We start from the raw sequence: 288,358 nt of genomic DNA, 5'->3' as shown, positions 1-288,358 counted from the left end.
TTTTACTTTTTTCCTCATATCAGTTTAATGTGCTTGAGAATCATTGCAGTATGTATGTACAGTGTTTATATACACCGGCAATGACATTTTTTATATTATTCCATTTTTCCCTGGCCTGTACCTCTGCCTGTCATAGGACTCTTAGACTATACAGGCACACCAGCATTCACCTTTTTAAGAATTATTCCTTTTTTTGTACTGGTCTTCCCCTGCACCCCCTGCCTGCCATAGGCACACACCAGCATTCACCTTTTTAATAAATATAAAAGAAATTCCCTGTCTGCCTTCACCCCCTGCCTGCGATAGGTCTCTCAGGCCTTATGTGCACACCAGCATTCACCTTTTAAAGGAATATTCAATGTTTTCCCCGACTTGCCCCAGCACACACTGCCTGCCATGGGTCTCTTAGTCCATAGGTGCACACCAGCATCCACCATTTAAGGATTATTCAATTTTTCCCTGCACCCTCTTGGCTGCCATAGGTGTCTCACCTACAAGGCACATAAAGTTAACTTTTAAATCTGTATGTTGTTGTTATCCTCATTTAAATATTATGTTATGGTTTGGAATGGCATGGTCACTGGATACACATCTTTTTTCAATTATTTAGGAATGGGATAAATAATATCACTAAATTATATTGACTGTATGAAAATTGAAAATGCTAAGATAAATGCAACATTTCACTGAATGTTTTTCTAGTTTGCTTGCTTTTAGGTGCTCAAGAAACATCACCCACAGTACTGCCAGACAGAAGGCCTCCTCTGCTTCCAAATTTGGAGCTAAGTGGCAATTGACAAAAGCTTGAAGATAGGCCCAAAGAAAGGTGCTGCCAAGAAAGTGGCCAATATGGAGGAGGAGAAGAATAAGCAGATTGCCACCCCTGGCTTGCTGCCTCCCTCCTTTTTCAGGAGACTTTGTGTGCCTGCTGCACTGTTCTCTGGGCAGTAAGCTGGGGTCAGCACCACCCCAACCATAGCCCAAGGCCATATTTTGCAGCGAGGCAGCCACTGCAATCATCGTGGAGTGCAATGAGTCTGAAATGGATTTATCTCAATCGCAAAGTCTCCAATCATAAAAGGAATCTGAGCAAAGTGGACAACAGGAAACACAATCAGAAACAATTCTTCCTGGAGTAGGAGCAGAACAGAAGGTCGAGCTTTCTTCTGATCAAGATATTGCTTCCCGATCTCCAGCACGAAAAAGAAAGGAAGTTCCACCATCTTCTCCAAGGCCCCCTTTTGATGATCTGGACCTGGACAGGACCCCAAGCAAGTCCAAGACCCACCACGAGAGGCAAGGGAAAAAGAAAGTTCCTGAAAGTCTTACAATAATGGAAAGGGACAGTGAGGAGGACACGCCGGTGATTGTCAGTATGAAAGCCGGCTCAGAGGACACCGATATTACACTCCCTAGTACACCTGCTCAGAATTATGTTGTACTGGTTCCAACACCACTGCCAGCTTCCAAGTTTGTAAGGGCCCTGCTGAGACCTGCATCCATCACTACCTCATTTGAAGTACGCACTGCAGAGAGACAATTAACAGCCCACCCACCTACCTTCAGTTGTTCTTCAGGCATTGGCAGTGGCACACTAAAAAAGTTCTCCACCCCAGTTTGGTACTTCTTTATGATTAGCAAGCAGGAGAATAACATTGCAATATGTTCCAATTGCCACGCTAGTGTTCGTCGAGGTAAGCCTGGTTCACACTGTGGTACTGGAAGCCAAATGACAAATATGAAAAAAGATCATGCAATCCAGTTGGAGAAGCACCTTAAACAAATTGCTGGTGGTGATGAGAGAGGGGAATCAGCTTCAATCACAGTGCTAGGAGGTGACAAAGAAGAAGTGGATGACAGTTTTACACCAAGCAGCTCTGTCCCCTTCAGTGGGTAAGCATTCCCCGCATTTGCAACCTCCAAATGGCATAAGACTCAGATGCCGACACCACGGCATATAGTGCTGATTTCCCAAAGATGCACATTGAGGCTACCACCTCCTGGTTCTCTCTGGAAGTCACCTGCATCACTGGCACCACAAAAGAAAATAATTCAAGCTTCTATTATGGGCATGTTTAGGGAGGAGGGGCCCTACGAAAGCAACCACTCTATGGCACGCTTGTTCAACAGGAAGCTTGCTAAAATGTTAGCGCTGTACCTCTTCTCTTTTTCTTTTGTGGAAAGAGTGGGAATTTTAGAATTTGCAGTGGCCATCTGCCCGAAATGGAAGATTCTCAGCCAGACCTAGTTTGACTGAGTTGCTGTTCCAGCACTCCATCATGAAATGCTGCAATTGGTTGGACAAGCTTTGCGTTAGCATACTGTTCACACTATTTACCTTAAGACAGGCATGTGGACCAGTTGTCAAGCAACTGATTTTATGTGTATTACTGCACACTGGATCTCTTTTGTGGAGGTTAGGCAAGAGGTATCTTAGCGCTGAAGAAACTTTTAAGAGCACTCGGCAACATGTAGCAGTAGTGGTGTTCTCTATGGAGAAATCCCTTACAGCTGCAAACATCTTGGAAGACCTTAACGGCAAGGTGTTTGAATGGCTGTGACCCAGAGGTCTAAAAATTGGAATTGTTGTCATGAACAATGGCAGCAATATAGTCAAGGCCATGGCAGATGGGGAATGTTTCAGGGTCCTGTGTTTGGTGCATTCCACCAACCTGATTGTTAAGGACCTTCCCAAAAAATAAGACATAGCCAGCAACATACTGTTCACCTGCAGAAGCATCTGCACTCATTTAAGTCATTCTTTTAAAGCCCGGAAGCAGTTAAGGATCATTCAGCATGAAAATGGAGTACCAGTTACAGCCCTCTTACAGGAGGTGCTAACATGTTGGGAACTCAACCTACTACATGTTGCAATGTCTGTTTGAGCAGTACAGGCCAATCAATGACTATGTCCTTCAAAGAGGTGCAACGGGGAAAAGCATGACCATGGAGGTGGACAAATGGGGGCTGGTCAAATGCTTGACACAAACGTTATTTCCTTTTGAGGTTTTCACATGGGAAGTCAGCAAAGGTGACAGTACAATGGGCCAAGCTATCCTTGTGTTGCATCTGCTACAGAAACAGGTTCCACAAAGATTCTACAGTGTGAACAAAGACGCATATGAGTTGATTGAGAGATTAATTATTTGCTTGGCTGTTAATCGAAGACCGCAAGGAGACGTTGTGTCCTCTAAAGAGTACATCTGTGTCACAGTACTTGATCCATGGTATAAAAATGCTAACAGCCACTTTCATTCCTTTTTTAGAAAGGGATGTTTCATTCTACAAAACTTGGATTGTTGAAACATGCGAGAGACCTTGAAGAAGAACAGCTGGGCGTTAAAGTCTAGGGCAGAAGTTCTGGTGTGTAGCCTTCAACCTCCAGAGAGGGCAATGCTGTTGTCTCGCAGCTCCCAACATCAGCAAACCCAGCAACAGCAGCAACAACAACATCAGCAACAGAAGATTCAGACCCAACCTCTGCAATGGCTTTGCTTCACGTAGCAGGGCTTAAGTCAAGTGCAGAAGTGAAGTCAATTAGAGGCTGATCAATATGCAGCCCCAATGACCACACAGAGGATGGTCCAACACTGTCTGGATGACCCAAAAGAAGTCTACGCGGATCAAACCTATTGATCTACTGGTATGGGAAGATGCGCCAATAGCTAGAGCTCCGGAAGCTGGCAATAAATGTGTCTGCTGAGCATGCGTTGAGTGCAGCTGGTGCAGTAGTCCGAGCCAGAAGGACCACTCTTTTACCTCAAAATGTGGAAAGATTAGCCATGATTAAAATGAACCAATACTTCATACCACATGATTAAACTATTCCTGAAACAGCACAGGAGGAGGAGGAGGAGGGTAATTGGTCAGATTCAACTGTGCTAGCTGACCAATTTATGAGCGAACCCCCTGAGTTTGAGGACAAACTTTACTTCCCTGACTGAGTAGGTCACAACGAAATTCCACATTATCGTCGAACTACTTTGCCAAAAAAGAAAATGGATATAACTGGGGGAGTATTGCATATTTGGTGTCTGAATTATGCACCCCCCAGCATTCCAATTATTTATATGTATGGCCAGATTGGAGTTGGACCAGTGGGAACAGAAGAAGCCTCCAAATTTGCTTAAAGGACATGAAGACAATGCCTACCTTCATCACATCTCTGCCCTTCTTTTCTCATTCCGTAGCTGACTGCCATTGTATTGCTTCCATGGAAAAAAGAGGATATACAACAATAGACAAATGTGTACCACCATGCTTGGATTGGAGCAGGTAACTATTGCACCAAAGATTGATATTACTGAGTCAGTGTGAGTGGTGATGATTGATTGTGGTGGCAGACAGTCAGGGTGTTGTTCAACTAATATTTGTAATTTGATTTCGATAATTAGCAATGTTTGGGGGCTGAGTGGTGATTCTGTCTCAAGGTGATTGTCAGCCCTTTCTTTCACACTTAGCTACATTTACTTATATGGTCCAATCTTTGCTGTACTTTTTTCCAGCGTTACAACAAACAAATGATGGACGGAATGCTGACAATGCAGACATTCTCCCCCAGTCAAGAGATCTGGGTTAAATCCATCGATCTTTTGCCCACTACGCCACCCCAGTTTAGACATGGCCATATGCAAATCAGTCTTGACCCTGTGCCTCATGGGAACAGTCCAGCCCGAACTGCCAAGCCAGTCTTCCCTGGACCGGAATCAAGCATCCTAGGACCGGTTTCTGGCTATCAGCCGTCATCAGCCAGGATAGCTTGACTCCAGTGGCGTAGTGAGCACGGGTCCCACGTCTGGGAATACCCATCCCACTTAGGGCGAAAAGCGTTACAACAAACAAATGATGGACGGAATGCTGACAATGCAGACATTCTCCCCCAGTCAAGAGATCTGGGTTAAATCCATCGTTCTTTTGCCCACTACGCCACCCCAGTTTAGACATGGCCATATGCAAATCAGTCTTGACCCTGTGCCTCATGGGAACAGTCCAGCCCGAACTGCCAAGCCATGTCTTCCCTGGACCAGAATCAAGCATCCTAGGACCGGTTTCTGGCTATCAGCCGTCATCAGCCAGGATAGCTTGACTCCAGTGGCGTAGTGAGCACGGGTCCCACGTCTGGGAATACCCATCCCACTTAGGGCCAAAAGCGTTACAACAAACAAATGATGGACGGAATGCTGACAATGCAGACATTCTCCCCCAGTCAAGAGATCTGGGTTAAATCCATCGTTCTTTTGCCCACTACGCCACCCCAGTTTAGACATGGCCATATGCAAATCAGTCTTGACCCTGTGCCTCATGGGAACAGTCCAGACCGAACTGCCAAGCCATGTCTTCCCTGGACCGGAATCTAGCATCCTAGGACCGGTTTCTGGCTATCAACCGTCATCAGCCAGGATAGCTTGACTCCAGTGGCGTAGTGAGCACGGGTCCCACGTCTGGGAATACCAATCCCACTTAGGGCGAAAAGCGTTACAACAAACAAATGATGGACGGAATGCTGACAATGCAGACATTCTCCCCCAGTCAAGAGATCTGGGTTAAATCCATCGTTCTTTTGCCCACTACGCCACCCCAGTTTAGACATGGCCATATGCAAATCAGTCTTGACCCTGTGCCTCATGGGAACAGTCCAGCCCGAACTGCCAAGCCATGTCTTCCCTGGACCGGAATCAAGCATCCTAGGACCGGTTTCTGGCTATCAGCCGTCATCAGCCAGGATAGCTTGACTCCAGTGGCGTAGTGAGCACGGGTCCCACGTCTGGGAATACCCATCCCACTTAGGGCGAAAAGCGTTACAACAAACAAATGATGGACGGAATGCTAACAATGCAGACATTCTCCCCCAGTCAAGAGATCTGGGTTAAATCCATCGTTCTTTTGCCCACTACGCCACCCCAGTTTAGACATGGCCATATGCAAATCAGTCTTGACCCTGTGCCTCATGGGAACAGTCCAGACCGAACTGCCAAGCCATGTCTTCCCTGGACCGGAATCTAGCATCCTAGGACCGGTTTTTGGCTATCAACCGTCATCAGCCAGGATAGCTTGACTCCAGTGGCGTAGTGAGCACGGGTCCCACGTCTGGGAATACCAATCCCACTTAGGGCGAAAAGCGTTACAACAAACAAATGATGGACGGAATGCTGACAATGCAGACATTCTCCCCCAGTCAAGAGATCTGGGTTAAATCCATCGTTCTTTTGCCCACTACGCCACCCCAGTTTAGACATGGCCATATGCAAATCAGTCTTGACCCTGTGCCTCATGGGAACAGTCCAGCCCGAACTGCCAAGCCATGTCTTCCCTGGACCGGAATCAAGCATCCTAGGACCGGTTTCTGGCTATCAGCCGTCATCAGCCAGGATAGCTTGACTCCAGTGGCGTAGTGAGCACGGGTCCCACGTCTGGGAATACCCATCCCACTTAGGGCGAAAAGCGTTACAACAAACAAACGATGGACGGAATGCTGACAATGCAGACATTCTCCCCCAGTCAAGAGATCTGGGTTAAATCCATCGTTCTTTTGCCCACTACGCCACCCCAGTTTAGACATGGCCATATGCAAATCAGTCTTGACCCTGTGCCTCATGGGAACAGTCCAGCCCGAACTGCCAAGCCATGTCTTCCCTGGACCGGAATCAAGCATCCTAGGACCGGTTTCTGGCTATCAGCCGTCATCAGCCAGGATAGCTTGACTCCAGTGGCGTAGTGAGCACGGGTCCCACGTCTGGGAATACCCATCCCACTTAGGGCGAAAAGCGTTACAACAAACAAATGATGGACGGAATGCTGACAATGCAGACATTCTCCCCCAGTCAAGAGATCTGGGATAAATCCATCGTTCTTTTGCCCACTACGCCACCCCAGTTTAGACATGGCTATATGCAAATCAGTCTTGACCCTGTGCCTCATGGGAACAGTCCAGCCCGAACTGCCAAGCCATGTCTTCTCTGGACCGGAATCAAGCATCCTAGGACCGGTTTCTGGCTATCAGCCGTCATCAGCCAGGATAGCTTGACTTCAGTGGCGTAGTGAGCACGGGTCCCACGTCTGGGAATACCCATCCCACTTAGGGCGAAAAGCGTTACAACAAACAAATGATGGACGGAATGCTGACAATGCAGACATTCTCCCCCAGTCAAGAGATCTGGGTTAAATCCATCGTTCTTTTGCCCACTACGCCACTCCAGTTTAGACATGGCCATATGCAAATCAGTCTTGACCCTGTGCCTCATGGGAACAGTCCAGCCCGAACTGCCAAGCCATGTCTTCCCTGGACCGGAATCAAGCATCCTAGGACCGGTTTCTGGCTATCAGCCGTCATCAGCCAGGATAGCTTGACTCCAGTGGCGTAGTGAGCACGGGTCCCACGTCTGGGAATACCCATCCCACTTAGGGCGAAAAGCGTTACAACAAACAAATGATGGACGGAATGCTGACAATGCAGACATTCTCCCCCAGTCAAGAGATCTGGGTTAAATCCATCGTTCTTTTGCCCACTACGCCACCCCAGTTTAGAAATGGCCATATGCAAATCAGTCTTGACCCTGTGCCTCATGGGAACAGTCCAGCCCGAACTGCCAAGCCATGTCTTCCCTGGACCGGAATCAAGCATCCTAGGACCGGTTTCTGGCTATCAGCCGTCATCAGCCAGGATAGCTTGACTCCAGTGGCATAGTGAGCACGGGTCCCACGTCTGGGAATACCCATCCCACTTAGGGCGAAAAGCGTTACAACAAACAAATGATGGACGGAATGCTGACAATGCAGACATTCTCCCCCAGTCAAGAGATCTGGGTTAAATCCATCGTTCTTTTGCCCACTACGCCACCCCAGTTTAGACATGGCCATATGCAAATCAGTCTTGACCCTGTGCCTCATGGGAACAGTCCAGCCCGAACTGCCAAGCCATGTCTTCCCTGGACCGGAATCAAGCATCCTAGGACCGGTTTCTGGCTATCAGCCGTCATCAGCCAGGATAGCTTGACTCCAGTGGCGTAGTGAGCACGGGTCCCACGTCTGGGAATACCCATCCCACTTAGGGCGAAAAGCGTTACAACAAACAAATGATGGACGGAATGCTGAGAATGCAGACATTCTCCCCCAGTCAAGAGATCTGGGTTAAATCCATCGTTCTTTTGCCCACTACGCCACCCCAGTTTAGACATGACTTGGCAGTTCGGGCTGGACTGTTCCCATGAGGCACAGGGTCAAGACTGATTTGCATATGGCCATGTCTGAACTGGGGTGGCGTAGTGGGCAAAAGAACGATGGATTTAACCCAGATCTCTTGACTGGGGGAGAATGTCTGCATTGTCAGCATTCCATCCATCATTTGTTTGTTGTAACGCTTTTCGCCCTAAGTGGGATGGGTATTCCCAGACGTGGGACCCGTGCTCACTACGCCACTGGAGTCAAGCTATCCTGGCTGATGACGGCTGATAGCCAGAAACCGGTCCTAGGATGCTTGATTCCGGTCCAGGGAAGACATGGCTTGGCAGTTCAGGCTGGACTGTTCCCATGAGGCACAGGGTCAAGACTGATTTGCATATGGCCATGTCTAAACTGGGGTGGCGTAGTGGGCAAAAGAACGATGGATTTAACCCAGATCTCTTGACTGGGGGAGAATGTCTGCATTGTCAGCATTCCGTCCATCATTTGTTTGTTGTAACGCTTTTCGCCCTAAGTGGGATGGGTATTCCCAGACGTGGGACCCGTGCTCACTACGCCACTGGAGTCAAGCTATCCTGGCTGATGACGGCTGATAGCCAGAAACCGGTCCTAGGATGCTTGATTCCGGTCCAGGGAAGACATGGCTTGGCAGTTCGGGCTGGACTGTTCCCATGAGGCACAGGGTCAAGACTGATTTGCATATGGCCATGTCTAAACTGGGGTGGCGTAGTGGGCAAAAGAACGATGGATTTAACCCAGATCTCTTGACTGGGGGAGAATGTCTGCATTGTCAGCATTCCGTCCATCATTTGTTTGTTGTAACGCTTTTCGCCCTAAGTGGGATGGGTATTCCCAGACGTGGGACCCGTGCTCACTACGCCACTGGAGTCAAGCTATCCTGGCTGATGACGGCTGATAGCCAGAAACCGGTCCTAGGATGCTTGATTCCGGTCCAGGGAAGACATGGCTTGGCAGTTCGGGCTGGACTGTTCCCATGAGGCACAGGGTCAAGACTGATTTGCATATGGCCATGTCTGAACTGGGGTGGCGTAGTGGGCAAAAGAACGATGGATTTAACCCAGATCTCTTGACTGGGGGAGAATGTCTGCATTGTCAGCATTCCGTCCATCATTTGTTTGTTGTAACACTTTTCGCCCTAAGTGGGATGGGTATTCCCAGACGTGGGACCCGTGCTCACTACGCCACTGGAGTCAAGCTATCCTGGCTGATGACGGCTGATAGCCCGAAACCGGTCCTAGGATGCTTGATTCCGGTCCAGGGAAGTCATGGCTTGGCAGTTCGGGCTGGACTGTTCCCATGAGGCACAGGGTCAAGACTGATTTGCATATGGCCATGTCTGAACTGGGGTGGCGTAGTGGGCAAAAGAACGATGGATTTAACCCAGATCTCTTGACTGGGGGAGAATGTCTGCATTGTCAGCATTCCGTCCATCATTTGTTTGTTGTAACGCTTTTCGCCCTAAGTGGGATGGGTATTCCCAGACGTGGGACCCGTGCTCACTACGCCACTGGAGTCAAGCTATCCTGGCTGATGACGGCTGATAGCCAGAAACCGGTCCTAGGATGCTTGATTCCGGTCCAGGGAAGACATGGCTTGGCAGTTCGGGCTGGACTGTTCCCATGAGGCACAGGGTCAAGACTGATTTGCATATGGCCATGTCTGAACTGGGGTGGCGTAGTGGGCAAAAGAACGATGGATTTAACCCAGATCTCTTGACTGGGGGAGAATGTCTGCATTGTCAGCATTCCGTCCATCATTTGTTTGTTGTAACGCTTTTCGCCCTAAGTGGGATGGGTATTCCCAGACGTGGGACCCGTGCTCACTACGCCACTGGAGTCAAGCTATCCTGGCTGATGACGGCTGATAGCCAGAAACCGGTCCTAGGATGCTTGATTCCGGTCCAGGGAAGACATGGCTTGGCAGTTCGGGCTGGACTGTTCCCATGAGGCACAGGGTCAAGACTGATTTGCATATGGCCATGTCTGAACTGGGGTGGCGTAGTGGGCAAAAGAACGATGGATTTAACCCAGATCTCTTGACTGGGGGAGAATGTCTGCATTGTCAGCATTCCGTCCATCATTTGTTTGTTGTAACGCTTTTCGCCCTAAGTGGGATGGGTATTCCCAGACATGGGACCCGTGCTCACTACGCCACTAGAGTCAAGCTATCCTGGCTGATGACGGCTGATAGCCAGAAACCGGTGCTAGGATGCTTGATTCCGGTCCAGGGAAGACATGGCTTGGCAGTTCGGGCTGGACTGTTCCCATGAGGCACAGGGTCAAGACTGATTTGCATATGGCCATGTCTGAACTGGGGTGGCGTAGTGGGCAAAAGAACGATGGATTTAACCCAGATCTCTTGACTGGGGGAGAATGTCTGCATTGTCAGCATTCCGTCCATCATTTGTTTGTTGTAACGCTTTTCGCCCTAAGTGGGATGGGTATTCCCAGACGTGGGACCTGTGCTCACTACGCCACTGGAGTCAAGCTATCCTAGCTGATGACGGCTGATAGCCAGAAACCGGTCCTAGGATGCTTGATTCCGGTCCAGGGAAGACATGGCTTGGCAGTTCGGGCTGGACTGTTCCCATGAGGCACAGGGTCAAGACTGATTTGCATATGGCCATGTCTGAACTGGGGTTGCGTAGTGGGCAAAAGAACGATGGATTTAACCCAGATCTCTTGACTGGGGGAGAATGTCTGCATTGTCAGCATTCCGTCCATCATTTGTTTGTTGTAAGTACTTTTTTCCAGGACATTCAGAGACCAGTCATTTAGTTAACAAATACAATCTACACAAAAAATGCTCAAATAATTTTTCTCTTCTTGTTCATTTACAGCAGTGCACTACAGGTCTATTTGTGCCAATCTCATTTGGGGGAGGACTGAGGAGGAATAGGGGGAGGACTGAGGAGGAATAGGACTTGGGAGTCAATGGAGTTAGGACTCGGAGCCAGGCAGACTCAGGGTGGGACTACCTCAACAACAGGCAGATGAAGAAAGTTATCTCCCTCAACTTCAAAGGTAAACCAACATGACTCAAAGAGGCCTACTCAGCACTGTGGATTTCCCTGAAGAGAGGTGTGTTGATTTGGGAAATGCTGATTAGTGTGCTGGTTCAATTGTCAAACTCTTCTAAAGATGTGGTTGTGGTTGGTGGAGGCTGTGACTGGAGAATGACATGTCATGTCACCTGATGGATGTACTCGGCTAAATGTTATGATAGTTGTGAGACTGATCAGCTAGGTACATGCAGGTACTTGTCTGGAATTGATTGTAAAATGCTCTCACTTCTCAGTTAATCGCACATGAGTCAGGTTTGCAGTAGCCTATGCTCTAGCTCTGCCTCTTGGTCCATCATGAAGCATACCTTCTGTCCTTCTCCTTGACTCTACAATACCCTTACTGTTTTACAATCAACAGGCCTTCTCTTCTTTTGCATGAAACAACTTGGTGAAAGTTCCATAACATTCCTGTTTAACTTATCGTACCAGTTGAGTCAGGCACTCAAGATTGAAATTTCGAGAAGAATACAGTTGCACTGCCCAATCTGGCATTTATATACAGTATAATTTTTCTTTTAACAATCATCATTTTTAGAACTGTGTGAGTGACAAAGCATTTAGATATATAATAATAGCTTGGGTCTGTCTGGGGCTGAAGGACCGTTTGTAATGCATTTAATGGACCTGTGCCCTTCATTTCCTTCGACAACAGATTTGATGGTGTGCTGCTCATCGACCTGATCGATGTTGTTGTGTAGTGTTTGTCTTTGTCACACCGTTCCCCAACTCCCTGTTCCCATTTATTCATCAAGCCCCTAACCCTCTTTCCCCATATTGTATGATTTATTAGGGTGTGGCTTAGTTTACATCATAAATAGATCACACACTTGGTGGAGCAGATGTGGGGAAAGTGATGCCAACTCACTGTGGGATCTTCTTAGCTGAACAACACAATAGCCCACACCAGTCCCAATTACCCACCCAGGCATTTTTATTTATTTATTCATTTGTGTTTTATAGAGCTGTGAATTTGACCCGTTAGGGTATCAGAGCGCTTTACAGGATTAACAGGTTGAATACAAGAGACTTAGAAGGCGGGGGGGGGGGAAACATATGGAATAGAAACATGTAAAAAATAAACATTTTACGAGAAAATAGAGTTCCCGGATCCTTGGGTGGGATGCCCTGGGGTGCCGGGTGGATAGCATCCAGATAGTCCAAGGTGTGGCAGTAAATGGAAGAAGATGAAAAACACTGAGGTGATTGCAACGCAAGAGATGAATTTGGCCATTAGGAAGGTTTTGGCCTCCTTTTTTTTAAAGAGTGCCAGATAAGGAATTCTTCTAATGGTGGGCGGGAGTGAGTTCCATATTCTTGGTGCGGCCCCAGAGAAGGCCTGATTGTACTTTTTTTTTCTTTCGCAAGCGTGCTGTTTGGATCAAGAGGTCTCTGGAGGACTGGGAGTTTCTGGTTCCTCTGGATACCACGAGTTTCTGGGCAAGGAAAGCAGGAGAATTTGAGTATAGAGCCTTGTGAGTGATACAGGCCAGTTTAAATTGGATTCTGGCCTCAAAAGGAAGCCAGTTCAGAGTTTCAGGTGTGGTGAGATGTGGTCGAATTTCCTTGAACCTGTTAGTAGTCTGGCGGCCGCGTTGAAGCAGGCTTTTAGTGGGGTCAGGGAAATCTTGGGTAAGCCCGAGAGGGTAGAGCATCCATATTCCAGTCTAGAGATGACTAGTGCCTGGACTGTCATTTGAAGATCCGAAGTGTCAAGGAAGGGTTTCAGTTTTCTTAGGTAGCTCAGGTGAAATCTGGCTGATTTGGCCATTGAGTTGATGTGGTCACGCATGTTCAAGCTGCAGTCTAGGGTTATTCCGAGGGATTTGGTGGACTTCACTATGGTAGGTGGGCAGTTCAAAGCTGTGATCGCCTTCATCCATTCCTGAATGTCAGGGTTGGTTTTGGGTGGGGAGATTAGGAGAAATTCTGTTTTTTTGCGTTGAGTTTGAGCTGGTTAGCAGTGAGCCAATGAATAGTCAACTTCAAGGCCTCATTCAGGGAATGAATCTCCTCAGGATAAAAGGGATAAAATAATAATGCATCATCAAACTGCAGAAGAGTCAGAAGAATGTCTGACTCTGTTCTAGAATCCCACAGTAGTGCACAGAAGTACAATAGTTTTTTATCATGGTGGCATGGTGGTTCAGTCTAGTTGCCTGTGATGAATAATCTTTCTGATGAATCTGACAGAGTTCACCTCATTGGAATAGGTGAAATTGGTACCTCGTTTTGTGATGTCTTTCTGAGTAGCACAAGAATAGAGCACTAATACCACCACCATTAATAAGTAGGCCCTTTTGGGAAACCCTGCAATAAGGTTTTGGAAGATTTTCTCGAGATACCATTGGCTAGTCAATTCAGGTAAGACAGAGCTAGAAGCTAAGTTGTTCTCTGGAAGGAAAGATCAATAAAAATGTTGCGTATGTTGGCAGCCCCATTATTGGCCAAATCGTTACAGATGGTAGGAGAAGGGCAGTTACTGCACTAACTACTATTATACTACACAGTATAAATGATTGGTGACTGGGTGCTGCAAAACCTCATCAAGTGAAACAGATTTAACTTAACCAGTTTTCTGTTCCCAGACAGTGCCCCTTTGGTGGTGGGGTATAACTGGACTGCAGGAAGAGCTAAGTAACCAACTGAAGAATAACACATGGCAAGGGACTTCAGGTAGGGAAAGTTTAGGGGGAACAACAGCACACTCAACAATGCTATATTAAATTATAATATGCCAGCTAGCAATAGAAAGAAAGATAATGAATGAATACAAAGAAAAGAAAAGTAAAACCAATTTATTTTAGAACCTACGCTCTCCATCCACAAAAGGCCCACCCCCTCCCAAAATGTCCCAAAACGCTAGTCGAAAGTCCAAAAGTCCAAAGTAAACCCCTTTTCCCAACTTTTTGACCCCATCCTCTCCACCCATAGCCTGCCCTCCCATGAAAACAAAAAGTCAGTTAAAAAAAAAGGCATTCATGCCATCAAGTTCACAGGCCAAGTCCTGCTGCCCTTACCGGAGCAGTGCCCTCTTGCGTGTAAGGTGCGCCAGCTGTCATAGGACAGTGTGGGGGAGGCAGTTTGTTACATCCGAGGAGGCGAGGGCAGTGATGGTACGGGTGACAGTGAAGGACTTTGGCTGCAAGGGTAGCCAAGTTGGGCCTGGCAGGCAGCCTGAGATAACCTGTTGTCGTTGGACTTTGGTCTGTATCTACTGTTCCCCAAGTTCCAGAGCCACCAAAAGGCAATATTCGGCAGCCACTGCCTCCAATCTTTGCTGCCACAGCTGGGTGGCTAACTCGTGATGTTTTGGTGGGTAAGCCAGTGCTGGTTGCTGCCTGTCTCCAACAGCAGGAGTCGCTATATCAAGGAAATAAGAGAAGAACAAAATATAAAAACACAGATTGTGATGCTTACATCAAACACTTGTTTATACTGTCAACAGTGGCACACTGCAGTAGCAGAACATTGCTGTTCCCCTGGGCCATTAGAATTTTATGGATGTAATGATTGATGATACTGGTAGTGATGCTAATCAATCATACACAACCTGGGCCAACTTTTCCCCACCCATGCATCACATCGAAGCTAGGTAATCAATTATAGCACTGACTACAAGGAATGATTTTAAGCCAGGTCTCCAACATACAATTGAAAGAAACAAAAAGAAAACAATATTTTTGAAAGGATTTAATTTAACAGTGAAACAGAACACAAACTAGTGTGTGAGGAAATTTGGATTGCTTTACCTGTCGTTAATGAGCAAAGCAGTTAAATATGTATGCTGCACAATTAATATGTGCCTATGCAACATAACAGAGCCATACTGGCTGGTCTGGTTACTCTCCAGCATGTTTTTGGGGCAGCACACCCATAACATGTTATGTGAATTCATAATTCCAATGGCCCTGCTCTTCACCAACTCCCTCCTCCATTCTACTACCCTAAGTTCAAACTTGGGTTATAGGCTTTGGCTGATAGTATGGCAGATGGGGCACATTTGGCGGATAATGGATATCCCACCAACCATATTACAGTAGACAGTGTCTAGAAGAATATGACAAAATGTAGTGCAGCTAATGGGATCTTTTAGGTGCCACAGAGTATCTAAATCCGTTCTTTAGTCCTACATTACATCCAGGCCTCCAAAACAGATTATTCTCAAGAAATGCCTTCACTTGGCAGTTGAGGAAATTAGTCGACAAGGAGGTAAATTATAGGGATTGGGCTAGGTAGAGGTTTAGCTATGGAATGGTTGGTTGGGTGTCAATAAATGATCATATACTACAGATGATGGTTCAAATAGTTTTCTTCCCATCAATCAATGTGAAGAATAACTTCAAAGTGACATTGATTGATGGGAAGAAAAATATTGGAACCGTCAATCTGTAATGAACGATAACTTCATTTGGGCAGAGAAATGTGGCACAGACATCATATGCCGAGACAGAATTTACTTTTTTAGGTAAACCAGAACATAAAGACAGAATAATAAAGGGAAGCACTAGTAGGCGACTGAGTGGGCACTGGGAAACACACCTTGCCTTCAGTTTGTGTATTTAAGACTTAGTGCCGTCGTGTCACTGTGCCGCAGCAGACGCACATGAATTAAATCACTGCCTGCACTCACTGCAGCTGCAGCACCAGAGATTAACCCGCACTGCAATTTTAAGTGGCGAGATGCCAAGAGCAAGGATTAGACTCTGGAGGTGATGAGTGAAATATCTGCCTCGCTTAACCATTACAGTACAATGTCAATAAGAGAGCACTATGACTTATCACTAGCCCCTGACACCACTGGGACTACATCTCCCTCGGTCTCCTGCACCTCCACCGACATCCCAGCTGTGACGGCACTGCTGGTGGTGGTGGTCTCTGCACCTGGTGAAAAACATAATCATCCTTTTCAGATACCAGATAGCCATCTAAGTATTTATTTTGCATAAGATACAACAGCAATACCTCACTATAGTTAGGTAAGCTATCATTAATCAAAATTAATCGATTTGGGAGGTTTGTGTAAATTATTGCTTGACAACATTTTAAAAAACAGGTAGCCATTGCACTAACAATAAAAAACCTTTTCCCCTAATTGGGGGGCAGGGATCGGGAGTAGGAAGATTCATGAATAAGGGAAAGGCACATGGTAAGGCAAGGCTATGATTCTACAAATGGATAAGGGGTAGGAGGGAATACAAAAGACACATGGCATTGATTGTCCACATTGGATCTCATTCCTGCCATGCTGCACTGTCAAGAAAACAATCAACATGTTTGATGCCTGGCAGTGCGATCCTCTTTACGTCACCAAAAATTGTCCCCTCTTGGTACTACATAACAACAACAAGACATGTAACTGGAAAAGATAAGCGAGGGGAAGCTTAAGAAAAAAGAACAGAATAAAGGAACGGACAGGAGAAAGTCACCTGCGGAAACAGGAAATACAAAACAACACAGGGAAATGCAGTGATAACAAATATCCAACATAGAAAATTGTATGCAGAAGGCCATCATTTTAGTAGTGGGGACAAAAACGACTTACAGGGGGCAGAAAAACTATTGGCTGCGGTTGTGGCACTGGTGGTGACGCTGGTCACACCCACTGTGGCCTTGGTATTACCCAGAATAGAAGATGCCCTCTTATCCATGAGTGCTTAAGAAAGAAGATAAAAAAAAGGATTGGTGGTACTCTGTACAAACCTGTTTTTAACAGGCACAACATTGTACTTTTTCAATAGATAGCCTATCCCTTGTTTTGTAATTACAAACCTCAAACCATAATATTTTGAACCATTCATGCATTCCAAACAATGATCTTTGCTTCTCCACCCCCATTTGAAGCGTCAATTCAGCCCCCCTTTATGTACTGCACATCCGGGAGATTGGCCCTATTAGCTAGAGATAGATAAAGCCACAGAGAAGAATGCAAGTTACTTATGCACCAGTCCTGATATACTTTACCAACATTGTAAGAGTGAGTGACATGATGACAAGTTGACAATCATGCTTTAAATCAGCCCAAACTAGCACCTGCCTAGCTCACACTAGAACAGAATCCTGGCAGTATCATTCACTTGACTTCTACTACCCTCCAACATTTCCAACTTCCGACATCCTCCCCGTCAGGCTGGCACTATGCACTACTACTGTACTCCATCAAGGGTTTTTGTTGCCCTTGCCTTTAAAGATTGTTGTTGTGCAGGGAGGTGTCCCTCCGTGCACAAAACAATCAAAGGTGCTATGCCATGTGTGTGTGTGTGTGTGTGTGTGTGTGTGTATATATATATATATTCACTGAAGGAAAAAAACAAAGGTTACAGAGAAGTTATCAATTCAATTCAAAGTATACTTTATTCGAATATCATTCATAAAAGCAAGAATACAATTACAATAACAATTTCTTACATGATTAAGAATAAGATTAAATTATGATCAGAAGATCAAATACAAAGCATACATGTACAGTTTTTGTCTTATATAAGACCCTATAAAACGTACTATTCTTTTGGCAGTAAATGATTTGATTTTTAAAAAACACAAGATAAATAGTTGAATAAAAATACTTTAAAACCATAATAGAAATGCAGAGAAAGTGACATAGGACATAGGAGAGAATAATCAAAAGACTAGCAGTCTCTCCCTAATCGTGAGAATAATCAAACGACTAGCAGTCTCTGTCTAATTGACCACGCCCAGCCTAGATATTTTGCAGTGGCTACTGAAATCCATGGCAGAGTACTGGTACGTATAATACGCAGGGCCACGCTACCACTGGTTGTTCCTAAATTTTTACACATCGGGGACAACCAGTTACGCCTTGGGACCGCGTAAAACTTACAGGCAAATAGAAAATGACCAATAGTTTCTTTGCTAGTGCCACAAGCGGGACATCCGTCACAAGAACCCCCTTCCCACTTAGATATCAAGAATTTGAGGGGAAGTGCGCCTGCTCTCAATTGGAAAAGAAGCTTTCTTTCCATGGGCCTTGTTATAATGTCCCAATATGGTTCTAGACAAGAATAAATCTTGGCCTCTATGAAGTCTGCAGTCATAGAGCCAGCACTCGAACTATTGCAATAACGGCGAGCACCCATCTCCCAATAGATATTCTTTAAAGTGCTTTTGGATGGGAAACAGGCTCACGCTGGATCATCCCAGAGTGAGCACAAACCAAGCTCAGACAGGGATGTCCTAAGTGCTTTTAGCCATCCTATTCTGTGATAAACGTCCGACCTTATAATGTCTAAAAAAACATCTGCATAATGAGAAAGGGCAGCAGTCGTCCATAGCCTGCACCAGTACAGGATAGGGCGAAGTTGAACCAAATCTGAGATTGCTTTTTCCTACCCAGATCATATTTAAGGGGCAACAATGGGGTACTTTTAGGGACGCCTGTTATAGCCCTTAAAAATTTGTTTTCTGAGGTTTGGAGAGCAGCAACCTTCTCAAAGCCCCAAAGCTCGGCACCATATAGAGCAGAGCCTAGAGCTTTTGCTTCATACACCTTTAGAGCAGGTTTTACAGGTTTGGTCAAAGATTTTCTATGCTCTGTACAAATAGCACCTGCCAATTGCCTATGTCTAAGCGTAGCAATATCAACATGATGCCGCCAATTCTTCTCGCTAGATACATGCATGCCCAAATATGTGAAAGTATTCACTACTTCTAGCGGGCGGTCATTTAGAATGATTTTAGATTTAAAGCTACGGTGGGGGTTGAATATCATAAGCTTTGTTTTGGCGGTGTTAACTTCTAATCCATACTCCCCACAAAATCGGTCAAAGATAGACAAGGCACACTGCAATCCACTGGGGGTTTTAGATAGGATGAGCGTGTCATCTGCGAACATTAAAATAGGGATTTTAGTCCCAGCTAAAAAAGGAGCGTCCACTTGTGCAGAGGTCATGCGAGCAACAACATCGTTTATATATAAAGTAAAAAGGACAGGAGCCATCGAACATCCCTGCCGGACTCCCCTCTCTACAGGGAAGTCTGTGGTTACCGAGCCGAGTCCTCCCCACTGAAGTCTGGCATAGTTAGATTCATGTAGCCTCATTATCAAAGATAATAAATCGCTAGGAAGACCCTGCCTGTTTAGGGCCGTCCAAAGCTTAGATCGGGGAACAAGGTCGAAAGCGGCCCGTAGATCGACAAAGGCCGCATACAAGCTTCCTTTGCCCAGCGCCACCGTCTTCCATTGTAACAGGGTGAAACGGAAAACCTGATCCGCCGTGCTTGTGGACCGTCGAAAGCCAGCCTGGAATGGTGAAAGAGCATTAGTCTCATCCACCCAATCCAGGAGCCTATTGACGATCACACGTCCCACGACCTTTTGAATGGTATCTATGAGGCTTATTGGCCTATAATTACCCGGAAAGGATCGATCGCCCTTCTTAAAAACAGGAATAATGACTGCACCCTTCCAGGATTTTGGTACCGCAGCACCCAAGGCAATAGCATTGATGAGAAGATGAATATACTGACACCAGCGATCCTTGTCATTTACAAATAGATCAGCTGGCACACCATCAAGACCAGGGGCACGTCCGCAGGCAACCGTGTTCAAGGCCAACATAATCTCAGCTGCACCAAAGAGATTCACTTTGGGAAGGTCTACACTAAATTCCTGGGCCATGTTATCATTATTTTGAGCAGCATACTGATTTTTAAAGAATTTTATCCATTCTTCTTCAGGCACATTGTTATGTGGGGACTCGGGTAAACCATATTTTCCCCATCTAACAATGTGCCAAAATAACCGGGAGTCCCTACTGTCACTGGCTGCCTTTAACTCGATCCAGTGGTGTTCATCCCAAGCTTTTTTAGCCTTACATATACTAGTTTTATAGTTCTTTCTAGCGGCTTGAATTAAAGTAGATTGCCCCAGAAGTTATAGTTAGGCTCACATATGACTCGTATAAAACCATAGAAATTCAGCAGTTCTCGTTACCTGCGGGATCTATACCTTATGCCCCTACAATGCACTGTTTATGACCTCACATATTACATCACTCATGACATATCTGATGACATCTCAAAAGACATCACTGATGACATCATTCAGTGATCGTTAGTGTTTTGTAAATGTTTGTGAGACTTAAAGATAGATACTAAGCTACTGCATAAGTTAAATTACTATTCTTATTGTAATGCTTATGAGTGATAGTATTTCTAATATATGTCATCTGAGTGGCTGTCTGACTGTCTATATCAGTGTGTGAGAGGGTACCTGGCTGGCTGTATGGGTTTGTGAGTATGTGTGTGAGTGGCTGTATAGATGTGTTAGTGGGTGTGTGAGTAGCTGTATAGGTGAGTGAGTGTTTGTATGTGTGAATGGGTGTATGTGAGTAGCTGTATGGGTGACTGTGGTTGTGTTACAGGCTACATAGTTGTATGAGTGGCTGTTTTGGGTAACTCAGTGGCTGTGTGAGTGGCTATATGGTAGAGGAAGTGGGTGTGAAATTGGATGTATGGGTGACTGAGTAGCTGTTTAAGTGTGTGTATAGGCAAGTGAGTGGGTGTGAGTGGCTGTACTGGAAAGTGAGATTGTATGTGAGTGACTGTAAGGGTGAATTAATTATGTGTGTGAGTGGTTGTACGCATGTGTGAATGGGTATGTAAGTGGTTCTGTTTGTGTCAGTGAATGTGTGACTGTGTGTATCAGTGGTTGAGTGGGTGTCTGAGTGCCTTTATGGGTCTGTGAGTGGCTGTGTTAGTGGCTTTATGGATGTGTTAGTGAGTGTGTGAGTTGCTGTTTGGGTAAGTGAGTGGCTTTGTGACTGGCTGTATTGGAGAGTGAGTGGGTATGTGAGTGGCTAGATGGGTGACTGAGTGGCTGTGTGAGTGGCTGTATGGGTAAGGGAGAGGGTGTGAAAGTGAATGTATGGATGATTGAGTAGTTGGACAAGTGTATGTATAGGTAAGTGAGAGGGTATCAGTGGCTGTATTAGAACACTGTGTGTGAGTGGCTATAAGGGTGAGTAAGTGGGTCTTTGTGAGGGGTTGTATGCATGTGTGAATGGGTATGTAAGTGGTTCTGTGGGTATCTGTGGGTGTGTGGGTGGTTATATGCATGGGTAAGTGGCTTTGTTAGTGGCTGTATGGGTAAGTGAGTGGGTGTCTGAGTGGCTTTATGAGTAAATAAGTGGTTATAAGAGTAGCTGCATCAGTAAGTGAGTGGCAGTGTGAGTGGCCCTGTGGGTAAGAGAGAGAGTGTGAAAGTGGATGTATGGGTGAGTGAATAGTTGTTTAAGTGTGTGTATAGATATGTGAGTAGTTGTCAGTGGCTGTATTGGAGCACTGTGTGCGAGTGGCTATAAGGGTGAGTGAACAGGGGTGTGAGTGGTTGTATGCATGTTTGATGGGTATGTAAGTGGTTCTGTGGGTATCCTTGGGAGTGGGAGTGGTTGTATGGATTTAATTTAATTTAAAAAACATTTATAAAGCGCAGCGTGCACCGAACGGTTTCTTGGCGCTGATAAAGGGTAATGGCTACAGAGACAAAGCGAGAACCGATGGTAGAGCCGGGAAGGGAAGATCATGCATGGAAAGCCTGTTTAAAAAGAAACGTTTTTAGATCCTTACGGAAGGATACATAATGGGTAGCCGCACGGAGATGGTCTGGGAGGGAGTTCCAAAAAGTGGGGGCCAGGGTGGAGAAGTTGGATCCACCCCACTTTTTGCATCTGAAGCGTGGGATTTGAAGGAGGGACTTGGTGGAGGAACGAAGTTCTCTGGGGGGAACATATTCTTTTAATAATGAGGAAATGAAGGCGGGGGCAGTGCCTTGACGGGCCTGGAATACCATACAGGCGGTTTTAAACAGAGAACGTTCCTTAACAGGGAGCCAATGGAGCTCCCTGAGGAGGGGTGTGGAATGATGATAGCGAGGGAGACCAAAGACCAGCCGGGCGGCTTGGTTTTGAACCAACTGTAGCCTCCTAAGATTGTATGCTGGTATGCCGTTGTAAAGAGCGTTGGCATAATCCAGCCGTGAAATCACTAAAGCGGCCATGATCATTTTGAGTGCCTGAGGGGAAAAGAAACGGGCGACAGTGCGAATAGTACGGAGGGTGAGGAAGCAGGAAGAAACTACAGAACTAATTTGAGAGTGAAGGGTGAGCTGGTTATTCATTTTGACCCCCAGTGTTTTGACCGTGGTAGAAGGGGTGGGGGCGGGACCAAGGGTTGAGGGCCAGAAGAGAGAGTTCCAGGGACTGGAAGAGCCTCCGGTAAGAACCAACTCGGTTTTATCCGGGTTCAACTTGAGATGGTTGTGGTTCATCCAGTCCCTGATGAATGACATAGTGTGCTGGAAACTGGAGACAGAGAGGGGAGAAGAGGATAGATCGAAGATGAGCTGGAGGTCATCCGCGTAGTTATACACGGTGACCTCCAGCTGCTGAAGAGCAAAGATGAGGGGGAAGATATAAAGATTAAATAGTAGGGGGGACAGAGAAGAACCCTGGGGGACACCACACGTGACAGGGAGTGGGGTGGTTGTGAAGTCTCCTAGTCGGACCGCCTGGGTGCGGTCCCTCAGGAAGGAGGAAAGCCACACCAGGGCTGATCCCTCAATTCCAGCCGCCTTGACACGGGACAATAAGATGGTATGGTCTACCGTGTCAAATGCGGCGGAGAGATCGAGGAGTACCAGCACCTGGTGTTTGTTGTTATCCATACCCTTCCTGAGGTTGTCTAGGACTGATACCACGACTGATTCAGTCGAGTGCCTAGGTCGAAAGCCAGCCTGGCGGGAAGCCAGTCCCCCATTGGCCTCTACGTGGGTGCTGAATACCGCGGTGACATAGCGCTCCAGCACCTTGCCCAGATAGGGCAGCAGGGAAATGGGGCGGTAATTTGCTGAGATGGATGGGTCAGCGCCAGGCTTCTTTAGAATGGGCACTATGGTGGCTGATTTGAGCGTAGGGGTCACTACTCCCTGCGCTAGGGAGCTGTTAAGGAAGGTGATGGGAGGTTCAGGACAAGAGGAATAGATTTGTTGGAGGACTCGCGCCGGACAGATGTCAGCCGGAGAGCCTGATTTTACTTTGGGAAGTATCTCCAGGAATACCTCTTCAGTGAGGGGAGGGATGGAAAGAAGACGGTTTTGAATAGTGGGAGGAGAAGGGTCAACAAAAGCAGGGGAGGGAGGGGGGATGTTGGCCTTGATGGTAACAATCTTATCAAGAAAGTAGGTGTTTAGTTGGTTACATAGAGGCTGGGATGGGGGGATTTGAGGTGAAGCCCTATCGGAGTAGGCTAGGTCCTGCACTATGCCGAAAATCTCCCTAGATTTATTTTCAGCAGACAAAATTCTTGTAGAAAAATAAGAAGTTTTGGCAGCAAGGATTGCGGTCTTGTAGTGGGCGAGTGATGTCAGGTAAAGGGTTTTAAGTGAGGGACAGTAATTTTTCCTCCAGTGCCTTTCTGCCTGACGAGCGGACAGTTTTAATTCTTTTAGGTGGTCATTAAACCACCTGTTAGACTCCTTGGGTCGCCGGGCGGAGATGCGACGCAGGGGAGCCACTGAGTCACAACCCATAGTCATCCAGGAGTTGATGATGTTGGCTTGAGAGTCGGACGGAAGACCAGAAAGGGATGGGATAGTATTCCGAAGGTGGGACGTCAGGGTAGGAAAGTCAACTCTGTTCCAATTTCGCGCCCAGGTATTTTTGGCGTGGGGAACTTTGGACACCGAGTTAGGAGAGATAGAGAAGGAGATAAGGGCATGATCGGACCAAGGACAGGGGGAAACCATCACCGGGGAGACTGGAAGGTTAAGGGACCAGACCTGGTCAAGTATGTGACCGTGAGAGTGAGTGGAGACAGAGACGTGCGACATAAAATTTAGAGATGTGAGGGACTCAGTAAATTCTTTCGAGGCTGTGCACTCAGAAGGGTCCGAGGGCCAGTAATTGAAATCCCCTAGTACCAAGACCGATGCATAGTTGACCACCATGTTGGCTAGTAGGTCTTGAAAAGCCGGCAAAAATAGGGGCGAAGGCTTGGGAGGACGGTACATTAGGAGACAGGTGATGGGGGGGGAAAAGGCGAGGGAGCGAGCTGTAAGGAATTCAGTGGAAGGAATGGGGGGAGAGGGAATGGTTTGAAATTTTAGTTCCGATCGAGCGATTATCGCCACTCCGCCACCAGCCCTGCCTGCCGAACGGTCAGCCCGTAAGGCCACATAGGAGGGGGGGAGGGTAGCCAAGAGAACGGGAAGGGAGGAGTCGCAAAACCAGGTTTCGGTCAAGAGCAATAAGTCAGGCTTCTCAGAGTCGAGCAAGACAAAGAGCTCATGATGGTGCTTGACCGCTGACCTGGTGTTGAGTAAAAGAATGGATAGTGACGGAGTTGGAGGGAGAGGGTCGGGTGGGAGAGGGCATTGTGGAGGAGAGGCGGGCAAAGAAAACGGTGGAGTAGGAGTGGAAGAAGGTACAAGACCTAGTGAGGTAATGTGCCTACAGACACAATCCGAGAGTGGCCAGTGGCCTTGGAGGGTGGTAAGCTCCTCAGAGGAGTAAGAGATGAATTTGGCATGGAGTCGTGCCCCTAGCCCCGTCCGGCCGCGGACGGGCGCAGACGGGCTTGCCTTAGGCGCGCCTTCGGCGCGCAAACGGCGCGCCCGCTGCGCACGTCCGCTGCGCGTTCTGTGGTTGCACATTTAATATAGAAGGTCTCAAGGGCGGGAAGGGGGCGTGGCCTAGCGGTGGGCGTGGCCAGCGGCAAAGGAGGCCGGTGTAAGGGGTCACGTGAGCGCTAGATCTGCTCCGTGAAACCCTAAAGTGCCAGAGTGCTATACAAAGTTAAGAACAGTTTTAAAAAGGTGAGCAGGTCTAATTATAGCAGCAGCAGCGTCTACTCCCGGCTTTACGCCTCAGGAGCCAACCCAACCGAGCGCTCGTCAATCAGCGCTTAAGAAGGGCGGGAAGGGGGCGTGGCCTAGCGGTGGGCGTGGCCAGCGGCGAAGGAGGCCGGTGTAAGGGGTCACGTGAGCGCTAGATCTGCTCCGTGAAACCCTAAAGTGCCAGAGTGCTATACAAAGTTAAGAACAGTTTTAAAAAGGTGAGCAGGTCTAATTATAGCAGCAGCAGCGTCTACTCCCGGCTTTACGCCTCAGGAGCCAGTGGCTGTGTTAGTGGCTGCATGGGTAAATAAGTGGGTAAAGGAGTAGCTGCATCAGTGAGTGAGTGGCGGAATAAGTGGCAGTATGGGTGAGTGTGTGGGTGTGTGAGTATCTGAATGTGTGAGTGAGTGGCTGTGTGAATTACTGAGTGGCTCTATGGATGAGTGACTGGGTATGTGAATAGTCGTATATGGGTCTGAGAATGGGTATGCGAGTGGTTGTGTGGGTGTGTGAGTGTGCATGTGAGTGATTCTGTGGATGATGTCATCAGTGATGTCATTTGAGATGTCATGAGTGATGTAATCAGTGATATCACTGACTATGTCATAAGTGATGTAATATGTGAAGCCGTGAGCAGTGCATTGAGAGGCGTAAGTTAAAGTTAGCTTAGGTAACTATAATTGATTCATTTTTATGGTTTTGTATGAGTGAAATGTGAGCCTAACTATAACATCCCGGTAACCCTTATTTTTTCAGTGAATTTCTAAGGTTTTTTAAAATAATTTTTTCTAACTATAATACTTTGTAACCTATGCTTTTTCCATTGAATATATATTTTTTTAAATTCTATTTCCTAACTATAAAGTCCCTGTAACCTTTGTTTTTTTAGTGAATTTCCCCAAAAAATGTATTCCATTTCCTAATTATAACTTCTCCTTTGGTTTTTTTCAGTGAGTTTCCAAGGTTTTTTATATTTTATTTCCTAATTGTAACCTTTAACAGTGTGTATGTGAGTGGCTGTATAGGTCGGAGAGTGGCTGTGTGAGTGGCTGTGTGGGTCTGTGAGAGGGTGTGTGTTGTTTTGTGGGTTTGAGTGGCTGTATAGGTCTGTGGGTAGATGTGTGAAAGGCTGTATGCATCTATGAGCGGGTGGTTGAGTGGCTTTATGGGTTAGTGACTGGGTGTGCAAATGCTGGATGGATGTGTGAGTGGGTATATAAGTTGTTTTGTATATGTGAGTTGGTGTGTCATTGGGTATATTGGTGTCTGAGTTGCATACTACTAAGGTGAACAGGATGGCACCAAACGGGTTATGCTTCCAGGTGATTTTGGACTTTTGCATATTGGTAGTCTTTGAAAGGGAGAAGAATGTAATCTGCTGTCACCAGAAGTGGTCGACACAGTCACTACACATAGCACTCTAATAGATGAATCATGCATTTGCCTTTAATAAGGATAGCATATTGTTTTTCAATGTGGAATTGCAGAGAAAACACACTTTGCTTGCCGTTGTGAAGCCCAGGAAGTTAAGATCATTTGTCCTGTACAGAAGTGGAGCTTCAACTGGGGCACCTGCTATGTTAATATTTGTAATTGCTTTCCATTGAGGTTTAGTTTCTGTGAAATGAGCATCAAGGCCAGAGAGAAACATCACCTGCTCATTTATCCAACAACAGTCCACAGTTTTGCATAAAACTTCTACCCAGCAGGAGTAGTTTATCATGGAAAATTAGTAAATGCTGCCTCGTTTAGTAAATGCTAGGTGCACATTCTACAGTATAGCTACATAATTGTTCATAAGGCATGTTGGCAATGTTATTGTTCCTTGTGTGTCTTTATCCAGAAATCTGTGATAACATTAATTCTGCTATACACAAGACAACGGGCCCGATTCACAAAGGCAATCTGAAACAAAAGTCTAACTTTACGACTTTTGGTATTCACAGAGCTCATTTAGGAGTCGTATCCTTACGTCCACAGTCGTGCTGGAATCTCTGGCTTCAGCCATACTCTCTGCACACAGGGCGTACTCTCCGGTTGGAGCTGTACTCTCTGGCTCGGGTCGTACTCTCCGGCTCGGGCCAGATGAACTGTAATCAATGGGCCGGAATGCAATTTTTACAAAAAGGAACATTAGGAACATGTGATAAATAATAGTGGAGTTCTTGGAAATCAGTTTGGCCAGGCAAAAGGTTGTGGCCGGACACTACATCATATCCCAGAAAAATGTGCTCCTTTGTATCATTGTACGTGCAGTCCACAATTTGCACTCCCCTTAGTGTTGACTGTAGTGTTGACCAGTCCACAATTTGCGCTCCCCTTAGTGTTGAATGTAGTGTTCAACACTTGTGACACTTTATGTAAATGTTTCTGATGGTATGAGGTCAAGTTCAATGTTGTGAAAAAGTCTGCTTCTGACAAAAAAGTGAGCATGTGACATATATTTGGAAGACGTTAGTGATCTACATCTATCTCTTCATTTTGTGATCTTAAATCTTTGTACAGCCTGATTTTGCCTCCCATTTTGCTGACCACCACTATTGGTGTCAATGACTCTGTCATGTCTGTGGGCTCAAAAACTCCAAGTGTGTATAATATCTTTAGTTGTTCTTCAACTGGGCATAGCATAGGCTCTGGTAATTTTCATAATTTGAAAATCACTGGTTTTGCTCCCTCTTTAAGTTTAATCTTATGTACATAAATCCATATACATCAAATACTCTCTAGGAAAACCCTTGAAAACCTCCTTCAAAGTTTTTCATGCTCACTATATTTTGTCTGCTCATTCTTGTTAGTTAATTCATGCACACATACTTGTGGAGATGCATTATGGTCCACAAATACTCATAGCTTTTTTTGATGGCACCAGCTTAACATGTACTTCCCTTTTAATGAAAGATACATTTTTGCCACAACAATCTTTCCTTTTTATTCAATTGCATCTATGGCAATAACCCTTCATTTTGATTTGCTGCCCTCCCTGCCCTCCAGTAATCACATCAATTCTACTTAATGAGCATCTTTGTTTAAAACGATGCCTAAAAAACTCTTCTGCAATTATTGTCAGTTTCAAACAGGAATCAGACATAATTGACATATGCATAGACACATCAACCAAAACAGCATCCACCAATTTCCATTTCTTTAACTGCTCTGGTAGAACAATCTCTTCATGTATTTCTTTTAACTCCTTTTGTTTTTTTACCTGCAAACTGTGACAGCATTTTTTAAAAGAATGTTTTTTGTCACAATGGAAGCATATGGGATTTAATGCCGGGCAATCCTTGCTACTAGATATATGCATTGTAACACTACATCAAAAACATTGTCACTTGATCCTTCCCTTAGCTTCAGTGTTTTCCACAAATCTTGGCACATTTTCTCTCATTTACAGTAAAGAAGAAACTGATCTATAATGCTTTCATCGTTTGGTGCCCTAAACTTGCAACTTGGAGCCAATTTTCTTAACGTAGTGATGTAATCTCTCACTGACTCTCCTTCCTGTTGTACCCACAACCAAATTGATATCTTTCTATTATTTTTTAAACACTTGGCAGATAGTGTCAGTCTAATTTATTCCTATATATTTCAAAGTCATTCAACCCTCTAGATGTTTCTGTGTTTAACTCTGATAGAGCTTTCAGCACTTCTTACCCTTCTGTGCCTCAGCAGTGTGGGAGAAGTGCTAAGTTTCCTTTACATTTCATTTACACCACAGACATAGGCATAGTTTAAGAATACTTTTGTCTATTTGACCCATTTCATAGGGGGATTGTAGGAAGCTGGATCTGTATATACTATACCAAAGTAAGCCCAGAGTCCAGTCCAGAGTCCAGTGGATCCCCAAAGCAGCAGCGGTCCGTGGAGGGAGTTCCGTGGGGCGGAAAGGCGGGGCGGGGAAGGGGCAGGGTGGGGAGTACTAAACACCGGAACATGGATAATTGTAGGTAAGTAAACAATTAAATAAATAAAATGAATTTCGTAGCGCGCCCTGCATCACAAAATGCGGTGCAGCGCGCACTACATAATTCGTTTTATTTATTTAATTGTTTACTTACCTCCAATTATCCATATTCCGGTTTTTAGTACCCCCCACCCTGCCCCTCCCCCGCCCTGCCATTCCGCCCCACGGAACTCCCTCCACGGACCGCTACTGCCCCAAAGGTAGGCAGAGGTAAAAGTAGATAATACCTTACTCTCTATTTGTAGTAGTGTGGGTGAGCAGTAAGGTTTTATTAGAAGGTAGTGCTAAGCATTTGTTGTACACACTCAGGCAAGAAATCATGTCATACACTCAAAGACTGAACTCAGACCAATTTGTTTGTATAAAATATGATTTTATGGTATTTTATTTCTAGAACCAAGCCATGCCTGGTACAGGTAAGTTAAATTATACTTTGCAGGAATAATACAGTTGAATGCAGTTGTATATAATTGATTTGGATACAGGTAGGTCAATTATTCCGATACAGATGAAATTACTTTTCATTTACTTTGCAATTACTGTATGATTATTTTTTAGATTACTTTTTAAGTTACTTTTTCTACTGAGTGTGATATGCCTAGATATCACACTGGGATATTTCCTGAATAAAAGGTTAGCAAACACGTTTTTGTAAATATACAGTTTAAGTTTTCATACAATTTCTCAGCTCCACACAGAAAATTTTTCATGGAAAAGCAGTCCATGCAATCCTAAGTGAGGAAATGAAGTTATCAGTTTGCAGGTAAGTACCTGGTTTTGGGAGTTGGGTTTCTGGAGTTGGAACAAGGCTTCCCCGAGGGTCAAGGATGCACGCTCAAAGCACCCTCAGCAGCACTAGGGCAGCCGGGTGCAGAGCGCTGTGGCCCAATGTTATCCGATGGGGATAGGGGGCCACCGGTTGGTGGTTGCTTATGAGCAGGCCACAAGGTTGTGGGAGCAAAACTCTTGGACTTAAGCTGAGGGCAAAGGGGGATCTGATTTAGCACACAAGGTGCACCCACAGCGGCAGAGGGGCGGCTGGGTGCAGGGTGCTGATTTGGCATCAGGTGCCCTGTTTTCAATGGGAGTTGCCGGCTTTTGGGGTTTCGGCTGCAGGCTCGGTCCAGGTAAACTTCCGGGAGGAACCAACAGCTGGGCAGGTAAGTTGGAGGGCTGGGGACATAGGTGCACCTCAGGTCCTCTTCTCCAGGGTGCAGGGTGCCCGAATGCAGAGAGGCCTTTTGAGTCGGATTTCATCTTACCGGGCCACTCGCGGTTGGGGCGGGACTCCGTGCATAGGCTACAGGTGACATTGGGGAATCCTGGAGCGGTCAACCCATGGTGGACTCGGACTCTGGAGGACCTCACTGGGACCAGTGGGCCACTCAAACTCGGGTCGTAGGGGACGGGTGCAGTGGTGGTTCCAGGCATCAGGTTTCTTTGTCTTCAGCAGGCTTTGAGTCTTGCTTTGGAGATTCTTTTAACAAAGCTGCTGTTCACAGGCGATCTGGTCTTTGTTGAAGCCAGTCAGTCCTCCCAGAGGTTTTGAAGGTTGCTGGCTGCAGGACAAGGTGACTTTTTGCACAAGATCTATGGAAACTGCAGACGGGCCGGTAGGGCTGGGGACAAGTTAGTTCTTCTCTGCAGTCTCCTCTGCTGGGCATCTTCTTTCGTCCTTCTTCGTAGGTGCCGGGAATCTGGCTTCTTGGTTCAGGGCTGCCCCCTAAATACTGTATTTTGGGGATGTTTTAAGGGTCTCGAGGTCAGTCATCAATGGGCTACTGACCTTAGGGTGACTACACCCTTGGTGTTCTCACCCCATGTGGGGGAGTGTGCACAGTCCCTAAGCCCGAATGGAGAGTGCCTGCCATCTGCAAGATGACGGGCACTTAAGAGTGGGCTTCCTCTTGCCTCCCCCACCCGAGGGGTGTGGTTGGCAGAGGTGGGCACACCTTCTGGGCTGTTCTACTTTTTCCCACCTGTCTTCCTGCTGAAAAGGAGGGGAGACAGGAAGGGGGCCCCCTCCTGATAGGAGGAGAGGCTGGGGTCGCGTTACAAAGGCGACAAGGCCTTTGAAGCTACCCTGCCACAGACGGCTCTTCCTGACCTGGGGAGATGTGACCACCTCGGCCCAGGAAAGGCTTTGTTTATGGGTCCATGGAGTGAAGGCTCCCACCCCAGGGGTCCAGAAACATGTCTTGTGGTGGCAGGCTTGTATTTACCAGTCAGGGAACTCCCCAGAGGCTGGTCATTTTTCAGAGGGCATCTCTAAGATGCCTTCTGAGTGCATGGTATAATTAATCCCACACTGGAATCAATGTGGGTTTAGCATGCTGAGATGTTTGCTACCAAACTTCCCAGAATTTCATAAAGCCATTATGGTGCTGTGGAGTTCATAATGACAAACTCCCAGACCATATATTCTTTATGGCTTTACTGCACTTACAATGTGTAAGAATGGACATAGACACTGTAGGGGTACAGTGCTCATGCAACTGTACCCTCACCAGTGGTATAGTGTACCTAACAAGAAGGGTGCCTTACCTATACCATAGGCAGTGGGTTGCAGGCATGGCACACAGGTATGTGTGCCATGTCGACTCTTCACTTTTCTCTGCACCAAAACACGCAACCTGCAATGGCAGTGGGTGTGTGTTAAGGTACAGGACTGCTAAGGTGGCACTATATGTGCTTCAGCCCTTAGAGGCCTTCCCTGGTCACAGTGCCCTTGGCACCCATGGTACTTATTACAAGGGACTTACATGTGGTCAGAGAGGTGCCAATTGGGGGTACAAAGGTCCATTTCGGGAAAGAACACAAGCCATGGGAACCTGATTGGCAGGGACCCAGGGCACATCAAGTCAAAGTGCATCAGAAATCTGGCAAAAAGTAGGGGGTTACTGCAACAGGAACCTACTTTCCTACAGAGATCTTCTGACTTAGGAAAAACAGGGGTGGTGTCACATTCTGAAATTTATTTTCATGGGTTTTATTTTCAGTCACTGCATTTGCCCAATGTGATTTCTCTAAGTAATCACAATTCATGCTAAAATTGATTCTTAGTTTTATACGTTTCTTTACTGTTAGTACAACCTTTGCTCCAACTTCTTGTGTCTCCCTTCTTTGAGTAAAATAATTGCATGATACACAGCAGTCTCCCAAAGCCATTGCCACTCTTCTTCCTACTGCGCATGTGCTTGCCTTTGCCTGACACTTGTCTGTCAACAACGTGCTCGCGTTAATGGGATTCATACACTAGGGACAATTCTTTAAGTATTTCAACTCGTTCATGTCACGGAAAAAAAATTGTACTGCCAGTGTAACGCACACATCAAGGACACTTCATTCCAATGTGCTGGTGTCAGTGAAATGTACAATCAGCGACAGTTTCACTTGCGTTCCACCAGGGCTTTAAGTGGGATGAAAAAACTGGGGGCTCAATGTAATTAAGGGTGTGGCTTAAAAATATATAAGCTAAAAATCTGTGCTTAGCATAGTGTGCCGCCCGACTTGTATTTTGCTCTTTCTGTCATTGCATCCAGATATATGATACAACAAGTAACATCATACCTAAAACAAGTCAGGACTATTGGCTTTGTCAATGGTTAGTTGCATAAGATAAATAAGCAGCAACTATGGCTTGTATATAATATTGAAAAAGCTTCCACTTAAAGCCCTGGTGACAGAACACAAGTTTGCTGCTCCTGAGTTTCAAAAAGAGGAGGGAAATCCAGAGAGAAATTGACTCTTAAAAGGATTTCCCTTGCCCTACTACGCTCACTTGGCATGACGACATTCAGTAACTTCTCCTCTAGTGAGAGGGGAGCAGTGTGAGCACGCGCATATGATGTGCCCGCTGTCACTGCAGTCGGGAAAAAAACAAACCGCCTGTGCCAGGTCACAAAACAGAGCCCAATAGATACCCGTTTCGAGGCCCCCTTTAAAAAACTGCCGGTGCTCAGCACCGGTGAGACTGCTATGTTGTATTATTATGTACTTTATGTTCTAAGAGCGAGGCATGGAATGCTTGTTGCATTCTCACACGTCGTTCCAGTCCAGGAGTCAGTTGCTGCTTGCTTCGTGGACTGGAAGCCGTGCTACCTGGCTCTCACCTGTTCTTCACAAATAAACTCATTCTTCAAGTAACCTGAAGTCTATTCATCATTACAATTGGCGACGACTAGGTTACCTACCCGTGGGAAGATCTTCAATCAACATTAAAATAAAAAAACAGAAGAAGGAATTGCACTTTCACTAATTCAACCGGAAAAAAAAAAGAAATTTTAGAGTTGTACATCTACCAACTTTTGGCAGAATCGGAACCTTCACCTTCGTCTACGTTTCAGTGTTCTGACGGGCTTCTAAAGTGAGTAGTTGTCATTTTGGTCACTGCGCCTTTACCGTTGGTGACTGCTCCTGCTGCATCTTTCGAGCAGCGACAGCTTTCCAATCTCAAGGTTCCGTGAAGCTGTGACGCGCATATGTCAGATTCCTAATTCCTTGATGTAATTGCATTAGGTCACGCAACGTGACCCTTACGTGGCGGTCATTTTAGCGACACAACTCCTTAGCAACCAAGTCTAATTCATCGCTTTCTGCCTGCAAAGCTCATTTTGATGGAAGTAAGGCAGGAAAACTGACTATTTTGCATCAGTGGTATTTCAGAACAGGTGAGGAAGTCGGGGAGGCGGATAATTGGTACTTATTATTATTTTTTTGTACTTTTGCTGCATTTGCTCGTATTGGATCTGCATGTTACCCATGGAAACGTAAGTACAATATAACTTTTCATTGCATACCATTTGATATTTATACTTGGAGGATTCTTAACAGGAATATACATATATATATTCACTGAAGAAACCATAGGTTTCAGGGGCGTTATAGTTAGCTGGACTTTTCACTCGTACAAAACCATTGAAATTCCCCCGTTATAGTTAGTTCAGCTAACTATAACTCGCGTGCCCGCAATGCACTGGTGATGACGTCACATATTACATCACTCATGACATGGTCAGTGACATCACTGATGACATCACTGATGACATCTCAAATGACATCACTGATGACATCATCCAGTGAATGTGTGTTTTTCTGAAAATTACATATGTTTTATATATGTATATCTCAAGGTCGATGGAAGAATAAATGGGTATATAAATGTCTAAATGGATGATTTGTTTTTGAAAAATTGATTGTGTAACTGACTGATTAAGTGTATCTTAGTGAATACATGGCTTAGTGACTAATGTTTCAATATGTAAATATCTGTATCAGTCTCTCACTTGTATAAGTGGCTGCATGGGTTGGTGAGTAGCTACATGAGTGTCTATATAGGTTATTAGTTGGTTTTTTGAGTATCAGTATGAGTGTCTGTATGGTTCGGTGGGGGGTATTACGTAGTGCATAGGTGCATGAGTGAGTGACTCACTGTTTGTATGTGTTGAAGACAGCATATGTGCAGGACTGTATGGGTGGATGAGTGTGTGCATGGGTGTGTTAGTGAGTGAATGACTGTCTCAATAGTGTCTTTATGAGTAACTGAATATGTTTTAAACTAGTATATGTGATTATTGGTGTATATAAGTGAGTATATGTGAGAGTGAGAGATTGGAAGAGTTCCTGTATGAATACGTATGTGTTTCTATAAGTGATTGTTTAAAAGACTAAGTATGTGTAAGTTTCTGTAGAAGTAAGTGTGGTGGTGTGGTGGTGTGTGTATAACTGTATATGCAAGTAAATGGATGTTTGATTCTTTATTAGCATGAGTGACTATGTGTGTGAGTAACTCTATAGATGAGTGGCGTTGTGTAACAGGATGTATAGGTGTATGAGTACATATGATGAGCGAGTACATGTATGAGTGACTGTATAGGACTGTTGGTGAATGAGTGGATGTGTACGTGGATCTTAGAATTACTGAATAGGTTGTTGTAACTGGTATTGGTATGTCCATTGTTTTGAAAATTTTAGTTTCTATTTTTGAATGTGTGTATCAAAGGTTATGTTAGGGGGAGAGGAGGTCTGCCACTATATCACAAGGATGATGTCATCAGTGATGTCATCAGTGATGTCATTTGAGATCTCATCAGTGATGTCATGAGTGATGTCACTGACCATGTCATGAGTGATATAATATGTGACATCATCAGCAGTGCATTGCGGGCGCGCGAGTTATAGTTAGCTGAACTAACTATAAAGGGGGAATTTCAATAGTATTGTGCGAGTGAAAAGTCCAGCTAACTATAACGCCCCTGAAACCTATGATTTCTTCAGTGAATTTCTAAGGTTTTTTAAATGCTAATTCCTAACTATAACGTGCCTGAAACCTATGGTTTTTTCAGTGAATTTCAAAGGTTTTTTAAATGCTAATTTCTAACTATGCCTACAGAGATAGGACATGTGAAGAAAGAAGAAAAAACGCACAGAAAGAAAAAAAAGAAATGCAGAAAGAAGCAACAGAAGTTCTCAAAGACGAAGAAAAGTGCAGGAAGAAGCATAACGTGCAGAAAGAACAAACAGAAGAGCAGAAAGAAGCCTTGTTGCAAAATCATCCTGTACCCTCAACTTTTTCAGACAGATACTGGTGGTAACTGAGTCTGACTAACCAGTCCTAGAGCCAGTGCTATGTTAAAAGACACTCAGAATACAGTGAAAACACCTACATACACTAGGGAACACTATGCATTGGGGTCCCCCTGTGATTAGCATGACCTCCTCTGAAAGCCCCTAGTATATAATAGGGCAGGGTATTAAAACTACCTCTTAAAACGCGCCACAGGGTGTGTTTGCACATGTCACCTCAGGCACCGTCCCCTCCCTTCCCCACTGTGTAAACACGCCCTGTGGCCATTTTAAGTTGGGAGATTAAGTCCCCTTGAATCCTGAGGGCCCCTAGGGGCAAAATAGCCCACTACGTACCTCCAGTAAGCGCCACAGAGCTGTGTTGCAGAGAGGTGTAAAAAGTGGCTCGGCCTAGACCACCTCTCTGCAACGCAGCTCAGTGGGGCTTACTGGAAGCACCTGGTGGGCTAGTTAGCCCCCTGGGGCCCTCAGGATTGAAGGGGAATTAGTTCCCCAACTTAAAACACGCCATAGGGCGTGTTTGTACACGTCACCTCAGGCCCTGTCCCCTCCCTTCCCCACTGTGTAAACACGCCCTGTGGCCGTTTTAAGTTAGGAGATTAAGTCCCCTTGAATCCTGAGGGTCCCTAGGGGCAAAAGAGCCCACTAGGTACGTCCAGTAAGCGCCATTGCAGAGAGGTGTAAAAAGGGGCACGGTCTGCACCACCTCTCTGCAACGCAGAGCAGTGGCTCTTACTGGAAGCACCTGGTGGGCTAGTTGGCCCCCAGGGTCCCTCAGGATTGAAAGGCAATTATTTCCCCAACTTAAAACGCGCCACAGGGCGTGTTTGCACACCTCACCTCAGGCCCCGTCCCCTCCCTTCACCACTGTGTAAACGCGCCCTGTGGCCGTTCTAAATTGAGAGATTAAGACCCCTTGAATCCTAGGGGGCCCTAGGGTCAAACTAGCCCACTAGGTACCTCCAGTAAGCGCCACAGAGCTGCATTGCATAGAGGTGTAAAAAGGGGCGTGGCCTCAGAACACCTGTCTGCAACGCAGCTCCCTGGCGCATACTGGAGATGTGAAAGAGAACAACTCCCACGGAGGAAAATCTTTTAAACACACCTCAAACAAACACTCACACGTACTTCAATATACATACGGAGGGCATATGTTAAAACTCAAAAGAAGAAAATAAGAGGGTTCCTCTAAAGTCGGAGCCCAAAGGTCAATGAACGTCTTTGATGAAGTCACCCCAAAAAAATTTTTGCAATGATAATAAAATTTAAAACAGTTTATTTCGCACAATATCAAGAAAACACAATACTTCAAATAAAATACATTGCCTACTAATAAAAATAAACACAGTAAAAAAAGATACACAGTAAAAAAGGGGAGGGGGGGAAAAGGGATTTTAGTCCTATATGACTTAAAAATATGCACACTCACTAATGTGCAAACCTTGGACACAATATGGCTATAAAAAACACACACTCTAGTCCTACTCACGGGGCTACTCTAGACAGTTTTTACAGAAGTCAATGACCTAGCTGTATGTCGATCTCTATGCAAAAAGTTTTCTAATTTGAAGCTAAACAGACAATCGGTATTGTTGCACAGTTCTGTTAGTTTCAATTCGAGATTCGTGTATTCTTGCGTCGACGCGTTTCGGTGAATAAAGATTGGTCTACTTCTCCACCTTCTTCAGGACAATAATGTGCTAGAGTCTTCCTCCTTCTAACCAATAACTATTAATAATAAGACAAACATAAAATCAAGATCAATATTTTACACAGTGACATCTTGTCCATGGCTCTATATCCTAACACATATAATATATTGGTTATAGTAACCTGAATAATTGCTGAATACAGGACGATCAAGTATTTTTTCTTTGTTTAAGTTAAAACAACACGCCCCTAAATTGAAGCTCAAAGGCTCACACTCATACTTTGTACACATGCTTTAACTACTTAGAACCGCAATTACACCACGTTCTTATTTTGCAAACTTATAGGGAGGGTATTCACCTCACTAATGTAGGAGATAAAATCTCTCTCTCGTTTAAGCTTCTGTTGCAGTCGATTAAAATCTTCACCGCATCAAGGCGTCGCTTATCTAGTGTAGACGTCCTTGTATAAACTGGTAAATACAAAAGATATTTAAAGAAAGGGGAGTTATATTACTGTCTAACTTTTTATTTGTGACTTTACCCCCTTACCCCCAGTGTTGTCACCTATGGAGTATTGATTCCTGCCAATTCTTTACCTCTTTCTTATTATGTGGATGATTTTATGTCGATTATTGGATGGTGGCCCCGCTTGATCATCAGGGGCATACACCCATCTTTCCTGCTATATGCAGAGTAAAGAAAATTGTAAGTTGTAATCAAATAACGTGAAAATATTTATAGCACTGAGTGAGCGTTAAACAAAGTATTACCGAGAGATAATTAGCCGATGTTGCGAGAACAAAGCTCTTCTTGTGGATCTTTAATCGTGGTAAAAAAGTGGAACCTATTATCACTCGAGAAGTTTTCAATGTCAAGGCGTTCAGTTGAAAATCTAAAGGGTATAAGATTATATTACTGTAATACCCATAGGAGATATAAAATGGAACCCTACATTAAGATATTTATTCTAGCAGATTCCAGGTTGGTCTGGCATACCAAGTCTATACCCTCAACGTTACTGCCAAAGTCCCTACTTCTTACCTTAGTTATGTACTGGCATTCTCCTCTGTACCTCCGCCTGGCTGGTCGGGGCCGTAATGCAGGGATACCATAATTCCCGCCTTTTAAATGTGCCTCTCTTAACATAGAGAGAGCAACAGCCAATCAGGAGCAAGATATTTGCAGCCTACGTGTGCTCTTTCTGGTCCACTTTCTAAAATCTCGCGAGACCTCACGTTTATGCCTCTAGTTGTATGGAGAGAGCGCCAACCTATCAGGAGCAAGATGCTCACAGAATAGGCGTGCTCTCTCTCGTCCTGTTTATCATCATTATTGTTCTGTGATTGGAGACTACCTATACATATATTCCTTCAATTCTACATTAAAGACCTATGTAGGTCTGTTAAAATACTTAGGCTTTACGGCATACAATGAGGAAACTCGCCCGCTTACTACAGTGCTCTAAGGAACGAATCACCGTATGGTTTTCTACAGTCTATTTACTCATTAACCACAATCTTTTCCCAATCCTCTCTCGTGTTTAAACCCTTATTAATGCTATTAAACTTAATCATAAAAAATTGTTCTTTTGCGTCAAAGTGTGTTGTTACCCCCTCTACCTGATGTCTGTATCTTCTCAATAACGCTCCACTTAAGGTCTGTCACTTTGTGACCAGCCATTTGCCAATGTTTAACCAGAGGGGCGTTTTCCTTTTTGGTATTGAGGGCCGAACGGTGCTCACATAGTCTGACACGCAGTTCTCTAGCTGTCTCCCCAATGTATCCCAACCCGCAAGGGCACATGATGAGATACACCACATTCTTACTTTTGCAGTTGTTAAGGGTGGTGATTTTGTGACTTAATCCGTTCAGTACCACCTCCTTTCCGATCATGCAAAGGGCACAGACGCTACAGTTACCGCATTGATAGTTACCCACTGCCTTCTAGCCATATAGGGTCACTTGAGTTTCCTGGTTTGGTTCCCTATAGGTATGTACTAAAGATTGCCTTAGATTTTTATTCTTTTTGAAGGCGAATAAGGGTTTGTCCAATCGGTTGTTCTCCCCTTGATTGAGGATTTTCCAATTGTGATTAATTATGTTTTTGATCTGATTACTAATAGTGGAGAATTGCGTTACCATTACAATTCTATCCATTTTCTTTTTCTCTTTATGTACTATCAGGCAGTCTCGATCGTAAAAGCGGGCTCTTTTTAAAGAGTGATTTATTATTTTTCTAGGGTAGCCTCGCCTCTTAAATTTGTCTTTCCAACTTTCTGCATGTTTATAAAAGTCCTCCAACGAGGAGCAATTTCTTCGTAGCCTAAGAAACTCCCCGAAGGGAATATTTTCTCTTTGACTCTTAGGGTGGAAGCTATCGAAGCCTACTGATAAAAATACAATATTACACTTCGATAGCTTCCACCCTAAGAGTCAAAGAGAAAATATTCCCTTCGGGGAGTTTCTTAGGCTACGAAGAAATTTCTCCTCGTTGGAGGACTTTTATAAACATGCAGAAAGTTGGAAAGACAAGTTTAAGAGGCGAGGCTACCCTAGAAAAATAATAAATCACTCTTTAAAAAGAGCCCGCTTTTACGATTGAGACTGCCTGATAGTACATAAAGAGAAAAAGAAAAGGATAGAAATGTAATGGTAACGCAATTCTCCACTATTAGTAATCAGATCAAAAACATAATTAATCACAATTGGAAAATCCTCAATCAAGGGGAGAACAACCGATTGGACAAACCCTTATTCGCCTTCAAAAAGAATAAAAATCTAAGGCAATCTTTAGTACATACCTATAGGGAACCAAACCAGGAAACTCAAGTGACCCTATATGGCCATAAGGCAGTGGGTAACTATCAATACGGTAACTGTAGCGTCTGTGCCCTTTGCATGATCGGAAAGGAGGTGGTACTGAACGGAGTAAGTCACAAAATCACCATCCTTAACAACTGCAAAAGTAAGAATGTGGTGTATCTCATCATGTGCCCTTGCGGGTTGGGTATACATTGGGGAGACAGCTAGAGAACTGCGTGTCAGACTATGTGAGCACCGTTCGGCCCTCAATACCAAAAAGGAAAACGCCCCTCTGGTTAAACATTGGCAAATGGCTGGTCACAAAGTGACAGACCTTAAGTGGAGCGTTATTGAGAAGATACAGACATCAGGTAGAGGGGGTAACAACACACTTCGACGCAAAAGTCAGGAACAATTTTTTATGATTAAGTTTAATAGCATTAATAAGGGTTTAAACACGAGAGAGGATTGGGAAAAGATTGTGGTTAATGAGTAAATAGACTGTAGAAAACCATACGGTAATTCGTTCGTTAGAGCACTGTAGTAAGCGGGCGAGTTTCCTCATTGTATGCCGTAAAGCCTAAGTATTTTAACAGACCTACATAGGTCTTTAATGTAGAATTAGGAATATATCTATAGGTAGTCTCCAATCACAGAACAATAATGATGATAAACAGGACGAGAGAGAGCCCGCCTATTCTGTGAGCATCTTGCTCCTGATAGGTTGGCGCTCTCTCCATACAACTAGAGGCATAAACGCGAGGTCTCGCGAGATTTTAGAAAGTGGACCAGAAAGAGCACACGTAGGCTGCAAATATCTTGCTCCTGATTGGCTGTTGCTCTCTCTATGTTAATAGAGGCACATTTAAAAGGCGGGAATTATGGTATCCCTGCATTACGGCCCGACCAGCCAGGCGGAGGTACAGAGGAGAATGCCAGTACATAACTAAGGTAAGAAGTAGGGACTTTGGCAGTAACGTTGAGGGTATAGACTTGGTATGCCAGACCAACCTGGAATCTGCTAGAATAAATATCTTAATGTAGGGTTCCATTTTATATCTCCTATGGGTATTACAGTAATATAATCTTATACCCTTTAGATTTTCAACTGAACGCCTTGACATTGAAAACTTCTCGAGTGATAATAGGATCCACTCTTTTACCACAATTAAAGATCCACAAGAAGAGCTTTGTTCTCGCAACATCGGCTAATTATCTCTCGGTAATACTTTGTTTAACGCTCACTCAGTGCTATAAATATTTTCACGTTATTTGATTACAACTTACAATTTTCTTTACTCTGCATATAGCAGGAAAGATGGGTGTATGCCCCTGATGATCAAGCGGGGCCACCATCCAATAATCGACATAAAATCATCCACATAATAAGAAAGAGGTAAAGAATTGGCAGGAATCAATACTCCATAGGTGACAACACTGGGGGTAAGGGGGTAAAGTCACAAATAAAAAGTTAGACAGTAATATTACTCCCCTTTCTTTAAATATCTTTTGTATTTACCAGTTTATACAAGGACGTCTACACTAGATAAGCGACGCCTTGATGCGGTGAAGATTTTAATCGACTGCAACAGAAGCTTAAACGAGAGAGAGATTTTATCTCCTACATTAGTGAGGTGAATACCCTCCCTATAAGTTTGCAAAATAAGAACGTGGTGTAATTGCGGTTCTAAGTAGTTAAAGCATGTGTACAAAGTATGAGTGTGAGCCTTTGAGCTTCAATTTAGGGGCGTGTTGTTTTAACTTAAACAAAGAAAAAATACTTGATCGTCTTGTATTCAGCAATTATTCAGGTTACTATAACCAATATATTATATGTGTTAGGATATAGAGCCATGGACAAGATGTCACTGTGTAAAATATTGATCTTGATTTTATGTTTGTCTTATTATTAATAGTTATTGGTTAGAAGGAGGAAGACTCTAGCACATTATTGTCCTGAAGAAGGTGGAGAAGTAGACCAATCTTTATTCACCGAAACGCGTCGACGCAAGAATACACGAATCTCGAATTGAAACTAACAGAACTGTGCAACAATACCGATTGTCTGTTTAGCTTCAAATTAGAAAACTTTTTGCATAGAGATCGACATACAGCTAGGTCATTGACTTCTGTAAAAACTGTCTAGAGTAGCCCCGTGAGTAGGACTAGAGTGTGTGTTTTTTATAGCCATATTGTGTCCAAGGTTTGCACATTAGTGAGTGTGCATATTTTTAAGTCATATAGGACTAAAATCCCTTTCCCCCCCCCTTTTTTACTGTGTATCTTTTTTTACTGTGTTTATTTTTATTAGTAGGCAATGTATTTTATTTGAAGTATTGTGTTTTCTTGATATTGTGCGAAATAAACTGTTTTAAATTTTATTATCATTGCAAAAAAAATTTTTGGGTGACTTCATCAAAGACGTTCATTGACCTTTGGGCTCCGACTTTAGAGGAACCCTCTTATTTTCTTCTTTTGAGTTTTAACATATGCCCTCCGTATGTATATTGAAGTACGTGTGAGTGTTTGTTTGAGGTGTGTTTAAAAGATTTTCCTCCGTGGGAGTTGTTCTCTTTCACTTTAACAGTGCCCTGTCCCTCGGAGAGTGGGCCCCCTCTCTCCTTTCATATTATGCATACTGGAGATACCTGCTGTTCTAGTTGGCCCTCAGGGACCCTCAGTATTGAAGGGGAATTAATTCCCCAACTTACAACTGGCCAGGGGGCGTGTTTGCAGAGTGCTGCAAGGAGGGGGCGTGGCCTCCGGCGCGATGCCAGTCTGTTATTTATTTTATTTTTTTAAGAAGGAGGGCTGTGTGGCCCCCCTTCTTTTTTTAATTTATTGGCCCTGGGGACCCCATCCCCCAGGACGGAAGGGGGCCGCGTGGCCCCCCTCCCAAGGCCTTAATCGGCCCCAGGGACATGGCCTTTTTTTTTTATTATTCTTTAGGAGGGGGGCTGCGTTGCCCCCTCCTCAGGCCACTGACCCCATCCCCCAGGGCCGACCTTTGTTTTTTATTATTATTTTTTAAAAATATATTTATAGAAACACCTAGGACATGCTGGACAAACCGTATATGTACCTATCACCATGACGATTTGCGTGATATTCATTAAAAGGCGACTATGCATACAATGAATCCACGTGGAATGTATTTACACTGCTAGTGAAGCTCTGACGTGTCTGATGCCCTACCGTGTCTAATCCCGGCGCCCCCGCCGGTGGGTACTCTCCAAGTAGACACCCTTGTCGTTTATTAATACAAACATGGGTAGCTATTGACGGGCACATTTAATACACACGCACACCAAGCCATTCAAAGGGGATTCGACAAAAATTCGACCAAACTATGCAAGAAACCCCCCTCACGGTTAATAAAACACACATCCACCGCCGGATGTATAATATTTTTTATTTTACTCTCTGGAAAGGAGACGAACCTCACTTGAGAGTCACAGCGTGCTCCTGGCTGAGCCCAATGCTGTGTTACACCCACCAGTGCCTGCCAAATGCCACACACATCTGTGTTGTATTCCACCAGCTAGTGCGTATGCTATGACACTCTCTAGCCCATGTGCACTGTAACACCACCCCGTGAATATGTCATGCCACACTTGCCTTCGCACGGGTTATATTGCCCCATCTAACGTGCCTTCCTTGATGCCTATGTTATAACGCACAGCGCTATGCCATACATATTACAATCTGGGATCCATATCTTTGTCACAGTGCATATGCAACGTTACACTCCCCAGCACATATTTTATATTACAACTTTAGAGACTAGTTAGGTTACACTGCCCTGTGCATATTACACTCCAAAGCGCATATCGCATAGCACGCGCTAGTGCCTGTGCTATCTCGCGCTCTCCAATGAATCTGTCATTGCGCACAATGTATTGCATATTATATTTCACGCCCGGTTCATCTTATATCACACTTTTTGGTGCATAGTTTATACCATATACTATATCTAGTTTTCATTTTCAATCATGCTCTCAGGACTATGTTCTATATAACACTGCGTCCACCTACCCTCTTCTCGGGCATTACATTTTGCGATGGGAGGTGGAGGGTCAGGGGGTGTTTCTGCCAAGTGAGCCTGGAGTCACAGTCACAAACGTCCTCTTCTTCCTGAATAAAAGTGAGATTATGCCGCATACTTGTTCTTATTTTAAGTAGTTCGCACAGACACACATTTTAAAAACAATAAAGTTCCTAATACCCACCTTCTCTGAACAGTTAGCTTGCTGCCCCATCCACCTCCTCCCTATCCTCTGTTGTCTGAATCCATGGACTAGCTTCCTCCCTCCTGCCATGCATGGTCTGATGTGCTGCCACTGCCCTCCATTTAGCATGATGTACCAGTCCACTCCTCCTGCCCTGCATTGCCCAATTCTATGGCCCATCATTGACCTCCTGCTTAGCCTCTGTGCTTAGCTTTCTGCCCTTATTCTCCTTCCCCCTGCCCCCCGATGTGTTTGTGCATGCCCCTGCTCCATCCTTTTTGCCCACCATGTTCCATGGACCTGCCACTCCTATCTACTCTGAGTGTTCTGTTGAGCTGCCACTCCCCTTCCACCTGCCTAGCATTGTCAGATGACTGTAACCTGTCCCTGCCACCTCCACCCTGCCTGTCCACATGCCATGCCCCTATCCCCTTCCTCCTGTCCTCCATGGTCCATTTTACTGCCACACCCTTCTGCCCTCCCTGGTCTGTTGTGCTGCAACTGCTCCTCCTGCCTGCCCCGCGCGGTCTGTTGTGAGGCCCCTTCCCCTGAACTCACTTGTCTGTGCCCAGGTCCTGACCCTCCCTTCTATCCTCCATGGTCCTTTGTGCATGCTCCTGCACCCTCCTTCTTGCCCATCATAGCCATTGTGCTGCCACTAACCCTCCCGCTTGCCATGCATGGTCTTCTGTGCTGCCATGGCCCCTCCCACCTTTCCTGTGTGGTCAGCTAGCTGCCCCTGTCCCCCTCCCACCTTCCCTCCATGGTCTGTGTGTATGCCATCATAGTCTCACTGTTGCTCTCCATGGTGTGTCTTGTTTCTAGTGCCCATCCTGCCTGACCTCTATTATCATCTTGCTGCTCCTGCCCTGGCTCCTTGCCCCCAGCCCTCTGTTTCCATGTGCAGACCCCTATTCCCTCCCTCCTGGCTTGTCTGTTCCATTGTAATGCCCATGATCCGTCCCTCCTGTCCTTTATGGTCTGTTATGCTGCAGCTTTCTCTCCAGTCTGTCCATTATGGTCAGCTAGCTACCATTGCCTCTTTCCCCTCTCTTCTCTGTTGTCCATGGGCATGGTCCTGTCCCCTCCCTATTGCTTTCTATGGATTGTTGTGCTGCACTCCCGTCCCGCATGCTCTGTGTGGTGTATTGTGCTGCTGCAAACCCTGATGCCTGCCCAGTAGGGTCAGTTTTGGTGCACCTCTCTATGTCCCTCCTGTCCTCTGTTATCCAAGTCCATGTCCCTACCCAAATTCCTCCTGCCTACCATGATCCAATGTACCATACTTGCGAACATTTTGAACTTGGTAAGAGGGAGATTTTGAAAAAAAACTGGGGTATTGATTTTCCCCTTTGAGTTACATTGAAAAAGAGGAGATTGTAGACAGGAGACAGATCAAATAAAGCCCATTTGAGCTTAAAAACATCGGACGTTTCCTGGCTGAAACGGGTCTGTTGGCATGTATGGTTGTACTACCACTGCCTCTTCCTTCTGGCCACAATGGTCTATTATATTGCCACAGCCTCTCTTGCCAGTCCTGTATTTTTGGTTTGTTTCCCTGCCCCCCTTTCCACTGCCCTCCATAGTCTGTTGTGCTGCCACTGCCCTTCCTGCCTGCCCAGTGTGGTCAAATTGTTGCCTCTGCACTCTCCTACCTGCCTTCAATTTTCAGAGTCCGTGCCCCTGGCCTCTGCCAGTATCCCAATGAACAACTAGATTGCTAACATTCTATATTTATTACAAAAGTGTGGAACTCCTGACGTCATCTTGATGTAATCAAAACTGTAATACCTAGAGCATTTCCTTTAGGAATTACATATAAGAGAGCGTCTTATTTGTATCAAAATTATGGTTAGTGCTCTAAAAAACTAAAATGAGGACATATTTTCTGAGTTTTCAAATAGCGACAAAGAACTTTTACATTATTTGTAATCTTTATGTTTTTTTATCCAGTTGACCACTTGATTAAATATTGCACTTAGGGGAGAGGATGTGGTGTTACTTCCAGAGCTGCAGACTTTGCAACTGGGGAACCAGGTTGGAGTTTCTGCTTCAGCTCAACATTCTGTGATTCTGGTCAAATCACTTAATCTTCCCATGTCTACAACCAAAATGAATTTGATCTTGTGTGATGTTTCCAATGCTCATGTAAAGCACTCCAATACCTGACAAGTCTGCACTATATAAAACTGCAAATACACAAAAAATGTGTGTTTTGCACACTCCTGTCATTGGGCTACATGTAGGGGTGGGCGGAATTTGCGGAATTAACCTTCGCAAATTATCGCGAGAATGTTTAAAATTATCGCAAACAAGCAGAAATATCGCGAAGATGCGGAAGTTTTTTTCCGGCATGTTCGCGAGATTTTCTGCATGGTTGCGGGTCGCCAACTTACCCATGTGGTTGCTTGCGGGCGCGGCCATCTTGTTTTGAGTTGTTCTCGCGGTGCATGATCGCGAGAAGAAAGACGTGATCGCGCGACGCATGACGTCACTGCGGGCGCGAACTGTCGCGAGACAGCGCAAATGGCTAAAAACAATACAACATCTCATGGAGAACGCGACCGGATCAAGAAAACTTGTCGGCGAACGCAGGGATTCAGGTAAGGCGATCGCGCGCGCGCGAGAATGTATCATTTTACAGCGCGAGCAAGAAACAAATTATCGCCAAGCTGCGGAAACCGGAATTTTTGACATTTTCGCGCTCTCCGCGGAACGCAAAAATGTCAAATTATCGCAATTTCCGCGAACGGAACGAAATTTTTGCCCAGGCCTAGCTACATGTGGGCTACATCTGGGTGATATTTGTGCTGCATTTGGGCTCTTTTGTCTCTGGTGGCCATCTTGGGAGATTTCTTTGTTATGAAGTTTTCCTAATTTCCTCATTTACTGCAGTCTCCTCAGTAGGAAATGCTTTCAGTTTTTTACTTTGATTCCATCAAGAAGGTATTCAGATATGTCACACATTTGCCATAAATTCTGAATGTTAGCACTCTAGTTGCTCATTAGATCACTGTAGTAAAGCTACTGCTCACCACGGAAGTCTGCTGCTGGTATTAAAAGTGCATGTTTCAGTCTGCATATCAGAATTTTTTAATGAAATAGGAGAGGATTTGAGAAGTCACTCAAAATGTGCCCTAATTTTTCTTTCTTCAGCACTAATCATAATTTCTATGGCAAAATGAACCCCCTCATTGTGTTCCTTTTTAAATTAAATGTTTTAAGTGTTACCAGTTTATTCCAATCAAGATGGCTTCAGGTGTGCCCTACTTTTGTCATAAGTAAGACTGTTAGCGCTCTAGTTGTTCGTTAGAACACTCTGGGACATTCTGTCATTGGGCTATATTTGGGCTACATCTGGGTGATATTTGTGCTACATTTGGGCTCTTTTGTCCCTGGTGGCCATTTTGGGAGACTTATTCGTTATGAAGTTTCCTAATTTCCTCATTTACTACAGTCTCCCCAGTAGGAAATACTTTACGTTTTTTACTTTGATTCCATCAAAAAGGCATTCAGATGTGTCACACATTTGCCATAAATTCAGAATGTTAGCACTCTAGTTGCTCATTAAATCACTGTAGTAAAGCTACTGCTCACCAGGGAAGTCTGCTGCTGGTATTGAAAGTGCATGTTTCAGTCTGCATGTCAGAATTTTTTTATGAAATAGAAGAGGATTTGAGAAGTCACTCAAAATGTGCCCTAATTTTTCTTTCTGCAGCACTAATCATACTTTCTATGGCAAAACTAACCCCCTCATTTTGTTCCTTTTTAAATTAAATGTTTTAATAGTTACCACTTTATTCCAATCAAGATGGCTTCAGGTGTGCAATACATTTGTCATAAGTAGGACTGTTAGCGCTCTAGTTGTTCTTTAGAACACTCTGGGAAGCTGCAGTAGAATACAAAGGAATCAACTGACAGTCTCTGCCCTTGTTGTATGTACATGTGTTACTGAGAATGTCAGACTTCATTCTCACATGACTGAGAAAGATAATGTGAATTTACAGGAAATATGCTCTCAGTTTAGCTTATAGATCACCTTCCAAACCTCTGTGGGAAAAGCATGAGAAAATAGTTTTCTCTCAAACATGATTCATGATATCACAGCAGAAGGCTTTTTCACATGGTAAAATCACCTTAGAACACACCACAATTCCTAAAATGAGTATGGTACCATCAACAAATGATTTATAATGTAACTAAAGTCTTAAAACCTTCTATTAACTGCAATGCTTTTTAATGAGGTGCTATCATGTATATTGGTCCCAAGATGGCTGTCAACACTTCTTGGATGAAGTACTGACAGCCAATTAGATCTCACGATGAGATGTGTGGTTAGGCTCCGCCCAGATATATCTATCTTTTTAACTCTAATTTTCTCAGGAACTACTGAACGGATTTACACCATTTAAGCAAAAGGCACGAGTCTGAACTGAGGACTACTTCTTTGCCAAATTTGGTGTAATCCCGTTCAGCAGTTCGGGCTGTAGCTGCGTCAACAGGTCCTATGGGAAAATGCATGGGGAAAATGTGTTTTGGGACCCCCCTTTTTTCTCGGCCCCCGCTTGACGAATCACTGTGAAATTTTCAGGATAGGAGTGGACCGGAGCTGGCCAAAAGTTCGGAAACTTTTGCGAAAATTCATCAATCGGCGCCAACGTTATTCCAAATAGAATGTTGCGGATTTCCTATAGAAAATAGGTCCTAACTATAACTACCTACTGGCGACTGCCAGTAGGTAATATATATATATATTTTTTAACACAATATTCTTGCCATTTCTTGTAATTAACACATTTATGGAAGAAGGTGATCACCAAGTTCAGGAGGTAGTGGCTCAACAACATTTTACAATAAGCCCTCTTCATTCCTTTTAGTCATCAGGATCGCGTCCAACCATGGAGTGATTAGAATGGAAAGATTATTTTGTAAATTACATTATTGCTGTAGATGAAGCAGGTAAAATGAAGGCAGATCAAAAGAAGAGAATTATTTTACATTCTTTGGGTCCTGTAGGGATAAAGACTTATAATCGTATGCCCAAGATAGCGGCAAATGCAGAAATTGATGATTTTGAAACAGCTTTGAAGGATTTAGATAAATACTTTGCACCTAAAGTCTGCATGGGTGTTGTGCGCTACAAATGTTTCCAGAGGAAGCAGAACAAAGGTGAACTAGTAGATGACTATATTGATGAATTGAAGAGACTTGCAATTGCTTGCAGGTTTGGGAATTTACACGATGAGTTGCTAAGAGATCATTAGTCATGCACTGTAATAATTCTGCAATACAAGAGCGCTTATGGGCCAATGGTGACTCACCTTTAGAGGATATACCTTCTAGTGTAAGGAAGGCTGAAATGTCTGGAAGATGTGCGACATAACTTAAAGATCCTAACAAGGATACAGGAGCGGTCCTTAAAGTCCAAAGTACAAACCGAGGACAACAGCAACAGAGCATGGGCAAAACTCCTAACCAAACTCAAAGGAATCTATGGAAAGAGAAAGAACCAGAAGACAGGCGATGTTATCATTGTGGAAGTAAAGAACATTTAGCTTTCAGCAGAAACTGCCCCGCTGCAAAGAAAAGATGTAGTATTTGTGGGTTAATAGGCCATTTCAGTAAAATATGCAGGAGGAGAAAAGGCAATGGTAAATATGTATACGAGGATGAAGGTCCTAATGATTCTGAGGTTGACAAGGAAAATAACGATTGGGAGTGTGTTAAAAGTGTAACTTTGTGATTAACATCACAGACAATACGGTGAAGGATAAACCCATATGTGATATATCTATTGGAGGTGTAATGGTTAAGGTGTTCGCTGACTCAGGATCACCTTAAACTATAATTGATAAGGAGATTTGGAAGGAAACTTTTGTTAAATAAAATAGGCCAACAATTAATTCCTACTGATGTCAATCCACTGAATTTCATGGGGGAGAGAATCAATATGCTGGGGTTCAGATGGTTGACATTTTTGTTCAAGGGAATATCAGCTAGAGGAAAACTATATGTGGCTGAATTTGCTCCTTCCGTCTTGGTTGGATGGACCAAAAGAATTTGCACATTATTTTAGACCCGAATACTGAAGAGAAGGTACTCATTGTGGACGATTCTAGTAAATTGCAAGATGAAATAAGTAGGATGTTTCCTAAGGTTTTTAGTAAGAATTTAGGATCACTTAAAGGTTTTGAACACACCATTGTGCTTAAAACAAATGCTGTGCCTAAAATACATAAGGTGAGGCCAATCCCTATACTCATAAGAGATGAAGTTGCAAAAGAGCTTGAAGGGTTGCTTGAGAGGAATGTAATTGAAGAGGTGGAAAGTTCTGAATGGATTTCTCCGGTGGTGGTGGCGCACAAGGGGAATGGTAAGATCTGTTTATGCATTGATTTGCGCCACCTTAATAACAACATCGTCATTGTTAGGTTTCCGCTGCCAAGATCAATGAAATGGTGTCATCTCTGAAGGGCACTAGTTGGTTTTCCACCATTGATCTATCAGCGGCTTACCATCAAGTGGCGTTATCGCCTGAGTCAAGGAAGCTCACTGCTTTTATAACACCTTACGGTTGTTACCAATTCAAACGCATGCCCTTTGGCCTTGCTTCAGCGGCTGCTGTTTTTCAGCGCTTGATGCACAAATTGCTGGGGAAAATTAATGGTGTTACATTTTTCCAAGATTACATTTTAGTAGCTGCTAAGTGCAAAGAGGAACATGATTGTAAACTCAAAGAGGTTTTGAATGTGTTACAAAACGTTGGTTTAACTGTTGAAATCAGCAAATGAAAATTTGCTCAGAGGAGCGCATCCCATTTAGGACATGTTTTTGTGAGGATGGTATAAAACCCAAACCATCTCTAGTCAATACCATTGTTGATTCACCTGCTCCTACCAGCAAGGAGGAGGTGAGATCATTCTTAGGAATGGCTGAATATTGTGCAAAATTCATCCAAAATGTTGCAAGTAAAGTATTCAACATTCGTTCCTTATTGAAGAAAAACACTAAATTTGAATGGACCTGTAAGTGTGATGCAGAGTTTAGTCGAGTGAAAAATGACTTACAGAATGTAAATGCTCTGAGTAGTTTTGATCCCAGTTTGGAATGCATTTTGACAACAGACGCAAGTGACAAAGGTTTAGGAGCTGTACTGTCACAGAAGGGTGTTGATAATCGTGAAAGGATAATTTTGTTTGCTTCCAGGTCCTTATCCCCCACTGAAAGTAAATATCCGATCATTGAGAGGGAGGCTTTGGCTTTAGCTTGGGCTCTAGAGCATTTCTGTGTATTTGTTTGGGAAAACCTGTTCTGATTCGCACTTATCATTGCCCCTTAGTTAAAATTCTTACAACTGAGGGTAGTGTTACAGCTTCTGCAAGATTAGCTAGAATTTCCATGCGAATGAAAGAATTCATTTACAATTTGGTGTAAGTACCAGGCAGGGAAAACGCTATTGCTGATTGTCTCTCCTGATTGCCAGTCCCTATGGAAGAATGCTTGGATGATCCTTGGGGAGATTTCATCATTGCACTTATCCAAGATGCTGGTTTACCAGCTATTGAGAGAACTGAGTGGATGAAGCAGCAAAGTAAAGACATTAGATTACAACAGGTTCTGGAGTGTTTATGTAAAGGTTGGCCCAAGAAGGAAAATGTTACTGATACCTTGAGACCTTTTTGGGAAGTCAGAACTGAACTGTCGGTGAATAAGGGGGGATGTGTTATGTTGTATTATTATGTACTTTATGTTCTAAGAGCGAGGCATGGAATGCTTGTTGCATTCTCACACGCCGTTCCAGTCCAGGAGTCAGTTGCTGCTTGCTCTGTGGACTGGAAGCTGTGTTGCCTGGCTCTCACCTGTTCTTTACGAATAAACTCATTCTTCAAGTAACCTGAAGTCTATTCATCATTAGAGAGACCCAGCCCACTTAAAGCCCTGCGTTCCACTCACAGAAAACCTCCTCGTTTGACGGACTCCAAATTTGAAACTAACACGTTTCTCGCTAATATTTCCATTGGGTTCTGAACTAACCCTGGGCGTAGTGGGTGTAGTGGGGCTACGTGGAGCATCACGTAGTGGGGCCAAATCTACGCACACTCGCACACTCCGTGTAGCCCCACTACGCGCCGCCCGCCCTCTTTTAAAATCACTTAAAATGTTTAAAAGTAAGGAAAATGTCTTACCTGAGCTGCGGCGTCCCGGGGCTCCCTCGGCAACTTCTTTCTCACAAATGCGCATGCGCGGGCGCCCGCGCATGCGCATTTCTCGCGAGTCAAGCATGCGAGACCCGTTTTTTGTAATGCTGAATTGTTATGGAAACACAGATTTTAATTGGGTCAAGACAAATCAAGAGAGTTTTCTTGGTGATTCACAAATTAAAAATACTTGCAGAAACCCAATTTCCACATATTATTATATGTGCAGTATATAGTTTTAGCAGTAAAAGTGCATGTCTGTGCAAATGTATTACCCATTTCAATGGGCAATGCGCTGTCTGTGACACACCACCACGATTTAGTCAAATATGTTCAACAGTGTGCTCCAAAGGGCACCATCGGCTACATACCACACCCTGAACACTCTCCTGCTGAATTCGCGTGGCTTATTTGCTCTCTTGTTCTTTGTGTGAGGATTGGATATTTTCACAATCCTTATGACTTCAGTGATTGCAATTTTAAGAAAGGGGAGAGATTCAGTTCAGGGAGTTCAGAGGTTAGAATCGAAATTATCATGAACAAAAACACAATACTTCTGACACCATCAATCTGTATTCACTTTTGCCTCAACGGTTTTTTCATTAACCTTGGGCTACCATTTATTTATGGATTAATTCATTATATTTTTCAATCAGCAAAAAGAGGTAACCATCACGTTCCACTTTAAGACATACGACCCTCATTTTGGTTTTTTTGATGCATGAAGTACTTACAACATAAATACAAAAATACATATACACTATTTACATCACAAACGTGAATGTGGCCTAAAACCATGAGACATTAATACATACAAATGACAGTGATCCTAATAATTGAAATGTTTTACAAACGTATCATTTACAACATAAATAAGTCCAACTATTTTACAAAATGATTGAGGCTTTGTCTTATTCTGCCCTCAATAATGTACAGGTCCTGGAGAGGTCAGAGAATTATTTACAAACTCATGTTAAGAGCGTCACCCATTCAGCTCTAGCGCACCTATTGCAGGGCAAAGTGGTTTAACTTGATTGCTCTGAACCTCTCTTTGAGAGCCAACGCGTTTCGACCTTCAATGAGTAGGACCCAGTGCGATATGTCTAATGAAGGTCTTCATCAGGACGGAGCTTAAGCGTGTAGGACTTTGGGTGCCATCTTAGGCTCACGTGATGAAATCAGGTGGAACTCTTAAGTTCTTGTATTTCGTTTAATCTTTTCGGCATTCAACAGGTCTGTTTTTCTTTATCATGGGCGCTTATCTCTCCCTGCGGTTACGCCTTCAGGTATGCCGTGCTGGCGGATGTGGACTCATAATATTGATTGCAGCACCCCACCTCTGCAAGTTATTCCAGCACCACTACCCTCTTCAAATTCTGTAGGGGAACCCAATCATTTTGCGTTAATCCACTTCAGGACGGGACCCAGACTCAGAAAGTTGATCGTCTGTTAAGTCAAACATCCACATTTACCTCTCTCTCCCAACATGTTACTGCTCTGCACAGTGAAGTACACAGTAAATGAGTGCTGATGACAGCACTGTCGCACAGTGACACTGTGGTGGGAAACAGATGGGATGACTCTTGGGGACCAGCCCGGATTCCGGAAGTGGCTGAAGGATAACTGCCACATCCGGTCCCCAGCTGCATCTACCTCTGTCCCAGCACAGTGTGTTCATCTAGCTTTCATTACACTTCCCTAAATGTCCAACTCAATATTGCTAAAAATTCAATGGACATGGCTTGGCAGTTCGGGCTGGACTGTTCCCATGAGGCACAGGGTCAAGACTGATTTGCATATGGCCATGTCTAAACTGGGGTGGTGTAGTGGGCAAAAGAACAAAAAATTCAATGGAGGCATAGTTCTTTAATAGCATTTAACTATTCAATTAATAGTCTCATTTAGGATGCTATGGGGCCAATTCCTAAGGGCATTTATGAGTATCTGAAGCTGTACTACAGGAGTCCTACTTCACATACCCTCGAAAGCCTTTGTGAATTTGCCCTTCAATGCCGGCCACGAGGCCCTTACAGAGAAAACAAACTCTACAGAGAAGGACGCTTAAATCACAAATCGTCCCTGAGATGAATTCTTAAGTCACAAATCTTCCCAGACAGGGAACCCCAGAGCCATAAATTACCCCTGGAAGGATTGTTTATGAGTCTGCAGCACAATAAAACAGAGTTGCCACAAATAGTTGACACTGTTATTGTACCTGTACTGCAGAGGGCACGAATACATAGCTTAAAGAGAGACAGTATATTAAGTTTTTGGTGGCCGAAATCATTGTCCAGTTTTCATGCAGGGTGCATTCAAATCATTTCATTCCTTCATTTAATTGGAGCAGATGTATTTACTGGAGTGCGGCTGGATCCAGTAACATGGAGGTACATCAGGGTACAGGTATACACAGTGGTCGAAGTGGGGAAAAAAAAGTAGGGGAACTGTGGGCGGAGACTCAGGGGGCGGGACTAACCCAAGGTTTGGATTAGTGGGCGGAGTCGGAGGTGTGGCTAGAAATAGCAAAACATACCAATTTTTGAACGTTTGGCATTTCACTGACCAGTTACAGCTTATAACGTTATTTAATTCAAAGAATCAATAAACATGTTTATTTGAGGTTTAATATATAAGTTGTTTATATTTAATTCATTTACAATGTGGGACATGTTTCCAATCACAGAATATTCCAAATACGCTTATAAGTGGAATCATAAGCCATTTGTCTCCGAGCCATGCAGTTTCTTTCATCTGTACTTCTCCTCCCTTTTTCTAACCATTTCTGAACATAAAATTCAGGTTTAAATTCTATGACAGGTGGCCCCACGATATTTATGAACATTGTAGAAGACAGACGATTGATTGATATTCTGTTCCCCAGTGGTGTGAGCACATCATTCATTACACTAAAGCCCCGTTCACATTCAGCAGTTGAGGTACAAAAGGTGTTTATAATGTGCATTAATGGTTTCAGGCTTTCAGAGATGCAATTTTTATTTTGTTTGTACTCTCTGAAACCAAGGATGTACTGCCTGGTCTCAAATACATGCAACCTGCTACAAAGGTTTTGTAATTCTCCCTCACCGTATAAGATGTCTACTGGATCTGGCCAATAAACTGGTTGTAGGAGTTTCATTCTATGTACTAACTCTTTGTATTCGATTTCATCATTGTTTGTGGTTGTGCATCTAGAAACATTTGATGCATTAGACATTGTCATCCTTTTTCGCAGGTTATTTGATAAGCTCCTAAAGAACTGTGCCCTATTGATGCTAACACAGCCTTTGTTCTGTTGCAGTCCTACACCAGCAAACTGCATCCGTTCAGCAGCATCTAATGCAGTTGTAGCAACCAAAGGGCCCAGGTGCATCAGCCATTGATTCAGACACTAAAATCTGCATCTGTATTGAACGATCGGCCTCATATATGGTCATATCACGCCGCTGCAGCCTTCTGGATAGGTCACCCAATTCTGTGAGAGCATCATATAAAATGCCCATATTTTCAACAAACACCAGGGAGGTTAATAAACGGTTTAAACCAGCATATTTCCTCTGCTCAATGTCACTCCTCGTTGAGTCTTCGGAAGATTCCATGAAATGTTTAATAAGTCCTTTGTAGTTATTCCAAACAGCTCTCACAGATCTTTCACTTGAGGACACCCAACGTACATCTAGCACCTTTCCAATTGCCAGAAGTCTTACTTCTACCTCCAGAGCACATTCCCCAAGCTCTCTCTGATTTTTCGGAGAGGCATGGTAGGTGGTATATAGTTTATCAAAAAAAATTTGAGCTGATTAATGCCTGCGACTTATTTACAAACATCACCCACAGCAAGCTCCAGCTTGTGGTTAGCACAGTGCCATACACTCAAATGTGGATATTTCAGTTTCAGAAGAGTTGCCACACCAGATTTCCTACCTATCATATTGGAAGCACCATCTGTTACAAGCTGAACCAAATGACTTTTTAAATACTCATCAGTAAAACCGTGTCTCTCTAAGCATGCAAGTAAGGCATCTAAGATTAGATCTGCTGCTGTGCTTGGCAACTCAACAAGGTCCAAGAAAAAGGTCAATACATGCTCTTACACAGATAATTAGTGTGGTCAATTTCCTATTTGTGAGCTTAGGGACATATTTATGGGAATGGTGGCGCAGGGCAGCACAGCAAGTTACTTTGCTGCGCTGCCCTGCGTCACAGGGAAAGGGCGGGAATGTGCCTTATTTATCCAATATGGTGCATTCCGGTCTTTTCCCCCTGCACTGGCGCCATTTCGACAGCCTAGCTCCAACGCAGGCACACTTGCCCCATGGTGCAAGGGTGCAAGGGTGCCTCCTTTGCATGCAGGATTGTTTTTGTGCAGGAAGGGGCACCTTCCTGTACAAAAACAATCTTGAGAGGCTTTTTCATCTTTCTATGTGGGCTGCACAATAAAGCACAGTTTGAAAGAGGAAAAAGCAGGGAGAAATAAAGATATTTCTCCTAGTTATGCCTCCTCTGGGGTAGCGCAAGATTTTGCCGCATTCCCAGGATTACAAGTCCTTGTCAATCTATGAATGCGTCAAAAACCGTGGGGGTTGTGTGGGAGACTTTTATTATTGCAGGAAAACTACTACGTGACAAAGCCACTGCTGCTCTAGGGTGTGCTGCTTTGTAGACCTGCCCGCAAGACTGGTGGTGAACCTGGGTATGAATTGTGGTGGACAGGGCTTCAAGTTTACCCAACTGGCCACCGGTAGGGTTCACCTGCTGGTGCTAAGAGACCAGGGCTTCTAAGGTCTAGTGGGGCCTTCTAAAGTCTATCATGGGTGCTCCCTCAGGAGTAGTCTGATGGACAAGGCATGAAGGCTGAACCAGGTTCCCCAGTTCCAAATTTGGTAGCTCTGGCCATAATGCCACATCCTATCCCCACCGAACACCCTTCTGCCCCACTGAGTGAAACTCGCACTGTCTTCACCTACAACCCAATTCTGCCCCATTATAAGCACCTGGATGTGACTCATTTCAAATTATGCAGTGCCTGAAAAAAAGTAACAACATTCTGGGAAAAGCAGATACTCATAGGGAATGCAGGATTATGTAAAGCATGCAAAATATAAGCAGGAACGACATGTTACCTTAACGCTTTTACTCTCGTTCAGAAATCAATGAGTATTTTTTGTCTCAAACATTGAGGACATGAATATAGGGCTCCTCCTGTACACATGTGTTAAGCAGGGCTCAGAGACAAAGGAACTCTTCAAGAGAATCTGATCTGACTCACGGAAACCCACAAGGGCTCCTTCTTATCCACAAATTGTGCACTCTTGATTGTCAGCGCCAGGATGCCTGTTAGGTGAGAGTGCGCTTTACAAGTGAGATAAATAAATAAATAATTCTTATTCATGTCAGCCAGCTAGCTGCTACAACATGGTATAGCACATATGTATTAAAGTGTCCTGCAAAGAAGAATGAGTGCGAGTAAGTAAATGTGGGTGTGAATGATTGAGTGCCTGAATGTAACTGAGCATGAGTGAAAGAGTGTATGTCGATGAAAGTGAGAGAAAGTGAGTGAGAAGGAGTCACGTAGAGTAAGTGAAACTGTAAGTTAGAATGAGGTAATCAGAGTAGGAAAAAGTGGTGAGACTGAGTGAGTGAGAATGTGATAACGAATGTTGAAGAGTGAGTGCAAGTGAGCAATTTTGAGTAAAAGGGAAAGTGAATGAGAATGAATAATGGGGGTAGTGAGCCTGAGTGAGATAACATGTGAGCAAGCAGGACAAAACACAGGCCTTGGCAAAGTGGAGGTAAATATTTACTTATGGGAGGAACATATTGTGCATCTTGAAAAAAAATGTGGTCAACTCCTGGGGATGTTGTCTTGGCACAGTAATGGCTTTGGAGAGAATTTGTGTAAAAATGGGGTGTTGAAAATAAAATGCAGTATTTGACCCTATAGTTTTTTTTTCAAAATTATCTTGGGAGTAGCAACACCCAGACTGCAAATCCTCCGGGCCCTCCTTTATCTCTTCTTAGTCTTACAAGGCCCAGTAAATCGCACTCTTTTCCAAATCTCTTTCTAAATATTATCACTCTCAAAAACTGTTTTTTCTATGTAATTTTCCTTTGATGGGAAGAGGAGGTTTCTGAGGTGGTAGTATCAGGCAAGTGACACTACTTGGGCTCCCTCTGTTCGAACCTTCATGGAGGATCCCTCTTCATTGCTACCTCCACCTGACCCCAGACTCCGCAACGCACTCCCTTACAGGCTTGATTATCCACTACTCCTCTCCAGTGCACCTTATCTCACAGCTGACCTTGGGCCCTAGCCCCATATCAGGCACCATCGGGCTCCACTTTCATTTTTCCCGGTAAAAACATTAGTAAAATCACCTTCAAACTTAAAACATTGAATATAGCAGCAAATATAATTAGCACACACTTTAAAGTATGTTCCACAGTAGCCCTTATGACCCGACTGCTAATTAAATAAACAAAAACAGAAAGGCCATGACAAGGCCGGCTTTAGCGCTGATGCGAAAGTCTTTTTTGGCGCCACACCAATAATCACTGCCATACGCCACAAGTGCTCCTCATCTCCCCATAGCCCCTCCCCCTCATGACCTCCTCCTCGGATTTCCTCACTGCCACCCTCCACCAGTGCCCCTCATTTCGCTGTAGCCCCTCCCCCTCATGACCTTCTCCTCAGAATCCCTCACTACCATCCTCCAGCAGTGCCCCTCATCTCTCCCTAGCTCCCCCCTCCCCCCCATGACCTCTTCCTCAGATTCCCTCACTGCCACCCTCCAAAAGTGCCCCTCATCGCTCCATAGCCACTCCCACTACCTCCTCCTCGGATTCCCTCACTGCCACCCTCCAACAGTGCCCCTCATCGCTCCATAGCCACTCCCACTACCTCCTCCTCGGATTCCCTCACTGCCACCCTCCAACAGTGCACCTCATCTTTATGTAGCCCCTCTCTCATATGCATTTCATTTGTTGTGTAGCGCTACTCATATCAGTGTAGTGTGTGTCAGTACTTTACACCACGCACACATTATACAGAGACAACGAATCATACAAGTATGTAAATCAGCCTACAGGGAATGTCACATAAACCAATGAGGATTACAAGGTGTATGAATCACATGTCATCCGTACTGGTGGGCAGTTATTTTAAGATGGTTTGGTCTGAAAAAGCACAAACTCAGGATTTAAAGAGTACTCCAGTGGTTGGGGGTTGGCTTTACTGATAAAAATGTATATCTGCCCAAAGATACTCATTTTAGCAACATTAGAATAATGAAAGACTGGGGAAGTTCTAACTATATCACAAAACAAAAAACGCGAAGTTCTAACTATACCATTCAGGTTTGCATGCAGCTCTTTGATGACAGTTCATTGGTCACTGTCCTATGTTAGGATTGTAACTTCTGAACTGCAAGTAACACAAGGATCTCTGTGACAAAGGCAGTAACCCACTGAGCTACCCACATAACATACAGTTCATCTGCACTTAACTACTAACAGAGAAATGATTGCTCTCCAGCAGGATCATTAATACCCAGCGTTTATCTGGGCATTTTTTTATTGTCCTATTGTTGTCCTGCATCAGCCATGATAATGATAACAAGCATTGGCATAGCCAATAGGTCTCGCCTTTGGGACCTTATAAGTGTTTAGCCATGCAACAGTTGCATAACTAAATACTTATAAGGTCCCAAAAGCGAGACCTATTGGCTATGCAAAGCAGCCGTGCGGCCGCAAAAGTGAAAGTGATCACGATCGCGATCACGATCACACATCAAAGCGGCCGCGTGGCCGCGAAAGTGAAAGTAAGATCGCGGTGAAGGGCGGCGCGCGCACCCGCGCACATGCACTGTAGCTCTAGGCTGGCCTGGTAGCACTTTTTGGAGCCCTCTCAATAAGTCTCGCCAGACCAGCGCATGCGCTGGGTCAGGCGAGACCTAAAAACGGATTAAATGAAGCACACACGAAGTACATGTCCTGCTGGGCCTGTGCAGAATTTAAAAAGAAAAACAAATAGTGACACATTCTCCTACCTACTCCATTAGTCAATCTTAGTGTCGCAGCCTGAAGTGATAAGCAGCTGCAGGGGTTGGGAAAGGTGAATCAAAATAAACAAACTTCTTTTCTCCTGCGCTGCATAGAAAAAGAATATCCACGCAGCAGGACAGTAGGCAAACGCGGCCAAAGAAAGGATTTGTCGCCTTTCGCCATGCCCCTGTTGGAGATGAAGGGGTGAAAAAATAAACAAAGCCTCGTTAACATGTAAATGGTCTTTTAAAGACCTGTGAAGTACTCAGGTACGGCTGCGATAATCTCTGAAACTGTGTGTGCGCGCCCGGTCTTTGAAGCACTTTGAGCCCCATGGCGTTTCGCGCCTGCCTTCAAGCCTTACTAGAACCGGGCCTGAATTAGGGCAGTCCCGGGACGTTTTTTTTAAATCAAGAAGTAGGGGAACGGACTAGCATAATTTTTCAAAGTAGGGGCACGCCGTGCCCTTCCGTTCCCCCCCACTTCTAACACTGGACATATAAAAGTGGTGCTGATGGCCTGTCATGAATGGGACAACGATTGTGAAAAGGTACTCTGCTCTTAACTTCCTCTCCCATATTATGTGGTACATGCGGAATTCACTAAAACGTGAATAGTGCAATAGAGGTTGAGTCACTGAATCTTAGGTGCCAGCTTGTGGTACAGCAAGGGGGATTTCTCTACGAGATATCCAGGCAGCTGCGTTTGGGAGGTCCCAGCTGAAGCGGGCAAATTCCTGCAAGGTGGTGCGGGGGCTCTGTGTTTTCACATGTGCTTGATCTGTGTTAAAAACAAGTCACATTATCACATAGAAAGCGATGAGTGTGCGCGTGAGGGGCGGGGAGGGGAACCAGGGGAGTCACATTTCAGTCTGACATCACGGGTTCTCATTCAAAGCGGAGACAGGGTACTGCAGGAGAACTGCTATTGAGACCAGCATCTCACACAGAGGAGGGAGGGAGCCGTGCACATCTCACTACCGATCCCATGCCTAGGAGACCGCCTGAGCCGTTGGCAGACGCGGCGGCGCTGTAGCGGTACTGCAGGGGGGACGCGCCGATACCTGCCAAGCGCACGGGACATCAGAGCCGGGCTGAGGTAAGCATCAGTGCAAATCACTGACAGCAGCAAGCATGAAAGAAACACTTTTATACGCAGATATACAGAATTCAGAACTCACTGATAGAGAATGGAAACCTGGAAAACGCAAACTTGTGACCGACAGCTATAAAACAGATAATCCATTAGGCCGAGACTGGGAGAAACGGAGGGACATATTATCTAGCACGGCGTTACAATTATCGCCGCTTTAGCGGCAGAAAACTGCCGGTAAAGCGGCGATAATGGGCTTGATAATATGCCCTCGAGAATTCCCATAGAAGCCCATGTTGACACCAGAACATGGGCTTCTATGGGAATTCTCACGGGCATATTATCAAGCCCATTATCGCCGATTTAGCGTCCGTTTTCTGCCGCTAAAGCGGCGATAATTGTAACGCCGTTACTGGATAATATGCCCCGGAGTGCGTGTCCTCGGAAATGTTCCACTTTTATTTGTACAGACATCTCGCCCCCGACTTGTAACTGAAGACACAATAACTTTAATCGTTACTTTTCACTTCCGAAATCTACAGACCTCATTCGTGTGCATATTCATTCGTGCCAACCTGACAGAGTTCGGAGAATCAGCCGCACGAGATAGTAAGGTTTACTACTCACATGCTTTATTCTCAGAGACTGTACTTGCCTTAAGCACTCGGTAGCAATTATTAAACGGCACCGCTTCACTGTGTTGCTTTTAACGTGTAAGTTCTCCAATGTGTGTGCCTTGCAGTGACCAAAGCATAGCTGCTCTCTTGCACCAGTCACGAGCCAACATGAGATTAATTATGTTTTGTTTTACTCTGATAGGCTATTAGTTATTTTAACTTGGCTAACTAACCATTGCCGCTGTATTTGATCTCACACATGCGCACATTTCTAGTGGATGTAATTGCATCAGAGTGTGGGATAAAACATATAATTTTGAAGCCGCGTGTACTTTCTGCAGAGCGCTTTTGACCAGCGGGTGGTGGTGTCTGCGTCCTCCTTATTGCCGAGCCTGAAGCCTTTTGTAGTCTACACCGACGACCAATCAGAGGACGAGTCTAGACAGGACTGCTTCTTGATTGGACCTAGCAGCTCACGTCTCCAGGGTACGGCTGTCCAGCTCACACACAAGCCCTGTTATGCTGCTCATGGCCGGTGTTGTCCCTAAGTTTGGTTCAGGCCACAGCGGCCATGTGTTTTATTTGGGAGCCGTGTTGTGTTGCCAACATTAGCTTTCCTGTTTCCCGTTTGGGATTGTTTGGGATATTCTATTTAAAGCTCTGCTGTCGGCCTCGAGCTTGCTGTTTGTGAACGGAGTCTTCTTAAGCCTGAAGCAGATGGCACTGACAGATGAGGTACATTAAAACAAGATGACAAAATAAGGGCAGAACAAAGACCATGCCCGTGTGCTTAAATTGTAGCCAACGATGAGACGGACGCCGCCGTATGATGAAAAATTGGTGTTACGTTTTAAGAGTCGACTCTGCCAGTTTCTTTATATAGGGCCAGATTACACATTTTTACGGTCGGAAACTCTCCAAATTGAAGTGTTTGCGAGGACAAAAATATAATCCCACTGTAGGAATTGGCAAACGTTTATCCACTCTCAAAATGGGATTGTGACCACGAACCAATTCAGTATTTGGAAGGTCGTGTTGTCGACCTCCCTTCCAAATACCGAATCGGTGCTCAATGTATGATATCAATTTAAATGTATCAATGTTATTTTAATGAAACCTGGTGGCAAAACATTGAAAAATTACTGATTCCAAATTGGGAAATTGCCTTTGCATCTTAACTTTATCACCCTCGTCTTAGAGGCAGACTTCCTTTCTTCCTTCCTCCCTTCCCCTGCCCTGCCCTCCCCTCCCTTCCTCCCATCCACTCGCCTTCTTTCCCTTCCCTTGCCGTTCCCTCCTGCCTTCTCCCCTCCCTTCCCCTTCCATTTCCTTCTCTTACCATCCCCGACCCCTCCCTCCCCTTCCCTTCCACCCCATCCTTCAATGATTCAGCCTTTCCTTTTTCCCAACTGGTTCCTTTTCTGTTGTATTTCATTCTTCGCTCGATGTAAGCCCAGGACTGCAAGGACTCTGGCAGCTTTCTATTCTGTATGTGGATTTACATACATCAACAAATTGAAGATAATAACTACAAGATTTACCTCCATTCCCGTATACATGGCTTTACTTGGTTCACACCTATACTGTTCAAGAGTGAGTTACCAGGAGAAGATTAAGCCAGTGTCAAAGAGAGACAGGGACCTCAATTTTCACAAGAATAAATTGACTGTAGAAACATTTTGTTCTGGGCTCCGGGATGAGGGAGAGCTTTGAATCTACCTGCAGGAAGAAGAAGGGTCACCAGTCATCTGCAGTGGACACTCCTTCACATGGACTAACAAAAGTGCTTGTTTGTTGTTAGAGGAGAGGAAGGGGAGCCTTCCTCCCAGGTGTTCACTCCTTTGTCTGCCAGAAATGGAGGCCTCAATAACCCTTAACATTTTAACTATTGCTTGGTAGAGCCCGAATGGCTTCACCATTGATCAGAAGGCAGCATCCCTGATATGGATGGCAGTGCCTCTTTGTAGGTTTGACGTGTAAAGGCATTAGCACCATTCATGTAAAACAAATTGTGTTCTGTGCATGTTTTAAGGGGCATTGGTTCATCCTCCTTTAGTCATTGTCTTCTTTTACTCTGGAACCATCATACGCGGGCTGAAATCATTGTCAATCACATCTTCAAGTACCCAGCAGGAGTATTTTTGTCTCATCTTCTTTCTATTGAATGTTTGGGTGTACCCTTCTGCCTCCATTGGAATGTATGATGGACTCATTTGTACTGAAACGTTCACACTATCAGCACACATTTAACTGTCTATCTCATCATGCACTGTATGCACAAAGCCATCATTTCTTTTGTTCAAATTGTTTTGCATTGCAGCAGACTTTTTTAAATTTATTTCGTCAGCACTCAAGTACCAGCATCTACACTATTGGCTTTGCCAGTGCTTATTACCCTGTTCTGGGCTCTCCTACCTGGCATAAAAGCAAAATGAAGACTGGATGACTAGTGGCAGAGGCCTTGGTTGGAATGAGTTGCCTTTATAATATGTTTGAAAACTGTCAATGGAAGGGGCGCAATAGGGAAGAGATGGTGCCGCTACTTCTGCGGAGCACCTCCTTCCCATATTTGTGATCTTTACACCGATTACAATGACTCCAGTGAAGACATTTAGACTCATGGTCCCAAAACTCAAAGGTGCCAAAGAAACATGGCCAATTGTGTCTCTAAGATATTAACGAGTGCTTGCAACCATGGTCCCGTCCTGCAACAATGGTCCTGTGTTGGAGACCTGCATTTAAATGGATTGGAAGTGGGTGGATGCATAGATGTAAATGCTTAGCTATGACAGCAATCCTATCTGAAACAAGGTGCTCTCAGGCACTAGTGAGCTGCCAAGTCCCAGGATAGAAAAAGTATCTGGACAGCATATTTTACGAGTGTAATTTTTATCTGTATATTGCAACTTCAGAATCATCAATATCCATACTTACAAATTTGAGTGGAAGACATGGGGTTGACTGTGCTCCAGAATGTGTTTCATTGTTCTCAAATGAAGAATTAAATAGGGTTTTCCCTAATTTCTATTTACCTAAATCACACCTGTTGTGAACTAGATGGTGTCTTCATCACCATTCATTGAGGGTTATGGTTTGATTTGTTTTCAGACTCATGGCCAACAACTTCAGCATGCCATTCCAGAGAATGCTTGACATCTGAGGTATAGGGTAGAGTGGCTACAGTGGTGAATCAAGACAGTACTCCACTTGAAAGTAGTAGGACGTGCAAGACCTGCAGGCTGACAACGTCTGCTTCATCGAAACAGACGTTTGTTCTGATCCGCCCACAAGAAGTCAGTGTGGCCTACTGTACTTTGTGCAAGTTCGATTTTAGAGGGAAAACAAAATCTCATATATACACAAATACATTCAAATTCCTTAGATGAAAATACAAGATAGATTTTGTCAAATACTGAGTATCAGCTGGCAAATTAATGATTTAAAGTTCTTGGTCAGATGCTCATTAGACTTTGCTAAGTTATGGTTTGTCTTTTAATGATTCAATAGTCAGTCGTACCACCAGCAGTGACAAGCAATAATCAAATAGTACAGAGCAATTATATAGGTGGCCACTGTGCTCTTGATAGCGGTGCTCTGCCCATCAGCAGCAGGGGCAGGGAGTGTAGTGGTGAAATGTAATGTCAGATAATCATTGAATCTTTTTAGAACATTGTAAAATATCAACAGGTAAATGAAATGTCACGTGAGGTGAGTTTGAGGGTTGCTATCATGTTGCGATGGACTTGTTTCTTTTCAAAGAACTCGAGATTCCTTCATGTGATGGTGGATGTGTCATTTGGCCTGAAAGATCTGATCCTAACGATTTATAAGCAGCTATAGAGATACTCTAGCAATACTTTGCCTTGTATTGTTCAAATGGAGGTGATATGTAGACAAGATAAATATGCCGTGGTCCCACCAAGCATATTATGAGTTTTCTCTCTGCCACGGTTTTCATGGCATGAAAACCGTGGCGGAGAGGAAACACTGGTGCCTCATGCCATGTGGATGCATGCATGGGGGGTCACAACATTCGCCCCCGGGATGCATGCACACCAGTTCCTGCACGGCATGTACTTTTCAGTCCATGCCATGCTGGTACTGTTTTTGGCGTTCCCATTCCAGGGCCCATTTTCGGAGGCACCACTGTGGGAACGCCATAAAACAGCCCACCAGTCAGGAGAAAACTCCCAATCTGGCAGGTGGCTTAACCACGGCTTTGGCGCATGGGAGCGTGGTGGTGGCATATCACCCACTCCCACTGCACCAATGGTCATAATAGGACCTTAAGTGTCTACATTGCCTAGCAAGGAGCCTGTTAAAAAGTTGGAAGGTTATACCCAAATGCCTTCAAAATAGCCACTGACATTTCCAAAATATTATCAATGGAATCATGAGAAATGTAGGTTGTGTTTGGATGCAAACAAGTAGTGTGCCCTCCTGATATGCAAAATCTTTCATCAGGCATCTCTAGCATTTTATGACCACCTCTAACCTTTCCTTCCTTTGAATGCACTCAGCATGAGCAAATTTAGATAATGACACTTATCCACCCACCATGTGCTGCATGGTATACCACAGATCATGACAGTGCCACCCCTAAAGAACACAATCTCAATTGTGGGATTCCAAGTTTATCAGGATTTGTGATAGAAAAGTTGTGTAATGGTCAAATTCCTTCCAATCTACCAAAATATTACTATTGCTTCCTAGCAATTCTTGTATCCAGAATCTTATGCACTTGATATTAATTTTCATAGATTTCACTTTACATTAAAAATGTATTATTTTCTTGAGTGACTTCTCTCCCCAAGGATCTGAAGTTATCTCGACTGAAAGGGATTCTTCTCTGGGTCATTTGCCCATTTCCAGCTGTTAATTGCCAGCACAATGGATTTGGCCCAGTTATTCTTATATCTTGAGTATTCCCTATAATCAATGAAAATCTGCAAATGTTTAGGCATTGTCTGTACACAGATTTGTCACATACAAGAGAACATCATCAGAATATAGCGAGGTTGTGTTCTTGGCCCCATCCCTCTGTTCCAAACTCCTTCCTTACTGATATTGTCTTGGGTCAGCAAGTCAGCAGGTCAATTGCCCTGGCACACAGTCGTGAGATCACTCAGTGTTGGCACATTTGTAATTCAACCTTTTCTCTATTTATTTTCATGATGAAGGTCAGTTTTCCCGTTCTTTTGGTCTCTGGAAAATAAACAGAAATGATATCATCACATATAAATATGTGCCAGTTAAGATTCTAGTTATAGCACTGAACAGTCATTAGGAGTACACGAGTAACAGCAAACAGGGCACGTTCAGCCAATAGAAGCTCCCCTCCCACAGATGGCTTTTCCTGGCCTGGGGGAGGTGTGAATACCTCTGCCCAGGAAATGCTTTGTTTCTGGGCTCAAGGAGCGAAGGCTCCCACCCCAGGGGTCCAGAAACATGTCTCGTGGTGGCAGGCTGGTGTGTACCAGTCAGGAAACCCATCAGAGGCTGGTCGTTTTTCAAGGGGCATCTCTAAGATGCCCTCTGAGTGCATTTTTCATTAAATCCCACACTGGCATCAGTATGGGTTTAATGTGCGCTGATACATACTTCCCACTTTTCAGTAAATCCATTATGGTGCTGTGGAGTTCGTATTAACAAACTCCGAGCACTATATACTCTTAATGGCATTACTGCACTTACAATGTCTAAGAATTGGCTTAGACACTGTAGGGGTACAGGGCTCATGCAACTGTACCCTCACCACTAGTATAGTGCACCCAGCTAGAGGGGTGGCTGACCTAGGCCAGGGCAGTGGGTTGTAGGCATGGCACACAGAGATGTGTGCCATGTCGACTCTTTACTTTGTTCTGCACCAAAACATGCAGCCTGCAATGGCAGTGTGTGTGAAGGTACGGGCCTCAAAGGGGGGCCCAATAAGTGCTGCAGCCCTTAGAGGCCTTCCCTGTCTACAATGGCCTTGGTACCCAGGGTACCTTTTACAAGGGACTGACATGTGGCCAGAGAGGTCTGATTAGGGTTACAAGGTACAGTTTTGGGAAATAACACAGGCCCTGGGAACCTGATTGGCAGGGACCCAGGGCACATCAAGTCAAAGTGCATCAGTAGTCTGGCAAAAAGTGGGGGGTTACTACAACAGAAACCCAGTGTCCTACAGTTGGTTACTAACAGAGTCGTGCTGCGATTGTTTGACATTTGACATAGCCTTGCTGGTACTGGTTGTTGTTCACTAGTTTATTTTGTGTGGTTTTACATTCTTTTGAGCAGAAATAATGGGTGCTGTTTTGAAAAAGCATAAAGTTTCTATTGTACCTTCTACAGTGGGCCAGAAATTACTGGCCAAGGGAATGCCTGCATAGGAAATGATGATGGAGATTGGCTCCTATACATGTACCTGCATTTCTTTTAGTCATGCATATACCCTTTAATTTTAGAAAGCTAGATATCCTGAGACACACCATGAATGACAGAAAGCCGTTACCTAGACCTAGATAGTTTGAGGCGCTGAATTAATGGGATGAAATAGCTACAGAAAAGGAGAGAAAGAAAATGTCAAAGCTGATGAAAGGTTCATTTAGACAATGGTTAGAAAGCAAGTGGGACCGAGGGGAGAGAAGTGAGGATTTGAAGGAGTGAGTGAAGTATTATATACAGTAGTCAAGGAGTCAACAGAAAAGGAGAAAGCAGATGAGGGAAAGGGAGAAAAAATCAAGATGAGGATAACTTTTAAAATGATGTTTTGAATTCCAGACCTCCTCCATATACTGATGGCATACAGAGAAATGGACCTGGTCCTGCTGTAGTACCTTCTATGGGTGTAGCAGGAGAAAGTACAGGTGTACAAATATAAGGACAAGTTTCATATGTGGTTGTTAGCACAATAATGAGCGCTTCATCTGAAATTGCAATCACAGAATTTTGCCAGGTACTAGTAGGGGTATTACATCTCTCTATCTTTAGTTGAACCACCTGCTGTTGTTGTTGTTATTTAATAGACTCCCAACAGAGAGAGTTATTATTTTTGTCTTTTAAAATTTGAATTTGGAGAACTTTTCTTAGGGACAGTTGCCTTAAATAGGCTCTTGTCATACAATGTGATGAAATTAGATAAGAAGCAACAAGATGTGCAACTGAGGTACATGACAAGCTTGAAGAATTAGCTTATGAGTGTGAGGTAGATATAAGTAAATTGAAAGTATGAGAAGAAATTACAAGATGGATTTGATCAATGATAAGTTAAAGACATTGAGTTTTAAGACTTTAGGGGTCATTTTAAAGATTTAGTTAAAAAGACACAGGAGTGGAGTGACTTAAAGTAAAGTGGAAAAGAAGGACAGCAACTAAAAGAAATGTTGAGAGACTTATGTGCATGTTCCCTGGATGAGAGCTGATCTTTATGCCTTTTTGACAAATTATCCAAACTTGCGAGAGGAACATGAAAAGTGGATCAAGGCAGTTCATAGGTTGACTATCATTTAAAAAAAGATCCGGACTGATTTGAAAACATTGTTTGAGAATGTAGTTCCCAGTGATTTGTAAACTGAGTGTTAGGTTGCTGTTGCTTGGCCGACTGAAGACCCTCCAGGGATTGTGCCAAGTAATGCTTCTTTTGATGTCGTAGCTGACAAATATAAACAGGTGATTGAGCATTTGAAAAGGAGGGTGCCTGAGAAAGATATCGATTGGGCAAAGATTTTGAAATCTTCACAAGAGCCAAAATAGTGTGTGCATGCTTATTATGAGAGAAATATGCAGATTTCCAAGAAGCATAGCAAGTTCCTGAGAAAGACTGTGCTAGTGGTTTAATCTCTGCTTTTGTTATGGGTTTGCATCCGGAGCTTTGTAATCATATGCAGAAAAGTGAGATGTGCCGACAAACAGAGAGTATTGATGTCATTTTAAACCTTTCCAAATACAGTAGTAGATGAAGCAATTTGAGAGGAATACCAGAAATCAGATGATTTGTTCTGATTTGGCTTATGTTAAATCTGGCAGTGCTGGAACGAATGGGATGCCCCTAATGCAAGGTGTGAGAATGAGAATGAAAATGTGAAAATGCAGGACTGTGGAAGAGAGATGGTGAATAATTTTTTATGCAAATGTTGACATGTTGAAGAACAACACTGTTTGTCACTTCTGTGGTAACATTGGGCAGTGAAAGTGGGAATGTTAACAAAATCCAGAGTGAATCTAGAATGATTTTGTTCCCCAAATGCAGAGAAATGTTTAGTCATTAGTAGTAACCAAACCAACATCTCTGCAAAGCGTACATGATCGGAAACAGTTTTGCATGAATATGCCGACAGCCATAGTGTTGCAGCAGATTAGAAAAAAAGTCTTATAATCCAGGGTATCAAAATCATCTATTGATTCTGAGTAATGATTTTCCTCAGTATTCTCCAGAAAAAAAATCCCAATGACAGTGCCTGAGGGGGGAGGAGGATTGCCTACTTGGAGCTGTCCTGGAGATAGACCAAATTGGCCCATATATTGATGGTCAAGTAAAAGGCCACCTCGTTTCTTTTTCAATGAATACGGTAGCTATCCACTCTACAGTTCATTCTGTGGAAGTCCAAAATGTAACCCTCTCTGGAAGAGAAGTCCAAGTTGTAGGAATTAGTAATAAACATATTGTTCATCAGGTCTTTGCAGATGTTCCTCTTAAAATAGGGCCAATGGAAAATAATCATCAGTGAATTATGTGTGATTCAAGTCCTTTAAAATTATTATGACAGTCACGTGTTGTGCAAGGTGAACTGTGTGATGTATTGCACACCTGATGGTGTTGCATTGAAACTGAATATGAAGATTCTGTGTTTAAAATCGAATCACATGATTCAAGAGTTCAGTTGTTTCCAGTCCAGACAAAAAGTAATTTACCTCTGAATTTAAGACATGCAATCAAAGAAGAGGCATGGAATTTCTCTGACAAGGAGATAGGATTAATAAAATGTGACAAGCCTATAAAGATCAATGTAAAACCCAATGCTATTTTCCCTAGAGCTAAACACTACAAACTTTCAAGTGAAGCAGAAGAATGAATGAAACCTGCCATTGGATGTTGAAAGTTATATAGTCATTGACTTGTGCTAAGCGTTTTTCTCCATTCCTATCCATGAGGATAGTAAATTTTTATTTGCATTTCAATTTCAAAATAAAGTTCTCATTTGGTGTCGAATTCCATAAGGGTATACTGAAAGCCCTTCAATTTTTAGTCAAATCCTGAAGAAAGATCTAGGAAATTTGAGGTTACCCTATAATTCAGTCTGGTGCAGTAAATGAATGACATACTAGTTGTGTCCAAGACGAAAGAAGACTGTAAACTTGACACAATTGCCCTTTTGAATCATTTAGCTGAGAGATGTCAGAAGGTTTCCTCTACAAAAAGGCAATTCTGTCAAAAGGAAGTGATTTAGCTTGTTCATCACATTGAAATAGGAACAAGGAACACCTAAAAAAAGAACGTGTTTCTGCAGTTCTGAAAATGAATCATCCTACCACCCAAAGGGAGGTAAGGAAGTTCTTGGGAATTGATAGCTGCTGTTGTGAGTACATTCTAAACTTTTCAATGATTGCAAAGCCTTTAGTTAGGTTGATACATAGTGAATCCAAGATCCGGTACCATTTGAATAAGAATGCTTAGAGACCTTCTGGGTATTAAGAGACCGTTTGTGTAATGCAGCCGCACTTGGAATGCCGGACTATAATTTAGTATTTTATATTTTCTTTCATTAGAGAAGCAGGCGAGTCCTTGCTATTTTAACCCCAAACATGGAGAAATCATGCATGAGACATGTTGCATATCTGTCCACTGTGTTGGATACAGTAGCTGTAAGTCTTCCTGGTTGTTTGAAATCAGTTGCAGTTGTTTTCATTGTAATTGAATAAAGTAAAGGAATTGCAATGGGACACACGTTAATTGTATATGTTCTACATTCTGTAGAGATTTTGCTGACTCATACATGAGCTCAGCATATGATAAACAGGAGACTGACAAGACATGTATAAGTCATATTAGTAGTTGAAAACATCTGAATTAGAAGATGCAATTCTCTGAATCCTGTGACATTGCTTCCAACTTCAAACAAAAGTTGTGAGGACAAGATTGATGATGATGAACATTAGCATGCCTGCATCAATGTTGCAGGATTATGTATCAAAGCAGGACCAGATATTAAATAAATTCCTCTTGGAAAGGCTGATATGAATTTACTTGTTTATGGTGTTTAAGAGACCGATATGGAGCACTGAAGGCTGCCTATGCAGTATGTTCAATTTCTGAAATCCTTTAAGCATCATATCTGACAAATAAAACTTTAGCACACATGGCTGAGTTGGTTGCATTAACAAGAGCTTGTTGCCTGTCAGAAAATGTAAATGTGACAATTTATACTGACAAATAGTATGGTTTTGAAGTGGTTTATGATTTTGGGCAACTGTGGTCATAGAGAGGTTTTATTACATCTTCTGGAGCTCCCATCCAGAATAGTATCTATAGAAATAGCTGTAGTCAAGCGTACTGCACATAAAGCTGGAAAAGACAGTCACCCTAGGAAATAAATATACTGATCAAGTGTACAGATATTGTTCACTTGAGAATGAGACAGTGATGCAAGTAACAGATCAAAATAGTACAAGAGAAAACTCAGATAAACAAAGAAGGTGTGTGTTGCTTCTTAATAAATATACATCCCCAAGCTAGACCTTTGGTTGATTCACCTCACTGCTTTCAACTGAACCCCTCTCAAAAAAGACTCAGCAAAATCTCTCGGTATCACACTGGACAAGCACCTGAATATGAAACATCATATCAGCAATGTGTGTAAGGGAGCTAATCACTTGATGAGGACACTTAGATATATCAAACCATTCCTTCCACAAAAGTATTTCAAGCAGGTGTTTCAAGCACTGGTCTTGCCGAGGCTAGACTATGGCAGTGCTACGCTCTGTGGTCTTCCCAAATACACCCTGGCTCCACTAAAGGCATTACTGAACTATGCGGCCAGACTGTTCACAGGTACCAAACGAAATGAGCACATATCCCCAGTCCTAAAATCTTTCAAATGGTTGCCCTACAAAGCTCGAATTCAGTTAAAGATTGCCGTTCTGGCGCACAAAGCCCTGCATCTCAAAACTCCCAGGTACCTAGCGCAAAAGCTTGAATTATCCTGTGGTGGGAGAGCCTCAAGAAGTGCAGACACTTTCCTCCTGAAACCACTCATCCTTAGCAAAAAGACAACTTGTCACCGAGTTTTCTCCGGAGCTGCCCCAAAGATATGGAACTCTCTTCCACCGGATGTACGCAGAATTTCTTCAACGACTGCTTTCAAATTGGAAGCCAAAAGATTCCTAATGAACAAATTCTTACCTTAATTGGGTCTAGGTTTCTCCTGCTCGAATTCCTTGATCCTACAACCATTGCACCATAATTTGTTGCTGCTCTCCTTTACTGCATTGAGTGACCCCCTCCTAGCCCGCTAGATTCCTGTTTATTGTATTACTCTCCATGATTTAATTGTCTGGGTATTATGTGATTATTCCTGTTGTGTATTCTTACTTGATGTCGATATTGGAATAATGTCCTTCCTTCCATTCTTTTGTAAAGTGCTCTGATATCCTTCGGGATCATTTTCACTCTATAGAAAAGTTTATAAATTAATAAATAAATAAATAGTTGAGACTTCTTTGAGTGAATTGAGAGATCTCCAGGAGGAAGCCCAAAAAGATGAGAAAAGAAAATGGGAAAGGTTATGTCACAAAATAAATTATCAGGATTTGTAATTTATTATATATATATATATATTTATTTATTTATTTAATGCAATTTAATATAATAAATATTACCCGACACAATGTTACAACCTATGGCGAGCCATTTACACAACCAGTCACACTCGAAGAGAGATTCTATGGGGAGAGCTTTAAAAAAGTATTAGGAAAATAAAACTGTTAGAAATATTGCAGTAGAACCATTGTCTAATACACCAGAAGAATATACAAGGTCCTAAAACAAAATTTGTATTAGTCATATTGACAAATCAGCGGACCCATTTACAAGACTCCAAGCAGATTTTGCAACAATGCCAGTTTAAGCATTAAATACATTGTTGTGATAGTCTATTTGTTTTCTAAATAGGACGAGGCCTATCTCTCCTGGCGATCAACCAGCCAACAGTTGCCAAACTTTGAGATCAAACAGCCTGACATTTACCAAACTTTGTTGAGGAATTCAATACCAAGATTTGGCCTACCAACTTCTATTGAGACAGATTGTGGCTCACATTTTAAAAATGAGATTTTGTAATTAATTTGTACAGCTCTCCATATTGACCAGAGGTTCCATTGTGGTAATCATCCTCAATCTTCTGCAGTAATTGAAAGAATGAATGGAACCATACAGAACAAATTGGCTAAAGTATGTGCTTCCACTGGTTTGAAACGGTCAGACACTCTTCCTCTTGTTTTGATGAGAATAGGAAGTATCGCTGATAAAAAAAAGACTGGTCTCTCACCCCTTGAGGTATTGATGGGTAGAGGAATGAAATTTGCATATATTCCTTCATCTACATTAGGTTTACTTATTGATCACTTCATTTTAGACTACTGCAAAGGTCTAGTTCATATGATAAAATCTGTCTCTTGTTAGGTGGACTTGGCAACAGAACCAACTAGGGAACACCAGTGCCATGCTCTTAGCGCTGGTAATTGGGTGGTTGTCAGAAGACACATGAGGGAAATCTGTTTTGGAAGCAAGGTGCCATGGCCCTTATCAAGTGATATTGGTGACAAATACTCCTGCAAAGTGTGTTGGAATTTCACAGTGGATCCACACTGCTCACACAAAAAAGTGAAGATGGTGAATGGAAAAGGGGTAAGATTCACAGAATCAAGTCACGTTCAATAGAAGTTGGCAGGCCAAATCTTGGTATTGAATCATATTTCACACCTGTACAAAGGACCAGCCCCTCATTTTCGTGGGGGCTCACCCCCTGCCCATAAGTAGAGGAAATAATGGAGGCTATTCAGCTGAGTCCTATTCCCATCACAGTTCAGAGGTTCAAACAAGCACATTCTGTGATAATTCCTCAATTTTCAGAGCTTTGTGGGCAGATAGGATTTGGTTAGTCACCTCCGTGAAAGACATGCATTCATATGCACTTTGATCCCAAAGCAATATTCTAATTAAGAAAGAAACATTAAATTAGTAAGGAATATATGAGGTGTTTGCTACCTGCCCTTTCACATGAAGAAATGTTTGATGGGGGGGGCAGTGTGAATTGAGAGCAGTCTCGTTCTGGGCTACACAGGGTCTAACTAAAGCTCTTCAGCTGATTGGTCTCTGCCATGGTCCCAAGTTCAAGCCAGGCAGTGAAGGACTGTGTGGATCAGTTCGTGAGTCACAATGTCTTGCCTCCTTACCCATCTGCTCCATCAGAGGGGGAGCAAATGAGTGCCCTCCAAAGGTCGAAGTGGGCAAAAGGAGATTATTGAGAGTATGGAGGGACGAGAGGCTGAGAAGATGAGGTTGGGGAGCATGAGAGGCAAGAGGCGGAGACAGAATTACAAAAAAAATGTTCTGGGTTGTTAAGGGGGAAGTTCTAACCATCAGCTATATCTCAGCTTTTCCCACACACAATTTATGTGGAACCCTTGATTTCAATTATTGCCCAATTGGCCTCATTTAAAACTTACATCAGCCCTCAGGCGGAGCCTTTCAGGGCCTCCTTACAAGCTGCCCGGAAGAGGATTTGATAAATAGCACCCATTGCAATGTGTTCTGTGATAATGGGGAATAACATGCAGGTTTTGGTGCTTGACGCAGCATAATCCGCATGTACTGCTAATTACAGGCCATCTTTCCCCTGTTAAATTCAAGCAGAGTTGTACTGCCGAAATTTAGCAGGGTTTTGGAACTTTATTGCACCCAGTACTTACTTATAATTCTGATCCCTGCTCATACAGTGGTTTGTGCAGGGGTCGACAATTATCCAGTGACCCCAAATGGGGCTTAAGTGTTAGCCCTTCATCCCGCACCAAATACCAATAAAAAGGACGTCCTTTCAGAGAAGACTAACGTATTTTTTTGGTTGGACATTCGAAGGGCTAATTTTAAAAACAACATTTTTTGGGGTACCTCAAGATACTTTGGTTAATATTTTGTATTTATTTAATGTGAACATTTCAGAAATTAGGCCAGAAAAATGGTGCCTAAATAAACGGATTAAAGAGCCATATCCAGAAATATTTGAGAGTTGAGGTGGTAAATAGAAGTGATCTGGAACTTTGAGTCTCGGTTAATAATAATGGGTGTAAAAAGTCCCGCAATACATCTGCCAGGTTATTCATTCAGCTCAGGCCTCCAGCACGCCACCCTTACTGAAATGGTGGAAGCAGAGCCCACGGGCAGCTGCTCAAGGTGCCCCTGCCGTTACCCCTGACCTGTGTCTGAAGCAGAGGCAGTAGGCAGAGTGGAGCTGTAGGGGCTCTTAGAAGGGGTGAAACAACAGCAAGGCCTCATTAACATGCAAATGGTCTTTTAAAGACCTGTGAAGTGCTCGGGTGCGGCTGTGTGTTCGCCCGGGAAGCTCTCTCATCCCGGGCTGCCACACACGACGGGGGGGGGCTGAAGCCCTGTGAGTCCAATGGGTGTTGCGCGCCTGGTCTGAAGCATGAATGCCAAGCTCAGCGGCATGAAGTAACTTCTCCAAACACCCTGTCACGCGCGTGGGAATCGCTGTTCTGTAGCCACATTTAGATGGATGGGGACTGTGATGAATTGCCTTATTGTTTCAAACATTCCTTCCGTGGCTACCTTCAGAGGTGGCTACTAGGCATTGTGATTCCAGATGTTACTGCTGCTGGTGCATGCTGTTTAAATATATCAGGGTCAGAGGTCAGCCATGTGACAGCGGCCCCAGACAGACTTGGACCATGCCAGTTATCCCCCCCTCGCCTCACCCTTCCACCACCACTCTGCTGATTGAAGACAGTGATGCATGCTCTTTAAGCGGGTCTTCATTTTAGTGCCAGTGCCACCGTACCGAGAGTCCTGGTCACTTAGGTCTCTAAAGGTCGCTTGCCTTTGCTTCGATGTGTGTGTGTGTGTGTGTGGGGGGGGGGGGGGGTGGTTGCTGTGAGTAGGAGGAGGGACATTGGTAGGAAAATAATGGATTCTGAAGGCCTCAAACTCATTTTTGGCACATGGATGGCTTCTTTGCGTCGTTGTCAGTAATCTTGATAAAATGAAATTGGCGAAATTGCAATTCTGTGGAATTTCTAATTTTACACTTGAATGTTTGCCAAACCAGATAGGAAGCAAGGGAACCGCGGATAAGGGAGTGCAAAGCTGAAAAAAGCATCTATGAGGCCTACAAAGATTTTCTCGCAGTTCTTGTGCATAGGAAATCTCAGCTTAAGGTAGATTTGAAAGCAAACGTTCAGCACATTTAAACCTACATTTGTACAGAAATGTTCTGCATGCACTGTTCAGCTTGACTCGGTTTGGTTAGAGTAAAAAATTATTTCGTCTTGAAGAAAAAAATCTCAACTCGTGCAAAGGTAAAAATAAAAATATTTGCTACCCTTGTGAAAGGTAAACATCATGAAGTCAAACACACAAGATGATGGACGGAATGTTGCACATTGGCAAAACATTCACCCCCAGTCACAGATCTGGGTTTAATCCATCGTTATTTTGCTCACCACGCCACCCCAGTTCAGACATGGCCATATGCAAATCAGTCTTGACCCTGTGCCTCATGGGAACAGTCCAGCCCGAACTGCCAAGCCATGTCTTCCCTGGACCGGAATCAAGCATTCTAGGACCGGTTTCGGGGTTTCACCCCTCTTCAGCCAGGATAGCTTGACTCCAGTGGCGTAGTGAGCACGGGACCCACGTCTGGGCATACCCTTCCCACAACCCCAAAACCGGTTCTAGGATGCTTGGTTCCAGTCCAGGGAGGAACTGGCTTGGCAGTTCAGGCTGGACTGTTCCCATCAGGCACAGGGTCAAGACTGATTTGCATATGGCTGGGTTCAAACTGGAATGGCACGGTGAGCAAAAAAACTATGGATTTAGGCCCACATCTCTGTAATGGGGTGAATATATGACATTGTTCTGCATTCTGTCCATCAACTGTTGTTTTTGCAAACATCATGAAGTCATCATGCTCTCAACTACTAGCAACGCGTACTTCAAGCCAGGTAATGCACATATCAGTGCGCCCAAAACACACATACCAGAATTGGCAAAGGCCCTCAGCTGTTCAAACCAAAACACGACTAACCACCAGAAAACACATAGAATTAGACATATACACAATAGCACAATATTAATTGCAGTCACGTTGATTATCTAAGTCAATCAAGCAAAACACACAGACTCCTGATTGAGACTGAATCTTTGAAATCAGGCCCTGAAGATACCCTAATTGCTACAATGTCTTGCTAAGGACAATACAATGCTATACAAATCTCTGTTACCTTAACATACTATGGGGGATATTCACAAGGATCTATCGCCGAGTTAACGGCAGATTATCGCAGCCAAAGTTGTGATAAACTTATCGCCCCAATCAGAAGCTGGTGTTAACAGCCCACAGCACCAGTTTACCCGCGATAGCAGCCTAAAAAAACATCGCCACAGATGACCCCTCAACTATCGCTAATGAGATGCAGGATAGGCGTTCCCGTGCCAAAAGCGGCAACAACACCATTCCACAACATTCACACCGACCAGTCAGAACTGCGATAAGAACACAAAACAGGCAATAAGGCGCACTAGCAGCAGGAAAAGAACACCTGCTCTGACCTGGTGCAAAGTCGGATCACAGCCTGCACCACAAAAGGGAGCCCAGCCCAGACCCACACCTGAAGAACAACAGATGGACCCGGGCAACTGAACATGTAGCCCGGAGGGCCGAAAGGGCAACAACACCTGCCACCACCACCCCCAGGACCCCCCCATCCCCGGCACCCTCCGACCAAAGACATGCCACACCAGCTACACCTATACATAAACAAAATAATCCGCTTGATGTCGCACAATCACAACTGGTGACATGCATGTGTCGTCACAAAAATGAGCATCACACATTCACTTTCGAAGCAACAAACTTTATTAAAATGAACAATGAAATGAAATGAAGACACATGGCGGCTCCCCTCGGGACAATCCATAGGTCACAGCCTGCAAGACAAAAATCATGCCCAGAAGGCGTGTCCTGCGAACATCAAAGGACAGAGAGAGAGAGCGAAGAAGAGAGAGAGGATGAGAGGGAGAGGAGGGATAAGAAGAGAGGGAGAGAGAGAGAAGAGAGAGAGAGAGAGAGAGAGAGAGAGAGAGTGTTGACCCTGCGCACCCAGGCCACACTGCTCACCTGCTGCCATTGGTGTGTCTCCAACCACTTGCTGGTATGTATAGCAGTACACAAGGTCACACATCTGAGACAGAGCTGTCATCTGAAACAGAGTCCAGATACATGATTGGCACAGCACACACACTTGCACAAGACAACATCGCCTGTCTTCCCATGCACACCCAGGCAGAGGCACCCCAGACCCTCCCGCCGCCCATCAGAGCATGCCCGGCCATGCACACCCAGGCCTCACTGCTCACCTTCCGCCACCGGCGTGTAAACAGGAGGTCCCACCACGTGCCGCTGCAAGCCACAAGCCCGGGGCCCGCGGACATGGCACACTCCACACCATGCAGCCCCTCTCCGCAGGCCACCAGGTCTCACGTTTGATGCTGGGTCTTGATTACTCCATGGCATAGGACATACCAGTACACCCGGCATCATCGCAGGCTGCACACCCGCTCAGCTCAATGGGTGCCACTAACTCTGGGATCCCGGAAGCAACGCCACGTGGCGGTAGGCCCGCGCTGCCCACTGGCTCCAGCCTACACTGCGGTCCAGCAGGGCACACAAAACCTGAGCTGTCCGACCCACCGGGACGGGGCATCATCGCAGGCTGTACACCCGCTCAGCAGCTTAAGGTGCCACTAACTCAGTGCACCCAAAATCACCGTCCCGTGCGGGTTGCCTGTGCCGGCCACAATGCTCTGGGTGGCAGTAACCCTGTGCAACCCCAGTCAGCGCCACGTGGTGGTAGGCCCGTGACGGCCACAAGGACCACGGGTGCCACTAACCCTGTGCGCAACAACTCATGGGCCCTTTATGATTGAGAACCGTGGAGCGTCCGTCATCCAGTCACCAACAGCAGAGGGGAATGTGACGTCATCGGCTCCTTATGTTGGCAGAGTCACATGGCCTGTGAAGCCTGTGCCGGATGGGTGTGGTGTATGTGCAAACCCGCCCTCAGGGAGTGCCTGTGACATGCTGACAACTAGATCTGTGACCTGCACACCACCAGCAAGTACGCCTGCGACGGGTAGCAATGAGGGCCACCCCCAAGAGCATAAGTGGTCTGGCCTGCCGTACGCCAGACCAGCGCAGGGCTTGCAACAATGACTCGTGGGCTCTGGGCGTGGTTCAGTCCATGATCATACATGGAAGTGACTGATGCGTGTGTCCCTGTTGTAGTGTTCATGGGACCTGGTACACAAAATGCAATGTAGCACCCTCTGACTGGCATCCCACAGGATGAGCATCATTGACGCAAGGGAAATCACTGTCCCTACATTCATCCACACATTCATACATGAATGATGAAAGACATGACACAGCAGTGCGTCACTGGATGTTTATTGCACATCCAGTGCAGTTCTGCAGCTGGAGCGGTATAGGGCAATGCCAAGCACACTACACAATATGGGCCCGTGGAGGGCCAGCCAGAGTACATCCGGGATGACAAGTACTGCGGAAGAGGAAGGGTACAGTCCGCAGTCTGGTCGCCGTGTCATTGGTCATCAAACAGGATATGGCAGCCCTTGTCGCTGTCTAAGGTGAGTGCATCGGAGTGTATCGGGGGTCAGTGGAAGGTCATGAGGCCATGTGTGGCACCAAGCAGAATCAGGCCAGGTGGCGGAAATGAATGCTAGTGCCTCCTGATCACAAACCCATCCACTTCCTCATCCCCAGATGTGTGCTCTGCCCCACCTGTGGGTGTTGCAGTACCGGCTGAGGCACTGTGTGCCACTGACACATCAGGTGCCGGAGTGGATACGTCTGCCACACTGTGAGGCAATGGCACATCAGGGGGCAGAGATGTGGATGGTGTGGGGGCAGCAGCATTCATCTGCACCACACCTTGTAGCAGCAATGCCATGATCTGCAGGGCATGGTAGATCCCAGCTACATTTCACTGATGTACAGCAGTGGCTGCCATCCTTTCCGCCTCCATCCACACCATGTCCTCCATGAGCCTCGGCATGTGTGCAGTTCTCGGCTGGTATCGCTGGTGCCCCTCTTCTCTCCGCATCAGTACTCCAGCGATGTTAGTCCGGGCTCGTTGGAGACCATGGAGCGGGCCTAGACACCCATGATGGCTTCCAGTTTTGTGGCTATGAGGTCGAACCCCACCCGCACTTGCTCAGCCGTTTCCTCTGGGCCTCCAGCACACAGTGTTTGAAGGCCGTGTGTTGTTCCTGGGGGTCTTGGGAGACTGCTGGGGCCGTGGGTGCCTCCTGCTGGGTGGTTTGGGTAGTGGGTGGGGTCTCCACGATGCAGCTGGTCAGCCCTGATCCTGGAGGTGAGTCGCGGATGATGTCAATGATGTCTAGGAGGGCTTGTGCGTCGATGCTGGGGTTGTCCTCCTCATCATCAGTGATGAGTGGCTGGGACTGCTCTGCAGGGGATGTAGATGGTGGCCCTGCAATGTGAAGGGGAGATGGTGTATTGCAATGTGTCCACATGTATGTAGCCGCATGGTACATGTTGATATTCAGACAGCATGGCATTCTACATTGTGACAGTCTATAGATCTGGGCGATGACCCAGAGTCATTGAGGGTGTGAACTGTGCTCTGCTTGATTGTGCATGTGTGCCATCTCCACCTGTCCCCCCAGTACCTGGTGGTCACTCACTCTGTTGCGGTTGTGTTGTGCCCTGTCGAGCAGTGTCCGGTCCCCCGACTCCGGCCACAGTATCCACAATGATGACTGTCGACACCAGCTCCTCCATGTCATCCAGCATGAGCTGTGGCACTGGACCCCCACCTCCAGTCTGCATTGCTGCCTTCTGGTTGGCTGCAAGTTTCTCCTTGGTCTTTCTCTTGATGTCATTCCATCGCCTCTTGACCTCGTCCATTGTCCTCTTGTGCTCTCCGACGGCATTCACCTTGTCCTCGATGTCCCACCATATTCCATTTTTGGTGCCCAATGACACATTGGAGGTGACGAACAGTTGTTGATGGTGTTCCATCACCTCCATGAGTATGATCCTGTTCACCTGCGGACTGAACTTCGTCTTCCTCTTCTTCTTGTCCTTGCCCTTCCCCGTCCCCGAGGTCCTGAGTTGGTCGTCCGGGGTGCTCATGGAGTTGCGCTCATCCTCTGTGCCTGCTCTGGGTGCCTCCATGGTGCTTGGGTGTTGGCCAGTTTGTGTTTGGGTGTTTTTTCTACTGTTATGGTGATTTTTCCCACCTGCCAGGTGTGTGTTGCAGGCCTGGCACTGCTTATCGCTGATTTCCTCATCGCGCTTTGGCCCATCGCAGGTTTTTTTGTGATGTGGTTTGTGTTTTTATCTCCATCGAGGTGGTTGTATCACGGACATTGTCCGCGGTAGAGGCAGACTATCACATGGTACCGCTTTGTTGTGAATTCCACGTTGACACAGGGTTATTTTCCCACGATGGGCTGTGATGTGGAGAGTTGTGTTAAGCTACTCTTGCGATAGTTATCACACGTTCTTGTGAATATACCCCTATGCTGTTTAAATGGGCAGAGTATTTGCTAATCACCATTAAGCTTTTTTTGTGTATGTTCTCTTGCGAGCATTAACCTATATCTCTCTCTAAATATCATCTACCTCCGCTTTCTGACTACTGTGATTCCCAAAATAACCATTTTTAGACTCTTCCCTTCTCTACCCATATCTTGCATCATCTCAAACCTCTTTTACTATTCAGATCTCACAAACAAGTCTTTCTAGACCCTTCCCTCTTCGATCCCTCTACTATCCTTTTCGATCAAACTAACAGACGCACATGTCCGCCCTCAAAATTTTTCATATTTCCCTATACTAATTCACCACTAATCCTGTTTGGGTTCTGGAGTAGCGTGCTACTCCTCGAAAAGCATGTTGATGCCTCATCGGGGTACCAAGCGCTATATAAATGCAAACTCCTCCCTGTTCTATCTCTCCCACTCTCCTTTTCAACCTAAATAACAGACTCATATGTCCACCACTCAAGTTAATTTAATATTTCCCTATACCAATTCACGACTAATACTTTTTGAGTTCTGGAGTAGCATGCTACTTGCCGAAAACCGCTTTGACGCCTTGTTAGGGGTAATAAGCACTCTATAAATGCGATTACAATTACAGTTTATACTGCCTCTAAAGACATGAGCAGCGAGTGAATGTTTCAGTGATAGCCTTGGCTCTGCGGTTATTCACAAAGCGGTTTGCTTTCATCCTGCACTCTCCTGAACACACTCAGCTGGTGCCCATTACTAGTTTGTTTGGTTCCTCCTAGCTCAGGAGAAACTCCTTGTTTTTCTTATCCAGGTTCAGATTGTTCTTCACAATCAGCTGACTGTAAGGAAGGCGTGAGCATCCCTCCTCCTCCCAAGCTCCGCAACCACCTGAGGATAAGGCAGCCCAGTAGTTTTTATCCTGTCTGAAAAGGGCTCCATTTTCCTTACTAACCTCTGTTAGGCTTGGCAAAGTTGTTTTTCCCACTAACACTCATTTAGACCTGACAAAGAATTCCAGTTGGTGAAAGGTACATACCCTTCATCAGTAGCACGGGGTGGTGCAAGGGCCTAAATTCTCATAGTTAAATAACAGGATCCCTCAGAAGGACCAGGGTGACGTTTATTGCTTATTCAAAGCTCATTCAAAGATGATGTAGGTTTTTGTCAATGAAAATACTGATTAAACGTCCCAAATTTCAATTAGTTGTAGAGTGATTTTCCCATAACATATTGGATCAAATATGAGTTTTATTTAACTACCCTTTCCAAGGCCTCCCAGGATATTGTGGATAAGAGCACTTTCTTTCCGAACAACAGATGTTAACATCATTTGAACATATGCATAAAAACTCAAGGTTTGCTGAACTCAACTTCAACTTTATCATACTGTATCTTATGTCACACCACAACAGCTGAGTGGAAAAGAGGCTAGAGCAGAATCAGAAAAATACAAGCTGCGTTACTGATGAAACTGACAAAGCAGGTTTGAAGCTGCCATAGTCATTGTAGAATGATCAGATTTCTAATAAAGTATTTCAGTTTGTTTGGCACCGAGGTTTCTTCATCCTCTGCACTAATAGTAGGAATTAAATCAATAGGCCTCAAAGATGTCAAGATAGACCTTTCTTTACTTGCTATAAATACAAAGGGCTAATTTAGTGCTTGCCAGATGTTTAACAAAAATGGCCTGCCAAACAAACATTGGCAAGCCAAACTGCGAAACTAGATGACAAGAATTTAACACATGGTTGGCACAGAACAAGCAATATCATGGAATATTTTTATGTAATACGAAATGTTGCTTTAAAATCTACATCTACTGGGCTATTGTCTGACTCTGTTTATTAACCATGTCTGTAACATAGAATCTATTTGCTTGTTATTGCATCTAGCATTTAGTGGTTGCTGTAATTGTATTTGAATGTTATCCTTTACCTCAGGATGTATAGACAAGTCTAACATTCTTGTACCTTCGACAGTGGTTGCTTGTCCATAGGGGGCCGCAGTGTGCTGTACCACTGCCTCACTCTGCCACTAATTGCTTGACGTGTTACAGCTTTCACAAGAAAACAAATGATCTCACAGATCGTTTGTTTGCATGTAAAAGGTGTAATGTTATGCTGGCAGCAGAAGAGGTCTCCACTGGCTGTATAGGAATCACTGACAGAATATGAAAGGTCAGAATATCGACCTACAGAAATATCGAAGCAAAAATATCGAAGTCAAGAATATCGACATCCTATCTACATTATGTTAAATAAAAAATTATCAGAAAAAAATATCGGTCAAAAATGTTGTAAAAAATATTGTTTTTATTTAAGTTAAAAAAAATTATGTAAAATAAAGCAAATAATATATATAATTATAATAAACAGTTAAAAATATTTCAACATGTTTAAAAATTATAAGTGTTATATATAATGTAAAAATAAATTAAACATACTTATTAATATTTTTTAATACTTATTTTAATAACTTATAAATTGTTAACACATATCTTATAAATTATAAATACATCTATACACATAAAACAATATAAATACAAATTAAATAAATATATATAACACATTAAAAAATTAAAACTATTTTTAATATTTTTAAAATTAATTATATACTACATTCACTAAAATAATACAAAAAATATTAGATAGCGGAGGAAATAAAATTACTATTCCAACTCCAAACAGTGCAACAGTAGGGAAAGTGTTGGATAGCGTAGGGGTAAAAATTATTATTCCCACTCCAGTGAGTGCAAAAGTAGGGAGAGTGTTGGATAGCGTAGGGATTAAAATTACTATTCCCACTCCAGTGAATGTAACAGTAGGGAAAGTGTTGGATAGCGTAGGGGTTAAAATCACTATTCCCACTCCAGTGAGTGCAACAGTAGGGAAAGTGTTGGATAGCGTAAGGGTAAAAATTACTATTAACACTCCAGTGAGCGCAACAGTAGGGTAGTGTTGGATAGCGTAGGGGTAAAAATTACTATTCCCACTCCAGGGAGGGCAACAGTAGGGAAAGTGTTGGATAGCGTAGGGTTAAAAATTACTATTCCCACTTCAGTGAGTGCAACAGTAGGGAAAGTCTTGGATAGCGTAGGGGTTAAAATTACTATTCCAACTCCAGTGAGTGTAACAGTCCGGAAAATGTAGGCTAGCGTAGGGGTTAAATTAACATACTTATTAATTAAAAAAAATCTAAAATAAATAACAATTAATTAACAAAAAACTTAATGATAAAGACCAATAAAATTACATTATTTACATAAATAACATTAAATTACTTCCCACCCTATTCCCCCATAAACACACAACCCCCTACACATAAAAAATAACACAATTAATTGAATTATCAATTAATCCATTAATAAAAACTATTTACCACTTAATAATTAATCAACAATAAATTAATTAATAACAATAAATAAAAATAGTAATACATTAATTACAATTAATATAATGATACATTAATCAATTAATACAAATTAATTACCAATTAATAATTACTTAATACATTAATAATAAATAACAATAAATAAACACAAATGATTTATTTATTTGATTTTTATATAGCGCTGGCTAGACCCGGAGGTATCAGAGCGCTTTACATAAGGTTCCACAAAGTTACATAATTACCACAGTTACCAGTTACATCATTTACTAGAGAAGCATCTCAAGAGCGTAGAAGACGAGATAAATGGAGGTTAGAAGGGAAAGGGCGTAGAGAAAAGGGGCAAAAGGGAAATAAGATGTAGAGACGAAGGAGAGTCTGCCCAAGGTTCGGCTGGGTAGGTGACGGCTGAGGGTGAAGTCCACAGCCCATCTCCTCTATAGCTATCAAGTAGCTCCACCGGGCATCGGCCAAGTCGCTAGGTCTCAGCAGGAAAACAGCTAGACAGCATGGGGGACGAGATAAATGGGGCAGAGAGGGGGTAGGGTAAAGGGGTAGAGGGGAGAGTGGGATGGAGAGACGAAGGAAAGCCTGTCCAAAGTCCAGCTGGGTAGGTGACGGCCAAGGGGGGAGTCCACCGCCCATCTCCTCTTTAGCTATCAGGTAGCTCCACCGGGCATCAGCCAAAACGCTCGGTCTCCGCGGGCAGAGGTAAGTTTATAGATTAATTATCCTGCTGTTATCCTGCTGGGTGAGCCGGATGGGTTCAAGGACTGGTCAATGTCCGTTTTTTTTTTCAGAGTAGTAGCACAGTGTGGTAGGGGACACTGTGGCAGCCATCTTGGGGTCAGACAAGGGAATTCAGGCCATATTGTAAAACTCAGACCTCCCTATGATTAAATTACTTCCCACCCTATTCCCCTATAAACCCACAACCCGCTCTGATACTAAAATGCTAAATTTACATAACAAAAATTACTAATTTCTAAACATTTAATACACATTTAAAAATAATAAAAATACATTACAAAAAATGTTAAACCTACATATAAAATACATACTAAAATACATAACACTAATATAAATATCAACATTATTAACAACTATATTTGTGCTAATGATATTACTTACTTCGATATTACTTACTTCGATATCACTTACTTCGATATTAAAAAAACTAAGATTACTTACCTTAAGGTCGATATTCTGGTCACCGATATTCTTGACATCGATATTCTGTCCCTATGATATTAAAAAATGCGATATTAGTGTAGGTCAATTTTAAAAAAATTATATTTTGACTGCGCACCCTGTATAGCATGTGTCAGGTGGTTGCTGTAGCAGCCCAGACTCATACAGTCACAATATATATCTGACTTGCTGCATTGACTTCAAGCAGTACACCGTGTGAGGCAATGGAGCTTGAGGGCTTATCAATCATGCGGTTTTCTGTCTTACCAGAAGTCACAATCGAGAAAATGGTCCTCCTCCAGCCCTATCCTGACATCTGATTGGGTAGATACTTATGGACCTAAATCTGGGTTGCTGCCTGATGGAGTTACGAGAGTCAGAAATTGTGGGACCTACAGAAAGAGCATAACAGCTTATGTGGAAAACTGCCCCAAGTAAATTTTGTGTTCAGTAATCTCCAACTTTGTATGATGAGTGTGTGTTTGTCTGTGTGCTGGGCATGCATGTGTATACCTGTGTCTTTGTATGTATAGTTGTATGTGTGAGACTGTGCTAGTGTATGTGTGTGTGAGTAGGGTGACATCATGCTGTGTGCCCGAGAGCAAAATGAAAGCCTGTCACCAACAGAGACTCAGTTATGACTCTGTTCCACCTCCATGTGAGTCACAGGGTGACATGCCCATTTTTGTAACTACTGCACAGGTTGAGGCTCCTGTGCTGTTGTGGCCAGAGCCCAGGTCAGAGCTGCCAGTATTTGCCTAACAGAAAAAGTCGCTGCTCAGAGAACCCATGGCCCAGTCTGGTTCCTACATTGGTGATAGCAATAAATCAACAACAATAATTCATGCACTTATAAGATGCAGTGGCTTGCCTGGATTACAGTACCTGAGTATGTAGATCCACTCCTGGCAAGCGAGGATATAGTCTAGCAGCAGCAGGATTCAGTCTAAGATTAGGCCTGGGAGAAATTTAAATTATGCTGGTGTAATTTGGATAATTTCGTGAATTTCGCATTACGCTTGCTGCACAAAATCGTCGGAATTACTCCATTACACCACTCCATGTAATTATGCACCGTTGCAGTAACAATTTACAGCAGAAAGCACCATGCCATGTAAAAATGTATCACAAAGCATGTGAGCAACATAATGTGAGCAACTGTTGTTCACAATGCTTTAGTTTAAATGGGTCTGATGGCCAAACATTGGCATCAGAACAAATTTTGCACTAAAATAAGTGTATGCAATTTGCATAATTTTGCAATCAATTTTCATAATTAGGTGCATGCAAATTCTGTGAATTTTGCACACATACCCCTACCTAAGACTAAGAATAAATGGCACTGAGTGGAACTATTCTAATTTTTGGTCGCATTGCTGATGCTAGAGGCTGCTCATGATTGTGTGTGGTAGTGCTGACTTATCCAAGTGGATCCAAGTGGAGTATCTCAGCGTTTTTATTCATTCAGTTTAAAGTCATCTTAGACCAGTCTTTCCAATATTCAACATTTACTACCTATAGGGTCATATATATAGAAAGCATTTTTTGTTGTTAGTAATGCCTCAATTCTGAGAATCTGGCTGTTTCTGACCATAAACATACCTTTTCATATGTACAAAGCACAAATTGAGATTCGGTAACATTTACTGAATCACAACTTGTGTTTAGTGATGCAGTATTTGGAAGGGGAGCGTTTAGGGCGTTCCTCTCAAATACAGAATCACAGTGGTATTTATGAATGCATTGCAACTGAATTAAGGTCGCAAAACATTAATTTTTTACTAAAACCTCAAATGAAGCGTTAACCATTCACAAAAGGGAAGGGTTTCCAAGCGGATCCCTTCCCCTTAGTGAAAGGTGAAACTTAAACGTTTCATTTTATTTTTTGAAACACCTCCTATTTTCCTTCAAGTAAGATGGGCTACATTTAAAAAAAAGATTGCTTTATTAAAAAGCAATCACAGGCATGGTGGTCTGATGGCCACAGCAGGCCACCATCCCTGTGATGGATGCAATTCCTAATGGGTTGCAATTTGCGACCTATATCATTAATATTCGTGAGGTAGGTAGATTTGCAAACTCATTAGGAATCGCTATTTTAGAAATCATTCTTTTGTACATTATGAATTGAGATTTCCTATTTGAAATTTGGTAAGTATCGCAACTAGGAATTTGCAATTCCTAAATTCTGTCCATATGGCCCAAAATCCTTTAGATCGGAATTCGCAGACCGTTAGGGGTAAGTGCTTAATACTGGTTTAAAGTTGCAAATGGTCTGATTCGCAGAATCGGGCTGCTTGCAACAGGAAAAAAGTATTTCCCTATGTACCAAAGCCTTTTTTGCAATTCAGTAATCTATTACCGACAGTGGTGGCAGGTGACTTTCAAAGTGGTGAGGCATGGAAGGGTATAGTGGGATGTGGTTTGTTACAACCAATCAACCTCCAGCTAGGGAGCTTACCAAAAACTGTGGCTTCGCAGGAGCACACCTTGGCGTTGCAATGAAGCAGCTGGATAAAATCGATAAGTAGAAAGAGTGCCATAAAGTCTGGTGTGGACAGTATCAGACCACAGGAGGTAGCCCATAAACGACAGTGAGACTGGGGCTGTACATTATACCAAACAACAATGTCTCAATGTGGATTTCATTGTAAGGACCAGTTATGCAAAAGCAAACCATTAAATAGCGAACTTGTTAGAGGAGTAAATCCACATAGGAAAGACACAGGGAGTCGGAAGGTGTAGAGTTACATGTATTCAAGACTACTCAGCACATGATGGACATATTACATCATATGTACAGATCATATGGACAAGAAGCACTGTGTGACATTTACTGGCAATGTAACCAACAGAATACTGTGCACAAGTGTTCGTGAAAATTGTGACGGCGCAAGTGACACATAAAGTGGTATATACAGCGGTGAACAACGGCCCCGTTGTTCACCGCTGTATATACCACTTCATGTGTCACTTGCGCCGTCACAATTTTCACGAGCACTTGTGCACAGTATTCTGTTGGTTACATTGCCAGTAAATGTCACGCAGTGCTTCTTGTCCATATGATCTGTACATATGATGTAATATGTCCATCATGTGCTGAGTAGTCTTGAATACATGTAACTCTACACCTTCCGTCTCCCTGTGTCTTTCCTATGTGGATTTACTCCTCTAACAAGTTCGCTATTTAATGGTTTGCTTTTGCATAACTGGTCCTTACAATGAAATCCACATTCAGACATTGTTGTTTGGTATAATAAAGTCTGGTGTGTCGGGCAGATGAACACCTTATCAGGCAGCGGCCCTCTGCGTGAAGGGGGTCAAAGGAGGCCAACAAGAAGGAAGAAAGGCACTGGCACTGATGTTGATGTTGGTGGGGGCCATTGTGCAGAATCCTCAAACGAGCACAACAAGCTGCACCGGCCTAATGCCGGCCGTCTCCACGCTACGCGAGGAGACTGCAGCCTAATGCTTACTACCTTACCTTGTCACAAGCACCTCCTGAATGTTCCTGTCTCCCTCTGCCTTGATTGTCAGGAGGCAGGAAGCAGAGCCAAGGCAGGCATCACTGCCACCTCTCTGCGCTAAACAGCCAACGCATGGACTACAGAACACCTGCAGCACGCTAATTGTCCCCGAAATTGGAGCTGCGCAGCCGGTCTCTTCTGCAGCTCATGTCCCCAGCTTCCATTATCCAATCAGGAGGCATGAACAGTACTCCGGATGCAAGGGAGTGGTTTAATTGGTGTCACCCACTGCACTGCCCCTTACCCTGTTCGCGAATAGTGCTCTGCTGCCCCGCCCTGGGTCACAGCATAAACACTGCATTAACATCTAGCCTCTTCCACCTTGTATGGCCACACCCACCTCTAATTGACATCACTCTCCTTGCTTGGGCCACGAGGACGAGCAATAGTCCGCGCCCGGCCAGCACATGCGCAGGAGTACCCTGACATCACCCACGTTCTCCAAAAAGCATATTTGCTTTATATGGGAAGACAAAGCAGTAAGTACTTTTAAGAAGCTGCTTCATAGTGTTCACTATCTCTCTTTTGTATCCTCCTGCTGCTAGTAGGGCCATGCCCCCTTGCCCGTTTACACCAGCCACCCCTGATTACCGAATCGCAAATAGGGTTTTCAATTTGGTGTTAGGAAGGGGCCTGTTTTGGGCGTCTCTTCCTAATACTGAATTGCAGCGGTATGCAAGAAGATTTTGCGACCGAAATGTGGTTGTAAAACATTCACATTTTACCACCAACTTCAAGTTGGTGGCAACCCTTCGCAAATGGGAAGGGGTCCCCAAGGGACAAACATTTTTCCAGAGCAGGCAGTGGTCTCATGACCACTGCCTGCTCTTAAAAAATGAAAAGAAAACTTTTCATTTTTTTTAAAAATCTCAACCCTGTTTCCTTCACGGAAAAGGGGCTCCATTTGAAAAAAAATTATTGCTTTATTTAAAAGCAATCACGGACATGGTGGTCTGCTGACCCAAGCAGGCCACCATCCCTGTGATTTTAGCGATTCCTAATGAGTTGCATGAGGTAGGTTGATTTGTGACCCCCTAGGAATCGCTAAATGAATCTCATGGAGTTTCATACATTAGGAATAGAGATTACCCAATTGCGATTTGCAGAAAATCACAATTAGGTAATCGCCATTCCTAGTATTGATGAATACGGCCCATAGATTCAGCAGCTGCCCTCCAATGTTGGGCCAGTGGTATTCACAGCCAGTGCCTACCTTCCTGAAGCAGACATTAACCCTCCTGGGGAGAGGACAACTTCAGACCCATCTCCAACATCCCCCTCTTAGCCAAAGTGCTTGTGAAGTGTGTGCAACAACAGCTAAGTCAACACATTAAGAACTTCCACCTACTCGATGACTTCCAATCCGGATTTAGACCTGGGTACAGCACTGAAACCACCATGCTCCACATCGTTGATGATGCCCTCCAAGCCCCTAATGGAGGCAAAACCTGTCTCCTAATCCTCCTAGATCTATCCTCGGCTTTCGACATGGTCAACCATGAAAAACTACTCGAACGCCTGAAACTCAGGATGGGATTGGAAGGCTGTGTTCTAGAATGGTTTAGGTCCCCTCCATAACCGATCACAGAGATTCCTAATCAACAGCAACCTATCTGCTCCCTCCCCGGTCACAGTTGGAATCCCCCAAGGATCAACCCTGTCCCCCACCCTCTTTACCTAGAACCACTTGCCGAAGTACTACGCACTGCCGATATCTCCTACCATATGTATGCTGACGACACTCAGATCTACATCAAAACCTCATCTCTCGAGGAGATCCTCTCCCTAAACGAAGCCCTGAAACTGACTGCCCAATGGCTCGCCTCCAATCAACTCAAACTCAATGCAAAGAAAACAGAATTTCCCCTAATTTCCCCTCCTAAAACCAACCCTGAGATGCAAATATGGATCAAGGCTATCTAAGCCTTAAATTTCCCACCGACCATCGTGGACTCGGCCAAATCCCTGGGAATCACCCTAGACAGCAACTTGAACATGCGGGACCACATCAACTCAATGGCCAAATCAGCCAGATTCCACCTGAGCTACCTAAGGAAGTTGAAACCCCTACTCGATGCTCCCAAACTAAAAATGGCAGTCCAAGCACTAGTCATCTCTAGACTGGAGTATGGCTGTTTTACCCTCTCAGGTTTACCCAAGATATCCCTGGCACCTTTAAAAGCGTTCCTCAATGCGGCCGCCAGGCTACTTACCGGCACAAGGAAATTCGACCACATTGCCCCACACCTGAAAGCTCTGAACTGGCTTCCTCTTGAGGCAAGAATACAGCTTAAACTAGCTTACATTACACACAAGGCTTTATACTCAAACTCCCCTGTATATCTTGCACAGAAACTTGTGATTTCTGGAGGAATCAGAAACTCCCGGTCTGCCAGAGACCTCCTGCTGCAACCTGCTCGCTTTCGGAGAAAAAAAAACTTACAATCGTGCTTTCTCTGGGGCCGCTCCTAGAATATGGAACTCTCTCCCACCCGCCATCAGAAGAATCCCTTCTCTGTCTCGTTTCAAAAAGGATTCCAAAACCTTCCTTATGGGTAAATTCCTTGTTTAAATTTTGCCTTCAACCACCACTATGACCATGATATACGTCTGGCAATTGCCTCCCTTCCGATTACTCAGTCACTCCACCAAGAAACATGTGGTCTTGTCTTGAGTAATTGTAAATGTAATCTGTAAATACGTGTCCTATCTCTTATGCATTCTGCACCCGCCACCTCCTAATTGATTTTTTACTCTTGTGATTCTAAGTCTTTTTGTACAATCCCATGATTCCAGTAAAGCGCTCCGATACCCTAATGGGTCAAGTTCACGCTCTATAAAACACAAAAATAAATAATAAAATAAAATAAAAATATATGACTCAACTCTGCTAATTGGACCCATGGGAGCCATTACCTCCTATTACGATCATGGGGACTTAAGTAATGTGTTAGGTTGGCCAAGGAGAGAGGCTGAGGCTTCCCTCGCACTCCCTCCACCTACACTATAGGAGCCAAAGGACAACACGCCTGCTCTGCCCCCAACTGTGATCTATAGAGGGCTGTGGGAAGTGGCACTGTCAGTGCGGTCTGCCTTACTGCTGCAATCTGCCCTTTCCTCTGTTTGCCTCCTTGACTAACCCAACTCCCTCCCACGGCTCTCCTTCTAACAGCCTGGACCAGCTACTGCCCTAGTTGTTAGTCCTGCAAAATGTGTCTTTGTGCATGCAGAGATAATGATGTGCCTGTGTGAGTGCAGGGTGAGTTATGTATCTGTGACTCAGTGCACAATGTGTGGTGTGGCTTTGTGAGTGCAGTGAGAGCAGTGTGCTTGTGTGAGTGCCAGCTGAGCAATGCACCTGTATGAGTCCAAGTTATGCAGTACACCAGTGAGTGCAGGATGAATGTTGTCTGCAGGAGAAGAGAGTGAGCAGTGTGCCATTGTGAGGGGGTGTGAAGTAGTGCTGCGGTGTGGGAGCAGTGGGAGTGCAGGGTGAGCTGTGCACCTCAGGTCAGAAAGAGCTGTGTGTCTGTTTGAGTTCAGGGTGAATCTTGTGCCTGTGTGAGAACCACGGTGAGTGCAGGAGGGTCCCATTTGCACCCATTTAATGAAAAAATTATAGTAAGTTTTCTCGAAATATTTGTGGTAATTTTCTTAAAGTTTTCTTGCAGGGGGAGACCCCCCAACTTTTTTCAGTTCAGGCTTGTTTGATGCATGTGCTCACATTATACCCAAATTTAACCATTTCGCCTCACCACTTTTAAATTCCACCAGCTGCCACTGACCTTGAGGTTCATTAAAATAAGAATCAGAATACATGAATAATGCTAACAACTTGACTGTGAAGGTAGGTTAACCAAATAGTGATGTGTTTTACCTTGAGATGTGGCTGACTGTAAAGAAAGAACATATGGGTGCAAACATTAGAGAAACCATACAGTTGGACCTCACCAACAACACAGCAGCACTCTTCATAAATACCAGACCTTTCCAAGACACGCATAACACACTAAACTCACATCTGCCCAAGTTACTACAGATAAATGGTAAAAGGGATACAGTGGACCCTACCAAAACACCATAGTCTCAGTCATCTCGATAGAAGTACCTTGACGCAGTTTTTTTAATGGCACATACCTGAATTGACAAAGATCCCTGGTTATCAACACCAAATACGACTAACACTTTTACAACCAAATATTTATTGGTCATAACCTACTTATAATTCTACTCTAAGAAACTTCATTTTATTTTGGAATCCTTGGATGCCAAGCCATACTAATGGGAATCGAAATACACGGCTTTTGAAACATCTTTTATCGTATCATATCATATCATAACAGCATAACATGATATTAATTGATTATTTTTTTTTCTGAATCCTCATACCGCCACCATTCTTGTTAGGGTTCACTCTGAACTAACACATTCACTAAAAAAGATGCCCGAATGAGGACAATTTTTTTATTTTTCTCCCACTGCTCCCTACACCCAGTGCTCCCACCTTCTTCCCACCGCCTGGGAAACCCCCTCTTCATCCTAAGGTGATATTCTCCGCCCTTTACGACCTCCCCTATCCCTCCAGGAGAGGAGAGAGAAGAGAACATAAACAAAACATAATTTATAAAACCGTCAATCCATAAAGTACGTTTTCCTTAGCTCAGCCATATCGATCATATCAACCATATATAACATAAACTTAATCAAAAATCTTATCATACCATCTGTGATAGGAAGGTATCAACTTCCTCTGGATTACTGATATTAAACATTTTATTCCGCCACATGATTTTAAGCATTGCAGGAAATTTTAGCTGAGCCTGTGCACCCTTACTCCGTAACTCGGTAATTCTGGTACCCAATTCCCACTGTCTCTGAGCAGTCCTTTTACTGAGATCTGACCTAATTTGATAGGGAGACCCATCATGACTCAAAGAACCCCCTTTCAAAGCCCACTGCAGCACCGCCTCTTTAACAGCAAAAGTTAGAAAATTTACCAAAATATTTCTGGGGGTCTTCCTGTCTGCACTCAACCTATAAGGGTCCCTATGAGCCCTCTGGATCTCCTTCTCCCAATCAATCTCAGGCCTATCCTTCAAAACTTCTCTCATAAGACAACAAATAAAGGCCAAAACATCCCTTTTTCTGCCCCCTCAGGAATTTTAAGGAATCTTAAATTGTTCCGACGAGATTGAGTCTCAAGCCGTTCCAAGTCCTCTTGTAGTATTTTATTCTGTTTCTTTAGAAAGTCAATATCCTTGGAATTATCCAATACTGTTACAGAGAGGGCTTTAACTTCCTCTTCTAATAGACCAGTAGGTGACGCAAGATCATCCAATTTCTCCTCCAGCACTTCGCATTTCTCATGAATCGCTTTTTGATTTATTTCCGATATCTCAAATTTTGAGAGGATGTCTTGACGTAGAGCCAAAAACATCTTTTCCATAAGCGATTCACCTCTGTCGCCACTTGGATTATCGTCTTTTTGGCTAGAACTCTCTGCCTGTCCCTTAATAATTATTCCCTCTGATGCCTCAAGCACGCAATCAGGACTAAGGCCAGGACTAAGCTCGGAGATCATCTCAGGGCTTAAACTGTCAACTAATAACTCTCCACCTTGCGGTAACGTTGCCAGTGGAGTAAAACAATTCTCCAAAGTAAGTGAAGGATTTGGTGGTATATGCTTGTGTACCTGTGAGAGTTCGACCTGCTCCATGATTTTAAAATAGGATCTCAGGGAGGGCGCAGCTTTTACAGACACCCCCCCCCCCCCCCCCCTTTGGGCCACAACGTTTAGGCTTTCCTCCTATCTTCAAAAGCTTCTTTTTCGGAGACACAACAGAGGTCTTAGTACCAATCAATAATTCCCTACTACTTCCACCTTTACCACCCTTACCTTTTGCCTTTGTCTCTGGGAGTGACCTAAGCTGGTAGCGATTTTTTACTAGCTCCCCTGACTTATGTTTCACTATATTCTCTGTAGCCCCCTTATCAGCACAGTCATCACCAATCTCTTCTGCTTCTCAATGAGGTTTTAACTGAGATGCTGACACTTTAGGGTCACTTTCCATTGATCGCAGAGCCCCTCGCCCGGGACATTGTAATTGAAAATTACCCACCACAGGCTTCCTACCTTCGGTTACGCTGGGCTGCTGCTCCCGATTTACTTGAAACTTATGGGGCATAGATCTCTTACCCGGACCGTCGCTACACACTCTGGTCTCCAGCCCACTTTCTGCCAACACCACCAGCACCGTCGTCAGAGTATGCCCTGTGCTCGCTCTACCGTTCAGGCCCCGGAAGCCGGCTGCCGAAAGCACAGCGCGAGCCCTCCGGAATAAGCGCGCAGCGTAGCACCAAACTCCCTGTTGCAGCTCCGCGTCCCGGGCCATAGGCGAAGGCTGAGGATGTCTCGCAAAACCGGGTAAGTTTAAAAAAGTATCATTTAACCAAATATTAGGATATGGCTGTTTTCCTCTAAGCGGACGCTCTCTCCCTCTTCTCCGGGATCGGGAGCTCGCGCGACCGGCGTCAGCCTGCCGCCATGTTTCCCCTCCCACTCAGGCTGTATTATTGCACCCGATATTAATTGATTTTAACATGTGCTCTCATTAGAATCTCTAAACACAGGTCGGATGATTTTTCAGGTACCTAAAAAGCTATTCAGCTCCAGATCTTTGGGGTAAGCTAATGATTAAGCGGTCCACCCCAACTCAGTGCATGGAGGAAAATAAATTATAGAGTTATTTTAGCGCAACTCTTATCTGACATTTTGATCAATGGGCATGTCATATCACATGTCACAAGGTGCAGGCTACAGTCCATGGGGTGCCCCAAATCTCTTATGCTTCTTCTGCCTCCCTTTCGTATTTGTCGACTTGTCAAATCTGAGAGGAACTTTTGGGCACATTTTCTACTGTATTTGTTAGAAATTGGTCTCTAGTTGGCAGTGGTTTGCACTCTGTCCAAGTAGGGATCCTCACTCTAGTCAGAGCTAGGGAGTCACACATCTAGGATAACCCCTGCTCTCCCCCTTGGTAGCTTGGCACGAGCAGTCAGGCTAATCTCAGAGGCAATGTGTAAAGCATTTGTGCTCACACACAGTAACACAGTGAAAACACTACAAAAGGAGTCCACACCAGATTAGAAAAATAGTCAAGATGTATCTGTATCTGAATAAAACAAGACCAAAACAACAAAAATCCAACATACACAAATCAAGATATCAGTTTTAAAACAATAAGCGAGTTTAGTTCATAGAAAGCAATGGATGCTGTTCTTGAAGCACAAAGTACCTTAGATATGCCAAAAAACAAATATGGTGCAGGGCGCACGGGAGGTGAAGCGCCGGAAGATGCATCGGGAGGTGATGCGTTGGTTCCTTACTGGCAGGGGAAGTGATGTGTCAGTTCTTTATTACTAGGCAGGGTAGGTGATGCGTTGGTTCCTTACTGACAGGGGAGGTGATGCGTTGGGTCCTTGCTGGCAGGGAAGGTGATGCGTTGGTTTCAGGATATGCAGCCTTGGCTCCTTACTGTGTTGAGGTGTCGAAGAGTCGGCATCAAGGGACGATGCGTCAAAAATCCAGATGTACTGGGTCGATGCGGTAGTGGCGATGCAGGTGCTGCATCAATTTTGCAGCTGTGAGGCAGGCGCCAAGTTGATTCTTCAGCTGCAAGCAGGTGTTACGTCGGAGTGGCTGCCACGGATGTCAATGACCCTGTGATCAGAACTCACGCTGCAGCGATTTTTTCGGACGTGCTGCGATGGTGAGCGGGGGTCTGAAGTGAAAGCTGTGGTCAATGCTTCCAGCAGGAACCATGCTTCGGTGCAGGCAGTAGCGATTCGTCAATCTTTTGCAGCGATGCGTCGAGAAAAAAGGTGCTGGGAGTTGATGTGTGGATTTTCTATTTAAGATCACCAGGTTGCACTTTCAAGGGCCCGAGAACTGGATTTGGCAAGTCAGGACTCTCAGCGGAAAAGCCCAGGCACTGGTAAGTGAACTCTTTGATGGCCCTGTGACTTCTTAATGGGTAGCAAGCACGCACAAGCTCTTGGAGAACCTTGGAAGCAGGATGTAGAAAGCAAAGCCTAGTCCTTTCACTTCTAGGACAAAAGCAGCAAGCAGCAGGCCAGCACAACAAAGCTACAGGCAACAAGGCTGTCCCTCCAACAGCATCCAGCTCTTCCTGGAAGAATGTCCTCAGTCCAGAAGTGTTCTGATTTTGGGGTGTCAGAGGTCCAATACTTATACCCCTTTCTGACTTTTGAAATAGGGGAAATTCAAAGTAAAGTCTTTGTAGTGCAGAAGACGCTGCCTTTCCCTGACCTGGATCCAGACACCCTACAGGAAGGTGGAGACAGCTTTGTGTAAGGACAGGCACAGACCTATTCTGGTGTCAGTGACAATTCCTTACACCACTCTGGTTCAGGAAGGTCCATCACCCTGGTGATGGTCCATCTGGATATGCAAGGCACAAACTCAGCTCCCTTTGTGTGCCTATCTAGAGTGAATGAACAAGAGCACAGCTGTCAGCCAACTCAGATGAGTATTCTACAGACAGGCAGAGGCACAGAATGGTTAAGCAAGAAAATGCCCACTTTCTAAAAGTGGCGTATTCAAACACGCAATTTAAAAAACGAACTTCACCAAAAGACGTATTTTTAAATTGTGTTTTCAGAGACCCCAAACTCCAATTCTCTATCTGCTCCCAAAGGGAAATTACACTTAAAATATATTTCAAGGCAATCCCCATGTTACCCTATTGGAGAGATAGTCCTTGCAAGATTTAAAAAGAAAATGAGTAGAATTTCACTATTAGGACACGTAAAACACACCAGTACCTGTCATACATTTTAAATACACTGCACCTTGCCCATGGGGCTGCCTTGGGCCTACCTTAGGGCTACTCATGTGGGTGGCCCAATCAATGCTGCAGGCCCACTAGTAGCATTTTATTTACAGACCCTGTGCACACCTTTTGCCCTTTACTAGGGACTTACTAGTAAATTAAATAATTCAATCATGGATAAACCAATCACTAATACTATTTAGACAGAGAGCATATGCACTTTAGCACTGGTTAGCAGTGGTGAAGTGCACAGACTCCTAAAACCAACAAAAACAGGCCTAAAAAATAGGAGGAAGATGGCAACAAGCATTTGCAATGCAATAGGTCTCGCATTTACGGAAGTTTAAACTATTGGCATTGTAAATGACATTGCCTTTTATATAGGTTTCAAAAACCAAAACATAAATAAAAGGCATCGTCATTTACATTGCCAATTGCTCAAACTCGTGTAAATGCGAGATGTGTTACATTGCAGTTCCTGTCAGGCAGAAGAATTTGGCGTAAAGGCATCGGGTTTCCTGGGATTGAGGCTAGAGCGGAGAGGCCTGTTGTGCTTGTAAGAGCTTGCAGACTTCCCATTTTCTTGCCCCTGGAGATGCCGGTCACCACTGGATTTGACCACAGAAAATGAAAGAAGTAATGAGTTTGTTGACATCTGTGAGGGGTACATTGAAACTACACTCACTGTCAAGACACTTGCCTGATGCATGTCAGTGCAGCTGGGCCACTGTGCACACTTACAGATTAAGGGTGAGAAGATGCTATCACCTTCACCTTCTCACCGTGACCAACTTATCCTGCATGCTACACAAACGAGATATAACTTGTACATGGAGTGCTGAGTTCAAAGTGCGATTTGACTGTGGGAAGATTATCATTATTACCTGTGTTTTCTTGAGCCTTAACAGCCAACACTCTACAATACACACAGACTTGACCCCTTTTAAATTGAGTAACAAAGTGCTGTGCTACAGAGGGTTAAGAAAAAGTACTTTGTTGCAGAGTACCCTTAAGCACTTAGTAGCGAGTGAATGATGTGAAGTGCGTTGCAAGAGTGGAACTTAATGAAATACGTTGAGGCCGTGTCGTATTATGAATCACTTTGCTGCATGAACGTAGCAAAAAACGCTTTGAAGTAATGACGTAACATGAAGTGAGACAAAATTCTAGGAACGACTTCGAAATACATCATATTAGTTAAGGACATTCATGTACTTTGCAGTCAGCAACACTGGGTGAGAATTTTGTTTCTTTGGAGGCGGGCGCTAATCTCGCATTAGAGTATTGGCTCATATTTACTAGGGCGCGAAGAATATGATGAAATGCAGCACCTCGGTAATGGCGCAAGTGAACATCTGTAGAGGTGCATTGCCTGGGGGTCCTCCTCAGGCCAGGTTGGAATCAATGGGCTCTCCACTGGTTGGCTGGAACACAGGGCAGAGACCAATGTAATGTAAATACGGTGCTCATGTACAGCGCTCCAATACCTTCGGGTCGAGTTCGCGCTACAAAAAAGATGCAAAAAAAAAGGAAGGAACAGCAGGCACCCACTGGGGGGGAGTGGAGGCAGACATGGCAGCCAGTGGTGAGCGCCGAGGAAAGAGACCAGCAGAGGAGGAGAGCGACAGGGAGGGAGGCAGACAGCTGAGCAGAAAAGGGGGTGGCTGACGGCAGGACTGTGTGCTCTGTGTCTGGGGCATGGCGGCAGATGTGCTCCTTGTGCAGTTCATGGTGCTTCATTTTACTGCAGCTGCTGCAAAGCGCCATCCTGGATTGGAGCCAGGGGATGCAGAGCTTGGGCTGATGTGTTAAGAGTGAAGCACACACACCAGTGATTTGACTTCCATTTATCTCAGCCTTTCATCCTTATGAGGCCGGCTGGATTGGTGGCAATTACTACGGGCGCTTGGGAGACATGGCGGGGGTCGGGCGCTGTCTGGGGAGAGCTGAAGGTGAGTGAGGGGGGTTGGGTTGGTGTACGGGCGGCAATTTGTTCCAGTGCTTGCCTTGTCTCTTGTTCATGACAACTTACAGAGACCTCTGGGAGTAGTAGTGCATTCTGAGTATGAGCGGGATATGGTTTCTGAGACTTGTGTGAGACTTTGCAGTTTGGGTGGCATGTGACTTGCTGAGAATTGCCAGACACTCTCAGAGGCATATAGATATCTGGCACTGCAAAGCCACTGGGTGTGGCTTATAACAGTTATCTGGAGAGAACACCTGAACGTAAAAGGAAGTCTTTGAAAAGAAGCAAAGTATAGAGAATGCTTGTTGATTTTTATAATACGAACACAGCTGATAGTGTTGAATATGTTACTTGTAAAGGAACACATTTAAAAATATTGAATGCATGTATATATTGAGTTAAATATGAGAATAGATAAGGGAGCGGACCGATTTAGGATTCTGATTAAGGTTAGACGTAGACAAAAGGGCGCTGGGGGAGCGGTGGTCACTAATTTATGCAGCTAATGAAGAGGCAGCGACGGGTCTGGTTACATGATTTATGAGGGGGGGGGGGAGAGGAGGATGTGGCTGGCCAAATGAAGGAATGTTTCAGATACGGAGAACAGGGTGAGGCTGGCTATAATCCATTAGGTGGTCCCTCACGTCAGAAGAGATCTTCCAAGAGGGAGGGGTCAGGGCTCGATACATAGTGAATGGTCAAAAACAGATAGTATAACCCGAGTGGAGACTTCTGTACAGTGCGGACATTGAATGTCTCTGATGCAAACTCGAGGGTTAGGGGGAAGAGTGTTTTTCCAGAGGAGAGCGGAGCGTTAGCCTTCGGTTGACACAGATGGCCTCAGTGTGAAGGAGCTATCAATCCCTCATCGCGATCGCGATCACTTTAAAAGCGAAAGTGACCGCGATCGCGATGATGCATGCTAGGGATGCGCGCGCAGCAGCGGGGGGAGGGGTATGGGGCAGAAGGCTGACGCAAGAAAGGCAGATGGCTGGGCGAGAAGGGAAGGGGGAATGCGGGCAGCAGCTGTGCGCGTGCATGCCATCGTGCACTGACGCTTGTAGCCTGCACAAAAATGTGGGTAGCACTTTCGAAACCCACCTAGTAAATGTCTCGCCAGATCAGTGCATGCGCTGGGTCAGGCGAGACCTAAAAAGTTTGAGGATGACCCTGAAAAATGGGCCAGGTGCAGCAGTATTCATTTGAAAGCTGTTTTGTTGATGCATTTCTATTATTATAACTTATTGCACACATACATTAGAATCCGGGCACCTTGTTGAACAATCACACCGCCCTACAGAATAAAAAGTATTTTACAAACCGCTAAAATTCATATTTATTAGTTGCTGGTGTCTGCGCATTCCACAGGTAGAAAGAATGTGTGTCTTGCAAGATGAGCACAAACCACCATATTCGACATCTCCAACATGCGCCTGGATTGAGCTGATATTTTGATTTATATAGAATGGCGAACAGACGTTCTTCTGTAGCTACCTTACATCCCTGAGACCACCTACATTAGAAGAAACCTGTTAGTGGCTTATTAAGCAATTTACGTGGCACACAGCTACTACCTGTACCAAATAAATCAGAGCTGGATGCCTTTCTGCTCATTTGACAAAATGCCCGCCTTAAGCTAGTCTCAAGTCAATCAATGCTACACTTTGCCAAGGGTCACACCAGATTTGCTGGTCCACCCCACATAAAAAGCTCTCATAAAATCCGAAAATAGTACTGGGGTTTCTGCATACGGTAGAATCCACAGCTGACGTCTGTCATATTCTGTCAACAGCCAAGACTAATGGTGATCTGCCAAGGCAGGTGCCAGCTGCTTGCGCTGGCCCAAGCTCAGGGAAGGGCAACGTTCCCTTCATTAGCTAATGGGGGAATAATGCTTGTCATCAGCTGGCGGTTTACAGCGGCTTGTAAACTTTATAAACTCTACAAAGAATGTTCAATGCAGACTTCCTTGGACGTTCAGGGCGGGCTTGTGTCTCTATGTTTGACTTGTTTTTGTGCGAAATGATAGCAGTCATTGTTTGCCATGTCTTTTTAAATTTAAAATCTCTCTGTAATATCTCATAATAGTAAAAACTTTTCTATGTATAAGATTAATTGGAACATTTCACAAAATAACGCTAATGGAAAAATGAACGTGCAAATGATGTATATATATATAACTCAAAATGATTTAAAGCTCAAAGTATTCTGTAATCGAATCTTATCCAGTTTGAATTATACTAATATTTTATTTGCGAGTTTTTTTTATAAAGTGCTTCTAACCACCTTATGGTTGCCTAGGAGAGCTTATGGGCTAGAGAACTTATAGAAGTGGTTGGATGAACATGGTGCAGTTGCAGGAATCCATAATGGGGAACCAGACAGACAAGGAAAACAAGTGTTGCAAGATGTCAGCTATCAAAAATGGGGACAAAGTCTTGAAAGGAGATATGATCCTGAGAGCCTGGATGAAGGAGACACTTTTACATCAGCACTTTCTCTTCCTCCAACAAGTAGCTCGTGACGAACCAATAGCTCTCTAGGGGCCAGTAAGTTGCTCTTGGCACAGTTTCCACCTCAAAAAGCCCTTCAAAGTGCTTGGAAAGACAGGTGCTGGGCTTCGCACACAGCAGGATGACATTATGCTGAGCTGCAGACCACCAGAGTCGTTGCTGACCAAAAAAAGTGGTAGAGCCTCACACTCAAACATATAGAGACGCATACACAGCATGCCAGACAGCACGGCATACTCCAACTGAGCCATATCCACATGATGACTTGCCATATTCCAGGCCCCTGCATGGTCAACCATATTTTGTGCGTGTGCGTGCAGAGAGGCAGAATGAAGAATGGCAGTGGTTGCTGGAGTTTGAGAATAGGACTGTGGTAGAAGGGGTGATGCATATGAGTAGGATACAGGAGCAGCTCTGGAGCATGGAAGAGTAGGTTCCATCTGGCCTAACTTGCTTTGGGAGATTAGGAGTGGAGTGAGTTCACATTCATGCCCTTGCGTCCCTATGTGTGCACAAGTGTTTTGGGACTGGCATATTAAGTTATTAACGTCGAGCTACACAAATTTCGAGTTGTTTAATATTGTGACACATTAATATAGTGATTCAGAAATATTGTTAACATATATATCTATTTTTAGGTAAATAATATCGTTTGCAAGAATATCTTTGTTTTCAATTTCGTTTGCAATAATATTGTTCAAAGAAATATATATTTTTTATTATTTGTGTGTGTTTTAGTTCACATTTTAATTATATGTTATATATTGTTTGTATAAGTCTCGTTAACAATTTTACATGATGGTTTTAATATTGAGTTCTTCATAATATCTAATTTAATTGTTAATAGTAATTTATGGTGTCATAGCGTGTAGTGAGGTATGCAGGGGTACAGGGTAGGAAGTTAATTAAGTATAATCAGTTAATAATTAATGTTTAATTAATAGTAATTATTTAATTGATAATTAATTATGTAAATTGTGTAACTATTCTATTTTTTAAGTGACATTTTATGAGTGGGGCGTTTTGTTTGTAGGGGTATATGGTGGGAAGTAAATTAAGTAATAACTGATCATTATTAATGAATTGCTTATTATTAATAAGTTTATTAGTAATTAATTAGGAAAATTGTATAAATATACTTTTTTGTTATTTTTTAGATACACGTTATTGGGTATCTAGGGGTAATGGGGGAAGTTAATTAAGTAATAATTAATGATAAATTAAGTATTAATTGCGTATTTAATTTATTAATAATTATGTACATTGTTTAAAATATATATTTTGTGTTTTTTGCTTGTAGGGGAATACGGTGGGAAGTTATTGAATTATAATTAATTAACAAATAATTAATCATTTATAAAAATGTGTTTATATTTTACCTAATAAGTTAATTGTGTTTTTTTATTTTAATTATATTAAACTATAATATTTTTAGTAAATATGTTTTTAATGTGTGTGTGTGTGTGTTTTTGTGTATTTTTTTATATTAGTAAATTAAAAAGACCCACAAAAAATATAATGTAAAATATGTACATTTAATATTAGTTGTTTTGTTTGTAAATAAGTATATATAAACATACACACATCATTTTATGTGTGTATGTTTACAAAAGTATATATTTATTTTAATATTAAATGTTACTTAAATGTATGTAGTATACATTATCTTATAGTTATGTGTCAACATGTTTAAGTTTTACTATGTTACACTGTGTGTTTATTGAAAACTATATATACGTCATATTTTTAATGACATTTGGGTAAACAATTTTTTTGACTCAATATTCTTGAACTTACCTTTATAAGTATAGGAAAATTATATATGTGTCAACAATATTTTTGACACAATATTTTTCTATCACGATACTTTAGTGGTTGATATTCTGTCACTGATCCATTGGGACTTCCGTACGTAAGTGCATGTGTGAGAGTATGCTCTGACAATGTGGGCATTATTACGATGCCGGTTGGACTCTTGTCTGACCGTCACCGTAGCGGAAGCGGGGCCCCCCAACAAGGAGTCAGTGGGATTGATTGATTGATTGAGTCAGTGGTCCTGCTGCCCTTATTACAATGCGACCGCCTTCACAGTGGTGGCAAAGTGTATATTTTCCATTGCGACTTGAACTTCTGGCTGCAGCCGCAATAGAAAATGTACACTTTAAAAACATCCCTGCACTGTATGGCAGGCACCATGTGGTGCCCGTCACATGGTTCAGGGATGTTTGGGGTGGGGCACCTATTCCCCATAGCGGAGAGACGGGGGGAGGGGGCCCAGCTAAGGGCCTCCAAAGTCACGTTTCACCTGCCTTTTAAGGCCAGGTGGAGAGGCACACTGTAATCCCTATGGTGGTGTCTGAGCAGGCACCCCCCCTATTGTAGGGATTACTGACCCGATGACAATGTCGGCCTATCCCTCCGCATACTGCCTCCGACCGCACACATTGTAAAGCATCAGTCAGACTACAGAAGCAGATGGCGTTCAGACCACATCTCATGAGACATCAGATGCGGTCTGACCGCCTTCAGAAGGACCCACTATGTTGTCCAGCCCTGACATATTAGTGGCCTTGGCAAAATCATGGCCATTTTTGGCATACTGCGGACACCTTTGGTCTAATCGAGGTAATACTTGGCCTAGTGGTGGCCACTCCTGGAATAGAGGGCAACACCCATGATATACAGTGGGCGTCATTTGCCTGGTGCTGCCATTCCTGGTATAATTGTGGCCTTCCCTTGAGTAATGATGGTCATTCTTAACATATTGGGGGCATTCTTGCTAATAGGTTATGAAAATGTTGATCAATAGTAGCATTGGAATAATCAGGAAGATTTGGGCATTTTGTGGGCCTCGTTTGTTGGATTGTGGCCACCTCTTTTATAATACTGCCCAGGTCTAGCACATGGATGGCCCTGGCATTATGGTTGACCGTCATTGGAATTATTTGTACATCCTTGGTTTTATGATGTCCATGCCTGGCATTATGGTGGAAATCCTTTTCATATTGTGGGTATCCCTGGCATTACAGTGGTAACCCCTGTCATGTGCTAATAAAAGGGCATGTGTGGCAGAAACTACCCTTTTGAGGCAGTTGGGCGTGTGAGTACTTTATGAAAATGACACACTGATACTTGGGAGCAACCATTAGCTCACTTATAATATGAACTGTTATTTTGAAGTCAAAATTGGGTTTTTGTTTCAGAAAATGACGAGCTTTGAGAGAATGGGTCATGTTTTCTCATCATAGGAGGCTTGGATTTGACAGCAAAATGTCTGTATTAATGCACAAGTTACTTACCTTCGGTAACAATATATCTGTAAGAAACATTAGTTAGTTATATTCCTTACCTTAGAATATCCCCAGGCGTCAGGCTGGATCCGTAAAGATTTTTCATCAGCAATACCCTTGCGCGTCGCTAGGCGTCGTCTGCGGCTCCGCGTCCGTCGTCGGTGTAATGATCGCCGGGATGACGTTGTCGGAGTACTTAGACGTCGCCCTTGCGCGCTGACGTCAGTTCTGTACATAACTTTCCGCGCCAGAAACGCAGAGCCATGCAAGAAACCGACACTGTTGCCATGAAACTAGGGCCCTGAAAGGGATGACTTTAACCCTGGATGTTAGTTCGCAGAACAGGGAGGATGGGTGGCGCGGTAAGGAATCTAACTAACTAATGTTTCTTACAGATATATCGTTACCGAAGGTAAGTAACTTGTGCATCTGAAAGAAACACGTTAGTTAGATTCCTTACCTTAGCATACATACCCCAGCAATACCAACCCCGGTGGTGGGTCTGCGAACCAAGATCACACCAGGAAGTCCTGGAGAATGGAACGGCCACAGAAGCCGTCTCTCCGGACTTGGTTGTCCAGGCAGTAATGCTTGGCAAACGTGTGCAGCGAGGCCCACGTAGCTGCCTGACAAATGTCCTGCAGCGGGACTCCCCATCCCAAGGCAGTAGTAGCCGCTGTGGCTCGAGTGTAATGGGCCCTCAGCCCCACCGGAGGATCCTTCTTAGCCAAGGAATAACAGGCCTTAATGCACAAAACGACCCACCGAGAGATGGTCTGCTTGTGCACTGCCCGCCCCTTCTTAGCGCCCACGTAGCCAATAAGAGTTGGTCGTCCACCCAGAACTGCTTTGTGCGGTCCAGATAGAAGGAGAGCGCACGTTTTGGGTCCAGACGGTGGACTCTCTCTTCCTCTTTCGAGGGATGCGGAGGCGGAAAGAAGGTGGGAAAAGTAACAGACTGCCCAATGTGAAAGGCAGTAACCACCTTAGGAAGAAAAGAAGGGCGAGTCCTCAGAACAACCTTGTCCGGATGGACAGAGAGGAAAGGAGGTTTGGAAGAAAGAGCCTGGAGCTCACTCACTCTTCTGGCAGAGTTGATGGCAACCAGGAAAGCAGTCTTGAGAGTCAGAAGATGAAGAGGACAGTTATGAAGTGGCTCAAAAGGAGCGCACATCAGATAGGTTAACACCAGATTCAAGTCCCACTGAGGCATTACAAAGGGGACAGGAGGAAACATGTGAGTAATGCCTTTTAAGAACCTATTTACAACAGGGGACTTGAAAAGAGAAGGCTGATCAGGAAGCTGTAAGAAGGCGGAAACAGCAGAAAGATAACCCTTGATGGTACCCAGAGCAGAGCCCTGCTAGGCCAGGGAAAGAAGAAAGAGGAGAACCTCAGAAAGAGGGGCGGAAAGGGGATCCACAGCCTTTGCTGTGCACCATGCCACAAATTTGTTCCACCTGCAGGCGTTTACCGTTTTAGTGGAGGGACGCCTGGGTGCCAGAATGACATCACAGACTTCAGGAGGCAAGTCAAATGGCATCAACTGCCGCCGCTCAATCTCCACGCATGGAGGTGGAGGCTGGACAGGTTCGGGTGGAGGACCGTCCCCTGCTGCTGCGACAGAAGGTCCTCCTGAAGAGGCAGTCGAATCGGGGGATCGATTGACAGACTGAGTAGCTCAGGATACCAGTATCTTCGTGCCCAATCCGGAGCCACAAGGATGACTTGGGCCCGGTTGCGCCTGATCTTCTTCAGCACTCTGGGCAGAAGTGGTATAGGCGGAAAGGCGTATAACAAACCGCAACTCCACTCGCGACGAAAAGCGTCTCCGAGCGAGTGCCGCCTTGGAAATTCCAACGCGCAGAACTGATGACATTGCGCGTTCTCTCCGGTGGCGAATAGATCTAACCAAGGCTCTCCCCATTGCCGAAAGAGGCCTTGCGCCACGTCCGAGTTCAGATGCCATTCATGATCCATCACGCACCGGTGGCTGAGTTCATCTGCCCTGGCGTTCAGAGAACCCACCAGGTGTTGAACCACCAGGGTGATGCCCTGATGTTCCAGCCATGTCCAGAGGCGCAGATCCTCCAGACAAAGGGTCCACGACCCCACCCCGCCCTGCTTATTTCAGTACCACATGGCGGTGGTGTTGTCCGTGAACACCTGCACTACACTTCCCTGGACAGAGGGAAGGAATGCCTTCAGTGCAAGCCGGATCGCCCGCAGATCCAATAGGTTGATATGGAGCCGGGACTCTGCCGGATACCAGAGGCCTCTGTTCTCCGCCTCTCCCATGTGGCCCCCCCAGCCAAGGAGGGACGCATCCGTCACCACTACGTGCTCCGGTTGGGGTAGGGAGAGGGATCTGCCGCTGACCCAATCACGGTCCGTGAGCCACCACTGCAACTGTCTTGCAGTGCCCTCTGAGATCAGGACGTGGTCGGACAGGTTGCCCTGATGTTGAACCCACTGGAACTTCAGGTCCCACTGCAGAGCCCGCATCCACCACCTGGCGTGATGTACCAGCAGGATGCAGGAGGCCATCAGACCCAGCAGCCGTAGGACCATCCTGACCGAAACTCGGGATAAAGGCTGAAAGATCGGAATCAGAGCCTGAATATCCTGAACCCGCTGTTCGGGAGGATAGACCCGAAACTGCGCTGAGTCCAGAACCACTCCTCTTCATCGGAGCTGCTGGGAGGGACTCAGATGGGACTTTGGCACGTTGATGGAGAACCCCAGCGAATGCAGGAGGTCGGCTGTAGTCTGGAGGTGGGAGACGACGGTTCGGGGTGAGCTCGACTTCAACAACCAGTCATCGAGATAGGGGAAGACTGGAACTCCTAATCTGCGCAGATAAGCTGCGACCACCACCATCACTTTCGTGAACACCCGAGGGGCACTGGTGAGGCCGAAGGGGAGCACGGTAAATTGAAAGTGCTCTTGGCCCACCGTGAATCGCAGGTAACGCCGGTGGGATGTGAAAATATGCGTCCTGCAAGTCCAACGCTACCATCCAGTCTCCAGGGTCTAGGGCAACCAGAACCTGAGCTAAAGTGAGAATCTTGAACTTCTCCTTCCGGAGGAAGGCGTTGACGCTTCTGAGGTCCAAGATAGGGCGCAGGCCCCCTTTGCCCTTCTTGGGAACCAGAAAGTAGTGGTAGTAACAACCCCGTACTACTTCTGGCCCAGGAACGCGCTCGATGGCCCCCTTGGCCAAGAGGGCCATAAGTTCCTCCTGCAGAAGTAACAAGTGATCCCCAAACATGCGGTGGTACTGCGGTGGCATGGCTGGAGGGGTCGCCTCGAAGGGGAGGGAGTAGCTCCTTCGGATGATTTGCGGCACCCACCTATCCGATGTGATGGTATGCCAGTGGAGCAGGTGATGGCGAACTCTGCCTCCCACTGGTGTGGAATGGGCCTGAAAGGTCGGACTAGGAAGGCTTTGAGGCAGATTATGCGGGAGCAGATGTGGGCTGACCGGCTCTCTGTACCCCTGCTCCGCCACAGCGGAATCCATATCCGCGACCGCGTTGGGGCTGGTTCTGTGGCCTGTGGCTAGACGGACATGCGGGGCGCCCCTTCCTTGGCCACGAAAGGGGTGAAAAGCGGAAGTTTGCGGGCGCGGGGCCGAGAGGCCCAAGGACTTGGCTGTAGCCCTGGAGTCCTTAAAGCACTCCAACGCACTATCCGCTTTGTCGCCAAAAAGGCGATGGCTGTCGAAGGGCATATCCATGAGTGTGCTCTGGACATCCCCCGAAAAATTTGTGGACCTCAGCCATGCGTGACGACGAATCGCCACAGTCGTCGCAATCGCTCTACCTAGCGAGTCCGTGGTGTCAAGCCCACATCGAATGGAGTACCGTGCTGCAACTCGCCCCTCAGCAAGAGCCTGGGCGAGCCGTGTCCGGGCCTCCTCCGGACACTGAGGCAGCAGGTCCGCCACCGTATCCCACAATGAGTAGGTATAAGCGTCCAATAGGCACACGGTATTGATGGACCGCAACTGAGGGAGCTAAACAATTTCTTCCCAAACTACTCCAACCTTTTGGATTCCCGATCCGGAGGAGCGGACGGGGAGGCGGTCTGGTATGTAGAGGCCTGGATAACCAGACTCTCAGGGGTGGGGTGAACTGACAGAAAAATCTGGGGTCGCACGGAGCAGGGCGGTGGCGCCGGGCCACGTTCCGGTCCACAGGAGTGACTGTGGAGGGCTTGGACCGATTGCCCATCAGAACGTCAGTGAGGGCCTCATTGAACTGCATTAGAGGCTCCGAAGAGCTTACTGGTGGTTGAAGCACCTCAGTGAGAAGGTTAGTCTTTACGGCCGCTGCAGGGAGCTCCAAATGAAGGGCCTCGGCAGCCCTGCGCAGCACCACAGTATAAGTTGCACCCTCCTCCGTAGCCACGGAAGGAGTAGAGATGAAGCCAGTGTCAGGCAAAGTGTCGAGACCACTGGCATCCCCCAGCTCGTCAGCCCAGTCCTGACTTAACTGGCACTGCTGTGCCAGAGGGTCCTCAGACCCCTCCCAGTCCTCCCTTCATCTGTCTCCTGGTATACAGGTATAAAGGACGGAGCCGGGTGGTAGATGAAACGCTCATCTATCGGCGCCGGAGCCGGACCAGGGCTGAAACTGGGGACGGCGTCGTCCGAAGATGGCACCGGGGGCGGCACGATAGGAGTCGGCGCCGGCAGAGGGGTCGTAAGGTCAGCCGGCATCGACCGGGATCCAGGCCTGGATCCCATGGGGCCAGACCCACCCGTTTGCTAGGCCTCCCAGGTGGACCCGCGGGGCTCGAGGGTGCACCGACAGGCCACGACGGCGGAGCGAGACTCCTCATGGCCACGAGGAAGTCCCGAACCTCGTCCGGAGTCACATTAGGCCCAGGGACCGGAGGGTATGGGGCTGGATGCGACTCCTGCGGCTCCGATGGAGCCGCGCGGGTGGTGCCACCCGAACCCTCAGCCGAGTCGCGCGACCGGCGAGGGGAGTCAGAAGAGCGGTGTCGCCTCTTCGACTTCTTACTGTGCCTCAACTTACCTGAATGCGAGGACTTCGAACCCGACGAGCAGTGAAGACTTCGGCTCCGCGACCGGTCCCTCGACCTCCTCCTCGACTGGGACCTCGAGCGGCACGGACTTGTCATCATGGTCGGCCCCAAGGCAGTAGAGACACCGACGGTGGGGGTCGGTTACCGACATCAGGCGGTGACAGGCGTCACACGGCTTGAACTCGGGCATCCCTACCGGCACAAGGAGTCGTGGTCGACTCGAAAGAATAGACCAAAAAAGACCAAAAAGTTAGTCAAAAAATTACTAAAGGGTATGCTCTTCCCAGATCTGCGCTTACTGGCGTGGAAAAGAGAAGAACTGACGTCAGCGCGCGAGGGTGGCGTCTAAGTACTCCGACGACGGTCATCCCTTTCAGGGCCCTAGTTTCATGGCAACAGTGTCGGTTTCTTGCATGGCTCTGCGTTCCTGGCGCGGAAAGTTATGTACAGAACTGACGTCAGCACGCAAGGGCGACGTCTAAGTACTCCGACAACGTCATCCCGGCGATCATTACACCGACGACGGACGCGGAGTCACAGACGACGCCTAGCGACGCGCAAGGGTATTGCTGAGGAAAAATCTTTCCGGATCCAGCCTGACGCCTGGGGATATTCTAAGGTAAGGAATCTAACTAACGTGTTTCTTTCAGATACAGAAACTGATAAGCTGATGGTTGGAGAAAAAATGATTACATTTCCAACACCTATTTAAAACTGATAGTTGAATGATAATTCTTGTTGATATACAGACTTACTGGGTAGAAGGTACTCGCTACTATGAATGTTGTTTCATTTTCCATTTGGAGCGTATATAACATTACTGTTAGTAAATCTTCCTGATGCCTTTGGGTACCTTTTAGGGTTAAACTTGCATTGGCTGGTCACTTCCATAATCTAGCCTAATGTGATCACTGTTGAAAGAGTGACACAGTTTCTTAGAAACTCAGGAAGATTTTCAATGATCAAAAATAGCTCTCAACACAGAACTGGTTTGAGACCAATGCCTCAGACCATAGTTTCATAACTTTCATTACATTTACCACTTTAGACTCTTTTGGGATCCCCACATTGGCTTTCATAATTTTTGTTTAATGAAACTGCACACCCATCCAGGGTGCTGCATGGATAGGGAATGCAGGAGGGAGACAATCTTCAATCTGAACAGACAGAGAAAAGATAACAGGATCATGTTGTGTTTGCATGAGTTCACCAGGGGGTGCCCCTATTCCAGTTTTGCGTTACAACAAACAAATGATGGACGGAATGCTGACAATGCAGACATTCTCCCCCAGTCAAGAGATCTGGGTTAAATCCATCGTTCTTTTGCCCACTACGCCACCCCAGTTCAGACATGGCCATATGCAAATCAGTCTTGACCCTGTGTCTCATGGGAACAGTCCAGCCCGAACTGCCAAGCCATGTCTTCCCTGGACCGGAATCAAGCATCCTAGGACCGGTTTCTGGCTATCAGCCGTCATCAGCCAGGATAGCTTGACTCCAGTGGCGTAGTGAGCACGGGACCCACGTCTGGGCATACCCATCCCACTTAGGGCGAAAAGCGTTACAACAAACAAATGATGGACGGAATGATGACAATGCAGACATTCTCCCCCAGTCAAGAGATCTGGGTTAAATCCATCGTTCTTTTGCCCACTACGCCACCCCAGTTCAGACATGGCCATATGCAAATCAGTCTTGACCCTGTGCCTCATGGGAACAGTCCAACCCGAACTGCCAAGCCATGTCTTCCCTGGACCGGAATCAAGCATCCTTGGACCGGTTTCTGGCTATCAGCCATCATCAGCCAGGATAGCTTGACTCCAGTGGCGTAGTGAGCACGGGACCCACGTCTGGGCATACCCATCCCACTTAGGGCGAAAAGCGTTACAACAAACAAATGATGGACGGAATGCTGACAATGCAGACATTCTCCCCCAAGTCAAGAGATCTGGGTTAAATCCATCGTTCTTTTGCCCACTACGCCACCCCAGTTCAGACATGGCCATATGCAAATCAGTCTTGACCCTGTGCCTCATGGGAACAGTCCAGCCCGAACTGCCAAGCCATGTCTTCCCTGGACCGGAATCAAGCATCCTAGGACCGGTTTCTGGCTATCAGCCGTCATTAGCCAGGATAGCTTGACTCCAGTGGCATCACAGGTCCCATGGTGGTTGGAAGAGTTGTCAAGCAGATGTGATGTATGGTGGTACAGGGTGTCTGGGAGCTTAAATACTCCAGGTGCAAGGAGACTCAATCACTTCTGCACCTTGAAACCCCAGAAACACACAGCTCACTTATTCATTTCCCCACCACATTTGTTCATTTTTAGGTTTGAAGTGTAATGGCGCTTGTGCCATCTATAGTGACCATACTGTATTCTTTATATGTACTCTGAGGGGCTTGGACTCTTCTAAATTGCTCTGTTGTGGATGTTCCTGATAATCAGGAAGTGCTTATTGAACAGGAAGGGCTTATTGACAGGGCATTCATCACAATGAGGTGTGCACGTTATATCTTAGTTACCAGTGACCCAGTGATAAATGGCTGTATCATTGTTTATAGATAATTAATTTTGTGATTTGGGCTATAAATGTATAATCATTATTTATTAATATAATAAGGGTTCGCATTGTTGGTGCGTTAATTAACAAAATTCAATTGTTTGATACCTTCTGCCACTTCCCAGGAAAGCAGTATATCGATAGATAATAGATAGATCATAATTCAAGGTCTGAAGATCTCTATGGCCGGTCTCATCTATAGTTACTGCTGCAAGTACATTTATACGCTATAGAACAAGGTCCAAAGTTCGGTCAAAAGCAGCAGATGGATATGATGGGACTTGCATCATCTTCAGGGGCTTTCAATTCTGTTGCAGTTGAAAGCTACGCTAAAGCCTGTTGGAGAGCTACAAAAGTTCTAGAAGGCATGAACATAGCAAACATTAGTGCATCAGGTGCAGTGGCACTGGAGCCCCGGTGGAATGGCCCACTGCAGCCAATCTTTGGCTTTTTACTACTCAACAGGGTCTAGAAGGCTTTTTTTTTGTTTGAATTAGGGCAACAGTATTCTTGATGTGCCACTGCCAGACCAACTTTCATCCAACACAATATTAGTGTGAAGAAATATAGGGACTGATTACGATACCGGTCGGTCCGACCTTCTGGCACCACAGCCGTGGTCCAGTTCCAACCACTAAGTCTGGGAAAGTTCCCCCCCACCGTATTACGATGCAGCCGCTGCTACTGCGGCGTTCTCCTCTATGTCAGTGCACATACAGCAGAATATGTTGCTGCAAGTGCGTGCAAAATCACAGGAAATGTGATATGTACAAACATACATGATATATGTGGGGAAATGCCTTGTGCACCATGTACTCCATTGCTGGAGTGTGGTGATCTGTGCACAGGCAATGGGGATACATGCCACCTACGGACTTATCTGCATTCTGGCAATCCGGGTAGTAGTCTTCGGGGATCAGCTGCCACGGTGTAGAAGAGACCTGCAGAAAGGGATCCACGCTGGAGACTGTCGGGGAGAAGCCGATTTCGGTGAGTATGCACAACAAATTGGTCAGACCGCCAAAGTCAAATCGTCGGAAACACACATCGTAATCCGGACGTTGATCGGAGATCCCTATTATGCCCTATGGATCCTGTTTTTCTCCGACCTCCATCTCGGCGTTCAGACAAACGTTATCAGAGTTGGCGGTCTTTCAGAGGTCAGTAGTGTACAGGGGACATGCATCATAATCCGGCTGTTTGACCCACCGCTTACGATGAGACCGCGGTATTCGGACCGTCTCCGGCAGGACCGTGGAAGCCGGTCCGAATGGCATCGTAATCAGGTGCAAAGTTTGGACTGTATGTACATGGTCTTGTAGACTGAAAAATCATTATAATTATTTTAAAAACAAGAAATTTAAGTCAGAACCTAGAAAAACTAAGTGAATATATTTTGGACACAAGATGGTTTAATTAGTAAGCACAATTATAAGACCCGTTGAAAATCTTTCACTGGCTCTCCGAAATTTAATGTCAAGAAAATGGGAAAAGCAGAAATAAAACCTGAATGAAAACAAACACTCTGATTTTGAGGTGACTCTAAGCTTGTTAAAGAAAGTGATTGTGGTTTAACCACTTATTCTGCGTTCCCAAGTATACTTGTGACCACATTCATTTTATGATCCACAAATCAATGAAAAAACCAAAGGTTAAACCTTTGTTATGGTTAGGAAATCTTTCTTTCTATACAAACCAAACTTAAACAACACAAACATTAGAAATGTTAAAGTTATACTTATACCTGATATTTATACTTTATGCAACACCTTCAAATTAATAATACACTATTTACACCTACTACCAAAAATGACCATTTACAACTCACAATCTATATTGCTTCCACAATGCATCTACATCTGTTCACCCACTTTCACGCTATATCTGTTTCAAGTACTCCACTCCACTCTACACCACTCCACTCTATGCCACTCCACTTTGTGCCACTCCACTCTGCGATAATCCACTGTTAGCCACTCCACTCTACCCCACTCCATTCTATGCCACTCCACACCACACCATTCAACTGTACACTTTTATAATCTATGCCAATCCGTTTTACTACACTTTGGTCTATGCCATGCTACTGTACACCCCTCCAATCTAAGCTACTCTACTTTAAGACATTATGCTCTATGCTGTTTCACTCTACTGTAGTCATTCAACTAAACACTGCTCCAGTGTTCACCACTCCACTTCCTATTCTACTGTACACCATTCTGCTCTATGCCACTCCACTGTACTCCACTCTATGACACTCCAGTGTACTCTATTACATTTTACACCACTCCACTCCACTCTTTGCCACTCCACTTTACTCCACTCTATTGTACACTATTCCACTATATGTCACTCCACTGCACACCACTCCACTCTACACCACTCCACTCTACGCTATTCCACTCTACGTCACTCACTGTACCTCACTCCACTCTCTGTCACTCAACTTTACACCACACCACTCCACTCCACTCTACGCTACTCCACTCTAACCCACTCCATTTTATGCTAATCCACTGTATGCCACTTCCCTCTAGCACACTCCAATCTATGCTATTTCACTTTATGCTACTCCACTGTTCCCCACTATACTATATGCTAATCTACTCTACATCGCTCCACTCTATGCCACTGCATTTTATGCAATTCCACTGAATGTCACTATACTATACCTCACTCAACTGTATGCTTTCCACTCTAGGACGCTCCACTCTATGCTACTCTACTGTATATTATCAGAGTATACCTCACTCCACTCTATGCCATCCCACTCTTTGCCACTCCACTGTATGCTATTTCACTGCATGCCGCGTCACACCACGCCACTTCACTCTACAATGCACCACTGTTAACTATTCCACTCTATGCCACTCCACTGTCACTCCACGCTACGCCACTCCACTGTATCCCACTCCACTCTATGCCACTCCACTATATGCCATTCCACTGTACGCAGCTACACTCTATGCCACTCAACTCTATGTTATTTGACTCTACATCACTCCACTCTACCCTACTCCAGTGTATGCTTTTCCACTGTACGCCACTCTATACCACTCCAGTCTATGCCACCCCAATGTACGCTACTACAGTGTATTCTACTCCACTGTAATCTGTTCCACTGTACACAATTCCACAGCATGCCACTCCACTCTATGCTATTCCACTCTATATCACTCCACTCCACTATAATCTATTCCACTGTGCGCCAGTCCACTCTATGTCACTCTACTCTACTCCACTCTACTCTACCCCACTCCACTTTACATGATTCCACTGTATGCCAGTAAACTGTACCTCATTCCACTTTCTGTCACTACACTCTATGCTACTCTACTGCACGCTATTATAATCTATGCCACTCCACTGTACACTATTCCACTGTACGCCAATCCACTGTACCCCACTCCACTCTATTCGACTCCACTATATGCTATTCCATTGTAAATAGATACAGTCTACGTGACTCAACACTATTTTATTCAACTCTACACCAGCCCACTCTACCGTACTCGACAGTATGCCACTCTCCTGTACCCTACACCAGTGTACGCTGCTCCACGATATGCCACTCTATGCCTCTCCACTGTACAACACTTTACTCTGCACCACTACACTCTACACCACTACACACTATTCCACTGTATGTCACTCCACTCTCTGCCACTCAGTCTATGCCAATCCACTCTATGGCATTCTACACTGTACACAACTCTACAGACAACACTCCATTCTACACTATTCCACTCTATGCCACTCCACTCTACACCATTCCACTATACAGTATTGCATTGTAAATCATTCTAGTCTACACCACTCCACTGTATGCTACTCCACTCTACACCATTCCTCTCTATGCCACTCCATGCTATTACACTGTATGTCACTACACTATTTCACTCTACTCTATGCCATTCCACTCTACGCTACTCCATTGTACCCTATTACACTGTATCCCACTCCACTGTACACTACGCCATTCTTTGCCACTCCACTGTACGTTATTTCTCTGTATAATATTCCACTGTATGCTACTCCACTCACTGCCACTCCACAACACTCCACTGTATGCACTTCCACTCAGTGCTACCGCACTGTTAGCCACTCCAATGTACCCCACTCCACTCAGCACCACTCCGCTATATGTAAGCCCAGGCTACATGGAACTTCACATAGAGGCACTACGCCTGCTCCGCCCACCCTTAGGTATATGCTGCTCCACTGTACACAACTACACTTTACTCCACTCAACTCTACGCTATTCAACTCTGGCCAGTTCACTATACCCCAATCCAGTGTGCGCCACTCCACTGTCTGCAACTCTAATGTATGCCACTCCACTCTCCTCCACTCCTCTGTATGCCACTCCAGTGCATGTTATTTCAGTCTACTCCACTCAATGCCACTCCAGTCCACATCACTCCACTGTATGCTATTCCTCTTTTCGCTATTTTAGTGTATTCTACTCTACTGTATGCTATTTCACTGTATGCCCCTTCCCTCCATGCCACTCCCCTGTATGCCACTCTACTTTATGTTATTTCACTCTACTCCACTCCAGTCTACTCCACTCCACTCCTCTCTACACCACTCTACTGTGAGCTATGCCAGTCAACTCTATGCCACTCCAGGCTAGGGCACTCCAATGTATGCCATTACACTGTACTCCACTCCAGCCTACACTATTCCACTCTATTCCTCTCCACTCTATGCCACTCCACTGTAATCTATTCCAATGTGTGCCACTCCACTCTACCCCATCCCACTTTAAGATACTCTACTCTTCGCCACCCTATTCTGAGCCACTCTACACCACTCCACTGTGCGCTGTTCAGCTGTATGCGAGTTTAGTCTACACCACAACAGTCTATGCCACTAGAATGTACGCCACTACACTATATTCCAATCCACTCTACACTATTCCACTATACTCAACTCCACTGTACACCACTCCACTCTATGCTATTCCACTCTATGCCAGTCCACTATACGCCACTCCACTGTCATCTATTCCACTGTGCGCCACTACACTGTACGCCATCCCACTCTATGGCACTCTACTCTACCCCATCCTACTCCACCCCACTCCACTCTATGCCACTCCACCGTACTCTATTCCACTCTACTCCACTCCACTCTACCCCACTTCAGTGTACGCCATTCCACTGTATGCCATTCCCCGGTATGCCACTCCACTCTATGCTATTCCACTGTACATCACTACACTGTACCTTACTCCACTCAATGCCTCTCCAGTCTACACCACTCTAGTCTACACCAATCCACTCTATGCCACTATACTCTACAACACTCCACTCTACAATGTTCCAATTTACGGAACCCCACTGTATGCAACTCCATTCTTCGCTATTCCATTCCATGCTACTCCACTCTACACCATTCCACTATAATCTAGTCCACTGTAGCCACACCACTCTATGCCATTCCACTCTACACCACTCTACTGTACCCCACCCTACACTACCCCACATAATTCTATGCCCCTCCACTATAACCCACTCCAGTCCGTGACACTCCACTGTACGCTCCTTCACTCTACGCTACTCCACTCTACGCTAGCTACTGTACACAGCTACACTCTACATTACTCTACAATACTCCACTCAATGCTATTTCACTCTAAGCCTCTCCACGGCATGCCACTCCACTGTACGCCACTCCACTATACACTGTTCCACTCTACACCACTCCACTTTACTCCACTCCTCTCCACTGTATGCCATTACACTGTACATCACTCCGGTGTACGTCACCCCACCCTATGCCGCTACACTTTACGCTACTGTACTCTATGTTATTAGAGCCTACCCCACTCCACACTATGCCATTCCACTCTATGCTGTTCCAATGCACACCCCTCCACTCTTCGCCACTCCTCTCTATGTCACTCTACTGTTCCCCACTCTACTCTACACCACTCTACCCAACACTATGCCACTTAATTCCACTCAATGCCACTACATTCTATGCCACTCTAGTCTACGCTACTCCACTCCATGCTACTCCACTGTAGGCTAGCCACTGCCTGCCACTCCACTATACGCTATTCAATGCTTTGCCATTCCACTCTATGCTATTCCAATGCACGCCACACCACTCTGTGCAATTCCACTTTATGCCACTCTACTCTACCCCACCCTATGCTATTCCACTCTACTCTATGTCACTTCACTCTACGATAATTCACTATATGCCACTTCAGTCTATGCCACTCCACTGCATGCTCCTTCAGTCTATGCTACACCACTCTACACTACTCCACTCTACACTATTCCACTCTACACAAATTCAATCTACTCAACTGCACTTTACTCTATTCCACTGTTGCCCATTTCACTGTACCTCACTCCAGTTTACGCAACCCCACTCAATGCCACTACAGTCTACACCACTCCACTCTATGCCACTGTACTCTACCTCACTCTACTCTGCCCCACTCTGCTCTATGCCACTCTAAGCCACTACACTCTATGCCACTCCAGTCTACACCACTCTACTCTATGCTACTCCACTGTAAGCTACTCCACTCTACACTGTTTTACTGTATGAAATTCTACTCTTCGCCACTCCACTCTATGATATTCTACTCGTCATTCCACTCTACCCCCGCCACTGCACGACACTCCACTATACGCTACCCCACTCTACACCATTCCATTGTACAGCACACCATTGTACGCCACTCCACTATGAACTATTCTACCGTATGCAAGTAAACTCTATGCCACTCAACTCTACATTATTCTTCTCTACACCACTCCACTATCTCACTCCACTCTACTGTATGCTATTAGAGTCTACCCTGCTCCACTCTACATCCCTCTACTCTTTGCCACTCCACTGTACTTTACGCCAATCCCCTCTATGCCACTCTACTCTAGGTCACTCCACTATACCCCACTCCGCTGTACCCTTCACTCTACACCACTCCACTATATGCCATTCTACTGTATGCAACTACACTCTATGCCACTCCACTCTACGCTATTCGACTGTCACTCCACTCTATCCCACTCCACTGTACACCATTTCTCTGTAACCTACTCCACTCTATGCTACTTTACTATACACTACTCCTCTCTATGTCACTCTGGTGTATGACACGCCACTCTACCCCATGCTAGTGTAGGCTAGTCCACTGTACCCCACTCCACTGTGTACCACACCACTGCACGCTATTCCATTGTACGCCACTCCACTGTACACCACTCCACTCTACCCCACTCCACTCTACTCTATTCCACTGAATGGAACTCCACGTATGTCACTCCATTCTACTCTATTCCACTCTAAGCCACTCTTGTCCACGCCACTCCACTATATGCAATTCCACTGTACGCCACTCCATTCTATAACACTCCACTCTATGCCACTCTACTCTATACCATTCTACTTTATGGCACTCCACTTTATTCCACTCTATGCCATTCAACTCTTCCCCACTCCAGTCTATGCCACTCCACTATATGCTTCTCCACTCTATGCTACTCTACTCTATACTATTCCACTGTATGCAATTCCACTCCACGCTAGTGCAACACTCCACTCTACGCCAGCCACTGCAAGCTACTCTTCTATATGCTATTCTACTCTATGCCATTCCACTGTACGCCACCGCACTCTACCTCACTCCACTCTACACAACTTCACTCTACGCTACTTCACTGTATGATATTGCACTCTACCCCACTCCACACTACGCCACTCCACTCTTCGCTGCTCCACTGTATGGTATTCCATTGTATGCTATTCCACTGTACGCCACTCCACTATGCTCTACACCCACTCCACTCTAAGCCACTCCACCATATGCTATTCCACTGCACGCTGCTAAACTTTATACGACTCAACTCTATGCTCTTCGATTCTAAGCCAGTCCACTCTACCCCACCCCTTTGTGTGCCACTCCACTGTCTGCTATTTCAGTATATGCAACTGCTAGTACGCAACTCCACTCCACTCCAGTGTAAGCCACTAAATTTCCGCCACTACACAGTATATTATTCCACTCCACTCCACCCTCCACTTGACAATTCTATTCTACACTATGCAACTTCACTGTGTGCTACTCCACTGTACGCTATTCCAGGGTATGCTAACCCACTCTACACCACTCCACTGTTCTCCCCTTCACTCTACGCTATTCCAGTGCATGCCGGTCCACTTTAACCAACTCCACAGTTCTCCGCTTAACAACACTATACTCTACTCAATGAAGTCACCGCCACTTCACTCTAGCACATTTACTCCACTCTATAGCACTCCACTATACATCGATGTTCTCTTGTCAATGGTAGTCTATAGCACTCTACTGTACTCCACTACTGTACACTACGCCACTCCATGGTAAGGTACCCTACGCCACTCTGCTGTACAATACTGCAATATACTCTGTGACATTCTACTCTACTCGACTGTACAACACTTTCTGACACTCTACAACATGTCAGTCCATTCCACTATACCTCACACCACTCCACTCTAGAACAATTTACTCCAATTTATGCTAAGCCAGCCTACTCTATTCTACAACACGCTACTTCATTGTACGCTACACCACTCCACTGGACTCCACTCCACTCTACTGCACAAAATGTTACTCCACTCTAGGGCATTGTACAACACTCTAAACAGCTCCACTCTATCACACCCTACTCCACTCTATCCAACTTCACTCTCCTTGACTCTACGACACTCTGTGCCACTACACCACACTATATTCCACTTTATCCCTCTAAAGTACACTCTATACCCTTTACTTCACTCTATGCCCCTACACTCCACTGTACAACACTCTACCCCACTGTACAACCAATGTACACAACACCACTGTACGCTAGTCCACTCCACTCCACACTATGACACTATACTGTACAATACTTTCCTCCACTCTGCTGTATGACACTCCATGTAATAACACCACACTTGATGACACTACACTATACGATTCAAACAGAGTTGTTTGTTTTTTAAATCATTCAATGAAAAAACAAAGGTTATACCTTTGTCATAGGTAGAAAAACGTTATTTATTCCTTCTATTCGAACCAAACTTAAAAAACAAAACCATTAGAAATTCTAAAGTGTTAGTTATACCTTAAATTTATTACTTATGCACCGCCTTTAAATCACTATAATTCTTTTTAGTTTTTCAATACAAACACAACTTAAAGTACTACACAAAGATTAGAAATTCGAAACTTATACTTATACCATATATTTAATAATTGAAGCAACACCTTCAAATTACTATAAATCGCTCACCTCCATAAACAATGTTGTCTCCTCACTCGCCACACTACATTAACTCTAGTTCGCCACTCTACCATGCACTGTGTTCTCACAAATAATGTGATTTGCAATGTCATAAATGCCATGAATTCACATGGTATACGTGATCCAAAATGCAAGGGCATAACAAGTGCACGGGGATGCAATCAAATCGGATAGTGTGTATAATCTGAACAATTACCAAGACTGAAATACACATAATAGGTTTATGAAATAATACAATGTTTTAACATATTACTTTGGTTGATTTATTCTATTTACTGATATATTTTACCATCAAACCATGTTGGTCTGTTATCTGACTGTATTGCACTTTCTAATTCCCAGTGCTTGCCCTTATTCAGATTGAATAGACAGGGGATTCTTCATTTATTCTTGAGGTGACATTACCATATGTTACAATTTGTTAATGGCACTCGTTGATAACCTGAGTTGTGAAAATAACCAGCTAAAATGGATTGCACACTTACTTTCTGTAATGTCTTAGTGGAGGGATCAAAGTTTGCTAATTTACTTGAGATGTTGCTTCTGGGACAGGTTTGATGAACTGTCTGTTAATATAGAATCAAGGTATACAGCGTATGTATAAAAATGTACATTTTTATTTCAGAACAAAATAGGACAGATGCTTCTGCAATTTACATTGTTCAGCTTCCAAACAAATTTTAATATAGGAACATTTCTGAAACAAGTTTGTTGCAGTGATGGATACTTAATGAGGCCTTTAACAAAACTGTAATGCGAAGAGGAATCGAAGAAGCATATTGGGCAGGAAGTTAATACACTGAGCATGTCGCATCCGAGAGACAGATGGTGGAGAATCAGTTGTAGATTCGTCCATGAGGAAAATGGCACACAATTAAAATCTGCTAAGAAATTGGATATGTGGAAATATAGATATTACCTGGTGGGTCTTCATGTATGATTGGGACGAAACACTAATGGGAAATGCATATTCAAACGCCAAATTTAGAGCTATTTTATGTATAAATATGTAAACTTTTTGGATGGTTGCAATACCGTTTCCCCATCCACTCATGAGTTTAGTTTACAACAGAATATGAGGGATTTCTTACATACTCACAGAAACTGAATCAGAATTTAGTAAGAAAAAAATTAATTAAGCTTGGTTCTACGTAGTAAGACCATGCAACGCTGCTAAAATACAATATATGGGAGGGGAGAATATTATTATCCCAGGGACTAGTAACACTTCATTTCACATCCCTTACCAACTCTAATGTCTGCAGTGTCCACATGAGACAAGGATTGTTGAAGACAGGCAATGTGATTGAGTTTTAAGATTGTGGTAAACTCGTTCTTGTTGCTGTTTCTATCATGACCATATAGAAATACGTTTTACAACAATGTGTTTAAAAATTGAAGTGGAGAAGTCCGAACATTATTTTGGTCATGAATGCATTGTTGCCATTAGGGGTAGGGAAGATGGATTCGAAATATCTCAATCAAATTCTAATTGAATTAGTAAGATATGTGCTTTTCTGCTGTTTTGGAGGGTGGGCAAACCCCAGTCGCTGCAGCATTCCTCCTCCCTTAAGAAATGGTGTGATGATACGGACGCTGCATCTTGTAGGGTTTCAGGTGTGGTTCCTGCCCCACTGCCTCCCCTTTACCTATACTTCTAACAGGGATTTGAAATGGGACTCTATTCTCAGTGCTGAATGGATAAACTGTATCTTGAATTTAGAAGGCTTGTGCTCCGCTGAGCACAAATCCACAGAGACATCGCCAAGAGCTCCTTGTTGACTTGTCAATAAATTAAAGGTCAAGGTGGGTGAGTCAGATTAGAGAGACCTTGCAGAGGCACTCCTGCTTCATTGGACTGCTGTTTGATGGAGTTAGGGCTCTTGAAGTGAGATGATGTGCACTGTTTGTCCATCCAGAGGATGGGCACTCCTGGGTGACTTTCTCCAGGCACAACCAATGCTCATGCAATGACTTTCAGTCTCAGGGCAGCCACGCGTACCCCCAAATACCCCAGAGTGGAGTTGGTCCCACAGACTTGCATCCCTTGGTGGGATTGGCATGTTGAATACAATACTTTGGGGTCTCTCTGAGCCTTAGTTACAGAAGTAAAACCCTCTGAGGTTATTTTTCATGTGATATTTTTTTCTACTAAGTGATAAAGCTGGTCATCAAGCCTGACAGCTCAAAGTAAAGCCTGCTGTCCCTTCTCCCAGGGCATCCTCCTTACATATTGTAACGCTTAAAGTGTTTCCCAGTATGCTGACTAATCTTTAAATCAGTAGCTTTTACAACAACAAAAAATGAGTTAAAGGCACCTCTTGCTGTGTGAATAAAACAGTAACAGATCTCTGCTTCTTTTCAGAACAAGGCACGAGAGCCATGCTGTCTCGCGGAGAGACATCAAGGTCGTTCCAAAGCTACGCTAATCTCTGAGTGATGGCACTGGAATTCAGACAAGAGGAGATTGTTTGAAAATGTCGACATCCCCTACCTGGACATCGTGTGCAGTGATTTCCCTGTTGTATTTGAACTGGATTCTAATATTGCCAGGTTTAGGACTACCAGGAGCTTCAAATTACCTTCAGCGTGGCTGGCAAAGACTGTTGGAGGAGGGAGAGAGCTGTACAGACTGTAACCCAGAGGATTGCCTGGCTCCCCGGGGCTGCCTGGCTGGAGTGGTGCAGGACACTTGTGATTGTTGCTTGGAATGTGCCAACTTAGAAGGCCAGATATGTGATTTGGACAATACCAACAGCTTCTATGGGAAATGTGGGGATAACTTAGAGTGTCAGTTGGACATGGGTGATCTCAGACACGGGGAAGTCCCTGAGCCCCAGTGCGTTTGCTTGTCCAGCACTGCTGTCTGCGGATCAAATGGGAAGACATACACCCAGATCTGTAAATTTAATGAGGCAGCAAATGCACATCCAGAGGCTAACCTCACCATAGTCCATGAAGGGCCCTGTGAATCAGGTATAGTACACTCTTCCACCCCTTTTTCTAATGAAATAAATATCCCCTTTCACTTATGAACTTTGCATGCATGTGTTCTGTTCTAGTTTTCATCCTTGCTTAAATTATCTCACATGCATATCAATTGTTCTCTATACAGACAGGTTGCAAACCCACCATATATTTCAAATGAGGCCTTCTATGCTTGGCCATGTGACATAATCTGTAACAACGTAAAGATGAAATGTTTTCAACAGGAAATTGATTAACAGGTTTATTGAAACATATTGTAGTATACTGGTGATTTATGATTGACCAAAGTACAGCTATGGAAAAAAGTAAATAGAATTGCTTATTTAAAAAAAAAATGGGCTAAACAGACTATAATACATGGCTAAGCTTTATGTTTGCTGATTCTTTTCCCCCAATTTCTATTGGTCAGGATCTGTACTGCTGTTCGGACAACAGGTTCCTGTTGGTTGGTTTTATTAGTTACCCACTGAATACTTAGGTGCTTGTGATCGTGGATACTCATGACGATGCACTGAGAGACATCTGGTGTCACGACCTTCACAGTCATCCGACAAAGTTCATCACAGAAAGTTTTTGGATCTAAAATAATGTTTTTCGTATTCACATCATCCCTTTACCTCTTAAACAAGATACTTTTGCTGTACACTTATATATCAATGAAAAAGCATGCGCATATTTCCTATCCCGGTACATATGTCAGCTGTAGAGTCGTGATTGTGGTTGATGGTTTTCAACATCTGTTATAGCAAGTTTAAAAATCTTAACTGTTGCTCAGATTAGATTGACACACTCCACCTTCTTTTTTGCTCTCATGACTATCCCCATGCATAGAAGGGATTTGGGGATATGAGAATATATTAGTAAATACACGTTATTCACCACTGTCGCTGTGCTTGTCTTGAAATCTATATTATGTAACTACTGCCCATAGAAAAAGCAAGCTAATAAACAAATCAGTAAATAAAAGCAAATATGTAACTATGGACCCACCGATAGCCCCTCCAAATCCCCCCTCATACAGCCATTCCATTCGTCCACTCCATGGCCTACAATATTGTTCACTTTGCTGGCTGAGAGAGGAGAAGGAAAGGTTAAGCTGCGTTGGTGGAAAGGAGGCAGAATTGGGGCTGCCCCTGCACTTAGTGTTTCAGTTGCTGTGATAAATACCTCTGTACTGTCCTCCAAGTTGTGAATGGACATCTAAACATTTGCAAAGAAACTGGGGTACTTAGAGCTCTTTCCAGTTGAATAATTCAAAACTATGCTGTTTCCAGTTAACAGGAATTGCCTCCATTATGGAGGTAGTTAAGACACATAGAAGTGGCTTACCTTTAGATTGTGTCATATGGCAGAAGGGTGGTGGTAGGTTGCATATATAAGCAGAGGTCCTTGTAGAAAAGATAGATGCCAATCAGCGTAAAAGTGGAGTTCCAATTTGAATGCCTAAACATCAACGTCGATTCACCAAAATGCCAGGGGCAGTGGAAGTGACATCAATTGTTCATCATATGACAGTAAGTGACATCACATGACTTTTGACCGGAGTGACCGCATGATAAAAAAAAATGTCACAGGAAGTGAAATTATTGAAGTAAAACTAACAGGTACGGGACTAATATAAACACAAACCACTACTAAAGCTGATTCCTATCTAATTGGGTTACAAACTACACATTAACTAGTGTACTGGCATGATATGCTAGATGCAAAGTTTTAATATGCCCAGTCTAAGCTGTCAGCTACACAGATACAACCATCATGTGCTTAACGTAGAGATAGGCAATTAGAGACTAAAATGCACAAGTGTCATATGCCCCAAATACATGTGACCTTTAAATACCCATGTATAAACATCATATGGCCAGCCACACCCAGCATATCCTGAATTTTAGCCTCATAATATCAAGTGTAGCTGCATATGTCGTACATGCTCAAGGAGAAACATGTCACTCAAGGTCATTGTGAACACTATCTCCAGAGCTGAACTTTTCATCTTTGGGTATGCTAATGCAATTGGCTCAACTAAAGCGAAACAAGACAACAACTACCAGGTTGCACTTATTAGTTACATGAAGGCCCAGGACTGGAAACTTGGTGTCCTGACATCATGAAATGATTTCGCAAGCCCTAGGCATTTTTTGATGTAGAGAGGTGCCAGGTAATAAAGGCTAAAAGAAGGAGAAGTACCCGATTGTTCCAGCTGAAAAAAGGAAATAAATGAAAACAATCAGATTATGGCCATTGCAATGCATTGAGGACACATCTTCAAACTCCTTTTGGTCAGGGGAGCATTCTGAGAACAGCGGGGTGGGGATGGGGGGGCGGGGGATGCAGTCGGGGGAGCGGGTATAATTTATTTTTTGTTTTTTAAATTACCTTTTCACTGCTTCCTGACCTCATCTCTCCTCAGTAATCTTCCCACGCTCAGCCACAGGAAGCACACCCAGGCTACCAGTCAGCCAATCACAATACTGCCTTAGCAGCGTTGTGCTTGGTCTGAGCTCCGTGTTTTGGCACTCAGACGCTGACTGAAGGCCTGGGAATGTTCTCCACGTAGGCTGCGATGCAGCCTGCACGGAAAACATGCGAAGTGCGCAAGACGGTTTTGGGCGGCCCGAAAGGGCCGGCCAAGCAGTCATTGCACACTTAGGATGGTGCTGCCTACCATTCCTCACCAGCCCCCCCCCCTCACGCACAGCTGCATGAGTAGGAGATAATAAAATGATAATGACGCGAGATATCATTTTATTTTCCCTTTGTTTCACTGCAAAACAGTGCTGAAAGAGGCGCGGCCTTCGTGCACGTGAAATTGCGCCATGGGGGCTTTAACAACAACAAAAATATGTGCAATGCCAGAGGTCTCGCATTTGAGAGAGTTTAACCAGTTAGCATGCTCAAACTCTCGTAAATGCAAGACCTATTGGATTGCAAATGCTTGTTTAAATAATGTTTTCCCAACACAGAGTCCCTTGCTGTGTTAGAAACACAAACCTTTGAACATGGCCAGCCACGCCTATAATTCTCTGCATTCTAGACATGACAGACTGTGTCAAATGTTGCACATAATAACAAATGTAACAACCCAAGGGAAGCCTGGTCATGCTGGGGGGCCCGAGAGGGCTATGGAAGTGGGATGCTTGGTGATCAGATACATTGTAGCAGTTTCCAAGTGCGCGTGTTTTATACAGTATCCAGACCAGTCACAGACAGTTTCGTTTTTGAAGAGCTAAAAGGAAAATGACAACAGGATCCACTTTTATTCACTGCCCTTGTGACTACAGGGGCCAGGGGTCGTAAGGCCAGGGGTCACAAGGGACATGCCAGAGGTTGCATTTGCGACACAAGGTGACCCCTAAATGACGTCCATGCACCTAAATCAAGTAGAAGACAGGGGCCTTATATATTTATAATTGACTGTTTACTTTTATATGAACCCACTTAAAACCTCACACATCAGTTTTACGAAATGTGATAATAGCACTTCAATACTTGGAAAAAAAGTGAAAAAAGAAAACGGTACATGCAAAACAAATATTAACTCCTGAGTTGTAGTCCTTTGTGCTAGAGCTTAAAATGCTTCTGAGAAAGAGGGCAATTATGTTTAATTGAATACATAATATTACACCAGAATTTGTAAGTCAGTGTAGTGAGAAGACAACAGGCAATAGAACGGGTTGGCCATTACAAGAGAAGGTTAAGCAAATGAGCTGACAACCATCCACTTACATATGGAGAAGTTAGCACAAAACGCAACAAGCGCTGCAAAGCTAATCGGGCTAGCTTGGAGTGAGCAAAGCGGTTTACTTTGCAGTGATCTACATGGTACACTAAAAATATAGACAATTGTTTTTTACACTTTTGAGATGGCATTGGATCATGTGTATTTTGATGATCAAATTGACAAAACAGAATAGGAAGGTAGTCATCCAAGAGCAGGGAACTGAGATGGACAAGAAAGCCTTCTAAACATAATCAAGGGCTGACTCTTTACATTACTTTATACAATGCTGTCTTTGACATGAGAAATATCCTTTCGGACAAAGCCAGAATCACGCCATGCCAACACAGTGCCGGCAAAAGAACGAACGCGGCATTAGCACGCATTCGTTCAGCATCCAAGTCATAACACAACTTGCTTTTACGGGGGCGCATTAGTGGAAAGGTTTTGGATTTACAGGTCAACACCTTCCTTACAGTTGCACAGACTGGAGTTGGAATAGTAAATTAAACTATTTCAACATCCAGCACCCCCCTAAGGCAAGTTGCTAAAACAACTTGAGTGCTAAACGAATGCGTCCTAAAGACGCGATTGTACAAAAGACAGCGTTTGGAACGCATGCATCCTAAACGCATGCAGAATACCGTCATACATTCCTTTGGCAGACAGCTGGAGCGGTCTGTAGTAAGACCACATAAAGAGAAGCATGAGCAAATAACAAAATAGAGGTAAATTAAGCAGATTAGAATTCTCTTAATAAATAAGCGCATTACCTCTCCCTTGTAGACAACAGTCTGTGGTGGTCTATCCTCGTTATCAGCCAAGTCAAGCAGAAAAACCTCCCAAGTCAGAATCCTGGTAGACAATCAATAACTAGGAGTCTGCATCTGGACACCCCTACCCCTACCCCACCTACAATCTACCTCTGTCCATTTAATTGCATAATTCAAATAAATATCAATGCTTGGGTAGCTGGAGGCGTATAGGTCATTGCATCATTTTACCTACTCTTTGCTGTTTGTATTCTACAAAGATAAGATACACTTTCATATTGGTCAATATTCCAGCCAGCAGAGAACTCATTGATAAACTGTCCAGCAATACTTAGTGGTCCGCAATGTAAACTCTGCATACAGACTGGAGTGTTGCAACAAAGCCCTATGCCCATCATCTGATCTGGATGACATCTGTTCGTTTCTGGTTCTTAAACCCAACTGAATTGAGTACAGACTATAGTGAGTATCCAGGCCAGAATAAGGGTGTCATAAAAATGCTTTCCATTCACGTTGGCTGCCACATGCTGCTAGTATTCAGCCTTTGCATAGGCAAGTAAATTGTTAGCATCCAACATTGGAAATTTGTTTAAGCAAGATTGTACTAATCTATTTCAAACTGTGCAAGAATGAGCGCCAACTGAACAGGACAAAGTGCCTGATATAAGAAAGGATTTTGCAATTCACAAACGCACCAGGTTGTGACTTTAAAATTATGTTTTTGCCATGTACTCAATTTTGCAATTTGGAAAAGCTTTTTCAAATTGAAAAAAATAAGTTTGATGATTTGCTCTGAATCATAATTAAGAGCAGGTCATGAAAGGGACATCACCTACAATTTGCAATTGTAAATGAAATATATTAATGGTTTGTAACCGATTGGCGGTTGCAAACCATTATGTTATAGACTTCTTAAGCAGGGTGGTAACTCATTTTCAGAGGAGAAGCAGTCCTTTGCCTCTTGCACATTGGAATTGTGTCTGTTAGTCTGAGAAGATGTTGTTTTCAACAAATTCTAAAATCTAGATGAATGCTGCTTTACTAGTTTGGCCAAAAATGGTTCACTGTAGATGTATAGTCCGTCTGATTCTCTGAATCCAGTCCTTGTTTTTTTCCAGCTGGTATGATATACAAGGTGTATGGCTTACTGAGGAAGTGGCATGATGGTAGGAATTCATTGGCTATCACTCTGTCAAGTTTGGCCACAGAAGTAGTGGCAACAATGTTCTGGAAACTGTCTTGTATATCCTGATATAGCCAACATCAAAGATAGGTAGATGGCTTTGATTTTATACTCCTGTCTGAAGATAACTGGGTTCATTATTTAGTTGCATGGTTTGTTAAGCAGTCACTAAATGTAAATATGGTGAGAATCTCAGAGAAGATATAACATTCGAGGAACAATTAATTTTTATGATCAGGGGAAAAAGGCAATGTTTACTTTAGAACAAACAAATTAAATCAACTATTTTTGTACGAAAATATTTATTTTGTCCACAATCAGAGAACTACTCTAAAATGTATTGATTTTTGGGCGGTTTAAAATACAATAGTTCAAATTCACACACTCTTTTGAGGTTCACTGCAAATGGTCACATTTTCAAATTCAGAGTGTGAAATTATGGTTTGAGGAATTTTCCTGTAATGAATCTCATTTTCATCTATAGAAAATCTGCCAGAATTGCAGATGTTACTCTGGTATAAGTGTCTAGAAGTGGGGACATAAAGGCGTTGTGGTTTGCCAATAAAACTGAGCTGTATTGAACAGTCCCTACATTCCAACTTTGATAGTACTCACCAACATTCCCAATAACCTCGTGGACCCAGCTTTGGTGATGTTATAAAATTGTGCACATTGCATATTGAAGACACAAATACTCATTTATTGTCAACAATTGTAAGGGAAGATTGTTCTGTATGTCTGAGGATGTATATGTAGAGCGGTAGTATCACTCAGGAAGAACTTCAACATATTTAGGTTTTCTGATGAGTTGTAACATGAAGTCCTAGTGGATAACTGTTTTCTGAAGGTTTTTACTTGATAGGCCTCATTATGAGGTCCTTGGAATTCCCGACAGTGTTGGCAACAGAGTTACATCGGGAATTGCGGGACATTTTAGACCTGTCATATTTCTTCTGGGATTTTGATGGCTAAAAGCAGATAGAATCTCTTGTTGAAACATTGGGAAAATGAAAGCTTACCAGAGTATCTGGACCCAGAATTGCAAATTCCACTAGTAATTCTCCAGAGATGCTAAGGTTTAACCCATAATAATCATTAATTCTGAACCCATGAATTTAACTACACAATGGTAATTTAAATTCCCAACATACCGAACATCCCCATAATAGGACTCTTGTAATGGGACCTCATTGAGGGGGATTCTGCAACAGATGTCAAAGTATGCACCAGTGTAATCAAACAATACAACCTAAACACATCACCACATACTGGGAGGTTTCTAGCTATTAATGAAGGGTCTGATTTCAAATATATACTTTTGTATGACAAAGAAGGTTTATCAAAAACAAGTTGCACTTTCCAAGTCAAAACAGTAGATGCTTGCTTACATTTAAGTTGTGACTCTATAATTCTGACCATGCTGTAAAACCATTGTTACAGATTTAATTTCTTAAAAGCGAAATCACAGGGAAAATGATAGCAAAGAATAATAACAATACATGCCCTAACTCATTCCTGCATTACATAGATGTAAGGACTGCAAACCCATGCACACTGTTTCTTAATGTAAAACGTTTCAGCAGCAAGAAACATGATAGACAATGTACAGCATTGACCTTTCCTTTAACTCTGTGTCTTTTCCCCAAAAACAATACAGAAACAAGCATTGGAAATGCAATAGGTCGCACATTTGTTTGAGTTAGAGCTATTGGCATTGTAAATGGCAATGCTTTTCCCTATGTGTTATGTAGTGTATGTATGTGGTGTGTAGTAGAATTATGTGGGTTTTATTGTATTAGTTGTGGTATTGTAGGGTGTGGTATGGAATTGTGTGATGTGGAGTGGATTTATGTAGTTGAATTATGTGGTATGATGTGCTGTGGAATTATGTGGAAGAGCTCCTGGTCAGTCTGCCATCTTGCAACATTAAGAATACATTGAAAGAAAGTAAGTCTATGGATATAGTGCTGCTGGTGACATGAATGATCTAAAAATCTTATTACAGAGAAAGAGCATTATCTAGAAATCTCATTGTGTGATATTTCCAGTACAGACGTGGCACAACATGTGCCTTCTTTCAATCCAAATCAAAGTATAAGAATGATAACAACATTTTGGTATTAGTTATTAAGCTGCATGATAGCACCATCAATCAAATCTTGTAACTACCTAGCTCAATTCCACTGCATTGTAGATATAACAAAACATAGCACAAAGACATTTTCCTCTATTGTTTGCACTAATGAAAAGCTTTTGTTTAGGTGAAAACATGTTTGAACTATTCCCTAGAATGGCAACAGGAACAATTGTGCTAAATCGATAAACTCCCTTGTTTTCTTTTTTGATCCTGGTGAAAATCTTACGAAAGCAGTAAGCATAGAGCAAACCTAACTTAACTTTTCACACTGAAGCAAAACTTTGCATAATGTGAGTTTTCAAGTTAATCTGCTGAGGCCTTCGTGCTACCCATCTCGGTCAATTTGTTGGGCACGCTCAGTATCCCTCAATGTTAAAATAAGTATCCATAAGTGCTGTTTTTATTGGGACAGCCCTGAAAAAACCCTCCAAAAATATGAAATCTAGTGCATCTGCCGAAGAGTTTGCTCACTGTTACGCTGGTTGTCATTTAAATAGGTCATCTATTTCTAAATTGCTTGATAACTGTAAGTAATATAGAACTAATATATTTATCATTCAACTGACCAGTAACAAAACTGCACACTGTGCACATAACTTGTTGGATATTACCTAAACAAATTCTTACCGTTAATATATTAGCGCCAACCCAACATGGATAAAGCCACAAGGACATCAGCATAGCATGGTCAACAAATGTTAGAGAGAGGGCCTGTATTGCATAATTACTTGTTTTGCTAACTGGATCTTTAGTGCACATAAAACTGCTGTAATGAAAGTTTAATTCAATGTCCTGATTCCAGTTGTGGATTTTAAAATCACAAATTAGGCAGGCAACAGTGAAAAATCTACTGTATGGTGGCTTTTACACTATTGTTGTTGTATGGTTGGGGGGACTTTGCAAAATGTAGCGATCAGCCGCAAACTTGCAGATTTGTAGGTAGACATGAATATTTTGAAGAAGTCATCCACCTTGGATGCACACTTATACTTGCTCCTGTTCTAATAAGTGCTTATCAAGAGTGTGGAAAGCCGCAAAGAGCAGCTCCCCTAAATGCTACGGGGTCATAAAGGAAAGATTTTCTCCTCAGGCAAAAATACATTCCTATTGAGAGAAGTTACATGGTCAAATGCATATATCAGCATGAGTTACTCAAGCTGATCAGTTGACATGAGTGCAATTTGGTTGGTTGGAGTATTCCTTTTAAATTTGCAGGAGTGGTAACTATCCAGTCGTTTGATTCTTTATGCATGATTCACAAAGCTTTTTCTGTAGGGGTGTCTAATCGCAGGCGTAAACATAACTTACACATTTCCAAACAAATGCATTCCTTCTTAGGGATAAAGGATTTGTGATCACAAACCTTTTGTTATCATGAATACTGTGGGGTCTGACTTACACGGCCTTCTGCTCACCTAAAATAGTTCACAAGTGCCAGTGGAAGATTTTACAATTGGTGAGCTTTCATTATAGGAAACCTAATAGTTGTAAATTCAGTTACTCCAGCCTAATAGTTCCCCACAGATTCATTTTCTTATACAGGGAGTAAATCACAGACAAGGTGTGGTCACTACGCATTTTAAGGCCTGTTCAGATAGGTAAGTTAGTGAATGCTCACAAATGTTTTGTTTCCAACCATATCCTCCGCCGGAAATAGTTGAAGACTTATTCCTAGCAAGGGCTGGAGTAGATCTGTTTCCATGAAGGGGAGGAGAAGAAAACACCCCCAGACATTATGGAGTGGAAGGGGCAGGAGCTTTTCAATTGGACAGGGAGAGGTGGGAAAGAAGGAAAACAATAAAATATGTAACCCTGGGCGTAGTTTGCATAGTAGCGCTACGCGTAGCTACGCGAAGTGCACTTCGCACGTTATGTGTAGCTACGCGAACTGCGTAGTGCGGTAGGGAAATTCTGTTTGCACTGATTGCACAGTGCCGGATGCTTGTCCGCACTGTGCAATAATTGCAAATGGCATCTTGCACAGTGCAAGCGGTCGTTTTCTGCCGCTCGAGCAGATTTGTACTCGAGCGGCAGCTTTCTCAACGCGGACTGGTAGTTTCTCATCGTGAGCAGTCGCGAGCATACGCGACCACTTGCAATGAGAAACCTGACCTCCCCGTGTTGAGAATCTCGCCGGGAGGTTTATTTTCCATGCTCGCGATGGGTAACTTGATGTTGCTGATCGCGAACGAGGAAAAAGTCTCGCCCGGATGTTGATTTTGCTTGCTCATGGTCACCAACTTGATGTTGAGGACCGCGAGCAAGCAAAAAATGCTACGTGCAATCTGCGTAGTGCGTAGTAGCACAAACTACACACGCTCCGCAAGCGTAGCGTCGTACTACGCCCAGGGTTAAAAATATACCAGTGCACAGAGGCACTACTTTTCACTTATGTGAGCTGAATCTTATGCGCACAGGTCTGCAATGGTGATATTCCAATGCAAAAATGGTCACCAAAGTACGTTTACAAACTGCGAATAGTGCTACTTTGTTTCTGTACATTAGGAAATGTTTGTAAATCTGTACCCATGCTGAAATGTTACTCTGTGGGTGCACTGTTACAACGTTTTCATGCATCAGGCTCTTTTTCTCCTGCATGTTTGAGAGCAAGAGATACCAAAACCTGGAGTAAGAAACAACTTCTCATATAAACTGCGTTGTAAATTAGGGCTGACACATAGGTTTAATGTACAGAAATGTGCTCCAAATGTAGGAGTAAATATATGAGAATAAAACTACAACTACTTCCAGCTGCATCGTAAATCAAGCATGTGTATTCCAGAACATTTTCTCGGTAGGAGAGTGTCACAAAACCCCATTCACAACAACTTAGAAATGCACTTAGTTTTCATGACCTTCAGAAAATGTAAAAAAAAATCTGTTGCTATTATATATCTTTTAATAAGCAAAAAAAACTGAGTTAGAAGGTGGAATTGAAATGTCACATTGAGGCGATAGCATCTTGTTCACTTACCAAATGGCAGTGGTCACGTGATAACGCTTTATTATGGCCGTGCAAAAAGAAAGACAGAAAGTGGCTTGAGGGGAGAGCAAGTAAATTAGGGGCAGGAACTTCTGCCTCCTTTGGGCCAGCAAAGTATTGAAATAGTTGTTCTTCCATGATCATTGTGACCTATCTGGAAATCTGCACAGGGGATTTTGCGAACTCATTCAGAATAATACTATTAATTTTTAGTGAAGATAAAATCATATCATCAATATGTTATGGTTGTGGGGTGTGTTTGCCATGTATGCTCTTTAACAACCCTGCACTGGTGCAGGTTCATTAAAAAGCTCACACACTGATGGACGCGTTTTCTCTGTTGTACCTAGAGGGGATTCTGTCCCATTAGCCCATGTCCCCGGGGACATAAAAAGTTTTCCATTGACAGTAAGAGGAGGAGCAATGTCACCAGCTAAACTGATTCAAGAAGGACGGACATCTTTTTACATGTGCCTCCTGCATGGGCTGCTCTTAGCTGCTGCCAAGGGGCCCACACCTTATGCGATACTGTCAGAGCAGTACACATATTAAAACCAAAACTATGTGTCCCAGAACGCAGCTACTGTTGGCTAAAATGCCTAGAATGGACTATGAGCCCCACTTGATGGGTTCACTTGTCAATTTGGTGCTTCCAGGGGCTTGCTTTTGAAACACCTTGTAGTTGTAAAAGTTGCTGGTGGAACACAGATGGCTGGGATTTTACATTTTCTGTTACTTTAACCAGGGCCACTGTAATTATGCATCAGTGAAGAACCAAATTATGCAGCAGGGTTTATTAAAATATGTGGCAAGAAAAGGAAAATTATACGACGTATTGCAGCAGATTTTGTAATAATACAGTCCCCGGGGGCCAAAGCAGGCATCCAGACAGATTCTCCTGGCTCCTAATCGATGTGCTAGTGTGTGTAATAAAGAATCCACAGGTGAAGGCCGGGGCAGCAGAGTCGTCAGTGGTTCTTAGTTTTATATCTGCATGATAGCACGTGAATCAAGTGTGGAAACTACCCCACTGAACACCACTGCATTTGGTTCGAAAGAAGCACAAACAACTACATTCAAGTTATAGAAAGAACTTACTTTCCATCTGCCCTGCTGCCCCAGTCTTTTTTCAGCTATCTTCCAACAATACCTTCACTGAAGGCACAGGAGTGGATGCCTGCTTTGGCCCCTGGGGGAATACTGAATGCTCGATGATCGTGAAGCACTGACTCAAGTGTCTAAATGTACCGGGGGGGGGGGAGGGGGGGCTGCTGAGTGTGTGCTTCAATTGGAGCGTATTAATATCTTTTAAAGCATGCGAAAAATGTTAATTAGAACGAAGTATAAATCCCTTTTCCAGCCCAATAATTAAACGCCACCTTAAAAAAAAAAAAAACTAAACATTACCCTTTTAAGACGCAAGCAAAATTAACTCCAGGAAGCCCAGTGTACAGTGTACAAGAATGGTGTGTCTGCCAGTGGCCGTTGTAAAATCAAGGGGATGGGGGGAAAATTAGCATTGCAGTGTGGGAGGCGCATATAGTAGCTTGGCATGACCAGTGCTAATGAAAAGTCCTTCTACAAAATTAACAATTAAATGAAGCAGCAGCAGGCAAAAAAGCGATGGGCAGAAATCTTCAATTAAAAAGAAAGAGTTCTCTTAAGACAAGAGAAAAGCACGGCAAGTGTAACAACACTGTGCTTGGCCGGTGATCTCATGCCGAAAAACAGAAGTGACTATTGCTGCGTGTACCAGTTAGGAGCCAGCAAAGAAGAGGGACGCTGGACTGCACCAATGGTAAGCGGCAAGTGGGAGCCAAGTCATTTACTGACTACAACAGGTTTTGCAGACAGCGCATGCACGCTGATGCTCGACCTGAAAAAATCTTTTATTGTGATGTTGCCTCAGGTCTCCACCTGTTAAAGCCTCTCCTCCTTTATAGCTTTATGCTGAATCACACAGAGCAAGGGTGCAAAGAGAGGTTTGTGGTCAAGGGTTAAAAGATTCAACTGAGCCATGAAGCCATGATTAATATAGACATTTTAGGTACAATTAGGTAGCTCAGTTAATACTCCGTGCTTTTTAAGGTATTTCCATAAGCTCAATTAATTTTATGCTAATAGGGGCTTTAAAATGCATTTCAAGACAAGGAAACCGTGTTTAAACAAGCACTGGCAATGCCAATTGGCCCTTGATTTAAAGGAATTTTGTAGGGTAATATGAAGCTTTACAAGTGAACAGCATAGGAGTATGAATGTATGTGTGCGAAAGGAAAGAACTGTTGAATAATATTGGTGTAGATATAAAGGTCAGGTGACAGTTGCACAGTCAAGCCAGACCTAAGAATCTATTTAGTGATTGACTGCCCTTCTCCCTCCGTACTTTTTGCAGAGAAAAAAACATAAATTATCTTGTTATCTATGACACTTTAATGGCATTGTAATGTCATGTGAGTGGCCCTTAAAGTTCAAGCTTAGGCAGCCGGATAAATAAACAAAATGATCACAGCTGTGTGGAGGACATGCACCATTTTGTGAAAGCACATATATTCTGTCCAATCAAAATGTACTCCTGGCTTCCAACATGTGCCCGGAGCCAAAGCCCTCTCTAGCAGTGGTCACATAATTGTCTGGCAACGGTTGCGCTGTCAAGCCAGATCATAAAAAGAGGCTCTGCATGTCAAATAGAGCATGGCACATTTTAAGTGTCCTTCGCCGTACCTCCAGTTTACCTGAGCCATTGGGACCATCATGTCTCTACTTCAGTGTACTACAAAATGCATGTTAATAACTGCTGCCTTCTATAGAGAGAATACTCACATAGCCAGTGTTGTCATGGATACATGAGTGAAGGACTTTCTGAAGATTTGTAATTGTTCATCACCTGCTGGTTCTAACCTAAGACTAACATGCTACTTTGGAAGTAGTATTAAAGACATTATGAACAGCATTAGTTTGTTCATCTAGTGAAGCTAAAACACATCTATTTGAAGAGAATGATGTGTTTCGAGTGTGACACCATTTTGTAAGAAAGCAGGCATATTGGCATGGTTACATTTGCAGAGAGGTGCTTTACAGATAAAACACATTCTCCATTCAATGCTTAAAGAAATCTAGCTCTGTATTCACATCATAAAGATGTGTTTAACCTAGGAAAGAGAAGTACAGTTGAGTACGTTGCATACATTCGAGTAATTCAAGAAAGGAGCTCCTTCAACAAGAATGTTCTTTGTTAAAAGAGCTGAGCTGTATGATAAAAACCTACTGTTCTGCAGTCACCCTCTTAAACAAGGTGGCTACAATGTGTGATATGTCCATGACAGCTACTCCAGTAGGACCAAGAGACCTTCTCCTGCACCAATGTAGGCACATATACTACAAAAGATATGCCTTTCTCTTTTGATGTTTCAATCCTTTCACCCCCAAAGGGGCTTGACTGCATTCTGGAATATACTTTAGCTGCTCAAGGAATCCTTGACCATCTCTATATCAAAGTAATAGAAATTAGATAATAGCATATTACATTAGGCAACCTCTAGCTCCATTTGGTAGTCCGCAATCAGGAGAAATGAACTGGAGACTCTTCTTCAAATTTCAGAATCATGAGGAACATAGACTGACCGGTCCAGAAAGGGGTCACAAAGACCAAAGGCACATGGGACCTTATGACTTTTAGGAGCAGGTGAGATGTAATAGACACTGAAACATACATATCCCCTGACCCCCAGAGTTTCCAGTGGTGCAAAAATCAGTCTATGCCCTTGAACATCTGGTCTCTTCTTTGTTTTTCAACCTTTTGACCTGCTGGATCTGTTGAAGAAATGGAAAAATCATAAATAGAAGTTTCCCTGCATGGCCACCCTTCCAAATAGCCATCCAAACACTTGACTACAGGCCTCATCTTTGACTTTAGCCATCCAACCACTTGACTACAGGCCTCATCTTTGACTTTAGAAACCTAGGAGTATTCCTGATTCTCACAAGAAAGCTACCTCCATCCTAATAGATTGCTGATACACCAGGTGACCATCAAAAAGAAAATCAAAGGCCAGACACAGAATTTGCCATCTAACACATTTTTACCTTAATCAGGGTTCTGAGGTAGGTGAATTTTACGGTGAAAAGTAGCATCTAATTGCTCTGTAGCAAAGCACTCAAGAGAATAGGGAATCTCTCAATTTAGAGATAAGCCACATGCTTGTACATACACAAACAAACAAGGTTCCAGTGTTTGCAAACAAACCTGAGTGGACTACACTTGAATCTAAATGGTAGGAATTCGAAGTGGTACAAGGGTATATTTACCTTGGGTTACATTATATTTTTTCACATGTGTGAGTCGACATCTACTTACCTGGCTGGAAAAGCTGATAAAAGTGTTGTCCTACTTTAAAAGGACACTGTGGAAGCATGGGGAAATTACAAACAAGCATTTGTCTAATTAGCACATGACACCTCTAGGTGGTGTAGACCAGCGACACAGTCTTGGTTCGCCCAAACGTCATGAAGTGTAGAATTTCTCTAAGTTTAACTTGCTCCTCTTCAGTAGAGGCATTGCTGGTGATAGGCCTTGGTTTCCTTTTTTATTTATAAATTTCAGTCTCGAAACCTCGAACTGGTGCATGGATGACATGCATCCCTATGTATGTGGAAAATTATATCACTTGTTTAATGGTCTATTCCCAAACATGAGACTGTCTCTTTAGTACACGCACAACATGCTACTCACCCCTCCAACGAACAGCCCTTGCTTTGCTGCAATGCTCGAGGAACAGATTAGATCCACGTCATGGTTGTCCATGGCACAGCTTTTTATTTGTATCAACACAAAATTATTTATAAGCCAAGATGAGAGAGAGAACTATTCTTTTATTCTTTTACAAAACAATCTTTTATAGGCGTCAAAGGCAATAAGGAAGATGAGCACATCATTAAAATATCACATTCACATTCTAGGCACTTCCAGCCCATCTGTCATGACATCCGCTGCACGCATTTTGCCAGAAGGCCACAACGTGCAACAGCCCTCCCCCGGTTCAATCCAGGGCACCCATGCAAAACCCTGCTGCACCCTCTAACAAGGGCTTGGCAGGAAGATCATTGTGACCACTTGCCACATTCCCACCAACCCAAAGGAGTTCCACAACATGAAATCCAGGGCACAGCATAGCACAGCGGCTCACCGGGGTACCTGAACGCAGGTAGCCTTCCCAAAGTTCCAGTCGAGACATCGTGGGTTAGGGAAGAAAAGTCCAGGACCACTGGCAGGTTAGTCAACACCCCTGCCTGTCCAGTGTACACACAAATCATACCCCCTTATAAGGTCCATCCAGTCTCAGAATCTCAATTCTTGTGTATCCCCATTTATTATCTGCCAGGGATGAGACAGTCTCCAGGGGTGGGTGGGAGATTTACAAAGCGACATTGTTCCCTCTCTGCATCCAGGCAAGATGAGTAGGGACAAAGAAGCCAAAAACAGGTGCGCCGTCTTAAATGGCCACCAAAGTCCTTGCTGTGCCACCAGAGGACATCACTATCCTCTCCCAACACCTGCAGCTCCTGTGCAAGGCAGGGCTACGGTCTGTGGTGCAACTACAGGCGCCCAACCTCTAGCCGTGGGGGGTGTCTGCTCATAATCACAAACTAAACCAGTTTAAGTGAAACAAGCAAAGTATCAAATTTTGTTCCCTGTATTTTTTGTACAGGATGCTTCTGTGACGAAACCTTGAGGAAGAATCGCCTACATGAAAAAATAGTAAGCAAGGCGATCTATTTAAATGAAATGTCAGCACCTTACTTTAAAGGTGAAATATGTAAAGTTAGGATCGGGCAGACATCAGTTACCATGGTAGAAGGTGCATGGGAATGTCTGCCGAAAGAATTGTGAAACATATTGTAGCCTGTGGGATATCCTGGAGATAATTCAAAATCATTTGTTTACATGTGCTTTGTTCTTAGCATGGAACAAATATTTGAAGAGAGTATAGCTGGAAGCCAGCGAGACAAGAACAGAAGATATATATTGCTTTTTGATGCAGGACAGACAAATAAAATAAAATAGAGTTGGCAGACAAATTGTTTATCGCTGTAGGAAATATTTTTTTTAAAAGACCGAAAGACTAAATGAGACAACATGTTTCAGAAAAAGAATAGAGAACTGGTAAATGTTTATATGATAGATAGTTCTGGTTGAAAGTAAGAGCCAAACAGCGGGAGCGCTTGGGAATCGAGCTGCTAACTAAACTCAGGAAAGTTCATCCAAACTTTATTTGGGCTTCAGAGGAAAGCAGGCCCATACAGAGCAGTAAGACATATTTTTGTGCAATTTACATAAGGAAAAAATGTTTCTTATTAGATGTGCCCTAAAGCAGGCCCCACATCCTCTCTAACCATTGCCATATGCTATACTGTAAATTGAAAGTGACAGACTATTGCCATATCTATGCGGCTGAAGACATAGTATAAGGACACCCATGTGCTATTTATTTTATAGAAGATGTTACTTCTATTAAAAATGTGCCATTTGCAACAGTAGTTTTAGGGGACTTCAACTGTTAATGAGGATTTGAAGCTCGTTCTGAGACCAAAATCTATTTTACAGCAAACAAAGTACCACTGCACGATGGGGGTCTTCCTGACCTGGCAGGGTTTACTGAATCATAACATTTTGGTCTCGTGATTTGTGATTTAATTTAGAGTTTTCGAAGGTGGATGTGATGCGATATGATGCGGTGTGATGACAATTTTTAGTTAAGGTGAAAGGATGGCAATAAAGTTAGATCAGCATTTATGACTTCATTGTTAAAGTTGAGGCCCTACTTGCAGTGGTCCTTTCGAGAAGGATTATAACTTTCGCTTCAATGACTAATGTGCACCAGACATTCCCCTAATATATTGCAGCCATGCAACAAAACAGTTTCTCAAATTGTCAAATTGGATGCAAATTGTTTGACTGTGTAAGTAATGCTAGAAGTGGTCCCTAAAGTGTGCATTTTAACCATCTTTTTCTAAGAGAAGCACAGCAAGCTCCAAGTGGTACAATAGCTTAGCAATACTTTCAGGCACATCTCTGTCTATATCATTTGGACGATTATGGCAGTTTGCTGGAAAAAAAGCCAAATTTGTGTTGGCCCAATAGGCAGGAGCACATTTTATGAATGTGCATTGAAACTTCATGGAAAACTTACCGTAAGAAATTCATCTTTTCTGCGTGGTCCACCCAGATTTTTTGCTTTTTGCTGGACCGTATATTTTAGCTGGTTTTAGACCTTTGCGCACGTCACCCCTGAAATCCAGAGTAAAGCGACTGAGTTCCGCCTTTTAACATGGTCAAATTGGCATATTCGTAGTATATTTAACTTACTTATTCACCCCTACTATGTGGTATAAGGTGCACCCAGGGCCTGGAGGTTAAATGCCACTAATGAACTGCGATGAGTAAAAGGTGCCTACAAGGGATTTTGTTTCTCTGAAATGAGTTTTTAAGTGTATCAAAACACAGACTGATTAATTTGTTCAGTTAACATTAATTCTCAACCTAAGAGTAATCAAAACATTTGTCTGTCATATGGGTATTAGATTCCAATTATGTAACTCATATAAAAAAAACACATATCAAAGAAACAAGGGAATATCTTTTTTCCAAAAATAGATCAGTTTTATCAATGTAAAAACCAAAGGGTACTAATCACAAAAATTATTATAGCAAAAACAACATGAAAGGAGGAATGTACGAATAAACCTACAATTCATGTACATCTATTCCTTAGCTTTACAAGTAACGTGTCTAGGCATACAAAGAACAGTTACTATTTCATCAATTCGTCAGGAAATAGATGGAAAGTGACGTTTCGGTCTGTCGTGGTGTTAATCCGTCAGACCAACATCAGGACGTACAGTCTTATTGCATGAAAAAGACCCTTTTATAGATGGTCAAATTTGAATATATGACCATATGCAATTTGAAAATTGGTAAACTATTTCACCAGAGGCTGGACTTCATTGACGTAAAAGTCACTCAAAAATAGTAAGTCACTCCTGGCTTTTGTTTTGGCAATACAGTCGATTCAATCTGTAATATGGCTGTTTAGAATTAGAAGGAAGAAGCAACGCGTCTAGTGTCGTCAATCCGGGTATTCTCGGAGCAGAACTAATGAACTGCAACACCGATTGTGTCAATCACTACAGTGGCACTGTAAACATGCCTTTTGGTCTACCACTTTAGCCTGACTGTAACAGTACAGAACATGCACTGCAGCCTGTTAAAGTAAACCCCTTTTGACAGGTAAAACATTCCCTTTTCAATATTAGATCATCCTTTTGTAGGCCTTGTAGTCAACAATGTAAGATGCATATATTTAACAACAAAACATGTCAAACTTTTAAGTTCCTTACAGTGATTCAGCCCCAAAAGCTATTTTCACTGTAGGAAGACTGACTGGACCACAGAGAAATACTGGAAATCAATATTAAATACTAATACTGTATTCGAGTAATGGGGCCAACTAGAAAAATGATTAAACCTTAACTTTTTTTAATTCAATACTTTTTATTAGCATCTGTAAAACATTGAGAGAAGGTGCATTATCCATTGTAAACTGAGACAGAATATTGTTAGAAGTCAAAATTAGGGCAAAGCAAGTGATTCAAAACGTTGAGTCCTGAAATGAAGAGTTCTTTGTCCAGTGGGGAGAAGGCTGAAGGAAATCTGTAGAGCATATGAGTGATGAGAAGTGCACAGTCAAATAACTATTAAAGCTGGACTGTACCTGTAGAACAATTACAGATATAGTAAGTATGCTGTGACTTCATGTAGAAAGTGCTTACTCTATTTGTTTTATACAATGCAAAAATAATACTATGAAGCATGAAGGATGGAGGGTATAGTGAAGTGAAACTTTTATGGTAGTACAGGAGCAGAGAAGATAAGGGCTAAGATATGAAGGCAGGAGTGGGTGGGCGTTAGTAGGTTTCGACCTTGAGATATCAAATGTGAGTTGCCCTGAGGGAATAGTGGTTGATTTGTAAAAGAATGTGTGTCGGTGTCCTGTGCTCTGCTCAGAAGTGTGCGGCCGGTGCAACTGAATTGCAACGTGCTGAATACCAAGACTGTGTAGACACAACTCCACCTGTGCCTCTTTAAACCACTTACAGACACTCTGCCCCTTTATCTCTCCCTTGCAGGTTCCTGCTTTCTCCCTTTGTGATGGTTTTTCCATTTTACTCTTCCTCGTCTTTGTTTTTTTGTGTATCGGTGGGCCCCACCAGGAAACACTGGCTCAAATAAAGGCAGGCACGATTACACGCAAGCGTGTATGCAGTCCGCCGATTGGTATTAATTGATGATGCTTTCATTTTGTTTCTTGCTAGCTGTCGATGCGGTCAGTCTGGATTTTCTGCATTTTTCTATTCGCCAAAAGTTATTGGCACTCTACACACTCTGAGATTCTGTCATTCTCGAGTCTGACTCCATTTTGTTCTGTGCCACCATTTTGTGTTGCCCTCACGTAGGCCTGTGAAGGTAGCCTGGCGAATAAAGTGGCCTGGCCTTCTTAGTTCATGTATACATTAACTAGGTTTCTTTTTGACTCTGAAATGAACTGTAAGAAACTGACCTCTGCACCTGAAACTGACCCCGCAAAGCCAATTTCCCTGATCTATCTTTGTCTGAGATTGCCAATCAATGTTCAGGACATCGTTAACTTTTTGTTTCCTTGCACATGCCTTATCTTGTTCAGCATCTGTTACCGTTTCTTTTTTTATGTTTCTTCATTACATGGGTTATGCTTTCAATTATAGGTTTGTCCGGCTTGTGGAGATTGAATTTGGGACATTCCTAATAATTAACTTTTGGGTTGGGATACTGTAAATTGAGTTTTTGTTATGTGACACTTTGTTTGAAAATGTACCTTATTGGCTAGAATTTTGTGCAGTGGGTGTACATTTATAATGTGAATATTGGGTATAAAAGGAGACGTCTCGCCTTAGTAAAATGAGCAGTCTCCTGAGAATTGACACCGTGATGTATTTCTAGGATCACTGTTACTAGCTGCAGCTAATAAACTTGGTCTCTGATGCCATCCAGAAGTATTCCGTGTCTCTGTATACCAAGACAGGTGAACTCGAAGATCTTAGGCGTGCCCCTGACGGCGCTGGGGTAAACCCCGGTTCTTCAACTGGCGCCCAACGTCGGGCCACTTCAGCAGTACTAGTCCAAGCCCGAAGATTGTGAGGAGCCCCGTGAGGAAATTCTGGAGGACGGCCGCCACTTCATCGACCCCTGCATGTCAACGTGGACCGAAGGTTTTTTTTCTGCGAGGCTTCCCCTTTCCGACGGCTGCGAAGGACTGCTGCCCTGACTGTCACCCTGTCTTGGACCCTCTTGTGATGATTTGTAAGGCGAGACGTTAGACGGTCTTCTGGTGGCGTGACAGACATTTTGATTAAGTATAAGTGGGTCGCTCCCACGACTTTGTTTTGTTTCTTGGTTTTGATTCGGCCATTGTAATAGTCGAAGCCGGGGAGTTCATATATTTGCGAGTGTATTATTTTTGATAACCCCTTGAAGTTTGAAGCAAGACTAGTGAGCTAAAAGATGCCTGGTTTTAGCAAATTTAGGAAATGGTTTTGTTGTAGTTGTAATAGGGATTCCCGATTGGAGGACTCGTGTCCGATACCTTCGGTTGGAACTCCAACTTATGAGCTCTATTCAAAGCATGGTGTAGGTCCCATTACCTTTAATGAAGTATGGGTCCGTTATACAAGGAAAGATGGTGTTTTACGATGGCCCCAACATGGTAGTTTTGAATCAGATGTTTTAGATAACCTAGAAGTTGCGCTATTTAAGAAGAAAGCCTGGCCGGCGATGTTTGACTCTTTCCGCCTTTGGCGTAAGGAAGCCAAACAGCGAGAAATTAAGCAAGCTAAGAGAGATAGGAAGGAAAGGAATATATCGGAAATGCAAGCTGCTAGGCAGTTTAAGGAAGATGAAGAAGATCGTGCGATTGAAGTGTCAGATAGACAACATTGCATGGCCATTGACAAATGTTACCCGGCTTTGCCACCTCCCCATTCAAATGTGACTGTAGACCCTGAAAAGGATCTTTTGATGTCACATTTACTGAGATTACCACCCCTTTATGTGCAGGGTGCTACTGCACCTCTGTTACCTCCAGTTGTTGCACCCCTTGTTGTCGTAACCCCCTGTTGTTGTTCAGCCACCCGTTGCTTCACAGGTGGTTCTTCCTCCCCTTCGACTTCTCTTATTTCTGTCCCTACGTCTCTGTCACCTCAAAGCACTTTGTCTCCTGTCCTCATGTCAACTTCTTCTCCTTCTGCTCGGCAACGAATGACTGAGACTGTCACTAGTCTTTTGTCTCCTTTCTTTGGGTCACTGAATATGACCTCTGTTTCTGAACGTAAGCAGAGACGTAGTCAGCTCCCTGGTCCCGAAAAGCGGCCAGTGTTAGATCTCCTTGCTCGTAGATGGGTTTCGAATACCTCCAAGTACAGTCCACAAGTGGTTATGGATATCTTCCTACAGTGGGAGGCACCAAAACAAAGGTATGTTTTTGATGTCATGTGTACTTTCCTTCGTCAGGAGTGGGAAGATAATGAGTTGGGTTCAATTCCATTGGAATTGCTATATGTTCAGTCTGAATTTGCTAAAGGGACGATAGTGGGTTCCGATGTTGGGGAAGCGGTAGAGACACTTCTCTTTTAGGTCTAGACTTCCACCTCAGTCATTGTTCGAACCTGACCCTTCTATTAGGTGAAAAGTGAAGCAGTATCCTATGCGAGAGGTTCCCCCTGTATGGAGAGAGGCAGTTGTGGCTGATGCCGCTCATGGTATTGCGGCTGCACCGGCTCATTTTCAGCGAGTGTGGGTGCATGTCCCTTGGAAGAGAGCTGAGGTCCTGGCTCTTAAGCAGACTTTGCCTGACCCCTGTAAAAATCCTGCTGGTTATTATAAGGAGTTGTCTCAGACAGTTGATGCGTGTGTTATGAATTTAGCTGACATGGATATGTTGATGGGTAATGTAGTTCCTCAACCCTTGTGGGCGAAGATCCGTCACGAGGATCACGCGCCAGAGTTAGGAGATACATGGATTAATATTACTGCTGCAGATGGTCAGCAGGTAGGAGGTGCCAAACCTGAACCCTTAGTTGCAGAACTACCTGGTAGGATTATTAATTTAATGAAAACTATGATGCCTCCTCTGCGGGTGAATTGGGACAAGTTAGCAGCATGCAAACAAAAGAAAGACGAGAGTGTGTCTGATTTCTTCACTAGGTTTGAGGAAACATTCATTGATCATAGTGGTCAGGATGTGAGTACAGAAGGTGTCAGAGGTTGTTTGTAGATAAGTTTGTTTTTAATTTACTTCCTGAACTTTCTAATAAGTTAAAGGACTCTGAGAGTTCATGGGCTGTTTCTTCTTTGGCTCAGATATTGGCTACTGCACAATACTATGAGAATAGAGATAAAGATGAGAAGGATAAAGTAGAGAAGAAGACTAGAGAATTAAAAACGAAAGTTCTTCTGCAGCAGGCTTATCTGCCTCGCCCTAATCAGCATCAGTTTCAGCAACCTTCCCAGTTTCAGCAACCCCCACAGTTTCAGAAACTGTTGCAGAAGCCTGAGTCTTTTGCTTCGCGACTCCCGCTAGGCCCTAATCAGTGTGCTTATTGTAAAGGAGAAGGTCACTTCAAGAATAGTTGCCCGATCTTGCTACAGCGTGCGAATGGTTTGTCTGGTCTGAGAGGTCGTGGTGGTTTCCAACAAGTACCTAGGGGTAGGGGACGTGGTACGTTTCCCCAGAATGAACGTTCCTTTTCCCCTCAGAATTCTATGAATTATTTTGACCAACAGAATGTTCCGACCATCCAGTCCGCTCAGTACTACACTGAGGATTATTATGTTGGAAGTGAGAGTGCTGGTTTTAATGATAGTTAAGACAGCCATGGACAAAGGGAGGGAGTAGTGTCAGTTCCAGTAGACCAGAGTGGACCTTATGTTGAAGTGATTACATCAGGTGTGGCAGAACCTTTTCTTTTGGATACTGGTGCAGCAAAGAGTTCTATCATGCACTCTAAACTCCCCGGCGCACCTTTGTCTGGCTTGACCAATGTTTCAGTAGGATTTTCTGGCGCCCCAGTTCGTAATCCGGTTTCTTGTCCTTTGCCCCTTTCTATTGGTCCCTGTGAATTGGAGGCTCCCCTTATTCTAACGACGGGCTGTGGCGAGAATCTGTTGGGTTTGGACTTGTTGAAAAGATTGCATGCGAGATTACATTGTTCTCCTTCGGGAGTACATCTTACGGTGGGTAAGAAAGTGATTTCCCCGATGTATCTGTCTAAGGATCGCCTTCCACTGGAACTGCGTTCTCTCCCTGATACACTTTGGGCTACAGGTCCCAATGATGTTGGTCTCTTGCAGATTCCACCCTACGTTGTTACCCTTAAGTTGAATGCTAAATTACCTCGCATTCCCCAGTAGAAAATTTCCAGTGATGGCGAAAGAGCTCTTTTAGCGATTATCTATGATTTGGTTGAGAAAGGTGTGGTTGAAGAAACGAGAGGTAATGTGTGTAACAGTCCTGTTCTGCCTGTCCTTAAGTGTACTGACTCTTCTCAGCCACCTGTGTATCAGTTTGTGATCGACCTTCGAGAGGTCAATAAGATCGTTGTGCCACAGTTTCCTGTTGTCCCGGACATTACTGCTTTATTGACTATGATCCCTGCCTCAGCTGCTTGGTTTTCTGTTATTGATCTGAAGAACGCTTTCTTCAGTATTCCGATTGCTGAGGAAAGTAGGGATATTTTTGGCTTCTCTTTAGGAGGCCGCAGTTTCCGGTTTAAGCGCGCTCCTCAAGGTTATTGTGAGAGTCCCTCCATTTACAGTCAGACTTTGAAAGCTCAGCTTGATACTCTTGCATTGGCTTCTGGTGTTACTCTTATCCAGTATGTTGATGATCTGTTGGTTGCTGCTGATGATGAAGAGATTTGTAAGGAAGTTACTCTTTCTTTGTTGCGACACCTGTCTGACCTTCATCATAAAGTGTCACCTTTGAAGTTGCAGTATTGCCGCCAAGAAGTGACCTACTCATCTCTTGTCGAAGGAGGGAAGGCGATTGACCCCAGAGCGTATTCAAGAGATTGCCCAAATGACTGTGCCATGCACACAGAGAGAGGTGCGTGCCTTCTTAGGTATCACCTCGTATTGTAGACAGTGGATTCCGAATTTTTCATTGCTAGCGAAACCTTTGTTGGCACTTACTCTTAATTACACACCACACCCTCTTCCTTGGTCTGACGAATGTCAGAAGAGTTTTTCCGAATTGCGTGATGCATTGTGTTCTGCTCCGGTGTTGGGTACCCCCGACTACAGTAAACCTTTTACACTTTATGTACACGAGAGAGAAGGTTGTGCGTTGTCAGTGTTGACGCAACAATTTGGAGACAAGCAGCGCCCATGTGCGTATTTTTCAGCTACTCTAGATCCGGTGGCTAGGGCGTTGCCTAGTTGTCTAAGAGCTACAGCGGCAGCGGCTGTTTCTATTCGACAGTCTGCTGGTTTGGTATTGGATAATACATTGATTGTGATGGTCCCACATGCAGTGGATACCCTATTGAATAGAACGAAGACTCAACATCTTACCAGTGCGCGTTTGTCAGGTTATGAGTTGACGCTTTTGGCTAGCCATGTGCACATCAAGCGGTGCAACACATTGAATCCAGCTACATTGTTGCCGATTTTTGTAGAGACAGATGCTCAGGAACAGCATGACTGTTTTCTCCGGACAGAGGAGGAAACGAAGGGTAGAGTTGATCTGAAAGATACTCCTCTTTCGAATCCTGATGGTACCCTATGGGTAGATGGTTCGTGCTTTAAGCTTCCGAATGGAGAGACGACTGCAGCATATGCTGTCACAACTTTGCACACGATTGTTGAAACAGCACGTATTGCACAGAATTCAGCGCAAGCAGCGGAGTTGATAGCATTGACTAGAGCGTGTGTGTTGTCAAAAGGAAAGAGAGTGAATGTTTATACTGATAGCCAATATGCATTTGGCGTGGCTCACAGTTTTGGTCGCTTGTGGAAAGAGAGAGGATTTCTTACTTCCCATGGTACGAAAATTCAGCATGGACAATTAGTGAGTGAACTTCTTGAATCACTTACTTTGCCGAACCAAATTGCGATAGTGAAGTGTAGTGCGCATAAGAAGGTTACGGATGATGTGGGTCAAGGGAATGCGTTTGCAGATGAACTAGCGAGAGAAACGGCGAAAGATGTGACGAGTCGGATGTATGTTGCAGGTCCTGCCAGATGGGTTGTGGAAGGAGGAATGTGTGAAGATACAACAGAAAGTGTGAAGATGATTCAGGCAGAAGCTACTGAGAAAGAATTGAGTATGTGGAGAGAGAGTACGGGAATGTTGGATTCAACAGGCTGCACCAGCGATGGTTGTTGCCGGATGCATATGTGCTTCCAGTGGTTACTATGGCTCATGGGTTGGCTCACATTAGTTCAAAAGGGATATGTAAGTTGTTGGCTCCGGTATGGCAGAATGGTGGAATTCCTAAGTGTGCTGAGAATTTGGTTAAACACTGCATGATTTGCTTGATGCATAATCCTGGAAAGGGAACCCCAACTCCAGCGGGTCATTTTGCTCCTCCAACGTATCCGTTCGAGGTGCTGCAGATAGACTATATTCATATGGAAAGATGCAATTGCGTGTTCTTCACCAACAGGTCCATGACACTTTGCCTTCAGTTTCTGTAGACGCAGGCCACACGATTCAACCTGGCGACTGGGTTCTAACCAAGAATTTCCAGAGGTCAAAGAACTTGGAGCCAAGATGGACCAGTCCATACCAAGTCCTGTTATCAACTCGTACTGCTATTAAGGTGTTCGGCAAGAAAAACTGGGTACATGGTACCCATTGTAGGAAGATACCTTTGCCCTTAGCGTACGATAAGTGGGTCCGGGAAGGTGTTGCCGATTCCGAGAGTGAAAGGGTTCCGAGATTTGTACCTTTTAGCGATGCACATCTGGAATGGACTCAGTCAGAACGTGCGGATGATAAAGTCTTGCAAGAAGCTGTGCCGCCGTGTTTGAGACTTGATACTACGCACCCAGAGACACTCTTTCAGGATCAAACTGTGCCTGGTAAAGAACGCTACAACTTAAGGTCTAAAAAGGACAAATAAAATTTGAATTTTTTTGTGAATTACACTCTTTCAGACAAGAGACTATTTTTCTTTTTCTTTTTCAAACCACCATCCGGGTTCAGCTGCAGGGTCGCGGTATAAGAACTTAAGGGGTGACCCGCGTATTGACGAAAGGTCTGTGGTTCTAGGGACGTCTAGGACGCCTGGACGCACACTTGAGTGAAGAAGGAAAATTGCCGCGAGCAGCAAGTTAGAGGATGGAGTCTGTTGTAACTGAAAGAGATGTTGAGAGAATAGATCTTTAAGACAAGATTTTGTACATTGATACTTAGCAAATGTTTTATAATATTGTGCTTTTTGATGTTTTTAAGTATCACATTAGCTTGTGTGGGTTGGACTGTCTATGCTACACAACAGACATCTTCACCCACCTCCCAACCTATGCTTTCTTTCACTACTGTTTCTTTGCACCAGTTTTATATGTTGCCTGAACATGAACAGACAAGGAGATCAGAATTTGTCAACAACTCGTTTATACAGTTGTTGCATCAGCATCAGTTAGTAGTAAATACATCTAATTGTTGGGTTTGTGGTCTTATGCCTCATACGACAGATAAAGGTATGCCATATTTGGTTTTGCCTTTTTCTTTTAATGGGTCTGTGTGGGCTTTTCAGACCATGTTTATATATGCAAATGAGGTACGACCCTTACGTTCCCTTAAAGATAACTCGAGCAATAGTGCCTTAATAAGGGGAATAGTAGCTATAATCCGAGATATTGATGCATATAATGCTATCCCTAAGGATGAGGTGCAGGCTTACGTAGGTTGGAACGTGACTGGATATAGTACCAGTTTGACAGAGAAGGAGAGACGAAAAAGGTCTCCCCCTATTTGGATTGTACCCCACCGAGGCCACTTTTGTTTTCAAGGTAATGGTCAGAATCCGAAAGCTCAGCTAGGTAAGAGTGTGTGTGCTCAAACCTATGTCTATTCATCTCGGACTTCTCCACCGTTTGTGCCAGCTAAAGGCACATATTTTGTTTGTCATGACAGAGCCTACACATGGTTGCCACCAGATTTTTCAGGAACGTGTTATGTGGCGTTTCTACTTCCCCCTATGGTAGAGGTGTCTTCAATAAGGAAGATACCGCAGCACACGAAGTAGGAGATTTCTTCAAGGGCTTCTTGCCCTTTTGGGGTCCTATGATCAATAGTAGGCATATTCGACAGCTTGTCCGCGTTGTTGAAGCTACTATTAAGGAGACAGCAGGTGCTCTTAGTAATGTTACAGCTGAGCTTCAAGCGGACCGCCTTATGACTTTGCAGAACCGTATGGTATTAGACATCATACTTGCAGATCGAGGAGGAGTATGTAAATTGATTGGATCCAGTTGCTGTGTTTACATACCAGATAATTCCCCTACAGTGTACCAAGCCATCTTTAGGTTGTATAAAATCTCTGAGTCTATCCATGTAGACGAAGGAGACTGGTCATTGACGGGATGGTTTTGGGGACTGCTGTCCAAATGGGGATGGAAGATTTTGATATTCCTTGGTATGGTTTTAACCATCCTTTTCTCTTGTTGTCTTTGCATCCAGTGTGGTCCCGCCATTTGTAGTCTTTGTGCTACTATGTGTGTTCGGAGACCTGTCCCGAGAGAAGTAGAGAATAATAAGATGATGCTACAGCAACACCTTGATGACCTAATGAATATCGACATAGACCTAGATTCAGATTAACATGAGTCTTAGGTTATTGCCTACGTAATGGCAAAAGGAGGGTCTGAGGTTCTGTAATTCTCGAGTCTGACTCCATTTTGTTCTGTGCCACCATTTTGTGTTGCCCTCACGTAGGCCTGTGAAGGTAGCCTGGCGAATAAAGTGGCCTGGCCTTTTTAGTTCATGTATACATTAACTAGGTTTCTTTTTGACTCTGAAATGAACTGTAAGAAACTGACCTCTGCACCTGAAACTGACCCCGCAAAGCCAATTTCCCTGATCGATCTTTGTCTGAGATTGCCAATCAATGTTCAGGACATCGTTAACTTTTAGTTTCCTTGCACATGCCTTATCTTGGTTTTTATTTTTTTATTTTTTATTGAGCAGATTCGAGAAATACAGAAGAGAAGTATAGCACTGTACACAAGGGGAGAAAAAGCGATATTCATAGATTTGAGGTGGCAGAACAGACAACAAGTTCTAAACAATCAAGTAATAAAGTCAGCATATATTACATTCCGATTTCATTTCTTGGAAACAACAACAAAATAAGCCGTTTTAAAAATAGCATTGAGAGAGCGAAATTCTCTTAGAATACAATAGAGCAGTTAAACTGAAGAAATCCTTTATATATACATATGTTAACAAGAGAATCTATTTAGTCCCTCAGCTGCTCATACCAATTAGCTATTGGTGTCCAGACTTGTTCCCCGTATAACCGAGATTTTTTCCCTCTAGTTCCATAAATTGCTATTTCTTGCTTGTATATTGCTAATAGTCTATTTAGCCATCCCTGGAAAGTTGGAGCTTTGGGATCTTTCCATCTTGCTGCTAAAGTTATTCTATAGACCGCAGTACCTATGTAAATAGCAGGAATTTCTAGGTTTGTGAGGCCAAGGGAGTCATCATATCCTAGCAAAAAGAGAGTGGTTGATGTTTTTATTTCGTGTCCGAAAATTTCGGCCCAATACTTCGTGATGGCATTTTTAAGCTGTTCTAGTTTAGGGCAATCCGAGAACATATGTATAAGATTAGCAGATCCTAGAGTACATCTGGGACACTTATCATGTGCTATCTTACCCCAAGAGAAAAGTTTGAAGGGTGTGTAATATAAATTGAATATAGTTTTATAGATTTGGGCCTTTAAATTGGAGGCAAGTAGGACTTTAGAAGATAGATGTAGAGTCATGTCTATATCAACATTAACATTATTCAATTTATAAGCCCAGCTAGTTTCTGTATATTCAAGGTCATCGGGGTGATTTCTTATGAAGATGTCATATAGATTACTTATTCTGGTAGAATGTTTTCCTATAAGGTCTAGGAGTGGTATGGGTTTTATTTCTATGTCTGATTTAATTTGTCTAAGAATTGTGTAAATTTGAATGAATTTTAGATAGTCTGTGGAATGGATTTGATATTTGACGTATAGTTCGTCAAATTTTATTTTGCCATCCCTATCCAGAAAATCACCAATGGTTATAATACCTAGCTTCACCCACCGCCTGGTTATATTATCATTGAGGTATTGTGGTATGACTGCGCTATACCATAACGGTGTATATTTGGTATATTTTGAAATTGACAGTGTTTTAATGATTCTATTCCAGGTTTTACGGGCGTCTATAAAGGTTTTAAATTTGATCTTTTTAAAGTAAGAAGGTTCTACTTGTCTCAGTAGCAGGCCTCTTGCTTTGCTGCCCAACATTAGTTCATAAATTGATGGTATGTGTTGACCATGATCGTTGTTATTGTTGGGACCGGGTGTGAGCAGAACCGTCATTTGTTGTAGAAAGGCTGCCCATAGATAGTATGTTAGATTTGGGATTGCTAAGCCACCTCTAGAAGATGGTAATGTTAACTTAGCTAGGGCTCTCCTTATCTTCCCGTAGCTCCAGATAAAGGATGATATTGCACGATCTAATGTTTTGATTGTGTCATTACTAGCAAGAAGGGGAATAGCTCGAAATAAATAGAGGATCTTTGGGAACACCACCATTTTAACATAATTTCCTCTACCAATTATGGAGAGATGAAGGTTATTTACTCTGAGTAAATCTGCTTTTATTTTTTTAGTTAGAGGGTCATAGTTTATTTAATTAATTTCGCTGATTTTTGGCGAGATGTTCACTCCAAGGTATTTTGCCTTATGGACTCTATGTTGACTTATGAAGGGTGTGTTTGCAGTGCATAAAACCATTGTTTTATCTTGATTCAGTGAGTACCCAGAGTATAGACCAAAAGATCGGGTGGTTTCTTCAATATCAATTATGGCCTCTGTGGGGTTAGTTGTTACAACCGCAACGTCATCGGCGTAAGCAAGAACTTTAGTGCTAAAAATGCCAACTTTAATAGGTTTGATCACTGGTGATGTTATTAATTTGAGAATTAGAGGGTTAATATATAGTGCGAATAATAATAATAATGGAGAGCACGGGCAGCCTTGTCGTGTACCTCTTTGGATATTGATAATTTCAGACTGACACCCGCCAGTCATTACTTTTGCCTCGGGGTCAGCATAGAGGGCTTTTATAGATTTTATGAAGACCGGACCAATGTTGTTGATGGCTAGTATTTCCCAGAGAAACTGCCAAGAGACCCGGTCAAAGGCTTTCTCGGCGTCTAGCAAGATCATCGACATCTGCCCCCCCCCTACTCCCATGATGTCAAAGAGGGAGATCACTCTACGTGTATGATCTATGGTACTCTTGCCAGGTATGAAACCATGTTGCCAGGGAGAGACCAGATGTTCGACAATCTTGCTCAAACGATTGGCAAAAATGTTAGCATATGTTTTTGTGTCTGAGTTAATCAGGGATATTGGCCGGTATGATGTTGTTAATTCTGAAAGTTTATCTTTTTTCCTGAAGATGGCTATGTTCGTTTGCTTCCAGGATTGGGGGGGTTTACCATGCCATTGTATCCCAAGGAAAAGATCATGCAGGAATGGGATGATTAAGTTACCCAATATTTTATAGAGATCGATGGGTATTTTATCTGGTCCCGCCGCTTTTCCTGCTGCTAATTCGGCTAAGGCTAGTTCTACTTCTGTTCTGGATATTTCTTTATCGAGCTCTTTTTTTGTATCGTCATCTATGCTGTTAGCCAGATTAGTCTCTCCAAGCCAGTTCTCTAGGAACTCCTTAGTATCAGCTGCTGACCGCTGATCTTCATTTTGATATAATTTTTGGTAGTAATCATGAAAACATGTAGCTATATCCTCTTGAGTGGTATATTCCCGCCCACCATATTGGATGCTCTGGATGAAGTTGCGAGACTGTGATTACCGAGTTCTAAGGACAAGATATCTCCCTACATTCTCTCCGGTCTCATAGATTTTATTCCGATTTGCTTGGAGAGTTTCGGCAGCTTTAAGCGTTAGATCGTTATTAATCTCGGCTTTAAGCACTAAGATCTTACTAAGAGTGTCCTCGGCCTGAATCCCAAAATGTAACTGGTTAGCGTGTAAATGTTCTAATTCTATAAGTCTATTTGTCAGTTGAATATGTATTTTTTCCCGCTCTTTACTGCGACTAGCGACAAATGTAGCGGTCTCACCCCTTAATGCGGCCTTGAAGCAGTCCCAGACATTCAGCCGAGAGGCACTATATTGATTAATATCAAAGATTTCTTGAGACCATTGCCTGATATGAGTGATGTATTCTTGATTAACAAGAAGCTTGCGATCGAATGTCCATTGTGGACAGACCCTCTTATAGCTGGGGACCTCACATATTAAACAAAGTGCCTTATGATCCGATATTGTCTTTGGGGCTCTAACAATAAAAGCATTTAGAGCGATATCCATGGTCGTGTATATGTAATCTATGCGTACATATTAACTATGAGGATACGAAAAGTATGTATATCCCGGATCCCTTCTATTCTTTAGAGACCATATGTCTCGTAGATTATGGCTAAGAGTCAAGTTTTGTACTGCCCTGAATACTCTTGGTTTTCGACCCATATAGGTGTGTTGGTTTTGATTATATTGTAGTTGGCCCATTGTTAGGTTAAAGTCGCCACATAAAATTAGGGAGCCTGTCCATGAAGCTAATTCTAATTCTAGTTCGATGAATAATGTAGGGTCATCAAGATTAGGACCATAAATAGAACATATGATGATTCCTATGTTAAGTTGGACAATGGCCCATCTACCATGAGTGTCAGCTTTTTTGCATATTGGAGTACCGAGTCTTGTTCTCGCAAAAATTGTGACCCCCTAGTTTTAGAGGTTTGTGTAGTTGTGACCAATAGATTAAAACCTGGAATTATTAACTTATTGATCTCTCCTATCGGAATATGGGTTTCCTGAATACATATAATATCCCATGAGCTTTGAATCATTAATTGATTAAATTGAGCCCTCTTTCCTTTCTCATTAAGTCCTGCCACGTTCCAACATCCTAATTTTAGCTTCCCCATTTTATTGTTTTGTTTTTTGAACGATGTTCATGAATCATACATAGTGATTTGCTGTTCATCCGTATTCTTTTAGTATTCTCTGATCTGCTCATTTTACAATGCATTTTTCCCCCACCCCTCCCAGCCAGGGACCCACCCGGAGCCCTCCCTTGCACCCCCCCCCGTTGCCCACCCCAGCACCCCAAACTAAAGGCAACAAGACTCCATGAGAGTTATGGTGATGGGTTAGCAATAGCTGACCAACACCGGCAAAAAAAACATGCATTCCAGAATAAAGAGACAAAAAAAAAAAAAAGGGAGAGAGAGAAGTGAGAGAAAAAGCAAAGCCAAAAAAGTCGAGGAGAGAAGAGTGAAGAGAAATAATTTCCTTTATCTCTACAGTATTGTACACCAATTGTATACCAGTTCATCTCTACCTCTCTGAATTTTACTTATCAATTAGAGATAAGGGAGACCGGTGATTCTGAATAATATAGGCTTATTATAGCGGTTTAAGATTTTACTTTAAACTCTCTAGGTATTCTATAGCCTTAATCTCAGACGTAAAGAACTTAGTTTGTCCACCATAAATCACTTTTAATTTGGCCGGATTCTTTAGATATACCATTGCATTCTTTTCTTGAAAGGGCTTAATTAGCTGTCTAAGTCTCCACCTCCTTTCGACTGTATAATGGCAAAAGTCAGGGCGTACAAAATAAGAAATGGAATCCTTACTACGAGATTTATCTGGCGTAACTTTATCAGATATGGCTTGTCGAAGCGTAAAGTTTCCAAAATAAACTAGGATCGCTCGTGGGTATTTCCCTACTGCTGCTGCAGATTTTAGGGTTAAAGGGACTCTGTGCGCTCGCTGTACCTCGTAGCTCCAGTCCCAGGCAGTAAGTTCAGGCAGGGTGTCGCGCAGCAGTTGTATAATGAAGGATCGACAATCTTCTCCCTCAGCTTTCTCCGGGACACCAAGAACGCGGAGGTTGTTTCTGCGAAGCCTATTTTCGTAGTCTTCCAGTTTCCATCTAGTATCTTTAAGCTCTGCTTCATGTGCTTCAAGTCGCTCGTTTGTTCTGGCAGCTTCAGTTTCATTCAGAACGATCCGTTCTTCTATGTCATGTAACCTTTCTGTAAAGGCGGCCATCGTTTTTGACAGTTTCCGTACGACACCTTGGACCTTCTGTAATGCTACTCTTGCCTTGCGGCTGTCTTTTGAAGTTTCTTCGCGATGGGATGCAATGGCTTGTAGAACTGTTTCCATGACTTGTGACAATGTAGCCCCAGTTACGCCAGCTATATCAGTTTGTTCACTGTTTAGAGCTTGGTTTGAAGATGATGTCTGCGGCGTTACAGTAAAATTCTGATTTTGATTTGAATTCAAGACAGTCGGGGTGTAATCCCAGGTCAATTCATTTGTTCCATGACAGCCTCCCTTCATCTTTTTAAATATCGTCCGTCTCTTATCTCGTAGTTCCTTTGGGGGGTTAAGATCTGAGTCTGTACTGGTGTACGAGTCAAAATCATTCTCGACTTCATCGACTTCATCCTCTGTATCACCTGACAAACTGATGTCTTCTGAGAATGAATAAAAGTCTGTGATGTCTTTGTCCGCTTCCATTGCCTCAATAGGGTCAATTTGGTGGTCATTTGTCGCGCTGTTAATTGTTTTAACTTCTCCATTCCAGCTTGGATCGGGAGTCTCTTTCCGCTCAGTTGTTAGCTGGACCATATTATTGGGCGGTTGTGTGACAGAATTTATCGGGACTTCCCTAGTCGGTTCTGATGTATAGTTGCTGCAATTCTTGCTGCCACTGTCGGTAGAGGCATTAGGATTATCCGGCCCAGCAATCGTAGTGAGGGTAACTAGAGTCTTTGGCTGAGCCACTGAGGGATCTAAAGTCTCGCAGGTGATTGAGGGGGTATCTCTAACATTAGTGATATTAGTAATATTAGAAGCAGAGGCAGGATGAATCGCTTGACTTACCACGGTGATCGTAGTATCAGACCCCTCAGAGGTGAGCAAAGCCTCTTGTCTTCCACTATGTCTTTCGCTGTGGTCAGATGTATCCAAGTCAGGAATCTTCTTCGTCTGCTCGATGGTGGACGCCGAGCCGTCGATATTCTCCATGCTAATCCCAGCAGCTACTGAGGCAGCCGCTCCAGTTGCCGCAATATCGTTAGCGGTTAATTCCTTCGGCTGAGCACGCCGGGTCGACTTGTGTTGAAGTCTCTGGCTGGCAGCAGCGCGCATCATTGAGATCACAGTGGGGGCGTTCGAAACAGAGGCAGAGTCAGATGGCGATGCAATGGGAGTTTTCCGAAGGATCGCACTGTTGTGAGTCGGGGTTTTTTCAACATCTTTGCTTGAAAGGTCTGCTGTGTTAGGGGCGTCAGGCTAGACGCCGGTAGCAGCTCCTGACCAACCCGGCTGAAAACATGCAGCTAAATATAACTATGTTACTTTTTTGAGAGAGATATTACACTTTCCTCATCACGACTGGAAAAAAGTAGCAGTTTAAGCGAATCCTAAAACTTGGACCGAGATATGTTGCCTGTCGAATCTGTGACTCTACCTGTTGAATTCGTGATCCCGAGGACGCCGCTTTCACTGCTAGCTTCAATCGTCGGATACGCTGTGTTACGGTCACTGGTCAGTAACCGCCTCCCCCTCGGCGCTCAGCCTCTCCTCGGGCAACCACACCTGAGCAGCGGTTCAGGGCACGTATTGCTGGCTGAACACGGCGCTACTCGAGATACAATGGCCCCAAAGAACGCGGCTGCTCTCGCCTCTGCAGCAGCTAAAACAAGAGCAGCCCGTCTGGCCCTCCGTGACCATGAAATGAGTAACAGACGTGGAACCACCCGTGAGGAACCTGCTGGGGGGCCAGTTGAAAAAACCCCGGCACATGCCTTATCTTGTTCAGCATTTGTTATCGTTTCTTTTTTTATGTTTATTCATTACATGGGTTATGCTTTCAATTATAGGTTTGTCCGGCTTGTGGAGATTGAATTTGGGACATTCCTAATAGTTAACTTTTGGGTTGGGATACTGTAAATTGAGTTTTTGTTATGTGACACTTTGTTTGAAAATGTACCTTATTGGCTAGAATTTTGTGCAGTGGGTGTACATTTATAATGTGAATATTGGGTATAATAGGAGACGTCTCGCCTTAGTAAAATGAGCAGTCTCCTGAGAATTTACACTGTGATGTATTTCTAGGATCACTGTTACTAGCTGCAGCTAATAAACTTGGTCTCTGATGCCATCCAGAAGTATTCCGTGTCTCTGTATACCAAGACAGGAGAACTCGAAGATCTGAGGCGTGCCCCTGATGCCGCTGGGTTAAACCCCGGTTCTTCAACACGTTTGTTTGCACCCCATCATGAAAGTGCATCAAATATAGTGTTATATTGTTGTTGTCCCATAAAAGGGTTTGTGCTCTATGCTTTGGGTCCACATGTCTATTTGCACTGTTTTCAGTCAATAAACTAGTGCAATATTAAGGTAGGGAATATTTGAAAATAAATAAAACACATATTGTATGTGTATTTGGACCCTAAGTGGTTGTGTCGGGGGCCACGTAGCCCTTAGCTCGCCATGCACTGACTCTTTCCTGAGGATTTCCTGGTGTCTGTGGCTCGTTCTTCAGCAGCCACAGATGTCACTTCAGGTACCTGGGAGGAGAGGGCAGCCTATGGGGCCCTTGCTTTGCTCTAGCACCCATTTGTCGGTTACTGCCGTCATCCTTTCCTCCAGACAACCGCCTTGCACGGATAGCGCCCTGGGCAGAAAGAAATTTGGCACCCTTCCTGCAGCTGGTGAATAAAATAAGGTAGCAGGGGGTCCATTTTGTTTACAGGTCACTCACACATGAAAGCAGTAATTGACCTCTGAGCACAAACTTGTCCACACCTCCCCATAGATTCGGATTCACACACAGCGTCACGCTAGTGTCAAGTTGTTGGTGGTGGGAATGGTGGTTTTGATGTGTGTTGGCTGACAGGGGAGGCGGGTGGTGATGGGAAGGATGGGGGTTAATGGGGGGTAAAATAGCACCTGAAGCAAGAAAAAAGGATTATAAGCAGTTTAGTCTGATTCATTGGAGTTAATAGAGACACTGCTGTATGCAGGACTTTAACCTTCTGAAAACTGGCGGCCTGGACCCAGCTCACCCATGCCGGAAGCCAGCCTTGTTTTGCTCTACCACCCAAAGATGCTCCTTGTGCTCTTTGCAACGGGTGTGCTTGCTTCCTCCTGTCCCCCATGTGCCCTGAACTTTGTCGTCTTGTGCTCATCCGAGCTGTCCCAGGGGGACCTGTTTTAAAGCAAAGGAGGTGATGAGAAGCAGGAAAAGGCTGATAACTCCCACCAAACAATCACATCTGAGATATTCATCAAGAGGAGTGAGCTGACAAGATCTATTTATTTCTCACACAGGAAATTTCACTTGTGGAAAATTCTCACCTGAAATGGCAGGTCGATCATGACACTGATATGTGGCCATCTTTACTGAACAGCTTCTCTAGGAGAAATAATGTGGTGCTGTGCTGTCTATACTGCTTCTGGCTCACACAGCATAGTGAAGCAAACCCGTCGATCAGAGCATCATCCTGCATATCATTTTGTTTTAGCATTGGGATGCTGTGTTAGTTGAAGGGAAACCCTCAAGGTGCCAATAGAAGTGTAATAGAAGCACTCTTTTGGTGGAGGCACACAACCTCCACCCAATCAAATGCTGTACTCATGGTAACCAACATGTGAGTGGAGCAAGAGTCCCTCACCTTGAAGAGTTATTTGATGCTCTTTTTTCTGGTAATCACATGAGGTTGAATGACAGGTGTGCTCTCAAGCCAGATATACAAATAACACTAGTTGGATGTAAGGAGACATTGTCTGAAGTGCTCGGATTTGCTCAAAGGATGCAGGTGCACTCATTTTGCAGTTGAAGAAGAGATATTTGTTACACCTAGATAAAGCTCTCCATCCAACAGCTTCCACCACATTGGTCTCATCCAACTGCTACATTCCAAAACTGTTCTACTCCTATATTCGAAATTCCAGGCTTCCATAGAGAACGTTGCTGGAACACTAAAGGGAGACTGGAACAGGAATGAAGATTTCACATATCTCCCTTTCTGAAACAAAGACACAACACAGAGTAAATAAAAAACACAAAGTACACATGAATGGCACAAGTCAAATCATCACTCAATACTGAATAAAACATTACACAAAAATAAAGTCTCTTAAGTGTAATTGTGTCTTCCATACAATCTGACCAAAGTTTTGCCTTTTGTGTTCAACTTTTTCTCCTTGCCCTTCTGCAAGACTGGTAGACTTCTCCTCTTGTTGAAGTTCTAAATCCTTCCATCATTGGTATTGACAGTATTTCAGAAGTGTTCCACCTCATGCATAGGTTACAGATATTTCGACCTTGTAGCTTGTTTCATTGTAGCCCTTACTCTGATCTAGTATCCCACATACTCCAGTATGTAGTTTTACATGCATTGAAATTCCCGTTCCTTTTCCATTGTTCCTCAAACTCTCTCTTCCCCCAGCCATACACTCTTATCTCATCATGCCTTGACCCTACAGCATTTCTCTTTCATCTAATTCAACCAGTACATACCATGATATAAGCCTTCCAGCCTTTAAATAGTTCATATGGAATTTTTCCTTGGCTGCATAAGCAGTTTTGTGATAGGCTTCTATTAAATCAGTCTAACATGTAATTGGTTTCTGGATGGAATAGTGCACATTTGTTGTGCACAAATCCTCGTTTTTTTTTTTTTTTACAATCCTCTCTCGCTTTAGAAACCATCATCAGTCAGAATGCTCCTAGGATACCATTTCATTTGGAAGCTCAGGTGCACACATTTGATTAAACTAGTGTTGACTCTTCACTCACCACTATGACATCTGGCCACCTAGAGAACATATATCTGACAACTGACAAGTAAGTTGGAATCTTCTCCCAATGAATCGGATCCACAATGTGAAATGGAATTTCTTTCCATGGACTTCTAGGAAGTACCCTGCAGACCATGGAAGTGTCATCACTTTCAATACCTTTTCACTGCATGCACAATCAATGCACTCTCTTACTTCTCTCCAAATCATCAACCAAAATCTCTTCTCACCCTCTCTTTAGCCTTAGTCTTGACTAAATTCCCTGTGTAGTCTAAGTCTAACAATGTCTTTCTAATGTTTCTTGGGTGTACCAAGTGGGAACCTTCTGAATTTTCGCTCTTTCTTGTTCATGCAACTCAACACACACCACACAGAATGGCTTGTAGCTATTGCTTTTCCCATTTTTCAACCAATTATTCACCGTTTTGAATACACGCCTCTTGCAGTCTTTTTTAACTGTAAGCTGCTTCCACCCTTAGGGTCCAAATGCCAGAGTTCTACAGAGGGAAACGTTTGGGACACAAAAGCTGGTACTGGAATATCAAGGGAAGATCCCACTCATTGACATATGGGTACTTAACATAATCTGGCGTGAGAGCGTGGTATTGTTGACCGTTTTCTGACATAAAAGTAAAGAAATGCTGTAGGTTAGCTGTAGTGAATTCATGCTTGTATTGACATCTTGTTGTTGACAAGACTAGCAATAGTAGATAGACATACATCTGCAATGAAACAGCAGTATAAGGAATTAATCTAGATGAGGGAGAGCATGGAAATAATGGAGTTTAAAGTGAGAAGAAACCACAACACAAACAAGCACTAGCAAAGCCGAAATCTTTGGTCTTGGCCCCAGAGCTTTTGACCAATGCTTGTTTCCTGGGCTACGCTTTATTATTAGTTTACCAATCCAAGAAAGTAACACCTCGGCAAACCATGAATGGTGAACTAATGACAATCTATTTCGTTTTAGGATGGACTTTGTATGTATGCACACGTACAAAAGCACTGACAGCCATTTTGGAACTCCAAGATGTCTGCTGATGTGCACACATACATAGGCAGGTGCCTTTCTTAAAATGGTGTTTGGTAATTCATAAAACAAAGCATTCCAGGATGGCTTTGCATGCATAAGTATGCACAGACATAAGTGGCCATCATTAAGTGTTTTTGAATACTTTTTTAAATATAGGAAACACCTATCAAAGATGGCTGCTCACCTCAGTGCTCATGTGGGATGCAGATTACTGCTAGTGACAATGAGTGGTCAGGCAGCAGTATAAAAGGAGCTTCTAAACTCATGCAAATGTAATTAAATACAATAATAATCCAAAAGTAATATCTCTAAAAAGAAACAAATCACTGGACCACCATGTCTGCCACTAACGGGATCTGTTGTTAGAAGGAAGTGCACAGGCAACTGTCATCATTCACAGTGAGGGGACACAATGGCAGAAATGGACTGACCCATTGCACTATCTTCTATATTGTGGTGGGTGGAAGCAAAAAATCAATGACAAATTAAAAGAACAATGGATAAAGACTGCTGACCAGAAGACACCATAACTATGTTATTATAGAGTTGGTTTAAAAGTGAATTCTCTCACAAGACATCTAAACCCTTCTAAAAGGGCAGAGTTGAAAATGATCACACCCTGAAATTGTTCACAATCTTTCAGTGAGTGGTGAGTGCGCTCAGAGATAAATACACCAGAGTTTACTTAGAACTGTGTAATTAAAAACCGAGCACAATACCAGTCACAAACAGGCATGAAATCTGCAAAAAGGTCTACTATGAGACACGTCAGGCCTCATTTATGAGAAGTGATGCATCGCTGCATGAAAGCAGCGATGCGTCACTTCTCAGTGCACCCTCCTTGCGACATAATGGATGCGTCATATTTACTGTATGACACATGATGTCGCAAGGAGTTACAGATATGTCAGTATTTCTGACGTATCTGTAGGCGCAAAAGTGATGCATTGCTGGAGTGTGTCACAAAAGTGACGCAACTCCAGCAATGTGTCCTTTCACACGGGGCAAGCCTCATGTGAAAGTGCCTGTGTCAGTCTTATGCTTGCTGTGAGGCAGGCGTAAGATATTGACGCATTTGCACTCTAGAAGTGGCGCAGTGAAATCTCGGAGATTTCACTGCGTCACTTCTATGAGGCTTACTTACTTGGGAAAGCCCAGTGAGCATACATTATACCTGACGCAAGTATAATGTAGCGCAGGGGTTTGCAAAGTGACGCATCCGCTCAGATGCGTCACTTCGTAAATAGGGCGCAACAGGAGGCATGTTTTACGCTGCCGATGCGTCCAAAAAAGTGACACAACGGAAGCGCAAAACTGTCGCAAGGGCTCATAAATAAGCCCCGTCGTCTCTAGCCGAAGAAATGCGATTGGTGTGAAGAAACTGTATGGTTGTTCATGCCAGTGACATTTTAAAGTGATTCACGAGGAATATGCCTTCTAGCTTCGGTTCCTCAATGGCTGTGGAGGAGCGTTGCACCCAACACCGCTGCGCAGAAAGCATGAAAAATAAAATTGTAATAAAATTATTTTTTTACTATTTTATTTTTTGCTGACTGCCAGCAAACGAAGTGCAAAGGCAGCAGTGAGGAGTGCCCACTTGAGTTTGAAGTGTGCATGTTGGTTTGGCCAGCTACCTTGCTACGGCCAAACCGACATGCCCAATTCAAACCTCTGTGACCTGGCTGTCTTGGACAGCTGAGTTGGAGAACAGCCACAGGTCTACAGTGTCTTATGGGGCGTAGAGCCAACCCGCTCCAGCCAATCATGACTCTTCACTCATGCTGCTTAACAGCATAGGAACAGCGTCTTGATTGGATGAGAGAGTTGGCTGTGGGCTTCTTGCTCGGTGGACGTGCGGCAGAACAACGAGGACGTACTGCAGAACATCGAGCTGCAGTATAAGTTAAGTGATTTTTTGTGTGTATATTTATATATTTTTGTGTATTGTCTATATTATTATGTGTATTTTTTATGTGTATATTTTTTGCGACTCTCAAATGTGATTTGCCACTAACCACCACTGATCCTTTCAAATCTATGTACCAGTAAACAGTAATAAAATTTTGGGAATTCACCGTTTTTATAACTTTTTTGAATGGAAAAAATAAAGCCCAATTGTTGTGGTCGGTATCTGAAAAAATAAATACCAGGAATATCAGCGCGTATAGCTTAATTCACCAGGCTACTGAAACTTCACTTGCAAAGTGTATATACAATAGCAGGATTGAGATGGTAACATTTTTTACCCTCGCAGAATCACTTGAGAGCTGGTTTGAACTTTTACAGCGCTACTGAACAAGAGACAGTTAGGCAAATGGGAAACCATCAACTGGTATCTCATAGTTGTAGCGTGTGCTGCTTGTATTAATGTTGTATCTAAAAAAACAGTACAGGACACTAAATACCAAAACATGTATGTTGATTGTCTGTCTGTGGATGAGTGTCTGGTCTTCACGATAAGCGAGCGAGCTAATCATTGCTAAACCTTATAGAGCATTTACCATAATGAAAATCTGATAAATAGAAATCAAGCAATGTGACTGTCATGTTGCTTGCGCTGTATAATGGTGTTAAATGTAATTTGTGGTGCTTTGCAAAGTCAGCACAGGAAATAATCAATTATACTGGACACACTGAGGTTAGTACAGTTCCTGATTGAGTGAAATAATGGGTGCTTCAAAATTTAAAGGTGCACCAAGATTAAAACAAGCATTGGCATAGCCAATAGGTCTCGCCTTTGGGACCTTATAAGTGTTTAGCCATGCAACAGTTGCATAACTAAATACTTATAAGGTCCCAAAAGCGAGACCTATTGGCTATGCCAAGCGGCCGTGCAAGTGATCAAACATCAAAGCGGCCGTGTGGCCGCGAAAGTGAAAGTAATCGCGGTAAAGCGCAACGCGCGCGCCAGCGCACATGCACTATGGCTCTAGGCTGGTCTGGTAGCACTTTTTGGAGCCCTCTCAATAAGTCTCGCCAGACCAGCGCATGCGCTGGGTCAGGCGAGACCTAAAAAAGTGGAACTGATTTCCGAAGGCATGGTACAAATGATAGAGCTCCTGAACAGCGACATAATATGAAGAATCTGCTTCTCTTACTAGGACGACACGTATTAAAGCTGTATTGAGCAAGAATATGGAGAAGGCTGGGTGATCTGGCCTATCAGCTACAGCAGCTGACTGGAACCTGTAGCTTGCAGCAAACCACCCAAGCTCTCTGATTTTCTAAACCAATAGATCTCGGCCATGCAAGAGCTATTGACTTTGCCAATATGTTTTAGCAATGTTGTACACCTGAGTGTCTGCTGTTCAGCATGGCAAAAAGTGTGTCAGACACAGGAAGGGCATAGAGCTGAGTGGCGTAGAGTGGAGTACAGTGCCAAAGTTGAGAAGAGTATCATAGAGTTAAGTGGCATAGAGTGTGGTGGAGCCGTGTAAAGCAGAGGCGCAGAAGGTTTTGCGTAGAGTGGAGTAGAGTGCTGTAGAGTAGAGTAGCGCAGAGTGGAGTAGATTGTCATAGAGTGGAGTGGCATAGTGTGGAGTGGCATAGAGTGGAGTAGTGTGTCATAGAATAGAGTAAGGAAAGTTGCATGGCGTGGCATAGAGGGAGTTGCGTACAGTGTCCTAGAGTGGAGTAGTCTCGTAGAATGGCATATAGCGAAGTATAGTGCTTTAGAGTGGAGTGGCATAGACTGGAGCAGTGTGTCAGTGGAGCAGAGTTTAATGGAATTAGAGCATCATAGAGTGCAGTATCCTAGAGTGCAGTGTTGGAGAGTGCAGTGTTGGAGAGCGCAGTGGTGGAGAGTGCAGTGGTGGAGAGTGCAGTGGCGGAGAGTGCAGTGGCGGAGAGTAGAGTGGGGCAGAGAGCAGTGATGTAGAGTACAGTGGTGCAGAGTAGAATCGAGTGGCGTAGAATGCAGTGACATTGAGCGCAATGGTGTAGAGTGATGTAGCATGCAGTGGCTTAGAGTGCAGTTGCATAGAGTACAATGTTGTAGAATATAGTGGTGTAAAGTGCAGTGGTGCAAACTAGTTGGCCTATGTACAGTGGCTTAGGGTGCATTGGTTTTGAGTAAAGTGGTGTAGAGTGAATTGGCACAGAGTGCAGTAGTTTACAGTAGAATGACATAACAGAGTGCAGTGGAGTAGATCGGCATAGGGTGCAGTGACAGAGTGCAATAACAGAGTGCAGTGGCATAGAGTAGGTTGTTTCAGAGTAGAGTACGGTGGAGTGGAGTGGTGCAGGATAGAGTATAGTGATGCAGGGTAGAGTGCAGTGGCATAGAGTAGAGTGGCATAGAGTAGAATGGTGCAGCATTGATTGAAGTGGCATAGAGTGGAGTGGCGCAGAGTGGAGTGGCGCAGAGTGGAGTGGTATAGAGTCGTGGTGTAGTGTGCATTGATGTAGAGTACAGTTTTGCAGAGTGAAGTGGCGTAGAGAGGAGTGGTGCAGAGTGGAGTGGCCTAGACTGAAGTGGTGTAGGGTGCATTGGAGGATAGTGCAGTGGTGCATTGTAGACTGGGGTAGTGTTCACTGGCATCGAATAGAGTGGTGCAGAGTAAAGTAGAGGGGCGTAGAGTGAAGTGGCGTAGAGTGCAGTGTCAGAGTGCAGTGGATTTGAGTGTCAGAGTGCATTGGCTTAGAGTGCAATAGAGTGGCATAACGTGGTACAGAGTAGAGTGCAGTGGCATAGGTTAAAGCGGTACAGAGCAGAGTGGCACAGAGTAGAGTGGTGCAAAGTTGCATATAGTAGAGTGGCATCAAGTTCAGTAGCAGAGAGCGCATTGCTGCAGAGTACAGTGGCATAGAGTGCATTGGCTTAGGGTGCAGTGGCATACAGTGGTGCAGAAAAAAGTAATGCAAAGTGCAATGGTATAGAGTGGCATTGAGTGCAGTAGCATAGAGTAGAGTATAGTGGTTTACAGTGCAGTGGTGCCGAGTAGTTTGGCATAGAGTGCAGTGACACAGAGTGTATTGTTTTTCAGTAAAGTGATGTAGAGAGCTCTGATGTAGAGTGCAGTGGAGTAGAGTGCAGTGATGCAGAATGGAGTGGCTTAGAATGCAGTGGAATAAAGTGCCATAGACTGCAGTGGCATAGAGTAGATTGTTTCAAAGCAAAGTGAAGTTGCGTAGATGGCCGGGGTATAGAGTAGAGTGTTGCAGAAAGCAGTGGTGCCGAGTAGATTAGAGTGGATTGGCGTGGAGTACAGTGGCGAAGAGCTGAGTGATGCAGAGTTCAGTGGCATAGAGTTCAGGGGCATAAAGTAGAGCGGCATCAAGTAGAGTGGGAGAGAGTGCAGTGTTGTACAGTAAAGTGGTGTATAGTAAAGTGGTGCAGAGCAGAGTGTCATAGAGTCCAGTGGCGTAGAGAGCAGTGGCCTAGAGTGAGGAGGTGCAGAGTAGATTAGAGTGGCACAGAGTGCAGTGACACAGAGTAGAATAGAGTGACGTAGAGTGCAGTGACAGTACAATGGCGTAGAGTGCAGTGGCGTAGAGTATAGTGGCACAGAGTGCAGAGTATCTTGACAGAGTATGTTGGTTTTGAGTAAAGTGGTGTAGACTGTATTGGCATAGAGTGCAGTGGAGTAGAGTGGTGCAGTGGAGTGGTCCTGGGACAGTGGCACTGAGTGCAGTGGCATAGAGTAGATTGTTACAGAGTAGACTGCAGCGGTGCAGTGTAAATTAGAGTGGCATAGAGGGGATTGGCATAAAGAGCAGTAGCAAAGAGTTCAATGTTGCAATGTAGGGTGGCATTGAGTGGAGTAGTGCAAAGTTGTGTAGAGTGCAGTGGTGCATAGTAGAGAAGTGTGGGGTAGAGTGCATTGGCATAGAGTAGAGTGGAGTGATGCAGAGAAGAGTGCAGTGATGCAGTGTGGAGTGGAGTGGCATAGTGTGGAGTGGTGCAGAGCAGAGTGCAGTGGCATGGAGTGGTGCAGAGTGGAGTGGGGTAACATGGAGTAAGCATGGTATGGTAGCATGCTGCCATTATAGACAACACATCTTCAATTGAAATGACCATTACGTCTGCACTCACATACAGTTTTACTGATAAAAGTATATAGCGTACAAACGATAATGTGTGGAAATGTCATCAGCCAATGTCCTGGTTTGATCGTCAGGACAGTTCAGTTACAGCCATTTGCAATTTGCTGTGTGGTAGAAAAAAATAACAGCTTACAGCTTTATTCAAGCAGCCCTCAGTAGCCAGCAAGATTGTCACATAAATCCTCTCACTTTGAAGTCAGAGAAAGAAAAATAAACACCAAGATCCCTGGAAGACACAGCCTGATATTTGACATCTGTCTTTCTTTGAATGCACAGCACATGTAACAAGATAAGAACACGATTTAAAGGCTTGTTTACAGAAAGCAAGTTCGTCAAGGAATAAAGTAAATATGGTTTGGGCAATGGCAGGGACAAACTCGAGCTGGCCTAAAGCAAATATAGACATCAAATAGAAAGCTGGAAAATGTGAGCTGCAAACCACAAAGCCAACGGTAAGCAACGGGCGGAATGCATTCCTAGGGTCAACTTTCTGAATGTCCCCAAGTTGTCTTTAGCAAACCAGACAGGTCTGCTGTCTGGTAGGCTGCAATCTAAAAACGAGTAACTAGTCTGATTACCTCCTAAAGCGCTATAATTCCCTCAGGACAAACTTGCGCTGTTGGAAACTGCAAGAACACACTGCTGGTTTTCCTTGCATAAAAGTTAAGACAGACACTCAGGTGCTTTTTAATTCCTAACAAGCAGTCCGACAAACAAGTCTTAGGGGTGTCCATAGGAAGCTATTTGCAAGAGTGGAGAGTGCCGTTTTGACCTGCATGAAATTTGCCACTGGCTATAAAAGTAAACATTGGAAAAGTGAAAGAATATAATACATAGATAAAAAAAAAAGATTGTCTCAATCATGGCACAGTAATGCACTACTTTTTAGAGGTGAATGCGTAATATGCACAGGTAAAATACTGTCACTCACAGACAGCAGAACCAGTGGCTGAAGTGGGCTGAGCCTGTACTTCATGCTATATGCTATGTTGATGGTGAGTGGAAGCTAAACGTCAATGTCAATTGAACATACTAATGGCTGAAGAGGGCTGACAATAAGCCTATATGTATATGCCTCGCTCTCGCTCTCTCTCTCTTTTGTGGTGCACAGTCTGTGCCCTACCTGATGGCAGATTTGCTTTTTCACCTTTGTACATGATATGGTGAAGAGGTAAAGTGTTCCCTCATTTGCATGCAGTCATTCTCCAATGCAAATGAGGCAGCACTCCATGTGGTCATGGTGGTGCTATATTGCAGAAGGAGTTGTACAACCGTTTATGGTCCCTTCTGTAATGCCATAGTGTCCTTGAGGCACAAAAAGTGGCTGTACACGCTTGATTCGCCCTTAGGCACTTTGTGTAATGTGACCCCAGATGTCCTTCGAGATGCTACTTCCTGGATGAATTGGTCACCTTTGCCTACGGACAAAGCACTGTGCATTTTTTTCAGTCTTCACAAAAATGGAAAAAGTGCATGTTCTCATCCTCATAATGTGTGAGAACAGTGGTGTGAGAATGTTTGGTAGACGCCTATTCAAATATAGGGTTCACTGAGAGTTATATTTATCTCCTATATGGTTTGAAGTACACTAACTCATTAGTAAATAAGTAAACCATACATGTGTAGTGTACATTTGTGACCTTATGCAGGAGTCCTCACTCAGAAACCTACAAAGAGACTCACTAACGCTAAAAATCTTAAAATTATACCACATTGGTGCAATTTTGCATGCATTAAGATCAAAGGGGGAGGTCATAGTTTGTGAATCACCGACAAGTGAATTTTCACACGTAAATAGTGCTATCTGTATATCTATGTGTTTACTTTGTGAATCAGGCTATTTTTATTGTCACTCTAATTTTCATCCTTTGCTCCATCTTAATTATCTACTCCGTTGTATTGAGCATGCCGCAGACCTGCATGACTGTGAGTATGTCAAAATATTTTTTTTCCTAAATTGTATTTTATTTGAACAGAATTTATACTCAAAAACACTTAATTTCACGAAAAGAAATCAAAAACGTTTCAATCATCAGCCATGATGAATATGGATTAGAAATCCCAAAGTGGGGGTACAATTATACATACGTAGTATGGACTAAAGGTAAAAATCCCTTTGTTAAAGCAAATGTAAAGCATAATTAAATGCAGGAGATCTAAAAAGCAAACATTCCTTACTAAGGTTCCCTAAGAATATAATAAAATGCATTTACAGACGAGTTAATAAATATTCATTACTACAGGTCCTTACAAATATAATAAAGTGCAAAGGCAGAAATTGTACCAAAACACATGAGTTCAACAGAAAAAGACAAAAACTTTTCAATCATCAACCATGATTAATATGGATTACTAATCAGGAATGGGGTGCAATTATTCATATATAGTATAGACCAGAAGTAACTATTATCTCTAATGAAAGTAAATAACTTTGAAAAAGGAAATTTAGATCATAGTTATAGGCAGAAGATCTAAAAAGCAAAAATTCTATTATCTCTAATCAAAGCAAATAACTTCCAAACCGGAAATTTAGAGCATAGTTTAATGCAGGAGAACTAAAAAGCAAAAAGTCATCACTAAGGTTCCTTTAGAATATAATAAAGTGCATGTGCAGACTAAAGTTGAAGAATATTCATTACTACAGTTTCTTACAAATATAATAACGTGCTTAGACAGAACAAAATAGTGACCGGATACCAATATCCATCATGGTCATATTACATGGCAGGGGATTTCTGCTCGGTGTGGTGAACACAAGCCACCACTTTTCCTGGACTATCATCAGATCACACCTTATTTCAGGGCTCAACACTTGACTCCCAGTCTTGATATTCATACTGCACTTCGAGCATTTTTTAGGTCCAGGATGGTTGGGGTAGGGAACTGGTAGTGGTTAATACAGAATTTGGAGGTGCAACAAAATGTCATTGCAAATATTTTAGATACAACACATTGCCATTTAACAGAGGAAGATTGGCAGACCATATCCATTTTAGGCCATAAGTCGTCGAGAGCGGTGAACTTCAAAATATTTTTTTTCCTTTCTCGTTGGATGACCTATTACACTCCAGCAGCCTTGAATGGAATGTTTTCGGCACTTGTTAATTATTGCTTTCATTGTGAGCACCAGGGTGAAGGGGGTGGCTACACAGTTTTATTACTCCTGCCCTATGTTAGTGCCCTTCTGGCTGCAGTTGTCTTCAGTTTTTAAGTTCGGCTATGGGGGTTCAATGGATGTTTATCCTGACTTGGTACTTTTTGGTCTTCTAAAGAATGGGCAATCCTCAAATTTAGCAAAATCAGGACATAGGTTCTTGTCAAATGTTTTACTAAAGCCCACGCTCTGATTCTGAAATTGTGGCGAACCTACAGGGTCCGAGCGTATTAAGAATGGCTGAATAAAATGATTAGAACTAAGAAATCCGATGAAGTATACACAAAGACGGTCGGGCGAAAAGAGGTTCAGGGCCTATTGGCAGTATTTTGATCTTATCAAAAACCAGGGCTCTGGGGTTCAGGATAGTTTGAGATCCCCTTAAGGTGAATCTTGCTTTACGTCTTCAAGGGCTGGGTTATAGTAGTTCTCTACTATGCCACAAGGTTGAGTGGTTGACCCAATCTAGTGTGATTGAAAATATCATTGCTGTCTTGCTGTACTTTATTGTCAAGGTGATTTGCATCTTATCTAAATGCTGTAGTGCTCTATGTAAAAGCATTAGACCAGTGACCAAATTAATTAGCCAGTATAACCATTTGATAATTAGGGGGACACTATTGCTTTCCTTCCATGTAAGCTGAGCAGTTGTCTCACAAAGCACAAAGCACATGAATTTTCTCAACCAGTGAAAGCCAATTGGGCATATAATTACTGGGATAGTTCACTGATGAACTATAGGTGATGAGTTATTGATAATCCACCATTTTCAAAACCAGTTTTGCTAACAAATTGATTCTTTAATTTTCACCATTTAAAAAGATAATTTCTAAGAACAATCCCTTATGCTCTGTGGAATTTGGTGAAAATATGTGCAAAGTATTTAGGTAAAACACACAGAGATTTGAATGGGAGCAAAGTACAAATGCAACAGTTTTAGCTTTCAGTAATTTGTTTTATTTACAAACATGCCAGGTGATGCTGATGCAAACTTGATATTAATTAATGCTAATTTAATGTTCACATCGTTAAAGCTAAATCAAGACGTGTTTCCCTTTATGACTATATTTTATCCACAGACATATCTAATCTGCAGTTACCACAAAGGCCTAGGAGAGCAGACAGTTTGTGTCATTTAACAAGGGCGATCATTATTGCCCATTTCTAGTTTTTCACATTGTAATGAGAGAAAACATTTTTATATTGCTGAGGAAAACACTAAAGTCACAAATCCTGGAATGTATGGGACCTTTTAACCAGTGCTTAATTTGAGCTGTGTTTTCTGGTGCTCGGCACCAGCACTTGATTGTCATTACCGGAACTTGCCAGACATGCTGCCACAAGGTGGCAAGGCCTAAATTAGAAAGGACCACAACAGTTAGTAATGAATTCAATATCCTTTGAAAATGACTATTACCGGCTTCCCAAGCCAGTCTTATAGCTTTGGAGGCCTGAAATAGTCTGAATTGTCACACTTGCAGGCACATGATAGCAATTAGTTGTGTTATTACTGTCATTGCCAGCATAGCATGGGCAATGTGTGGTGCAAACTGCAGTGGCCTCCTGACGAGAGTCCTGGCACTTATGTTTTTTACACATTAAGTGCTGCTTTTTATCCAGTAACTTTTGGCAGGTTTGACCTTCTGGTATTTACCATGGGGAAAAATCGGAAGGGTCAGAAATCTTCACAAAATTGCTAACTCTTTGCAAATAGAGGTTTGTACAGGGTTCATACTTTAATGAGGCACTCTTAATAAAGACCATTGTCTAGTTCAATTTATAAAATGAGGCCAAAAAATTATACATAATTTCCTCTGGTATAACAGGGACCCATCCCCATTTCCGACTAAAGACCAAATGAACTTGCGGTACTGGGACTGGGTTACCCAGTTATCTGCTGCCAAGTCTTCTGAAGGCCGGCTCAGCTCAGAGTTTAAAGATTTTAAATCCAATCCCTTCAGGGAACCCTATCTTGATATCATCCAGTTTCCCATAGATAAGAAATTGTACATGCAATTTAGGTTTGGCACACTTCCCCTAATGCACACACTAGCTCATGACGTAACGGCTCATCAGCTTCCACATCATGCACTTTTTGTACTGCATCTTCAGAAACACCTGCGCACGTTCTCTTTGCCTGCCCCACTTACTCTTGTCCCAGAGCAAAGTGGCTTACAGCCTTATGTAAACAGCTGGGCATGCGAGAACACATTGAAGCCTTGCATATTTTAAGATCTGACTCCAGAACAGTGATAGCTTGTGCAGTTGCAAAATTCCCGGGTCATATGTGGGCACTAAGGAGGAAGCTGATGCTTAGTGGAGGTGAATCAATCTGAGCACTCGAATAGGTTCTGAATACTTATGCACCAGTTGTCTTAGAGCGGCCCCTCCCAGAAACTCTTGCATCCTGCAGGTTTTGCATGGTGGGGGACATACTAGATAGGGGGCCGTTCAGTATGAGTCTAAAGCACCAAATTTGTATTGGTGTATTATTTTACTATTTATATCCTTTGCAAATTTTATTGTCATGAAATCATGTTTTATGTAAATAATCACCTTCGAGTTGGCAAACTTGCATTTCTAATTTTATAATCTAATGCTGGAAGAAAGTTTTTGCAAGGTACCTAGAGTTCTATTGATTGTCTCTTGGTTGCTCTATGTATGTGAAACTGTTAAGTCTTTAGGCCACAAGAGGGTCAAAAGACAAAAGGAATTTAGCGAATTTTAGTAACACCTCTGCTAGAGTATGAGGCCGTCAACCTCCACTTTATTATCTGTTGTACTTCGTTCATTGCATTTTAGAGGTCTGTGTTTTGTATTAGTTTAAAAAAAAAATATGTACTATCATTGCTCGTGATTTTACGTCCTTTAGAGATTAACCTTCGAACATGCTCGCTACTCAATCCACGCTTGATAGCAATATTTGGGCCTATTTAAAGTCGTTCTAGTGTCATGCTATCTAATTTTTACTTATTTTTATCTCATGTATTGTGTATTGCACTGCTTTTAGGATATGAACTGTTGAAATAAAGCTATCTTCAATTCTATACAAAATCCCTGAGCCTGCTGAGCCTCTCAAAAGCTCAGCCTCCTACAATTTCTATTACCCACGATCCATTACCAGCCAGGAAGCCATTTTTAAGCCTTATGAAAATTGTTTGTTGTGTATCCAAATGGAGGTCTGATTTTTCCAGTGGCATCAGTAGGGCATTTGTGTCAGTGTTTTGTCCCATCAGTTTACAAGGTTTGTTTTATGTAGCTGTTTGGTGGTCAGGACTAACTCATGATTAATGCTTTAAGTATCATGCTTGTAAATGCCCACAAACATTCTTCCGTTCTTGCTGTGAACTACAGGGTTAAATAGAATGCAACATATGGGATTGATGATCATAACATTTGTATAAGATGCTATAAAAGTATACCCCCCCAGTTAAAGCATTCCTTTAAGTGCTGTGCTATAAAACATGAGATCCTTGCTCAACTACTTTTAATGCAAGAGCCAAAAAGTATTAATTTTACTGTGGTCATGCTTTTCTGAAAACTTACTTCAACAGTGCAGCTCGGCAACAAAGTTTTTAATTCATACCTTATGTGTAACACAAGCGCCATGCTTAGAAAACGTCAAGAAACAACATTCCTGCAACTAATTTGTTTTCAAAACACTTTTCCTGCAGACAAATTAACTTTTTTTTGTAGCAGATTCAACATTGCACAATTTTCAGTAACATGTCTAGTTTGTAGAAGTGTCCTATTTTTTGCAGAGCTGCTTGTTTCTCCCAAAGAAGGTATTGTGTAGACTTGATCTGGCCTGGGACTCCAGGGGCCAAATTTCTAAAACGGGTACACTTTCCCTGTTTGTGCCATGGTACACCTATAAACAAGTCCGCTGGGCAGAAATTGGAATAGTGCACCCAATTATGAAGAACGCAAAGCCACAAACTCACTCTGAGGGCAGTGCATTTAAGTGAAATATGGAGTGGCTACTTCAAAGCCGCTCTGTGTTTCAGAGTGCAAGTGGCAACTTGTAGTGTGTTGTGAGTATGTATAGCAGGACTCTTCAGGTCCCTGAAAGACTTGTAGGAAAATGGCGTAATTGTTTGGGTGTATCTGGGCATAGTTAATAAAGTTGCTGACACAGTGCGTGCGGTTAACGGTTGCACTCTGAAGAATAAAGACATGCACTCCAGACCTCTGTACATGGTGTGGTTTTTTGCATGCTACTGGGCTGAGGAGGACACTACAACTATTGACGAGATAGGGGATGCGTTACTTGAAAACCAGAGAGTGCTTTCCCTGACAGTTTGTTGAGGTCCAGCAAACAGCTTGTGTGTCTCAGTCGAAGTGAAGCAGTATACGTTTGGCGTATGTGGAGTCGAAGCGTCACTCCGGCCAGTGCAAGGCTCTCAAAGAAAGGGAAGGCCTACCAGAGAAGCTCCTTCACAGTGAGCCAAGAATCTCCTGGTAAGGCACAAAGAAGAGGTACTCTGTCACAACATAACATATCCTCATACATGCAGAACGATAATGCTAAAGTCAGAGAGAACCAGGTACAGAGAAGCAATGAAGGCAGTGACAACCAGGTTCAAAGAAGTGTTGCAGGCAGCGGTTGCCAGGCACAAAAGTGCACTAAAAGCAGAAGCAGTCGGGTGCCAAGAAACTGTAATGGCAGCGAAGACCAGGTACAATGCAGAAGGTTGTGAATGGTGATGACCATATGCAAAGGACAAAACCATCACTCACCGCCAAAGATGAAAAAGAGGCCATACAACATCAGATCGGCTGTGATGACACTGATGTAAGCTCAAGCAAAGTGCTTACAGAAGATGCATGTCCAAGTGGGCAGCAGACATTGCTGGAGCAGGACCTGCTCTCAATGTCAATAAGGTTCAAAACTGGCTAATCCACCACCATATTTTTGATGCTGCTGCTTTGATTGGATACTGCCAAAAAGTTGAATATTAGTGCCAGATGGACTGCCTGAATTGAAACATTTGGTGACTTAATTGACACGCTAGAACACGTAGATGACAAAAGATCATCAAATACTTAAAGAAACTTGCAGGTGATGGTGTGAAAGAAGTGATAAAGAAAATTCCACAAGCTGATGAACTATCTTACTGTCAGATTAGGGAATATCGAATGCCAAATGTCGACTATGAAAAATACATCGTCAGTCAATCAAGACAGCAGGCTGGAGAAATGACGGATGAGTTCGCTGAAAGACTTGATACCCTCATCAAACATTGCAAGTACATCAAATTAAAAAATGAAGTTATATGTCACAGAGTCATCAATGGCTGCCTTTCTGACTCGTTTATACTACGGATGCTGAGAGAGACGCTCGATCTAGAGAGAGCACTCATGGCCGCGAGAGCAGTGGAACGTGCAGACTAACAAGCTGCTGATATGGAAGCTGGAGTAGCCCAGAGCAAATCAGCATTGAACATGAAAAGTAAGCCGAGGCAAATGGTCGAGAACCATAAAGTGATGTCTCAGATGAAAACGAACTTGTGCTTCTGATGCGAATTCACCTTTCTACACGAAGATAAATGTCCCACCATTGGACAAATATGTAAAGGCTGTGAAAAAGATAATCATTTCTAACGGTCTGCAAAGCAAAAGAGACACCAACTGCATCCCGCCTAGAAGAGAAAATGGATGCCAAAAAGTTCCAGAAGCACTCTAGCCATGCCCACAAGGTCAAACAGCGACATCAATTGAGGCAAGTGGAAACTAAATGAAGTTGATCGTCATCAAATTCTTCTTATACAGAGTCTTCATTGTCTTTGTCGAGCAATACTGAAAATGATGTCTGTGCGATGATGATATCAGCCACTGAATTATGGGCACACATAGGTTTGGCTGCATGCAGAGAAGAGCCAAAGCCCAAGAGAGATGACCATGTAAAACAACCAAATTCCGTTGGACATTGCCCTAAGATCATAATAAAAGTGAATAGTTGCTCCATACCTTTTTATAATTGACAGAGGTGCATCAATAAACATCATGCCAGCAGAAAAGTACAATGAACTGTCCCTGGTGCCACATCTCATGCCTTCGAAGACAAAGGTATACACATGGGCTTCCTCGACGCTATTGCAAAGTCAAGGATCATTTGTAGCAACTATGCGACACAAGAAGATGAAAGTGCAAGCACCCATTCATGTTCTTCAAGGTAATTCGTCAAGTGCATATGTACTCAGTTTCACTTTTGCTGCTGACATGGGGCTGATCTCTATCAACTATAACATGAATTCACATGCAGAAATAGTGAGTCAGTCCCAGTCATTGTTTCATGGACTAAGAAAGCTTATGACAATGAAAGTGCAACTTCACATTGAGGACATTCATCCTGTTGCTCAACAACATTGTCAAATTGCTTTAAATCTACAGGAAGCTGTTGAGAACGAACTAGAAACGCTGTTGAAGTATGACATCATTGAACACTCTACTGGTCTGATACCATGGGTTTCACCCATAGTGGTAGTGCCAAAAAAGGTCGGGTCCATGTGCATTTGTGTTGACATGAACCAAGCTAACAAGGCAATGGAGAGAGAACGACATTTAGGTCCACACATTGCAGACATGATTACACAGCTGAATGTCACCAAAGTCTTTTCGTGATCTGAACAAGGGGTATCATCAACTCTAAATAGAGGAAAACTGCACGTACATTACTACCTTTTCGACCCATGTTGGTTTGTTCAGATATAAAAGACTATGTTTTGTGGTGTCGTCAGCTGCAGAGCTCTTTCAGGATGTAATTCGCCGCATAATACATCCTGTCACACATGCTTTTGATTACAGTGATGTTATACTCATATCTGGGGGCACTTGAAAGGTATATGACAAAAGCCCTTACACAAGTATGCCATTTTCTTGCTGATTCATGTCTCACTTTGAACGCAGAAAATTGTGAGTTTCACAAAACAAAACTCAAATTATTCAGGCATATTTTGTCTGAAGGGAATATGACACCAGATCCGGCAAAAGTACAAGCCATGTCGTCCACTTGTCCCCAACAGAATGCGACTATGCTGCGATCCTTCCTTGGCATGGTCTGTTACTGTTATCAATACATTTGTGATTTTGCCACAGTCAGTGCCCCATTTACCGACCTAAAACAAATGGAATGTTTTATTCAAAGCTTTAGGAAAATTAAACATGAAATTGAGAACGCTACTAAAATGGCCTATTTTGATCCAAAACTACATACTGAGATTGTGGTAGATGCAATCTTGGTGGGGTTGGGTGAGATCCTTGTGCAGCACAATGGGTACGACAATGCTCAGATCAGAGACAAATTGTGGCTTATGCGAGCAGAAGCCTGTTGCAGACCTAACATGCTTATTCCCAACCTGAGAAAGAAAGCCTAGCTGTAGTGTGGGCTTGTGAACACTTCCATGTGTTTTAATGCAGATAGCATTTCACCCTTGTCACTTACCATCAGGCGCTGCTCACCATTTTTGGAAATCAGAAAGCCAAGATGCCCCCTCGCATCGTGAGGAAGGGGTTATGACTACAATAGTGTGATTACACTGTGCATAGACCAGGGAAAGATCAAAATCCCGCCGATTACTTTTCACTAGTTCCAATGCAGTGTTACAGTATAATGTCTAAAGCAGCTGAGGCCTATGTTAACTTCAAGTCAATCACGCCAGCAGCTATATCTGTGAAATTAATTATTGATGCTACAAACACAGATCAAGATTTGATTGCCCTCACAGATATAATTGCACAGCAATCCTGGAGGAACTATACTCGACTTCTTACGGATGACTTTGAATATCAAAAGTAAAAATATGTGAGAGAAGAACTTTGTTATTCAAGAAGGCATTATATTACGAGGTGTAAGAATTATCATTCCAGAGAGTCTGCTTCAACAAGCTATTGAACTAGCCCACGAGGGTCATTGTGACATTGTCACCACTAAGAGAGCTCTCCGAGACTTCTTCCTCACAAGTGCGCATTCGCGGGCGCCCGCGCATGCGCAATGGTGAGGAAGAAGTCGGCGATAGAAAAGGAAGAGGGAGCCCCGGGACGCCGCAGCTCAGGTAAGTTATTTTAATTACTTTAAACTTGTTTTTTAAAAGTTTTGGAACATTCTCACTGCATTTTAAAAGCGGACGGGAGGGAGGCGGGTGGCACGTAGTGGGGCTACGCGGAGTGTGCGGGTGTGCATAGATTTGCTCCCACTCTTTGATGCTCCACGTAGCCCCACTACGCCTACTACGCCCAGGGTTAATATGAATGTCAAATATCAGAAAAGTACACCTCTCTGGCAACAGGCAAACTGTGTTGTCGAACGATTCATGGGCACCCTACAGAGAGTACTCCAGCATACTGCGCAAGAAGGAAGTGAACTCAAATCAACTTTATGTTCAGTCCTTTGTGCTTACAGGTCAACTCCCCATTCCATGACAGGTGAAAGTCCTGCCACCTTGATGTTTGGGAGAGCCCTGGAAACAAAATTATCACAATGGACCACTGTTCTATGGATCTTCTCTGCATCTGATTTCTTTCACAAGTCCAGAGTGAAAACCAATGCTGATAAATGTCTATATACTCAGGACACAGATTTAAAGGAAGGAGACCTAATCCTGGTCAAACAAATCACATTTCAAGCGCCTGCTTTGAAGTACATCAGCTCCAGATGTTAGAAGTGAGATAGGTCCACCTGAGAGTCCGGTGAGCCCAACTTCATACACTTGCCTCTGCATCACCTGTACCCAATGTAGTAATCTCTCCTACACCTCGTTAACCTCCCACGATGAGATATGGAGGACTGATACGAGCACCTCAACTCATTGAGGAACTATGACATATATAATAATATTTGTACTTTTTATTTAACAAAGGGGGAGATGTAGTGTCTTGTGAGTATGTACAGCAGGACTCTTCTCGCCCCGGAATGACTGTAGGAAAATGACATAATCATTTGGGTGCATCTGGGAGTGGTTAATTAAGTTGATAATGCAGTGCTTGTGGCATGGTTATTTGCATCCCACTGGGCTGGGGAGGACGCAACACAACCCACCTGCACTATCAAGAGGGATTAGAGATTAGAGGTTAGAGATCCCCTGCACCTGCCTCCAGTATCCCCTTTGACCCATCGAGAAGGCTTTCCTCAGGGGGTGCACTGACAGTGCCCCACCTTTTTGTGGCACACTCTCAATCTGCTTCCGAAGGGCATGTTTGCATGGTGTTGAATGAATCAGAAGCATGTTAAGGACTGTACCAATTGAGTTCGTATTCAACTCTTTTCAACTTTAAAAGCCAAGATTGTATTAACTTTCCAATACACATGAGGCACATAGACCAAACATGATACTCAATTAACATGCTTATCATTCCAACAGAACAACCTAGGTAATCATGTAAATGCTGATTTGTCATCGTACTATTGCATAAATATTCCGAGACAAAACTAATGACTAAGTTTCAGATACAAAAGCAGGACAGATGACACTGAAATCCTTTCAGAATACCTTAAGTTAAAAACACAAACTCTAAAAATAATTTGAAAAAAATATTCTAATTACATTATATAAATTGCAAAATATTAGCCTACCAAATAGGAAAACAATATTTAAAATGGTCCCTCAACAGTGCTACATAAGAAAGTCAAAAAAGTTCAATAACAGTAGCCTCTTCAATATTAATTAGTAAAAGTCAGCCAGCTAAGAGTACTAATAGATCATGAATAACGAGTTAAAGCCACATTAACTTGAACAATGTGGGTAGAGCAAAGAAATCTAGGTTTTCACTTGAGAGCCTGTATTGCAAGGATCTCAACATTTTTCTTTAGTGCAAGGAGAAGGCAAAATGTATAGAGAGATGTGGAGAAGCATGCCCAAGAGCTCTACTATAATTCACAAATGACTCACAAATCTACACCTGCAATGGTGCTCCTGCACATAGGTGTGAATTTACTTCTTGTCCTATTCAGAAACCTTCCCAGTTGCACATCTGAAAAGCTACACTAGTTGCAGCCTTTGTGAAAAGTGTTTTGGGGGCATTCCGAAAGTGTCTCTAGGAATGCTTTCCACCCATTGCTTACCATTGGCTTTGTGGTCTGTGACTCACTCTTGCTTACTTTCTATTCACTGGCTTTATTTGTTTTAGGCTGTCCAGCATGTATTTGTCCCTTCCATAGATCATAGCCTGTTTACCATCATACCTTGTATTATTTTACAAGCACTCACTTTCTGTAAACAGGACTTTACACTTTGTTCTCATCTTATATTTGATGTGCATTCAAACACAGAGGTTAAATGTCAGTCTGTCTTCCGAGGGATCTTGGTATTCAATTTTCTTTGACTGACTTCAAAGTCAGAGGATTTATGTGACAATCTTGCTGCATACTGGAGGTGGGAAAGGAAAGGGTTTAGCACACAATACAATTTAATTGTCTAGTAAATCAACTTTGCAAATATGTCAGAATACATTAGAATTAGGAAAGTACAAATGAAGCTCATTTTATTTGTAATTGCAAACAAATTTTAATATCATCAAAACAAATCAATACACTAGATGATGCCATTTCCACACATTATCATTTATGTGATCAATAGTGTTATCAGTAAAACAGAATGTGGAAATGTAATGCTCATTTTAATTGAAATGTGTTTTCTGTTATGGCAGTGCGCGATCACACTATGCATACTCCACTATACGCAACTCCACTCTACGGCACTCTACGACACTCCACTCAATGACACTCCACGGAACTCTATTCTATCCACTCCACTAAACACCAATTTACTACACTTTTTTTTTTTTTGTCCTCATACTACAAAACATGCTCTTAATTCGGGAAGATTGAGCTTCTTAGACCATATTATAGCCCGAAGAGAAGGAACATCTACCCCCGGTCTCTTCTCGTTGAAGGATGGGTGAATTTGACCCCCGGGGGAGGTGTCTTCAGTAAGGGCTTGTCCAACATGACCAAAACACCTCCTCGTTCACAGGGCATTTACTCCTAGCTATAGCTAGCTTCCCATCATCTCAGCCCTGAGAGCAAGTTCATAATCATTGGACTAAAAAGTGTATAAATCGTATTTCTTTACCTAAATAAGTCCAATAATAGATGATAAAAAGCCAAATCTGTACAGATCAGAAAATAGTGGAGAAAAAACGATACACATTAAATTAAAAACTATGGGTTATACATAAAAGTTGTATACCAGTTATCCCACAAATCCCAGAATTTGGTCTTTTTAGCCCTTTTACTTGCTCGGTCTAGAGTTGAAATACGCTGGACTGAGCTTATCCATTCAGATTTAGTTGGTGGAATAGGTAAGATCCACTTTATACAAATTTCCCTACGTGCCAGAAGGATTAAAACAAAAAGAAGTGCCTTCTGATTTCTTGATAGAACCAAATTGTCTATCCCCCCTGGAGTTACCCCAAAAATGACAATAGGTACTGTTAATCTGACCTCTTTTCCCATAATTTCAAAAATGGTCTTACTCACGTAATCCAATACGCCGTTTTCCAAATTTCTTAATGTTTAAACTGTGCTCCTCCGGCCTCTTGTAAAAACATGAACAGGTGCGAGGTTCGTCAGACAGTGTTTATTCGATAAAAACCCAATGCATTTCGGGCAACACAGTGCCCTTCGTCAGGGGTCACTATAAACAACGATAAAATGACCAGTTACTACTTACACTAATTGCCATCATACTTCAATTGTTCTCATGACTTAATATGCGATATCCCACCATAAACATTTGTTTTACACCCCTTTGGTTGCCACTAGCTTCTCTAATACGTTAACCAAGTGTTTTCCTTCTTTCTTCCCCCTTTTTTTCATATCATCCATTCAAAAAACGCATTCCGTTAATTTTTCACCCTATTAACCTCATCACAAAACAGTTCATCAAAATTCTAACAGTTAGATAGAGCCTACTATGACTTCCATTCTTTTCTTCTTTCATCTGCAAATTGCAACTTTTACAAGTACTATGTCTCCCTGTGTTCTCAATTTAAACTCGTCAAATTTGTATACTCATTTCAACAAATGTGAACTGTTTTCGCTGTTATTCATACCTGTCACAAATCCATACGACCACCGGTCCTCTTCCCCATTCCAGAAAAGTCTTTATGTCCCTCGTTATTCCTCCCACATTTAAATACCCACAATTCAACATTTCCCGTTATCGCGATGTTACTGAGATTACGTGAAAAGTTAAACATACTGCAACTCCCAAAGGCTTTTTTATGAATCCCAGACGATATGATGGGCAGCTGAGTTTACATTGAATATGAGAAATTCCTTTGTGGCTATTTTCAGCCTATCAATAATAAAGGGATCAAGGAGTATTGCACGATTCAGAGTCCACCTTCTTGGTAGAGAGCGCTTTAGTAGGGCAACTTCTAGGAGTACCGCTGAGTGGTCGGACAGATGTTCTGGCAGATGTGTGACTTTGAATGTATCTTTGCTGGTGGTATGATCCACCAGGAAGAAGTCGATCCTTGAAGAGTGGCCACATTTCTTATTATGAAAGGTGAATTTTCCCCCTGCATTCCTTGATGTAAATCTCCTTTTGCCCCATATATCCGAAAGTCCTCCCTAATTAATTGTTGTAGGGCTTTACGGGTTTTTGATGTGGCCCCTGCGGCGCTTTTAGATGTAGAATCATGATTGGGATTTAAAACTACGTTAAAGTCTCCTCCCATAATGATTCAATCATTTACATCTCCCAGGTGAAGGAACAGAGATTGAAGATGAGTTGGATCATCAGTATTGGGGCCATAGTAACTGGCAAACGTAAACCAAGTTGCATAAATGTTTGCCATAACGTTTACCCACCTACCATGAGTGTCTGCTGTTACATTCCCGATAGCTGCTCGAATATTTTTCTTAAAGATGATAGCTACACCTTTTGTCGGTGCTTTTTGTGTTGAATAGAAACAGTGTTCTATCCAGTTATGGTCTTTAAGTATTCCCGCCCACTCTTCCTTGATAAGATGGGATTCCTGAAAGAATATAATGTCGTGATTAGTAATACGCAAATATTCCAAAACTTTCTTCCTTCTAACGAAAAACCTAAGCCCATTCACATTCCAAGATAGAATTTTTAAGTTTTGTACTCTATCCATGCTTATCCATACTTTATCATGAGATCCATTAAGAGTATCTTCTTACTTACGATATCGTGGCTTCTAGGGCAGTATTTTGTACATGAGGGCGTTTTTTTAAAATTTTACTCCCATATGTTCCCCAACCCTGTAAGGAAAAAAAAAATCTGAATTTTGTGATTTGTGTGCTTTCTCTTAAACCCCCCCACCCCTTCCCTCCCTAGGGAACCCTCCCTTAGCTCTAGAGACATATCGAGTCTCTTTCCAATGGGCTCACACCCTCCCCTGACAGATAGGATCAAATTTGTAAGTTAATCATTAATTCAATGGACGGGCCTTTAATCTGATTGATCCAAGTACTGACTTCCTCGGGGTCTCTAAAATTAAACATTATGTTATCCCACATCACTTTCAGAGAGGCAGGGAATTGGAGCTTTGCAGTGGCTCCCAAGGCCTTCAATTCCTCTATATGTTTTCCCAGTTCCGATTGCCTCTCCTGTGTGGTGCGTGAGATATCTGATCTAATGCGGAAAGACCAATCCCCCTTATTGTAGACCCCCTTTTTAGCCCTTCTGAGAGAACCTTTTCTTTTATAGCATATGTTTTAAAATTTACTAGTATTTTCCTTGGGTTTTTCCTTCCGGGCTTTTTAGTACAGGGGTCTCGGTGAATTCTTTGGATATCGTTTTCTAAAGTCGACCTCCCAATTTCAGGGTGGAAGTCATTTAGGAGATCGATTACAAAAGTTTTTATGTCTCTTCCCTCAAGATCTTCTGGAATGTTCAGAATCCGAAGGTTATTCCTTCTAGCGTTGTTCTCCAAACTCTCCAGTTTGTCCGCAAATGCTCTTTCTTTTATTTTTAATCTCTTAATCTCTACTATGTTCTCCTTAGCCTGCCTTGAGAGGTCTTCAACTGTAGCTTCTACTGCTTCCACTCTGCCCATTACTTCATTGATTCTCAATTCAAGCGCCTCACAGGCCCCCTGGATCTTTTGCTGTTTTTTTTCTCTCATCTCAGAGATCAGTTTTAAGAGTAGATTCTCTGTGGTGGAGCTAGGCCCTATCGCCTATCCTCCTACTCCTCTTCCCTGTTCGGCTGATTGACATGGCAGATTATGTGGGGAGATACTTATAGCAGGGGTCAGGATTAAACTGGAAGCAGAAATGGGATTTGTTTCTGAGTTTTTCTGCGTTGAATCTTGCTCTACGATACTGATTCATGGTTCTACTAATGCGTCCTCCATATCTATTAAGCTGGAGAACCTATTCTCCAGCTGAATCGTATCGTTTCCCTGCTCCATGGCTCCCAAACCACTGTTTATTCTCTCACAATTGTGGTTGTGGGGGGCCTGGGCAGCTTGGATACAGGTCTGGGCTTGGACTTTAAAGTAAGTACGGAGAGATGGCGTAACCCGAGTACTCACTTGATTAATTAACTTGGGTTAATTATGTTTCGTTTTTAAAGATTTTACGGATTTTGTGTTTTTTTTCTCTAATACTTGAGGTCGGATAGTTGTTTTCTCCACTTGTGATATACTAGGTGGCACTTTAGTGCAAGACAAGTCCTGCTCTCACAGACCTCTCCGGCGCAAAGTGTATCTATTAAGGGTACTGCTACTCCCCTCTGTACCTACAGCCGCAGAGCTCTCTGCACACCCTAAAGACTGTTGAGCACTATCGCTACCGGCTTCATTTCCTTCATTCCCTACAGTCCCCGTGCCCCCTTATTCTTTTTTCTTACCGGGGTCCTCTGCGAGGGGCACTGCTTCTTCTCGGCGCCTTCCCTACTGTTTTCCGAGGAGTCTAATTTTCCGCCAGCCGCCACCGCAACTAGGGCCGTACAAGGGCTTCCGCATCCGGGGAAGCCGATCCTAGCTGCCGCGCGACGACGCCTGGCAATGCGTAGTGCCACCTCCGCCCAGATCCCACCTCTCAGTGGCAGGTTGGCGCCCCCAACCACCGCGGCCACAGCGAAAATCGTCCCAGCGGCAGCCGACCTCAAATCGCGAGCCAAAGACCACCGAAAAGGAAGCCAACGCACACCAGGTAATCAGTCCATAGTCCATAAGTATATTGCGTTACACTCCCAAGACAGACGTTCCGAGGCTTACGTCCATTATGGTGTAAATTTCCCTTCCGTCAGGAGAGGGGAGAGCGCGACCGCCCGGCACTAACTAGCGGCCGCCATGTTCCCCGCAAAATGTCAATTTACCACACTTACATATACAACAACACAACGTATAGGCAACTGCAATGCAATTTGTAATTAATGTTGCAAGAGCTATATCAGCTAATAAGGGCAACCCAAGCACTGGGAGAGAATTTTGAAATCTGAGAATGTTGTAATAAATTTTACCAGAAATAAGGGAAGGACAAATCCCCAAAGGAAAAATAGGGAGGAATTTTCTTCTTACTTTCCAGAAGAGTGTTTCAACAACAGCTGTCACTTTGCTTTCCTGGATGGGAAGGAGGATGGCAGCTAGATCTGGGTCATCTTCTGCCAGACTATTTCATGAATGCAGATCGACATCTGTTCATTGATTATATGAATGTGTTACTGATTTCTTTAAACTTGAGTGATAATAACAGGGTCTATTCATATCACAGTTTATTTTCCTGTTTCTTCTATCACTATCAATCATTCAGTCTTGCTATGCTACACCCTAACATCAGAATCAGGGCAAATCAAATCAGTGACAGACTGTTGGTGTTCAAGTCCTTATTAGCTCCTGTAGGACTTCAAAAAGTTCTTCTGTACTGATCTTCCCACTACCAAATTTTGTAACTGCAACAATTGCCAAAGAAACCTGTTGTGTCTCTTACCTACATTAACCATGAGTCATGATGGGCATATTTTAGCCACTAATGTACTGTCACATGTCAAGTACGTCTGTGTAAAATTTAAATGAAATTTGTGAAATGCCCAGATTTTGTGACTAGCATAATGTCTTGAAATTTCTCATTATGTAATTTTGCATAATTTTTGCCTGCAAGAAAATGATTCACATCGGAACCTAATACTTCATTCATCTCTCACCATTGAGAGATGAATGAAAAATGATTAATCAATAAATAAAGGTGGATGTTGTATCAACAGTATCATAGGTTGTTTTGGGTTCAGTAGCTAAAGTCATAAGGTCAATTCCAAAGCCAAGGTGGGAGCGGTATATCCCACTAATATATGAAATGATGACTTGTAACTAAAGAAGTATCTGTGCAAGTCGCAGCCTGGGTAAAGTGTTCTATAATATCTAAAACATAGAATCCACACATACATATGTAACAAAAGTTTACACAAAAGCTAAATGGGACTTTTTATCCAAGGGCCACTAACCACATATACATGATACAAAAATGTTATCACAACACACTGGGATATTTGTGTACTGTGTTGACTTCCAAACAGAAATAAACGCAATCTGGCATAATGGACTCCTTCTAAAAGTTATGTTAAATTTGAAAATTCTTTCCACTAGCATAGAGAGAAACAGTTAGGTATCAAAAATCGAATGTGGGTATTTAAATGTAATTCAAATGAATGTGTTATCAATAGTATTCTCTGTTAACATTCACAAAAATGATTTACCAACATTGAGAAGTCATGTAAAGTATTTATGTGGGAAAGAAAGAAGTAAGGAAAGAAGTTTATGTTTTCATTTAGGGGGTATATGGTCTATTCACAGGGGTACATTTACATGTGAGTAGAGCTACACATGTAAATTTACGCTTACACTTTGTTGTAAATTTACATTTAAATCTTCTACACAGTGAAGACTTACATGTCTCCACACTCTGAAACAGGGGGTTGAGCTAAATTTAAAGTGTAAAGTTAGTCCTCCTAACTCTCACATGTAGGCAGAATTGTCTGTTACCTAGAGGAGAGCTCAATATGGTAAAGTATAGAAAACATTAAATAATGTAATAAAACTTTTACAGTAAATAATAAAAATATTTTTATTGTAACTATTAATGTAATTTAATTATAAAAAATGCATTTTAAATGTTGAAAAATAAAACATTGGTCACCAGTAGCAACTTACATTTAAATTAAATATGTAATCAATATTCGTATATTTAATACATTAAAAAATGTACACTTAAAGTAACATGGTCATATTTATTTATTATGTATTAAAAAATACAAAAAGCTATCCATAGAATTTATTTAAATGAATGTATTTATTTTCTTAAAAATTAAATTCACATTCATTTTTTAATTCAAAATATTTTTTCATAAAATAATTATATTTTATTTACATAAGTTTTTAATAATACATAACATTTATATATTTTCATTAAAAGTTAAAATTAATTAATTTATTTTACAATCATTTCATATCTGGTTCTATTTTAAGTCCTTGCCTCCACTATTTTTTATATGAGAATATTGCAGTACCAGTGGTTGGCCTTACTCCGGGTCTGAGATACAGTACTACAGTTTGGGGTTCTTTTGTGGCTGCATTAACTTTAGAAATGCAGTTTGTGACTAGAATTGGGCTTACTCTTTTGTGAGTAGGTGACTGCCCTTCTCGTAACCCTCTATATCCCTTCCTAAACCCCTACTGTCCCCTCCCTAAACCCCTCCAATTTAGTAGTAAGTATTCTCCATTTTCCAGCCACTTCCCCATATCACTTCCACATTTACTAATAAGGGGCCGATTCCGATCCAGGTCGGAAAGCACTCAGACTGAGCCGGATCCGGAGTGTTTTCCGACCGAGCAAGTACGATGCGGCTGTATGCTGCCAGACTCGGTTCATTCGGACTCCCATAGAAGTCAATGGGAGCCGGTCGTATGACATGTACATGGGCTCCCATTGACTGAATGGGTACGTCGCGGACATGTGCACCCCCTACAGTGGGTACGCGTCGGTGCCATATGCACCGTATATGCCTGTGTTGGGGAGACCCATGGGTCTCCCCCTGTGTCCGAGTCGTAGGGCTGCAGGTGACAGGGAGTCCGACGCGGACCCCCAAAGGCAACCACCCGGACAATTTACGAACCAGACACTCCGGCTCACACAGGCTGTCTGACGCGTACTGGCTCGATCGTGAATCGCATCCATTGCACAACACGGTTAGCTTACGACCGAGACGTACGGAGCGGTTCGGTCCCGGAAACGACTCAGTCGGTGGTTTTTCATGTAGCTCGCATCGTACTGGCTCGCTCGTACAGCTGAAATGAATCCCAAAGCTGTCCATGAGGACATTGTGGATGACTGGAAACAAGATGGAACCCTGGGGACTCTGCAGGTGATGGAGATCTTCTGGGACCTGAAGGTCCCCATGTGAATGAACTGATGTCAATTGAATAAGTAGGACGAAAACCAGTGAAGGACGCTGTCAGTGAATTCTGTTCATGGCTTCAAGGTGTGGATGAAGCTCAGATGTTTGACAGTGTCAAGGGCAGCTAAGAGGTCATGCAGTATAAGAGGGTATCTGTGGTCAGAATGGCATCAGATATCATTTGTAATGTAGCTGTCTCAATGCTCCAATGTGATCTGAAGCCGGATTGGCAGTCATGCAGTAGATGGTTAGCATTGATGTGGTGTTAAAATTGTGCGTAAATTACTTTTTTAATGACCTTGCAAATGAAGGTAGGTGAGTGAAATGCAAGTAGTTGGCAAATTCATCAAGGTCTATTAGAACATTGGAACGTTGGCAGCTCCATTGAAGACAATGGAGCGCTCCGGGCTAATACTGGCCGGTATAAGCCCAGAGCTCCAACTTTCCAATGATTGTCTTTGTTCACAGCTCTGGCTGTGAACAAAGACTTCAGGGAGCCTGAGGGGATTTCAATCCCCTCGCGCTCCCTGAAGGGCTTTGTTTTGGTAGAACATTCTGCCCTCTAGTGGCAGAATGTTCTAATAGCCTTATAGCCCTTCGTAGCAGGGCTATACCGCTGTTAATGGCCCGCTGCCGTTGTTAAAGTCCCTCGCCTTCGGCTCGGGCATTTAACGCTGCAGCGGGCCATTAACAGCCGGTATAGCCCGCTACGGCGGGCTATAAGGCTATAGTATGGATTTGTTCAGGAGTGGAAGGATCTGGCTTGTCATGAGAGATCCTGGGAAGATGCAGCACTAAGGAAGGCATTAATGATAGAAAAACTAGAAAGAGGATGAGGATAAGAAGGACAAGAGTTAGACATTATCTTTGTAGGTGGTGCATTTGAGGGTGTTGGGGATATTGATGAGGTCTATGAGAAATGGATTTAAAGGATGACCATTGTAGGATGGATCTTGGAGATGTTCTAGAGGAAAAGCATGTTTGGTTTTGTTGATGTGCTGTTGAGTCTTCTGCATTTTTTCATTCAAGAAGAGGTTGATGGCATGGCACTTGTCCATGGAGGGTGGGATAGGAAGGTTATAGAGGGGATTGATGCAGTGGTTAATTGTCTTGAATTGTCTTCTGCTTCAATTTGCAGCTTGACTAAAGATGTTGAAATAGTAATTGGCTTTGGCTGATTTAAAAATTGTTCTGCATGCTATGTGTAGGGACGTTAGTAGCATGAAGTGATTGTAGTTTCTGTTTTTTTCCATTGTCTTTCCTGCCTGCAGATAAGGAGTTAGTTGATCTTTGGCATAGCAGGGTTCTGAAGGATTTGACTATCACTTGCAAGGAGCACAGGTATTTGCATGATTTTCCAGAAATGTTTTGATGCTATTTAGAAGGTTGTGTGACATCAAACATGAAGGCAGCAAGGTAAGAGATGAGTTCAAGAGGTTGTTGATGGAGAACTCTTTGAAGGATCTTAAGGTTTGTTCTTCCATTATAGTTTGACCTTGGTGTGTTGGTTGTACGCTGAGCAGAATGATGCAGGTAGTGAGGTGGTCATGCCAGCACAGGTGGTTGGTGATGTCGAGATCAAGATGTCAAGTATGTGAACTTTAGAGTGTGTTGATGATGTTGAAGAGGAGGTGACATGCTGCACTACACTGAGGGTTCATGAGGTTGAGGAGGGTGCCTCCTGGTTTCTTTTCATAGTTAAGTTGTCTGGGAGGTAAAATTGCCAAGCATGCAGTTGTGGTTGTATCAGATAGATGAGGTCATGAGGAGGTCCAAGAATTTGCTAATGAAGACTCTCTCCAGAAGGCTTGTAGGTGATGTGGAAGCTAGTGGACTGAGTTGAAGAGAGTGGGAAGTAGTATATGAGGAGCACCAAGGAGTTGAAGGTTACCTGCTTGCTTGTGGTCCAGGACCAGCAGGACTTAAGGATGAAAACAATGCTTCCCCCCTTCTTATGAGCATGATGCACAGGTTGGATGTTGCAGCTTCTGGCAACAAAGATGCCAAGGATGTGGACGATGAGGGGGTGAACTGTGATTATCTGATGAAGAGTATGTCAAGTTTGTATTTGGTTTGAAGGCCTTTGATATCTTGAGAGTGGATTATTGCAGAATATGTGTTGATGAACATGAATGAATGAGTATTTCTAAAGCGCACAGCTACTCAAGAGTGTCCCAGCATTGAACATGGCATATCAAGTACAGAAGCATTAGTCGCTAAATAAGAGTGTTTTTAACACTTTCCTAAAAGCAGTCTCATTCATACTATTTCTCAATTGAATTGGGAGCTGGTTCCAGAAAGAGGCTACCAGAAAGGAAAAGGAAGAGGCCCCTTGCCTCTTTTTCTTAAAGAGTGGAACAATCTGGCGTCTAGCATTCATGGAGCACAGAGATCTATTAGGATAGTATTCTTGGATCCTCAAGATCAGTTTAGGACCCGACTCATGCAGAGAGCGATGAGCAATTGTTAAAGCTTGAAGATAAGTCTTTTTTGACAGGAAGCCAGGGCAGTTGCTTGCAAAAGACTGTTGCTGTGACTGTTTAGAGAGTTTAAACCATAGTCAAATTGCTGTATTTTGAACAACTTGGAGGAGATGTGTCAGTTAGTCAGGAAGACCGAAATAGAGTGAATTCGAGTAGTCAAGGTGAGATAAGTTCAGAGCATGTACTACAAATTTGTGCGCATCCCAAGGAAGAAAGAACAATAATTTCGTAGTGTTCTTAGAATCCATAGACATGTCTTAACTACCGAGGAGGTCTGCTTCTTCATAGTCAGACGGACCTCAAATAATACCACAAGTTCCTGGCTCTATTCATCGAGGGAGACATTTTGCAGGCCAACAACCCGTCTGCCAAGACAGGCGATCAAGGCCAAACAATAGAATTTTTGTTTTGTCAGGATTACACTGAAGGCTACTGGCACTACGCCGGCCCATGACTGCTTTTATACAAGCTGTGAAGGCGCTTTTGGCTTCTGGTGCAGTTCCTTTGTACAAGAACAACAACTTTGTTGTCTGCATATGAAATGATTTTGACATGAAACAACTCCACCAGGACATATAGGGGTGACATGTAGACATTAAAATTGGTCAGACTGAGCGCAGAGCCCTGAAGGACTCCACAAGGCAGGGCTTTCACTTCTGAGCAGTAAGGTCTTATCCAGACAGCTTGTTCTCTAGAATCAAGAAAGGAGGAGAGCCAGCGGAGAGCTGAGCCCATCAGACCAATTGCAAAGACTCCATGAAGTAAAATATTGTGGGAGACAGTATTGAACGCCACCAAGAGATCCAGTAGAACCAACACAACATTGATAGAAGGTGGAGTGTGCTTTCAGACTTTCTGGTGGGATGTCTATGATATTGAGTATGTATTTGGCAGGAATGCTGTGTGTGTGTGTGTGTTTGTATGGTCTAGGTCTGGAAGTGATTGTGGGGATGGGCGTTGAAGGGTGCTGGGCTTTCCAATTTGATTTCCTGTCTAATTCCTGGAGATTGATGTCGCCTCCAATTATTATTGGGACAGGACTATCGGTAAACTGTATAATAAATTCTTCTGTAGTAAAGTGATCATCCATAATAGGTCTATAATAGCAGTACGTAGTGACCAGCTCCTTCCCTTTGCTTAAAATAGGTAAAAACCATTTTCCACCTTTATCTTTTTCCTCTTTCCTTGACAATCATTGCCTAACTTTCCTAGAACTAATTGCAACCCCATCTTTAGATGCACTAGTATCCAGATATCTCACCTTCTGTTAGCAAGAATATGTTGGTAGGCCATTGGAATTCTATTTGGCTAAATGGGTCTCTTGCAATAAACAAATGTTCACTTTAGTTACCTCCAGCAACTGCATCATCATATTTATCTTCCTTGTGAAATTCACGCAATTCAGTTCTACTGATAGTATCTGACTATTATGTATTTTATTTTCCAATTTAAGATAAACTTCTGATTTAAGGTGCAATAACCTGCATAAGCTCCATTTGTCCACTCTTGAAATTCCCTCCCTATTGTCAGTCTAACTTCCCCCATTCACTCATCTATACAGGTCTGAATCTCTGTTCCCAAAGTACAAGCTCTTGGGTTAAAGGAAGATGAGTAGAGGGGTAGGCAGAATAACACACTCCATTGCACACAAATGGTTAGCTGTCAAGAATTAAAAGACTAGAATTGAACCCTTTAATGCTGAATAATTATTTCACACTGAACAAGCATAATGTAAACGTAGTTCTGAAATTTAACATCTGCATTCATGTTGCAAATTCAGATACCCAGTCCAGGAATAAAAATAAAGGGTGTTACATAAAAAACAAAGACTGATTTCAAAGTATCACCGACTAAGGCAATGTATGACATTATTTTAAAAACATCAGCAATATACAAAGGCACCCTGATAGAATTCAGAATAACTTTATTTGGTTGATAAAAACAACCATAAAAGCATACAAAGCATAAACAAAACAGATAAAATACGCCCATATTTGATAAATGTTTAAAAGAGGTAAATCCACGCACAATAAGATCCATAACAAAACCCTGCATACATAGCATCAATAAAGTGCACAGTGCCTTATTTGTAATACAACAACCCATAAAATATACTACAACGTCACATCATTTAGATACGGTCCGTAGTGACACATCATTAAACAGCAGATTGTAAAAAGCAAATTATGACAATACATGTTTCTTCATCTAAAAGACATTGGAGAAAGTGGTAGGCCAAAGGGCAATGTCTCAAATTTCTAAGTCTCAGAAATGGGACCAGGAACGTTTTACATAAAATTGACAGAAAAAAAGAAAATGGAGCACAGATTGGTAAGCGCCACTGTTGCACGGTCAAACAAACATCTAAATTTTGCTGATGCCCAAGAGGAAAACAGAGAAGGTATTTCTCTGTATCAGCTCTAAATAACAAAGAACGCTCCCATGCCCTTCTAGATTTCAACACATAACTGGCTGGGGAGGCCTCCACACTTAAGGGCAAATTATCTCCAATAGTTACTTTCTGTGACTCATCTTCAACCCTCTTATCATGCAATTGAGCTAACAATAGTGTGGTCGCCTGTTTCTTATTCATTGATTCACATGAAGTGGTGCCGTAAAATACTTGAGAAAGACAAACTTCAACAAGTAAGTTTTTCACATACTAAGGAATTGACATGTCCTTGTCACAGGCCAGTCAGTCAGTGATTTTAGCCCTCGTTAATGAGGCTTCCTCGTTGCGCCAAATGGAAAGTCACAACAAAGAGGGGCTGTTTCGAATAACATCACAAAAGTATGAGGGGGGTGGGCGCACACTGCCTCACACTCCAGCACTCAGTTTGCCCCGATGCATCATAATAAATGCAGCGCATGATAACACTTTCTTTGGTGTCAGGCTTTAGTTTTTCTCCATTTTTGGTGCAGCCAGTGCTGTGCATCTTTAGACACGTGTTTCAGGATAATTGTCCTTCTTCAGTAGAGAGCAACACATTTTTTGGGGGGGCTGGCGATTCTGCCCAAAGTCTTCTCAGGTCTCCGTACCACTTGCTGGGTGCAGGTGCATCAACCAGAGCTCGTCAGCTCGTTAGCTCAAGGGAGCCTTTTCAAATAGGAGGGGGGTGGTCGCACACTGCCTCACACTCCAGCACTCAGTTTACCCCGATGCATCATAATAAATGCAGCGCATGATAACACTTTCTTCGGTGTCAGGCTTTAGTTTTTCACCCTTTTTGGAGAACATCACAGAAGTAAGTAAGACCCAGTTTGCTATAGCAGATAAAGTACGAGGAGCATAATGAAACACCCAAAGCTCTCCTACAAAAATTATTTTCCTCCCTCTGTAGTGTCATACAAGCAGTGATACCGCATACACCCGACAGATAGGACATTGTGCCACATGTATAACCGGATCCAAAGGCCAACCATTAGAGGGGTGCAAGAGACTAAGGAGTGAGCCCACTGATCTTGTCAATTTTGCCCTGCTTTGTCAAATATGAGGAACCCAGGAGCCTGCCATGCAAAAGGTTATACCTAGATATGAATTTTTTTTGTGCTTTCTAAATTATTTGGACCTATTGTAATTCTAAGGCCCGGAGGCCTTTTGGCACCATGTCATTATAAAATATTTGGAAAAATTGTTTAAAAGATCGAGTTTTGACATAAAAGGCACAAAGGTATGAACTAGCGCTCTCAGGGCTTTAGGTGTGCGGCCATTAAAACCGCATCCTCTGCGTATAGAAGTGCGGGAAGCAAGGTGCCATTTATCTTTGGGATAACTAGGGTACTGGCTGCCAATTGAGTACTTAAGTTGTTGATGTAAAGAATAAATATTAAGGGGGCAAGTACACACACTTAGCGCACTCCACGGTGGGGCTCAATGATACTTGACAGTTCACCTTTTTGTCAATATCACACCCTTACTGAGGTGTTAGAATGAAGCACAGCCAATATGTGAATTAGAGCCCTGTCTAATCCGATTTCATAAAGATGTTGCCAGAGCCTATTTTTGTTTCCACAATTGAAGGTCATCGATAAGTCCATAAGTCCTAAATACAGAAGAGACTGGCTACCGTATACTTGCCAATTACCAAGTTCAAATTGAGGCACTGCTCCACAGTGCGGCTTTGATCGTTCTAGTGGTTCAGGCTTCAGTCAAATTGGTTTCCAAACCTGAAAGTTCTGAAAATAGGCCCAGTTTCTAAGTTGTTCCCAAGATTATAATATGAACCTAGCAATAGTTAGATCAAAGCACATGACATCGAGTCTTACAATTAAATGTATTTTACCAAATTAAAAGGACTCTCTTCCATGTTGGCTTTAAATCCTTACGCAATCCACACAACTCGTAGATTAGCACAGCACGCTTTCAAAAGCACGTGTTTTTCTTGGTAATTACTTTGGGTAATATTTGTGTCTGAACTGATGCAACCCCTTTCTCCACCGTTGCAATCAGGGGCAGCTGGGCCATCGACCCCCTACACCCTCGAGAAAAACCAAAAGATTGAGAACAGCAAGCAGCTGATGCGAAATTTCTCTTGCTGCTCGGTGACAACGTTTGCTGAATATGTGTGGTTTTCGAGGGGGGAGTGGGATTTTCCGCCTAGAGGGTGGCCTCCTGCACAGTGTGGATGTATTGGTCGGGTGAGGCCTCCATCGCCATTGCAGCATTGGTCATGGCAGTGACAACACTTTGCTGGATGTGGTGGAATTTATTGACAGGTATAGGGTTCCCTTTTTAGATCGAGCCTAATCAGCGTGCAAGCGCTGCTTAGGATCTGACCTTTTGGAATCGGTCTGTACTTTTTGGAAAGCTCGTGCATGTACTGCACTGTTTCCAATGAGTATTCGTGCATGTAAGGCATCCACCTTGTGGGTGCGAGCAGCTGCGCCTTCTGTTTCCAATGATCGCACCCGCGCTTGTTAATAGGAAACAGATGGCACTGCAAGGTAGATGCCATACATGCACGAGTGCTTTTACTTTCTTGCCGACTGTCACCCCTCACAACCCGCTGTGGCTTCTCCCCCCCTCCCCACATAACCCGGGCTCCGCTTCCTGGAGTGGAGTGACGCAGCTCCACCAGCACTATCAGCGCAGCTCTGCAGCTCCTCTGTCAGCATGCGGCTGAATGAGGCAGTCAGGCAGGAAACCGCTTTTCTTTTCCTTTTGTCTTGTTACTTTTTATTCACAGCATGTTGCATTTTTGGTTCTCTGCCTTTTGTCTTTAAGTATCAGATGAAATGTTCCAGAATTCAAAGCCGGTATGGCTGACGCATGACACGGGGCCCCTTGCAAGGCCTGTATGCCCTCATGCGTACTGCTTCCTGCTTTGCACCTTCACTCTGCCCTCGTGCCTTCACGCTGCCCTCGCGCCTTCACTGCCCTAACGCCTTCACATTGCCCCCAGGCCTTCGCACTACTCTGCATGAGATGTGTCTCACTCCTCCACTCCCTTTTCAGGTTGACAACTGAAATCTGGGTCCTTGACATAAAAACATGTAGTAGGCGGAATATAGCAGTGCAATAGGACATTCATGCAAGGGGGCGTGGTATGGGAGGGCAACATGACTTTTCACCCACGGAGCCAACAGTCCTTGCACCGTGCCGGGGGAAGTATCTCTGTAAGAGGCCACAGGCAAAGCTACATGCTGTGCTGATGCCATCGGGCACTGTGTTTTTAGACGAAGGAAAAAAGAAGTCTGATTTATCGGCGCTGGGTCATATGTGTCTGTGTGGGGGCGTGTGTGTGATGTTCTATTAGTCACACACCTATCCTGTTTATGCAAAGTAAACTTGCATCGTGCGTTCCCCTATATATTGTGCTCTTCGCATTTGCATCTCGCACTCTTACAATCTCCCCTTGCACGTTTCAAATTGCACACCCCTTGAGCACCAGCACCTATAAATGTCCACCCACCGGTGTGCATCGCCGCTTAGCACACAAGGGAAGCTTGCACTGTTGGTCCCGTGTGGCACATATCCTGTGTGTCAGTGATCTTTACATTTCTGATGCCCACATGGTACTTTTTGTGTATGTGAGTGCGAGAGGAAACTGCAATGTGAGGAAACCTGTTCTCGATGTGTAGATGAAACCTGCATCCTACACCCCCTTCACTCCACCCAACCCGATAATGTCCATCATTTTGTCTTTTGAAAACGGAAACGTTTTTCACAAACCTTCACCAACACACCACAAGGAGGCAGCATGGATAGCACCTTCCAAGTATCCATAAAACAAGCATTGGCATAGCCAATAGGTCTCGTCTTTGGGACCTTATAAGTGTTTAGCCATGCAACAGTTGATGTTGTTGCTCCAAGGATATTGTACTGCATAACTAAATACTTATAAGGTTCTAAAGGCGAGACCTATTGGCTATGCCAATGATTGTTGGGCGTGATAGCGGTTCAGTCTTTGGTCAAAATGGTCTCCTGACACTGAAAGTCCTCAAAATAGGACCAGTTCAGAGTTTTTTGCAAGATTATCATATCAACCTAGCAAAAGATAGATTATATAGCATTAAATCTGAGACTTACAATTAAATATCTTTTACAAAATTAAAATGATTGTTTTTTATTTCCATGTTGGCTTTAACTCCGTACGGAATCCATTCAACTCGAAAATTAGCACAGCACAGCTTGCTTTCAAAAGCACCTGTAATTTTTTAGGGGTAATGTTTGTTTCTTTCTTAACTGACATTTTGTCTCTGATGCAAGCCCTTTCTCAACCGTTGCAACCAGGGGTAGCTGGTTTTAGTAGCCATTGGAGGCACCACCCCCCCTACACACTCGAGAAAAATAAAAAATATTAAGAACACCGAGCAGCTGAAAATAAAATTATCTTGCTGTATGGTGACAATATTAGCTGAATGTGTGTGTTTGTTGAGGGGGTGGGGGCATGGCGCCTGGAGGGTGGCCTCCTATGGAGTATAGATGTATTGGTCGGGTGTGGCCTCCTTCAACCTTGAGGCACTTGCCATGACAGTGACAACACTTAAGTGAATGTGGTGGAATTAATTTCCAGGTAAAGGTTGTCCTTTTTGGACGTTATTTTTATTGGCCTGGGGTAGGATTAGTAGAGCCAATTAAACAAATTGGACAGGGGTGGGGCAGGCAGATGTAGAGAATGGTTGGAGTGGGTGAGTCGGTGACCTCTGCTACCCAACTGCTGCTGTTTTTTATCATGAAGGGGCAGGTCTGAGAGAGGGACCCAACAGCTTCCTTCCACATTAAGGGGGTCTTTAGGATGGCGGACAGACTCCAGTTCGTCCGCCATCCTGGTGTAAATCCGGACCGTCTGCCGTGTATGCGGCGGTTCCGCACACCCGATCAGGATGCGACCGCCACCATGTCGGTTGTATCTTGATTTTTAACATTGCGGCGGGTGCTGCTGACAGCATGTCATACCATCGTAATGTGGCGGAGGGTAAATCGCGAAATGATTGCGGAAGGACCGCCAAAGCATGGCTGGTGGCGACGGGCCTTCTGCAAACGTAATTGGGCCCCAAGTTAGTTAGGTATCCAGGCCAGTGCCCACGAGATCAGTGCTAGGGGATCATGCCCACCGCCCACGTGGAAGAAATTGTGAACCCGTGGAATCTGTTTGCGCAGGAACAGTCAGCAAGTCTGTGTGTGGTGGTGGTGTGTTTTTTTAATCCTTGTGGCTGACCTGCTGCTGCCGTGACCGACCTCCACTCCAGCGGCGGCTCCCCTGCTACAGCGGAGGAGCGTCACCAGCCAAAAACGGCAGAAAAGGAAAAACTAAACAACACTTGTTTAATTTTTCCTTTCCTGCTGAGTCTTGGGGCGGGGCTTGGGAGTGACGGGCACTGAGGGGAGTGGTATTGCACCCCCATCACTAAGCATGATGGTTTGGCTGCCCGATCTGAGGCTGGGTTGGACAGAGCAGGCGCAAACTCACAGTATGTCCTGGAGCGCAAATCGAGGGCGCCTGAAGCTGCTCTCATGTTTGAGAGCAGCTTCAGGATTGGCTGCAGGGTATTCTGGGAGCCTATGCCATCCGGACAAGGTGAAAAGGAGCAGAAGAGCGCGACGGGGACAGCTGCAGATAAGATTATTTTTATTTTTGTTACTCCCCCCACGATCCTTAGTGCCCCATCTCCCCCTCTCTCCCACCTGCCTGTCCCCCACTCCTCCAGCATACTGGCTGCTCCTGTCCGAATCTCCTCTGTTTCTACTGCCTGTGCTGTCCCCCTGCCACGCAGTCATTGGGCCCTGAGTAACGGACCAAGATTGATAGCAGGCATGACGGCGTAAAGTAAATTACTATGGGAATATATAAATGTTATCTTTCAAGTTTAATTGTGGGCCCGGACAGTGAGACAAGATATTGATGGAAGGGCGTAAACTGAGAGGCCATTACTGCTAATTTTCCAACAGCCTTTAATATCTCTTGGCCAGAGCTCCATTTAATACCTTTTTGAGCCTTTAGTTCACCCACACCGCGAGGGAGGTGTTATTTAAACAAAAAGTTTTAAGAAGTTTCCTGAATTTGTGATTATTCAACCTAAGAAAGCATGGATAAATGATTTTCTAATAGGAAAAGAGGACCTGAGAGTCCATATTCTGAAGGATCCATGCTGTTTTGCTATTTATTAAAAGTGAGTGAGAGTCTAAACATGAACTGAGGGGCATTCCTGTCCCCGCTGTGATGACAATACTATTAGTAAATTAAAAGATGTACCCTATATGTAGCCTAGATTCTTATAAAAGCTAGAATCAAAAAAGGCTTTTAAATCAAACACAAGAGGTGTGTTGTTGTACAGCGCACATCCTTAACTCACGTATTTGAAGGTGCTCTCATATGCGATAACAAACAAGAAAAAAGCCTGAGGAAATACAGAATTTGCCTAGGCTCATACAATTTGGTCAAACAGGGTTGTAGTGTTGATCTCCGATAAGGTGACTTGAAAAATCAAAAAAGTGTATTTCTTTCACACGCAGATGGGCGTCACATAAGTACATTGGATCATTGCACATTATGAAAGCAACGAGAATAGTTACTAGGTAGTTATGTATCCAGGGCAGTAGGGTCAGACCTAGGGGAGAGGATGTGGTGTTACGGCCACAGCTGCGAAGTTTGGAACTGGAGAACCAAGTTCTGAGTCTCGGCGTTGGCTTAACAGCTGAGGCTGTGATTAACATTAATGCCAAAAACACTGATTGATTTCCGAACAATAAATGCTAAAATGTTGAGGTAATTATGCATATTAGCAATTTCGTTTCTCGGTCTATTTCACCCGTTTTACCTAATCTTGCATTCCCTAGGAGTGTTAGCTATTTCCATGTGTTTGTGTTTTTTGTGTGCACCTTATTACTCTTGCATAGAGTGAGTTGTGCCAGGTGTTTTTATCGGGTCATGATTGAGAACTCTTGCACTGAGGCTGAAGGCAGTGCAAGTTTCTTATAGTGCCTGTCATTGGGTTGGCTTCTCTCTATGCAGAGCACACAGAGCAATGGTCATGTATTCCGGATACAATTCAAATTCTGTGTAAATGTATGTGAAGAAGGTACGCAGTTGTGAAAATATTGACATAGTGAAAGTAAAAGAAAATAAAGTGCTTACATGTGAGTGAGTGCAGCATATGTGTGAGGGAGCTGAAGTGAATGAAAGGCAAGAAACTGGAGGAGAGAGGTAAAAGAGGGTGCTGAAGAGGAAAAAGAATGTAAGATATGCAGATGGATGAGATGTGGGAGAGACAAATGGTGTACATGTCTAAAGTAAAGTGCACATAACTGAAGCTCAATACTTCCACAGTTAAATGTCTAAGCCACACCCCTTTTAGAACCCCCTACTTTATCATTCCACATAAAGCCTTGTCTGCTCATATTTCAATACGACTGGTTGCAGCCAGTCGCTCTAGGTACATCCCAAAGCCTGGTTAGAGCATTTTCTTCCAAAGTTGATGCCACATGCAGTGCAAGACACTGGGCAAGCACACACTTTAAAGTGCCTAAAGGTGTTGTACTGTACAATGTGCACAGTACAGTACATTTTGATTATATTAATACATTCTTAATGAGTTTAAGTATTTTAAGACTATGCATTCACAATTGCTTCATAAATCTTCGTGTTTTCTTACTACATTTTTTATTTAAATTTGCTTTAAAATGCACCATTTGCCAATCTTTTTCAAATTTTTCTGGGGGGGTGGGGGGGAAGATCCCTCCTGAACTCCATGTTTGTCCATTAAGCTTGCTTGCTTTGCTTGCTAGTCATACCCAACTTTTACACCCCCTCACTTTTAAATGTCACCAACCCCCACTGGTTGCAACCCTTTTTGAAAACTCCAGATGTTTTGTATACAGCCCCTACAAACTTTTTTTAATCTCAACCAGCTCCTACATCAGAAATTCTTGGGGCTCATTCATATGTCTTACACAGTGGCGGCTGGCAGGGAATGGGGTGGTGAGGCGGGGGTCGGGAAAAAAAACACTACCTTTTTCTGCGGCCACTGTCTCTCTGTCGTTCCTTCTCTTCCTGGCAAGTCTGGAACCAAGAAGCATCCAGATTCTCCTTATCCAATCACAACACTCTAATGCAGCGTTGTGAATGGTCTGAGCACTGTGGTTCAGCACTCAGGGACTGGGAGCCTGGGCATGCTTCCCACCAGGCTGTGTAATGCATCCCGGTGGGGAACATTCTAAGTGTGCATGACGCTTTGGCCGGTCCAAGACAGCCGGCCAAGCAGTCATGTGCACTTTGAGAGTGTGCACTCACCACTCCTCCCAGGCTCCGACACCAGCCCGTCCTGCCTTAACCTAGCCCCGTAGTGCAGAAAAATAAAATGATAATAACATAGTTATCATTTTATTTGTATTTTTCTGCTGTCAGAGCAGTGGGGTGTTGATCCTCCACCTTAGCGGAGGAGAAGCCCCTGGTCTTACATCTGTAGGAATGCTTTTGAACATTTGAGTAAGGATCAAGGTGTACACTGGGACCTCTGAGGTCCATTTTGGTCGTAGCTTCCTCCCTGGGATTCTTATGATCTCTACTAGGTAATTCCAGGCTTCCTGTAAATAAGAAACAGAAAGCTCTGCATTCCCTTCTCTGATAATAATCTTCACTAAATTTGTATCAGAGATAGTATACGGAGCAGAGAGTCTGTGAGTTCTTCAGTTTTACCTGCAGGCAAGGTATACTGATTCTGAGTGGAAGATATGTAATATGCAGCAATCCCACCGAACTGTGTCTACTGTGGCAGAAAATAACTTACCTTTTTTAATGTGCTCTTGGATCTTAGACCCCATTTAACTCCTGGGTCACAAGCGCCTGGTCTTGTTGCACATTTATAGGTAGATAGAGACTTCTTCTTTGTCTGTGATTAAGTCTCATACCATAAATCAAAATGGAAGTTCCAAATGCACACTCCAAATGTCATCAGTAATAAGCAGAAGGTAACCAGTATCTTGATGTGCAGTAGTGGAAAGTGCTCAATCTATGAACACTGCATTGAAAATCCCCAAACTAGCTACTTCCCACGGTTGAAAGACGTCCCACTGTGTAGTGAGGCTGCCAATTTCAAGAATAAAAACATATTGCTTGCTCTTGAATCAATCACAAAGGTGAATCACAAAAACCCGCAGTGAAATGTCCAAAAAGAGAACTAATTCAAACCATTATGGTTTAAACCTTACATTTCAGCATTTCCCCAATCCTTTTTGGGCTATGCTAGCCCTTTGTCTGGGGGATTAACTAAAAACAAAAAAGTTAATAATATATAAGTGAGCAAAAATGCTATATCAGACAACCATTATGAGCTGAAAAGACCACAATTAAAAACCACTTGTGGGAAACTACATGCCTTAGTTGAACACCAGATCATGGAAAGTGTGTTGCATGACAGTATTAAACACCAAGGGCGCAAATGGGTTTTAGACCCGTTTGCGCCTGCAAAAAACCTGTGGTCCATGTACTAATCCTATTTTGCGAGTCGCAAATCAATTCGGGACTCACAAAATAGGATTAGTGATTTACTATTAGGAAGGCGCGCCCAAGGGCGTCCCTTCCCAATAGCGACTCCTTAAGATATGTAAGAATGTTTTGCAACCTCAATTGCGGTCGCAAAACATACGTAGTTTACCACCCTTCTCAGAAGGGTGATAAATCTCTCGCTTTACTACCCTTCCCATTTGTGAATGCATACGCAAATACCATTGCCTGCCCTTAAAAAATTAAACTGAAAAGTTTCTTTTTTTTTTTTTAAATGCTTTATTTAAAAGCAGTCCCAGACATGGAGGTCTGCTGACCCCAGCAGGCCACCATCCCTGGGAGTGCCAGCCATTCCCAATGGGGTCGCAAATTGCGACAGCCTCATTAATATGCATGAGGCATGCAGTTTGCGACCCCAGTGGGAATCGCAAACAGTGTCTCAGACACTGTTTTGCATCCCAATTAGTGAGTCACAAATTGTGAGTCGCAAATGCGACGCAATTTGCAGCTCGCCAATTGGAGGGTTATACATCTGTCCCCAAATCATGCTACATGTGCTGTGAATACCAGAACGCCATGGTAACCATAACCTTGCCCAAAACAATTTCTTGAAACAGGAAGCTATTTCAAAACATAAATCGTGATAAACAACAAACACTCCAGGACCATACGTCGAGATCATGACTTCAAAATCGGAGTAACAAACAATACATCAATACAGTGCACATCATGCACGTGATCCACCGTGCATCACCAACTAATGAATAGTCACTCGTAACAGTGCTCATAAAACCTACACATGTCTGCGGTAAAACGAATTCTCGAGAGGTGGTGAATCAAGTACATAAGCCGAACACAAGCTGGTAAACTAAATTACTTGTGCTTCAATAGCAGAGGGTCTCTTATGTCGCGTAGTCCCCAGCCTGAGAGCATGCAAAATAACGAACAAGCCACACAAGGAGCTCATAACCAAAGTCTTTATTCATCAGCATTCAGCATCCAACTGAACATCTCATTATCTCATAACCATTAGTAACCACAACTTAACTCCTACCATATATTTACATAATTCTTTCATTGAGTCCCCACAGGACCACGGTGCCCTAGCGCTCATAGTCCTAAAATACTACATCATCCACTTTGTTAAACAAAATGATGTAAACAGCAGTATTACATTTCTTTGATACGTTCTCTAGGTGCTCGCACTGTTTGACCAGATCACATGGTATGAGGTAGTTGAGATGCCCCCTAAATGGACACCAAGGGTACAGGAGCTGATGTTTGATCTAGGCCGTCAGGTGAGGCAGGCCCTTCTGGGATTACAGGGGCTGATAAATGTTGAGATAGATGTCTGAAGTGTGATGAGTCGCCAGCGACGGCCCGTATAGGGCGTGTTACCGGGGTGGTGACGTGGGGCAGAGGAGGGGCAGGGTAGGGGGTTGCAAAATGTGGCATACGGCCGATTGCAGGTAAGTTACGAAAAAAATAAAGAAAACAAATTTTGCTGCGCGATCAACGAAATTCGTTTTATTTATTTTTTTCGTCGAGACCGAGGGTGACCGTGAGCATGACCGTGAGTTCTTGGCGATTACAGAGACACGCAGAGACCCGGTAGATTTTGGCGATCTTGTGAGATCGTGTGGGTGAGTCCGGCGGTGGTAGTGGAGGCGGAAGAGGGCGGATAGGCAGCGTCTGCTGTTAGTCCTGAGGAAGGCAAGAATCTCTGGCAGAGCAGCAATCAAGTAAGTCGACCTGGTGAGTGACTTGCATGGTCATAATTGCCCTAAGACGTCAAGCTCCCCCATACGTCGCATTGTGCTCCAGCCTCCCTTGCCCCCCATGCCATAGACCCCGCTCTCACCCCCGCTTGTGGGCTCTTTCGGACTTTGGCTTTCTCTTGCTGGCTGCCTCCGGTTCCGGTCTCTCATCTTGCCTGGCCCTGGTCAGCCTTGGTCTTTTAGATTACGCCTTCATTGCTCTGCACCGCTCTGGCCCCCTGCTCGCCCCCCCCCCCATCCCGACAGTTAGTCGGCAGTCCTGGTCGCCTGATTGCTCGTCAGTCAGTCAGTAGCTCTGCCAGCCTTGGTTCTGCTCCCCCCGCACCCTCCAATCCCCCCAGCCCGTCGCTACCAACGACGTTGCTCCTACTGCCCAGGGGGAAGCTTGGCCTCCGCCGGATCGCCCCCCCCCCTGCTGGGACTTTACCGGCGGTCCTGCCGGATAGTTTGTGGACGCGGAGTCTTGGGGGGGACAGGGTCCTGGGAGTTCAGCGGGGGTCCTAGGCTTCAGGGTCTTCCCTCTGGAGCTGCTGGGAGCAACTGTCGGGAGCTCGCGGGCAAGGGAATAGCAAGTGGTTGGGTAGGGACCAAGTAAGCGGGGGGGGTGCCATTGTGCATGCTGTATAGTCAGCTGAGTTTGTTCTTTTCACCCTGGACAGGCTCGGATAAACTCACTAAACCTGTCCCGGAGGCAATTTGGTCCTTCACGCCCCCTCTCCTTCCTGCAATTACATCCCAGCTTGACTGGTATAGCAGGCAACCGAGGGTGTGACTGATAAAGGCTCGAGTGAACCAGTCTATTAACACACAGACGTTAATAAGCCTTGCACAACAACAGAAGTGATGAGATCCGGGAACATGAGAAAAACACTTCCTGTTTCAAAACGGAAGAAATCAAATCGGTTGGCCGCAGTCGCGGAGTCTGCTCCAGCCAATCCGGAGTTCGTACCAGATCCCTTGGTCTCATCGAAGGCCCCCATCCTGTCACCAAAGGGACGGCAACGTACCAATAAAAACATCATGCTACCATCCCATATATACTCTGCGAGCACCTCAAAATCCCATTCTCATTCGTTACTGGATTATTTTTAAAAAGTCCCCGCGGCAATCAAGTCTTGTGCTCCAAACCAAGTCTCTGAGCCAAACACAAAATCAGTTATCACTTCCGTCCATGATCCGGAAGTTTTCATCTTTGGGTCAGCTCCCGACGTTCGGAAAACTGTTTCAGAATGTTCTATGATTGCAACCCAAATATCGGCTTCAAGTCACCATCAACCTTCACCAAGTCAGTCTCCCCCATGACTCCGTTAATCAAGAGCTCTGCTCTAATCAGCAATTTTTTGTGAGTCCAACTCATAATTTAAGTTTTCAAGTTCCGCATGTATCTCAACCAGAGAATCTTTTGGTTATGCCACTTCATAACCCTCAGGAGTTTGAGATGCCCCCTATTGCGCCTCATTCTCATTTAATTTTTCCACAAATTCATGGTCAAAAAGACTTGATCCCCATTTTTGATACACTCAGTGCCTGTTCACCACAGGTCTCAAGTTTTCTGGAGGGGAGCCCAGACCAAGTTAAACCACAACAGTGCCCACTCCCATCTCAAGTAGCAACTTCAGCCCACCCAAAGGTCCTACAAAAAACAGAATTAAATGATCAACGGCTAGTAGATCTGTCTTTTTCTTTTATGAACACCTCCAATTCACTTAATAACACCCCCAATTCTAGATCTAAAATGGACCTTCATCATGATACCGCCACAACCACGACTTTCTGGCCTCAATTACTTCAGACTTTTCAATCTACAGTCACGGCCCTAAATTATCACTCGGACAAATTGGACACCCAGGTGGATTTATTGAACACTTTAGCTTTGTTTACAGCAGGGATTGATGGTAAATTGGACAGACTAAATAATCTAATAATGAGTGCGCAAGCATCTTCAAAATTGATACAGTCAGTCTGTTGTTGCTCGCCTATTATTGATTCCCTCTCTTCGCTCCCAGACGTTCTAACTAGCGTCTTAAACGAAGTAAAATTGCTGAAGGGTGGTGGTGTTCTGTCTTGCCCTGATCTACCCCCTCGATCGTTCCCAATCCACAAATCAGAAATGGTGAAGATCCCGTTGCCAATGACCATTGGGTTACAGACGAGAGGGGATCGAAAACTTTCTACGACACAGTCTGACCATCAAGACAACTCGTATCAAGCCCAAGGCTCCTCACGTTTGGTGGTACCGCCGGTACAAGCCAGTACTAGCCCTCAGACAGCAAATGGGCTTTCCAATTTTATCGATAGCAATGTGGCAGGGTCAAGTGTTAATTCAGTTGTTGCTGTCCCCACCATTCCGGAAATGCACCACCCTCCCATGCCACCTTGTAGTAAGAGAGAGCGTAAACGTCAGCGAAAACAAAGGAACAAATCAAGACCTAATACAAAAGTTGATCTTCCAAAATTATTCCCGTTGTTCTCAATTGTCACCAATAAAAACACCTCAAGAACTTTACAATCCCCAGCAACGCCAATATTCTCTTCTCGAAGCCCTGATAAGGCAGATATAACCTCAACTGCCAATCAACAGACTCCTCTGGGCAGTCCTGTGCAAAGCACCGCTCCAGGGCAAATCGGGCTTTTAGAGTCTCAGCCGGCCATAAATAAACCAAGAGGCAACTCCAACGAGATAATTACAGCGAGGCCTTTAGTCACATTACCTCAACCCCAATTAGCAGCACCGTCAAGTCCATCTCGACATAGACCCATTTTCCAAAATACAATCCTCAATACCACACCAATCTCATTGAAAGATCCTCGGACATCTGGACAAGGTACATGTGTCCTTCTTCAATCTCATCAGAGAGCACACTTAGACTCCCCAATTCCCAAATCTACACAGCCCAAATTAATCCGGATCTCCGATATTGCTAATAGTGACACACAGCACTTAAAAATTCTCCTTGCCCCCGAATATAAATCAAAAGGTCGGCAGGATATACTTAACAGATCAAATATAATTAAATTAGCAAACAGTGTTCCGGGTTTTGAGGCTTTGATTTCGGATGATATCGAGTCAATTGAATTTCTCCCTCCAAGGGGTACTCAACCCTCATAGGTCACTGTGGCGTCTTTTAAGTCCACCACCTGGGTACGACTATTTTTAGATCAAAAGGTCACATTTCGGAAATGGGGTATCCAAATCTACCCCTATTCCAGGCCAGGTTACCCAACAATGTTATCTCAACACTCCTCTACCTTGCTAAGGCCGGTCAGCCATAGACCTGGGGGGGAAAAATAGGCCATATTCAATCCTCAAAAACACCTTAGGTCCAATACAATCGACTGAAGATGGTCGGTCTAATCCCCTGACTTTCGATAAAAATGCCGACTGGGGCTGGCTATCAGCCGCCCTCTCTCGTAACATATCAGACTGACCATGTGATGAAAATCGTGTAGCACAGGTTCAATCAAGACGCCACTTACCTCCTTTCACAATTACACCGCCCCCCTGTCGCAGTCTTTGCTCACCATATGTTCATGGAACATTAGTGGTCTCTCTCAGAAAATCATGAATTTAGAGACCCATTCTTTTGTTTTTGGCCATGATTTAATTGCCCTTCAGGAAACATGGGCCTCTCAAACCAGTCGTTATTGGTTTTATTGAACTTTGGAAACCGGCAATCAGAACCTGTCTTTACGGCCACGCTAAAGGTGGTCTGTCGATTTATGTTTCAAACAATCTAAAAGGTCCGATCGAGTTACTGAACTTTGACGAAGACTGGCTACTTGATGTTAAAATTGGTGCATGGAACAAACACTTTTACTCCTAAATGTGTATATTAACCCTAACACCCGTACAAAAAAGGCCCATTTAACGTGTTTAATGAAAATCATGTGTGACCTGGTGGTGGATTATCCCCAATCTGATTATATTATTACTGGAGATTTTAATACTAACTTTTTCCAGGGTAATCCTATCGATGTGGAAGGGCTTTCTACATTCACAACTACGGAAGTGAAGGAACAGTCCAAACCCCCAAACCAAGTGGATTGTGGCCTTGGTGAGCTTTGTGTGCTGCAATTTTCAAGTATTGGTTTTCTGGCAATGAATGGCAGATCTACGAATGACACTCCTCCCAACTGGTCCTGGTCAAATGGTCGCAAATGCTCTTATCTAGATTGTACCATCTGTAACTTAGCGTTGTTCCATCATCTGAGCAACTATAGCATTCTTCCTCGATCTGAAAGTGATCATCGCCCTCAAGTGGTCTCCCTCAATACACAGCTAGAGTTCCATAATCCTGCCTCAACAACATGCCCAGGAACTTACACAGAAAATCTAAAACGGTTAAGATGGAATGACGATATTAGTCCAAACATCGTGGAAGCATGCTTGGTATTCATAACAGAAAGCACTGATGCAGTGGTTTTTTCCACTGGTGCGTGGTCGTCCTTCTGCTCCCAATTGATAAGTCGCTTTCCATCTAGACAACACGTTCACAAGGCTCATTTTAGCCGTCAGTTCCAAATCTCCAGTCAAACAAGGGCACTGAAGAAATCTAGAGACAAAGCTCTGCGGATTCTCAAGTCGTCCCCAGGAAACAATGAGTTCTTGAATGGGTATAAAACTAGCCAAAAACTATTCAGGGAGGCTATTCAATCTGACAAACGGCGCCATTTAGGCCAATTTTGGTGCAAACTTTTATGGGAGAGTAAAAGCTGTAACTCTAAAAGATTCTGGGCCCTAATTAATCGCCAAAACTCCAGCTCATCTAGATTTGGGTCAGCAAATATTGCAGAAGATGCCTGGTCTGCTTATCTGACAAATCATTTTAGGGCCGCAGAGGTCTCTGCGTCTACAATTGTATGAGCCTCTAACCCACCGACAACAAACCCATATTTGGTCAGGAGCAGGCCCACGGTATGTGCGGACCCTCGAAGCGAAGACCTACAGGTCACTCAAGAAATGGTCACAAAAGTACTATTAAAAGCAAGATCAGATGGCGCTCCCGGTCCAAACGGCCTACCACAGTCCTTGTTTAAAACAAACATTGATTTATGGTCGAGATACCTAACCAACTTTTTCAACTGTGTATTGACAAGCTCAACTATACCGGACTCATGGCGAGGGACAATAATCCATCTGATCCATAAGTCAGGCTCGTATGCCTCCTCAAATAATTACAGATTAATAGCCCTATTAGATGTTGAAGCCAAGTTCTTTGCAGGAACACTACTGGAGGAACTGAGATCTTGGGCCGAGCAGAATAATCTGATTCCAATGAATCAGACCGGCTTCACCGCTAACTCCGGCACCGTGACCAACCTACTGACACTGTCTATTGTTGTCGACAAAGCATTAGCTACATCTAGGGTGGTTTTTTGTTGTTTTGTTGATTTTAAGGCTGCATTTGATCGGGTACCAAGGGCTGCTTTATGGGAGAAGCTAAAAAGATGGGGGATCCCAGACAAACTTCTGGATGCGATCATCCAACTTCACTCGGGCACGTGGGTTCAAGTGAAGTTGGGGACCGGCACACATCTCTCTCGGAAAATCATGACAACTAGAGGGGTCAAACAGGGATGTGTGCTGGCCCCCCTTCTTTTTAACTTGTTTTTAGCTGACCTGCCATCCTCCCTCGAAGAAACAAACAGCCACTCGCCTAAGCTGGGAGGTGTTTCAATAAGTAATCTTTTATATGCTGACGACCTGGTCCTTTTCAGCTTGACACGGGTAGGGCTACAAAGGCTACTAAACAAACTAGAAACTTACACCACGATGAATGGATTAGAGGTTAACTTAAAGAAAACCCAAGTGGTTATTTTTGGTAGAAAACGCTATTGTGGAGGGGTCTGGCTGTTTAACAACATGAGTCTTACAATAGGTAATGCTTATAAATATCTTGGGGTCAACTTTGACTCCAGGGGCAATTTTAATAAACAGCGCAAGGTCATTGCAGTAAAAGCTATTAATTTACAGGTGACCTTTTGTAAGCTCTCAAGAAATCTGTCTGGTCCAAGTCTGTAACCATTATTGGAAGTTATGAGAGCAAAAATAGGGCAGACACTGACATATGGTGTTGAGATATTTAGGGGGAAATTAAACTCCTCCTTTAACCAACATGTGACGAAACTTTATAAAAAAAATCTCCACTTGCCCAAAACTGCCTCTGCTGCACAGATCAGACTTGAATTGGGTTTATTAAATTATGAAGTCTCTGCCACAGGAGCGTTTTTAACCCTGTGCCATAAATTGAGACAAGCAAACATAGGCTCCTTGGAGTCCTTAATTTGGTTGGATATCTTTCAGAAAAACCCATGCGGCTCTTATAGTCGTCTTTTCAAGGATTCGATCCAAGAATTGTCTGTGGGTGGATTATGGGACCTCAATCCCAGTAAATCAGTATTTAAAACTAGCATTAAGAAATGCATTCGAATGAGGTCCCTGATTATTGACAAAGCCCAATTTGCCAAACGCAAACATGCCTGGGCAATAATGACCTCGTATGGTCGGTTATCCCCCGCATCCTACCTATCTTGCACTTATTCCTTGCACCTAAAAATCAGTTTTATGGCTGCCAGATTGGGCGATTGGCAATTTTTAAAAGAATTGCCCGTCTGGCGCCGTCTGTCAGAGGATGTAATGTGCAGAGGATGTGGTATGTCTCCTGAAACCTTGGAGCATATAGTATGCCTCTGTCCCTCCTTTATGTCACAACGTAGACGTAAACTGAAAATTGAGTGGAATAGGCTGGGAATCCGGTCGTGCAGACAAGCAATTATTGCAGCTCTAATGCCAGAAAACACAAGTCTAAATATTGCTTTTACAACTTTTTTACGAAATGCTTACCGCACTCTTAGGCAGTAATGGGTCTGGTATGTTATTATGCCATTTTTAAGAGCTACTTCATTTCATCCTGTAATCTCTCAAATGCTGCTAACACTACTTTTACTTGATTGATGTTTTGCATAATCGGCTGTCATTTTTATGAAATATTGGTTTGTATTTATGGTTGTCTGTCAAACACCTGATATCAAATGTATTTTAAACGTTATGCTTGTCATTGCATTTTGCATATCAAGTTTTTTTAACCATTTATATATCAGTGAAGCTTTTATTGTAATTCGAAGTTTTTAACAACCACTGCTCTTATGCTAAGGTTTTTGTTGTTCCTTTTATATGTATTGCTGTCGTAACTTTGTGGTGCTCTTTTAAGGATATTTTTATATCTAAATAAAGTACATATATACATATATATATAAGTAATTTGCAGGGTTTTGGTTATTTCCTGGCTTATGCACAATTGTAGTCATATTACTGTAAACGCACAGCCCACCTCTCAATGAAAGGGGGCAACTTGGCTTTTGGGTTTCCAAATACGGTGAGTAGTGATAGGTGGTCTGTAACAATCGTGAAATGCTTTCCCTAAAGAACCTCATGAAAGTGTTTGCAGGCCCACACCACAGCCAGACTCTCCTTCTCTGGCTGAGAATAGGTGCATTCTATGTTAGACAAACTTCAGCTGGCATACGCCATAATGTGTCTCTGAGCATTTGGATGTCCTTTATGCTGAGCAAGGATTGATCCCAGCCCCACCGGGCTCGCATCAACAGTAATCTCAGTATGTAATTTAGGATCAAAGTAAGCCATCTGAGTTGCATTTTCAATTGCATGCTTTGTTCTTTTGAAGCTTTGGCCACATTCAGAGGACCATCAGGACTGGGCATTTAATTTACTCAGGTCTCCTAATGGGGTACTCACTTTATCAAAGTCACGAATGTACCTTGAAGAATAGCTGGCCATGCCCAAGAAGGATCATAGCATGGTGACATCTTGTGGGGGTTTGGTGAATCACAGTGCGTGTACGTTATCTGGTCAGGAGGAGTCGTTCCCCAATCAGTGAATATGTACCTTAAGAACTTACGTTTTGTTTTTTGAAATTCACACTTTTCTGCATTTAGAGTGAGACCTGCATTTGTGGGTAACTGGCACACTTGTTTTAAAGCTTTATCATCCTTCTTCTGTGTTGTCCTAAATACCAGTATGTTATCACTGTAATTGAAAGCATGCATAACTGGTTGAATTATTCTATGTATGACATCTTGAAATATTTCTGCAGCTGATGACATTCCAAAACTCAACCTTTTGTATCTGGACAAACCAACATGAGTTGAAAATTGGGATTGCACCTACAGTTTTCTTCCAATTCGTGTTGATTGTATCCCTTGTTCAGGTTAAGACGAGAGAAGAATTTGGCTGCATTCAGCTTCATGATCATATCTGCAATGTGCGGACCAGCATGTCTTTCTCTCTCAATTGCTTTGATGACTGGTGCATATCCACACAAATGCACACTGCACCTCCTCTGCCTTTTATTAACACCCCCACTATGGTGACAACTATGGTGTGGGAACATTAGAGCGCTCACTGATGTCGTGCTTGAACAGCGTTTCTTGTTCTTTTTTGACCGCTTATTGCAGGTGAACGCTATTCTGTGGTGTCACTGTGCAGCAGGCCGGATGTCTTCGTTATTATAAAGTTGTATCTGCATTGTTTTGAGCTTTCCAAGGCTATGAAATAAAAACAGGAACGGACTCACAATTTCAGATTGAATATGTAGGGTGATATTTATAGATATTAGTCCCATGTCAACAGCAGTTGCAAAATTGAGTAGACATGCAGTGGAGGAAGTACCTTGGAGAACGTGAATTGGGGCTTGCACCGAAGTTATTTTATGTTGTAAAGTCACTGTGAATGATACTTGACTCTGCAACGGTTTGGAAGCAGCCCATGTGTACACCATCATATTTGACGTGTTGAGTCACGGTATGGTTGACAAGCTGTTAAACAGTTTGACGGTCATGATGTTGATTGATGCACAGCTGTAAATAATGAAGGTTATGGGGCAACCGTAGACCTTTATGTGATCTTAGAGCAGTGTCCACATGAATTCTTCTGTTTCAGTAACTCACTTGTTTTTGTAGTTCATTCCTCTTCGTTGCAAGCAGCAAGACTCACGTGTGCATGTCACTTTTTTGCTGATATGATCATCGCACATTGACCATCTTCACTGTTGCTCGATTGTGACATCAAAGAACATTAATTAGATGAACTTGATGATCAACTTCGTTTAGTTTCCACCTGTCTCAAATGAGGTCTCTATAGGCGTGGTGAGAATGTTTCTGGAACTTTCTGGCATCCATTTTCTCATCTCGCCATGACGCACTTGGTTTCTCTTTTGCTTTGCAAACCATTATGGAGTGGTTTTCCTTTCCGCAATCCTTGCACATCTGTCCGATGGCTAGACATTAACTTTCATGTGGAAATGAAAATCCACATCGGAAACATAGTTTTCCGTTCTTTGAAGAATAAAAAAACATTTCAGGACATGGCGTACATGTAGCTACTGGTGTATGTGTTTTCTCTTCATGATTCGTGCCAATTCACTCTTAGCTATTCCAGTTTCTGCATCGGTAGAGTGACGATCTGCTCCATCCTCAGCTCTTGCAGTCATTAGTACTTTTTTGATACAGAGAGTCTCTCTTAACACATGTCTTCTGAATGAGTCCAAAAGACAGCCATCAAAGAGTCTGAAGCGCATGGCTTCTTCTTCATTAAATCCACTAAATGTATAATGTGTGATAAGCACGTCAAGTCTCTCTACAAACTCATCCATTGTTTCACCAACTTGCTGTCTCGCTTGATTGAAAATGTACCTTTCATAGTCGACGTTGGGCATTGGATTGAACTTGGCACCTAATGCTTCTTTGATTTGACGGTTCAAGATTGTCTTGGTCTGTGAGATTTTCTTTATCACTTCTCTTACTGCATCACCGGCAAGATTCTTTAAATATTCAATGATTTTCCATCATTTACTTGTTCCAGAGCATCTGTGAAGTCATCGAAGGTCTCAGTCCATGTGATCCATCTGGCACCAATATTCAGTTTTATGGCTCTATCAAATGGTGGTGGAGATTTAAAAAATGGGGCAGCACTTGCTTCTCTTGCGGCATCTGCTGGGAGGCTTTGCTAAATGTAAAACTTTTTGAGTTGTGCAGAAGGTCACCAGCTGCCAAAGTCCCCTGTCTACAGTGGCTTCTCCGGGGACCAACATTCTTGCGAGTACAACCCCAGTGTTCACTCTTGAGTCACCTCGCCCACTTTTGAGGTCATCAGGTCGGTGATTACATTTCACTGCTCTTACCTGGTGGGCACTGCCTTTTACGTTGTACCTGGTTGTTGCTGCCTTTAGCATTTTCTTTGTGTGAATGATGGCTCTGTGTTATGGCACAGCACAGTTTTCCTTCTTGGGCCTGACCAACAAGTCTTGGTGGGCTTTTCCCAACTGTGTTTCTCTGCTAAGCCTTCAACTCCTTTACAAGGTCTTGTATGGGCTCGAGTGCTACTTCAAATCCACATACACCAACTGCAGACTATTTTGCACTGGCTTGGGGCACAAGTGGCACACACAATGAGTTTTCTTTATCCTTGTAAACTCTCAGGGAGAAGAGTCCTGTTTCTGCGGGGCACGTATCCCCACCTCATCGCCAGTTGTCAGCTCCTCCATTACCCGGGAGCATGCAAAAATGCACACGCCACACACTGAGCTCATAACCAGCATCTTTATTCATCAGCGAACAACATTAAACTGAGCTTCTCATTATCTCATAACTGTTAATAACCACACTTTAACAACTCCCAGATAGTTACGTAATTATTCCATTGAGTCCACCTAGGACCATGGGGTCCTGGCAGTCATTCTTAAGACACTACAATTTACACAGTTTGAGGAAAGGCCGGTACAAGGGAGCATTTACACTGGTAAACACATTAATTTAGTTCAACGGCTGGCGTTTGCCGTTTGGACTTGACACCTCGAGAAGTAGTTTTACTATGGACATGGATGGGTTTTATGATCACTGTTGTGAGTGACTGTTTGATTAGTTGGTGATGCTCTGAGGATCACCTGTATTTGCTGCACTGTGTTGATGTATTGTTGATGTATTGTTGCTATGGGTTTGAGATTGTGAACATAACATATTCATCGGGAGTGTTTGTAGTTTATCATAGTTCACAAAATAACTCTCTGTGAGCTCTGTCTGTCTGTCTGTCTGTCTGTCTATCTATCTATCTATCTATCTATCTATCTATCTATCTATCTATCTATCTATCTATCTATCTATCTATCTATCTATCTATCTATCTGACTGGATACCTGTCTATACAACCCTCTATGTCTGTCTTTGTAAATATCCCATTTTACCTATCTTTTCAATACTTCTTATCCATTTGTACAAAAACATTACAAAAAAAGTTAGCAAAGAGGCTGGCAGCCAACAACAGATTCAATGGCCTTTTAATTTTGGTGTTATCCAACACCTCTGGATTTTACTAAAATTATGTGTGTAACATAGTCAGATATAGGGCTTTTCATCCAGACTTCATCTAATAATCTGTTGTTGTGTCATTCACATATTTCTTCCACCCACTCTTGCATGCATCATGGGGCAATGAGCCAGTCCCTTCAGCCATTGGCTGACTAAACTGAGTTACAGCATGCTGCTCTTTCATAAGGAGTACATCCACACACAAAGTATTTGTCTTTGGTATCAGGGACTACTATATGAATATGTACTTTTTACAAACCAAAATATATATTTGCCTTCAACCGATTTTTTTGATGGACGAAGGCCCACCAGGTTACCCAACAAAAGGTTTTGCAAAAACCACAACAGGAAAAAAAGAATTGTGAAAGCCAAGACCTTTTGGCTTTCCCAGTGCTTGGTCTTTCCATCTTATGGTTGGCTGATAGCACTTTTGGTCACTTATATATTATTTACTGTTTTGAATTTTAGTGAATTCCCCTTGACAAAGGGCTAGTATTGGGGACATGCCAAAGTGTAAAGTATAAAACAAAATGGTTTGAAAGCATCCACATTTTAGGAATGTCATCGCTGATTTTGGTGATCCACCTTTATGATTGATTCCAAAGCAAGCAACATATTTTCACTCACAAAACTGGGTTGATGTTTAAAAACATTTCAATAACCTATAACAAATCATAAATATAAAGAATTGATTAAAGCATCAGTATTTAAACTAAGTGGAAACTAGGAGTAGCCTCACAATGGAACGCAGTGAGACTTCTTCCACTGTAAAATGTTTATAGTTTTAAGTCTCATACTACTCATGTTGCTTAATATTGTTGGAGACCCAGTCCTCATTTGGGAGTCCCAGTCCCCTTCAGAATTGTTATTATTTTATAGGTTCAGGGCAGAGGCACTCACAGATACATTTCTAGCCAGCGATCCCTCAGCCATACCACTTTCTGTTGCAATATCAATCTTATCCCCATTGCCCATTGCCCTTTTTTCTTGTTCTTCCATGCTTCAGTTCCAATGATTTTTCAGTGGATTTGATATCTCTATATTGCACTAATCTGGCGAAGTACCCCAGGTCACTGCCTTCCAACCTCATCTGTCCCTGACCATCTGGTTCAGAGGGTTTTCTCTTGCCTGTACAATCTAAAGTTCCAATTGTGCCTTCTAGCCAGCTCTATTTGCTTTTTGGAGAAACCCCTTGGTAGGCAGGAAAATAGATATGTAATGTGCTTCCTTGTTCTTAGTGGACAATTGATAAATTAGAGATGGCCATAAATGACCCAGCGAATGTGGACTTGTTGCTCGTTCAATCCCATATCAAAATGTTTCCCCCAGTACTTGAGATAGGGGCTTTTCAAACAGTTGTAGTACCTTCATCCTAAATGGAGATTGTTTACATGCTTCGGGGTTCCTTTTCTTAGCAATTCTTTTCTCAATGACCAGCATTTCATCACTGCCTCAAATCAGTTTACCTTTGCCCTCCAAGGGCTTCCCCTCTGAATATCAGCTTTTGTATTGAAAGCTGTGGTTCTGTGATTGCCACTTCTGCATACTTCTCCAGCTTCCAGACAGTTCCATAGTTGTCTGGGCTGAGGCTGCCTGTCCATCCACAGGCTGAGTAAGCAAGTTCTATTGACTTTAAGATATTTACTTGTGAATTTGGGCACAGACAGAGCAAGCAAGGGACACGAATGTCCACTCATGGAATGACCCGGATATTGCAGCTTCATCCACAAGAACCTCCCCACCTGGGCCATCAAATGTGGAAGGTGTGTCTTTCACTCAGGGTTCATCTGGACTAAGACAATGTTCATATCTTTTATCCATATTGCTAAATGAGAATTTAAATTAATCTACAAATCTAACTTCAGTTAGAGACTAATCAAATATTTCAGTAAGATCGCCCCTAATTTTGACTACCTAGGTTTTCTCACTAAAGTTACCCTGCTAATATTTATTTATTTGCAGTATTATATTTTGTGAATCAGACCCATGTATGTATAAGGGTGTTTTACATTTAATTTAGGCATGGTATACACTTACACAAAGGGGTATAAGGTGTGAAATCTTAATAGTAGAAAGGGAGGAGTTGGTCCATTGTGAGCAAGACTTGGAAGGAATAGGAGGCCAAGGCAGGCAAGCCATGGGTGTAAGAGTCAACTTCATTTTGGAGTATGACTGAAGCACAGAGACTGGTATCTCCTCAAAAGTCATAATGATGTTCACAGTGGATTCTTTCTTGGCTTTGGTGGATGACCAACTAGGTGTATCAGAATGGATATGAGTCATGACTGGAAGTATCGAACAAAGAGAGGGGTTTTGAAATCTTTCTTGCAGATAGTGCTAGTTCTTAGATCTTGCAGGATAGATTCCGAGATCTTAGGTGCACTTTACGAGAAGGCTTGATTCAGTTGATATTAAGATAGACTATACTTTTGAGATTTGGGGATCGAACTGAAATGATTAGTTTGGGGGCTAGGTAGTTTGGTGCTCTGTGTAGAGCCTTGTGAATAAAACATGCTAGCTTCAATTGACTTCTGGATTCAATCGGGAGTCAATTGAGTGTGATCAGTATAGGTTATCTGTGACCAAGTTAACTGCAGCCTAATAACAGGCTGGCTACATAGTTCAGTACTGTTCTTAGAGGTGCTAGCCAAATTTTTAGAATGCCAATCAAAAGCCTTTACTGTAGCCATGTGTTTTGAGGATTAGGGATTGTATTCTATGTTGTCTTGAAGTTTCCTATCGGAAAAAAGTGTTTGACTTTTTTGAGGAGTCTGATTAAATGACGCACGCTCCATGCTAGAACATTGATACATGTTTGTAGGCTTACATTCATATCTAGGGTGAATGCCAGGGATTTTGCCGTCTCAAAAATGGTTGGCCTATAGTTGAGAATTTTGGATACGGCCAATGTTAATTGTATAAGAATGATACCGTGATGAGGTGAGATCAGAAGGAATTTTGTGGGTTCAGTATGATGTGATATTGGGTCATCTATTATGTAACTCTTTTATCATTCTTCCTAGTACAGCTATATTGTAGTCAGGCCTTGTTTCCATATTCAGAGACCTACTTTGAATAGACAGATAAGATTTGAAAGGTGATGGTTCCTATTGCCAGTGCCCTCTTCTTCTTATCACCCTTGCTATGTTGCTTAGCTAAACACACTTTCTAGTTAAATTTACACGGTTTAGCTGCTTCCTTTTTATTATATCATTTGTACTGATTAGGTTCCACCTCCCTCTCATTTTGCAGTGCAACGATGCCATTCAATTGGGCCTGCTCACCTTTAAATCTTTACATTCCATCCATATCTGCTCGTCCATCTCCAAATGTGAGAAACAGACAGTCACCTCTAATGTAGAGATTAACAGACTCCCATACTTTATTCTCTGGCATCCTCTCTGTTCTATTTTTTGGAAGAACTTAATATTTAAATGCTCCCTGTTCATCCTTTGAGGCTTGATCTTACAGTATCCCGTCATTCATACTCTAGTATGATATTGTCTCCCTGGGGTACAATTTCACTATCTCAAACTTGAGCGGGTAGAACTCAGAGTTATGTATGTGAATATGTAAGTATGCATGTATGTCTATGTATGTATATATGTAGCAAGCCTAGCCAAAAGGCAGCAGTGTGCTGCCTGATTACTCTTCCACAATATTTCCTTCTCCTTCAAGTAAGAGGTCATATTTGATGACTAAATCAGATCAGTCTTGGTGAAGACTTTGGGCATAGAGGATTAAAAAAGAAAATCAAGTCCATTTGAATGTGACAATCTCCAAACATTGACTGAATCGAAAGACTGCTTGACAATTTCCAAAGCATGGTGCCTGCCGTCCTAGACCCGTTCAGCTGGTGAAGTTCATCCATCATCGGACATGGTACAGCATAAGTACATACCACAATATAATTGGGTATCCCAAATATCTTAGACATAACATCTTCACCTTCCTTATTGGTCACAGTCATAGAATGCACAGCTAGCACAGACTGTGGCTTCAGCCTTTCAGTTTGACAGATTAAAGGGCATGCATTCCTTCTCCTGATATATGGTTTGTTGTTAGCAAAATCCACCAAAAATAACAAATCCCAGTCTACATCCTCCCCGCCAACTATCACTCGAAGGGAGTCAGCATTGCTAGTAGTTTTTTTAAGAGGAACATTGTAACCCATAAATGAGCCCAGTAACTCCCCTATAAGCCTCCCCATCAAGGTCCCTAAAATAATTAACAATAAGCCAAATTTGAGCAGTTTCACTAAAACGCGGACTGTCCAATAAACCCTCCCATTTATGCATAGTGTGGCAAGTGTGGGTTCTGCTTAAAGCGTGGGATCCCATTTGATTCTTCTTGTCCATAAAACAAAAACTCAATAGAACTTGTTCAGCCATAATATGCATTGCAATACAAGATTAGTCATTAGTAACAGCTTACCCCAAGCTCGCTATTTTTGATACATGTGCCAATGTAACCTGAATTGTTTTAGAAATAATACAGGTCCAAGCAATTCCATTCTATACATCCGGCTGTTTCCTTGGTAGTACAGCAAACCTCAGTGCCTTACTTAAGAATTTGCAAATAGTGAATTGTTATGAAGAGATTAAAGAAGGCCAAATGAGAAACTGATTTACAATGCAAATGTATGCTATGACAAGCAAGTAAGATAGGTTAGTGAGTTATGACACTGTCTACTGATATATTTATGTTATCAGGGTGTCTTTGGGCTGCACACCTGCCATGAGTGTCATCGCTCCAAGCCAGAGAAATGGCTTCCATAGCGATCAATAAAGTATTTTACCAACATCGAGAGACAAAACAGCTGGCAGCCTTATCAAAAGAAATGGTGGCTATTAACATGAGGCAGATATTCAGAAAGGCAGAGAGAACAACAATTATAGCTTTGTAATTGGCTTTAATCACAAACTGTCGACAAGTTACATGTATCAAAATGATTTCCGGCGTTACATTTAAATGATGCATTGTGTTATATATCCAAACAGCAAAGGAAGCAATAAAATAAAATACATTTCTTAAATCGCCTTGATGATTTAATATAACAATCTCTAACAGGTTCAATCAAGCAAATGCCATTTTTCATCGTATTCTTTAACAATGAAATGAAAGAAAAAGGAACGAAAAAAGATAAGAAATAATATTCATTAAAAAAAAAAAATTGTTCGCACTGGAAATTGTTTAGCAACAAGGCATAGAAATCGAAAATAGTATTAACTCTAAGCACATTCCCATTTGGAAAATATTATCTGCACTATGTGTTGTAAATATTACATGACAACAATTACAGTCTTTACCTATGGACAATGTCTTCTTCATAGAACCCCAGATCCTGTCTCCTCCCTATGATATCTGGAACATCACAGGGCAAGATGTCATATTTGGCTGCGAGGTCTTCGCCTACCCGATGGCGTCCATCGAATGGAAGAAGGACGGCACAGAGATGTTGCTGCCTGGAGATGATCCTCACATATCCGTCCAGGTACGCATGCGCACACCCATCACACGGTATCAGCATCAGTAAACAATGGCTAGAGAGCACTGCATGAGAGATCTTATAAGGACCGCAAAAGATATCTTATGAAGGAAAATCAAGGACCTAACCTATGCAGTCTGAAGGAGAGGAAGAGGCAAAGATGGAATAGAAAAATTTACATAATTTAGGGGTAAATATGGTAGAAGACTGAAGCCTATTCAGAATGAACAATTAGCCAAGAAAAATAATCAATAGCAACCTGTGGTGGTTCCTTCCTTAGGACACAGGGTCGTCGCCCCCTGATATTTTTGGCCCCCTGGCCCTAAATTAATTTAAGTATACATGTGACTGCAAAATAATTTAGCCCGCAGCAGTCAGCTGCGAGCCAGTTTCTTAATCCTTTCCAGTCTCAGTGCGTGGGGCAGGCCAGGGGTGGGGCTTCAGAATATGATTGACAGGACAGCAGCAGAGCACAACCAGTCAACTAGGAAGTGCGCAAACAGGTGCCTTTCCCTGGTCAGCCCGACATGCGGACTCTCCAGTACTCACACCTACATAGTTAGTGGAGATCGGGGATCAAATTTACAGTCTTCTGGTCTCCAAAGGAGCATAAATTGGCCTGCCCAGGCAGATAGATCTTGGTGTTGCTCTCATGGGAGCAGCGTCTGAATTGGCTCAAAGTCGGGTTATTAGGGCCTCTAATGCAGACTGCAGAGGCAGTCCTGTCCACGGAGCAATGGGGTCATTAATGACTAATCACTGTATGTCTTTATTGTGAAGCCATGCAGTGATTGGCCATCTGCCATTGCTGCCCAGCCTCTCTCTACCTCCCTAAGTCGTGCACCTTGCCAGTAAAAGCATTGCACACAAGGAAGCATGGTGAGAGAGAGCCACAAGACGTCAACAAGACCTCACCTCACCACCTCGTGACCTGATCCTCCTAGCGAGGCCTCTCCAGCACTGGGCCTGCACAGTCGCAAGTAGCTGAATTAAATAGGCCGGCTTAAACAGTTTCTGGTCACTTAGTGAGTGAATGCAAAATGAAATACTGGTGGTGTAATTACAAAAGTGTATATTAGGGAGTCTCAAACTTTGGAAATGAACATAGAGAAAATAGAGAAAAAAATCCCCTTACGATAATTGCAGATGAAAAAACTGCAAACGAGTTTAGACATATTCAGACATGTTATTCTGTGCATCATGTTGATATTTGAAATACTACCAGTCCCATACTAAAACCCAAATAGAGAAGTTAAAAAAACATATATGACAAAATGTTTCAGATGACAGTACCTTGAGTGAATGCTTGCCTGCGTGTGGAAAAAGTAAGATGGTGTGTCCACTAGCCTGAACTAAGGCTGGGCCAGAACACCTATAAGCAGGGCACTTCCCTTTGAGGAAACATAACAGTGGGTACCGTTTACAAAACAGCCATAGTGAGCAGCCTATATGTGGTGTAGGAAACCACATTTCTTGCCAACCTGTATGTGCGCGTTTCATGTTCTGTATCGGCGATAACATAATTAGAAAGGAAATAAATACAGCCTTTTTGCAGGTTGAGGAGTAACATCGATAAGCCATTCCTGATTTCCACTGAGGTCAGAAGACGGATTCTGACAGATTCAAATACCTCTCGCAAACTGTCTGAAATAAGGCAATGCAGACATGTTATATACACACAACGCTAACAGCGGCAGACCACAGGTGTTTGTACCCCAAATCAGTATAGTAAAATTTTGTGTCCTGTGCTTGCGCTTCCGGCACTTGCCGCCGTTCAGTGCCTCTGGAGACAAGAAAACAGGAAATTCTTCAAAGGGAAGGTGCACCAGGAAATAAAAAGTCTTTTAATTTTGCAGGATTGAGTCCATCATCTTCCTTTATTTATCCAAAATATTGGACAAGAATTTTTTTTAAATCAGCCAACACGTTTCATTCCTGGATGCCTAGGAACTTCATCAGGGCTGAAACAATCACATAAAAGACAATAAGCATTACCACATATAAAATTACTTTACATACCTACCCGAAAAAAGACATACAACACTTTTGGATCTCTATGTGTCTCATAGAGATCACACCCTAAATAGTAGGTGATTGGCACATGACACACCACACACAAATAACACTGCAGATCGTTTACCACTAACCAACGCAAAATGTACATGTAATTATCGTGAATCCCATGGTGCTACCTAATTTTTAAAAGTCTATACAAAGTACTTCAAACCATATACAGATATTAATAATATATAACATTACATACAACATTATCAGTATTATCAGTATTATGGCCATTAATGGTAGTTCTCAAACGGCAAATTCACTCAGCCTCCATTTGTCTGAGTGCCATTTCCCGGTTTGCACCCCTTTTCCCCACAGAACATGATCAATCCCATGGAACCAAAATTCAAATTCATCTGGATGAACACTTCAATAATGTTCAGTCATAGGAAATCTGACTGCTTTAGTCATTAATGCCCTATGGTGTTCTAGGATATGGTATTTGAGACACCGTATCGTGCTACCAACGTAGATCAGTCCACATTTATAACCCAGTACATATACAATATACATGGTGTTACATTTGATAAAGTGTCTGATTTCAATTTTCCGAGTAGTGTTATACATGAATGTTTTGGTCTTATTTCTATCATAAAGGACAAATGTTGCACATGTTGCATGTGAAGAAGCTCTCTGATTTTGGAGGTAGCCATGTTCTTTTCCTCTAGGATGCTACAATATAGCTAGGGCAAAGCGTGTTCCTCAAGGATACCCCTCTTCTGTAAGTTATTGCCAGATCATTAGTCAAGGAATCCTTAAGTTCAGGCACGCCAGTAAGCAAATGGCAGGTTTTATTTAGAACATTAAAAATCTTGTTACTGTGGGTATGTCGTTTTTATAATGCAAATATATACCAATCAGGTTGCTTTAATGTTTCACTCCCTCTTTCTATACTGATATTCCATTCCAATTTAGTTTTGAACTGAACACCATTGTATGGTAAATTAGGATGTTGTACGTAATATTATATATTATTAATATCTGTATATGGGTTAAAGTACTTTGTATAGACTTTTAAAAATTAGCTAGCACCATGGGATTCACGATGATTGTAATTTACATGTACTTTTTGGGTTGCTTAGTGGTAAACGATCTGCAGTGTTATTTGTGTGTGGTGTGTCATGTGCCAATCACCTACTATTTAGGGTGTAATCTCTATGAGACACAGAGATACAAAAGTGTTGCATGTCTTTTTTCGTGTAAGTATGTAATGTCATTTTTTATGTGGTGATGTTTATTGTCTTTTATGTGATTGTTTCAGCCATGATGAAGTTCCTAGGCATCCAGGAACGAAACGCGTTGGCTGATTTTTAAAAATTTCTTCTGCAATATTTTGGATAAATAAAGGAAGATGATGGACTCAATCCTGAGAAATTGAAAGACTTTTTATTTCCTGGTGCACCTTCCCTCTGAAGAATGCAGATATGTTATATATAGGAGGGCGAGAGATACAAATCGACAGGTGATCTCAGTCTCCATCGTCTGAAGGTCAACATAATATAGGAGGTGTCACTGCTTTGCTGCTGAGTTAGTCTCACATTAGAGAAGTCAAATTTACTGGTGCTGCAGAGCTCATTCTCAACCGGGAGCTGTCTCGCAGTGCTGTTCGTTGCTGAACCCTGACTTTCACACTCGAGCTGTCACCGGCCATGTGCCTTTGCTCTGAGCTGAATTTCGCAATGGGGTGATCACATGCCTTGCTGATCTCAGGCTGTTTCATGCTCGAGCAGTCCCATTTCTTGTCTCAGAGCTCTGTCACATCTATCAATGTGTTAATTGCAAGTTAATTTATTTGTCCAGGCAGGCAGCCTGAGATAATGCATGTGTTTTATTTTCGCACATCATCTCTAAATGTTTTAAAGATTCACTGAGACCGTAGATGAATTCTGCTCTCTGCTGGCGGCTGCTGGTGGCTCCATGCCTCACCTGGGCATTCATTAAAATCCAGGGCGCTGCACAATGCACTTCAAACCATTTTCAAAGGAAAGGGCATGTTGTTGTTTTCGAAGAGTCTCCCTGGTTTGACACCTTATGAGAATTGAACAAATGTAAATTTCACACAGGACTCGGCTGTGACTGTCCTCCCCGCTCATCAAGGCAAGGATTTCATCCTCTAGTCCAGCATTGTTTACAGCCCACCCTGTGTGCTTTGTTTGTTAATGGCTTGAAAATTGGCCTTCAGCCTACATTAACGGGTTTGATGATAGCAGGGTCGTCCAAATGTAACCAATAAAATTCAAGCCATTTGGCCGGGACATACACAAAAACACAGGGCCTGGTAACAGATTGAGGGGATGGCACCAAGGCCATACTGGGCTTCAGGAATTTCCCTTGGGAGGCTGGAAGGGTGAAGGTTGGTTTTGTAGCACTGCAGCAGTTTTAAAATCACTACAAAGTTAAAACAAGCATTTGCAATGCAATAGGTCTCGCATTTGCGAGAGTTTGAGATACTGGCATTGCAAATGATAATGGCTTTCAGTTATGTGTTAAGAAAATATGCGGGTTTAGGCACCGCTTGCAGGTGTTCTAAACACATATATAAGTCCAACTCTCGCAATTGCGAAACCTATTAGATTGCAAATGCGTGTTTTTGGGGGTTTTCATATAGCGAGAACTCGACCCAATGATATTGGAGCGTTACACAAGGACACAGGCAGTTGAGCCAATGATGAGACTCGAACCTGGTTCACCAGCTCCAAAGTCGGCAGCTCCGACATTAAGTTCACAACCTCTCCCATTCTTGTATCATACATAATGATTTACTAAAAAAACACTGATTTTGTTTGTATAAAAGCAAGCTTCCTTTTGGAAAAAAATGAATTAAATGGAACACTGACGTAATTAAATGTCACCTAGGTCGATTAAATGAAGAGCTCTGCCACTAACAAAACTGGAGCTGGCAATAAAAAAAATGTAGAGAACCAAATAAATTAATCACGAGTGCAACACACAACGTTTAATTAAAGTCAATCTACTGCTTTTGTCAATCCCTGTTTTTATGTAGGTCTGTCACAGGTTTGCGGTTTTAAATTACTGCACATAACATGCTTTGGTATTTAAAAACTTGCTGTTATTTAAACATGCTCGGCTGCGCCTCATAGCTACTCTGTGGCACGGAAGTGAAACCGATTCCTGCAATGAAATGTTCTGCGGTGCAATGAGGACCTTTTCATTGAAGGGCACTAATGGCGGTTATTGAGATCTGGGGAGAGGTGCTGTGCGTTTGCAAGATCAGTCAGTGCTGTCTATGCAGAGAGGGGCTGGTAGGGTGTGGGTAAGGGATGTGTCCCGAATCCTCGGTGGGATGGTAGACTGGCACCCGATCTCTGTGTGTCCCAGCGGGCCTCGTAGAGGGCAAAAAGACGGTGCCGCACATATGAAAAGGAAGGAGCTGGCTGTGGCCGACTTTGGCTATGAACCCCTTGTGATTTACCTGCCAGCGCACAGCTGGACATTTGCTGTTGCGCCCTGAGACAGGGCTTAGATCATTTCTAGCCCTGCGCGCATGCTCGTTGCACACCCTCTCACTCCATGACAGTTTTAAAGATGCTTCTATATCGTACTGGGGGTGCGCACACATTGTTACTGCATGAAGCGCCTGGTTGAAATCATGGCTCTGAACCTGTAGGAACTGAGCAGCTGCACACCGACTATAAACAGAAACTGATTTCGTAATAATTGAAAGAGGATCGCATTAAGAAGAAAAACGTTTCACTTCCGATGTGTAAAGCAACATCTTTCCCTGGAGATGAACTTGGGAGTTTTTGTAATAAAATATTTTTACTTTCCTGGAAGTCTCTGTAGTTGTTCTTTTTGCAAAACACAACTCCTTCAATACATTTTAGGCATCACATGGTCCACTGGTTGATTCGGTCAGCAGATTCATGGGATGTTAAAATGTTTTTCTTAAGCGTTCTATCAACTCGTGTATGGATCATGAGACACTGACTTTTAGCGATTGCGGCAGATAACAGAGTCTGCTGTACTCGCGTAACAAGAAAAACAAGTGCTCACCAGGCAGCCACGGCAGAACAACGAAAGAACGCACGCAAAGTGAAAGTAATCATTTTGCGGCCGCTTTGATGTTCTCAGTGGCCGCACGGCTCACTGAGAACATCAAAGCGGCCGCGAAATGATCACGCAGGCTGCCAAATGGTGCGCGCGCCCGGCGCACATGCACTGTAGTTGGCGGCCTGAAAGCACTGGTTTGCACTTCCAGATCCCCCTTTTACAAAAGCTCTCACGAGAGCAGCGCTAAAGCGCTGGCTCAGGCGAGACCTAAAAAAGGCAGTATAATCTGGGCTACTCAAATTATGCAGCAATAGAGGACTAAATTATGTTTTATGTTTGGGAAAATTATATGGCAAGGAAAAGCTAATTATGCAACGTAATGCAGTACATTTTGTGATAATATTACTACATTATTTTGTTACTTTATCCATGTTAACATTGTCTTAGAAAAAGGTTCACCTAATTAATACCACTTTATCACCAAGATACAGCAATAAACTATTAAAAGGTGACCAGTTAATGTTTCCAAAGGGCCATCCACTGTGTGGCAACATGTGGTACTACTTTTTTAGCAACTGTAGATCCATTTGAGCTAGAATTTCGTTTTGTTAAAATCTGCAAATCATGCAGAGATGATGAAATATGTAGCAAGTGCTGCAGATCCATAATTATGCTGAAAACGCAGCAGCCGCAGAATTGCATAATTCCAGTCGACCTCAGTATATGCCTTTAATGGCCTTCCAGCAGTACTAGTGGAAGTAACTCTAACACAATTTTTTTATTGCTTTACTGACACAGTCAAGTAATTAAAGTGCAGGTGTTGGGACAGACCTGATGACTTAAGAGCCGAATTTTCAAGATGCACATGCATCCAACCTAGAAGAGGCACCAGTTCTGAGGCAATCACAGAGGACGGTGTGCTGTATTTTGAGACTGCATCTGCATGACCAGCAGAGTAATAGAATTGCAGTCAATATATGTAGCTACTGGAAATGTGCCCTCAAAGAGGAGGTTCATTGCCAGTACCCAAGTTACAAGTGTGCCTGACTTGCTGTCTTTCCACTCTTAGCGTATCAGGAACTCATGAAGATCGTCCACAAACAGATGTAAACTGTTCACATCAGTGCTTGATCTGTAAATGAATGAGTGCCGATGCCCGTAACTCTGCTCAAAAGCCCTTGGTAGGGTGCAATTAAATTCACTAAAGCTATGCCATCTTGAATTCACTTCAGTCCTCTTTAATCTGTTACAGACATCCGTTATCCCTTTATCTCAGTTTTGCAGGTGTCTTCTTTCTCCATTTGAGGTGGATTTTCTGTCTTCCTCTTTCTCCCTCTTTCTGCTTTGTGTGTTTTTCCCTCTCTTGCTATTAGTAAATGTCTGATGCAAATAAAAAAAAGTGCTTGTCCTCAAAAATACATGCTGGTGGCCCACACCTGCAACCACCAGCTCAAATTAAGCACTGGTCACTATACAATCATTTTCGTCAGCGCAAACAACTTTTTTTATGAACTCGAAGACACAACCAGTGGACGCTCTGTTATTGGATCTGTCACCTTGCATCACCCTCTTTTATGGAATGGACCAATATCTCGGGGTGGGGATGGGGGCGGACTGGACGTCCAGTTTTCCATTGGTGATGTCTTGCTACTGTGCCCCTGTAAATAACACCATCATAGAAGCTCATGGTATTCCAGGAGACAATGAAATGTGTAGATCAGGAAGATCTGGTGATGCCCATTCATAAACATTACCTATATATCTACGTGCTCATCCAATTAAATAATGTAAACTACACTAATTATGTAACGCCTGACTAAATATTTCCTGCATTTTCTGTGCCTGCTTCATCTTCTGTCTGTTACACTACTTTTCTCTCTTGTATTATGTATGCCTCGGTATGCAGGTATACTGTTTTTACAATTCATAAACTGTTTAAAGGTCAATATTTTTAAACATTACTACATCATTCATGTTTTTATTCGACCTTCTTTGCCAAATTCACTAATTGTTTTAAAAGAGTTTTACTATTCAATAATTGTGACCTACTCGCATTTTCATATACCTAGCCAAATTATCTTGACGATTTCTGAATATGTTAGAAAGGCATTTGTTCACGGGATGAGATATTATAATAGTATTTTTCTGTCTTCATACTCAAAGCATTGGATTAAGTGACGTCACAGGAATTGACATTACATGACCATTGACAGAGATAACAGTTTTACAATCTTTACACAATCTTCATCGGAAGTCGATGCTCAAGCTTGTCGATGAACAGTAATCGGTATCAGGCACTTGTAATCTTCCAGTGAAATTGGAAAAGATAAAGGTATTCTTTAAAAAAAGATAATTAGTCAGAGTGATTACGCCAGAATGGTTCCAAAACAATCAAGGGCTGGTGCAAGGTTCTGATGTCAAATTAGCAATAAAAGAAAAGAAAGAACGCATACCTATTACGTCCAACATACTGGTTCAGAAGGTAAGGGGTTTGGCTTTTTTTCACTCTCTCTATTCTTTGGTAATGGGAAATCCCGTGGGCCACCGCTCAGCTGCACAGTGCCTGTTTTTTTTTTGCTTTGTCCCTGAACCTCTCGACGAGGAGACCGCTCTAACTCCGCTAAAAGTGAGGAGATAGTCTATAGATGCAAAGCCGGCGCAAGGCATGGGCAGTGTGGGCAGCTGCCCAGGGTCTTGCACTCAGCCTACAAGCATGGGGCCAGACACAAGTGTAACACACCACCGGTCCTCATGTACCCCTGCCAATCCAATTGAAAGAAAGGTGTCTCGTAGCAATCGTAACCCAGTCTCCCTGGGCCTCGCAGGGATGGTGTAGAAAGGCATAGAGGTGGGGGGAGGGGCACTTCCTCTTGTCCCAGTTGCAATGAAACACATTTTGCCTGCAATTAGGCCTCCTGCCCGGCTGCCCATTCAGAGCCACTGCAAGACGCCCATTGTCCAGCACTTTAGCGCCCCCACAGTTTTAACTCTCAGCCCTCAAGCAATCCTTACACCTACAGCCACATATGAGCTGTAAAAGAGGTGCTTGTAGGAGGCTGAGAGGAGGAGCTGTGGCCCAGGAGAAGTCTCCACAAATCAGCTTCCGGGGTCCTGAAGGTGTCACTTATGTAAATTAGAGGGGCCTCGCACATTCCCCTTTGCCCCTGGCCCCAAAAATCCTAGAACCAGGATAGATGGGTGAAAGATTCTGTCTCTTGGTGAAAACAGCGCACATTTACTCACTGTGGAGACCAGGAGTATGATGACAGGCTGGTGGTGCGCACCTACCTTGCTTTGCTGGTGGAAGACAGCCCTGATGACGGTCCCTCCAAGAGAGGGAGTCGGCAGGGGTAGCACAAGTACAGAGTTGACGCGGTGTGCTGAGGTGAAGCGAACCACCGCATTTTTTGCTCCCAGCGCTGCCAGTAGGTTGCAGAAGGGAGGAGCGGGACTAAGAGAAAGTGTTGTGCTAGTTGTTTGGAGCAGAGCATGTTTGGGGCAATTATCTACATGTATGGAGAAGTTGGTCATGCTGCCTAGGAGCCGCAAGGAGCCTGGAATAATAGCGGAGTGGAAGGGGTATTCTTTAATGCCCCAATAGAAGGGGCACTTAAATCTAAGAACTAAGTCCGGACATTAGCAGAGAGTCCATACACATTCCAAGCCACTAAGTGGGGTAGCCTGGCGAGTGAGGTGGGAGGTTTCCAACCCCCTAGGAGTGCAAGGAGGCCTAGTAGTGACAGAGCCTGGAGGGGGGCCAGGATAAAGGACAAACCAAAACTTTGCATTGGGCTTCCTGCAAAGGGGAGACCGAAAATTACCTACTCCCTTAACTCTTTTTTTCATGGTGATGACAGGCAAGAATGGGGGGAGGCATTCAGGGGCAGGGGGTCCCGCAGGCATCAGAGGTAAAGTCATCCAACCGGGAGGTTGAAGGGGACCCTGTAATTAGTATGGGCACCTGGAAACTGAGAGAGGAGTAACATACAATAGCACCCCAATGGATTCTGATGCACAGGCTCCTACCAGGACGTTTCCAGATGCCACACAGGAAAAGAGAATAATACAAAGGTCTCTTTTGGGGTCTCGTTAGAGAATTGGTTTGACGTTTACAGAAAAAACAAAGATTAAAGTGAAGTTATAGTTAAGTATTGTACAAAGATCATACTCTAGGTTAAAAAAAAAACTCAGAAGTTCACTGGTAAAAAAAAGGTTCAAGTAACTTTATAGTTAGGTAAGACACTAAGAACTTAGCTTACGGTAAATAGACACCCCTAGAAATTCACTGCAAAAAATAAAGCTTAAAGTGACGTTATTATTAAATGTTGTAATAACAATAAAATTAACATTTAAAAAACAAAAAAATTATTAAATTCACCAGTTATAGATGGCTGAGCTAAGTATACCTTGTGACATGTTAATTGCATCATTGATGACATCACTGATGACATCATCCAACAAACATGACAGTTTTTATAAGCTTTTCATACTGGAAGGTATTCAGCAAAGTACAGGTAGACCCAATTTTCCATAACCTCTATAGTACTAATAAATGTGGTCTTTTGCCAGAAACCAGAAGAAGAAGCAGAATATGAAGCATATCTATGAATCCCCCATAATAAGTAGATATTACACTCTTTATTTACTGGAATTGAGGTGTGTAAGACATGTAATGGATCTGGTGCCATTAATGTGATTACCAGCTTTTTAAGTCTTGAATAATGTGTTTATAATATCATTTATGTTAATTAGTTGTGCTTGATAGATGCCTTTTTTGACATAGACACGTACTCTTGAAAAGAGTAGTATGGTGTACACCATTTAAAAAATGCTTGAGATCATACTGCAACTTGAACCATCTGTGACTCACCCATAGATTATGCAGTCTACGACAATGTATAAGTCTCAGAATTTGAACTGAGATTTGGAAATAAATATCTGTTTATAGCACTACACTAGAACTCTTAAATGTTAGTATGTGTACAGAACTCCACAGGTGAATAATGTATTGTGAAGAAAAGCTTTAGTTTTTTTGAGTCTTTGAATTAATCCACTATCTATTTAAACTATATGTCTGCAACTGACACTAGTTACGCTCAATCTCTACCTTCTTTCAATGAACTACTGCTTGCTCTGTATATGTTTGTGGGCTCTTTTCTAAAATGATCTAGAAGCTTATTTGTTAATTTGAGGAGCAGTAACTAGGATGATGTCATATTTGATGTCATTTAACAGATCATGAGTGAAATAATATGTGAGGGCATAAACCGGGGATGGCCTTGTGAATGGTGGACTGGGCCAGAGGTGTGGATCTGAAGTTCTAGGCTCTTAGAAAATCCCAATAATGAGCTGCTCTCCCAATTTTATTTGCAAAGGATTTCAACCTGTTAGAAAACATCTATGTGGTAGTTGGTATATTTGTTGTGGCCCGTACCTATGAGCTTAAAACAACTTTGACTAAATCCTTCACTTAATATGCACAGTGCTCCCAATTTGCCAAATGACTGACAAATGTTATGCAAATTTTGCACTTATTCCACTAGAGCAGTTTATCTTTTGCTTTGTGTATTTGTACGACTGTGTAATTTTGCAAATATTTTTGCACTTGCACATAGTCCGGCATACACATTTGCATCCTAAATTTTAAAAAATGTGACCCCATATGTAATGCACCCTAAACCTTCATACATCAGCAGCCAGAATAAAGTGAGCCACTTTACCCCTTTGCTGATACAAGACTGGCGACTTTCTTCTGGAAGCTCTTAGTTACTACATGCGCTTAATTTGCCAGGTACATGGAGTGGGTATCTGGAGGAGATGCATTACGTTCCTTAAACATTTAGTCAACTTTAGAGTCATTTTCTGGGGTGCCCCAAACCATTCAGTAAGACAAATGTTCCCCCCTGAGGTTAAGAACTGCTACAGACTGGGTCTGCTTTTCAAGTTCCGCGAGACGGTGGGCTATCATCGATACCTCTTTATAATTCCTATTGCTGTACTCCTTGCAAGGAAACTCCCAAATTCATCTTTAGCTTGTGTGCTGCACTATTGCATAACTAGTCTTGTCTTGAGTTTGGCTTACATTCACTTTTCTCCGTCTCTCGACTTCCAACGCCAGAGGATGTTGTCTTTTTATCATAAGACTTTACCACTGGCCTTGGTTAGCTTGATTGCTGTGTGGTTGTATGTTTCCAGCCCTGACTGACTGCCAAGACCCAGAGGGGTAAATAAATAGCTTTTTGATGTTTTCTAATTGCCTCTTATAATGAAGCTCGTAGAGGTTAAAGGCAAACAACGTCATTAAAACCACACAGAAGGCTTGGCAACTTGGAACAGAGAAGAAGTGGTTATTGGCTAAAAGATGTTTCCGAATTTAATGTACGCATATTTTTATTTTTTCCATTTGAGTCACAGAAACAGTTTAAACCACACTGTATACTATTAGTATAGAAACAAAATCTTCCTTTGTCCTTTCAATGCAATGCACAAGTCTTAACATTTAATCTTTATTTTAACATGGTATGAATGTGAAGCTTTCGCTTGATTTGAGAAGAGTCTTGAGTGATGATTAAAGATCTTTCAGTTTAGATCACCAGTTTTTTGTAGTAACATATGTATTTACAGGGATTTGTGTAAGAATCAAATTCATAATATGTAGAGGCATGCTGGTGAGTGTTAGACCTGGCACTATTGGCGTTGGTCTCCCCTGTATTTTTTGCCTTTGCCCCCTGTGTTTTTGCTGCGTGTTGGACTCTGTTTTGCTGGTCTAGATCCTTTGGGCACTTTGCCATTGCTGTTCAGTGCCAAAGTACACATGCTCCCTTTGTAAATTGTTGTTATGGATTAGTTATTCCATGATTGGCATATTTGATTTACTAGTCAGACCCTAGTACAGTGCACTATGTGTGCCCGGGGCCTGTAAATCAAACGCTGCTAGTGGGCTGCAGCACTGATTGTGCCACCCACAGAAGCAGCCTGTAAGATGTAACTCTGGCCTGCCATTGCAGAGCCTGTGTGCAGTCTGGGACTGCCATGTAGATTTGGCAAGTGCACACACTTGCCAGTCCCTAACCTTCCCTTTTCTTATATATTAGTCACCCCTAAGGCAGGCCTAAAGTACCCCTGTGGACAGGGTGCATTGTTTGTGAAAGGTAGGACATGTGTGTAGCATGTCCTGATAGTGAAATACTGCCAAATTTGTTTTTCACGATTGCAAAGCTCCCATAGGATAGAACGGGGAGTTTATTTATAGCATTTTATAAACATCTCTGCCCCTGGGAACAAGGTAGAAAAAATAAGTTTGATATGCCTGAACTCAGAATGTTAAAATGCATCTTTTACTGAGGGGGATTTTTACATTCGGTGTTTGAAAATACCACTTTTAGAAAGTAGGTATTTTCTTGCTGAACCATCCAGTATTCCTCTGCTAGGCTTGTGTATTGCATCTCTGGCTTTTAGATGAGAGGGGCTGGGGAGGAGCAGTGTCTCTAGAGAGCCTGATGAGTTAGGGCTGGACTAAATAGACCTGAGCTGCATTTAGAGTAGGGGGTGGAGATTTCCTTTCACCTGAATGGGCCTGGTCTGCCTTTAACAATGCTGTCTCCACCTCCTGCCAGTAAGCTGCACCAGTGAGGACAGAACTGGTTTTGGCTGGGTACAGACACTCTCTGCCTTCAGAGAACAAATTATTTTTGTTTATAAAAACAGGGGCACAGACCCCAGACTTTTAGATCACTTCTGGGAATCAAGAATAACCTTTGCCAAGGAGAAGAGCCGGAGAAGCAGAGGAGGAATACTGCCCCTGTGCTGTTTGCTGTCTGGGGTTGGCCTGCAGTGGCTACTTGCTGCCAAGGAAAGGACTTTGCTGTTTGCTTTGTCACCTGCTTGAAAGAAGATCTCCAAGAGCTTGAAACTTAGCTTGCCTCCTGTTCAGAAGTCTCAGGGACACAAAAACTTCACCACTAGCTCCCCTGAATTTCCTTTCTGGGAATTCTAATCTGCAAAAGAGGTGCCTGCTGCTGTTCTAGACCTCTAGAGACTGTTTTCTGCTGGGAGCTGGAAAATCGACGCAACTTCGAAGAAGCGAGACGCATCCACACCTGTTTCCGATGTATCGCAGAAGAAACCGTCACAGCGCCTACCGCAGTTCAAGAAATTGCCCAGGCCGCATCAAGTGCACCGATCCCCAAAGTCTGAGATCATCGCACCAAGTTCAACGCAAGGCCTGCTGTGCAGCTGCACGAGTTCACGCATCGTCACCGGATTGTCGCATCACCTCCCCACTCAGTAAGAAACCGACGCATCACCTCCTCTCCAGTAAGGAACCAATGCATCACCTCCCCTGGGCTGCAGTAAGGAATCGGCCCATCACCTCCCTGGAGCAAGGAACCGATGCATCACCTTCCCTGAGTGTAAGGAATTGACACATCACCTTCCCTGCGGCCCATTTTGTTTGAGTGACACGTGCCAGGTACTTTGTGAGAAAAGGGTTGCATCTGCAATTTGCTTTGAACTGAACTATTTCTACCATCTGAAAGTCATATTTTTATTACTGTATTGTGGATTTTTGTCGTTTGGTCTCGTTTTGGGTTTAGATAAAGATTACTTATTTTTCTAAACTGGTGTGGTGTCCATTTGTAGTGTCTTCACTGTATTACTGTATGTGTTTACAAATGCTTTACACACTGCCTCTGAGATAAGCCTGTCTGCTCGTGCCAAGCTACCAAGGGGGTGAGCAGGGATTATTTTTAGAAATGTATCCCCCTTACCCTGACTAGAAGCTAGGGACCCTATTTGGACAAAGGTATCTACCTCTGCCAACTAGAGACCCTCATTTCTAACAGTGTGTATGTCTAATGATAAGGTTTCTCTCTGACAGGCTTCCATGGCGTGGAGAGCACTCAACTCACACTCTTCTTATTTTCCAGCATACACCCTCCTTTAGAAATATTTATTAGAGAAATCCACCACAAGAACATCCGTCTTAACACATTGGTTTTGACTAAGTAATGGATTATGTGTCACTTGCGTGACTGGCGCAAACCCCCCTTTTCAGGAGAGGAACACCAAGGTATATCTGCTAAGTCCCAAGAGCATTTATAGGTAATGTTTCCTCTCTTTGGAGAAAAGGAGACTCCATATTACAACAGTATGATCATTCAGTTAAGGAATGTTAGGAGTCAAACAACCCTGTTAAATGTTGTAGACTTGTAAAGCGCACAGCTACCCCAGCAACGGGGCGTCCCGGCGCTGTAGACCGCTGGGGAACCCATCCTGGCTATCCCTGTGAGATGGTCCCTTTCTGGGTATCTCCAAGGTGAAACCAGGCATCCCCGGCGGGCCATTGTAGAGATGAGGCAAGCTTAATGCCCAGAGTTGCCGAGTGTGTTCCTGGTTAGAGTAGGTACCGAGGCGAGAATTATCAAGTCCGTTTTGACCCTGGTCCACGACCCTGCCGTGTCGGGAATTGAACCCTGGTCCCTGGCCAATTCTCTGCTTACGGGTCTGCCGCCTCTACCTAGTGAGCCACACCTCTCCACTGTCAAAGTAACTCTTACCTGTAGAGAATGAGAGAGAGTGAGAGATCCCCGCTCTGGCCCCTAGAGGCAGTAGACATACAATTGTTGGTTTTTACAAAAAAGGTTTAATTATTATGCACTATTCATGCATAAATCTTCGGTATTAGAATGATGGCAATAATTAATGTAATTTCAGAAATCATAATGTGAAACAAGTTGAATGTTATAAATGCTGTAAATGTTTTATTACATAACACATCCCCTCCTTCTATATTAGATTTGTCTAGTCCCTACCTTATATCTACACATATGTTATCAGCCTCAGAGTTAATGTATTCTCTGCATGATTTATATACCAAACCATGTAAGTATCCCTGCACGGCTTAGAAAGTTATTGGGTCTGCAGTGCGACAGTACTTTGGCATCTCCGCTTAGCAATCAGTCATTGTGTCTGCTCTACCCGAATCCTCTGTGGTCCTTATGCATTCTACTCTAATGATTCTCTATGGACAAGGGAGGGGAAGTTATGCACATCTTCTTGGATCATCGCTTCAAATCACTAGCAGTGTCTCTTCTAACCAAAGCATACGGAAGGTAGGCAAATACTGGCACATGTATATCCTTGTAAGCCTGATTTCTGCAAAGCCTTATGGTCTTGCAGCTCTAATCATTGAACATAGTCATGCTGCATTCAAAGAACAAACAATTTTGGGTCTCAGTATTGGTTGAGTAACTAATATCAACTTGTAACTTAGGAAATAATGTCTGAAAATAATATGGTGATTTCAGGCACAAACCATTAACATTAGTACTCAGAAAATTAGTTTATTAGACCCTGAGCATGACACCCACATTTAACCTAAAGAATTCTCTCATGTGGGCACACAATTAGGCCTGGCTTGTGCTGTAGGATTATAGGGTAGGATGGGGGGGGGGGGAGTTTAGGATGGTGAGGATTTATGGATTTAGGGATGGGTGGAGTATAGAGGTAGAAAATGATTTTTAGGATTTAGGGATAGGTAGAGTTTAGGGGTGGTGAGGGATTTTAGGAGTCATGGATGGATGGAGATTAAGGGCGGCGAGGCTCCAGCTTCCACAGATTGAAATCCCAGAGGTGGGGTGATTACCAGTCTGCAACCCGGTTGTCCATGCCAGGGAGAAGGTCCGTCACTACTGATACATGGTGCTCGAGGCAGTATTCCTAGAAACTCTTCACCAGATCTGACAGGGCTCTGGAACGGGTGGTACCCAAGTGATTGATATATAGCGCACTGCCACTACATTGTCCATTTTCAGGAGCACACAGCGTCGGGTGCGTTCCCTCATTCAGCACCGGACTGCGAAGGAACCCGGCATAAGCTTCAGATTGTTGATGTGCATGGTCTGTTTGGATGCAGACCGTTCACCTCCAGTGGTGATCTCCCCACAACGAGCTCCCCGACCCAAGTCACTGGCATCTGATTCTATCACTAAGTCCAGTTGAGAGCCCAAGATCGCCCGTCCGTTCCAGGTCTCCATTTGTGTGCACCACCACTGAAACTCCTCCTTGGCTTCTATCAAGAATGGGCATTGTCGCAGGTGAGATGCCTTTAGACTCTGCAGGACGTGAAAGTGCAAGGGCCCTGGAAAATTGGTCTGTATGGAGGATGACAAGGGGTCTAGCACCCTGGCGATCTGATGAAGGGAAGTCGAGGGCTTAGCCAGTGTCCTGCGCACTTCGTGCCAGATCTTTGCCATTTTCCGGGATGGAAGGCTCAAGGTGGATTCCACCGAATTGACCACAAACTCCAAGACGACCAGAGACAGTGATGGGGTTAGTGCTGGTTGATTACAAACCCAAGGGACAGGAGCAGGTCTACGGCCCTGTGAAGGTGCGACCTCAAAGCCTGGGTGCATTGGTCCATGAGGAGCATATCATCTAGATAGACTATCATGCGGACTCACGATGCCCGTAGCACCTCCACCACCTGCTTGAGAACCTTGGTGAACACCACAAGGCGGAAGAAAGACAGTAAGGCAGGTAGTTAAATTCAAAGTTCTGGGATGCCCACTGGAACTGCAGGAAACAACGATGTAGCGGTAACAATGGGATCGTCAGAGAAGCATCTTTTAGATCCAGGCGAACCATCCGAATGTTCGGGAAGAGAAGGTCCTTGAGAAGATGGATACCTTCTATCTTGAAGTGGGGGTAAATCAGCCACTTGTCAAACTCCCAGAGGTTGATCACCAGACACTGTCCCAATCCTGTTTCTCCACAAGAAATATATTGCTGACGAAACCTGCATGGTGGGGCATTCTTGGGGAAATAGCCCCTTTGGCCAGAAGCTCCTGGACCTCCTTTTGGATGAGGGCCGCTTGCCTGCCCGCAAAGGGCATGGATCGAGAGGGGCACGGTTGGGAGGTGGAGTCATGGAAGTCTATGTGGAAACCCTGAACCATCTGCAGAACCCAAGCATCGGTAGTAAGAGTCCTCCAGACATGTATGAAATACGCCAAAATGACCCCAATCGAAATTAATTGCGGACTCACCATAAGAGCTGGAGGAGGAGGGGCCTCGGCTCAGGGAAACACCTCTGGTCCCTCTATGCCTTGGAGCTCCCTTCGTGGGGTAGAATCTCCCGAATCGCTGTGGATCCTGGTACTGGCCTCTTCTGGGTGCATGACTTCTGCCAGGGGCTTGAATATGCTGACAGCCAGCCGAACCTCAACTGCCACGGCTGACCACAGCAAAAACCAGAGGGTTAAAGATGTGCATGATAGAGGATTGCATTTTATCGAGCAAGTTGAATGTGGACACAAACTTTCTGAGCTCCTTGATAAATGGCTCACCAAAGAGCCCAACATGGCAACTTGCCCTGCCACAGAGGTCACCAGGTCTCCTAACTTTGGGTCAATCTTAATAAGGAGAGACCAGTGCCGCTCAGTAGATAAGGCGCAATTGGCGTTCCCCAAAATGCTACGGCATGCTGGGCCCAACTGGAGAGTACCTCGGGCAATATAAGGGTACCTGATTGCTTGGCATCCTCAGCCATGTCTAGGATCTTTGTTAAAGGTCCTGTTAGGTCCAACAACTTACCCTGGCAAGACCACCATGAGTGGTTGAAACCTTTTTTGGGGTCCGAACATATTTCTCTAAAAACATGGCCATTTTGGAACCAATTTCTGGAGTGGCTGCCACTTTGCCCTTAAGAGAGGGCCTGGGGCACGCGGCCTGCAGGATTTTATGAATCTTCTAGTCTAAAGGCTTACGCAGCCTCCCAGCCACGTATGTGGTAACGTTCGTTACTGGAAACCCCTCTGCTGAACGGGGTGGCATCAGGGTTGAGCATGTCAGAATCTGCCCCATCAGTGGTATCTACCTGAAGGGCCACCTCCAAATTATTGCTCTGGGGTATCCCAGGGTGTTCTGACTCATTATCCGACCCAGCAGGAGAACCCTCAGAAGTCAAAGGGGAGAGAGGGGGGAGAGAGGGGAAGGGTCATCAAGTGGTACCTGGGCCTGCCATTCTAGCTTGGGTCTCTGGAGTTCAGCTGGACCCATTAAGGCTTTCTTCAGCCCGCAAAGACATCCAGAGGGCGCTTGCGAGGGTTCTCAGAACGTGCAGCCAGCCTATGAGGTAAGGGGACCGAGGGCAGGAGGGTTGAAAACACTTGTGCATACTCCAATAAGGTCGTCTCCAGAGGCACCACCACGTCAGAGACCACCCTGTGGATTGATGCATCAATGGCATCACAGAATTAATCAAACACTGGTAATTAGATCAATCCTTCCTCCGCGGCGTAGGCATCGTCATACCTCTCCATTATGTGCTAAATGGAGGTAAAGGCTCCCTAGGGCAGCAGAGGTACACAGGGTATATTTGGGCTGGGGAGAACCCAGGAAATATGTGGTAGCATGCTACATGTCAAAACAGGCAGCAACTACAGGACTCAATGCAGCATTATTTTTCAGTGGCCTATAAAAACAGCATGGGTCAGTGTCCTGTGACTGATGCTCCGTGGGTCCAACAGAAATACAGGGCCTCATTTATGAGAAGTGACGCATCGCTGCGTGAAAGCAGCGATGCGTCACTTCTCAGCGCGCCCTCCTTGCGACACCAATGATGCGTCATATTTATAATGTGACGTGACACATCATGTTGCAAGGAAGGACAGATACGTCAGTATAACTGACGTATCTGTCGGTGCAAAAAGTGGCGCATTGCTGGAGTTGTGTCGGAAGCCTGACGCAACTCCAGCAATGTTCCTTTCACACAATCCCCATGTGAAAGGGCCTGCGTCACCCTTACGCCTACCATGAGGCAGGCGTAAGGTTTTGATGCATTGGAGTCCTAGAAGTGATGCAGCGAAATCTCATAGATTTCGTTGCGCCACTCCTACGACCCTTTCTTGTGGGCGTACACCTACCCTGCATACATTATACCTGGCGCAGGTATAATGAAGCGCAGGGGTTTACGAAGTGACGCATCTACCTAGATGCGTCACTTCGTAAATATGGCGCATGTTTTACGCAACTGGTGCGTCACAAAAAGTGACGCACCGGTGGCGCAAAAGTGACGCAGGGGCTCGTAAATGAGCCCCACAGACTCTTGAGGGTATAAGCATTGCCAATGGACACCTGTCCTTTACAGACCCCAGGAAGCATCTACGATGAGTGCAACACAAGAGCCACGAAAATCACCCCAAAGGGTTTTCAGACTCCAGTCAACTCTGGCAGACCAGTGCTTTAAATGGGCTGGTACTCACCGGTACTGAGTACCGGCACTTATTATTTTTATCACCCTGAGTACCGGCAGTTCTCTACGGCCGTGGAGAGTACTGGTACTCAAGAAAGGTAGGCGCATTGGCCTCTAGTGGTAGTAGTCTGTCGATTTGACTGCCAAATCACTTTTATAGCCCTGAGCTGAGCCCCAGTTGAACTAGTCAGTGTGGGCTCATTTGCATGATATCGGGCGTTCGCCCTCGTGCTGTGTTGCAAGGAATTGAGGCATCCCAGTGAGAGCACAATGAAGAAAGCCATGGGAGGTTAAAAGGGCTTTAATCCCACCTGATTCTTTTGTGCGAATGTCTGCTTATGTGTGTCCGTTTTGCCTGCTTGTGTGTGTGTGTTTTTGTGTGAGAAATATTACAAAATAAGGAAATGTTAAAATATCACTGTTTGACTTTCACTTTGTATAACTAGTTAACCTGATTGGTTTATAGAAAGACATTTCTCCTGTGTGCTGCAACTAGTATATAAGCCAATAAACTTCACATGTCGTGCCTTTAGCCACGCCCCTAACCCCGCCCACTCGCCACATTTAAATGAGTACCTGCGCTATTTTTTTCCCATTTAAAGCACTGTGGCAGACTTCACATTCACTCGCACGATACAGGGACGTTCAGAAGAGAATGCAGGTCTGCGCTGAAACGTCACTGATTATGCCAACATGAGGAGAAGTGTTAGCTAGACGCAGCATGAACGCATGCCCTCTTGCGGCCGGAGAGCAAATTATTCCCGCAGCCACCAGAAATCGGGACGGTATCACCCCGACTGTAAAGTAGCCGCAGCAGCGAAGACAGAGGACGAGGGCAGGCGGACAGTGGGTGAGGAGGGTCGTGCTGGGCCAGGATTGGACACTTATGGTTTGTTTCCATTTCCCTTAGGATGATGGGGAATGTAGTTGTTATTGTTCATGTTTAAACGGCTGCTGTGAAAAGAAAGGAAGAAAGCGATGGCATAATCCTCCCCTCCGGGTCCTGCCATAAAATTACGCAGTGATCCTAAAGATTTACAGACTGCTACAGCACCGGTGCATGCACACTGTATACTTGAAATTTGCTGAATAACTCGAAAAAACAACTGGATGAAAATGCATTAAAGCAAGAAAAAGTCTGAAATAAGCCAATCATTAAGGATCCCGTTCACCAAAAATCTCATAAAAATACAGGCAGAGATTTACAGTTCTAACTAAACATGCTGCTATGTGTTTTTCAAATCACTAACATACCTCGAATTATGTCTGTGCTAAGCGAACTTCTGGAAATGCCATGTTACTTTTCTTGAAGGCTCTTTTTCTCTGAGTCTAGAGTTCTCCATAGGAGAGGACTCTGCACAGGCAGAAATGAGCCTCCTGTGCAAATGCACTTTTTTTCTTAATGGGAAAACAGTTTTCCCTCTGGAGAAAGCCCTTCTCTTACACCTATTGCAATACTAAAGGGATACATTTCCTTTTCTATCCTGAAGGGCAATTACTGCAGCACATGTCGAGAAAAAAATCTTCAACCACTTTCAGGGTAAAAAAGGGCAGAGAGGAATTTGGGAATGCCCACAAGCATACGTTTGTGGGCGTTCTCACACCTCCGAGGCAAACCGCACCATGGAATGACTTTTCCCACCTTTTTGGGTCTGATTTACAACTGTGGTTTTCTTTGCGTTTGAGGTCTAGAAATCTGCACTGGCAAATGCACCGGCTATACCTTTGGCAGGCATAAAAAAGAGTAATCATGGCCATAAACTTAGGTTTACTACCAAATTGCCTTTGTGGCTAGGGCATACAGTGTCTGCAAAATGACATGGCCTTTCATTCAGGATGGTTCAGTTCTCCTTGCTGAACGTCACATGGCGATTTCCACGCTATTAAGAAAATGCACTGACTTTGGTACCCCTTATGGTTGACACCTTTGACCAAGCTTCATCAAATTTGGCACACAGAAGGGTTGAATTCTGAAGGCAATTGGTCGAGATGGCCCAAAGTTATCAAGAGTGTAAACATGAGGTTTCCTGTGGAGTGAAGACTAAATCTTGACTACGGAGGACCGAGGGTGGTTCTGTAACATACATAACCACGTGTATCTTATATTTTGATCGTATGATAAACATTACTGGAAGCTGTACCAATGTGGATTATACAAAATGTCACAGGAGTTATTAAATTGCTACGTTCTGCTGCGTGCTGTATGCCAATATTAACTGACAGTTGTTCCCCAGTTCAGAGGAGGCCCCCAGAAGTATGAAGTGAGCGGGTGGCTTCAGATCCAGGCAGTCCGTACCACGGACGAAGGAACCTACCACTGCTTTGCCAGGAACAAGGTCGGGGAGGTCATGGCTACTGCAAGCCTCAAAGTGCTCACTCCAGGTGAGAGGAATGTTCAATATTATGGAGTTATGCTAACAGCGAAACATTGTATGTGCATACATTTGGGTATAATCGTTTCCAGAAGCTCGTAGAACAGCAAGAGAATGAAAAGCAGACATTTGTCCCGGAGCACTCTTGCTAAATACTTTTGCAATGTCTTTCCGATGGGATGTTAACTTACTTCATAATTGTGTTTTGAATTAGTCATTGTAATACTTTAGGTGCTGTTAGTCCCCGCTCATTCCTAAAGATTCTATGCACAGTATTGCTGGACACTCTAGGACTACAGTAGCTGTAGTTGCAGGTAGTACTTACCAGGATTTTTTTGGCCAACGTTTTAGTGATGCACATTTTTCCAACAGAAAAATAAATGCTGCGTGCTTGCTCACTTTTAGAACATTGACACCCAGGGAGACAGACTCTCAGACATTGGCACCCAAGGAGACAGACTCCCTGACATTGACACCCAGGGAGACAGACTCCCAGACATTGACACCCAGGGAGACAGACTGCCAGACATTGACACTCAGGGAGACAGACTCCCAGACATTGACACCCAGGGAGATAGACTCCCAGACATTGACACCCAGGGAGACAGACTCCCAGACATTGACACCCAGGGAGACAGACTCTCAGACATTGGCACCCAGGGAGACAGACTCCCAGACATTGGCACCCAGGGAGACAGACTCCCAGACATTGGCACCCAGGGAGACAGACTCTCAGACATTGGCACCCAAGGAGACAGACTCCCAGACATTGACACCCAGGGAGACAGACTCCCAGACATTGACACCCAGGGACACAGACTGCCAGACATTGACACTCAGGGAGACAGACTCCCAGACATTGACACACAGGGAGATAGACTCCCAGACATTGACACCCAGGGAGACAGACTCCCAGACATTGACACCCAGGGAGACAGACTCTCAGACATTGGCACCCAAGGAGACAGACTCCCAGACATTGACACCCAGGGAGACAGACTCCCAGACATTGACACCCAGGGAGACAGACTCCCAGACATTGACACCCAGGGAGACAGACTGCCAGACATTGACACTCAGGGAGACAGACTCCCAGACATTGACACCCAGGGAGATAGACTCCCAGACATTGGCACCCAGGGAGACAGACTCCCAGACATTGGCACCCAGGGAGACAGACTCTCAGACATTGGCACCCAGGGAGACAGACTCCCAGACATTGGCACCCAGGGAGACAGACTCTCAGACATTGGCACCCAGGAAGACAGACTCCCAGACATTGACACCCAGGGAGACAGACTCCCAGACATTGACACCCAGGGAGACAGACTGCCAGACATTGACACTCAGGGAGACAGACTCCCAGACATTGACACCCAGGGAGACAGACTCCCAGACCAACACCATAACATGATGTCTTCGCGAAAGCATCGGGATGGTAAGAAGAGCCAGCCCACGTTTTAAAAGAGAAACACCACATCAAATAACATTATGCTTTCAAGATGGTATGTGAATAACCAAACCAAACAAAAACAGTTCTCCTAAAAATAAATGAAGGCAGTTACATTTTGTACTTAGCAAAGCAAATGTAGCAGCTCTCTTGCCCCACTGTCCATGAGATGGAAGGGTGCTCCCTCAATAAAACCATGGAAAACGTAGCTCAAGCAGATCATTTTAAGCAAGGTTTTTGAAGTATAGTGCTTGAACGCTGTTATATGCGGTTCAGCTGTGTAATAAAATCTATATCTGCAAAAGGCTGCTGTGGGTGCTAAGGTCAGAGCAGATGACTGCAGATAGTTTAGGTTCCTAACTGCATATGTCTAGGTTTCATAGAGCAGAGTGGTGCTTTAGGCCGGAGATAAGTTTCCACACTTTTCTCCAATGGGTGAAACACCTAAGCTGAGCAGCTTTCCATATTTTCACCCAAAATCTTATGGTGCATTGCATGGTGATTGAAGTATCGAAACTGATAGTTTCTGCATTCATATCCAGTATGGAAAGCTCCCTTTCTTGCACTGTTCTCCTTCCCTCATGGTCCTCAACCCCTACATTTTGTAGGTTTCGCCTGAGACAGAGCATGTGCTGTTGCAATCTATTGTTGCTTGAAAAAAAAGAAAATGGGCCTATAGCCCAACCACTACATACAATTGATTGGCTCCTTTTCACTCCCATTTCTTTTGTTTGGTCAACAGCAGCTGATTTCATTTTTCAGTCTTGCTTCTTTGAATCTCACACACACACACACACACACAGCACATATCAAACAAACAGTAATATACTAGCCTCACGGGCTATTTACAGCCGGCCCACTAACACATTGGGTTATCCTAAATGCCATTCTGGGTTCTACTCACTGTATCAAAATAAACTTTCAAATGTGCAATGGCTCTGGCTGGCAAGTTTCACCTCAATTAAGAAAACTGAGCAGCCGAGGGCCTCGCAGTTCCAAAGTGCATAGAGCAGTGAATACAAACTGCAACAAACAGCATGATTTCTATCCAGCTGGCATTATGTGGTCCCTACAGACTTATGTGAGGGCGGCACCAGCTGTTGAAATATGGCCATCTACCAAACTGCACTCTTGAAGCTGAGCATTCACAGTCTTATAACACAACCTATAGTTGTAGAGAAAACTTCATTAAGAATTGGATAGTATCTCCAGTACAGGTGATAGTATATGTTGACGTTTCGACCCCAAATGTAAGGCAGGCCGATTATTCCTTAAAACGGGGTCTTCATTAGGACCAAGAGAAGAGCAATCTACAAACCCCCAGTAGGAGAATGGTAGTGGGCCTCACGCTCAGGGCCAAGTGGCTCCTGGGGGCCGGTAAGTCAACTGTGGATGACAGTATTATAAGGAAATTGTAGCCAGGCTGTCTCGTATGAATTTGTATACATTGGTTGTATATACTGTACATTGGCACTTGAACTTTTGCCTCTTCCTTCACCTTTTCACGAGCACCTTTTCCAATCCCTTCCCCTCTTCCTACACACCATTGAGCAACTCTATTTGATGTAAAATACCTGCATAAACATGCATTGATTATTGAAATTATGGTAAGGTTTATCAATTTCTATTACATTTCTTGAGTGTCTGTCATCATTTTGGGGTATTAAAGAAAAAAGTAAAACCATTGGGACCAATTGTGTTTTATACCATTTCATACCCAAGTCCTACTGCTATTTGGGTTTCCCCATTGTTTTGTAATAGAACTTTATATAGGAGCAGCGATTGTCTTGAGACTATGGTACATCCAGAATTTGAATTATAACATTTAGATAAGAGAAAAGTTTGGTTTTGAATATGCAGCCTTTTTTGTTATCATTTGTTTGCGAATCCTAGCTATGACCAAGTTAGTTGAATTAAAATCATTGCAAAATGCTTCAGCCAAACTCGTCAGCATCAAAGACACATCCTGCATCTTTAGAGTGTGGAAAATTGACTTGGTCATAGGGTATTTATTTGATCTTGCCTCCAAGTGATGGCTATAATTCGTGTGAGTCAATAACTAGAGTTATTAACATGGACTTCAAACACTGTTACTACAATTTATAACATGCTGTTTCTTTACTTTCTGCTTCAGATCAGCTCAACACCGTAGGACTTACCTTGCCGAAGTCGCGACAAGAGCTGTATGATGATGAAACAGAAGGTGATGATTACGATGACTATTATTGACTATTGGAAGACAGAGCTCTTCATGTAAGCTTCAGTCAAAAGGAAGACCTGAGATGAGGACATTGCCACAAATCTGCACCTACAAAGAAATGTTTCCTATGATTGAATAATTCGTTTGATGCAGACAGGGTGTTATCAAACTTGATTTCTGTCAAACACTGGTTGAAGGAATGGAGTTACATCAATATTTAATTGTATACAGTTTCAAATTAATTGTACAGTAAATGGCAATGCAGACGCATGCTGCCTTCAGTTCACCAAGAGTTCTAGGAAATGCCATGAGAATGCCCTATTTTGAATTTCTACTTTTAAAACGTATGCCACCATTTCAAAAATCCTACTAATGAATACTGAGATTTCAAGTTGCTTATTGTCTAATTTAAGTTGAGAAGAAGCACTGCCAACTGGTTGACAGTTTTTTAGTTTATAGCACAGCACAGTCATAACTGTACCACCTTTCTGATTCCAAACAATAGTCTCTAAATGCTTATTTTTAGTCATGGGAGAATTGGCAAGTGCAGTAATGCTTCTGTGAATGGTCTATTGCAGAGATGTGCTTGTCTTGCTTCTGTAAATACCCCTATTTATCTGCCACTGTATTGTTTGCTGTCACTAACACTTTCAATCAATACTTCCTCATATGGGGACCTACATAGAATTCTCAACCACCTGGAGGAGCAGTAGAATATGTAAAGTGAACAGTATACAACTATCTCTATTGAGTACTTTGTTAAATAAACCAATTGTATTATCTTGGGCTATTGCCAGATGATTGTCATATTTCTAAACAGAAACAGCGACAGAATGAAATAATGAAAGCATCATAGTGTGCTTGCTTCAGGCCATCAACTCATGATGTGACCATGTGGAATATTAGGTTCATATGTAACAAGTCTGCCTATGTCATCAACCACTTTAGGTTCATATTTCCCCTCTGGATCACACCACCATCATAGCATGCTGGATGCAAACTAATGACACTCTGACTTACAGATATTGACCATACTGCCTTCGCCCATGCCCTTCCAAACACAAGGGGCAAGAATTGTTTCATTCTAGGAACATCTTCTAACGTCACATCCCCAATGTCATTTGTACCCCCTTTCTCCCTACGAAGACACCCTTACCATCTTTCCCTACATGTCCTCCCTCTTCTGAAGAAGTACCATTGAAAACATCTCCCTCTCCAAAAGCGTTTGGATACAGTTATGACAACTTCACAGGCCCTTTACCCATTGACATCAGCTTGAATGAAAATTGCCACCTAATTCTGTCCTATAGATATTGCAACTTACAAACTCAACATAACAATAAAATAATAACCAATATCCAAAGGCTATTTTGAGATTCCAACTTCTCCCATTTTCACCCTTGCTAACTCATTCAACCTCTTCAAGGAAGCCCTGCCCTCCAGCTTCAACATATTCTACTCTCCTGAAGTGTTACAATCTCAGGTATATGTCCTCCTCTCCAAGCCTTTCCATTACATGAGCCCTAGAAACCCACTCTGGAAGTGCACCCTTAAGCATGCAAAATTATAGTACTTTCAATCCCTTATACCTAAGTGCATATTTTACTCAGACCAGTAACCCAAGAGCTTACAAGCAGTCACTGTTTCCATGGCTAATAACTTTGTAACCTTCTTCTCTTTAAAAAGTAAAATTATCCAACTACCCTTTGCCCCTTTGTTTGCCTCAGTCCTCGCTCCTCATTTTCTCCTCCCTCTGGCCCATTTATTCCATCAGTCCACCCTTCCTTCCAACTCCTCATCCATCATCCTCATTCAGCTACCATTTGCTTTGCTTATTCAGATGCCTTTGCACAACCATTGTTTAAAAAGATGTCCCTGTTTATGGGCCTCTGCCCTCTTAGTAAAATTCCACATTGGAAAATGCTCATCTGAAGAAACTGATCTAAAAAAAGTTAGAAATTTCAAAATGTACTAGTGAAAATCAATATATCTTAGGAAGAACTGGTGACAATAGCCCCAAGAATAACATGTCTCATTTTGGGTCAAAGGCACAATTGTTTGAAAAACTTAACTCCAGTTCGAAAAATGAATGATTTAAAAATAAAATTAAAATGGAAAATATAAAACAAAATCTCTTAAACAAAATGTAGGTCGACAAACAAAGACACGCAACACTTTCCTAAATTTCCATTTATAATAGAGAAAGAAGTACAGAGGTCATGAAGAAATCACTGAGCATATGAAGTAAAAGAGGGGTGTGGTGGAATGAAGATAAATAAGGTAATGAGTAGCTGATAAAAAATTATACCATACCAAAGCAAAACACAACATGCCACAACAAGTGTGGAGAAGTGTGAAGTTTGGTAAATGATAAGTTAGTAGGGTTTTTTCAATAAAACTATTAATTCTGATATTAAATTCTGTGAAGATCGAATGTCAGGAGAATTTCTGGAGAAAAGGTATAACCTTTGTACCAGAGTATGATCCTCGCATAAACAATTCACAAGATACCAGTGTGTGAAATGTTTGCACAGAACATGTCTCACATGTTGGTATTTCACAAGACCTTTTTTTATGAGAGGTGTGAGCTTGGTTAAAAAAAAAAAGACAAAGTGATGCCAGATGCCAGCAAACAACATTAAGCACAAAACGCATAATGCTGCAACATTTTCATGGAAATTCATTGAACTTCAAAAGAAAAAATAAATTATTTTGCACACTCTTAATTAAGTCTATGTCTTATAGGTAATACATTTGGTATTAGTTTGACATTAGTTAGAGGTCATGGGACAGTCCGTTACAGCACCAAAACTATTTAGTTAACAAATCTGTGCAACACGTTTACACTTTTCTTTGGAGGCTGTCTTGTAGATACCAGTTAGTTCGAGCTATTTAGGGGCATTATTTGAGGAGGTGAACTCTTAAAGCCTCAGTGAACACATTGTGGAGAATATAATTTGCCATAACAAAACATAACACAACATACCATGGCATAGCACAACATGTCAACAAAGCATAACTTATCACATTAAAGCACAAAATAACAACAATAGATAAAGCATGTTGAAGTGTGAAGTTTGTTGAATGATGAGTTAGTAGGGTCGTTTTCATAAAACTATTAATTCTGATAATATATTCTGTGAAGGTCAATGGTCAGCAGAATTTCTGGAGGAAAGTTAGTCTAATTAATCATTCTAGAGGGTGCTGATCCATTTCTGTCTAAGCGTGAATGGATCTTTAACTATGCCAGTGAAAATGGCTAAAGGCCCGATTACTATCTTGGAGGGAGGAATATTCCGTCACAAATGTGACGGATATCCCATCCACTGTATTACAAGTTCCATAGGATATAATGGAATTGTAATTTGGTGGACGGGATATCCGTCATGTTTCCGACGGAGTAACCCTGTCTGCCCTAAATTCCCGAATCTAGAATAAATTCACAACATTTCTTGAAATGTTGACATATGCAATTTCTGCATAACCTTTTTACCAGAGTGTAGGCTGCGGCGGTCCCACCAAGCATATTGATGCCTCTACACCGCCGCCAAGGAATGGTGTATCCCTGGCAGCTGCAGTGGGGAAATTGTGGTCCCACTGCCCTTATTGCCCCACTGCCACCGCTGGGCCCCCACACGTCTGGCAGTCCATGGACCACCAGACTCGTAAGTGAGCCATAAGTCCAGGTTTTCAGGTTGCTGTGTATCTTCTTCCTGGTCACACATAAAGTTCACAAACTGCTAGGGAGCTTTTTAGGAAATCAAGACACAGATAGCAGTAAGAAAAAGGATTAACCACTATACCCTGTACCATAAACAAAAAGTCCAGTATCATCTTGTCACCTGGTTTTTCAGAAAATATCCAATTCTTTGTCTTTTATATCCCTGGAATTATAGGACTCTTGAAAAGCACTTCCAAACTTTTGGTACAAGCAAAAACAAGATACAAGTCCACAGTCCTTACCCACACAGTGAATATTAAACTCTTCATTCTTCTCTTCTTCGTAGTACAGTTCTATTTGGAAATCACTGGCATAGGAGCCTACATTGCAGTGGTCACTGGCTGGTGATTTGTGACAAGCATATCTTTAGAAAGTTCTCACACCATGTCCAGTACTTCTTTGCAGCACTTCCTATAACTTTACTGCACATCAACTCCAGAAAACATTATTCTGGAGCTCTTCAAACTTGACAAGTGCACTGTGTGGACCTGAGTCACGTCAAGACCTGTCTTATTAAAATCTGATCCTTCTTCTCTGCACCAACAAGAAGCCCACAGGGCTGGTTCTGAATGCAGAGCATCTTTCTGGGTGACAGATGCAAACCTGATTATGGGGAAGGCCAGCATCAATGAAACACTAACACCAGAGCCCTGCTTACTGTATATATACTATTCTGTCTGCACATTCAGTGTCATCTGTTTCTCTACTCCCCTTACATTCTTAACTAAGCATAGCTTCTTGTATTTAAACCTTCCCTATCTTCCTGACAGGGATCTGCCAGCAGGCCAAATACTCCCAGACCCTGTTATTTGACTGTTCCTGAGAAAAGATGTGAGCAGCACAAAGATAACTAATGACAGTCAATGGAGGAGGTAGCAACCCTGCAGAAACAGCTTGGTGACAGAGCTATACAATTACAGAAATCAAATTTGGGGACAAATTGTCAACAATTTTGGTCAAACAATTAGACATTTGATAGTCTGAAGGTTCTGCAGAGATGGATTTTCTAGTGCCTTCCTACTCTAACGTATTCAAGTATGGTTTTATATTTTAAAGCATGTCTTTATAAAAGGTGTCAAGCAAAGCAGTGAAATAGCACTTTTTAATTGTGGCATTTCATGGATGTACTAACTCCACATATGGACTGTTTTATTTCTACACATTATACCCACCAGCCAATGGTACTCCAAGGCACAGCCTATATGTAGCTAAAATAATGCTATAAGCAGACTTTTAAGCATGCAAAAAAAGGTTTACTCTGACACATGTGCATTGCAGCTTGGCTTGTAACCAGTCACAGATGGAGGACCAGTACTGATGCTATACTTTTATAGTTACTCATGTGGGTGATGTAAGTGCACACTCCATCCCAGATTTGACATCTAGCTTCATGCCACTGGTACAATTTCTGTTAATCTGTACTGTGATCATACCTAAAATTCAGATACGTGAATTGGAACTCATCAATTATTTACCATATTTGGGGCACATGAACTAGGAGGTAGAGCTGCCTCTCAATGTCCAAAAATTACCAACATGCCCAATCTAAAACAAAGCAATGTGGGAACAATGCAAAAATATTCGCATTTGTATATTGGATGGCCAGATGTCATAGAAATGGCTAATTAAATTATAGTAATATTTCCCTTTGAAATATATTTATTTTCTTAGCGTAGGAGAATTCTACATCAGAAAGTGCCTGTAATAAGAAAACTGCTTTACTTCTCAAGTTTAATAGCTTATTACAAGTAGTGATATTTCTTCACCACTATTTCTAGATGCTAAAGTGTAGGGTTCCATTAGCCCTCCATGATAGCACTCATTGATGGAAGTGGCTGTTTTAGCGGGAAGGCATTGACATAAGCAACTCCCTTCACCCAATATCTCCACACCTAAAAGGCTTGCTGAATGGCTAGGAAGAGTATTTTAGTGCCATTTGCACACCTGCCATTCACTGCTACACACCCCTGCTGCCAGGCCCGATTTTCATGCCACAGGCTACACCTGCCTTATAGTCAGAAAGCACAACAAACCAATTTAGCCCAAATAAGTGGAAGAGGAGACAGAAGAGTCTGTGAAGGAATGAGTACATTTATATGGAACTGCTCCCAGGTATTCTCAGACAGGCCTGGAAGCACACATATCTATGCCTGAGGTCAGGCATAAGTGCATACACTGTGTGGTAATTTTCTTTCTTTGTATTATTGGATTTTCTTGTCCTGCTTTTGTTACTGAATAACACAACTACAACTCTCAAAAAAAGAAAGAAAATACAGGACTGTATTACCTGCACATGTCTGACTAGGGACATCTTAAAACCCATGTGTCCAGTTGCATATACCCCATCCGTACATTAAAAGGATATTGCAGGTCACATCAGAGTATGGAATCCTCATAAAAGCACTTGACCTGTGGCCTTATGTCTAGAGACCGGGAACTCAGTGACTTTACAAAATACTGTTGAGTCACTTAATTCCATCTTTGATGGCCCTCATTTGTTCTACTCTGGTCAGGGATATGCATGGCTCTATTGAGTTTGAAGGCATCCGATGTGTGGTGGGATTAGCACTGAAGACTAAGTAACCCAAGTGCTGAAAGAGGGGGGCAGTTGAATTTGAAGGCAGAGAAGTGGACCTGTGTTTTGAATGTGAATTAATATGTATTTGATTTATTGGGAGTTTGGGTATCCATAAATGATTTACTGGGCAGACCACTTCAAAGAAAATAGGGATCTGGTTTGCACATATTTTGTGACATTTGAATTTTGTCTCAGTCACGTTAAAGTATACCAATATTTCTTCTGCCTCCAAATCTCCACAGATGCTTTTACTCATATCAGAGTTTCCAGATCTCCCCAAATAACTGGATAAGTTACCCCCTGCATGCATGATGTTTTGAGTAGCACCTGGCAGGGATTGAGTTTTGGTTTGCACAGCTCACTACAACTCATGAGTGCCAGTGGTTTTTAGGTTTTGCTTTCTAACTATAACCTATAAACGTAGTTTGTTCATGTCTTTTCCAAATCTTTTATATATGAGTTAATTTAACATGAGCCAAGGTAAATATAACTTACCTTTAAATAAGTTTTGTCATTGATGTTTTTATGATGTGCTGAAAGCAGCCCTTACCCATCTTGAACAGCTGTTCATAGGCTTCTGTCATGCGTACAGAGACCTGGGTACCGGTTTTATTATGGTGAAGCTCTGCTCCAGCTCACAACCCACCCAACTCAGTTGCACATGGCCTGTGGCCACACATAGTATATTGATGATAGGGCCTGGCCATAGCTAAACCTTGTCCCTGCACCCATGTCTTGCCCTAACCTCCCAGCTGCTTTGCACATGGCAGGCCATGGGCACAGTAACAGGGTACAACCAGGCTTGGGCGTAGATTGCGTAGTTTTCCTATGCAAAACTCTGCGAAGTTACAAAAAAACTCAGCGAAGTTCCACGAGTGGTGGAATGCAGTGCGAACTGCAGTTTGTGCTGGTATTCCTGCAGCTCGGGTAGAAATTCCCCCCGAGCAGGAGCTCATGCTTGCAAACTTACCATTCGCGATCGCGATCTGGGAAAAAAACTCTGCTGCATATCGGGAAGCGGAGTTTTCTGCACTCTGCGAGCTCCGCGGAGTGCAGAGTGCAGAAAACTTCGCAAACTCCATGAACGGAGTGAAGTTCACTGCTCAGGCCTAGCTACAACCTGGCCCTGTGAGCATCTCACCCAACACCTCCATGCACTGAGCTAAGCCCGCGTGTCTACAGTGCTCAATGTACACAGTCTTTGGCCATGCACAGTAGATCATCTTCTATTTCATTTATTTTAGGATTTGCAGTTGAAAAAAAACCAAGAAAATTTGTCAGCTCTATATATCCATGCATCCACTGGCAGATCCATGATTCTTCCAACAAAAATTGTTTTTTTTTCAAATGTAGGGCAGTGTCTCATTGGGCTGATTGAGCTGTGTTTGGGCCTTTTGCACTGATTGGAGTATCTGTGCACTTAAATTGCCAAAAAAGTATTTGCAGATCTGGGACACCCACATCATCCATTTGGGACAGGTGGAGCTACCCCAGCCCTTTAAACCAGCCCAATTATTTTCTGAATGCATGCCTCAGTCTCTCACATCCTGCAATGGTTCTGGGGAGGCATTTGATAATATTGAGACAATAATATAATTTATAATAATGTGCAGAATTAACATGTGGGCTTTAATGAAAAATAAAATGCTCTTAAATGCAAAAATTGTAAAACGCAAACATATTTACTTATACAGGGCCTCAAATGGCTGAAGCAACAATGCCTGACAAGCTGACATGACTAAAAAAATATTGACGTCATATGAAATGTTTATTTCCTGACCTTTTCATGAACATGTTTTTTTCATAATGAAAAATAATTGTATAAATGTTTTTCATTTATTTATGCAAATGTTTCTACTGACACAATGTACGCTGCTAACAAATGAATAAGTTTGGCAATATAGATATGAAAATTCCCCTCATTGAAAAGTAGTTCTGAACAAGAAAAAGAATTACAAATAGACAAGATGAAACCGCTAGATGATCAGAAATAGCTACAACACTGAAAGCTGCTACGTAGAGTGATTGTGGTTTCTTCTATCTTCAGCCAGCCAATCATCTTGTGATGCTCTCGTGGGAACAGGATCACTCCTCATCTTCTCACAGAAAACACAAACTGCAACATTGATAAAATGTGTTGTCTATAATATTGTGTGTTCCCAAAGTAGGTTACTACTTACCTTTTCACTCATCCAGGCCCTTGTCACGCTTGCCATGCTCCTCTGAAACTCTACGAGTTTCTTGGACCTCTCATTATGAGAAGTTCTGCTTTAATTGATTATTTATTTAGCTGACTATTGATGCAAAAGCTTTATGCTTGGCCTCGCACATACAATCTTGAACTAGACCTCTTTATGGGTTCTGACAGACAACTTTTCTGCCCATTCCTAGAATAAGGATTCTTTCCTTTATGGAATGTGCTTAATGCTTTCATTATGATTATTAGATTAACTAATATTGATTATCAATTTCTGTTCATAATGATGATCGAGATAATAATAAGAATTAACTTGGGACATTTAATAAATATGAATTACTAAAAGGCTGGATTAATAAAACCCTTTAACTCATAACAAACTCTCATTAACTGAAAATAGATTAGTGATTGTGAATATAATTTATGTAATGTACAGCGTTTGATCTTCTTGTAAACAATGGCAAAGATCCATTGGACCAGGAGAGACGAAAGCAGATTTTTGCCCTGATTAGCGTAAACCGAGATTTTATTTTAAACAATTCCTGCTTCAGCAGTTACCTTAAGAAATATTAAAATTTTTTGCTAGGCAATCAGTTCACCCCGGTCCAACAATCCGCATTGGACTATGTGAACGAAATGTTCTCTGGTGCAATCAAATTCTTTGGAATGCCAGGAGCGGAGTACAGAAAGCAAGACACGCTGTCAAGGGATTATATTTTCTTGAACCCTCTTGTGCAGCTGGTGCTGGCCTCTACGATCCCTTACCATGATAAGAATGGCTTTCTATAAGCACTGTGTAGAACATGTGCGGGTGCACCTTTTTGTGGATTAGATGATGGCCAGGCCAATGGTGGGTCTGTCAGTGCTCATCTCTCACCTCTTATCCAGAGCTACCTAAAGGCCAGAGTAAAATAATACTCTCTTGTTCTATAAGCGAATGCATATCCCTTTGATTTTGTGACTTTCTTGGAGAAACACCATATATTATCAGAGGCAAAAGGAAAGAAAACAGACCAGCTGTGGAGAAATAAGGGAGACAAATGCAGAAATGTAACTTGCTCAGGTATGTTTCAATATCTTTCCTTACTTCCCACTTAAATGAGGTGGAATCTTTATTAAAAGGTGTGGCTCACATAATGAGCCAACAATCACCTCATTATACAGAGGCTTCACAGGGTTCTACTTCTAAACTTGTTGTTGCCCACATGATAGTTTGTAAAGGCATGGGTGCTCCCAGCAAGCAGCCCCCTGTTGTCTCAAAGAAGGAGGGGCAAATAAAACAAAAGGAGCCAAAATCGTTGAGAGACATACCAAAACAGAAATCTGTGGTGCCAATGGATGGTGGTGCGGACAGCAACCTGATTGTAGCAGAAATATAATCACATTTCTATAATTAACAATTCTTGATTGAAAGAATTGGAAAATCAAATGTGGCTGGCAGCTTTCAGGACATCTATGCATATTTTGACCTTAATTCGACCCCAACTTTTATCCAAATTCACTGAATGGATGATCACGAAATAAAAAATAGAATTGTGATTTCAATTAGGCGACTTCATGCATTCAAATTTCATGAAAATGTGTGTAGCAGTTTTTAGGTCTCGCCTAGGCAGCACTTGCGCTGTCTCTTCGAGACATGCTGTATTCAGGATATGGGCAGGAAGCTCCGCCCACTTTCCACCCATCTTTTTAATTGGATCCTGTCACTGTCCTTTGTAAATGGTGGCTTTTTATTGGTTTTAATAGGCTTAGTAGTCCCTCCTTAGTAACGCCTATTCTTTTCTTGTAACCTCCCATGAGGACACCACCTGTGTTGTTACTCGGTAGGCTTTAATTACAGCCCCCAAGTACTCTTTTTTTAAATAGTTTTCTCATTCCTGCGATTGCAGGCAATACACGCTCTCCTGCAGTGCTCTGTTTTTTTAAATGTAGGTAGCACACCATGCAGGGCCTTTCTTTTATTATTTGCGGTGCCAAACACGGCTGCATGCATTTCTTATTCTGTTTATTATTTGGCTTTTTATTTTTCAATGGCTGCTCCGTGCTTGACCTTTATATATCTTAAGCTAAAGTGAGGGTGCCGCAATTGCTTGAAAAGTAAAGAAATAGAAAAAAAATGTTTTGCCGCAATTGTAACAAAAGTAAACAAATAGAAAACAAATGGCAGCCATATACTTTGTTTCCCTATTTATTTACTTTTGTTACAATGGCTGCACCTGCACTTTAGCTTTAAAAATCTTAAGAGCGTGTGCCCCAATTGCATCAAAAGTAAAGAAATAGAAAATACATTTTTTTTCCATTTCTTTACTTTTGAAACAGTTGCGGCACCTGTGCTTCAGGTTAAGATTTTTAAAGCTAAAGCGCAGGTGCAGCTATTGTAACAAAAGTAAATAAATTTGAAAAGAAAGCATTAGGCCCCCATTTTTTTTTCTATTTGTTTAGTTTTGTTACAATCATGGGAATTATTATTTTTTTCTATTTCTTTACTTTTTAAGCACTTTAGCTTTATACATCTTAAGCTAAAGCGAGAATGCCGCGATGGCTTTGCTACACAAGCATTTGCAATGCAATATGTATTTACAATGCCAATAGCTTAAACTCTCACAAATGCGAGACCTATTGCATTGCAAATGTTTGTTCTTAAAGTTATGACAGGAATTTTCATGAAGGAATTAACATAAGGTTCATCACTTGTGGTGCTTTTCTCCCTCAAATTTGGTTCCCATTGACAGATCTCCACAAAACTCTACCAGATGGAATCAGTGTTGTTGAGCAATATTATAGGAACGTTTTGTGCAGTTTTGTTAAACCTATCCAAAATGATTACAGATTAAATAAATTCCTTCACTATGACTAGAAGGATGTGGCTACAACAGAGCAAATACAAGGAGATGATGGACGGAGCGCTGAAACCTTTCAGACACTTCCCCAGTCACAGATCTGGGTTGAATACATCCTCGTTCTTTATCTCACTTTGCCACCCCAGTTAAGACCAAGCCATATGCAAATCAGTTTTCTTGATCCTGTGCCTCATGGGAACAATCCAGCCTGAACTGCCAAGCCAGGTCTTCCCTCGACCGGAAACAAGAATCCTGGGACCGGTTTTGAGGTAAGTCACCTCATCAGTCAGGCAAGCTTGAATTCAGTGGCAAAGTGAGCAAGAGACCCACATCTGGGCATACCTTGCCAATTTAGGGCGAACAAAGCAAACACAAGGAGATGATGGACAGAGCGCTTAAACTTTTTGGACACTCACCCCCATTTACAGATCTGTGTCGAATCCATCATCGTTCTTTAGCTCACTTCGCCACCCAAGTTCATACCAAGCCATATGCAAATCAGTCTTGACCCTGTGCCTCATGGGAAGAGTCCACCCTTAACTGCCAAGCCAGGTCTTCCCTGGACCAGAAACAAGCAACCTGGGTAACATCCCTCATCAGCCAGGCTAGCTTGAATCCAGGGGCAAAGAGAGCAAGGGACCCACGTCTGGGCATACCCTGCCAACTGAAGGCAAACAAAGCAAACACAAGGAGATGATGGACGGAGCACTGAAACTTTTCAGACACTTACCCCCAGTCATGAAAATGGATTCAACCCAGCTCTGTGACTGAACAGTTTCAGCACTCCGTCCAACACTCACCCCCAAACACTCACCCCCAGTCACAGATCTGGGTTGAATCCATTATCATGACTGGGGGTGAGTGTCTGAAAAGTTTCAGCGCTCCGTCCATCACCTCCTTGTGTTTGCTTTATAATAGAGTCACTATCACTGACTCTATAATACATATATTTGAGTCCTCACAGGTGCACAAGTGTGTGTGTTTTTTATTTGTTGAAATGCTTTGTGTGTTCTTTATGTTTAATGTTTGAGAAAGTTGGGGCTTATTTACAAGCACCTTGTGCTGCCAGTGTGTCATTTTTAATATGGGAAAAAGTGATGCACTGACGGCACAAGGGGCGTGTAAATAAGTCCCTTGCTCTTTTTGTTTGACGCATGTTCCTTCACTGCAAACAGACCTGTAGCAATCCCAGATATCCAATGGTAATGATGCTTTTGATGTAACTCTTTCTTTGTGAGAGAGTTCAGATGCATATTTATGGTAATTTTCAGAGTTGTGTATGTATGTCTGGAGTAGACAGAAACATAGAAGTCCCCTCCTGCAAAATCACATACAATGGCATCCACGTGTACTGGTTTACAGTATTTCCATGTCTGGGTTTTTGTCATGTTGCTTTGCAGTGGTGGTACACCTTTCTGTCTTGAATTACTTGCCTCTGCCTGCCTCATGTTGTCTATTTTCTCTGACTGTCAGCATTAAAGAGACTGCATACGGTATCAGAAAACCAAGAAATGGGCCTTCAATAAAATAATTTTGGTGGTACCAACATCCAATGCAATAGATAGCCATTTATTGTCTCCCTCTCAGAACTACCTAAGACATATATGGCAAATACATTGGATACTTCCTTTCCAAGAAAATGTTCATTTTTCGAATATTAAATATAGCTTAAGAAACAATTTCTTGAGTAAATTTTTTCATATTTTCCTTAACCGAATATCTTCTAGACATGTGCTGAGATTATTTGGCAGTTAATAGCTGGATGTGTTGAGAAATATTTATATAATTTCCAAATTGTTGAATGACTCTTTAGTCGCTATACATGAAATGATGTATTCATTCACAAAAAAATTGGAAGAATACAGGCACTTGCCACAGTTTTCCAATAAGAATCCTGAGAAGGTCATCTGACTTTCTATGAAGGCTTTATGAATTCCCACTGTACAGAGTTCATAGCGGAGAACAGCACAGTAGGATTAGGCTCCCATGTGCAAATACACTTCTATTTTCTCAGCAGAGAAAATATTTTTTCTGTGAGGAGACTCTGGCAAGGAATGGACACAGGGTAGCTAAAGTAAACTGAATATAGTCTATGAGCTGCCTAATATCACACTGAAAGTCATGGAGAAAAGATATCCAATAGGAAATATCTGAAGAAGGTAACAAGGAGTCAAAGCTCAGAAAGAACAGGTACTCAAGAGGCTATTCAGAATAACTTACACCCAGGATGTTCAAGACATAACTATAACAACATTAACAATAAAGGGAATGTGGGATTAAGCACTCAGGAGCTGGAGCCCATTAATTTCATCACCCACAATTGCTGTTACCGATACTAACTTCAAATACTGAAATATAAGATATAATTGCAAAGACGGGCTGAGAAGCTGATGCCTTTGTCTTTATATTACTTTTATATATCACCAATGATTACAGTAGACCAGAAACACCACTTATGTTGTCAGCTGCTACCACAAATCTTGGTAATCACATAGGAACACCCAAGGCAATAACAGCAGCAAGGGTGGAGAACTTAAATATATAGCCACAATAGACAAGGAGCTAGTAAGGAGGAGTTTTTAACAGGAAAGACGGGATAACACAGGGAACACCAGGAGGAAGAGAAAAACAAGTAAACAACTACTCTATGAAAAGGGAAACTGAGGCAGCATGGAAAAGAAGGTAGCAAACTAGAAACTGAAACTAAGTTAGAGGAATAGAAAGGGATGATCTAGGAACAGGTAACTACAGAAAGAGAGAATGTTCAAGGATGCACTAAAATAGTGCTGGCTCAGGAATCAAGAATAAGGGTAGCACTGCAGGTACTGCTAGCTCACCAAAAAAGGAAAAGCTAACGCTCAGGAACTTGTTACAAACAAGGAACTTAATAAACAAGAGGTTGGAAAAACATGATACACTAGTACAATATCCAACACTGGACTGAAGGAAACGGGGGCTTAAAAAAGATCAATATGATCATACACTTCATGTGTGAGTAGGCTAGCACCAATCAGCTACAGGTGTGCTGAATTTCTCCACCCATCTTTAGCCTACAGGGTTGGATACGAAGCAGTGAGCAAGGAAATCTAGGTATTGGAGATTTTAGTAAGAAAAGCAGGTAGGTGTCCACAAAATCAGGCATGGATGTGGAATGAATAAGACTTAGAATCGCGTCCAAAAGGCTGGAACACGGTATATTGATTTAGCAGATTGTCCAGAAGCTTATTTGAATGCTGCAAATTCCCACTGGTAGGGTTCTCTGATGGTGGGCATGAGTGTGCAAGGAGCGGATCGTGACACTTCCTTGTGGAGCCCTGCCTTTCAGCGCTTGCAACTGTGAGGAGATCCATTACCCTTCCCACCAACCCTGTCCTACAGTAAAATTTGACCCTTTTCAAGGTGGGAAGAAGAAAGATAAGTTTAAGCATGCCTCCAAATGTACATTTGTGAGTGTTCCCAAACTTCAATGCAAGCCAGGCCTGGGAAAAGCCTCTTCTTACCAATTCAGTGGAAGTTATGGCTGCTGAAATCTATGCCCTTGTTGTGGGAATCTGACCCAGTAAATAGTTTTATTTCTGCTACGATTCTGTTTGCGAATTCCTGTCAGGTGTAAAAAAAAGGTACTTTTGATCACAAATGTACTTTTACACGTGCATTTACCTTTGTGAATAGAACCCAATATTTGTATTGTCATTGGAGTACCCATAGCATAATCTATATCTGATCTTCTTCCTGTTATCTATCCCAGTGTGGTTCACTGATGCACGTATTATAATTGAGTCTATCTTCCTCTCAGGGTTTTTGTGCATTGCAGCAGATGAACTGAATTGAATGGTTTATATTTCAGAAGAGAATGAGTTGTGCATAATTGTACAGCGGTGCGAGCCACAAGCAGATCACTCCAAAAACTGTACTTTCTCCCCAAAAGAAACAAGTACTGACAAACCTATAATTTACGCTTATTTTAATCATCTAGGTTTTTGTTGTACTTGTGTGTTGTTGTGCGATCTGTTTTTACGTTTAGTAATACTGGAGTCATTTATGGATGGGCAACAAAAAGAATATGCATACAAGTATGTATACCTACCAATGTATAGGCACACATTTGTGGAACGACAAGACAGATCGAAAGGTCTTGAGGAGGTGCTTGAGGATGGGGGCGGGTGAATATATGGATGGATCAATGTATGGGTGCAGATGGATGGATAAATGTTCATACGCAGATCCAAACCATAAGAATTAGGTAATGAACTTTCTAGACGGACCTAACACGTGTTTGATATCAAACATCAATAAGTAAAACACATCACCAAAGCGTTCACATAAATGTCGAAACAAAACATGTTTGGCTCACATTAGGCATAAAAGAGATTCTAAATTGCAACTTGGCACTGCACAATGCATGGAAAACATGACTTCTACCAAAGTTCTTCGCATTAGCTCCAAGACATTTTCCAGTGTTGGCTCATCTGGAATGGAAAGTTATTTTTTTATTTTGCTTTATCCTGTCTTCAAAATCCACATTTCCATATATATTAATTTAGACTGAACGTCATGCAATCTAGCGAGGAGTGGTCATGACCTCCATGTCAGTGTTTCACGCACAGCACAGTTCGGTGCAGCCTCTGCCTTTTGAAGAGGCTACAAAATGGTCTACATGCACCGTAGCAGGCAGAGGTGGTAATTAATCCTTCTCCTCGGCAGTAATCATCACATGAATAGGACTGCCAGGTAGCACAGACCACCCAGCCTCTGGTGTGCAGCACACATGCTTGACTGAGTGGCTGTAGAGGCTGTGAAGGCTGGAGATCAGACAATGTGTGCCCTATGCCTACCCAACCATTCCAAGATGCACAGACTTGAGGAACCAAGTGGATATTTAAATATTAGGGTTAGCATAAGATCTAGGGTAAGGTCGCCTTATATTTAATTCCATTAAAATAAAGGGCGGTGACGTGGGGAGGGGGAGGGGCAGGGTGGGGGGTAGTAAACTATGGATTACGGAGGTTTACAGGTAAGTTAACATATAAATTATTAAAACGAATTTCGTTGCATGCACTTCATCCCCAAATGCCATACAGTGCACGCAACGAAATTCGTTTTATTAATGTATATGTTAATTTACCTGTAAACCTCCGTAATTCATAGTTTACTACCCCCCACCCTGTCCCTCCCCCTCCCCACGTCACCGCCCTGCAGTTACTCCTACTACCGACCGCGGCTGCTCGTAACTGTATTCAGAGTTGGTGCAGCGTCAGCACAACTGTACAAATATTAGGTGGGTAACAGCAGAGAAACCCCTTAACGCTAAACGTGTTTTACTAAAGAAACCCAAAACAAATTAGCTATGCAACATTTATTGTAATGCCTAGGTGGACACAATGAAAGGTACCAATAAAATGTTGAACATACGGGTGACTCTCCCAAGGCCAGTAGGGTTAGGACGGTATCACTAAAACCAAACCTTGTTTGTCTGCCTGCCTCGAGCGTCCGACTGACCCATTTGCAGGCATGCGTGTAATGCAGTTGGAGGAAGTCTGATCACGAAGGATCGGGAACGCCAAAAAATGAAGGGGGAAATGTTTTATGATTATGCAGCAGCTGTTCGGTTGTTGCAGTATTTTCTGTTTTATTGAAACTTTTTCCGAGATATTTGAACCCTGCGTTTTGGAACGGCAATTTAGTGTGTTCGTGTTTAGTTTAAAAGGGAATATTGTATGTCGCTAATATTGCTTCTAACAAAGTTGTGTATTTAAAAATAGGTTTCCTTATTGCAAAATAACTCTTTCGCCGTAGGTTCCATAGCTGGTGTTGTTGACCAGTATTTACAAAGTCTTGCAGACATTTTGAACGATGTAGGGAATAGATTTTTAGGTGAATTGCCGACTATGGAACAAAGAGGGTTGCGTTCTGGGCCCGACACTTCCACTTGGCCATAGTGTGTGATCCTGGGCATCGCACGTCACTGTTTTGCATTTTATCACATACACTTACCAGCATTGGTACAAGATGTTTCAAATAACACCACAGGCTGACCCACTTGCAGCCCCGCCTGTAATGTAGCCGGAGGAAGTCTGTCACGACGGATCGGGGAAAACCATAAAATGAAGTGGCAATGTGCGCTAATTATGAAGCAGCTTTTCAGTGGCAAGCGGTGGTCACTGCCAGGCACACGATTTTAAAATAATACAAATCGACGCCCAACGTTGTTAATTGCAACAGCCTCCTAATATGTCAGGGGACAAGTCACCCTGTTTAAAAAATAATTAATTAGTCCTGAATCAATTAATAGAAATAGCTTCGGAGGTTTATCGTAGTTGGGCGGTGCGCTCGGGGAGGGCAAAATACCGGAAAGGGCATAACGTATGCATGTCCTTTACAAATGTGGAGAGGGGAAAAAAGTCCAGATGTAGATACTGCACGTTTTGGTTCGAGACAGCGCATGAGCGCCGTCTAGACCAGAGACCTAACAAGCATTGGCCGTGCGGCAGTAAAAGTAACGCTGCGCGGCCGTAAAAGCGAAAGTCATCGCGATCGCTCTTAAAGCGAAAGTGATCGCGATGACGCGCTAAAGCACGAGTTTTCAAAGTGCTGCTGAAGGCTAGCGGTTCGTGCGTGCACGGTCGTGTGAACGCAAGCGCTAGGCCAGCCAGCAGCACCTTGAAAGCTCACCTCCTAAATGTCTCTCCGAGCCAACGCATGCGCGGGGCTCAGCGAGACCTAAAAAGGGGCTCTCTTTGTCTCCGTGCAAGCCACTTTGTTCTCTAATATTTAAATAATACATGACAAGTCTTTCTCACTAGTAGGACATTTTGTCCTGCACCCTACCCGCCTTCAGGGCCAACTTATTAACACAATTATGACTGAGGGGGGAGGTGAGATTGCCTCACAGAGGAGGGATGATGGCCAAAGCAGAGGCTCCTGATAGAAAATTCAAATATATAAAGAGGGAGGGTGGTGCACAGTGTTACACTGTCCCATGTCATATATTACTAGGGTCCAGGTTTGAAGGTAAGAGCATAAAAGGGGATAGATTTGCTTTTGAACTGAGATTTTTACCCCAATCCTTTCCCACCTTTAGGAGACGAGCTCCACTTCCTTTGCCAGTGTGCGTGACATGACAGCATGTTTGGCTGGATAAACGAGTTTGAAAGTGATCAAGTGGCACTCATACAATGAATGGCACCTTTGGGCAGGAATGTCTTTCAACCACCATTTCGCCACCTAATTGTTCCCTGACTGATGAGCATTTTTCCATTGTATCTGGTGTAACAAGGAGCAGCCATCAATAATGACATTATCACCATTGCTGCTCAGCAGACCGACATAGCTGAACAATTTGAGAGTTTCTAAAGCAAAGTCATACATTAAGAGATATAAAAGTAAGTTTATCATCATATTCTCAGAGAATTATTAGAAATAAAAGTGGCTTTATCGTTGAAAAAACATGCCTAAATAACTAAACACAGTGCAAAACAGTGCAAATATAACAGGACCTATTTACCACAAATGTACTAGCTGTGACTAACCCCAATATGTGTTAAAAGGCTATGAAATAAACGTTTCCCATCAACCCTGTGAAAAGCATTAGGAGTTTCATGTTCCTCGTCCACAATCAACTGTATTGTATTGAGGGCCGGCCTTGGGCATGGGTGAGCTGGGCCCAGGCCCAGGGCACCTACATTCCAACAGGGAGTTGCCTGACTAAGGGACCAATTACAAGTCTGGCGGCCAGACTCATGGAGGTGCGGCGGTCTCTCGACCGCCCTTTTAAAATTAGGAAGGTCGGACCTCCATTGCCCTGCCGCAGCCTCCGGGGAATCGACATTCCCTGGCAGTGTTGCAGCGGTCAGGAGGTATTAATATGCTTGGCGGGACCGCGGCGGTCCGAGCAAGCATATTAGGAGTTTCCTCTCCGCCATGGTTTTTTCATGGCCGTTCTTCCTCAAGGAAAACCCGGCAGAGATGAAACAAAAGGGGCCTTTCATGCCCCTTGTGCCTCTGTACACTGGAGCCCAAGCAGGGGGGCACAACATGTCCCCCGTGTGCATGCACCCCAGTTCCTGCACAGCATGGACAGGCCATGCAGGAACTGTTTTTGGCGGTCCCATTGTGGTACCTATTTTCAGGGCACCGCCGTTGGAACTCCCAAAAAAAGCCCGCCAGACACCAGGTACACTCGTAATCTGGTGTGTGGCCCGACCATAGCTTTGGCGTTGTGGCAGTGGAGCACACCTGGCGCTGCATCGCCAAAGTCATAATCAATCACTTAATGTCATTCATAATCAGTCCCTTAATGTCATGCAAACAGCAGTCAGTCTATCCCACTTGGTCTCGTTAAATACTTTGTAATCAGCCCTGAATGCCCTTAAAGCCCTTAATCACAGCATAATTGTTAGCACCTCATCAACCCCCAGCTCTCCTCCCATCTTCCTCACACCTTCTGCCGCCACACTGCAATGCCCCCCCTCCCCCACTGCAAACACCTAATTTTCTTCCTGCCAGGATGCTGTCCCAGTCAATCCGATTTAGGGCTGGCCCTGATTGCATTACACGGTATTATTAGACTATTATATAGAACTTACTACCAGTAGCGGTCCGTGGAGGGAGTTCGGTGGGGCAGTGAGGCGGGGCGGGGGAGGGGCAGAGTGGGGAAATGTAAACACCGGAATATGGATGAACGGAGGTAAGTACACATTTAAATAAATAAAACGAATGTCGTTGCGCGTGCTGCATCGTCTTTTGCAATGCAGCGCGCGCAAAGGAATTCGTTTTATTTCTTTAAATGTGTACTTACCTCCGTTCATCCATATTCCGGTGTTTACATTTCCCCACTCTGCCCTTCCCCCACCCCATCTCACTGCCCCACCGAACTCCCTCCACGGACCGCTACTGCTTACTACCCCTATGTGGGGGCACTGAGGTGCTTGCCTATATGAGTAGCATGCTAGACCATGTAGGATGTGCATTTGGAAGTGTTTTCTTTGTTTTAATCCTATGTGGAAAGCATTTTCGTGTGGACCACTACATTTTCAATTTCTAATGAATATTAGCCACAAAATATGTTCTCTCTTACACCGTTACCTTCCATTACATTGCTGATGTGACATTCCACGGACACTTCCATCATTATCCAAGGCAGTCGCTGGATAATATTCAGGTAAATCTCTTTCTAAAATGAACTTTAAACTAAAGAATTGGCTGCAGCGTGTAGACGTTTTCCTGCCAGCGGAGACTCCCAGGGGCACACACAACACTAAAGGAATTTCCTACCAAAGGCCTGAGTTGGCACTTTTTGTCTTCAGCGTTCCCGTTGTGCCAGACACGCTGAATCTCACAAGACTTCAGCGCCGTGAATTCCAGGCTGCAGACAAATAGATATTCGTTTTGTAGACTCCTTCCAAAACAATAATAAACACGACAGCAAAATGGTGAAGGGGGTGAGGGGGATGCTCTGGGGTAACCCAATCGCATCTGCAATTTTCTTGGGAAAGAAAGAAAGACATTACCAAGGCGTCTCCTTGCCTTCCAGCCCTCCTCCCGCCTGCCTGGACTCCCCCCGTCTACACTCCTCAGGTATAAACAGCCAGCGCGTGCCCAGGCCACACCACATGTGCTCTTTGGCCAGCGAGAGTGCCGGGAAGGCGCTGAAATGTACCTTGCTCTGTTTACACGAGCAGTTCTGATCTGTTGATGCCACTCAAGAAGATGAAAGGAACACAAAGAAAACAAGGAGGCATTGGCATTATTTGCCATTGCCTTAAAAGGCAAGGTTTCTGCTAGATGAGTGTGAAAATATATTCTGCAGCTGTTGCCAAGGGCCGTTCACACTAATGAGCACCGAATGCCTTCTTGCATTAGTGCCCTGGGGAGGCCCAATGGGCGTTTGCGCGGGTTATTTGTGCCCTGGGCCACCTCCATATAACAGAGGGCGCCGCAGAAGGTTTTGCGACCCCTTCGGTCATGTCGATCGATCGTGAGCAAATTTTACAACCACGTGATGTGTCCTCATTTACACCCCATGACCCCGCATGTTCTTATGCCAGTGATGGGGACACTTTTGCTTATGTGGAATATTCCATATGCGCAGGGCACAAGTCCTAAAAAAAGAAGTGGGGGGACGCTGTCACCGGAAGTGACGTCACAACAGGAATCTCATGAAAAGAAGTGGGGGGACGCTGTCACCGGAAGTGACGTCACAACAGGAATCTCATGAGTATTCATATGCCTTTAGATGATGGGGCATTTCACAGCACTGCTACCCCTGGTCTGTTCCTCGATGTCCTTTGCAACCCCCCCTCCCCCCACTCCCCCGAGGGGGTGCCCCAGTTGCACAACGAAGTGCTCAAAAGTGCTCAAATATTAGCATATCTTTGGTAATTTACGGGAAACTTCCCTCCCACCCGGGCTCTCTGCTCACACAATGCTGTCCAGCTTTTGGGCAGAGGGGACGGCGTCCACCCGGAAAAACCTGGTAAAATAAGTGGGGGGACGCCGTCCACCCGCGTGGTACCCCGACTCGAGCCCTGCATATGCGGACAGAGGAGCAAACGAGCAATTAAAAGGCACAAGGATTTTACCCCCCATAGGAAATTGCGCGCAATCCGTACACACCCCAAAGGCCTTTTTTGGGACGGAGCACAGGGATTTCAGTGACTTTTCTAGGCACGCCCGCAGGACAGTGTATTTACACATTGCACCCACCACGGGCTGTGTCCCGCGGTGCTGGAACAAAAAAAAAAAAACGACTCCAGGAACATAAGTGCAAGGGCATAAGGGCAAAAGTGTGGCAGAGGAAAGTGGGTGGAGTCACAAGGGGCAGATGAAGCAGATCTTCAAAAGTAGAGACTGACAGTCACCTTATACGTTCATTTAAAAGAAATCGGCTTCAAAGAAATTGGCCACAAGGATATCAGTGACAGTAGATCTGTTCTAGATTACTTAATCGATCACAGAGGCTAAATAAAAAAAAAGATAGTGTTAGGGCACCAGCTGCAGAGATAATTGTGTGCCCGACACTTCTGAGTAGATTATAATAGCAGTAAAGTGACTAGTAGATGACACAGATCTGAGAGAAGCAGCCCCGGCCCGTGCAGGTAAGAGCGGAGGGGCGGTGGGGCCCGGTGAGGGGGGATTTCGACGAACGATGGTGAGGGAACATTATTTATTTATTTTCCCTAGTCATCGTTCATCGAAATCCCCTCCACCCCCAACCCACTGGGCCCCACCGCCTCTCCGCCCTTACCTGCACGGGCCACGGCTGGAGAGAAGTCAGTGTTTTGTACAGTTTTAAGTTTGACTCCAAGTTTCTTTAACTTTTAATATGCCTGCTGCAAAGCACATGTTGTAATGTGCAGATCACAGATTTTGTATTTTATGTAGATAGGTAAGTGGCCTATTGCTTTTGACACTAAGGTCAATTGTTAATTTCAGTCCAGCCTTCTAATATTGTACAGTGACCTTTTTACCAGCATCAAGGAATTGCATGCAAACGGCAAGTCATGAGTTTAGACCCTTGTTGTTTTTTTCTCAATCAGTTGTAATTCTAAGATTGCAAAGAGGGGTCCCTTTGGGAAATACCAAAGGGCCCGATTATCAAAGGTAAAGTTAAACTTTTCTAACTTTACGACCTTTGGTATTGACAAATGGCATTTACTACGCATAAATGCCCTTTGTGAATACCGAAAGTCGAACTTTACGACTTTCAGTATTCACAAAGGTCATTTACGTGTAATAAAGGCCCTTTGTGAATACCGAAAGTTGTAAAGTTTGACTTTCATCTCATTTTATCTTTGTGAATTCGGCTCAAAGTCTTTTTAGTATAGACAACCACAATCACTGCATTATGTTTTATATCCTGACTTTGTGTTTCTCCTGAACATGCACTGTTGACATATAATGTCTAGAAGTATCGATGAAATGTGATATCTATGTCATATAACCCTTATTGTCCTATGTAACTGTGATTTACACAATTGTATTATGTATTGTGCCCCTGTGTGATGAAAAGCACTCTAACACCCTAGACATGGAAAAGCAGTGCTATAAAAGAATTATATAAAAAGAATTAGGTGCCATTTAAAACAATATTTGTGAAATTAGTCATAAAGACAGATACATCTTGCATTCTTACAGTGCAAGCGCATCTCTTTCATAGGAAATTAAACAAGTTAAAAACCTACCTCCAAATCATAGCTTCTCATAAGTACTTGCGAAGTGAAAACAAGCTGTGGGGCTTTGTTTCCTTCCATTGCATTGAAGTCTAGGTGTTAGTCTACAGGTGACTCCCAGCAAGGATGATACTTGAACAAGAGGGCTGATGGCCCTTTAAATTGAGCCTTTGTTTTGGGCCCAGCTGGATGTTAAAAAACAAACAAACCCTTGATGCCTACAGTTTGGTGCTAGGAATGAATGCAAACACGTGCAGGCGTTGCTGAATTATGTCTTGAAAAATAGCACCTAGACAAATTCAGCATGTATTCCTACATCGGCTGGATCTGGCACAGAAGTACCTGCAGGACCCAGGGTCTGGCAGGATCCCCCTTCTTTCCAGCACTGATACCCACCTCTTGAAAGCCAAGCCAGGTAAGCTGCAAGTAAAAGACAGAGCAGTGGATTCATCCAGGACTCCACCTATCATTGCTGTGCGCACCCAGTGCATGAGTGAACTCCTGCACTGGGGAGAGTACATTTTGTTCCTGAATCCTACCACTCTGCCACATTCAGCTCAACAAATTCCTAATTAACGTGAGTCGAGGGCAGATCAGTTAATCTGTGGTGGTGAACAACTGTGTTCCCTCTTTTTGGAGAACACCAATCGTGTCTTTTCTTTGCCACTGTTTCACACTTTTAAGTGCAGTGTGGAGTTCCATGAGGTTCTTCACTCTCACCGATGTTGTTCGCATTTACCTCTGCCCACTAGCTCAACTCATCCATTCCCTTGACTTGCTGAGTGGGGTTGTATGCAGATGGCACTCAGATTGTCCCCAGAAAAATGATATGTAGCCTTAAAGATTTCTGTGTATTCATGAATTAATGAGGGAGTTTTCTCAAATTTAATGGCAACCAAAGTGAGTTCCTCTTGGTGAGCAAAATAATGACTGATGACATCATTCCATCTGATCTCCTCTACAGGGTGCTCCCCCTTTGCCCGCTGTGCAGTGTGAATCCTGAGGCATGCTACTTGATGAGAATCTTGCCTTTCTGGCACAGTTAATTCTGATTCTTCAACCTGTTAATACATTCTACAAGTGATCAAGATGACCCTCCCAGTTCTGTCTATAGAGTTTAATACGAGGGTTTTTAAGTTTGTGTGTTATCATGGTTGAACTACTGTATAATCTATTTGGTGCTCCCTCACGCCTCAATAGCTAAATTATAATCCATCCAAAACCTTTGGATTAAGTTGGCATATGGCCTGAAAAGGTTTGTTTATGTGGATGGGGTAAGGACACAGCTACTTGGCTCCAGGTAAAACAAAACTGCATTTAAATTCCCTATACATGGTGCTTATCTTATGGCTTACATTTGTCTTTTCTCAAATAATGTTTTAAGCATTCAATAGCGTGAGTCTTTAGAAACTTGCAATAAAGGTGTGAGATTTGGACCTAAGGTCAACCCCACTTCCTCTGTGCCTATGGGCACTTCATCAGATACCTTAGACATCTACACTGGAAGAGACTGATGATAAACTTACAATACATAAAGAAGCATCTCTCCTTTAAGAATGCGTTAAAGACACTGTTATTTAATTAATTTGTGTTTATGGTTTGTTTCTTATTATTTTTTCTTGTTGGCCAGTAGTTACGCTCAACATCAATATTTTTTTAGCGAATAAGGGCCACATGTACGACCATTTCATTTTGTGACTCGCAAATTGCGATTTTTTGCGACTCGCATTTAGCAATTTGCAAAATGAAATGAACAAGAGTGTCTCAGACACAGTTTGTAATTTCCAAATGGGCCGCAAGGGGCCGGCCTCAATATTATTCATGCAAGTTATTGTGACGGGTCCAATTCATACAACAACGGAGATTTGTCAGCTCTGCTCGGAGTCGCACCATGCAGGAAAGGAGATGCATCGGTTCAGTTGAATCTACAGAAGCTGGCAAAGCACCTTAAATCCACTTCCAAGGGCCAAGGACTGGGGTGGCACCACTTGGCAGGGTAGACCCACAGATGGCAGAGTCCAGGTGCAGATGCAAGGTCATTGGAATCCTGTAACATCCGTGAGGCTTCAGATCAAGAGGCCAGCCAACTAGCCCTTGGAGTCACTTTGGGCTCTGGACTCAAGAGATGCAGGTCAATACCTTCTTACCCAGACAAGAGTGCAGCAGGAAGCAGTTCAGCACAGCAAAGCAGGAGTTCAGCAGAGTGCAGTCCAGCAGAGTGACAGCCCTTCAGCACCACAGCAGTCCTTCTTCCTGGCAGCGTTTCCACAGGTCCTGCAGTGTATTGAAAAGTTGATTTATGAGATCCAGTATTTATACACAGTTGTGCCTTTGAAATGGGGGAGAAACTTCTAGTGGTTTCCCTTTGAAGTCCCCAGATATCCTGCCTTCCCTGCCCTGGCTTCAGACTAACTACAGGTGCACGTAGCTTTTGTGTGGAGGTGTAAGTGTGACCATCCAGGCACACCTAAGTTCCCTATTGTGTGTGGCTGTGTTACGAGGAATACACAAAGCTCAACTGTTAGCTACGCCCAGTGATGAGATCAGAGAAAGGCTATTGGCTCTCAATGGTGAAGACAAGAAAATGCCAACTTTCTAAAAGTGGCCTTTTCAGAATTGCAATTTAAAATCTGACTTCATCATAAGTTAGGATTTTAAATTGTGATTCCAGAGACCCAAAACATGAATAGTTTGTCCCTTCCCATTTGGAAATTACACTTATGAAATGTAATAAGGCAACGCCAATGTTATCCTATGGGAGAGTACAGTTTTTCACTACCAGGGCATGTAAAACTATAAAAATTACACCTCCTGCTCTTTAAATCCATTGCACCCTGGCCTTTGGGCTGTCCATGGTTAGCCCTAGGGGTGATTTATAAGCATAAAAAGGAAGGTCTGGGCCTGGTTTCTTCTGCCAGCTCGAAATGGCAGTTTAGAATAAGGGTGGACGGTAAACTCCACACCGCAGGTAGAGTTTGCAGAGTTTTGCCACACTACTCTCTGCTTGGAACGCAGAGTTCGGCCAAAAACTCGGACTCCGCCACGTGGCAGAATTAACAGGTGCCAAGAGATCTTGGATCTGGAATATTATTGTTATGACTCCCTTGAATAAATAGATTAGATCAAAATGACTGCTGGTTCCCGAAGAAGCCCAACTTGACCCAGAACATCCCAACAGCAATCAACACGTGTAGGCAACCTAACCAGTCAAAGCAGTGCAAATGAGACACTGTCGCCCCTTTGCCCAGTGCTGCTCAAATGTCGCAGCTTCTTATGGCTTTACCCAAACTCTTCCTGTAACACAAAGTAGCCCAAGAGGACAAGCGTGCAGGAAACGGTTTTGCCAGATTCTGATCAAACCTGCGATTTACACCACAAAAAGACCTCAGTATACATGACTGCTTACAGAGCCTACACTGACATAACACATAAGCAGATCCAGCAGCACAAAGGATGCAAGTATATAGAGCATAAAACACATAAGTAGCGCCTCATCCCTTTTGAAGTGGAAATGGAACAGTTTGAATACACTAAGTTTACTTTAATGTTTCACAAACCTTCGCAGCTGTGCTGCATGTCTTTCTTTTCCACCCCCTCCATGTATTATTCTTCAGTAATGCACAAGGTGTTTTTTAAAAAATCACACTCATGGTAGTACGACTTTTTTCCTGCACATGATTAAACACACAGTTCTGTTTCCTAAAATTGTGTTAAACACTAACAGCGGCAGAGTCTCAGCAGTATAGTCTGAAGAAAAACAGGACTTATAAGCTTGCATTTAGCTGGACGATCTGATGGAAGTTTTAACCCCTGCAAATGGCAAATGCCGCTTCGTAACCGTTTACAGATAAGGCATTAGAATGCTCTTCTTTCTGAGGTCACAAAAACTTCCTCGAATAATATTTATATTTGAACCAAAATATTTTTCGCAGCCCCCTCCCTGAGTAACTGGCCTTCTTCGCTGTCCATATTGATACTGCGTCGCCCATCCACACTGCTCACTTGGTCTGCATGCTTTGGGAGGGGTAAGTCATGCTTCATTTCTTTCGGATGTCGCGGTTAATGTGATTGTAAAAACGAGTTAACACACAGAGTCATTTTCTAGTTCTGTAATGTTTATATTCTGCTTCGCTACTAGCTGTCTGTCTGAAATTGGGCCTTCTATGCGTTGCCCAAACTAATATCAGAGCTGGTGTTTGCACTATTGCCCATGAGATGCTTTGCACTGTAACAGGTCATCTTCATGGATTCTCATAATAGTCCTCCTTGGGTGTAATTACTACTGCTTGCACGGGCACCGTGCTCGGGCCCTGGAGCCTCAGCTCTGGCTCCTACCTGGAAACCTTGGCGGGCGCTGATGTTTGAAGCTGAGCTGGGGCATGCTCAGCTCCTTGTCCCTTTTGAAGCGGATAGGACAGTTTGAAGAATATGCTGAGTAACATTTTTCACAGCCTTCGCGGCCGGTCTGTGCAGCTTCCTTTTCTGCCCCCTTCATGTTCTTCAGGAACACACAAGCTGTTTATTGAAAAATACCAGTCATGGAACAACTACTTTTTTTCCTGCACATGATGATTAAACACAGTTACAGTTCTGGTTCCTACACTCCACCCGCCAACGGAACTCTGCGGAATCTCGCTGCGGTTTTCGGCAACCCTGTGAAATTCTGCATAGTAAAACTCAGCGAACTGCGCCCAGGCCTGGTTTAGAACTGCACACACAGGCTCTGCAATGGCAGGCTTGAGACATGCTAAAAGGGCTACTTAAGTGGGTGGCACAACCAGTGCTGCAGGCCCACTAGCAGCATTTACATGCCCTGGGTACATATAAGTCCCTAGTAAAGTGGTACTACAAGTAAATTAAATATGCAAATAGGGGATAAGCCAAAATTACCATGTTTAGAGGAGAAAACACAAGCACTTTAGCACTGGTTAGTGGCGGTAAAGTGTGCAGAGTCCTAATGCCAGCAAAACCGAGATCAGAAATAAATTGGAGGAGGAAGGCAAAAAGTTAGGGGAAGACCACTCTAAGGCCGGTCTAACAAATACATTTCTTTCAATTTTGAACCCTAGCACAAAATAAAAGAAGACAGTCACAATATTTCTAAGTGATGATGGTTTCCCAACTCGCTTGCAAGAATGCAAGAAATCATTTTTACATTTTGTGGTTCACTAGTGAAAACCCACAGCCTCAACTTGTTATCTTCGGTTTTAAATACAAAGTACTTGATTGTCCTCGATTAGAGCTATGCTTAGTCATAACAATAAACACTCATGGTCCTAAGATGTGTTTGACAAAGCTTAATGTGATATCAAATGGAGAGCTGGTCAGAGTAGTAGATGTTTAAAGAGTGTATGAATGTTTTTTAGTCACAAAGTTATTTGGGTGTCCTTGCTGCTACTTGATTTGTATACAACATTTGAAACCATAGACAAAGACGCAAAAATACACTTGAAACTTGCTTCATTTATCTTTACTCGACCTACACCTTAGATTTTTTATTCATAATACTGACCATTTTTTTAGTGTAACTCAAGTAGAATAAGAGGAATTCACTAATCTGCAGGCCTATGTTGTGGAAGAGAATTAAACCATGGATCTCTCCTGTACACATTAGGGAATCAAAATTCACCACAATCGAACAACAGTAAAGCTGAGTTAAAATGATCTTTTCTGATGGCTAATAGATGTTGTCCCACTTTAAAAATGTACAACAACTTTTCTTTAAGAATTTATTTTTGGAAAGTTGAAGTTTGCAGAAATTGCGCAAATAGAAACCAAAGTTAGAAAGTGGTGCAAAGCATAGGTTCTCATGTAGGCATTTCCCATGACCAGAATGGTTTGATTTTGGTACGTACAGTTGCTTGCAATAGTTTGCATGCTGCTTTTTCTCTGCTCTCACATTTCTCACAAATCCTGTTTGTGCTCCCCTGGATCCACTCACAGGGTATCTGTCAGTATCAGAGCCTTATCTGGTACACCTATGACTAGTGAACCTGGGAAAAAAGAAGCCCCAGCTCATGTCTGACCACATAGTGAGGTTATGATTGAAGGAGGGATTGCCTTGGGAAGATTGAGCACACTCTGCAGTGAACATTTTAGGGTGGTCAGGGATCTCCTTCAGCGTATTATCAATCATCGAAGAATTGTAGGGTTTTGGAGACTATACAGAAAGACTCCAGGTAGAGCTATTAAGATGAACCCTGCTGATGTATACAGTTCTCAAGGTCCAACCCTATTTACTACTAGGCAGTTTTTAAGTAAAAGATTAACTTTCAAAGAATAGTACAAAAGAAAGCATCATACAAAATAAACACCTGCACCATGTAATATCTATTAAGTGAAGTGTAGGTGCAGTAAATAGCAAATTCACAGGCAGGATTTGTTCTTAGGATGTAGGAAATTCCCAGATATATCCTTTACCAATGATTTATTCTGGACTTCTTGCAGGTATGGTGAATCTCAGGACAGCTACATTTTGACTGTTTTAATTCGTTCATTCAGAGATCTTTATTCGGCTATATTCCAAGCCATAAAATAATACATTATAAAAACAAAAGATTTCTGATTTAGAAAAATAAACAATATAAACCATAGTTCTTAAAAAAAAAAAAAAACTCATGGAATTCGTATCACCGCCCTAGACACAACAATAATTATACTAAAACAAAGGAGAATCTTCCTAGTGCCGCATGGCAACATTTTTTAAAACATCAATAAATATATATTGCAATGATAGAATGCAATATGAGCTCATTTCCCAACAATATTTCTAAGTCGAACTGAAGAGGAGATATATCTATAAACCATCAGACAAATAAATTCATCCTTTAAAAGTTGGAGATAGTGCAAAGCTGCCTGGCATCTTCTTATTTTCAAGTGTTTTATAAGTGGTATTAAAAAAATGCACCTTGGAATAATATAGAGATTGCAAAAGAACACAAAGTGCAAAGTGCTCTGCATCGATTTTGAATCAAAAGAGCAGACATCTAGTCCAGCATCTATATAAACATTTTGTGGATATGAAACCAATAGATGTGAGGTTCCAAACCTAAACCTTATAAGGTAAAATAATTTGACATGACTTAAGTAAAAAGAAAGGGAAGGCTCGGTCCCCATTGAGCAAACCAAAAGTGAATGGTCAGAGACCCTTCTTTTTCCCCATCTACTGTGTATCTCTTTCCAAGTACAAGTACGCCATGTATTCTTTCTTTAACTTGGCCCTTGATATTTTAGCAATATTTACTGGGTTGTCGAAGCAATCTTACACACCCAGATTCCTCAGTTGGGCTTTGACATAGGAGAGCCAAGGGATTTTGCTTGCCCACTCTAGTTTTAAGCAATCTGCGATAATGGCACGATTCAAGACTGTTTCTTCTTTTGCCCAGATATTATACCACAGTAAGAGAGGTGCTAGTTGTATTAGAAAGGATAGGGGAATCACACCAAGTTCGCTATGGCACATGGTGGCTGGGGTGCTTCGTGGAAGGGTCAGCAAGCGTTTCAAAAACATATTTTCTGCTCGCTGAAGACCTAAAATATTGCATGAGCCCCAGACTCAACCTCCATATAAAGTGTCAGCCCACGTGCAAGCCTTATACATCTCAATTATTGCATTTACAGGGTGTGAGCCTAGCTTTTTACTAAATCTAAAAATAGCTTCCAGGCTTTGATTAAAACCCCTAATCCTTGTCTCCATCAACTGCAACCATGTAGTCAAAAATAACTCCTAAGTAGGAAAAGGTGGGCACATGAATCAATTTCTCACTGCCTATGAAAAATGTCTTTACAGCAGTAGGATGTTTACCCAGCACCATAATCTGAGATTTTGCAACATTAGTCTTGAGGCCAAGGTCACTCATAAAATTGTTAAAACCAATTAAGAGCCGTTGCAGGACCACCCCGGTTTGAGACATTAAAACACAATTGTCTGCATATAATAAAGCCGGTAGTAGCCTATGGCCTATCTGGGGTACGTCCATGTGCCCATTTATAATAGAAGTTTCCAATCATTTCTGTACAGACAAAATAAAAATGGGGCAAGCACACAGCCCTGACTGACTCCGCGACTTATTTTAATTGGAGCAGTGAGCTCCCCGCCTGATCCGTAACGGACCCTCCCAGTGACCTCCCAATGCATAGCAGCTATGAAATGCACAATTGATGGTTCTATGGCCATCCCCAACATCTTCTCCCAGATCATACCTCTATGCACCCAGTCAAAGGCAGATGTCAGGTCCATAAACCCTAAATAGAGGGCTAAAGTATATTTGCCTATGACCAGGTGCGGATTAAGGCACTGTTCGACCGGCCCCAGGCCTCTTCTAAATCCATATTGAATGTCAGAGAGCTTACCATTCTCTGTTACCCAGGCCTCCAGTCTTTCTAAGATTACTCTGCCCATGAACTTAGAGGTGCAGTCAATCAAAGACATTGGCAGGTAGCATTTTGGATCAGCCCTATTACCCGTTTTAAAGATGGGGACTATTGTCACAGTACTCCAGGCATCAGGGGGTCCCTGAGCTGCATAACATCCTAAAATATCTGTTAGTAACGGAAGCCACAGGGATGTATTGGCCAGGAACAAATCTGCGGCTATACCGTCAGGGCCAGAAGCCTTATTCCTCACTGTCTGACTTAAGGCCCTTTCTACCTCGTCTAGTGTCGGAGGTGCCATACTTAAAACCCCAAAATTAATATGAATGCTAAAAACAGGATCTCTAGTAGTTATGTATACATTTGAGAAATGCTCAACCCAAGTCTCAGGCATAATTGCCGCATCAATTTTGCCCCCGTTGTTCGCATTGAAGTAATCCTGGTTAACAGTTTGCCAAAAAACTTTAGAGTCTTTGGTCTGACAGGCTATGTGCAGTTGTTCCCAAGCTTCCTGTCTAATTTCTAGCTTGCGTTTCTGTAAGGCCTGCTTATAGTCAATGCGTAACTGTTTTACCTCTGTTGGATTTCGGGGTTTTATTTTCAAAGTCTTAATAAATTTATGACAACGAGTGCAATCTGCATTAAACCATCTTTTATTGTTCCATGTGCTAGGTTTAGATTTCTTAGTTAAAGTGGCATTTACAGTCTGAATTATTGCCATGAAAAATGTTACCATAACTGATGGAATTATGGTGTCTTCCAGGCAAGCTAAAACATGAGTCAAGTTTACTGTTATAATTTCATGTAAAACCCGATTAGGATTAATAGTGGACCACTTCCTGAGTAGCCCTTTATTGTTATCATAAATTAATAGGTCTGATCTAATGAGTGCGGATTGCACATCAGTTTCAGTAACCATCTCGAGAGAGATGGGATAGTGATCGATGTAATGAATTTTATGAATAGTAAAAACCAGGGAGGGGGATTTAAAATACTCTGAAAAAGCAAAAAAATCAATTAGTGTGCCCTGGCCTCTCCCATTATATGTTGACATATCAGTTTCTAACAAATCCAATAGATCCACAGTAAGAAAGAGAGAAAAACTAGATAATATTCAATATAAAATATTCCCACATGGATTATGATTAAAATGACAACTGCCCTCTGTATTCCCAGGTACCAGATTGCAGACCCCCTGTTTTGAAAGAGGGCATAATTTACAGTTGAAATCACCTCCCCACATCACTATGAAATCCGTTTTTATCTCATCAATATGACTAGACAAAGCGTGTTCCAAGTCTAAGGCAATGCCTGTATTCCTGGAGTTAAAGTTATTATGATAGAAATTTACAAGTATCAATATCAGATTTTGCCTGAGGGAAATATTGATAATCTGAAAATGGGGAGAATTGCACTTGATCTTACCCATCCTGCCATTCATTGTTGTTGAAACCAGAGTTAGTATGCCACCTTTGGCATGCCCACCCAAGGAGACCGTGGCTGGGGTAAAAATTGAATAAAAACCATTCATATGGACAATGTCACGCGACCATGTATCCTAAAGGCATACTATATTGTAGTTCTCGATAAAAGCAACCCAATCCTCGATTGCTGGTTTAGTCGACAAACCTGCAATATTCCAAAAAAGGCTATTATAGGTTGCCAAGATGTTCGAACCAATAGGCCCCCTCGC

The 288,358-nt window shown here is 43.3% G+C and overlaps 1 protein-coding gene across 1 annotated transcript; it reads left to right on the top strand.

Moving 5' to 3' along the window:
* Positions 1-61,494: 61,494 nt before the first annotated feature.
* Positions 61,495-255,572, top strand: KAZALD1 (Kazal type serine peptidase inhibitor domain 1). Its single transcript, XM_085606484.1, has 5 exons — positions 61,495-61,680; positions 127,128-127,738; positions 228,284-228,444; positions 250,999-251,146; positions 254,721-255,572. Exons 2-5 carry the CDS (start codon positions 127,240-127,242, stop codon positions 254,813-254,815), a joined length of 903 nt encoding a protein of 300 aa, XP_085462610.1. The 5' UTR covers positions 61,495-61,680; positions 127,128-127,239; the 3' UTR covers positions 254,816-255,572.
* The last annotated feature ends 32,786 nt before the right edge of the window (positions 255,573-288,358 follow it).

This window comes from Triturus cristatus, chromosome 1_2, assembly GCF_964204655.1.
Source record: "Triturus cristatus chromosome 1_2, aTriCri1.1, whole genome shotgun sequence".
Lineage (NCBI taxonomy): Eukaryota > Metazoa > Chordata > Amphibia > Caudata > Salamandridae > Triturus > Triturus cristatus.
This window is presented reverse-complemented; position numbering and strand designations above follow the sequence as displayed.

What these genes read in the sequence shown, in the direction of transcription:
- KAZALD1 (XM_085606484.1), top strand. Translation starts at nt 127,240, where the DNA reads ATGTCGACATCCCCTACCTGGACATCGTGTGCAGTGATTTCCCTGTTG. An exon ending in ATCCTCACATATCCGTCCAG is followed by an intron (nt 228,445 to 250,998) that starts GTACGCATGCGC and finishes GTTGTTCCCCAG; the next exon opens with TTCAGAGGAGGCCCCCAGAA. An exon ending in CCTCAAAGTGCTCACTCCAG is followed by an intron (nt 251,147 to 254,720) that starts GTGAGAGGAATG and finishes TTTCTGCTTCAG; the next exon opens with ATCAGCTCAACACCGTAGGA.